The sequence below is a fragment of the Phasianus colchicus genome, chromosome 4 (genome assembly GCF_987193195.1).
Source record: "Phasianus colchicus chromosome 4, bPhaCol1.hap1.1, whole genome shotgun sequence".
Taxonomy (NCBI): domain Eukaryota; kingdom Metazoa; phylum Chordata; class Aves; order Galliformes; family Phasianidae; genus Phasianus; species Phasianus colchicus.
In genome coordinates, this window is record NC_143439.1 from 64465357 (window position 1) to 64753714 (window position 288358).

Genomic DNA, 288358 nt, shown 5'->3' on the forward strand with positions numbered 1-288358 from the left:
TAAGGAGCAAAACTCACTGACTGATGAATCCCAAAGAGCACTGAGCCCTTCAGATCCAATTCTGCAAAGCTGTTAAATACGGATGTACGTTGTTTTAAGTAAGCTATTACAGCACCTTGCAAGATTTATTATTAGTACACCAAAGTCACAAACTGATTGCTAGTATGGGCAAAACTGAAACAGTCATTACAGAAATTGTATTTAGAGGTATTACATCTGGAGCACTGTATCTTGGCTCACTGTTCCATTCACTTTACCTGGCAATCTCCCTGCTGTTGTACCTGTTCATCAATATCCCATGGACAGCTATCCTGTTTTGTTTTTCAAGCAAAACTTGTTAAAACATCTCAAAATTCAAAGGATTGTAAGATAACAGCTAGGACCATTGAGCTCCACTGCTACACCCCCAGGAAACATTTGATAAGCCATCTGGTATGTGCAAAAGCAGTATTTGCTTTTCTTTGTCAGGCACAACAAAATACAATTAAACCAATATCTTCAGGTCTATCTCAAAATGTAATGAGTGACTGGATGTAGGAGCAAACTCTGCCTGATTCACCAGATCAAATCCATCACTAACTGAGCTCTGAGAAAGTCAATAAAGTTCTGTGACTACAGACTGCAGGGATCTCTGCAGTAGAACAGAACTTTTCATGCTTGATATACTCTAACAACCTATCTCAGCTATCTGGGTTTACCAGCTTTTCACTTAAAAAAAAAAAAAAATCTGCAATATTTGGTGCTGTAATCAGAGGTTAGATTGATTTAAAGTTCGAAAATTGACACTAAATTAACAGAACAAAATAGATGCATTTATTTCAACCTCTTCTTTTTATAAAAGTCCTATGATTTCTCCCACGGTGCTTGTGCTTTTGGACTCCTTGATTTGGCTGTAACCCGACAGGTTTCTGTGAATGACAGTGAGGCTGTTAACATGGTGGTTCCCATATGATTTAATCATAGTCATGCGAACAAGATAATATAGCATCAAACTGCATTTATGTCTGATCGTGCCTTGCAAACAAAAATGCGCTAGCATCATGCTGGGATCATCCCCAATTGTCAGTATGGCCATCTCAAGGTGAAACGTAGCATAGAGCAGTTAATGTCAAATCCTACAAGGATGGGGCTCTATTAAAGGCTGCTGGAAGCCAGCTCACAGCAGGGGAATGCCCTTCCTAAGGGGTCAAGCCCAGGTACCTTCAGCAAAAAAGTAACTTTGGAGCCCCATTCCCACAGGATGTGAAGCCTGCCTACCTCTCATTAACACACTGGTGCTGGCTCACAGACTACAGAGATAGGCACCACTGTTCAGGTCTTAAGGTCTCAACCTCCTGTTCCAACTTTATGCTTGCTTTATAAAGGCCAGGTCCTCAGCATGGTGACAGCAGACCTGTCTGTCTTCTACCCTGAGATTCTGCATAAAAGTGGCCATTTTGTCCGCTGCCTTGCATGGGCTATTCTAGGGCCTGCAAAATGGGACCTTGTCAAGGGCACACAGAGTAGAACCCTGGGTAGTCAGGTCATGGGTTGTGAAGTTTCTTCCTCTTTCATGTTCATAGAGCTGTACTTACAGATTAGACAGGTCTGCTTATTAGCACCCTGCGCTGACAGTCTGTCCCTGCAAATGACATTCTCTTTGAATTGCAAACTCTTCATGGGTCCACCTGACCTCTAAAGGTCTTCTGGATTCCCATTCCCTGCTTTTAATGAATTACAGTGAGGTTTGGATCGTAAGAACTGCAATAGCTCTGTCTTTCAGAAGAGCTGTTTCCTGGTGGATGACCAGACGGGCCCTTAGAAGAGAAAGCTGAGTGCGTGCGTCTGCAGCCTGCAGGCAGTTTGGGTTTCAAGGAATGACAGACTGTTTTAATAGACAGGCATTCTGACACGCATGAGCCCTCATCTTTCTCCTAGGACAAGAAGCTATATGATTGGATAAAAATGACTCTGCATGCTATCGAGATATCAGCACCTACTTCAGATACAGCAGCACCTACTCCAGTTACAGCCCTCTGCTCTCCATCTTTAATATACAGCCAGACAACTCCATACCAGCCAGTGTGCCAAGCTTCTCCCTGGTCAGGATTAAAGGTGTCCATGCTATCAGATTCCTCGAGTGAGGCGCTGGCAGCCCATCTTCCCAGGCACTGTGTGCAGCTCACAAATTACTTTGTCAGTGGAGTTCTTCTCAGATGAGCCACTCAGTCACCCCAGCAGAAGCTGCTGGATGCTTTCTCCAGTTTGGCAGTGATAGAGTAGTGTATGCAGGTGTTTGTCAGCCATGCCTGGAAAGCCTCACAACAGCTTATTCCATGCTCCAAACATGATAATAAAATGTCTGCTGGTATATGCGAGGTATCTGGTGGCCTTTCATGTATAAACGTCAGTTCTAAATGGAAACTAACCTTGAGGAGGCAATACAAAACCTTTCTCTTGTGTCAGGTACAATGAAAATTTTAAATGGACAAGGTATAAATCAGACCTCAAGTCAAAGGGAAAGCAACAAGATGCATTTTTTCCTAAGTTTACTGTGTTTATCTTCCCAGCCAGTAGCTACTAGTCTGATTTTTTTCTCAAGTGTTGCATGTTTGCGCTTGTTCTTAGAGAGCTGGCCAAGGTCCAGTACCCATTAAATCCATTGAGTCTTCATTTACTCTCAAGTCCAGATCCTCTCAACAACTGTTTAAATATGACTAATTCAAACTTATCGCAATAAAATTGTTTCAGCTATATAACTGTATGTATGGGAAACAGCTAATTATTTGCAATAAAGAATGTGTTAAATTTTGCAACTGTTTTCTTGTTGATGTTGGGTTTTTGTTTTTGTTTTTTTTTGCATAGTAATGAAATATTCTGGAGAATCACAATTATTCAGTGCATTATTGGGCACAGAGTACTTGCTCCATTGCAGGCAATGTACAGCCGTCTTGTTACAAAAGCTTATGTTGAGACATGTACCGAATCTGGGCTCTGAACAGATCAGAGCTCAAAAAATTCCTGGTTTCTAAATTCTTTGGACCTACACCACACACAACTGCTCCTTTATGTAAGCTTTATGTGTTTTAGTCTGCCATACATTCGACGCCCACATACACCTGAGTTGCAAGACCCAGGCACAGTTTTTCAAGCAACTTAAAAAAAAGAATTAAATATTGGAAAATATAGGCTTGTTAGAATCTGATCGATATGGATTTACAAACAATGTATAGATCCATAGTTTTACCTCAGTTTCTTTTTTTATTAATATGGAATGAAATCTGATATGACAAGAGCCTGTCATCCTGACTCCATCTATAACGTATGGAATACTACAAGCACGCTGCTGTATCAAGAGCTAGGAAGAAACATCCATTCTCGGTAACCACTGCTGCAGATAGCATCTATCTTTTGTACTTTCGTGCTTTGAGGATGATGGAATACTTTCTGCACAAATGCTAGACTTCTATTTGTTATTTCACATCATCAATTTGTTATTTCACGCTGTCAGTTCTTAAACAACAGATAACACTTCATCTTGAAGCCAGCTCTTGATCGGCTTGAGAAACACAATAATATAGGATCCAAATTCTTTAACACTGAGCCTGCTGATGTTGGGACAGGGCACAGGAGCTCTGCTTTCCCCAGGAAAATCTTTTACAATACAGCAAGGAAATCCAAACAGCAGTTACATCAGAATAAATACACTGAGTAAACATTGCACTGTGTTAGTGTGAAATAGGCCTGAGTCACCTTTTGTGCTTTCCAGTGAGTTCGTGAAGAATCCCATGTGGGAGTGCAAGTGAAGAATTTGGGCCACAGTGTTGAGAGAACAGCTCTGAAAATGATTTCAGAATAAACAGAAACATATGGAGTTCAAAGAAAGCATTCACACAAGCCAGACTGAACAAAAATCCACACTTCACCGGGGACATTTCTGCTAAGAGCTGCTGCATGGAAAACATCATAACGAATGTAGTGAACTGGAGCTTTAATAATGGATATTAATGAACATCATCATTTATGGTAATTCTTTTTTATATACTAGGAACAGTGCTGTGCTTACACACAGAGCATGAAGCTGCTTGGCTTTCCCTTAGTATAAAGCTCCACAACAAATGACTGTGCTGTACCCAATCCTTTTCTTTTTGCCTTTCCTTTCCAACACCTTTGAGCTCAGCAGGCAACTAGGCCTGCATATTTCAGGAATCCGATTATCTCCCCTTTGCCACTCACCTCAGTGAGCAGGTGAGACAGGTCTGAAGCACTTGGGTTCTGAATGGACTGTGGTACAGGGACCCCAGAAGGAAGAGCTTGGTTCCTTGTCTTCCTGCTTTGTACAGGTACCTCCTGTCCTACATGTGCTAAAAGTTTATTAGGTGCTTCAGGCTGTCCAGGAACAATGAGAATGATTAAGTGGTTTTCTCATAGTCTCTTTATGTTTCTCATCCCTACTCTCTGGAGTTAAGGGAAGAAAGTTCATACCTTCTGTTTTTGTCGGGGTATATATGTAGATAAAGTAAGCATATTTAATTTTGTTCACATTGGGTTTGACCAAAGGTCTTTCTAGTGGAGCAAAAATGACAGTAAATATATTTTACATATACGTGTATATATTTGCAATTGTTATTGTTTTTCCAACTCTAGTTAATTTTTGCTGCTAATACCATTCTTTACATGACCACCACCTTTCTCCTTGACTAGCAAAAGCACTTACAAATTCACTTCCCTTAATTTTCAGATTGACAAGTACCAATTTGTAAAAGATGTGAACAATGTTATATTTTCTGTGGGAACAGGCACAGACTAAACCTCCCTGACAGCTATGTTCTGAGCAGCTTCAGCTGAGGAGCACAGGGGTTACTCACAACCACTTCCTCCATCTGCATTACATTGTACACGTCTCAAAAACAGGTTCTGGAAAGCTTGAAAAATTCAAATGGCGTTCTTATGAAGAGTGGCTGAGGAAACAGGGATTGCACAGTCTGGAGAAGAGGAGGCTCAGGGGAGACCTTATCACTCTCTACATCTCCCTGAAAGGAGGTATCCAAGTGGGGGCCGATGACGAGTGGTGTTCCACAGGGACTGGTGCTGGGACTGGTGTAATTTAACATTTTTGTAGGTAACATGGGCAGTGGGATCGAGTGCACCCTCAGCAAGTTTGCAGATGACCCCAAGCTGAAAGGTGCAGTTGATGTGCTAGAGGGCAGGGATGTCCAGAGGGACCTGGACAGGCTTGAGATGTGGGCCCATGCCAACCCATGAAGTTCAATAAGGCCAAGTGCAAGATACTGCACGAGGGTAGGCACAAGAAGCTGTGGAGATGCACTACCAGGATTTAGCCAACATCTTGCCTACCCTGAGGAAGCAGCCCACTAACACAATTATATCAGTTCTTTTCTATTGAGAACTTAACTGTGCATCTTTACAGCCTGCCACTTCCACTCCATTGTGTACAAATGCACTGTGCCCAAGGCTATCTGCAGCAGCACTGCACCAAAAGAAAAGACAGGCTTGATTTCAAAAGGTCACGAATTTTATCTTGGATCCACAGCAAAATGGTGCTTTGAGTGCTGTGTAGCAAAAAAGACTTTCTGCTTTAAGACCTCCTGCAATTAAAACCTTTTGTAAAATATAGTTTCTTCTAGTACATTAACTTCACGAGCAATAATAAATTAAAGCTATGTAGCTCAATTTTTAGCTAGTGCTACCTTGCTAATTACAAGGAGCTTTATCACAGCTATCAAGTTCCAAGAGTATGGAGACTTCAGAACAGTTCTAAAAATCTTTGCAGTATATTTAATTTCAAATAAGATTGAGTTCGATTTTATACTTCAACAAATAGGAGTACATTCATAAATTTAGCTCAGATACAAGAGTTCTTGATTTTCTTATTCAAAATAGCACTTTTCCCTCTGAGAATTTTCCAACTAATTAAAGAGCAGATATTTATTACTGCATGAACATCTTAAGGTACAAATAAGAAACAAAGCACACCAAACAGAGCAATGCATCTTGTATTTTTATTGTTATAGACAAAGAGGAGTACATCTCATCACTGCCATCACAGCTATAAACTTGCAGTGTCACTCTGATCCCTTTGAGAGCCAGAGAACATCCACTCGTCAGTCATTCCACCTTTTTATCATAACAAGCTGCATATCAAAATTCATCTATGTGCAACCACTTTTCTAAATGAAAACACAGCCAAAAAAGAAAAACAACCCCAAAACAAACAAACAAACGAAATAAAACCAGCAAACACTGCTAACAAGACTTTGCCACATTCTTTAAGGTAGCAGCAGAATAAGCATGCATAACAGCAATACAAAACCACAGACGTGCTGCTGTCCCCAGAAAGTGAGCTGTGCTGAAAAACCTCACAGGTTCAGTGCTGAAATTCCACCTCCTGGCAAAAACCAGTTCAAGATGTGTGCATTGCTTATGTTCAAATCGAAGCGGGAGTAAAGCAACCTAAGGCTGGAATTTGAAAGCAGTTGTGTTATGCCTACTGTTATAGTCGTAAAATGAACCACTCTATTATGAGACCCTCTACTGCTTCCCCTCAGCCAGTTTCCAGTGCTTTAGTGGAGTGTAATGCTTCTAGAAGCAATGTGTTGCTGTGTCATGATGCTTCTCTTTTATACAAACTGGGTCCTGATGACCTATAAAGGGTTTTTCTGGAATACTACAAAGGACAACAAAATTCCCACTTAAATGAAGGTGGAAGAATGCTTTTCCTTACTGCGAACCAGCAGCCTTCCAAGTTACTTTGCCAGAGTGTATTCTAATACTGCATATTACTGGCTGTGACTGCACACAAAATATTTTGGCAGCAGGTCACAATTCCCTGTGCCTGCAGTGGTGGAATAAAATGGGAGAGAAGAGGCTTGGAAACACAGAGTTTACTATCTACCATCATAGCTCACTGAGCAGCCCGACAGCAGAATATCAGCTGCTTATAGAGAAATGGGTGTTTTAATGAGGGTTGACAAAATAACTTTGTAAACCACTGTTGTTGATACTGCTCCCACACTCTTACTTGCATAAAATTTCAAATTTATACATAGATGCTCTAGCTGATCTCCACATTTCCATTCATTACACTTTGGGGAAGATATTTGAAGTTTTATGAAAATCTGTTACTCTGTACAATAACTTTCCATTGGGGGAATCTTCTGTTTTCCCCATCCCGCCCACCCCAAACAAAAAGGGAAAAAAAAATAAAAAATAAAGGAAAACAAGGCGGAAGGATGTGCCACTGTTTTTCAAAGTGTAACAAGGTGCAATCTTGTCTACCACTGCTACACTGCCTGAACCATTCTGTCCTCTCATTTCCCACTGACTGCAGTGGGAATATTAATAGCATCAGCAACCCATCACTGTGGAGTGAAATTCCTCCCTGCTAAGTCCATGCAAGAGCCGTGGACCATTTTGCTGGAACCTAAATATTTAAAAAACAGTTTGCAGGAGGCTCCTGGCTGCGCGGGCGTTGTGCAGGCCTTCTGCCAAACCTGCTGGAGCGGCCAGTGAGAGTGGTTCAGCCCAGGCTGTGATTTGCTTAATGAAAGACACTTCTCCAGAAGATTTTGGCAGACGCAATCAGTTCTATTGCCAGGCAGCATTCATGTGATTATAAACGTTAGCGATCGCATTAGATACTTAATAAATCCCTCCAAAAAGATCACAGCTACTGAAGAAACAAACGTTGGGTACAGATTACTGTTTGCTGTGCACTGGATTATTGATACAATCGGGAACAAATACCTTCTGTGTGCTGCCAGGCAGGCAGTGACAACTACTAATTTCTATATAAAATCACGACTGCTTGTTAGCAAATTTACAGCAAAGCATCACTGCAAAGCAGTTTCATTTTCTTTTTAGGGACACACTTGTAACATAAATATTTAAAAGAACTTGATTCCATTTACACTTTGACAGATCTGTGGCGATTTACATAAGCTGAGTGGTTGGCCTGAGAGTCTAAGGACAATTTTTGGCTTGAAATAGCAGGAAAGTGAGATACTGCCCCTACACAAATCTCAGACACTAACTCCACTTCTTCTTCTGACATTTCAGCAGATGCAATCACATACAGTACTGATAAAACACATCAAAGGAAAAATGATCTAACTGGGCTGTACCTGTTTGGATAAAAATTGTTTTCTTGTGGTGCAGCACTCCGTATCTTCCTGTTATTTTTTCAACAGCATTTTAGAAATGAATACATAATACATGTCCATTGGTTAATCCCAGTGCTCATTTCAGTGCAGGAAAGCAGTCACACAGGCCTCTCTTCTCTGCTTTCAGGAGGAGGGTTTCTGTCTGCAGGAAAAAAAAAAAATAAAGAAAGAAAGAAAGAAACTGAAAAAAGCACTTTAAAAAGGTATGAGTATAAAATTGATTGACCTAATTTCTCTACACAGCTGTAGTCAAGGTGCTTTGCTGAGTGAAAAATCATGGTTATTAGAGTTGGTTTCCATCCAGAAAAAGCGACACAAAATAAGCATATTCAGAATCAAGAGGCATGGAGAGTATTTTTGTAATCCAAATGTTTTCATTTCCATAGTTAACTTCCAGGGACAGAGCTGTCAATATTATTAAAATGTCTTTTCTAAATGCTGAGCAAAATTCCACTTTCAGCTGCACTGCACTTAATTCCTTCCCAGTGATTGATGGCTTCCTGTTGATGAAGCCTTCAGAGCAGTATAATTTAATTGTGCCAGATAGCACGTGCTAAGGGGCCGATTATGCTCTCTGTTACACTGCTGTTTCTCCACTGGGTTCAATCCAGCTGTCAGTCTAATCATGTAGTCTGAAACTCACCACTTTTTAGGGCAGATTTGGACTTGAGCTTGTGGCTCTTATTTCAACCTGAGGTAGTTCATGGCAGTTGCCTTATTACCAACTCCATTTGGAGCTGTGCCTCTAGAATCCCATCAAAAGCTTAAAAACCATTCTCTCTACAAATCATTTGAAGTTATTTGTTCTTGGCTTTGGAGTGTATTGGTAGAAAATCATTTTTAAGCTTTTGTTTCTCTGTACTCTAGGAAAAAATAATAATTTAACATTCTCAAAGATATTTAAATATCATGCATTATTACAGCATAGATCCTTTGTTGGCCTTGGTCTCACTTTTTGAGAAAAAATGATTGAACTTCCCAAATACTACTGTAATTTCAGAAGTGGAATCTCCTGAAAGACTCAAAACAATAGCAACAATGGGCTGCCCAGGGAGGTAGTGGAGTCTCTCCCCCTGAGTGAGTGTGTTCAAGAAATATGTAGATGTGGTACTTAGAACATAGTTTACAGGGCAGTATTGGTGGTAGGTGGATGGTTGGACTAGATAATCTTAGAGGTCTTCCGCAACCTTAATAATCTAATAATTCTATGATTCTAAGTATAATCATGACTAAAGATAAATGTTTCCCTGTGGTCTATGGTCCCTTAAGTAGTTTGTAGACTAACTCTGAAGAGTTTCTTGGGGAAAAGAAAAATCCTTAAGCTTTTCCAGGCTTAAATTCAACATAAATGGATTTCCCATTTCTACTGGGGGAAAAAAGCAACCAACCAAACAAAAACACTAAACCTTGGAGATTTCTTGTTAACGAAAGGTCAGAAAGTTCTGTGACACACACACTCTTCAGCTGGTGTTCCCCTTACATGATGCTTCCAAATTAAAACCAGCAGAGGCCCAATTAATAAAGATACCCAGATCCCATAGAAGTAGCTGGGCACTTCTACTTTACTCTGCTGAGTCCAAACTCCCTGCTTACCAGCCCAATGTCTCCTGTCCCCACTTCCACTCTGCTGCTCACCTCTTGCTCTCACCTCTGCCAAGCTTTGCAGGCAGAGGCAGTTTGAGAGATGTGTTTTCCTTCCCTCGTTTTATTCTTTTCAACCTAAACTTTTGACATCTACCTTTGCATTAAAGAGGTCTTGCTCACATTCCTTGTCTGCTTTCACTTATCAGCTTAGTGCAATGGCAAACATTATTGTACACTCAAGAAGCACTGCTTCTTGGTTATACAATGCAATCCTGGATGAGTGAATGCTCCCATTGTTAGGAGCCCAGTAGAAATCACAGAATCATCTTAATGTCACACAGGCTTATTGGTTTTCATTGTAATGCCAACAAGCTGTCAGTGCTACCACAAACCCTGCCAAGGCATCACTCGTGACTATCTACAGGAAGGAAGAGCAACTCTGGGACCACTCAAATACAAAGTAAAAGACTTTGAGAGAGAATCCTCTCATACCAAAATTAACTGTGGCCATGTTGGCAGTGGCCAGGAAGTCCCTGATTGATCAGCTCCATGGGGTTTCCCCTTAGAACAAGAATTTTAAAGACTCAAAGAGTTGTTCAATGAAATTATTTGTGTGTAAAACACGAGAAAATAGACTTGAATCAGTATCAGGCAAGCACTAGCAGTTAAGTGTAGATATGAAGGCTGTACCTTTCTGAGAGCAGAGGACCATCGGTAGAGGTTTGGCCATGGCCTTTCATTTTTGTAACTGCACCATTTAATAATTTGTATTTAAATGAAGCTCTCTTCCAGAAAGGTCTTTGGAGTCCCAGTACCTCCTTCATACAGTCATGCATAGGCACAAAACATTTCAGATGCATCTAATCCAAACAGCTGATGCCCAGCTGTGCACCAGAGCAGTCCAGCCCAGCTGCAAGGGTGGAGCTCCACTATTTGCAGTGACGCCTAGTGGTTGTCGAGTTTTAGGCTAGTGCATGGGAAACTTCTGCAATGTAACCCATGCTGCACACAGATCTCTGGCCTAATCAATTTGTTATTGATAGCTCATGAAAGCTGAAGTGACTCTGCCTTCATTGTCTGGGGCCCTGCACGGTTGCCCAAGGCCACAAGAAACCAAAGGCAAAGCAATATAATTGCCCTTAAGTGTTACAGCTTGAGACACAGTTGATTTAACTCTTTGTGACTGACTGCTGTTAATGACAGTTTGAGCAGAATGTGACTCTGAAGGAGCCCTTCCCACCCACCAACGAAGATAGCACTGCAGAAGGATGCCACCCAAAGGAGCCACAGATGAGGTTCCAGTCTGACTGTACTTAAAAAGCTGTCATGTTGCCAACGTATATGGAACTGTTAGGAAAGCAGAGATAGTGCAAAGCGTACGAAGGGGCTTTATCATAGAATCATATAATTATTTGAGTTAAACTTCATCTACTCCAACTCCCCTGCTATGAACAGGGACTCCTACAGCTCCACCAGGGTGCTCCGTGCACCCTCCTGCTCCTTGCAAACTTCAGACAGCATGGAATCATTTGTGAGTTTTCATTAAGCCCTACCCCAGCCAAATATCCATGTATATTTACAAACCCACATATGTGGGCAATGCTAAAATCAGGGCATTTTATTACACCCTCGTGCTTTGTTCTTTGGGACCACTGCAGCACAAGACAGGCAGGCGAGGCTGCAAAATGCCATGTCTGCTGTGAAAAATGCCCAAGCAAATATGCTTCCCCCTTCTTCTTGGAAAGTATCAATACGTGAACAAGGAATATCCATGCCTGCCTTTCCCCTCTGCCAGCCCTTCTTGCCATCCCCTTGCTATTCCATTCATCTGCTGCTCCTGCCCATAGGGTGATGAATCCACTGTTAAAAAGCAATGTTATGAGACAGAGAATAAACCTTCTTTCTCATCCTTTTCTTCTGCACACATCATCTTTTCTTCTTTATTTTATGCATGAATTGTCTGGGGTAATTCTTTAGCCTGTTATGCAAGGAGTCAGGCTACTGAAGCTCTCCAACCGGGTGGAAAATAATCTGCACTTGGTACAATCCTATTTGCTGGAAGGAAAGTGAGTCAGCAGAGATGTCGTGTCTGCTGTGTGCAGACAGGCAGACCTTGCCGCTTGGAGACAAAGGCTAAGGAAAAGTTTTTCTACAGAAGCACATACCCGTGTGTCTAGATTATACGCCATCTTCTTTAAATCCTGCAACGCCCTCTGCATGAACTCAAACGCATGGCAGTCAACGCAGGGACGGCCTGGAAAAAGGCATAGAAAAAAGACATCACTGTCACAGCATGAAATCTGGAATGCAGCAGTTCAAAGAGGGAACATTCAGAGACCTTGTAATGCCAGGAGAAAACCCATTTTACCAGGACCTACGCCTGCATCTGCACAAAGTTAGGGCTGCCTATGGCCAGGGCTCTGTCCATCTCTGTGCAAGTGCTCACTTCTTGAGTGAGGACCAGCAAACGCGTCAGAGTGCTTTGCTGTGTGGCCTTTTCTGAACACGGCCCAAGCTTTTTTCTGCCAGATGCTGAATGCCTTCAGCCCCCATCTTCTCTCTTTGAAATGAAAATCCCCTGTTCCTCCCCACAGGTGGGTAAATTCTCCACAGATTGGCTGCAAATAGCAGTTGCAGTGGATCAAAAATCAGACAGCCAGCTCTGTTTTTACAAGAGCAAGATCTTACAAGAACAGCTTGGCAAGGGTCAGCACCAGATCTGTATTTGCTTCTTTCACCTGCTGCTCTGTTTTTTCTCTGCCAGTAATGCAAAGTGCCCCACTGGCTCTGCAGCTGGTGCCAGTGTGCATGCACAGAGGGGCAGGTCAGGGGGAAGGCGGAGAAAGGAAGAGGAAGGGATGTGCCAACAGCCTCCTGGCTCACTGCTGGACTTGAGCATTTCTGCTCTGCCAGGATTCACCCTGCACTGATCCTGTGCCCTTTAGTTACAGAGTAAATGGAGTACCTGCTTTCAGAGGAAGAAATTGCAGACGCTGGAGGAGATGTAGGGGGAATGGAGAGAGATGAAATTTTACATTGATCACAGAGCCCTGACTGTGTGTCCGGGGAAATGCTAAAATCTTTGTCCCCAGGCAGCCACTTGTGCTGCTCTGACAAAGCAAAGTGAGTGCAGAGCTGCTGCTGAGATGGCTACAGAGCTCCCTGCAGCCTGTTATCAGTATTTCGACAGTCAAACTGTTCTCACTTCTGAGCATGGAGGAAGAACCTGAATACTCAGTGTGTTGTTGTCAAACCTGCCATTCGCTTGGGGCCATGGCAAACTCCCTCCCATTGCAGTGCTCTTCTCAGAAAGCAGCCTACCCTGGCCTACTTGCCTGCCCTGAAGTGACTGTCACCATATTGCATGTGGAAACAGGAGCTGCACTCAGTGATCCTTGTGGGTCTCTTCCAGCTTGGGATATGATATGACGCTGCGACGTCCCAGGATGGCAACATCCAGCTGTTCAAACTGACCTGTCACTTTGACTTATGGGGGCACAAAGAGGGATCACTGAAGCAGCATCACTGCAGCTGAGGAGACAACTGTAACTGGGAGGAGAACAGCCAGGAAGGCAGCTGGTTGTGAATATTCCACTCATGCAGCCCTGCAGAGCACACATCTGAGCAGAGCTTTGGAAGTTAAGGCATTGTTGAACTCATCATTGAACATCTTGCACTTAGCACGGAACAACCTGAATGCAGTTCCCCAAATAAAACAGGGGCAGCAAATCCCCACTGTCTCGCAATTCTACAGCTACAGTCTGATTTTTATCAGCAGAAACACCCAAGCCCTGACTCTGGCTGAGCTTTTAAACTATCATAATAGACAGATTCTTGCAGTAGAAAATATCATATACTTTGGTAATATATAAGATTAAGTAGGTGTGCTCATCAGGGGGTCTACTGCTGGAGTCTGAGAGGGCTAAAATTAGCCTGTGGTACTCCCAGAGGCAGGAATTAATTAAAATTATTACAATAATTAATAAATAACCCCCCAAGTTCACAGTGTTGGCCATGCGTGGCCCAACATTACTTCAAGCAGGCAACTGATGTAAAAACTCTCAATGAGAGTAATAGTGGAATGAACTTGGATGGAATGGGATGGGGTGGGGTATAACTTACTGTAGGGAACCTGCTTTAGCAGGATTGTTGGACTAGATGATCTCCAGAGGTTCCTTCCAACCCCTACAACTCTGATTCTGTGATCAAACCTCTGGATTAGATCTCTAGCAATGTTATTTTAGGCTACCAAGAGATGTGAAAAAGTCATCCTGAGTCCTGGAACTGAGAAGTTCTCCATGGATTTTTCTCACATTAATTTGACACATTGCTTCTTGAATCCATGGGAACTTTCAGCATCTGCAGAATGCTGTGGCAATGAGTTCCAGAGCTCAGCAGCTCACTCTGTGAGCAAACTGTCAATCTTGCAGGCTCTGAAGTTAACTTCTACTGGTGTCACTTTATGCTTCCAATTTTTGCACTGGAAGAGACATTTATTACATAATCACTATCTTTGCCCCACTTCTGACTTTGCTGATCTCCATCACTCCCTGCCTCAGTGTCACCCTTCCAGACTGAACAGCTGACCTGCAAGCTGCTCTACCTAGCTGGGCTCATCCTCTCTTTATGCTCACTACATTTTCACTAAGATGCTTGTGGACATTTCCTCAAACTAACTCTGTCTGGTTTCACAAGGAGGTTAAGCAAATCTAAGTACATTCTGCCTTCTGTCCTCAGCTGTGTGTTTCCACTTTCCCTTGCTCGCAGCAGCAGAGACCATGCAGTTGCTTGGTCAGCTGAATTGCTGATTACAGTTTTCTCCAGACCAACTCCTGAATGCACAAATCCTGGGGCCAGAATGAGGACAAGGGAGAAAGTTCTGGTGAGAAGGGCAAAAGCAGCACAGGCTTACATCAGCTTAAAGGAATTGTGGAACCAAACCTTAAGTCCCTTCATAGCAAAATACAGCAGAGTGCTATTAATTCCTTGCTGACAGCTGGGAACAGGCTATCATTCATAGGAAGACTTAACAGGTTTGTGGATTAACATAATGAGAATTATCAAGAGTCAGCTATAATTCTTTAAATGGATCCTGTCAGCATGAAGACTTGTCTGCCTTTGTGTGTTAGGGGAGAAGTGGGGGAGGAGAGCTTAAAATATGCTTCTTGGCTTCTTCTTGGTGAAAAACTGGAGCTGAAAGTACCGTGGAAGTACAATTTACTTTCCCTTGCACACACATGGCATTTACTCTTTGTATTTCTAATGCCACCAGACTGACCGGCTTCTTTTTTCAGTTCCACTTTTCAGCCTTCTCAGTGGGCAATCTGGACTGGAAATGCAATGGTAGCTTGGGGAAACTGCTTAATTATTTTTTAGTGGATTGCTCTGAACTTTAAAGAAAATACTCTTGAAAGCATTAGCAACAGCACTTCATACTTGAACAGTCTTTGTAAATGCAAAGTAGCATGTATAAAGTATAAGGACTTAATTAATCACTCCTAATCAACGTTATTCAGAAAGAGCTGGGCCTGGCTCTCTTGACTGGCAGAGAAAAAGCAAAGAGGAGTGCAGGCGATGGCAGCCCAGGCCAGAGATCAGTGTCACACAGTAGCACAAGATCTCTACAGCACTGAGAAAATAACATGGACTTAAGCATATCAGCAGCACTGTCCCCAGAATGGGTCAGTGCCCAGGAGGATAGAGACTTTAATGAGAAATAGTCCATGGAGTTGACATCAAGCAGAGAAAAATTCAGGAATATCTATTAGGTCATATCAAAGCTCTGTTTGGCCCAGTGTCCTGAATTCCAAGCACTGTGTTCATTTTATGTGTCTAGGAGCATTTTCAGGCTTTGAAAGCAGCTGGCACTGATGGGCAAAGGAGGGTACCTGGAGCACAGAGCAACTGTGCAGCATTTTCTCAACCACTGGCTGACGAGGAGCACTGCAAGCTCCTTGTTGCTTTAAAACACTGTTCCTGCAGCAGCAAGGAAATTTATAATTCATGATGAGTCAGGAGCCTTCCTCCTGGCCTGGACTCAGACATAAACAACATTTGTGCATTCACAGCAGTGCTGCCAGTCCCTGTGATTCAGGGCAGAGCAGCACGTCTCTGCAGAAACACTGAGTGTCCTCCATTCCTCATTCTCACATGCAAGAGCAAAATAAGACATGGAATCTTTCTCAAGGGCTCCTCGGGGGACTTAGTAGCCCGGTCACAGGATATCAGAAAGATTAGACCTGATTTGGAGTGTTTGTTCTGCAGATAAAATGGGAGTTTCCACTACACAAGAGGAACAAGGAATCATCACATACTTTTCCTCCAAGATGTGTTGAGTTACCTCTGATATTACAGACACACAAAAGTCACATCGAATTTATTTTTTAAGCCTGGTATTGTCCTTGAGAAGACAGTACAGACCACTCACCACAAAATTAAAGTTAATGAATGCATGCCTGGAAAACAGACACAAGACAGAGGTGAGGCCTCTTTTAGAACAGACCAACACTTATCACTAATAAAAAAACCCAGGGGAATGAATAAAGAAGCGAATTCAGCACTCAAATCCTGTGGAGGAAGTCATATGTGTATTTAAAAATTAAAAATGCAATTTAGGAGAATAAGATGCAGTGACTAATTCAGATCTCATTCTAAATATTTGAGTAGTAAAGTAAAAAGATAGCTGTGATACAAAATGAGGCGAAGAACTAAAGACTGGTTTGTATGCAATTAAATTCCCCATTTTTTAACAATAAAAGATCTCACAGAGGGTATTTAATCTTTCAGTGAACAGCTACTTCAAACTACCTGACCAAAACACCCTGAGAACACTGACTCCATTCCCTAGTGTCTTCCAACTATTGCCTCATTTTAGAGCTGAGGAAGTTAAACAAGAGACTCGCTCAAAATGATAGAAGTAACTAATGCAGAGCTGTGATCCAAAACCAAGAGCTCTCAGCTCCAAGGTGTGCCTGAGCCACTCAGCAAGGTACCCCCGGAGCCATCTGTGTGGCTGCAGGGGCAAGAGGAGGGCACAAAGCAGGACGCGTGCAGCGGGGCATGAGCACAGCATGGCAGTACATACTTTCGGCAGGAATGACACTCCCCGAGTCCTGGCTGGCCCCCACAAGCCTCACGCTTAGCAGGCCCAGCACCGAGATGAACGGGATCACCACACGCATCGCACTCCAGGCAGACGGCAATGCCATCGCTCGCGTCAGTAATTCAAGCTCTCTTCCCAGCCTGGAATGAGGAGAAAGAGTGAAAATCAGCAGTTTGTTCCCTACAAAGAAGCGGATGAACTGTGATATGCAAAGACCCACAGGTAAACGCAAAGCCACATGCATGCATCACTATGGTGACGTGCTGTGGGCTGCAATACTCCCAAAGGACCAGTTTGCCCAGTACCTGAGCTTTCTCTTCACCCGTGGAGCAGCTGAAACAAGCAGGCGAGACTCCAGCATTCACTCTGAGCATGCGTCCCCCTGCATCCCCCCTTCCCCGATTAGGGTCATTGCCATGGAGATTTGCTATAGCAACACAGAAAAATTGGAGCTGCCAAGCAGAGGAGAAGATTTAAAGGGACCACAGTGCTGCGGATGGTCACTGCTGTTCTCTTCTGCCTCCACCCCTTCCAAGGCCACCTCCTCTCCTCAGTGGACACCAGATGCTGCCGTCCACATCAGAGAGTCTTGGGCAATGTTTGGGTTGGCTGCTTTTATTCTTGAAGGGACTGTGCTGAACCCTGCAGCTCCCATCCTTTGCTTTAACTGTAAGTTGCTTAAAGTGAGATTTTGTTCCCAGAGATTACAAATAGGAAGGAAACTCAGAAGTTTGCTCGGAAGAAAAAAGATGCAGTGACTGCTGGCGGTGTCTCAAGCTGCCTTATGTAGAAGGTCCAAATGTTGTTCTCAGTCACTGGGGTCTTCATAAGGTGATTCAAGGCATGTGTGTCCACCAAAATGTCAATGTCCATTGACACTGTAGGCAGACAAGACTGCCAGTCCAACCTCTGGAATTGGATGCCTGAGGTGAGACTTTGTGAGATGGCCCAGTTTAACACCGTCTGTCTTTTCACAGGCTTCAGATGCCTGCCAAACGAGCAGCTCCACAAGAACCAGGATGTAATGGAACAACATTGTATAGTTTGACTGTACACTCATCTAGGGCTGGTCACATAGTCTAGCTTTGATCTGCAGTTTTAAATAACACCAAATGGAAATTCTGGCACAAAACCTAAACCTTACACTTCCATTTACCGTGGCATATGTGTTTTTAGCACTACATTCATTTGGGTCCTGTGGCCATATCACACTCTTCATACATGATCTTAAAGAGGAGGACAGAAAGCAATTACCTACATGTGCAATGGTCTTTGTTAATGTTGGAAGCATTGTTTATCCTAATATTTTTTTCAAGGTACCAATGTAGTCTTTTCTATAGCTGTAAAGATTATGTAAAATAATTTCCATAGATGCTTGGTCTTTTCAGTAGGTAGGTAGGACAAGCAACACAACCCACAATGAGATAAGGAAACGAATGTGACATCTTGGGGAAGGAAAGCAACCTCAGAATTATTAAACAGAGGTTTTTGCCATCTTAACTGTGGAAAGTATAAAAGGGGATCAGAACAAAGAACTTGGGAAAATTTTGAACAAAGGGAATCTGAATGTCCTGAAATATGCCATTCCCAGGATGCCAAGACTCCAAGGATACCTACACATAGTTTGGCAATATCCTATAATTATGGTCTAGATACCACAGCTTAGTTTTGCTTAGTTGTGTACACTTGCAATAAAGCTTCTTTGTTAGTGGATGAGACTTAGTCTTGTTTTCTGACTGCTCAGCCACCCACTATCCAGGCTTAACACTGTGATAGCACCACAGAAGGAGTACTTGCTGAATTGGATTACTGCCATCCAAACAGTGCAACAACACTGAACTTGCTCCCACTTGTAGCAGTGGGGGAATCTGCAGTAGGGCCCTCTCTATCCACAATCTAATGGGGAGGAAGGTGTTACTTCTGTATTAAAACACATTACTAAGCTTAAAATAATGTCCTTTTCTCAATTGCTTGGTGCCAACATAAAATAATCAGATCATGCACTTGCAGAGTCCATCCTGTTCTTGCCTCAAATGACATGATCTTTACAAAGCATGAAAAACATTCCCAACACCTCTTGTTAGCACAGGTGTGTGGTCCAAGATGCATTTCTCAATTCACAGGGCAAAGAGCCAGTGTCTGTGATAACTTCTGTGTTGTTCTATCACCTCCAGCAAAGTTGAAGAAGATAGAAGGAAAGTACTTGAATGACTGCCTTTGCTATTACATTCACTAATGCATACCTCTATGACTAAATGATATCGGTATAAATTTGCTTTGAAGGATGAGAAAATTCCAACAGAATCACAGGAGTCCATTTGCTGTCTGAAGAAGGTCATAGTGAATCCTAGAGGGCTGCCAGAAATATTTATTCTTCATTTCCTCTTTTTATCTAATCTATAACTAATTATCACATGCTAACTGAAGAAGGGTTTCCTGCAAAATAATCAGAAATCTCCGGACATTTACTGGAAAGACAATTAGTGAGGACAGACATCTGGTAGCTCCCTAAAAAGTTTACTGAATTCTAAATGTTACTGAAAATTACAACTTCGCAATGAAAGAAGAGAATGTATACACCTAGTTAAAATCACTAACCAGAAAGGCCTGAGTTAAACACGTTTGCACAAAAGGAAGATGCAGGCAAGTGCTTGAATGTTAGAACTCCGTTATCATGGTTATGGGAACACAAGGCAAAATTAGGGAAGTTAATCTCAGCCTAATATGCAATGCTAAATCACTGGCGGTTAATATGGTCATGAGTCCTTTGCTGAACTCAGAAGAAAGCACAGAGACAGAAGAATCTGGGTCTGGTTACTATTACTTGAATAATAGAGTGGCAAGAGAACACAGGCATAACACCAGAATGGTTAAGAAAAAAATGTGATGCAAATAGTGAGAAGCATGAAGGCCTTGTGGGTAGGGAAAAGCCAAACTTAATCAACTTCAGGCAGGTTTCTGCTGTGAGGTCACACATCACTGTGAGAAGAAAAGCAACAGAACTGCTAAAGGGCCCACAGAACTGGCTGGGTAACTGCCCATAGTCATCAGTGGGTCACCGTCAGCAAGGAGGGACGTGTCACATGGGGTCTGGAAAGACTCAGGCCAAGGGTTGTTTGGCATTTTGTTAGCCACCTGGATATTCAGTAAGCAAAGTGATTATTTAAGATGTAACACCAGTCTAGAAGGTTATAAGAAACACCAGGAGAGAAGACTAGAATTGCAAATCATACAGACAAGTTGAAAAAAAAGTCCAAAAACAGAATAAAATTTGATAAGGGTGAGGACAAGGTGCTATACTTCATCAGGAATAATCAGGAGCTCCCATTTAGAATAGGGAACAGCAGGTGAAGTGGCACTTCTATGGAGGAGTTAGGGAATCACGAGCTGAAATCAGTCTGCAACATTCTGTCATTGCCAAAAAAAAAAAAAAAAAGGCAGTTATATCAGGATGTACAAAAAAGAGTGCGAGAGTTTATATCCTTTCCACCACAAGATCTCAACAGTTGTACTACATCTGGTTTGGTCACTGCAATACAAGAATGGTAGGAACTAGCAGAAATGACTGAGGTTTAGGAATTGTGCTCTCCCAAAACAGCTGGAAGAACTGAGGTTATGTGGTCTGAAAGAGAGGAGGGGACGTGAAATTTAAGAATACAGAAGGCTGTTGCAGAGAAACCATAATTCTGGGTGTCTCTGAAGGATCAGACAAGAAGTAAGAGATTAAACTTTAACCAGGAGGCACCACCATCAGCCCTGGAAAACTTCTTTATGGTAAGAACAGCACTGGAATGGATTGCCTGTGAAAACAGGAGGACATCTAAGACTGTAGGTAGAAATTTTACATCTTTTAGGGATAGCATGGGGATGGTTGGCCATGCAATAAGACAAGAAGTAGACTGGATGATTTCTTATGGACACAGTTCCTTTCCTTCTTGTTGTGATTCTATATATGATTATGAGAATCATTTTGCTTCCCAAGTTCTTACTTCCCAGCTGTCCGTATAGCAACTCCAGCATAAACACAAACACTCCAGGGAGTTTATGCAGCATCTGAAATTCTCCTTCCCCAGTTAGAAGGGCAAAGGCAATGCTTTTCTGGTCTAAAGTAAAGTGTCAAAAGAGCATTCCCATTTTTGGGTGGGTCACTGATAGAAGAATTTAGAGACATTTGGCTGCAGGGCAGCTGCCAGGGTCCACCGGGTCCTAGCAATCCTTTAAAGTATTATTTTACAGTTTTGCAGATGAGTTGAGGGCTGACAGGCTGGTGCACTGTAGATGCTTCAACACATAAACAGAATATACTATATTGTTTTGTTCTGACAGATACCTCAAGCCCTGAGAAGGACTGAAAATCAAAGCACCTTCTGCATGTTGCATTTTATGCTGTGAAACAATGATTCACCTTGGCTTGATGGCTCAGATAGTTTGATAGCTTTAAACACTAAGTCAGAGTTCTGGCAGGGAAAAAAAAAGTCTCCCTTGTGTCAAATGATTATTTTACTCTGGTCAGCATGGCTTGACAAGTTCAAGCCCTTCAAGATTCCAACCACAAGCTGAACCCTGGTCAGACTATGAGGCTCTGAGACTCTGCAGCTGTTCCAACAAAGCCCACACGACGCTGCAAAACAAGGATGTGGCTGCAAACAGGGAGCAATGATAGAAATTCAGCACCAAGATACCCTTCAGTGCAGGAAATAATAACTCAGAAGGGTCTCTTGTACTACAGTGTAAGATCTGGAGAAAGATCCACGCTTGATCAGTTTGCCAAAAATCCACTGAAGCCAAGGGTGACAAGCATCTTGAGGCAAGCCCCTAAAGCCCAGAATGCTACGGGGGGGAGGGGGGAGGGGAGGGGAGGAAGGGGCAGCAAGTTATTGTGAAATGGAGGTCAGTTCATGATTTTGCTTCCAAGAAAAAGTAAGAACCACTGGCAAAATGTCTGAGTTCTCCTAGTTTACATTTGAGCGTTTGCATCTGACTGCTGCAAATCCAGCAACTGTGCTGGACAGTGTAAGTTTACAGCATAGGCAGGACATATTATATGTCCACCCACAGCCTGATCACCATGGATAGTAAAATCGATTTATTTGCCCTGCTACCGCTAGTATTATCCCTGGGAAGATAAGTTTTTATCTTTATTTTTACTTGCTTGAGAACTATGTATGAAAATCTCTTCTGAATTCACGTGTTCAGAGAGCAGTTGATGCTCAGGGAGTACCTGCTGGCATTTTTTTAAGTGATGAGGGTTTGGGCAGATCATTCTGTGGCAGAAGGCACAGGCAGTTCTCCTCTGAGCAACCTGCATGTGCAGACAGAAAGGGAAAGGTGAGAAGGTCTCATTTTGTTAGAAAAGCTACTGATGTCTAGGACATGGCTCAATCCTCTGTGGGTAAAATACAATTTGATTTTACGTCGTACATAAACCATACCTCAAATGTGCAATATACTGGCTGTCAAATGGCATTTAAATATTGCTCAGCTCCCTCTTCAACACAAGACTGAACTGTACATTAGTTATACTCAGTGTTGATGGCTGAAACCAAGTATTTTTCACAAACTGGATGCTTTGTTACACTGTAGCTGTAATCCGGGAAGAATTCAAGAGGCATGTGTATGAAACTTACCACATGGATGATTCGATTTGATGATTTGTCTCTAGATGGGGATGAGAAACAACCTACACTGCCCAAAGATTTGAAAGTCAATTTATAGCACTAAAGATTACTTCCAATGAACTATAAGCATTCACAAATGCTATTAACTTTGATTCTGGTCCCAAAGTTTGTGCCTGTCTCTGGCCCCTACATTAACCTGACAAGTTTCAGAGTAATACCATTACTTAGATCTTTCTCAGATGGTCATCTTTTTAGATTGTGGGTGACAGCTCAATAGCTACAACCTTATTAAACCTGGTATAACTGTAAACTTTAAAGTTAGTTGGGATTTATAAACAGGAAAGTGTCAAGTTTCATCAGCTTCTGTGAAGAAGCCACAGAAAAAAAAAAAGACAATGTCAATATTGTTTGATAAATGACAGTTGTTTCGCTCAAAAGTTAGTCCAGATTTGACATACAAATGTACTTTGTGATATCACATCCTTCCATTAATTTGGACTAGACACAATTTTGCTATATAAACAAGCTCTTACACTTTCTTACAAGACCCAAACTGTTTTAATGAAACAACTGACACTTCACAGAGGAAAAATGCAGCCTTGCAACTCTTTTTTTTTTTTTTTTTTATGTTTTAAGCCACTTCCTAACATTTGGGTACTTGAAGCCCTTGAAAACACTGTTTTCCCAACTCTCCATAACACTACAAAGTTATAGTTGGAATGGAGGTTGGAGTAAGGTAACAGAATATTTACATGGAGATTAAACTGCAAACCTATGCTTAAAGACAAATACTTTGTTTGAAACTAGAGCAACAGTCCAGCATATTTTACATTATGAATTGTATAAGTTAGCAACACCTGAAGGAATGATGGCCACCATCCGGTGCTGTAAATAATTTGTTTGTTCCAAACAGCTTTCAGTCCCAAAACAACAGACAACCACATAATGCAGTATAGATGAAGAGACAGGGCAAGGTGAAGAGTGAGATGCACATGTGCACAGGGCTCTGAGGCCCTGTCAAACATATAAAACAGCAGTTTGGATTTAATGGAGATCTTTGGATTTGGGGTAAAGAAAATTATTGTAGGATACACAGTGGTGACATCAAATATAACAAGAAGAGAAGGTTAGCCTGTTTGCAACTAATTCTTTCTAGCCCTCAAACCTTCCATTTCTCAAGGCAAAGCCAAAGGGCAGGGAAAGAAAGCGAGGCAGGACCAGGTTTATGTGGTATGAAGGAGACTTTACTGTCTGACTAACCACATCGATCCTTCTTGGCAGTAAGCAAATAGTTTGCAGTACCATTTCCATCCTTACAAAAAGGAAACACTACTGCTGCTTTGGAGCAGTCTCTGCAACGTACGGGGCTGCAGAAGCACAGCCACTGACCTACTTAAGGGAGAAGGCTTGTGTTATGAATTTAGGAAGCAGAGTTCATTTCTACACATAAGGACAACTGCACCAGATCACACCACAGATCATTCTATGGCTAGTATCTTATCCCTGGCAGCATCTATTTTTGGGAAAAGTATAAAACAATATCTTCCTAAAATGCTATTAAGTGGCAATAACTTGTGGTTCAGGGACATCTTGAGTGCATTTTTATTATTTTTTTTTTTACTTAAAATCCAAAAGTTGGTATTTTTATATTCAACAGTCTGCAATAGAGTTTTCAGGCTTGAGTCTGAACATCTGCTTCTTAAGCTCATACAAATATTTAAAATCAGCAACATCCTGTAGCAAAGACTTTCAGAAGTTAAACATGCAGTAGGTTACAAGAGTCATTCTTCTATTTGCTCTGACTCTGCCACCAGCTGGTTTCAATTCTGCACTCCTCTTCTTGTTTTGGAAGGGGCAGCAAGCAGTCATTCTCAGGACACTCATGATTTTGTAAACTTCTGTCATCTCCTTCTTTAACCATCTCTTGTCCACACTGAAGATTTCTGATTTGTTCTTTGCACATTACTGTCTATAATCCTAGTCACCTCTGTCAGCAGTTTGCCTGGTTCTGCTGTATCCTTTTGCTCCATGAAAACAGTCTCGACTCTTGCCATTGTGTCATATTAAACCTGAGAATATATACTCAAATCATTCAAAAGTTTCTATTCACTTGCCAAGAACATTCTGCTTGCTGAGTGTAATTTCCAGACCTCCTTGCCAATCCTTTTTTATAACTGTGTGCCATGTTAGTTGTTTTCTGTTCTCCTGCTGTTATGATGGTTTTGAACAAGTAGTAGCAGAGGACAGTTGTTCAAAACTAAATTAAAATAGATAAGGTGGGTTGTGAAGAAGCATACAGCAATTACCATGAGGAAATTCCTGGTTCTGATGCATCTTTTGCAGGCTGAAAGGAATCTCTAATTCTTCATACTCTGAACAAAAGAATGAAAATGTTATTCCCTTTCCCCCATCTAAGAAGAGGGAGTGAGATATTGGTGTTGCTCAGCACCATGTTTACTCATTCCACAGTAGGTGGGAATGCCACACATTGCTCCTGCAGGGCTGCTGGCTGGATCTAAAGGGATGGCAAACCTGAGGAATATCAGCCCCACCACCCAAACCTGCAGCAACTTACAATCATAGGGATGGGATGCCGGGGGTTCACCAAGAAACTCCTGGGCTTAGAGAGCAAGTAATGCCAGACTTGAAGGGGGAACAAAGGTTTCACTGGAAGGAAGAGCCAAGGCACATCCAGAGCAAGCAGAGGAACAAAGCCAAGCTAGAATAAGATGAGGAAGACCTGACTGTGGCAAAAAACCAAGAAACTCTGAAAAGATATTCTACTCTAACCAGAATCAGCTGAAGCCCTCCAAAGGCAGCCCTACTCCTGGCGAGCAGTATTTGTATCTCCCCTCTTATCTACTTGCAGTAAAGTCCCACCAGTTTAGTTAGAGATGTAAGGCCACAGGCAGGAGGGTAAGAAATTAAATACTTTAATTAAAGACAATGACACTCTTACACAGGATGTCAGAAATTCAGCACTAACATATAAGCTATTCTGCTCTAAGCACAACACACATATACCTCCTCATAATGCATGCCTCTTTACAGCCAACAGGATGTCTGAATGTGGTCACAGTGTAAACAATAAACAGAAAGGACTTCCATCACCTTTAATATACTGGCAAAGCCCACAGAGACCACAACTACTTGTCTCAGTACAACTGGGTAAGTTGTCACAGAGATATGCTCTAACATGTTAGAGACCAAAACCAGCTGCAAGGGTCTCTATAAGCTCTATTTATCCTGTGGGTTACACTTGGCCAACTCTGATTTAAAAATCAAAGCAAGCAAAATTTCTCCCCACTCTAACACCAAGTAGCAGATTTACTGAACTGAGCCCTTACTGGCAATGCAGTGATGTGAAAAGAGAGGACTATTTAAAAACCATCAAACAGAACAGACACATAAAACACAATTCCCCCTCCCCAGTTTCCTCAGTACAGCGGGACATACGTGCTTGCAACATTAACTCCAAAAGGCTGTTTCATACAGCTGCATTTTAAAAACCACTGAACAGGTGATACAGCTGGCCTCCTGGATTCAGTTCAGCAGATTTGCAGTTACACAGTCACACAGATTTCTCTTTTCCACCTGAAGAAGCAGTGTTTCTGTCTGTAAGAGGAAGGGACAAAAGCAACACCGAAAATGAAATGTCAGCTCTGTAAAACCAATTAACTCCCAAAGAAAAGTCAATTTTACTTCAGCTCTGAAATTTGGAATCAGTTGTATGAGATGAGTCTTAGCATAACAATCAGAGATATTGCTTTCTGTCTGCAAAATAATTTAACTTCTGCATGATTAATTGGCAAACAAACATTGCAGCACTTCTCATGATATGAAGAAATTCAGCTTGGCATCTATTCATTTTTTTCACATTAGCACATTTAATATGGGTACGTGTGCTGCTATTTTGTTTTGAATTTGTTTTCCTAACATTCTTACTTCAATTGTGCACACTGGAGCATAAGCTATGAACTTAATGAGAGGCTTAAGGAAAAGCTCAAAAAGGATTTCTCTTTCATTTAAAAATAGGCTCAAAGAATTAGAGTATTGCAGTCTGGTCTAACTACTGAAAGTTACCCAGGGAAAGCAAGGTATAATTTACCCATTTTAACTTTTGTTTTGCTACTGTTAACACATGCTGTTAGCCTAAAAAAGACAAGAGGTGCTGAGTTAAAATATAGTTAAAACATGTGGTGGGACTGCAGGCTTCTTTAAAAAAGGGAGTCCCAGGCTTGAAAGAAGTCCCTTCACCTGAATCAGTATTGCTACCTGCAGAATTTTCTGGAGCAACAAAGGTGGACTGGGAACTTCCCTGAGCAGGATATGATCTGAAATGCCTCCACCTGTGCATGAAAGAGCTGAGAACCGGGGAAGGGACAGCACAGCTGCATAAAGGAGATTTGTGAATCCTTCCTCTCTAGCACACAAGTTTTGCTCTTCCTGTCTGTGTTGAGGAACCCGTGGTGTCAGTGGATGCATGATGGAGCACAGTGCTGCCAGACAGCAAGATCACATCCTTATCCACTGTATGCAGTCATCTCAGTCTGTCATGATCTGAAGCTGTATTTGGGAATCAGTGTGATCCAAGATAGAACTTCCTCCTCACTGCTATGGGACAAACTAGCTGAGCAAAACCCACTTACCAAACAGCTAACTACAGTTACTGTCTTAATCAGTTACACAAAAAGGGGCACTACAAAGACTATCAGATCTAAGTGCCAATGAAATCCACCCTTCACCTGCCTCTCTTGTGATTTTGGTATCAGATGGGAAGGCCACATGATTAAAGGCTTTTTTTTTTTTGCAGCTAAAGGCAATCAGAGAAGTACTGGGCTAAAACATCCTGCTTAAAGCCTGCCTTCTCAGTACAGGAAGAGGCATCTGTTGGGCAGGTCTTTTTCTCAGTTGACAAATCATTCAACACAACCCTGTGGCATTGTCTTAAATCAGATATCACTTTTGATCATTTCAGCTACCCTGCAAGACTGAAAAGATCCGATTAGACTTTGCTAATTACTTGAAAGATACTCAATCACCATCCTCTAACCATCTCCTCGACATCTTTTGCAATGGTTTGAATACAGGAAGCTGACAGCTTTGGAGTTAAGCCTCAAGGCTGCTTACCATCTTATATATCTTTAATAATATTTCCAAGCTTTGTTTTTACTTTCATGGGTACATCTTACTTAATGGGCTTTGAACGTCCCAAATAACCACTGACAGTTTAGAAAGAAATAAAGAACAGAATGAATGGCACTAAGTACATCTTTACTGACTATTTTGTGAGTGCGATTATAAAGTCATTTGCACAGAGATTTGTTATTATCCCCTTGGTGGGTCAAAGCACACCAAAGAAATAATAACAAAAAAAAAAACCAAAACCACAGGGCAGGGCTCAGATTCTCAGTCTACAAAAAACTTGCTATAATCTAGCTAAAAACAAAAAACAGATGCAGAGCTTTTTAAAGTTGTAATGCAGTAGCCACTGGTCAGCTCTGAAAAATTGATTGGAATTTTTCAAGTGTTCATAGTGCAGATACATAGTGGATTGTGTAGCCCATGGACTGGATTTGTTTTATGGGAGCTATCTTATTGCCTGTTCCCTGCTGGTCTCTGTCTTGAGCAACTTGCAGATGCAGTGGGGGGCTGTCTGTACGCTGGTGGAATCGTTTTGATGGTAGCAGAGCACAGGAGCCCTCTCCTAGTTCATCATCAGAGCTGCACCTGCCAGATTCAATTATTAAGTGGAAAATCATGGTATTCACAGAAAAGATTCCTCAGAGTTGTTTATTGCAGTTAAAACAATCCAGCTTGCATCCTGCTCCAAGGGGTCACCAGCAACAAAAAGGGTGGATAATAGTGAATAATAGATAAATGTGGAAGGGCACAAACAAATCTGTACTGCACAGGTAGCTGCCAGCCCCTCAGTGGTGGTCTGAGACCCTTCTCTCACTGCAGGAGGAAAATGTGTCCAGTCCATCAATCAGTAAGTGATCATCACTTCAGTTTAGGTTACAAGCATTGCTTGTCTCGTAAAAAGAACAGGATATAGCTTATGACCTCCATAAAAAGTTATGTTGACCTACGCTGGAGTCATTCTGCTTTGTTAGACATCATGCAGATCAACACGGGGTCAAATTAAGTGTGAAAACTCTGAGCTGTCCAATAAAACTACAGAGTTTCCACTGTGCAGAACTGCAGAGTGAGATTTGCAGGAGGAAATTAATGGGAATTTCCTCTCTAAGCTTTTGGGAATCCCTCCCCCTCCAACACAGTTAAAAGCTGTTTAGTCATCAACTAAAATTCCTGCCTGTAAAGAAAAAAGAATTTTTCAAGGAAATGAGTGTCCCCAGTGGGAATATTAACAAAGGGCATTGTATTTTTGGGACAGAAAAATTTGCCCCATTCAGAAGACAAACAGATTAAATCAGTCAAATGTAAAAAATATATACAGCTGAAAGTAATTGTTTTAAAATACTCAATTTGCATCAAATTGGGCTACAGCAGAACAAACATAAGAATTGAAACACTGTAGGCAGCATTTCTATGATCCAAGCAGTCCTCCAAACATATTTCCACGTCTTTTGAAGATGTAGGCAGAATTTCTTAGTAACTGGAATAGGCCTGTTCTATCCAGGACTGAAGGACTTCAATATGGATTCAATTGTTCGGATTTGAAAGCAGAAAGAAAGTGATAGATTTGTGGCAAGAATGTATCATGGAACCACTTTTTCAGGCTTGCTGTCTAATCTACAGCTGTGAAACTCAGCTTTAGGATATTCCTTTTCAACTGAACCTTTTTTTATAACCTGGTTTCCTTTCCTTGGCTGTCTTTTATTTTTATTTTGAAATAGTAAAATACAGTTACTGTTTTGGGGCTCAGCTGCTCAGTCCTCGTTATTAGCTATCAGTTTTGGATATCCATATTTTACAAAGCTTCACTCTCAACATGCAATCTGTAAGTATCATAAAGATCAGTTCTATAGCCAGACAACCAGAGAAGATTTTTGTAGTCTAGATATTTTTAAATCAAGATATAGAAATTCTAGTAAAAAGTTCAAAAGTTTTTAACAGAGGGAGAAATTGTGATAGAGCCACTTTTCAGCACAGTCTGAACCTCTTGTTTTGGTTGTATACAGCAGATTGTATTCACTAACAAGATTTCTTCTTGAAAGAGCCCAAAATATATTTGACCTGTAACTTGACCTGTAACAGATTTTGTTTAACTGCAAATCCACTACATACTGATTTGGTTTTGCTTGAATGTTTGTTTTTTGTAATATGTCACAATCCAAACCATCCTTATTCCTTCAGCAGCACTTTCATCATGCACTCTGCTTGGAGTTACTTCAAAGTATTCTTCAGAAATGTCAGTTTGCAGGCTTTGAACTGTGAATGACCTTGACTGTAGATTAGAATCACAAAAAAGTTTAAATGCTTTCTCCTGAAAAACCTGTGCATGATGCAGCACTTCACCTAAAGGGTACATTAGAGGTAGGGGAAAAGATACCTACCGAGATACTGCTATCTGACAGCAGCTGGGATGCAGCTAGTCACAGCAGGCTGCAGTAGCAAGACTCAACTCCTCTCACAGAAGGGAGATACTTAGCAAATTCTCCACCCTGACTACAAGCCAAACAAGTTCTATTTATGATACTGTTCTGATTTGTGGCATGCTTCATCTTCATAGAATCAGAGTGATGTAAAAAAAAAAAAAAAAGAGATGATGTTTCCTCCCTAAGCCTCTCTCTAAGGACAGAAACATGTGCAATAGCATATTTTATTTTAATGTGTTTTTTTGTTTGAGCTGACCTTCTTCTTTTGGGCAGTAAGTATGATGTTCTGACCTTACTCCCCCTCACATAAAAATTCATGTGTGTACTCAGCATTTGGAATGAGAATTGCAGTGCTAATGGCTCTAACTTGTCCAAGAGAAGGATAGACAGCTTAGGTCTGCCAGTTTACTCTTTACTTCCTAGTTTCTCTGATAACCCAACTGAGAATTCCACAGGTTACTGCCTGGAGGAATGAAATCTAATTACCCAGCATCACCTTAGAAGACAGGACATTACAGTCAACTGACAGTGTCCAGTGCAAAATGCACCCCTTTATCTACTTCTTCCGCATTGTCTTCCGTAATAAAAGACAAAATCAAAACAAGAAGCAACAACAACAAGAAACAACAACAACAAAAAAAGAAGTTTGTTTCCTTACCCGTGTGTCTAGGTTATATGCTGTTTTCTTTAAATCCTGCAGAGCCCTCTGCATGAACTCGAATGCATGGCAATCAACACAGGGACGGCCTAGGAGAGCATTTAGGAGAGAGCATGAAGTATTGAGTAGAAGGAATAAACAGTGAATCTGAGCATGATGAATTACAGAAGAAGGTCCACAGTGAATACTGACATATGTATTCTTAAATACATATCCAGTTGTTTTTTTTTTTAAATACAAATCCAGTTTTTTCTAAGAGGTCCATCATGACGGTCCACCCAATGTCTCAGTGGCAAAATAATTACTTTGACAAATTTGCATTAAAAAATAGATCATATTTCTTTCTCCACTGCTTCCTTTATCACTGTTCTTTACATATATATTTTTCCTTTCCCACTATCTCTCTTCTTTTGTCACAGTTTGTAGAAATGTGGAAATACTAAACCTATAACTTGAGTCTTGCATTTTGTTCCACAGTCCTTGAGTCCTTAACCACATGTTCTCCATCTCATCTTCTCCAGAAATTCTCTCTAAAACCATGACCCTGCTTCCCATTCTGTCTCCTATTCTCACAAACTTGAACTTAAAACACAAAGCTAATGGAATACAATTGAGATCATTATCACTAAGATCACTTTGACTCCAACTCTGAATACAATACAGCTTTGTAGAAAGCTAGTGGAGCAAGCAGCAGATAAACACAATGTCCTATCATTAGAGGGTATCGCTGATAAGCAGAGCAGATGCTTCTGTTAAAGATAATTCTGGAATAATTGTAGAGTTTAAGATATCTAGATAATCCACACTTAAGGTCACAAGGCTTGCTTTGCCTTGATCATCATAACACAAAGCTGCATAACAACAGCACAGAAGCTGAACAAATAGAGACACGATGTCTTAGAATTATGAGGCTCTACATACACTCTTATTTGATTCTCAGTGCCTGTGCTTCTCTGACAACCTTCCAGGAAATACTGGGCAAGTGAGGAACTCCAAACACAGGCATAGTTTCCTTTTGAAGTCTGGTAAAGAAGAAAGGATAAAGCCTAGACTGAGGTTGGAATATCCTGCAATGTTTGTTAGCCTATTTTGCAAATGCACAATATTTGACTGATTACAACAAGCCTGTGATAAATTGGAGTATGAACTTCCAGCTCATGACCTGTGTGCTAACCAGCAGAGGGGAATCCAGCCTGCATGGAGAAAAGGAGTCAGCCTAATTCTTTAACTGGCTAGTTTAAAAAAAAAAATGAAAAAAAAAATGGAGAGAGAGAAAATAAACATCATGGATTAAAGACTCCTCTCTCGCTGTTGAATCATGACCCAACCTTAGTGTTACCATATATATACTAAATAAAAGGGCAGAACAGCATTTTCCAATTAAACAACTTGATGCATGGACCTGCCATTATGTTTATGACATAAATTAAACTCAATACAGGTTAGCAAAGGAGGCTTAGGTGGTTGAAGGTAAAAAAGGCTAACAGCTGACAAGCTGCGCTTTCATGACATCTTCACTGTGAAATTTTAAAGTAAGAACTTCTAACTTTACCAGGAATGAAACAAAAAATGACAGTCAAAGCCAGATGAAATAAGTAAGTCTCAAGAATGTCTCTGAAAAGTAAAGATAGTGATTCATGGCATAGAAGAGACTAACAGAGAAAGGGCTGCACAAAATAAAAAGTGCAGAACATTGTTGGATTTCAGTTGCAAGCAAGACAGCAATAGGCAGGTACAAGGGTAAGAGACTAGAGAGCCCTGGATGAAGAGGAAAAACAGTACATACTTTCAGATCACAGTTTTAAAACAATATGAACAAGACACTTCCAAAACAGTCTGAATTATCTGGACAAGCTTCAATAATGTGGTGCCTTGCAACATTAAAACTACAGTATAAGTTGTAAGAGAAAGCTGTATCGTACATACTTTCAGCTGGTATGGCTGTTCCTGCTTCTTGATCAGATCTAGCAGGCTCCATGAGAAGTAGTGCAGCCACAAAAACTAAAGGAACTGTAAGGATCAGTCTTCTCAGAAGGCAGGGTAACAGCATCATGGGAACGGGTGCTTCTCTCTTTATCAAGAGACAGAAACAAGTCAGGGAGGAACATTACAAATACAAGGCTCGTTACAAAGAACTGTATGTTCCTAATGGCTAAAGCAATGGCAGTTCTCCCTTGAAAGAAAAGAAACAAACAAAATTATACAAAAAGTAATCAGAAGATCTATAGCGCAGATAGAAATTCTCTGCACTTTTCCAGACTAGCATATAAAACCCAACTGGGAATGTCTCTAGTTGTGAAGAAGACCAGAAGTCCCTGGTTTTGGTTTCATGTGAAGGCCAGGATGCCAGCAACTTCACCCATGCTATGACTTCAGCCTTTTTCCTAACCAGACAGCCAGAGACAAGAGCATGAATCTGGTCTGCTGGCTTGCTGTTAGACACTGAGATCAGGCTTGTAAGATTTTTTTTGGAGCTGCCTGAAATTGAGCTGAACCTCAAAATGAGTTTTTTGCCCACTGGTTTGCTTTACTGGTATACCATCTTTTTACAGGTACAATAACTGTAGTTAATCACTATCATAAACTACCCACCACACCAATCATAAAACCTTACTCCAGTATGAAAGCAACTAAAGGAAAATATTTCTGTTAAACCTCTGCAAATTCATAGGTAAAGTGGTAAATACATCACAACTCTTTAAACTTCTGTTTCTTTCTCCAATCCAAGCTTCAGATAATTTGCAGTCATCTATTTGTTCCCAAACATCACAGCCAGGCCTCACCACGTCCTGAAGACAGGTATAATCTGGTCCTGCAACACCCTCCCTTAAATACAAATGTTAAACGTTTGATAAGTACAAAGGCATCAAACAAAGTATTTTCTTGATCCAACGAGTAAACTGTGCAGATCAAGAGGAAACACAGGAACCTTGGACTGGCTCAAGCTGCAACTGCCTGTTAGAGATTTCAATCACAAGCCTCAAGCACCCAAACTAATAAGGTGATCCTTAGTTCAGCCAAGTTTACCTTCTGGTCCTGTATGTTCAAGGAAAAGAAAGAATTAAATAAGATTGTAACAACACATGAAGAACTTCTTTAGCTAAGTCCAGGAAAGCAGGACAACAGGCCATTTCTTCCTGATTTTTAAGTAGGTACCTACTAAACAAAAGATGCTGCATATGAACATCAAGTGCATGTGTGCTGAATGTAAGAGAACAGAATTCCCCTGAATAGCCTGTATTTCACATTTGGAAGTACAATAGAGGGAGACAGAAAGGAAAAGGTTTCTCCCCCATCTTGCCACAAATACAGAATTGAGCAAGTCTACTCTTTAATATGTGCCAAGTCACTGTTTCAGACACAGCTAATCTGAAGCTGCAAATTCTGTACAATTGCAGCCTGTGCAAACCAGCAATTCAGGAAAGGTGCAGCATTACATACATTCCCTTCCTGTGCACCTCAATCTAAACATAGGATCAGGGAATGGCTCAGAAGAAAGACACATGCAAGCACATACAGTGTAATAAATGTATTTGTGCTCATATCAAGCAATACATCTGATCATTTCTGTAACCACAGAACAGGGTTTCCTATTCCTCCCACGATTTAGAAGCGATCTAATGTGATCCTTTTTCTTATTTCTACAATCCTTAAAATAAAGGGATTAAAATCCTAACGAGTGGCTCGGTTATTCTGTTTTAATTAATGATGACCTGAGATCAAAGCAAATATAATCAAAGGCACCAAGCTTTGCAACAGGATGCAGCAGTGTTTCCAAGTATCAGTACATTAGGACTGTATCAGTCTCCTTCAAAAGCATCTCGTGCAGAAGCCTGCTGGCCAATGAAGGCTGTTCTCGTAAGCCAACTATCACCGCTACAGAGGTTCAAAAAAACAAGGCAGATAGCTCAACTTTTTTCAGGGTACCTCCACACTGCCCACCCCAGCCTCAACTCAGCTCCCCGTGTGAGCTGTGTTGCCAAATAATTGCTCCCTAAGTGCAGCAGTTACCTCAGGCCACATCTAACAACTGCCTCTCAGTATTTCTATGGGAATTTGCTGTCTGTTAGGAATAACCATGACAGGCTTCCAGTGTGGTCTCTCCCTGCAGCGTAACCAGGAACAGAGACATGTGCAAGGTCCTCTTTGTAAGAGAAAAGTCACCCCCTCCAACAAAGGAAAAAAATAGCAGTACCTGATCTCTCTCTTGTCTTTGTGGTGGTCTCTTTGAAATGGCCGCTGCAAACTGCTAACAGAACAAGTGCAGCTTTCTGAGCATGTGCACTGTCTCTTTTTAACCTTCCCTGAAAGAGGTTATTACTATGGGGAGATTTCTGCCATGGCAACAATGCAGAGCACTGCAGCACAGAACACAGATTTAAAGAGGAACAGGCTGTGTCTCCCAGGTCTGGGAAAGAATGTTTCTGCTTTGACATGGGAGTCCCAGCAGTGACTTCCCTGCTGTGGGTATGGTTTTTAAAGCAGGGCCATTTGAATCAACTTATTTCAGACCACTGAATGGTCTTCCCCCAGTCTGCTCAGCTGGATGCAGTGCCTAATTCAAGCAACATGCTCCCTCATGCCTGAAAATAATCATGAGATATTACACCTGCTTTATGGGAAACTAGGAAAAGCTATTTGAGCTATTTGATGGTACGCAAGAACTGCGGTGCATGTTACAGCTGAGATTTTGGGGAAGGCCAGGAACTGTTCAGTCCACAGTATGTCATGTGAAGTGTTCTGAGTTACAGGTTTGTAAGCACTCATGCACACCTTCTTGGATTTTCTGCAATCCTAGCCTCAGAACCATCAGAAACAGCTGCAAGTCAGAAGGCATTAAACTCTGAAAGGGAACTGGAGTCCAAATTCAAAGTAAACTTCACCTCCCTTTTCCAGCCTGTATCTCTGTTCCTCTCTCATTAGCTATATTCCACAACAGCACACTGACGGTCCTCTTGCTGAATGCTGTGCAGGCATGGAACATAGATGATCAAGTACTTTCATTAAAGCAAAACTAATTTCAGGGGTTCCCCCATCAGAAATTAGACAGTACCAGTTGTTCAAGTGAATGAGCACAGCTGATGGCAGCTGCAGAGCTGGGAAACATGTACAGATCTTCCAAGGGATGATGCTCTGTGTCTTAAAGGCTCTTACGGCAAAATCTGGGGGGCACACTGTGCTCAGGAAGGTTGGGAACAATCTATTGTTTCCCATGAGCAGAAAGTTCGTTTTCTGAGTTAAGAATAAATTGCTGGCTAACATTTTTCTTTCCAGCATGCTCTAAATCCTGTCTCTCTTGTATAGCCGTAGGGAAATGTTTTTGCTCCCATTAATAAAACTTTTCAAGTCAGATGCTGAGATTTCTGGCTGTTTGGTGTGCAGCTATGATGTGATATGAAGATCCTGCATCCATGGGCAGTGTCAAGGGAGGATTAATTTCTGCACTTCCATTCTTATACATCAAAAATCCAGAAAGAATGGGAATATAACTTTTAGAGACTGTTTTTTTGAGCAAACAAAATTTAGCACTGTTCTGGCAGATATAACCATATAGGATTTGGTCTGATTAAGGATCTATTATACACAAATCACAAATGCCAAACTTTATTCATGGTCATTGTCAGCCATCTAATCTCACTTCCTGTCTTCTTGATAAATAACGTACATATATGCATATCTGCATATAAATATGCCTTTTCTTAACCCGTGCTCTTGATCATTCCCAGTAAATCTTACCTTGTTCTCCCAACTCCCGTCCCATCTCTGTCACAATGGTATCAACTAGCAGGCAGCCTCTGGCAGTCTGAGTGTTACCCCTGATTCATTCCCCCAGGCAATGGGCTTCTGACTCCTCACTAAATGTAAAAAATCTGCATCTGTCATTCCTAGCTGCCAAATTCCTTGCTCTAATCATCTCATACCAGCTGCTGAGACTCACTTCTTTAGCCATCCTGAGCCACAAGGACAGACCTCCATTTTGGAGTTTTCATCACATTTCCCTTTCGCTCACCTCTCCCAGTACCATGCTGAGCACCAGCTTTTCTCTCCACCGAAGCTCATTACTTTCTCAAGTGAAAAATATCGGTTTACTGAAGTGGAAGTTTTCCACAGAGAAGAAAGAAACCCCATTTTAGGATACTTCTACTTGAAAAAATTGTTTTGGGAAAAAAAAATCATTTTGACATTTCAAATTGATCGTTTCTGGCTTTGTGCTTCAAAATTATTTCCTTCTCAAACCTACGCTAAATAGAGTAAAAATATATTTCATGCTCAGTTCATGAAATTGAAGAGTGGGAGCAGCTCTTATCTTAAGGAGATTAGTGCCCATCCCCACCAAATGGCGTAACTGTGACAAAATCCCTCTGACTTGTTCTTCTCTCATGTAGGAAGTGTAGGTGGAGCAGATGCTAGCCCTAGGGCACCCAGATTTGATCCCCCAGGTCTGTGACTGCTCAGCAATGCACAGCACACTGAGGGATTTTGCTGGCAGTGCCTGAAGCAGCAGCTTGGGCTGGGCACTGAAAGTGGCACTGGGAGAAAACTGGAAGCTCCTGCCTGCCTGTGGGATCGTTCAGCAGTGAGAACACACAGCTTCATTTTGTGATGAAATCGAACACAATGGATTTGTTCTTGAGAGCCCCAGCAGCTAAAAAAAAACATTGAAGCACTGTTTCTGAGGTTTCCATTTTTCATCTTGATAGCGCGTGTTTTGATACTATAAATATTTCTGTGGGATTGACAGAAAAGCTCAAGCCTTTCCTCTAAGCTACCGCTTGGTTTCTCCTTGGCTCTTAAATCTAATTCTCTGTCACAGCAGAAAACTCTCTTCTCTCACTGAAGATAACACATTCTATCACTTCTCCTGCAGACACCTCTATGCTTTCTCACAGCCTGCCCTCTAAATCATGGTAAAAATCTCCCCACAGATGTGCCATCTCCACTTGCATCAAAGCCCCTTTAAAGCCTTCCCTCTGCCACAAATCCTACAAAGCCTGGCAGAGCCTGAGGAGAAAGCTGGCTGTGAGTGCTGCCGCTATGCAAATGTGCTGCTTCTAGCAATTTCTGCCTCACACCTCTCCCCGGCTTCCCTCTTGCCATCACCCCACAGAACTGCTGCGCTGAATGCCGCAGGGCAGGCCTGGCCCTGTCAGCATGGCACCACGCGGCTGCAGGCCTTTGGGCAGATGTGAGGAATAAGGCTGGACACTCCATGCTGTCCCACACGGACACCTGAGCTATTTGCAGGGCAAGGCTCTGCTTGCTCTCCTTCCAATTTAAAGCTCTTGGGAGGTGTCAAAGTGACTGGATGAAGAAATGAAGCCTTCCTTTGTTCCCCTAACAGGTCTCACATAACTCGGTTGTGGCAACAGTTCCTCCTCCCTTTTCCCCACCAGTAATTTTAGGAATAATCTCCTTTTCAGTAACTGTGATTCCCGCAGGTCCTATCTGTCAAATTATGGCTCATCTGAAATAATTCACGGCCACAAAAGTGTTGAGTTCCAGCACAACCCTAAGGCTGGGCTCATATCCAGCTCTGACTTCTCTGCACAGCTCTTGGGGATACCTGCCCTGGGATACCTGTCCTGTCAGAACAACTTACAGCTTTTTGGATCAGACACCAGAATAAGGTCAAATCTTTCAGCCTCTCCCTAGGATTTGGGAAGCATCTAAAGATCCCAAGGCAATTTGCAGGAAAGGTTACCATTAGCTGAGCTATCCTTGCCTCGTGCTTTTTCTATCCAGCATCCTGCAAACACCTTTGGGGAAATAAACTGTGTTCTAAGCTGGATGCGAGCTGCTTCTAGGTACATAATTGTTGCAACTTTAACTATTTGTCAAAGCCCACAGAGATGCCTTGACTATTTTGCAGCAGCTATATAAATAAACACACATACAAATACATGACTTCTTGAACCGGAGGGGAATAAACTGCCATTTTTCAAGACTTCCACTCTAGAACCAGAGCTAGAGAGCTTTCTCTTAGCTAAGAAGCCATGCAGCAATACCAGTTTCCTTGCAAATGCTGTCTTAAAACATAGAAACTGATGAAACAAAAAAAAATTAGATTGAAAAAGCTGTAAGATAATCAGTGCCCCTTTTTTTTGCCAGAAAATATATATTGTCTGTCCCAAAATGTATAGTCTGTGCAAAGACTCTCAGGCTTCAGAACCCAGAATACTGATATTCAGGGGAGTCTAAATTTATTCCCTTCTCTGGGAACCAAGTCCTTTGCAGACAGTCCCCTGAGATTGATCCAGCAATACCTGGATATCATTGGTAATAATTCTAACATTAACACCTCTCTGACTTAACGGCTTAAAGATGGATGCATATTTATGTTTAAAAACAGTATCTTTAGCCTGAGTTCATATTTACAAGATATTTCAAGCTGATAGACATGGTTTCTCCTTCCTACAATTTTCTTCTTCTACAACTTCAGTGCTACAAATTGCAAGCTGGTTAGTACAGTATTAACCTGATGTTGCACCACCAGCTGCTGTAGCTGCAGCTTGCAGCTAAAGGTTTACTCATGTATTCAAAATGTCTTGTTAATGAATCCCTCATTTGTGATCCAGGGATGCTTTTAGACACTGGCCAGTAACAAATAAGCAATGAATATTCCTGAAGGGCCATTGTAGTGCTCACCATCTTGGCTGAGATGATGGATAACAGTCAGAACTACCACTGCTAAAAGCATAACTGGTTTCACCTGAAGTCAAGAATCATGGATCACAGCTGTAACAGACTCCATTTGCGGGAGGTCTAGAACTGGCTCTGGCAGGGATCCCACACTTACTAACAGATTACACTCCTCAAGTCCTCAAACTTACCTTATTATCTTTCTAGAAGTGGGAGACAGTGACCACAGGGACAGGATGTATTTTATGTTCCCAGTAGACTTTTTCTACTATTTTTTCTATGTTAACTGCTGGGGAAAAAAAAAAAAAAAAAAAAAAAGTGTAGGCATATCAACCGCAGAACAACAGGTTACATTCTTCTGAAGGAAAAGGTATTGGGCATGAAAGACCTATATTACTCTTCCCATCTACTAACTTGGTAATAGCAACAACAGTCAATCTGTGATAGCACCCCCAATGCAAAATGTGCTGTCCAAATGTTATGTAGGACCGTTCTCATATTGTAGGTGATGACCATCACGCACTCTGACATCCAGACAGTCTTGATTTCTAAACAATGCATCCTGGAAAATATTTTTGCCAGCTTCCACACTTTTCCTCCTGGTTGGCTTTCATTTCACAATCTGTAAACCACAAGGATGAAAGCAGAATGACAGCATGAAGGCTCTAGTTAGTCTGAGATCTCCATCCAATTTTAGACAGACGAAAGCATGGCAGCTCTGCTTTCAGACTGTTCATTCACTGTCTACTCCCAATGCCTGTTAGAATACAGTAGTAGCTCATGTCCCAACGTCATCTTAAGAAATATCATAGCAGTTCCACAGCAGTGAGACTATGTAAAATATACTTTAAGAGAGCCATGAACAAATCAGTCTTGTTGAGGGAAGCTGCATGTATAAGTAGCTCCAGAAGTAAGAATTAGAATTCGATAATGCAACAAAATCTTTCTCTTCATAAAAGCCTTTCAATAATCAAGAACCTCCTTGGAGGCTGAAATGCTCAACTGTAATGCTCCTTTTCCTCCTGACCTCTTTCTTCATATCTGCTCATTTTAAAAGCAACAAAAATCCCTGCTACGTGCAAAAGCATTTATTCCAAGGGGATAAGGATGCTGAAGATAAACAAAGATGCACTGATGATAGGGGCATTAAAAAACTTTAAACTAGATGGCCATATTAACAGATGGCAGAAAATCTTAGAAAACTGAAAAGCCAGGAAAAAGAATAATTTCCTCTCATGAACAAAAAACAACAAGCTATCCATCCATGCAAAGGAAATTTTCCTTGTACTTCCCTCTTTCTCCATGGAAGGACAGAGATCCATCTATAACTCAGCCACTAATACAAGAAAGAGTTAATGATAAAGTGAATCTTGCCAAGAAGTTTGAAGGACACGTAGGAGCAGCCACACAGGTCACATTGGAGGGATATTTTATTTTGTGAAGAAAAGAGTGAGTATGGTCATGCAAGATGCAAACAACAGTAGGGAGGTGAACTTAACATACATTAACTTTACCTCCAGTTAACAGCTGCAGTGCAAAGGTGGGATAGGATGAGAAAGTAGGTTGGGTAAGCAAGAGAAGAAAGGGCCAATTTAGCAGTAAAAGAGGATGAAATATCCATTTTCCCTTCCAAGTCCTCAGACAAGATAGCTATAATTGTGATAGACAAGAGTACTCTACATCTAGTGATGAACAACAAATATTTTGCTCTTACCTCATGAAAAATATCAATAGTGATGTACAGCACTCTGAGGAAGAAACAGATATCCTGACTTTGAAGGTCTATAACTGATCCATGAAGCACAAAATGTTGCTGCTGTGGGATAACACAAGCAGACAGATAAGCACCACTGAGCAGCTATCTCACTCCCCCTCCCACACACACTGGGACAAGGGAGGAGGAAAGGAAAAGTAAAAGCAAGAAAATCTGGTGGTTTGAGATTAAAATTATTTATTAAGTGAAGAAGAAGTAGAAGAAAGAGATAGCAAACAACACAAGTAATGCAAAGGTAATTGCTCTCATCTTCCACCAGTTCAGCCAGATCCTGTGCAAAAAGAATGCTGATTCCTAAACCTCACCCCATCCTGCTCTCCCTTTCTATAGCTGAGAGTTGCACTATATGACATGGGATATCTCTGCTTAGTTCAAGCCATCTGCCTCGTTGTGTTCCCCCTCCATCTCTTGTGCACCCCCCATTCTACTCACTGGAAGGGCAGAGTGAGAAACAGAAGTTCTTTGTGCTGTGCATACAGCATTCAGCTCAAATAGTGAAATACAGCATGTTACCAGTGCTGGTTTTGGTCACAAATCTAAGACACAGCACTACAGGAGGTGCCATGAAGAAAATTAACTCTAGTCCAACAAAACTCAGTATAACTGCTTGACAGATGTGGACATGAACGTAACACATCATAAGGAATGGAATGCCATAATACAGCTCTGTTGTATGGGGTGCTCTGCATACATGACCCTTTGCTATGACTTCTCTGGATTACTGTTTTTAGAAACCTAAATCTCAGTGAATCAGGAAAAACAGGATTTTCACTGTCACAATGAAACCCAGAACTGTCAGAATGCCTTAAGCATTTCTGTCTGATAGGTGAATCTGCCTGCCAAAACAGCTGAACACCTCTTCTAGTACTCAGCACTGCCTGAGTGGGAGTTGAGCAAATGCTTATACAATTTTAATAGCCTGAAACAGTGCTTATATTTAAAAGTAGGAGCAAGTTATTTATATAACAGTGCTACCAAATTTTCAAGGTGAGGAAGACGAATCATTTTACTAGGTGCTTAGAGATGTACTTAGGACATCTACCACCTTACCCTTCTGCCAAAATATTACTGCTCCCTAGAAAGGTGGCTGGAACAAACATATTGGCATTTCATTCCCTTGTAGTTGATATCCTGGCACACTAAGCCAGAATGGATCACTGAATGCTTTGCAAAGGGCAACGTGTAGTGTTGTTGGATGACTGCATGCTCATCCCATCTGCCAGAATTAGCATCAGTTTGGCTGCCTTTCTCCTCCAAACATGGCCAGCTCCAAGCATGCAGACTGCAAACAAGGATGTAAATGGAAGTAAAAGACAGACACCTGCTTTAAAATATCCTCTAACCACCCAGAGAACTTCAAACATGCACAGAAATCACTTAAAATATTGCAGAAATAGTCAGTGACATGGGTTCCTTGATATCAGTCAATAAACCCCGGGACTGTGCTGAATCAGTGCACATTAGATATGAAGGGAGAGTAAGGCACATCATACACTCTACACAAAACAAATATATAGGAAGGCAAGGGCTGGGAGAAAAATCTGTCCAACTCATCTACCCCCAAATAACAGCTAGCTCTGAGCTGAACCTTCAGACATTAATAGGAGGCCCTAAGATTGCTGAAAATGCCTTAATTAGATTTTTTTTCACCCTTTTCACATTCAGGGTCACCTTGTCTTTTCAAGGACTTTCTACCTGTTTTTAGGGAGTTGGGAAAGACTGGGCAGTATGCACTCAGTTATTTCTGTTCATTGTTTCTGGATGAGGAGCCTGCAACAGGGAGGACCACCTTCTGCCCAGGAATGTGGGCTTCCCACAGAACCATCTACATTATTTAAAATATTACGTCTGAATCTGTGGTGATGCACAAATTACTTCCCATCACCACATCTCAAAAAAGAAAATAAAAGAACAAGTCAGAGCTTTCAGTTGCATAAATAGTTTTCTCTTGCCAAGGAATCTTCTCTGGGCAGGCATCCTGCATCTTTATCCCCAGAGAGCAGCATCCTCTCCTCAGACAGCAGGTAACTTCCTTCCCTACTGTGTTCTGGAAATGGCACTGGGAGGAAAAAAAAAAAAAAGAAAAAAAAAAAAGAAAGAAAGATTATGTCAGTTAAAAGATCCTATTCTTCAAGGTGCTTGTGATGTCTATGCGAGGGGTGTATTTGCGATATGTTAGTTTTTCTAATATTGGCAGACAACTCTCAAGAGTTACAGTCTAATCTAATATAACCCTGAATCACTATGGGGTAATGGGTTCACATATAGGGCATATGATTGATATAAGGGGAGATATTTTAGTAGGCAATTTGAAGCAAATATTTTTCAAGATTAAAAAAACAAACAAACCTTTACTGAATTTATGTCTACTTTACAGCGCAGTTGAAGCAAAGAAAGGATTTCCAGTAACACTAGATGAAGTACCCTTTTAGAAAAGAAGCACTAGGGCTCCCTACAGTGTTTGGAAAAGCACACCCTATACATGGCATATCAGTGTGGCTACAGTGTTCTTGGTTATTACAGTTGAATTACAACTTTTATTGTGATCCTCACTTAACCTCTCCAATTGCAAATTTTTTCATAGACTGCCTTGGCACAGAAGTAAATTTAGGGAAAGCACTTTGAACAGAATTGATGCACTGATTTGAGAACAAAACAAGCCTACCATTCCTTCTTGGTTCCAGTGGTATTTTCTTTATGAGCCTGAAACATTCACACTTGGCTCAGCTGTTATTGTATTTAAACTCGGATGGTTTTGAGTTTAAAAAAAAAAAAAGGGAATTGTTCAGCAGCTTTAAAGCTAGAAATATTTAACATTTTTCCCTTGATGTGCATGGTTTGATTCAGTACCCTGTTGTATTGATGTTACTGGAAGGGCTTCATGCATGATTTAGAAGAGACATCAGCAGTGCAGGACACCCAGGATGGCAAGCAGGCAGACAGCATGCTGTTCAGCTGGGAGAGGGCCAGGAACCACAGTATCTGTATATACAGAAGCATTTTTGAGAGTCAGTAGCTTCTGAAATTGGGTTCAGATTGAGTTCTGAGCTCAAGCAAGAGAAGCTGCTACCTTTCAGAGAGGCAAGGTGTCTCCGTTAGCCACCCAGCCTCAGGATCTTGTTAACACAAGAGGCAGGATTTCCTTGTTCCAGCCAGGTTTCTGCAGGAATCAATGACTTCTTTCAAAGGAGAGAAAAACAAAGCACCTCCAGACTAGCAGAATAGCTCTCTACCCTGGACCTCAGGAGTGTCTCTTCTCATTATTATCACTCATTTTTGATTTTCTGCTTGCTAAAAAGAAAAATAAAACAAAAAAACCTCAATCACACGTACATATCCTACAATTTCAAGTCTTAAAGAGAGGAAAATATTTACTGTTCTACCATGAACTATTTTATTATTTTAACTGGTTTTATTTACTCAGCTGTTAATTAGAGAGTGTCAGATGCATCTTTTTAAAGAAAGTCTGTGATTAAGCACAGTCAGGAGTCATTAACTTACTCAATAAGCCTGATGCTTCCTATTAACTAATAGCAGCTACCAAAACAGATTTTTTAATTATTATTATTATTATTTTTAATGGGCAAGGCTTGGCTTTAATTGTAAAACAATCTTTGAGGGCAAATACACACACTATACTTCGAGATCCCAACTCTGGGACTTTGTACTGGACAATTAGTTCCTTCTAAACTGGAGTTGAAAATTGCTTCTTTCCAAATGCCTTAACAGAGGATTAATCTGTCACCTTTTGCATAAAAATGAGCTTTGAAGATTGACTACATCATGAGTCACCTTTCACCTTGTGATCAGCCATTTAAATTTAATGCAGGTTGTGCATCTTTGCTAGTACTTTTCATCTGGGTAGGAAAGAGACCAGATATGGTGGGGGAATGTTTCTGAATCAGTGAATTATTTTGTATCTAAATAGATTCTGTATCTAAATAGTGTTAAATTGCAAATGTTACTATAGAAAGAGAGGAGGGTACAAAGGTATTGGAAATTGTAATTCTGAGAATAAAGAAAACATAAATTTAAGACTCTACTTTCAGATGAGACAGGCTAAAAAATGCTAAAAAATAAAAATAAAAATAAAAAATTTATTGCAGTAGCCAAAAAAAACCATGGGAAAATGTTTGGGTGCTGTTCATGTCATACCATATTATGTTGGAATTTCCATTTGACACACAGACTTGTCAGTTTGGAGCATAGCTGTGAACTACAGATGCTTTAAAGTAAAGGATAGAGGAAATGTATTCCCATTCAAAATAGAACCTGTGCTTAACATTTATTCCAGGTCTAAAAAGGTCTCAGATTTACTGGTCATACAGTCAATTTTCCAGTTACACTGACACTGAGAGAGACAGAGTACATACTGAGTGCCTACTGTCCTTTATCTTTCAAGCTGGTTTTGAAATCTCCAATTGAAATCTCGAAAGAGAAATATTTCCTCTCTTTCTAGAGACCAGCTGTTCAACAAGAGGTGGAAAATACAGGGAGCAACATGCAAGCAGCTTTGAAATCTGCTCGTGCTGGCAAGGCAGAACTGTATTAACTCATCCTTTGGTTGACAGCATGCAAAAGACAAGACAGTTCACAGAGGATTTTCTCACCTGTGCATGTTTAAGTACACAGAAGAAACTGAGTTATAGTCTCTTTTTGCCACCTCTCCAACAATAAGCATTTAACAACGTTTTACTGGAGAGGAGCATGCTTCATTCTTGCAGTGGCTGGGGCTTAGCAGGTGCATGAATTTTTTTTTTATCATCTCCTATAAGAGCCCCTGCAGACATTGTGGAAAGGTGACTGAACCAACAACAGGTTAAACAGAAGGACAAGCCACAGATGCTGACAGCCCAGGAGCAGCCATTCCCACAACAGACGACAACAGAGGTGCTGATAGTAAACTATCCACCTGGTACTGTACTGCTGAGGTATATCTCCTCAAATCTAGAAGAGTTTTGTCTTTAGTCTGTCAGAAATGCATCTATGTTGGCAGTTATGATAATGACAAAGGACTACAAGTCCTTAGCCATCTCAATGACCTTCCCTGTGTCTGCATGCTTCTTTGCAACACCAGATTCCATGCTGTACTCCTTAATTCTCCACCCAGCCCTGTCTATGAATCAACTTTCTTCTGTAAGTCCTGCCTCTAGTTATGAACAGCAAAGAGGGATAGTGCCACAAGGGACTGCTGCTCACTGCTACCACACTTATAGGCTGCAACAGGCAGATGAACTGTTTATATCACATTGCTTTAGAAAAGCTTCTGGATTCAGACTGGACAGCTACTGGGGTTTGTACTTCAGGCATTTCTTTTATAGGCAGCTGGTGAGCTCAAAAGTGACCCTAAAGTCTGCCATAATGATTGGACATATTGTTAACTTTCTGTGCATCTTCTCTTGAGCTGGCAAATGGGGAACCAAAGTTCTCAACTCTCTCAAGCAGAGAAGGGCTTTATTTACCCTGGTAAAAAGATTCATAGCACCTCAGAACAGTGCTGTTAACCACAGCCAACATCCCAGAGCAGTGTCTTTTACCATCCCCAGGTAGGCCAAAGAGCAGCTGGAAGATCATGACTGAGACCCCAAGTTTGAGTATGGGAAAGCAGTGCAGAGAGCAAGAATCAGTCTGATATGTTAGCGGGTGCCTTGAGTTGTTGAGGAAACACCTGACGGTGTTGTGTAGCAGTTGTGCTTCCTGAAGACCTGTGGCATTGTATATTGCATAGTATACAGTATCCCTGCAGATCTGAGGGCAGCTTTTTCTTCCTCCACATCTCTGTGCCAGCCTAAATGGGAAATGGTTATTTTTTAGTATCTTTCCAGAAGCCTACAAACTGATGTACTCATGCAGCAAAACTCTACTGGTACATTCTTATCCTTTTCACTTTGGTTTTCACATTTTGCAAAGTATTCATTTCCCCTCCCCCTTTGCTGCTCTTTCAGATGTTCACCAGCATTTTATCTAGTTACCACAGCAGGAAGTAGCTAAGTAGGAATAGAACTGAGTTCAAATCTGACAGATCAACAGTATCTGTCAGATACTATTGGCACAGGCTTTGTAACTATCATTACTGTTGATAAAATTGTTAGGCTCCATAGGTATGTGTCCCTCTTAAAGTTACACACCTGAGCTGAAATGTAATCCCTCTTCAAATCTCGAGGCCCATCTGGCTGCCTCTCTCTAGGGAACCTGCTTTAGCAGGGAGTTGGACTCAATGATCTCTAAAAGTTCCTTCCAATCCCTATGATTCTGATTCTGTGATCTCCAAAAGTCAGTCAGACTGTCATTGAAACAACTGAATAAAATCACCAGTCCTTGATCTATTCCTGCTTCTATTTAAAGGTGATAAACAGATGAATTCACATCAGATAGATCCTTAGTCAGCATGATTGTTCTGGACTTCCTGGCGTTCCTACAAACTGAGCAAGTAAGGTTATTTAGGGGCTAGGATAGATGAAAAGGGAAAGTAGATAATATGCTGCCACCTTTTGGTTGCAGAAATCAGAACAGGTACGATCTGAAAAGATCTATCTAGCCGAAATTAAAGAACATCTGTGCTCATTTTCTGCAGTGAAACAATCAGAAAGACCATATAGTGAGAGAAGTATCCCATCATGTTCTACACTGTTGCTACAAGTTTAGTGCATATATTTCATATTTTTTCAGTCCAGTTTGGAATAATAGGTAGTTATCAATAATAAATTAATAATTTATCTCATTTAAAACATATACGGTTGAGATCAGTCACCTCAAATTAACCCTATATGTTGCTAAACAGATTTGAGGAACATAGCTGCAAAAAGAGAATGTACAAGATCTCAGGAAGTAGTAGTTTACAATGGTTACTGCATGCTACAACTCCCATTGTACTACTTATACAGATACACACATTTAAAATAGCTGACTGCAGAGGACCTGAAATGTATTTTGCTTACTTGTTTATTAAAATGTCTGTCTAAGAGAGTAAGAAGACAGAAGAATGTCCATCATAATATTAAGAAATGCAAGACTGTTCTGTCAAAGATTTTGTGCACCTTCTAGGCTGAGGCCTGAAATGTAACAGAGGAGCTATCTGTGTTGGAGATGTGCTTCTCACTGCTCCTATGAGTCACTACACAAATTTGCACCAAGCAATAAGCCTTTGAAAATCCCAGTTCAAATATGTTCTGTAAAGACTTATGGGAGCTTGTGAGCTCAAGTCCATGATGTTCTGTTCCTGATAGCTCCTATGCACCAGAGGCTCTTTACATTTACTGTGTATACAGACTCGCTAAGTGTGCCCTATTGCAGAGCATAAAAATCCATCAAAAACTTCATCTCCTCATTTCTCAAGGCAAGCAATGAGTTTTCAATCATTTCTGCTGGTTTATGGGGAATGTAAAGGAGAAGGATCCTATCTGCTTGTTGTAGAAGGGACAGGAATTCTCCAAGAACCACCAAAGCAGTGTTGATAAGTCTGTACTGCTCCATATTACTGACACATTGGTCCTTGAACCCTGGAACTCTTTACAGTTTGCAAGCTCTAGCTCTGAGATTACTTGACAGGGTGTCCTGAGGGTCTCCTGGGTGGAACACCAGGCCAATACACCCTAAGAGTATCTGGCAGGGAGATGACCTTACAGGACACTGTTCATACAACTTGTGTAGACTGCACTTCGGTGCATCTTCCACCTGGCACAGCCCCACTCAATCAACCAACCATGTGCAAAGCTGCACAACAGACCTGAACGAGGCCCTTGTGCTATATCATGCTGTCATTATAGTTCACACATGGCTGCTTATGCAAAATGTCCCTGCCTCAAGAAAGATTTGCAGACCTCAGATATACTGATGGTGCCACCCTACACAGTCCACTGCACCACCCTCCAAAATCTGTGAGTCAGAAAGTATCCTAGTGCCTCTGTGAGTGCTGTGCTTTCTTGCCTATTGGAAGAGTTCCCAGAGAACCACAGACAGAAGAAAAGCACTAGGAATGATCTTGTTTGTGCATTGATCCCTCACTGACAGTCCCAGCAGAGGCACTCACAACCATTATCAGATAAAGATCAAGAAGCTGAAGAAACTCTAAAACATGGTTGTTGGTAGGAATTTTAAGGCAAAACAACCCCAATCTCTGCATTCTTCAGGGAATTTAGCTCCATCAATCATCAGGAAAAGGGGAAAAGGAACTGATTCTATCTTTCTCCTGCGAGGAAGTTAGTGGTGCATGGATTTATGATATAGTGCCTGACTCAACCTCCCAGGGCTGAGGTCATCCTGTTATCTTAAAGGTTCACAGACCAGGATCACACCATTAGTGCCAGAACCAGCTGTGAGAAACAGGAAGACACATCCTTTTGAGGGTACATATGAAGGTTTCTTTTCCTACCAGTAAATTCCCCCAGTTATCTTGGCAACTAGGGTTCCTCTCCCCATCTAAGCACTAGTTTTCTGTGGGAGATGGAGAGGTCAGCTCGTCCTCTTTGAGTCTCGACTTGTTGATAAATGAGGCTCTGGAAAGGAGACAGAGGGTCTGAATAAACAGGGGTGTTTTGTACTTAGCCATAAGATAAACTTTCTGCTGATTATGAAGACTTGTTATGGAATTTGCTTGCTTTCTAGCCAATGGATTTTTAGTGGAAACGTACTGAATGTGCATGTTAGAATATAAAAGGCTTGCTTTAGAAAGTAGAGAGAGAGAGAGATGTACATCATGATCACGATCATGACGGCAATAAAGAAACTTCCTGGCAAGAGAACCCTGTGTTGTGTGACTAACTTGCAACAGTTTTCCACATATCTTATGAACTTTTTCACCCATCTTCCAGGGCAAGGTTTCTAATCCAATTTACAACACTGTGCCATGTTGTCTTCCACAAAGTTCTGATAGGATGTGGGATGCCATTCCATCTTTAAAGTGGAGAAAAAAAAAAACAAAATTAAAATGGGTACAATCTGCTTATTTCTGCTGAAGACTTCCAGCTCTGCTGGGAAATCTTTCTGAAGAAAACAAACCTAAGTCAAACTGTATGCTTCTACGAGATAACTCTGCTGGCTGTGGGAGGAGGTGGAACACTAGTAACACACAAACAATGGCATATATAGTGGGAAGATACAAATCCATGTCTGGCTGTCAGTCACAAAGGGAGACCCACAGCCTTTGTCTACATGTGTATCACACCATAGCTGAGGTACTCCTTGCACTGTTCCAAGCCATCCATAACAACATGCCATCAATGTCCAGCTAAAGCTGGATGACCCCAGAGAAGCTGTAAGAAACGGATGTCCTCTGGGAATGTCCTACCCCATCAGCACTAACAAAGATACGGAGTTGCGCAGAGGTTAGAGAGGAAGGAAAATAGCTGGACCACCAGACTTGCTAGAAAAACTCTCAAGGACAGGCTTTTTGTTTTCCTTTCCTTACATTTATAGTTGTTCTGTCATTTTTAGGACAGTATATCTGGCTTTTTGGTATCCATCTATATATAGCAACAGAGGGAATGTAGATGAATCAGGATTGTGTAATGAATGTTGTCCAGTGGATTCTGCACTCAGTGTATGCAGGAAGAAAGAGCAGCTGCTGCTCAGGACTGGATTCTAGTTTTGTCTCTAAACTAGACTATTAAATCACTTAAAAAACACATTTTTCATGGGTGGCCATGAACTGGGTCCTAAGTTTTCCTAAAAGGCTAAATTCTAACCTTATGCTTTTATTGCTAAAAATGTGGCTGAAATGTAATGTCAGTAGCTGTAATGCTATCTTCTCCTTTCTGTATGTTATCAGAATGCATTGAATTCTGTTTGTGGAAATCTGTGAAGCCCTACACTGTTGTATACCATTCAAAAGACTGTCACAAAATCAGTAATTGTCTTCAGAGCAGAGTCTGAACAGTAGGTAGTAAGGCATGGAGTCCAACACTGAACAACAGAGAGAACAAAAAACTGAATAGCTGTTCATTAAGTAACTACCATATTTTCCATGCGCTGAATGGGCTTATCATTAATGACTACCATTTAATTGAGCATAAAAGATGCAAATTAAAATTTCTGCAAACAACATGAATTCTGGCATTTTCTAACTTTAGACTGCTTAACCTTGCACCCTTAAAAGGTTCAGAAGCATTTTTGCATGAAATTTAAAAGCAACTATAAAAGGAATCCCTGTAGATTAAAAGCACAGTAAGACTGATATTTCTGAGACTTCCAGAAGCATCCATTGTTGACACACATAAGGGTTGCAATGAAATAACAATTTAATTTCTAAATTTCTTAGTTAGCATAGAGAACCCTGATTACTGTGGATTAATTTATACTTATAAATACATCAGTGTAAACTTTATTGTCATACTAGAATTGTAAAAGATACTACAGAGTTTTGATTTAACTAAGCCATTACTAAACTAATGAAGAAGCTCAACTCTGCATATGAACAGACTTAAGAAAATAACAAGAAATGTTTAGAAACATAGGGAACATTTAAATGAATATAGAGTATTTTGCTATTTAAACTAATTATCCTCACACTGATATAATTATGCCTGTAGCTAACAGTCTGGGGCATCTATGTCCCATGCTTCAGTGGATACTTGACTGTATACCCTGGGCTTGTAGCACTGCACTGAGTTGTTGTTAAAGCTCCTTCTCTGTGCTAATCCGTAGAGGATATGGATTGTTTGAGCTGTCAGTAGCAGATCCTGCCTCTTTAATTCAAGCTGTAGGAAGTAAAACACAACTCCAATGCATCAGGTAAGAAGGTATGATCACACTTGTTAATCAGCTATTAGAATACCAAGTGTTTCCATGTTTATGGTTTTATATAGATCTCCTTCTATGCCCACTTTCTGCTGTCCTTGTGCCTCATAAAAACTTTCGGAAACAGTATTCCAAATATCTTTAATTGAATTTTCTCAAAAATCTGCATGTGTGATTGAATTGCCCTCCTCTGAGACTCCTCCCTAAGTTCCTTCTAAAAAGCTGGTTCTGGAACCAATTTGTAAAGGTTTGTATGTGAACCATCAGGGACAAGCATTTCATCTTCGAACATTTCAACAGTGAAAAAGCAAAAAGCAAAACATAATTAAGAAAAATATATATATCTGTCATTGAATTCATGTTCATCACCATCCCATGCTTGCCTGGGATCAGCTTTCCCTCTGCTTGATCATTTCCTGTTCTCCATTTTTGTGCCATGTTGTCAAATGTGCAAAGGACTGGTTGATCCCTGCTCCATTTTACCATGTTATTCTCCCAGCTACTGTGGAAAGGCTCAGGGTAGCCTGCAAGTGAGCACTGTGTATTTCCACTTCACTTTCAAGGCTGCATTTTATGTTTTAGATTAAACCGATACCTTTACATGGCATCTGGTAGTTTTGCATTTGGCAGTTTGCAAAGAAGCTGGTACACAGTGGTGGAGTATTCCTTGTTTTATATAATTTGGTATGTAATTAAGATACAATTGCACTACTGGGCTTTTCTCATGTCACTGTACAAACAGTCCACTCCACCTAGTCACACAGTATATTATATGCACATAATTACTGAGTGAAGCAGTGTAGTTAGTACCTGTGAGTCAATTATACTCGACAGACAGATTGCTTTGTGCTCAGCATGCTCATTTTCATGCCTGATCTTACCACTAACCTCAATGATGATGCCCCGCTGATTAGAAAAAAAAAGAAACACCTATGATTTGAAGAAATGAGGTGAAAATTGCTATCATTAACCTTTTGTAAAGCATTTAATGATATCAAAATGTTTATACAATCATTCTTTTAAAAATTTTCTCATTTTTCTCTTCCCTCTTCTCACACTTTCCTCCTCCATCAGTCTGAAAACCTGTCTAAAATGTCTGCTTTAACATGGGCTTTCAGAGCTGTAGATCAAAAACTCTTACATAGAAGCATCAATTCAATACATTTTCCTTCAAGCTAAGTCATATCACCCTAAGAAAAAAAGGTATTGACAGATTAAGTTGATTTAAGCACTCCCTTCATTAATACAACTACAAATGGGAAAGTACAACAGTATTTTTTAACTCCAGCTTTCTCCTCCAAGTTTAGATCAGTTAAATTTCAAAAGAGTTAAAATGAAGAGGAAAAATCAATTCATTGCTGAAGAACTGAATTAAATATCTGACTTCCTACCTGGTCCAGGGCACATCATTTCATCCCTCTTATTTCTTAGCTCCCTCTTTGTTAAACAGGTCATGTGTAAAAACTTCAAAAATTGCTAGAATTATCAAGGATTGTCAGGTAGTAAAATCCAGTTGAAATCAGAATGGTATCTACAGATACAAATAGTACTTGTAAAGCAGATGTATGCCATTTGAAATTCCCTGTCAATGTGTCCATCAGATCATCAGACCAAATGCAGGGACTGTGACTGTAGAGCCTGTACTTAACATTTTAACAATTCTGACAGAAGATCTGTCTTCCTACAATTCTAACCTTTCTTGTACACTACCATGTTATTGCTTTAAAAAGTCAAAGTTTTTACAGAAAACACTTTAATATGGTTGATAAATACTAACAAACAAATGGACATACAAAATGGCATAAAAAGCTTAAGATAACTTAGAACTGAAACAGATTAAAAGATCTACAATCATTTTCACTGCTTTTTACATCCTAAAACTCCATAAAGCTAATAATTTTTTCCTGTTTATTTGAATTTTTCTCATAGCAATAAAAAGAGCAAAAATTGAAAACCTGAAAAAGTGATTGTAAAAACATAAGGATGGGTAAGATGGGTGGGGAAAATTCTCTGGCATAATTCTCTGGAAAAATAACTTGAAAAACATTTAGTCAATTCCATCTTTAAGTGTCTATAGTTCAAGTTCACAGTACCACTTGAACTATGAGAGATGCTTTAATTTCAGCAGGACTCCTCAGTTACACATATCTGTTCATGATCTTTGGAGGTCTCTGTTCTTTTTTCCACTATAATCTGTTTTTCACAAAGGCTCCAGTTCTCAAAGCAGTATCTGACAGACTAATGCTGTCGCTTTACTCAGACAAGCTGGAAAGCTTTTATGTGCTTGAAATGCACTGTGGGTGAATCTGTATAATTTTATAATTAACAATTCACATCAACTACTTCTTTTTAGTGAATTCTCAGGCTTTGTATGCACTATTATTAGAACTCCTTTGCAAAAAGTATTACCCAAACAATGCTCATTAATCAAAACGTGTATTAATGAATCACTGCCCTGAAGCTGCTATTTTGTAACTGCTAAGTGATAAAAAGAAATTACAACTTTACTGGTTACCTGGACTGTCCTGTGTATCACACTTACAGATTGCTCCTATAGCCTGATCTGTTTGTATTCCAACTTACAGCAGCAGACAGGTATTTTCACAGCCAAGCTTCACATTACAGTGTGGTCTTGTTCTCAGGTCCTGATCTTGTCCTCAGAAAAGAGGTACATGCTGTTCCACTGGAATTCTGCCCAACAGGCTGCACAAACACAGAAGCGGGTATCAACAAATGAACAAAACAATCTGAACATAAGCAAATACTGCAATAGAGGATTTCTCTTTTAATTATAAGAGTAAAAAATACAACAGTTGTAAGTTTGAAAACACCCTGAGTCAGTAGCAACTTTTAAAAGTGGGAAATTTTGCCTATGGCTGTTACTGATAATTTCAACTGTCTCTATTCTATGTTGCTACTAATGGAATTCAGAATCCAGAGCAAGCAGGCTGTGACATCCAGGTTCTCCATTAACTCATAAATATGGAAAGAGTTTTAGGCCCAGATACCTCCAACTCCTAAATTCTAAAGATCCAACTATACTTCCTGTGAAGTCTCTCGAACAATGAAATAAGGAATCTGTGATATAACATGACTTTATGGTAAAACTAAAGTAGCATAATTCTTATTGGAGTATTTTAGCATATCTTTTCTCTGCCACCTGGGCTTTCAAATATTTTGCCAGTGCTCAATGTGGAATCTATGCCTGAAAGATAACAAATTTTCAGTTCTTTTCTACTTTATACAGTGACACAAAAACATTCTTTCTTTTGGGAAAGCATGGGCTAGGCCACCACTCAATCATATGTTTTGAAAACTGGATGAACAACCACACTCAATCAATAAGGACCAAAGGCTGGCATGCAGCCAGCGAAGAACAGTGGTCATCATCTAGATCAGGCCCAGATGATGACACAGAATGCACTCTGCACAAATTTATGTATACCAGTGGCTGTTATAAGGATTGGTAGAGGTTAATCCAGAGAGATCCCAACACATTTGAGAATCAGGCGGATGTCTTGCAGAACTCAACAGAGCAGAATAACCTCAGGAATAAGCATAGATTGAAAGCTGACTGGAGAGCAAAGCACCAGGGGATCACAGTGGATGTCAGGATGGGTGTGAGCCCATTTAAGGCAACAGTGCAGACTCTTTGCAAACAATGCAAGCCATCAATAAACTGGACTTCAATGAGAGAGGTGTGGCAGGGAGAGTATTTTCCCACAGTCATTAAAAGAGATGAATTAGGACCAAAATTTTTCAGAGCAGCTGCCAGATTCTACTTTAACTAAATACTGCCCAGGGAGTGGTGGAATCACTGTCCCTGGAGGTTTTTAAGAAAAGTGTACATGTGACACTTTTGGATGTAGTTTAGTGGGCAAGGTGATGATGGGCTGATGGTTGGAATAGATGATCTTAGAGGTCTTTTCCAGCCTTAATGATTCTATTATTCTAGTATGTACAGAAACAAAAAGAGCATCGTCTCATAGAAATGGACAACATCTGGGAAATTAAAAAGTAGAAATCCTTGTCCCTGGATGCAATGAACAGAGAAATAATCTTCCTTGAAAGCTTGGTGACTTTCTTGTCAGAGGTCACAGTGTTGTCCCAGCAAGGGCTGATGCTGCTTGCCTTTAATACCCCTCATTTGGGAGCACAGTTTAATTCTGAAAGCTGGCTAGAAGCATTACCACCTGTAAGAGGAATATTATATTTTACACAGCATATTATATTCCTTGGCATGTCAAGTAACAGATGATCTTGAAAGATTCTCCTGAATCACTTATCTACCAAGCAAGGTCCTTCTACTCCTTTTTCATATCATCATAAGCAGAGAGCTTTTGAGGCACCATGCATGCACAAGAGGCTTTGAAAGAAAGTGTTTATTGCACCCAGCACTTTGTGTTTTAGGTCTTAATGGTTTCTAAAAACTCGTAATGGTTTTTAATTTTTCACACTGTTACATCTGATTTATGCTTACTGTGATTGCATTCTTGTTTATTAAAAAGTAACTGAGAGCTGAGTAATTGGGCTCTGCATTTTTTATACGTTCTAAATTATTATTTTAATACCTTCTTCTGCTACAATAATGCATTAAGCAACTTACTACCCTTAAGAGTGAAAGAAAGGCAGTATAGGAGGTAGCAAAGGCAGGTGAGTGGCCCTGTTAGTATCAGTGGAATCAGCTGTGGTGACTGTGGGCAGAAATGCCCACAAAAACCTGCAGTGTTTAGAACTCCAGTTACGCATATGAATGTAGAAATAAAACTGCAGATAAATCTAATTTTAGCTCTGAAAATCTCAGTTATTCAAAGTTAATGGAAATGTTTTTATGGGGAATGGAGGCCATACTGCATAGTAGCACACAAGTGCTTTGTCTGCCTGCTGAGGCTGGCTCCTGTCATTGTGGTATGAATCACAGCCTGAACCCTTGTTGGCTCAGAAACTGCCATACTTGCCATTGCAGGATGGGATGCCAGTGGAAACACAGTGCTGCTGCTAATGCTTGTGTCATGTTTATTGCACATGCCTCATTGCTTTCTAAAACAAAGTAAAAGCAGCTTCCTTTTCTCTGAGAGCTGAATGCCAACTTCAACTTCATACCAACTTCCAACCTCTGCCTGCCAATGTATCACTCCTGGTGGCCACCAAAGATGCACTGCTACTTCTGGTCAGGAAGGGAAACCCTAAGCACCATCCCTGTAACCCCTTCCTAGTATACACAATTATTTTCAATCTGACAGGCAGCACAGCACCCTGCTCTCAATAATGCAGGACTTATCTACCTAGTGTATTTGTTTTTTGAAAGGCAACAAGACAAACAGCAGGATGAGAAATTCCTGGAACACTTGTTCTTTTACAAGATGAAGACATACTTTTCTTAAAACAATTATAAAGTGGATTTAAAGAGACAAATCTTTGTCTATACCTATTTTTATTTGAATACTATCATAACCAAGCAAATGAATATAGGATGTGTCCCCCCCAATCTTTCTTGTAGTGTGTGTGAATGTTTCTCTGCAATGTGATGTTCAGCATCACCTACTTTGAGTCAGGAACCTGTAACTGAGAGGAGAAACTGTCCCTAGACAGTTATCTGTGTAATGCAACATCAGATGGGATACAAAAACTTCCAGAAAAATCAAGTATGCCATTTCTAGCATAAGAAACCCCTGAGGAATGAGCATTTTTATAGTTGAAACTAACTACTCAAAAAAAAAACCCCAAATGTAAGTAAATAATTTTTTCTTCTATTCAAGCGTAAAGTTAAGGTACTAGTAACTAAATGGGACGAATACCTCTTCTTAAACCTAGCTGGAACTTTGTCTTAACCTCCACAGCATCTGCATGCCCATTCAGTTAACAACTGATAAGGATGAATTTGCAGGTGATAGAATTGGAGCCATAGTGACTATATAAAAACTTATATTCCAGATACGCTTCACAGAGCAAGCTCTCTTTTCAAAACACACTTCAGATAAGAATGTAAGTGATTACACTAGCTCATACCAGAGAGTTATGCAGCCGAGTGTTCTAACCCTCAACAGTGGCCAAAAATAAGTGCCTCAAGGAAGGCATAGAGACAAGCTATGTAATAATACTCCCCTAGCTTCCATCAGTGTGTAACTTCAGCACTGTCTGAGAAAACTGGTACCTAAATCCACACAAAGTTTACCAGAACAAAGTTACCCTTTCAAAAGCATTCAGTCCGTGAGAAGTAAGTGGTAAAGCAATGCTGCACAATTCCACGCTTTGCTCTAGGGACTTGTATTTGTCAGATCTGATGCTTAAAAAACATTAGTAGAATGAGTTCAAGTCTCTGTGTTAACTACCCCTTGAAGATAGCTGCTGCACAAACCACTGCATTTTCCGTGTTTTGCTTCCTCCAACCCACCTCTGAAACTGGCTGTTACTTTTCTCTTCCATTTGGAGGTGAAGTCACCACTAACTTTCCTTGCTCAACTAGATTTTTTTTAATTGCAATATCTCATGGATTATATAATTTCAATTTTATTTTATTTATTTTTTTCAAAGCGAAAATATAGCACAAAGCAGAATTAGGAGTGAGATTTTAAAACTGTGCCATAAAAGATTTGGGGAATTCTGCTACAATTAAGTGATTTCATGAAGTACAGAAACTCATGCTCACCACCTAAGGCAATCTGCAGTCCAAACCTCACCCTCCTGCCACACAACAGTTCCAGTGAACTCAATGGGATTTTGCACTACAGTTAAGCCAGTGCCTGAGTTTTAAGAACTTAGCATTTGGGTGTTAGTAAAAACAAAGTGCAGGAGTTGGTAACAATGAAACAGCATAAGTTTTAATATGGTTTAGTGAGCATAGAGGTGATGGGTTGATGGTTAGACTAGATCATCTGAGTGGTCCTTTCCAACCTCAATGATTCTATGATTCTATTTTCCACAGCAGTTTTGAGAGAACATCAAGAACTTAAAGCTCTCCAGCAACAATTTCTCTGTTCTGCTGGAAAAATCAGGTTGTAAACAGCCTCCTACATAAAAGGAATTCATAAAGAAAACATTTGTATTCAAAAGCTTAGAACAGCAAAATCAGTTTGCTGCGCACTCCTACCTCCTCTTTGCTTTGTTTTCAGCTACAGACACTAAAATGAACCATTTATGCCACACACAGATAATTCCAGGTCTTCTGGGACTTAAGAAATGGATTAATGTTTCATATTTAAATAACGGAGTTGAATCACAAGGGAATATGAAAGCACACTTATAATCCTCTATTTCTGAGCAACTACCTCTCATCTCCCAGTCAGAGATACCCTCCTACACCCCTGAGGCATCCAGCACAGAAATCTCCGGGGGAAAAAAAGTGGAAAAAAGCACTCCCTGCTTCAGTCAGCTGGCAGCATTACAGGGCTTTCATCACCTAGCTCACTGTGGCACTGAGCTGAAAGGAATGCTGAAGACTAACAGGCTAAGGGAGCGAAAAAGAACCCAGAAACAGGGAGCTGGATGCGCTGTGGCTTGTTACTAGCCAGAAACACAGCAGCAAGGCGCTGACAGGGCCTCGTGGGCGCCACTAAAGGGGACGGGCGGACATGGGGTCCGTGAAGAGAAGAGCCGTAGCGCTGCCCGGCGCTCCGGCCCAGCCTCGCGGCGGAAGGGCGGGCTGCCAGCGGGGCTTCAGCCCTCCTCCCGCCTTCAGCTCAACGGGAGGAGCGGGTGTGGGCTCCTGTCTCGGAACCACGCCGCACGGCTCCTGGTTCCCAGCCCTTCAGTGCCCATGAGAGCCCTCGGGACGTTAAGGAAGGCCATGAGGCGCAGTGAGCGGGAGCCCACAATAAAACATCCCTGCGCTAATGCGGCGCCATCTTGCGTTACGGAAGAACCGCGATGGCAGGCGCCATTTTGCATCTGAGCGGGAGAGGAGAACAGCCTCGCTATTTTCCGCCTGGGCGCCGCCATTTTAGGTTACGGAAGAATCTCCGCCTTCTCTAGAGCAAACTCATAGGGCGCCGCCATTTTGGGTTACGAACCAGCCTGCGACCCGCAGGGGTCCTCACCCCCTCCCTTCCTCCTCTTAGGTGTCTTCATAAAATGCCTGTGGAGAACCCCCTCTTTTTTCGCTCCGCTCCCAAGATGGCGTCGATGCGGGAGAGCGACACCGGCCTGTGGCTGCACAACAAACTGGGCTCCACGGACGAACTGTGGGCGCCGCCGAGCATCGCCTCGCTGCTCACGGCGTCGGTGATCGACAACATCCGCCTCTGTTTTCACGGCCTCTCCTCGGCCGTCAAGCTGAAGTTGCTGCTAGGGATGCTGCACCTGCCCCGCCGGGCGGTGGATGAGGTGAGCGCCGTGCGGGGGCAGCGTGAGGGGAGAAGGAGGCGTGCGGCGGTGCCGGTATCAGCTCCTCCACCCGCCTTTTTCTCTTCGTTATGTTTCGAAGCGCAATCCGCGGGGCCGCCGCCGCCTCGCGCGGCCTGCGGGCGGTTGGAGCCGGCCCTGAGGGAGGGGGCGGCCGCGCCGCAAGGGCAGCGCTGGGCAGGGGAGGCCGAGCCCCGCTTCTCCCTTCTCGCCTTCTGGGGAGGGGAGAAAGCCAGGTCCCGTTCCGCAGAGCCGGTTGAGGCCGGGATGTTGTGCGGGGGCTCGGGTTCCCCTCGGTGAAGGAGTGTAGCGCAGGTTTTGCTGCTCTTTTGGGCATCTGGCTGAAAGCAGTTTGGACCCAAGACCTTTCTCACACCACCACACTGACCCGTAGTTATGATACAGGTTTTGTCCTTTTGCTGCTGCTGCTTTAGATAAGGGGGCTTTTCGGAGTCTGCTTTTGTTCCAGGATTAGGAGCAGTGGAACGGTTCTGCTGGCCAGGCACAGGGATGTGTGTGAGGCTGCCTTCTTCCCCAGTAGTAGTGGCTGGGTGCGTAGGTGAGCTGAACATCTCACGTTTAGGAAGGACAGCAGCAAGTGCTGAATCTTTGGGAATGGAAGAACTGGTGTCTGCACTCAGCAGCGTTTTTACCCACCTTCGTGTAGCCAGTTTTCCCCTCAAGCAGGACCTGACGCTTCTTGCTTTGTGTTACCTGTCTGAGAACAGCTGGTGTTTTCCTTTCCTCCCCTGCTATGTTGGGGTACAGCTGGCACTGTAAACAGGCTTCACAGGTCCAGAAGAGCTCCTTCACTAGCCCTGGACCATACCTCATCTGCAGTTGGCTTGTTCCTACCAAACAACAGCAGCTGCTGGTGGTTGGAGCAAGAATTGAGAAACATTAAGCTTCTTCTGCCAAGTTGAGGAATTTCCACTTGTGCCATGTGTGGCATGGTTTGTAGTCATGGTTATGGAGATAGTGTGCATTTAATTACTCAGAGAGATTGTGGAGTCTCCTTCTCTGGAGATATTCAAGACCTGTGTGGATGCTTTCCTGTGCAGCCTACTGTGAGGAACCTACTTTAGCAAGGAGCTGGACTTCATGATCTCCAGAAGTCCCTTACTACCCCCATGTTTATGTAACCTGCACCTCAGCTGTGCTTGCACCAGACCCTGGGATAGGACACAGCTGCTTTGACTTTATTTATATGTATACTAGGCAGGGTGTGGGGAGATAAGCACACAACCAGAATTACATATTAGCTTTTATGTACTTCTAAGTTGAAAATGCATGAGGTCTGGGGACTACACATAAGGTCACATAGGCTGTTGTGTAAGCGAAAATTACCTGGAGTAGTGTGGAGAAATTGTAAAGAATCTTTAAAATGATTCAAATTAAGGAATCTTTACCTGTAAGAGCCTGAAAGCAAATTTCTTCACTTGGAAATCACTCCCATATGTAAAAATGATTTAACTCAACTGTGGAAGTGTTTTATTAGTCCCTTTGGAAAGTCATATGTACGTTTTCCATGCCATGTGCCAGTCTGTAGATGATGTGTGAGGAATACTGAGCTGGCATTTGGAAACTTAATAGTGTTAGAAAATATATTGCATCAGCTTTGTAAAACTTTGGGCATTGTGATAGTGGATGCAGGATATAATAAGAGGTGTGTTATGCAACATGTTAAATGATATTCCTTTCTCTGAATAATAGACTGAACTTAGTTTTCTTCTCAAACAAAATTTTTAAAAAATTTTTTTTCTTTATAATAGCATTTTAACTGGCATAGTGTAACATGGAAACAATTTGGGAACAGACATCTGATTAAAAAATTGTGTGGGAATCATGAAAAGTGTGGTATTACTTGGCTTAGAAAGGATTTAATTGGCTGCTGGTTCTTTCTAAACCTCTGTGAAGGCTGCAGTCTAGACAAGCAAATCTTCAGTGTTCTCTCTTGAAAGCTTGGTCCTTAGCTGAAGTGTTACATTGCTTCTCAAATGTAATATCCTGTAGTTTTACACTATATGTTTTCATTTGCTGCTCCAAGTATTGTATACATATTAGTGACTTAATCCAGTGGGATAAGTAATAAACTAAGTAATAAATGAATTTTTATCATGCTGTGAACCTCATTACAACTTATTTGTTCCTGCTGACTAATAAGAATAATTGGCTCCATTTTCATTTTCGCAGTTAAGTGTTTTGTAGGCAGTTATCAAAAATATCCATTCCTGCTGCAGTTCTCTGGGCAGAATTTGCAAGCTCTCAAATCTCTCTGCTTCCAAGCTTTTTGCTCCTTTTTTTTCCCCTAGATTATCATGCTTATTTTAAACAATGCCTAATGCTCATTGCAGCGCTGCCAGAGTTTCGGTGGTGATTTTGGCAGATACTGCTTCTGTTTGGTTACCTTCCTGTTAACTTGATTCACAGCAAGGTTTTGTGTTCAGAGTCAGAGTAATGTTAGAGTCAAGTCTGGAGTGAGGACTGTGAAAGGAAGGCACTGCCTGTCCCTGCAGTGGTGTGCCCTTTTGTGACAGTAGCTATGAAGAAGAGAGCACAAGTCAGGCTTTTCTTTGCTTACATGAACCAGGAGTCTCCTAACCATGGAAATGGGAGCTGTGGAATACTAGCACTAAGGACTAAGCTTTTGCCTCCCTTGTCAGAAGAGACAGGCAGTTCTTTTTGGCCTATATTTAATGTTCTTTGTTTTTCTGGATGCGATGGGGTTTATTTCTCTCTAATGTTACTCTTGGCCACTTCTATGCTTTTTCATGATTAAAATATAAAACATACTATGATGCTATTTGATCCATCTTGGTTTTGAATTGAGTAGATATTAATACTGTACTTTCCAATGCTTTTAGCTTAATGAAGATGCTCTGTAATATTGCAGATACTTATTAAACACCACCTTCTCTATTGCCTGGAAGTTTAAAACTTGATTGGCTTTATTAGTCAGTGCACTTGTTTAAAGGTACAGCTACATGCCAATTTAGGCTTAATGGAAAGCAAATTAGTGAGACTGCTTTACAAGAAGTCTTGTTGCAGCTATGACTTTGTGTATTCCTAGTAATATTTTTTTTATATATATACTCATTCCCACAGTGCTGTTTCTATGCTCTTCCTGCACAGCCATTATTAATCTCCCTTTGTCTCTGTTCCCAGACTTTTTCCATCCTGCCTGATCCTTTCTTCTCATGTTTCTAGTGATGTCCTATGCCAGCAGGCTGAGAAAAGTACTTAAGATCCCTGGGTTTTAGATGAGAGAAGTGCCAGAACATGTTGCTTCAGATCTTGATGTTCATGCTTAACAAGATGCTGGTTGGAGCTGATTGGACTCTTGCTTGACCCAGTGTTGCAATCTTAATTATAAGTTTGAGATTATGGCTGTGCTTGGTAGGAAAAAAGTAGGATTCTTTCTTAGTGAGTTGTACTTTACAAATTCTCAAACTACAGCTTTTTCTCAGCTGTGGGTTCAATAGCAAAGGGGGGAAACATATCAAAATCACAATTTGAAGAAAAACCTGGGTCAGAACTCAAATCCAAGCTCACTAAATGCAAACTTGTACTCACTACAGGTGAGGTCTCAGCTGAGGTCACAGTGCTTGTTAGTGTGCTTCACTTGCCTGTGTGACAGTGACTGTTGTTTCTCTAGCTGCTGTGAGGCTTTTTGATAGCGTTGCTTCTCCAGTGCTAGGTAGACAAGTTGTTCTTCCACTTCTTCCTTGAGGGAACCAAAATTGTGAGGTGCAGGTGCTTGGACAGTGTTAATGCCTGAGCTGTAACTGCCCTGCCCTGAATGTAGTGTGGGTGTAACTGCTTGACAAGAGCTGTGGTAGGAATGTAAATAGTACAGGTTGTAGCTCTGTGATTATTTATTTATTTGCTACAAGGATGAGTTTTATGGAGCAGACGTGGGATCAATTAGGAGGATGCAGGAGAAATCTTTCTTTCAACCATTATCTTTGGGTTTTTGATAGAAGAAATTGTATTCTACACACTTGTCTCCATCTTTGGTATCCAGCGTCTAGCTGGTAAACAAGTTAGAAATAAACCACAGCTTCATCAGTTATCATTGCGTGTTTTGAGGTGTTATGCGTAAAGCAGTGCTGTTGGGAGATGCTTGTTTTCTGATGAATCAGATCAGTAATTCATTGGCAATGTTAATGTGAGCCTTAAACAGAATGCCTGAAGGACAAACTACCTTCTGTTTTATACCTGACTGAAGTCAGAGGGCAAAAAACTTGTGTGACTGAAAGGAATTGGGAAATGTCAGTGTTAGTCTGCTTCTGAGTGCTGAGGTATGGAGGGCAAATATTTAGCTTTCATTTCCCAGAGTTATGTTAGATTAAGCTTATGAAATCTTTTTCGTGTGAGAAAAGGTCAGTTCTAAATAAAGGGAGAGAATGGAACCATTAAGATGAAGAGGAATCTTTCTGCTCATTTCCCTGTGTTCAGAAACAGGTAGTCATAGTAATTAGCTACATGTGCCATAGTGGGTTGTGAGAAATCAAAAGTGAAATGTTTTCCCTATTTTTAATTAAAACTCCTTTAATGCTAATACCATACAGACAGAGTATGTCTGAATTATTTTCCATGGCTTTATTGTTATATTGCTTGACAGACGACATGTTACATCTCAGAAACCTCAGTTCTTTGAAGCTAATACTTTAATGCTTACATAAGAAGAGCAATGAAACAGGAGTTCAGTCTTCATTTTGGGGGTTTAAGTTGGCTATGAATGAAGTAAAACAGCTGATTTAAGAATTCGTAATACACTCAGTCAAATCCCAGCTGTGGTCTCTTGATATCTTTTTTCCATAATGCTATCACATGTTGGTCAGTAATTTAAAAAATGACTGTGACAATCTTATTCATTCATATTACATGTTCTTTCCCATTTTAGAGATAGATGATTGAAAAGTATATCCTTCTCACTGTTGAAGCTTTCGCTAGGTAGAAAACCTTGCTACTTCTGGTAGCAGAGAGCTGGGTGCACAACTTCAATAAGCAGATCTTGTTGAGCAGTAGCTCATTAGCATGAGATGTAATTTTTGGCCTAACTAAAATTCTGGGGACTTGGCTTATGTTGGTGTGATGTAGAAATGGTCTAGCTGCTGTTCTATAGCACAAAAAGGGGTCCATCTTCATTTAGATGCCTTTTTAAGTAACTTGTTTTCTAGTTGAATATTGTTATCACTGATAAAGGTGTGGGTACATAAAGTTATAAGTGGGCTGTAGAACGTACCAAGACAATACCATAAGAATCTGGCTTGTATTTAGTGAAAATTATCTGAGGTGAACAAAGCTTTGATCTGTCACAGTTCAAAATGCACTTGTTAAATTGACCAAAAGCAACGTTAAAAACAAATCTTGGTTCATTCTTTGCTTTGTTCTAGAGTTAATGTTTAACTGTGATGTAGTCTCCTTCTTCCCTTCCCTAGTAGTAAAGCATTGTGCATGTTTATCCTAGTGTCTAACAAATATAAAATTAACCCAACTTCAGCTTGTTTAAAACTGTTTCCAATTGGCTGATTTTCTTTTTCTTTTTTTGTTAGATGAAGGGGGCACTGACTGAAATTGTCCAGCTCGCTACCTTGGATTCAGACCCCTGGGTCTTAATGGTAGCTGATATTTTAAAATCCTTTCCAGATACTGGCTCCCTTAACCTTGATCTTGAAGAACAGAATCCCAATGTTCAAGATATTTTAGGAGAACTTAGAGAAAAAGGTAAGTGTCTGTTGAAAATGACAGAAATATGGGACCTCTTTTCAGGAATAGCCTGTCTCTGCCCAGGCAGTTGAGGTATCTGAGTGGTATTGGTGCTGGGACAAGCTGTATGTCTTCTCTCAACTGCCACAGTTCATGACCTGGTATATTCCTGAATGGGCAACTGTGATACTTGAGGAATGGTAACCTCTTAAATTATCTTTCCACAAATCATCCGAGCTTGCATGTCAGGTGCCTACGTAACTGTAAAGGGCAACATAGAAGCTAATGTTGTTTCACTGGCTTTGTAGACAGACTTGTATGTGCGGTGTTGGGTAATAATATCTTACCTTATTAATGTGCAATAACAGTTTAATTTACTTCTATCTTGTATGTTGTTGTATTAAAGACAGCAGTAAAATTTTTTTTGCAGTACCTTGTGTGTCTGCGAGCAGCAACGTTTGTGTTGGGCACATGAGGTGCTCTCTGTTCAGTCTTCCTTTAGCCAGCAAATGGAGGAGTTAGGGGGACTCGTCAAAAGGAGAACTGGGTTGCTGATGTCCAGGTAGCAAACGTATTCCTGTTTAGGTGGGTTTGATTTAGCAAATTGTCCAGGAAAAAAAATAAACTTGTAGGCATTAGTGGTTAGAAGTGGCTTTGGAGTTAGGACTGCTGTAAGCCAATAATGGAGTGACTCAAACTTGGTTCTATGAACAAATGAGCACCTTCCTTCCAAGGACAGGCTGAAAGAGCTGGGGCTTTTCAGCCTGGAGAAGAGAACGCTCCAAGAAGACCTTATAGTGGCCTTCCAGTACTTCAAGGTGGCCTACAGGAAAGCTGGGGAGGGACCTTTTATAAGGGCATGTAGTGATGGGATGAGGCGAAATGGCTTCAAACTGGAAGAGGGTAGATATAGACTAGATGTTAGAGAGAAATGCGGTATGGTGAGGGTAGTAACACCGTAATATGTTGTCCAGAGATCTTGTGGATGCCCCCACAGTGGAGATGTTTAGCCTCAGGCTGGATAGGGGTTTGAGGAAACTGGTCTAGTGGGAGCTGTCCCTCCATATAGCAGAGGGGCTTAAACTAGATGATATTACAGGTCCCTTCCAACCCAAACCATTCTGATTCTGTGATCATTTGTATGTTCACAGTTTTGGTTTGACTTTTCAGTAGTTTCCTTTTCATGTTGGGTTGGATATTAGGAAACGCTTCTTTACAGAAGAGGTGGTTAAGCACTGGAATAGGCTCCCCAGGGAGGTGGTTGAGTTGCCATCCCTGGATGTGTTTAAAAACTATTTGGATGTGGTACTCAGGGACATGATTTAGCAGAGGGCTGTTAGTTAGGGTAGTATGATTAGGTTGTGGTTGGACTTGATGATCTTTAAGGTCTTTTCCAACCTGAGTGATTCTATGATTCTACGTGTAGTTTTTGAAAGAAACTGAGGATTTTTACCATTTTTATCTATCTTAAAACTGTAGCACACTTAAAATTCCTGTTGTTTGGGTGTAGTTAGTATAGGAGCTTACAAACTTAATGTAGAAAACAAACACCCTAATAACTGGCTGTGTACTGTTCAGGTCAGAACTCAATTACTCATGGTGTTTAAATGAGTTATCTAAACTTCATTAAACACCTATAGAGTCTAGTTGTAGAATGTTTTGCAATATTCTGTCAAAGAGATGCTTATAGCCCTGTGTACTGTGTTAACTCTTTATGCAGTAAGTGAAGGTGAAACATCAGCTATGTTGCCGTTGGAATGCCAGTACTTAAACAAAAATGCCTTGACAACACTAGCGGGGCCACTTACCCCCCCAGTGAAACACTTCCAGCTGAAAAGGAAACCTAAAAGTGCCACTCTCCGAGCTGAACTCTTGCAGAAGTGTAAGTAGTATTACAGCCAGCTATAACACTGAGTAACAACAGCAAAAAGAAAACTTGTCAGTCTTATTGTGCAGTGTGGAGACATGCCAAAATCTCTTGCTATAAGAAATGTGACTGCACCCCAACACCCTCTTGACAGCTTGTGTGGAAGAGCAGGTGCAAGTCATTCCAGCCATGATTATATTAAGATGCTAATCTTGATTTAAATGTTGTTCAGACTTCAAGGAATACAAAAAGCTGTATCTTTTTAAAGCATAGATATGTTAGCTCATAAATTTATTTAAGTCAGCAGTGAAGGCTTGAGGGACAGCTTTGGTTAAAGCTCCTGAAACAATTTAATACACCATATATTTCTGCAACAAGGAGCAAGAGCTGCTAATTAATGATTTATTTTGTCCAGGATAGCTGTATAGGGGGTAAAAGCCAATAGTTTCACTAATAAAAGGCAGCATATGTCGCATCTATATACTGGTAGCTAATCTGACTGATCTTAAAGTAGTTTCCTGTACCTGCTGCTGTGTTGGAGCAGCTCGATACTTTCTTGCATGTGATCCAAGAGATTGGTGTTCAAAAAAGCTGTAAATCTTGCATGAAAATGTTACATCTCAATCTTACATAGAACTTAAATTATTTCAATCTCTGTTGAATAAATTGTCTTTTATTGTAGCTCTGGCCATCCTGTCAGTTGCAGTTGTACCCGTTTTGCATTTCTCCACGTATGTTGTAGCTTGGTTTTTTTTATAATTGCAATATAGTTCTTGCTGATATTCATAGTTTTTAGTTAATTACATTTTATTGTTACGTATTAGTTAGTAACATTTTTCTATAGGAAACCATATATTTTCTAGCATAGAGTTTGTAATAACTGAAGTTTTGGGTTTTGTTTTCTTTTTGTAGCGACAGAAACTGCTCAGCAGCTCAAGAAGACTGCAGGAGTGCCTTTTCATGCCAAGGGCAGGGGACTGGTCAAAAAGATTGATACAACAAGTATGGCTCACTCATATCACTTCCCTGAAAGAAAAGCTGATAAAATAGCTTTGAAGACTGAAATTACTGTTTCCTAGAAAAGCTTAATTCATTCTGAAGTGAAAGATATATCCTCTTCTTTGTCTTTTACTGCTATTCGAATGCTTTTAACAAGTCTTATGAGAAGGAAGGGTGTTGTTTTATTAGATGTCAGTGTATCTTATTTAGGATGCGTGCAGCTAGATCATGCCTACAGACTTCAGTAAGAACTTAATTTGCATTAATCCAGGAATAACTTCTGAGTAAGCTGCATCCCTCCAAGAGGGAACAAGTGAGTGGATCACAGTTATCTGTGGTCTTAGAACTGCTGTGAATTGGGTTGAGTCTAGCTTGGATTTATATGATTCCCCATGGAGAAGGGGAGGGGAAAATAATGGAGATAGTCCATGGAGTAGTTCATGATTACTGCAGAGGATAGTTTGAACACAGGGTATAAGAAAAGTGCAAATCAATCTCAATCACACAGATTTAAACAGGGCTGAGGAACACTCAAGCCAACAAATAATTCTGATATTCTTAACTACTTTCTAAGTGTTAACTAGCACAGTATTTTAGTGGGAAGGTACACAGTAGCTAAGACTGTTGAGTGTTGCTTCTATTTAATAGATATGAAAAACAAGTACAGCTATTAATGTAAGAGTTTCAACTGTTCACTCAAGTTCCAGAATTGCCTAATTGTTTTTTAATAAGTTTTAGGAGTAGGAAGCAGATTTGAAAGTAGTAACACTTTAAATAACATTATAGTTTTTCTGGCTGCCAGTATGATGCTGAGACATAAAACTCGAGTATTTTCTTGGTGTGGTGTTTAGAAGCTAAAATGTACTTTGTTGATGCATTTAATACATAGGTTTGAGTACCAGAGTACTTAGCCACAAGTCTGTGCAGGAAATGCAAGGAGCATAGTTGTAAGTTGAACTAAAAAATTGTCCCAATGTAAAAATTGACTGTCAGTTCTGTTGATGTTTGAGTTCTCATTTTTTATTTAAGCCATTGAATAATGAAACCATTTTTAGAGTCAGGCAGTTTCTAGAAATACCAATTATGGGACCAGTTGGGGTTTACAACACTGAAACTTACACTGGTAAGAATTGTCCTATGCTGAAAATGTTTTCAGTAAAACATACAGTGGGATTCAGAGTATCCAGCCTCAAACCAAAATTCTGTTTGACCTAAAGTGTAGATTTCAATCTGTAGGCCATAAGGCTTGAAGACCTGACAAATATTTTGGACTGTCTAACTTTTTAGCAGTTGGTGAACAAATGCTGTTTTCAGTGCTTATTTTAAGTGTGATGTCAAGGGATAACAATATAAAATCTGGAGAAACACCATCGTAGGTGTAGCAACTTCTATTCTACTGAGCATTGTGGCAGCAAGTTCTTTTGTTTGCAGTATGAAGCAACCTGTGCAGACCATAGGTCCAGCATTTTAAACCCTTCTGTGAGACAGTAATTCGTCATTCCACTGGAATACAAAAGACTTGACCTTTGCTGAGCCAATATTGCAGTGTAATATAACTTGCTAAAGAGCATCTTCATCTGAGGCAGCGTCCCACCTTGCAGAATTTTGAAGCTATATCTTCATTTCTCCAAATTCCAAGGTGTTAGTGCTTTTGTTCTTTTGTGTCTTTAAAGGCAGGAACTGGAGAAGTTGTGAGCCTGGATGGAGAAGTTGTAGAATCACAGAATTTCATGAGTTGGATAGGACCCATGAGAATCATAGAATCCAACCCCTGGCTCCCCATATCACCACCCCAAATTCAAACCATATTTTTGAGAGCAGTGTCGAAATGTTTTTTGAACTGCAACAGGCTTGGAGCTCTGACTGCTTCTGTGGGGAGCTTGTTCCAGTACCAAATTTATGCTTTTATATTCGTAGGTGTAAAGTGTAATAGTAGTTTTGTGGAGGAACCAAAAATTTACATTTGGATTGATGTAACTTTTAATAAAAGTGGTGATTTGTGACACTTCTGAAGAGCTGGCGTGGCTCCTGTGCTGCTTAGGAGTTCTCCAGGTGTGGCTCCCCTCACTGTACATTTTTGTATAGGAGTTGTATGATGTTGACTGCCAGCCTCGAGTGCTGGCACCCTTGATGAGGGGAGTATCACAGTACTTCAGCTGTGATGTGCTGCCAGAGCTCTTCTGCCTTCTTAAGTCCCAGAAGTAGGGAGCTATGTGTTGTGGCTTACAAAGGTAGGTAGGTTGATCATCTTGCAAAAGCTTGCCTTGAATTTAAAAAAAAAAAAAAGTGTATTCCACAAATGCTCTGCAAATCTTGGTTATTCATGATGTTCTGCATGTTATGGCATCTACAAATGGGTCTGATTCTGACCCCTTTAGTCCTAACACAGCATGTGGTATGTTGAGACTCCTGAGAAGACAGAGGGTAAGCTCCCTGGAAGGAAGGAAGCTAGTGGGAGCACTGCATAATCTGCTGTAGGAATTGCAACAGCTTTTGGCCAGATTTCTTGGGTAGATACAGTTTTACCAAGTAGTCCGATCTTGAAGTTTAAAGAGTAACTGTAATCACTAAGGTTCAAAACATTCACTCTTAATAGCTTTGTATGGGTTTGAAGTTTCTAAGTAAGGAAACTATGGATATATGTAGGAGAGTATATTCTGATAGCAGTGTGCTGATTTCGTTACTTCATTTAGAATGTGTAGAAAAATAATGAAGATAAAACTGTAATAAAAATTACTTAAACTTTGGGATTGCAAACATTAGTGGGGAGTGATTCTCCTTGTTTGAAGAGTAAAACCCAATCTGAAGTTTGGAGAACATCTTGTATTTTGTAGAGAGTTCCATTTTAGCCACTTTTGAAGTTAGGGGGAGTGTTAAGAAGGGGAAAAGGTAAAGACCTCATTGTGTTATTTGTAATTAGTGAAGCTGGTGTTTTAATCGTTACTTTTTTTGATCTATCTTAAGCACCACTCAAAGGAATACCAAAACAAGCTCCATTTAGGAGTACTTCAGCACCTAGTGTATTTAACCCTTCTGGAAACAGAAATCCTATTCCTCCTTCAAGAACGCCTCTGCGTAAAGAAAGAGGAGTAAAGGTAGGTGAATTCCTGCTCAATTCTCCTCCCCATTTTACAATAACTTTTTGCTGCTGTTTTGAATCAAGCATCGGCATGTTAAAAATTAAGGATAGTATTGAAATAGTTTATATTGCTGTTGCTAAGATTCTGCACTCTTTTCTTCAGCTTTTAGAATTCTCTGAGCTGGATATGGTAGGTGCTGGCCGTGAAGCAAAGAGAAGAAGAAAGACATTAGGTTAGTATGGAACATTACTTTCAAAGACTGTTAGGATATATGCAGATATATTGGTTTTATTCTTGATGTGTTGAAACTCATCTGCTAAGTTTACAAGAAAAATGGGTAAAAACTTTAATTATTGGGTTGTTCATAAAATTGTATAGAGTAATCTCCATATATTCATTACTGTAACCTTTCAGCATATGCTTCTCAAGCATGGTCTAGCAGACTCTTTGAAAATGTCATTTGTTTTAGATCCCTGTTTAAATCAAATTCAGTATTTACATGTATTTCCTTGAACTGACTTTTGTTTTTATGCAACAGATACGGAAGTGGTGGAAAAGCAAGCCAAAGAAGAAACAGTAGTAGAAAATGCTACTCCAGATTATGCTGCTGGACTTGTGTCTACACAGGTAAAAAACAGAGCAACAGAGGAAAAAATCCTACGGCACAATGAAATAACAGAGATGAGAAAACCACGATGCATGTTATTCTAAAACACTGTAATGATACTGTTCGAAGTTGTGGAAACAGACTTCAAATGTTTTGTTTTTTTAAAGAAGAACCAACACCATTACATAATCATTTCAAAATTGTACTGTACTATCTTTGAACAATATTAAAAAAAAAAATCAGGATCAGGGTGAAGTTCATTGCTATAAGCTTATGATAAGCTATGGCAATTGAGGACTACTGTCCCCTGTCAGAAGTAGGGGCCAGGAAGGTTCCCTGAACCTAGAGAAATTGTTATTTTCAAGAGCACCTGCAGGTTTCACTGTGCATACTTTGTGACTCTAGTGAAACAATGTCAAGAAACGCAGTGAGGCATGGAGGAATATCTTAGGAGGGATGACTGAATATATGTAGCTAAAAAAGAACAATCTTTGATAATTCGTCTGTCTTCTGGCTTGAAAAAAGAATCTCTATGCTAGTACTATTCTGGGGCTCTCTTCTCCATTTTCCTTTGTAAAAATGCTTTGTAAAAAACCTTTGTAAAATGCTGCTTAATTTAGAAGACAGCTTTTTCTGAGGTCTCACATATGTCTGTAACGAGGCTAAGCCAGCCCCATTACTGCTGAAAGGGAGGGAGAAATGCAAGGAACTGATTTCTATCCAAAATACCCTTGGCTTATAATCACTTCCTAAAACCCATGAAGCTCAGAGGTGGTAACTCTCTTAATAGTATTTTTTTCTCTTTATGAAATGTGCACAATATTGTGTTCTAAGTAAAAAACAATTGATTCCTTTTGCTTGATCCAAGATGGTATCTGTGTCCTACATTGGTGATGATTGCCTGTTTGACTGGAGACAGCCTTACTTAAGCTTTTACCTCTGGTTAGGCCTTCTGCATGCTGATGTCCCAGAGGCCTTCTTTGCACTCTTTCTGTAGGTACTTTACCAGGCATAATGCTTTTCATGTTTTACAGAAACTTGGCTCACTGAACAATGAGCCAGCGCTGCCTTCTACAAGTTATTTACCTGCTACTCCCAGTGTGGTGCCATCTTCCTCATACATCCCAAGTTCTGAAACACAGCCAGGTAAGAAAGATACTTCTTTTTTTTCTATTGGGATTTTATACCTCTGATTTTTTTGGTTTTGCTGGCTGATTTCTTTTATTTACCAACTTAGTGTTCTTTGACTATAGAACTCTTGACAGTCTAAAAACCCATTGCAGGAACCCGCAAATGTCTGTACCTAAGAAACAAAGTGCTGCTTTTTTAAGACTTAAAAATGGCTAACTGTTTTGCTTACTTAATTTTGTAGGTTTTTCTCTGTCCCTATTATTGGAAATACAGCATATTTTTTTAATTTCCAAAGAAACACTAGTGAGATTTGTTTATTTATATATATATATTTATATAAGTAAATCTTAGAGTATACGCTCAATATACACGCACCTATCTCCGTACACTTAAAGAACAGGTAATTGCTTTCAAGTGTCAGATATATTCTTAGAAACAAGCACTATTTACTTGGACACAGGCATTCTTTTCCACTTTCCTATAACCTTTTTATAATAGCTGAGTTTCTGAATATTTTGAGGGGCGGGGGGAAACACACCCTTTTGTAGAAATCCTTTTCTTCACCTTTTAATACACTGGCCTTTAACTTTCCTTCCCTGCTGCATGTGCAGTCTTAGAGGCTATCAGTTTGCACTAACAAATGTATGTGACTGGGATTCATTACCAGAGCTTGTAGTTAACAGAGAACCAGCACTGGAGTTTGTGTTATTTTTGTTCTTGCTTGTTAAGTGTTACTGTAGCTTTTCCCTGTATGAGCTGTGGCATGTTGGTCCCCGTAGAAAAAGTCATACAGAAAAACTAATTACTTAACTTGGCTCTGAAACAGTTCAGAATCTCTCTGAAGGTCTATGCAAATCTCTCTGACAGTAAATTGGCATCTCTGGAAGGAATGCAGCCAAAAGCACATCAGTGTTGTCAGCAGCTAGTATTATTTTCCAGAGCGTTGGCAGTGTATTCCACATCAGAAAAAGCCTACTTTAAAATTCTGTTGTCTTTGTCTCCTGTTTTTTTGTTTTTTTCTAACTTTCCTTACAGACAAGGAATGCTGTTTTCTTAAAGACCTGTTAATTTGGTTTCTTGTAATCTGATGTTGTGTAATTAAGATGTACGTTACTTCATGCAAGTTGATTCTGACATGGGATGAAGCTGATAATAAAAGTGGAGATTTGTACAGAATGAATGGGTAGCTAGTTATCTTACTGGCTAAGAGCCATATTGCTAAAGCCAGTGCTGTATCCATGCCTAGATGAATGATAGTACTGGAACCTTCACATTCTCTAAAACTTGGTCTGAAAGGCATCAGCTGAATTGTAATCTGTATCTGCCTTTTTAGTTTGTTGTGAACACAGATGAGTATATGTTAGTTTAAATTTCATGAGACATGTAAAAGGTCTTTTAGCTGTACCTATGTCAAAGAGCTGCCAGAGAATATAAGTAGCTGGAACGTGCACTGGCTGGCTGTTGTCTGCTGGATAACGTGGTAACTTGTGATATACCTTACCTCTAGCTGCAGTCAGCTTTAGAACAGGAGCTTCCTTGGGTGGCTGAGTACAGGCGAATAAATCCATTTCTCAATATTGTGAGGGTTTTAGCCCTCTTAGCAGTTAGTGTTTAAATGAATTATTCTGGGGACTGATTTTAATTTTATCTGTGCAAATATTTGTGTATTTTCAGTGTTTGTTACTGAGTCTGCACTAGGTTTAAAAAAAAAATTGCCACACAGGAATCAAAACCACTGTATGACAAACTTGGTGGGGTCAGCATACAGATGTTATAGCAACATATGTTAAAAAGCAGATTGATTTAAGTTTAATTGATACCCATTAAAGATGAAATCTGCTTCTAAAAGTGGTATAATCCATATTGGAAATCTCTTTACTGTCTAATTGATCAAGGTGATGGTCTGTGTGGAGCACTAGCTCTTCATGTTTTCAGATGGCGTAAAGTCATTGTGATAAATAGAAGAATCAGAAATCTTAGATCCTTTTAAAGTCCACTGGTGATGTTGAGTCTTGTTTGTGGGTTATACTTTAATTACTCTGTTTTTTGCAGCTGGCTCTGCACGAGAGGCCTTGCAGACTAACAGACAGACTGAAGAGCCTGCAGCTCCAAATGCTACCACAACTCTTCCTGCGCAGTTCAAGCAGAGAACTCCCATGTACAACAGTAACTCGAATCCACCTGCAACTACACCTACCTCACCCCTCACACCTACCACACCTCCTGCCATTTCCCCTGCAGCACAAGCACCACAAGTGGCCCCTCAAACTCAGCAACAGCCACCACCGAAAAAAAGCCTCTCTCTTACAGTAAGTAACAAATAGGTTGTTTTTAGCTGATGCTTTTGATGTAGGTTGGAAAAGCAAATTTTTATTTTCGATCTTACTTAAAAATTTGACAATATAACTGAGGCTGCTTGTTTGCAACCAAAGATAAAGAAAATATTCGTGTGGTTTCATTAGCATTGCTGTTTGAAATGTTAATCACAACTTTTTATTTGTGCAATGGTACTGTTAGAGTAAGATGTCTTTATTTCCTGGTTCATTACATAAAACAATGTGTTCCTTGTTGCAAAGAATTTTGGGAGAAAGGCAGAGTTCCAGCAGTGCCTTTAGCCTTGCTTATAGCATAAGCTGCTAGCAGAGGTCACATTGTTACACTGGTAGGAATGAAGGTATCAGTAGAATAAAGGCAAAACTCTTGATTTCTTTTCCTGCCTCCCCCCCATTTGTTATCAGTTTTTAAAAGCCTGGGAGTGCAGAGGTAAATAAATAACAATTACTACCCTGAAGCTTCTTATTGTTCCTATATTTGTATGTTACGCACATGCTTTGAAATTATATCAAATTGGTTACCTGACTATAACTGTCTCTGAAGACTGCACAAAGCACCTCTGTAAGCCCAGCTTGCACGATCTGAACCTTAAGAAGCTCTCACTTTTCATTAGCTTTGCTTCATTTAAAAAGAAAAACCTTCCAATTGAAATTACTGCAAATCTGCATGTTTTAGAATGTAGAGGCACTTCTTTTTTCTAACTAAGGTCATAAAGAACACAATGTGGAGTGGAAACAGCAGGTCTCTTTAAACAGTTGCAGAAACATGTGTTAAGTGCCTACTTTTTCAGCGTAAGTTTCAGAATTGTCACTGCTGCAAGTGCTAGATATAAGCATTAAAGATGAAAAGCTTTGAGGTTAAGGTGTTTATTTTATGTTTTTCTGCTGGAATTCATATTTGTCGTATCTGTTACAGAGGGAGCAAATGTATGCTGCACAGGAAATGTTCAAAACTGCAAACAAAGTTACAAGGCCAGAAAAGGCTCTTATACTTGGATTCATGGCAGGATCCAGAGGTATGTATTAAAATTATTTTGCTTTTCAATCTCCAGTCTGAAACACAGCATAGCATTTCTGAATGTGCATATGTGAATGTACATCTCCTGCTTGACCTTCACTCAAGGTGTGCTAGAATCTAGTTTACTCTGGACTGGGATTATTTTAATGGATTAAAGTTTTGGCTACCTGGAAGTAGTTTTTTAGTCTTTTTCTCATAAAAATAGAATCAGCTCAGAGCAGTCACTAGGCACAAAACACAACTGAACCAAGCGCGTGTAATACTGCTTCGTAGTTGAGGAGACACAAGCCTATCCAAGTGGAACAGTGAACAGGCTAGATTGGGTATTCTGCCTACAAGACAGAATGCAGATTCTCCCATGACAAGCTGATGTACAAATTGTGTAATACAGAGCCTCTTCACTAGCTGTGGAACATCAGAAATGCAGCAGCTGTTTTCTCCTACTTCAGCTGTAGATGCTGAAAATCAGAGGGAGATGAGCTGTTGTCTTGGTCTTGTTGTATATTGCCCTTGATAGACCAAGACAGTCTTCTCAGTTGTCTACTAAATGCAATATGAGAAGGAACCTAAGAGTATTTAAGTGAACTTTATCATCTGCACTGCTTTCTAGATTGATATTTGAAGGCTCAGGAGTACTGGAGTCTAAATGTGGCTTATGTGTTTGGATTAGTTCAGTACATCATTCAATATAGCCAGGATAGAGTTACTATGATGATCCCAGGGCTTAAAGAAAGTTTTGTGTTTATTATGCTCATGGGTGCTCTTACTACTAGATACCACTTCAGAACACTGTAGCAGTACTTTAATGTCTATATTGATATTTTCTGTGATGTGAGGTAAACGTTATTTTGATAGTGTGCACGTTTTCTGCATATGTGAATTTTTACATATGTGAATATACATAAGTAAATAACATAAATTCCTAACTACTAATGTCAGTACTTTTTGAAAGTTGGGTAAATAACTGTCAACTAGGATATTCCTGATTTTCCTGACTGTCAATTTCAATAGTTGGGCATGTAACATTTGTTACTTGTGCTGGAATGGAACCAGACCTTATAGATTAGTAATTTCAATGAATCTATTAAGGCTTCTACAGTTCCTTAAGACTATTGAGTTCTATAAAATATGAAATGTATCCCAAATAGAGCAAGTTTGGTAGGTTCAAGCTTAGCAAATCCAAAACTTAAAGTTCTTGAGGCAGACAGAAGAGGCATTGGCATGCTTCTCCTGCACTGACTCACTTTTGTTTTTCCAATTACTTTGCCTTTGAGGTTTATCTTTTCAGGTTTGGTTTTGTTATACAGAAATAAAGTCCATGATGTATTGAGTGAAGAAGGTCTGTAGCCATGTGGTATAGAGATAAACCCAGAACTAATAGAAAATACCGAGTTTTTTTTTCAGCATAAGGTTTTGAATCTCCATCAAGTGCTCTTCGCTTTCTCATAATGCCAAAATGTTTAACTTGTTTTTTCTTGTTTCCGCAGAGAATCCTTGCCAAGAGCAAGGTGACATCATTCAGATTAAACTTAGTGAGCATACAGAAGATTTACCAAAGGCGGATGGCACTGGTAGCACCACTATGTTGGTTGATACAGTCTTTGAAATGAACTATGCTACTGGTGAATGGACCAGATTCAAGAAGTACAAGCCTATTACTAACGTTTCTTAAGAGTTGCAGCGACAGCAGACTGGACCAAATCAAGCTTAGTCAATGAGCTCATAGAGTATGTCAACTGTACAAAATGACATTCATGTGTACATTTATTACCCTCCAGCATAGAAGCTGTGGCTCTTCAACCTAACTGGGCTCAGTGAATGCAGAAGAAGATGGTGTTGTTGAATTTACTTTTTTCCTTTTTTTATTATCTGGAAAAGATGGTCTTAGGGAGGAAGTGGTTGGTGGTTTTTTATTCTGTTTATTATTTTTTTTAATGCAATTTAAGATGCTGGGAGAGGAGATCAGAACTGAAAGATTAAAGATGGGAGCAGTTTACTTCTGAGTACCTGAAGAGAAGACTACTGCACAGTCATTCACGGTTTACCATTTAAACGAGGGCACAGATCTTTATTGTTTAAAGAAACTATTTCCTTTGACTACATGGGTTCCATGAGCACAAGGAAGCACCACATGGGTGCTTTATTTTGTAATTCAGTTGCAGTATAACTAAATACTGCAGGTGATCAATCCCTAGTGTCTAATGGTACCCACTGTATGTTCAGCTCATTTATTCTTGAGGCATAGGATGGGATTGAGTATCTTTAATTTGCTATATTGTCTATGTCCATACACAGCATGAGTTAACCTATGTTTGGCATTACTTGAGATCAAGAAAAACTGAATATCATAGTTTTCTGATGGAAAAAAATAGCAAAACCAGGGAAAAATTGAAAGGAAGCAATGGGCTAGTGCTGTGTGCAAATTATAGTTGCCACGTCATTTTTAGGGTAAAAGCTTATCAGTGGCTATTGCATGGCAAGTCCTTCAAACAGCCTGGGAGGAAACAAAGCTAGAACATATCAAGACTGATTGCAGCATTTTTGGTTTTATATGGCCCTGGAGATGGTTGATGCATCTCTGAATAAGATGACTAGGAGATGGTGATGGTTTGTTTGGGCAGTCATAAGGTGCTTGATCACCTTATCCAAAAAGTTCAGAATGAGTATAGCTGTGGTTCTTACCTGTGTAGTTATCAGTATAATCATTAATGTGGCTGCAGTTATTCTGGCATATAAATGTGCCTTAGATGTATCCCCTTCTAGTAGAAGCACATTTTGATCTTTGTAACACCACTAGTTTCACCTGTCCTTAAATGTTCAGATGTAGTTTGTGTTTATTGAGAGGGGTTGTGTACATAGTTCAGGGTTCATTGTTTGCATTCTTTGAGGGAGACTTGGTTTAAATGTCTGGTTTCTGCCAGTGCTTGTGTGCAGAGCTGTGCTTAGTTGGGAATGGTGCTTGGAAGGAAGATGTACAGAGCAGCACAGTGGGTTTTCTGCTGCTGAGAGGGTACCTGAGGCTGACTGGAGGTTCATGTTAAAGTGGAACTCATAGGACAAAATGAGGCTTTTCTCTTCTCTTCTTCTTTTTTTTTTTTTTTTTGAAAAGAAAGCAGACCAAATCCCTTCAGTACATGTAACATAATAAGATGTTTAGATAATTGTTTAGAATATTTTGTATTGGGAAATTTTTATTGCGTTTTTATTTTTAGTTTCTCAAACTAATTATCCAACTGAAGAGGGAAAGTGTAAGTGACAAGAGAGTCTGTACTTACAGCATTTTAAAATGTGACCAAAGTTATAGATTCCTTCATTTTATTTTAGCAAATATACAGAATGTTCTAGCTCTGTAGTGGGCAGGTCATTTAATGGCATCTGCTAACGTTACGGAGTGTTGAGCATGTTTTAGTGTGAACGTTAGGCTCCACATTTAACCATCACACTGGGGGCTCTCCTCCACATCTTATTAGCCCGTTTCAGAAGCAATGCAGATTGTGGTTCTGATAGTGTATTTTTTTCCTTTAAGCAGCTAGAAACCAGGCTGACAAGTGAGGATTACTAGTGGGCTTTAGATTTTAGAATGAGTTCAGTAAAAATGCATTTTCATGGCTGTAACTTATTTGATTATATCTTACACAGTAAGGGCTAATAGAATATAAAAGTATTCATCTTTTAAAGTAAAGGTTTAAAAGAAAGTAACATTCCTTTTCTTGTCTGCATTCAGATTTTTAAAGGTTTCTTTTTTTTGTGATGACCATTTTTCTTTAAACATGTATAATAGTTGTCTTAAATGTTCCTACTTGCTGGATAAGCTGCAAGTACCAAATATAATTTTAGAATAAATGTTTTAGAAAATTGGCTGACTTGAGGGGCATGTGTTACTGTAAACTGCTCATTCAAGATCCTTTGCAGTTTGGTAGTGAGAAGCAGCTGCTGCGTGATGACTGAGCTTTCCTGAGATCAGTGGAGGTGCTTCACTAACCCTGTAGTCTGCACAAGTCTGTATTTCAGACCTGTGGAGCTGGGATGGAAGCAGCTGTCCCTTCAAGAAGTCGTTGTAGAATGAATTTGAGTCATCTAACTGCAGGTAGTGTTGGAAGCCTACTATGCTGCTACCAGATCTTATTTGCTGTGTAACAAGGTTGGTCTGCAGGCCTGCTTGAAGTCATGCCCAATATATTGAAATTCTAAGCAGAAGCATAGTGTATTTTTAATTCTGTTTGGTTATTAGGGTGAGATGGCGCTGCAAAATAACTTATTTTTAAAAGCGACTTTATGACACTCAACACTATAGCATTACTGCAGGTTGATTTGTGATTCTTGAAAGGTTTCTTAAATGCCTGAAGAAAGGGAAGATGTTGCAATGTTATGGTAAGAAATGAAACTACATAGAGCTCTTCACTTCAGAGAAAACATAGCGTGCCAGGCAATTCAGACAGGGCAACACCAACATCTAAATTCCAGTGTAATGGAATTGCTGCATACAGAACACTGGCCTTGGAACTTCATATTTTTTTTATCTTAAATATTCAGTCACTTAGCTGTTAGCTGGATTCTATACAGTGATGCTCAGTGTGTGCTGCAAAGCTAAATAAAAACTTCTGCTGACTCCAGAATGGTTTGCTGATGTACTAACCAAATGACCACAGGAGTAGTTCTGGGTTTTCTTAGTTTTGCGTTCTTTCCCTTTGCCCAAGCATGAAGCTTTAGGAAACAGCAAGCCCAAACTTCCTAAGTGTGTTACTGGACCTCAGCAAGGCAGGATGTCCCATTTTCTCTTGTCTTTGCTTGTACCTGTGAGCATGTCAGGGCACAAAATGAACACAGTATGGCTTGTAGCAATGAAAGTGGCTTTTTTTTTTTTAACCTGTCCTGTCCAAGTTTGTTAGGTGGGAGATGGAAAGAACACACACACATACCCAGGCTTCTTAAGAACTTGCCCTACAAAGTCCTGAGTTTCTTCAGACTCCATCTTCTTCATGAGTGAGGACTTGAAAGTGAAATGAGTTTAATGAAGGTGAGCCCAAGGAGGATGTTGAGCAAGAGTACTGATTACAGATTCCTTCCTCCTCCTTTTTCCTGCTCTAGTGCTCTGTAGTTCTCTCTGTATGATGCTATTGAGACTTTGTGTGGTTAACACTCTTGTGTTGGGCCAGTGTTCTGTGGGTTAACTTCGTTTTCCACTGGTAGCTTTGCTGGTTAATCTTTCAGTTAAATGCCATAGGATACTGGATGCGATGGGGGGGAACCTTTGGTGGTTGCTCAGTATCTCTGTGTGAAATTGGTAATATCACTAAATGATGTCTCAGTGCAAACTGTTGTCTAGATAGAAGCTTGAAACTTTGACATCATACAGTTTAAGAGTGAATCACATTCTCATAGTGTAATCTGACTGGAAAAGACTAAAAAATGTTAAGCCAGAGCCCTCTGGGAATCTGGTGCCTTTAACAAGAAATGTCATTTTGTGAAATGTTACATCTATTGCATAGTCTGTATGTTTTCTATTGTTTTTTTTTTTGTACAGTTGTAAATTCAAAATATTCTGTCTTTGGGTACGTATTTTCAGTGTAATACAGTATGTATAATAAAAATTTAGATTTTCTATGGAAGCAAACAATTTTTTTAATAGTTACGTTATGCACATCCATTCTAAATGTATCACATTGAAATGTCAGCTTTGCAGTGCATCTCCAGAAGCAATCCTGACATGCACTAGTTTTGCTGGTTAGGATAGTTGTGAGGAGGAGGTGTTAGCAAAATACCTGCTTCTGCTTTCTGGGCTGATTCAACAGAAGCTGGTTACCCCTGGGTGATAAGCCTCTGCGATGTGTGGATGTGCATATTCTTACATGCTCAAGCCACAGCCTAGGCCTGGTGGATCGAGGAAGGTACGCAGTGCGTGGTTGGCCCATGTGGAATAAGCCCTGTTTGCTGTCTGCCTCCTGTGGCTGAGTTAAAACAGCAGCCGCTTCTCTCAGTCCTGGAGTGCCGTGGAAGACTTCTGTGGTTTGTTTTTGTCTTTACTCTCACAGACTGCAGTCTGGGTTATTCTGCGATAAACATGAAGACTGACTTCTCGATGCTGAGCGATACAGACGTGTGGCTGGCCTCATCCCAGCTTTCCTATGTTGGAGCCTTGTGACATGGCTCTGTTACGCTTGCCTGCACTTGTGTGGTGCCAGGCATAGTCTGAGGTGGTTTTTTTTTCTGTCAGATCGACCTTATCAAATAGCCAGGAAGCAAATTCTGTTCCAGGTCAACTGCTCTGTTAAAACACTTGTGACAAAGCTTGGGATGCACATTTCACTTATGTCATAGAGCATTTGTTCTATGAAAGATTCTTGGCGTCCATGTGAGTGACTCACTAATACATTTTGCATGAATAAGGATGTGCCAGGCTGCCTTGTCTTCCTGAGAATGGCCTATTCAGAATTGGACTCATCTATTTTTAGTGATCTCTGTCACTAGACATTTTGGACAGCATAGCTGGCTCAGGCAAACAGGGCTTTTATTACATGCTTAGGATTCTGTTCTAATATTGGGTTTCACGGCTGACCAAACGCTGACCTTTTTAAGACCTGGACTAACTAGTCAGATACTGTCCTAAAGCTGATACCTTTAGATAGAAGCCAGAATTCATTTTTCTCCAAGCTCTCTTGCTCTCAGGTGTGCATGAATGTGTTCTCCTGACAGTGGGAAAGGAAAAATAAGGCATGAAACAAAACTGGTGAGTGAGCAGAAGAGATGATCTCATTTTCAAAGCCTGCTGTGTTTCAAGATGGTTTCAGACCAGAGAAGGTTCTCCCAGCTGGTTCTGGAGCATGGTTTTTAAATAGTACTTGCTATTAAAATATACTTACTGCTTTCTGATATGAGTAGGTATTTCATGAAGGAAGCAGGCTGTGGGAATCGCCCTGGAAGTTATTGCTGGAGAATCTGACTTTCCTTTGGCCATTTTTACTGTTCTAATTCCCTCTAAATCCAAAAGATAGATGCCTCACTCTTTCTTTTTTTAAGTGTTTGCTTCAGAGTATCTGTAAGAACATATTACTTGCATTACTTCAGCTTCCCTGCTGAGGGTTTTGCCCTTCCATTTACACACACTTATTATGAAGTTTCCTGCTGGTGCTGTTACAAAACATCACTCTTACTTCGGTGAAGATGATTTTAGTATTGACTCTGAAGAGTTGATGTGTCTTCAGCTTTCCAAAGCTGTGGTGCCATCATGTGGCCGTTTGTACTGGTACAGCTATTAGTCTGTTCAGAGTACAGCAGTGGTGTTCATGACTTTGGCAGTGCTGGCAGCTCTGCCTTGCTTTTCTCCATTCTACCTGCCTGGAGTTGTCTTGGCCCTCCTCTGGGCACCTGCAAGGGGGGTTCTGAATTCCCACATGTCTGAGAGCAGTGTCCAAACACTCCCTGAGCTTCAGCAGCTCAGGGCTGCACCAACTGCCCTGTGCAGCCCATTCCATGCCCACCACCCTTGGTGCCAACCCTTTCCCTAACCCCCAGCTGCCCCTCCCTGACACAGCTCCACGCTGTTCCCTCAGGCTCTGTCACTGTCACAGAAAGCAGAGCTCAGCGCTGTTCCCCAGCTCCCTGTGAGGAGCTGCAGCCACCATGAGGCCTCCCTTCAGCTGCTCTCCTCTGGGCTGAGTGAACCATTGACAGAAACCGATGCAGCTTGGAGGCTGGCAGCTGAGGGTGCTTGTATGTTGCTCAGGTCAATCAACTGGGAAGGGGCTTGAGAAGGGCTGTGATGCTGGCAGGATGCTGCATGTAATGCATATCTCCCCTGTTCTGCAGACCTCCAGCTGGAGTTCAGTGTTTTCAGAACAGGCTGAGCTCAACAGAGCTGCGATTTGAGTTGTGGTGGGGCTTGTCTGCATATCCAGCACAGGAAGAATGCAGAGCAGCTGGAGCCGGTCCAGAGGAGTGCCATGAAAGGTGCTCCAAGGGCTGGAGTACCTCTCCTAGGGGAAGAAGTTGAGGGAGCTGGGCTTTTTCAGCCTGGAGAAGAGAAGGCTGCAGGGAGGCCTCATTGTGGCCTTCCAGTACCTGAAGGGAGCTTACAGGCAGGAGGGGGACTGACTTTTTACACTGACTGATAGCGATAGGACAAAGGAGAATGGCTTTAACCTAAAGAAGGGAAATTCAGATTAAACGTTGGGAAGAAATTCTTCACTCAGAGGGTGGTGAGGCCTGGGCAGCCTGATCTGGTGAGGGGCTTCAAGGTCCCTTCCAGCTCAAACCATGCTATGATTGTCTCAGTTAAAATGGGAACAGCTTTGAGCTGCAGTTCTTCCTGAGTTGTTCTTGCTGCAGGAAACCCCGAGTATCTAGAAGTGCAATCCTTCCCCCCGAGGAGATCACAGGGCCTGGCCTGCAGCCCAGCCCAGTTCTGCCTGTTCCTCTTTCCTTAGCGCCTTGCTCCTCTTGCATGAGTTTTTGCATGGGAAGAGAGGTTTACTCTTCTGCTCCAGGCTTAGCTTGCGTTGCACCTCCAGGAGACCTCATTGAGACCTGCTGCACCGTCTGTGCGCAAACACCCCCTCTTTTGGGGGAGGCTGATCCGGCCCAGCCGCATGATCGCAGTCAGGTGACGACATTGAGCACAGAGCGGTGCGGGATAAGCAGCTCAGTGAGGGAGATCAGCTGCTGTCCCGGCCCCTCTGCGAGCTGTTCGTGCTCAGGGAAAATGAGCACCTGGCCCTCTCCTCTGCTCTGGAGCTTGACCACGGCATGTCTGACAGGTGAGCCCTCCCAGTGCTGCTTTGCTTTGTAGGGCTGGGTGCCGGGCATGGTGACACAGCGTGTGCTGGTGAAACCGCTGGCCTCTGAGAGTGTGGGGTGGGCAGGGGGGAGTGCTGGGAGCAGCACCTTAAAGATGTGCAGTGCTGGGAGTGGGCTGAGCAGCCTAACAGTCACAGAATCATACAGTTGTTTGAGTTGGATTGTTAAAGGCCAGCTAGTCCAAGTGCCTACAGTGAACAGGGATACCTACAGCTCCATCAGGTGCTTTTTAAAGAAAAGGGAGTAAGTTCAGTTACTCTGCAGACTGAGCGCTGTGGCCTTATCTGAAACCCAAAGGAAGAAGATGCTACTACATTCCCTTTCTTGGGGGTGTTTTGGTAACTGGGGCATCCCAGGAGCATGTATAAAAGTGCTTGAGTATTTCTGTACTTATGTCCCTGCTCCTGCAGCTCTGAGGCACTCAGTGGATGGGGACTTGGCTCCAACTGGTCATGAGCTGGAACAGAGCTCCTCAGTTCCTTTCTCCCTGCCTACCAGGCAGCACTGTTGTGCTGGGTAGTGCTGGGGCGCTGGCACAGGGGCCAGAGAGGCTGTGGGATCTCACTAGCTGCCTGGCTGTGAGTATCCTGCTGGTGGTGGCCCTGCTGGGGCAGGGCAGGGCCAGAGAGACCCTGAAGTCCCCATGCTGTGAAAACTTCTCAGAGCAATTCTCAGGCCATAACCTTTCATCTTAAAATGCCCAGGGAGGTGGTGGAGTCACCATCCCTGGAGGCATTCAAGAAACTCAGAGATTGGCACTGAGGGACATGGTTAGCAGGGATGGGCTGATGGTTGGACCGATGGTATTTTTCCAACCTTTACAGGCAGGAGGGGGTCTTTTCCAACCTTTATGATTCACTTACCTGGGAGCCTTGTTGTATCTGTGTGTCTGGGCAGATAAAGCATGAGATGAGGCACAACCTGTAGACTGGCACATTCATGGAATTTGGGGAAATTCAGAAGTAGGTTATTCACATGTGGAGTTCACCAAAGATCTTCTTTGGTGAAGAACAGACAACTAATGACTTGGTTATGTTTTGTTTTGCTTGAAGCATTGGTTCCTTCAAGAACTGATAGCAGATTGATGTGGGGGAAGAGAAGCAAAGGGGCTGCCATCCTACTTAGGCCTTTTTTGAGTTCTCAGCCACTGCCATGTGCTTCACAGGTCAGCAGAGCTGCATGTCCTGCACATTACAAAGGTTCAGTAACCTTACCATGACATCCTCATGTCTGACTCTTTGTAAAGCAGACTGAGTTAAGGCTGATGAGCTGGACAAGGGGAAAAGTGCATCATGGTGCTGGGTCAAAGCATGGCTGAGGCAATGTGGCTGGGAGCCGCTCTCTCTGTGTAGGACAAGTGCTGATGTCTCCTGATCTCTAAGATATTTACCTTGTGCAAACACAAAACAAAACCCTCTCTGTTAAACTCAGTGTTTCTCTTTTTGGAGAAAACAGCAAGATGTGGGCAGTGGCCCAGATGGCTGTGTGCTCATCTGCTGCCTGTCCCAGGAGTTATAGAAAGGCTGGGTTTTCTACGCTCTTGAGTACAAAGTGGTCAGTATACACATAGGAGGGAGGCCTCTGAGCAGTCTGTTCTCATGTGATCATAGATTTGTAAGGCCTCTTTCATTCAGTGTCCTGATTTTGCTGTAGAAATGCAACTGGTGTTACCAGCCAACTTCATTGGTATGTTGTTGCTTATGCTGGGGTGGTGCTGAGCCCTGACACCAGAGATGTCCAGCATTGTGTGGGCGGGTGTAGCTCAAAGAGGGAGAGATCAAAGGCTCCGGGAGAAGAAATCAAAGGAGGTCACTTTGGGAAGATCTTTGCAGTGACCTGTGCATCACCAGCCACCCAGTGCCTGCTGACAGCCTCTGAGCCCTACATCGTCATCCTGCTCCCATTGTTCCTCATCTGAACATCACCGTTGGGTGTGAGCTGTGCTCTTCTGTCTCCATCACCCTCCTAAAGCAGCCCTTTGAAATAGTCCTTGGTTTCCCTGGATTCTGGCAGGCTCAGAGGCCCCAGAGTGGGAACACGGCATTACTGGGGGAATGATGCTTGTGGGGCCGAAGTCAATCCTGAAGTAACACTGATTTAACAGTCCTCATGTGATGAGCTCCAGAAGCAGCTCAATTTCCTGCTAACTTTGATGCATTACTGTAATACTTGATACTACTGACAATTCGGAACATCTTTTACTTTCAGAACTACTTGGTGTTTTTTTTCCAGCTGTCCCCAGGAGAGGGGCTGGATATGATCTGCAAACCTCTGACTTCAGTACCTAACAGGTGTTATCCAAAAGAATGGAAGAGATGTGTGCCCTGAGTTGCTTATACATGTTAGTAGCTCACCATAATAAGGCATGTGAGAAGAAAAAAACACTCAGCAGCCATAGCAGCACATTGATGCCGTATGAAGCTGTGTGTTTTCAGAAGCTGAGGTTATTCTGTGGAGGAAATCCCTGCCCTGAATTCCTGATCTGAGGTGGTGTGCCTGCCATGGTGGCAGGAGTGGGCTGGGTTTGGTTTGCTTTGTTTCACCTAGGAATGCAATACAAACTTGCCACTTGTTGCATTTAGTTTTACAGGCTTTTCCTCCATCCTGAGACTGAGAAACATCCATTCCTTGCGATCATGTACTTCTGAGATCGCTTTCATCAGCAGACACCATTTCAGTCTATTACATTTCATGGCAAAACAACCTGCACTGCAGTAATACCCCACAGTTCTCTGAAGATTACAGCTCCTTGGCTGTGAATCACTTCTGCTCTTACAGGGGAGGGATTTGGGAATCAAAGCTAGTCTGCCCACAGGCAGGTTCCCTTTGGGCTACTGGATGCATCCAGAGCAGCTTAAATAAAAATCCCAAACCCGTGACTTTTCTTCCTTGATCTCTTTAACCAAGAAGGGATGAAACAGGCAGCTACTTGACAAGCATCTTAAATCAGATTGAGGGATCTCAGGGTAAGCTGAGCACCACCAGCAAAACCAAGTGTTTTAAGCAATTCTCACAACCCTTTATCTTGGAGAGTCAGACCTCTCAGCTCTGGGATCACCTTAAAGTTTTTTTCCAGGGTAAATGATTTTATGATTCTAACGCATGTGCTTGACAGGGCTCTCGTGTGCAGGTGATGCTGCACGTGAGACACTGACTCCCACAGTGTTCTCCTGGGGAAGGTGGCAGCCCATGGCTTGGGCAGGTACACTCTTTGATGGGTAAAGGACTGGCTGGATGGCTGGGCCCAGGGCTGAATGTAGTTAAATCCAGCTGGGGACTGATCACATGTGGTGCTCTCCGAAGGTTGGTACTGTGGCCTGTCCAGTTTAATACCTTTATTGATGACCTGCTTGAGGGCGTTGAGTGCACCCTCAGTAAATTAGCAGGTGATACCAAGTTGGGAGAAAATGCTGATCTGCCTGGGGTAGGAAGGCCATTTGGAGAGAAATGAACAGACTGGATTACTGGGCTGAGGTCAAAGGGTGAAGTTTGACAAGACCGAGTGTCAGGTCCTGCACTTTGGCCACAACAACTCCAAGCTAAAGGCTTGGGGCAGGAGACTGTGTGGATGGAAAGGACCTGCGGGTGTTCATTTATGGTCAGTTGAACATGAGCCAGCAGTGTGTCCAGGTGGCCAAGAAAGCCATTGGCATCCTGGCTCGTATCAGAAATAGTGTTGCCAGCAGGAGCAAGGAGGAGATCACCCCCTGTACTCAGTTCTGATGAGGCTGCAATTCAAGCTCTGTGCTCAGTTTTGGGCCCCTCACTGCAAGAAAGACAGTGAAGCCCTGCAGTGTGTTCAAAAAGGGCAACGAAGCTGTGAGGGGTCTGGAGCACAGGCCTTATGAGGAGCAGCTGAGAGTATTGGGATTGTTTAACCTGGAGAAGGTTCAGGGAGACCTTATCACTCTCTACAACTACCTGGAAGGAGACTGTGGCAAGGTGGGGGTTGGCCTCTTCTCCTGCATAACTAGCAATAGGACTGGAGGGAACGGCCTCAAGCTGTGCTAAGGGAGATTCAGGTTGGACATTAGGAAAAATTTCTTCTAAAGAGTAGTCAGGCACTGAAACAGGCAGCAGGTGGTGGAGTCACCATCCTTGGAGGTGTCCACGAAATGCTTAGGTGTTGTACTGAGGGACATGGTTCAGTGGGGAAATATTGGTGATAGGTGGACAGTTGGACTTGGATGATCTTGAAGGTTTTTTCAATCTCAGTAATTCTGTGATTCGGTGATGCTCAGATGCTGCCAGTATTTCTGCATTGCTCTGTAGTGGAACGTAGCAAAGACAATTTCTGGACACCAAATGAGGACACAAAGGTTAAGACCTAATGGTAAGCCTTCGTTAAGAGAAGAAGAATAAGTTGACCATTATGTGTTTCTTTTTCTTTCTCTTAGGTATTGCTTTAGGCCAGACAGCCACCACCCAGGCCCCTGTTGCATCAACCCCGCTACTTCTGAGTGCAGCTACCACCCAAGTCCCTGTTCCACCAATCCCTATTGCCACTGCAACCTCGGCTCCCACATCCCCATCTGCTGCTGGGATGCTCTCAGCAACAACAGTGACAAATCTCACCACCCCTACAGTTGTGCCATCTGCTTTCTCAAGCACAAACCCTCCCACTCCAGCTCTGCCCACCACCCCACGCATCGCCGTGCTCACCTCTGGGACTGCAACCACCCCTCATGCACCCACAGCACTAATGGCCACATCCAGCAGTGCCTGGGCTAGCCCTCCAGATGTAACTGCATCTCCTGGAGTCCCAACAGCAATTCCACCCCTCAGCACCACCGAGCCCTCAAACTGCAGCAGAGTGAATGTGACAGCATGTACTCCTTGCTCCCCAGGGACCATTCCCAGCAATGGTAAGAGCCAGGGCTCACCCAAGCTCTCCTACGCTAGGTGGCAAAGGGAGTGACTGAGGAAAGCAAGACTGGCTTGTGGTGGATGCTCTAGGGTAACTCTGCAGAGGACAGGAGGTAATTTCCACCACGCCGTGTACAGGATCTGCCCTAGTGAGACCTTCTCCTCTTGCTCATGCTTTGCTCCTGCAGTGCCAAGGACTGGTTTCTGCACAGAGGGGGGGAGGTGTGGATCTGCTGTGTGCCACCACTGTAAGTCTCACACAATTGTTCTGTGCAGTTCAGATTTGTTTTGTGCCAGAGCTCATGTCTGGTGGGAATGCTGCATTGCCTACGTGCAAAGGAAAGCTGTTTCTGCTTAAGGCAGATTCTCTGCTTTGGGGTTTTCTGCTTCCCACAGATGTAAATTTATCAGAAATCAAAGGAGTGCATTTATTTTAACTTCTGTGTGGTGGTGGGGAAGAAGGAAAACCCTCCTCTCTCCTCAAATTGGAAGAGGAAAGAGCAGTCTTGGTAATTACCAGAAGTCCATGTTGATAGAATTGGGATCATAGATTGCCTTACAGCAGCATTGCTAGCATTAATGTGATTTTCTACCCCCCAAAAACCGTCTTGCTGGGGGAGCTGGATCCAAACACCTGTGCCCATTGCTATGATCCATAGACAAGACAAGGGGATGGATGAGGGTTGAAGTAAAGCCTCACAGTGCTGATCCTGCTCTCTCTGTCTCTATTCAGACAGCTGGAGCTGCTCGTGCTGCACAGAGGGCTCGTGTGTGGACCCTGGTGCCTGTGCTCCTTGCCCGGCGGGGCACTACCAGCCTGTGAGGGGACAGCAGCAGTGCCTGCCGTGTCCAAAGGGACGTTACACCAAGTAGGTGATGGCCTCTGCTGGGTTCTCTCTCACAATGCCTCCCCATTTTGTCAGCCCTTGGAGCCTCCAGGTGCCTCAAATCCCTGAGGTGTCAGCCATGCCTGAGGCCTGTCCCTGCGCCAGGATGGGCGCCAGCCTTGGTCCAACCCAGCTTGTGGTGCCTCAGGACATGGGTGGCCTGCAGGCCAAGCTTCAGTGCCACACCTTTGAAAAGATCATGGAATCACAGAATGGTTGAGGTTGGTGGGAGTCTCAAAGCCTACCCAGTTCCAACCCTGTGCTGGTTGCTCCCCACCAGATCAGGCTGCCCAGGGCTCCATCAAACCCAGCCATGACTAAATCAGGATCTGCCCCAGGGCACTGCAGAAATGCTTCTGCTGTGACAATGGAGAGTGTGGCACGAAGCTGGGGACAGCAGGAGGAGGGAGGCAACAGAGAGGAGCCATGACAGCTGCCCAGGGCTCCATCAGCAGCGCTTCACATTTCTGTGATATTTGGAGAACCCAGAGTCCCTGGGCTGCGAGCAGCTTTGTGGCTGATGCAGCTTTGTTTTAAGCTAAGTATTTGCCTCTGTTCCCATTGTCATCTTAATTTTTTCCCTCCACAAATCTTGCTCAGCCCCGGGGTTTCCAAAGGAATAAAGAGCATGTCTTTGTTTTCCTCCAAAGGCTGGCTGCTAACAGATTTTTAAACCCACATGCTTTTGGTTGGGGATTTGGCTCTATTGGTGATGAATGCACCAGATTTCCTCCTCCTTGATGTCCTCCCTCTCCTCCCAGAGGCCTGATATGGCATATCCCTATTCCCACAGTCCCTGTTATTTCAGGTCAGGACTCCCTCACAGCAGTGCCTGTGGCTCAGTTCCCTTTCCATAGAATCACAGATGGGAACTCTGTGGTCGGATGGGAACTCTGGAGACCATCTAGCCCAACCCTCTGCTAAATCAGGTTCCACACAATAGATTGAGCAGCAAAGCGTCCAGGAAGATCTTGAATATCTCCAGAGAAGGAGATTCCACAATCCCTCTGGGCAGCCTGTTCCCTATTTCTAGACTTGCTAGTGAAACAGAGCTGTGCTCCGCTGTCTTGAGCACAGAGAAGCCTTAGTAAGATAAAACCATGCTAACCTCTGCTTGATTCCCCCAGCACTACCAACAGCACTGTGTGCTCACCCTGCCCACCTGGCCACTATGCCAACGAGTCGGGGGCCACAGCCTGCAGCGCGTGCCAGAAAGGTAGGGCTGTTTGCATGCAACCCCATGCGCTCCCATCACACACTGCACAGGCTTTTACCCATGGCCAGATGCAATTACTGGGTTACTTAAAAGCACCGATGAGTAAACAGGTTATTCTGTACAGGCCAAAAATAGAACAGCATATCTCTCCCCACGGTTACGGATGTTCTTATTAAAAATGAAAGAACAGGTCTCATTTGCAGTGAGCTAATACCGTAGGCAATACTAAATAGCACATGCAAGGCAACAGCTACTCTGGGTGCCAATTAAGAGCTCTTTACACATGCACAAGTTGTCCTTTGAAAATCTGTGCACAAAACTGCTCGTCTCACACCCAAATCTTGGCTATCATTTGCTACGTTTGGAAGGAAAAACGTAAATAAGCAGCAGTTGGAGGCTGTCATGGGTGACAGTGTGTGGCACCTCACTGCCTTAACTCAGTGGATTTTTACATTAGACCACAGAGAAGTCTATGAGCACGGCCTCTAGATCATGCAATTATGAAAGTTAATAAGCTGCTTTTCTCTTGTGAGGTGAGGGAGGGGGTTTTGCTTCCCTCCTGCTCAGCTGTAGCTCAAGGCACATGTTTTTATGCCTCCTGCCCACACTGCAGGGAGTGTGAGCCCATTTGTTTGCCTGCAGAACAGGAACAACTAACAACATGGGGACAGGGATGGCAGAGGAAAGATCCTGAGAACTTTCTCCTTTTTCCTCCAGGTTATTTTAGCTCACAGCAAAACACAGCTTTTTGTCTGCCTTGCCTGCCTGGATCGTTCTGCAAGTAAGAAATCCTCGTGTGACCTTAGCTGGGGTGGGGCAGCACATCTGGTAGCAGCCACTGAGCACCAGGAGTGGCCAGAGGGCTCTGCAGGCTTTAGGGATGGTGGTGCTGAGATTTGGATGAGATTCTACAAAAGGAGGAGGATTCTGCCAGCAGTGTTGCAGCAAAGTGAAGGACAACTGTTGGCTGGTGTGCTTTGGGGTCAGTCCTATCCCAACCCCCAGCTCAGCTGAGCTGGGGGCTGGGGGAGATGGAGGCACCTCCTGTCCCCCGGAGGAGGAAGAGGGCACCTGGGAGAGGTGAACTTTGCAGCCAAAGTTCAGTTTAATTGCCAGAAAAGCAGTTCTGGGGCTGTTGCTCTTCTCAGCATCTACTGAGCAGTTCCAGTCAAGTATGCTGGGGAATGGCCCCAGCTGGGAGATCGAGTTCCTACAAGTTTCATGCAAATAAAAGACCAAGGAAAGGATAGAAATGCCATCGCATTCCCAACCCTAATTATACATATGGGAGAAACTACACTGCAGATAGACAAATGCCTACAACATGGTAAAAATTGGTAGACGGTGGAAAATTCAGCCTTGGGCTGTGCGTGCATAAAGAAGCAGGCGGTGGGCTGGGTTGGGTTGGCTGTCTCAGTGCTGAGCTCATGGTGCTGTCTCACTGTTCTCCTTCCCAGCACCACCAGCTGCACTCTGTGTCTGGCCTGTCCTGCTGGGCGTGAGGCTCCACATGAGGCTGCTGAGGGGTGTACGCCGTGCCGGGCAGGTGGGTCGTGTGACAGGTTGTGACTGTGGGCGCTGAGCAACCTCAGTGCACTACATGGTTTAGAGTGATGATAGCGTGTGACCTCAGTGCCAGAACGGAGGGATTTCTTCCCAAAATTTGGTCCTTTAATCCAGAGGATGTTGCTCCCTACAACCACGAGCGGTCCAGCTGACAGCAGCTGAGCAAAGCATTGGTGCCTAAGCAATGGAAAAGTGCTGGTAGCTGTCCCAGTGTGGCAGGACATGCTGTGCAAAGCCCTCCTCCAGTGTGAGTTCTGCTGGGCTGCACTGGAGCAATGCAGCCAGATGTATTTCATGCAAACCAGCATTAATGTCTTCGAGACCATGACTTCCCTGACCTGTCATTCTCACAAAGCGTAGGAAACAGCCTTGTACTCAGCAAAGCTCCAAACAACTGGGAAAGGTGCTTGAACCTGGAATTAGAGGAGGTGAAACACTGCTGACCTCTGGCTCCCAACTTCCCTTTGCTTTAAAGCTGTCAGCTCTGCACTAACCCAGCTCCCACCATACTCCCACTCTGTTTTCAGATTTGAAACCAGGTATTGGTCGGATTCCTTCCCTATGCTTTTGTTCTTTCCTTCCTGCCCCTCTGCTACCCAGCTACTACCAAAGTTCAGGCTCAGCTTTTGTCATGCACATGAAGTATTTCATGCATTTTCTCCTTGTGGCTTTGAAAGCAGACTCATCCATATGCAATTGCAAAGGCCCAGATGCTAATGTGCTCTTTTGCTATTTAGGTACGTTCAAAGGTCTGAGTGATGACGCCTGTAAGCCCTGTGAGCCAGGGGAATACCAACTGCAGTGGGGCCAGGAGAGCTGTGACCTGTGCCCAGAGAATCACTACTGCCCCGTGAGTCTGCTCTGGCTGCTTTGGCAGCTGGGATTAACGAGTACAGCTAATACACTTTTAATTAAGGCCAATTTTAGCTTAGCTTGTTTCCTTTTTCTTAAATACAGACAGAGCCCTTGTAGAGCAGTGGGGTTGCAATTAAAGCACCAGGAGGCTGGCTTTGTTCCACTCTTGGCATGAGGGCATGGTTAGGGGATGAGGTATCCACTAATGAGGTACAGAAGTGTTTAAAACACAACAAGACCTGAATTCAATGATAGCAGGTTCATTTATTGGTCCTTGGATATTGCAGGTCTTCAGGTGGCTGGCTGCTAGTTCTACCTCTGCCTCAGTCTGTCATTTCTAATATCTATTCTGAGACAGCAAGGCAGTGGGTTCTTTGTAAAGTGGGTTTCACAGCATGCCCAAACCAAAGAAGGCATCATAGAATCGTTTGAGTTGGAAGGGACCCATAAAGGCCATTTAGTCCAACTCCTCTGCAGTGAACAGGAACAACCTACAGCTCCATCAGGTGCTCAGAGCCCCATCCAGCCTGGCCTTGAGTGTCTCCAAGGATGGAGCTCCACCACTTCTCTGGGTAACCTGTGCCAGTGCCTCACTGGAACATGCTACACACACACTATATATGTAGTACTGAGGCGACACTTACCCTCCTGCCACCTTCTCTATTGTTTGGTACTGAGGAATTTACCTTTCCTCTTGGTTAGAGCCCAGATGTGAACCCTATCAAGTGCCCTCCTGATGCCTTCTGCCCCGTGGGCAGCACCGCACCCCAGTACTGCATGGAGGTCTTCCTGTACAAGGTGGGCAGCTCCTGCCAGCTGACGCCACTGGTGATAGTCCTCCTGGCCCTCTTCTCAGCAGGTGAGCATTGCTCTTCTTTGCTTATGTCTCTGCACAGTGCACACTGTGTTGCCTTAAATTTGGGTTTCTAGTAAGTCTTTCTGGTTGCTCATCCCTTTAAAAGGGAGCAGAAAGCTGGTGTTCCTTCCTTGTTTCTAGCAAAAGGGGCTGCAGAGCCATAAGCTATCCTTATGCCCATTCTTCCTTAAGGCTTCCCCCATCCTGACAGCACAGTGACCTACAGTGTTGTAATATGAAAACAGGAGTCAGGCTGCAATAATGTGGTTAACAGGATAAAAGTGGTTTAAATGCACAAATTGCCTTTTAAAACATGCCTCCTCCACATCACACAACTTGTCATTTTTATGCACTACTTTCTATGCAAATGATAGTCCTTTCCACATTTGCAGGTGGGGATATCAGTGAATATTAAATAGGGACATTATAAGAGTAAGATAATAGATATCTGGTTGTTGTTTGTCCTTGGGAAGCAGCTGTGTGTACAGGCTCCAAAAGAGGCGTATCTTTGCCCAGAAGAAAGAAAATGGACAATTTCCCTATATATGAGACTTCAGCCTTCCTGAAAGCATTTCCCCTGCCCTCAGTTAATACTTTTCCAGCTCAAAATGAGCCATTCGTGCAGTGATGGGGAAGCAGGCACTGGGCATGGGAAATGCAGATACCTGCAACCTGCAGTAATTAGCTCGTTAGTGGATATGGCAGGAAGCCAGCAGGTGGATGAATCTTCAGCAAGGAAGCTACACCAGGAACACTAATCCCAGAACAACAAATTGGCATTCACAGTCCTAACAAAGGAAAAAGTAAGAATTGTGTAGTTTTAGGTCCAAGTCTGGGGGGGAGGTTGGATCAGAGGTTATGATGCAAAGAGCAGCTCTCACTGCTGTTAGGGATTGTAAAAAGAGCAGAAGAGCAAGCTGGAATAGGGGTGTTCAGGGTGTTCAAGCTGAGACTGATCACTGCACAGGCACATAAAAAGAACTGCAATGTTAAGTGCCACTTGTGCAAACGGCTCTGCTGACAGGAGGCTTTCATCTCCTCCTGGTATTCTAAAGCATGAAAGCCACATGCCCACGAGTTTCTGTTTTAAGCTCAACAGTTTTGTGCCCCCAAACGCTCATCCTCCAGTCCAGCTCACTGCTGTTAGAAGGCGGAGGGGAGATCAATCAGATCTTAATCCTCGCAGCAAACAGGGAGCAAAACTTCTCCAACAACAAAGCAGCATTAGTAGTTCTTATCAAAGTCCTATCTTAGCACCTGAGGACCCCACGGACATAAACAAGGACTAAATGCACTGCTGGGCAGGTGCTGGAGCGCTGCCACAGGGACCAGACTGGGCCCCGTCCCTGGGGATGGCCAGGGCATGTAATCACGAACCAGGGACCATGCAGAAGCTCCTCCACCTCAGGTGCCCAGGTTCTGCTGTGTTAGGCCACAGTCCAAAAATCTGCCAGGAAAAATGCCAGCTAAAGCAAGTATTAATTAGAAAAAGTAGTTTTAAATGAAGCACACGAAGGGGTCATCCATGCAGTAACAATGGCCAGTTAATCAGCGTTTCTGATAAACAAGTCTGAGAGTCACAGAACAATGTTCCTCAGTGAAGCCCCGGGTGGCAAAGTGTGCTAAGAAGAGGGGCAAAAGAAGCAGCCCACACAGGAACCAGCCAGCATTTCACGGCTGGATAACAGCTTAATTGTTTGCTGTGAGGTTGTCTGCTCACGCAATCCAAGTTTGGATGCATTTGTCTGGACATATTGCATCACAGTGACAGATTCACGCTCTTCTGTTTAGATCAATTTTCCCTGATTATGCTTCTGCCAGAAACAGTCAAACAGAAATGTCACAGTACTTGATATTTTGCAATTATTTCCATGTCTATGCACAGCCTAAAAGAAATTTTTTCTGACAGTCCTGATCCCAGTCTAGACTCAGAGTTGATCTAGGTCAGTTACTTCTTGAGTTTCATTATAAGCACTGTACAGAGCAAAAGGATTTCTCAGTGTGGCCCTTCAGCAGGGTGGGACAAGTCCAGCGAGTCTGCATTGCTAAGATGCCAGGTGGGAAATGAGAGTTCCATGGAACAGAGAGCAAACAGGAGCAGAAAAGGAAGTGACTGAGTTATTTTGTTAAAACCCACTGCTGTTCTTTACATCTTTCAGGGTAAAGCTGAAATGCCAAAGCTGATTTGTTACAGTTAGCCAGGTAGTATTTTCTGCGCTCAAACCAAAGGAGAAGAAAACACTTTGTTTAGAATCATAGAATTGAGTTGGAAGGGACCTTTAAAGGTCATCTGGTCCAACTCCAGGGACAGGGGACACATGAACAGGGACACATACAGCTCCATCAGGTGCCTCCAGGGATGTGGCACCCACCACCTCTGGACAATCTGTGCCAATGCCTCACCGCCCTTATTGTAAAAAACCTTTTCCTTCTAGATTAACCAGAAGATAACACAGCCATCAGAAAGCACTAGAACAAACACTTGATGCTTTACCTTCCTCTTTGAATGTTCGCTATCATTGTTTACATTCCTTACAGGTGCAATTCTTATAATCTTTGTACTAATTCTGAGAAGAAGGCAAGAAAACAGCACAAAGTCTTTGAAGTCCCTGTTGCTACCACGAGGATCAGAGCAGCACACAACGTATGGAGTGATGGAGCACACAGAGCCCGTGTATGCTGGCTGGTAGTGGGGGAAATGCTATCTGCAAGCACTGTGTTCCCTTTTCTGTAGGGTAATGCACCTGTGTGCATATATGAAAAATGCTTGACCATCACTAACCTATTTCTGTATAGATAAAATAACTACAGAGATATAAAATGCAAATCATTTTTCAGCTGTGACTTTTTGTGCTAACCAACCTAGCTGGATGCTGTTCTACATGAAATGGACTGAACAGCAGAAACTTCCCCTTTAATTCCTAGCTCCACTCGCAATAAATATTTTTTTTCCTTTCCTTAAGAAATTTCAGCAGTCACCTCAACAGCTGGAGCAGCTGCTGCAGATACTGGGATTCCCACAACACTACTGTTTCTACTGAGCAGGAACTAACACAAATATTCTTCCTTTAAGGAATATGTACATTTACTTATTTATTTGCCGTTCTCAAAACTTTATCTATACTTGAAATTGAGGGTCAAATGAAAAAAAGGAATCCCAAACTTTCCCCTTCCTCTCAACTGTGGGAAAACATGTACAGCTGAACTTATGGTCGTTTCCTGGACAAATGTGTCCCTTCTGTTTCCTGCTGTGTTCTCTAATGCAGTGCTTCATATTACTCCACAGAGCTACAGAAGCAACACCTTCCTCCTACTTCTCCAGTGAAATTCATTCACATACCAGGCAGGCTGCAAAGCCCTGCTCAGATCATCCAGCTGTGACACTTCCACAGCGCTGTGCTTCATCAGCTCTGAGAGCCCTGGTAAAAATAGTACTTACTATTATGAGAGATGTGCTTTCAAGTGAGTGTGCACGGAGGTGGAAGCAGGTGTTACTTCTCATGGAGTCCTTTCCCTGAGCTAAAGCAGCAGCAGCCAGCTGAAGGAACCCAGCTGGTAGGGGTTAAGTGGCTGCTGCCCTCCACTGCTCATTCTTCTCATCCCTGGGGAGGTTATTGTGCTTTTCAAGAAAAAGGAAATAAACAACAACCAAAAAAAGCAGTCCTGTGATCTGTTTCAGATCTGTCAGATGAGTAAATGGACAGGAAGAGAGGTGTGTTATCCTCTCTGGTAAGCAGTAATGCAGCTGGTAACCCTGCCACCTGCATCAGCAGCAGCACAGACCAATCACACACCAAGCTCAGTCCCATCCCAAGACCCTTTCTGCCCTCAAGTCTCCATTTCCCACTGAAAGCTGGTTACCTCCTGTCCTCATGCTTTGGTCTTTTCGTCCACCTTCTCCTCACTCCCAGCTACTTGCTTGAAATGTGCTGGCTCTCAGAATCCCCCGTTCTAAGAAGAAATGGGCCCTTTGCAGCAGTGACCACCTGGGGACATGACAGGGCCCTCTCCTCGTGGCTTGTGTGGCTGCAGGAAATGATGCCAAACACCCTCTTCTGTTCTTCAGTCCTGAGAGCTGGGGGACAGGGTGTGCACGGCCCCTCTGCTGGGCTCTCTGATGCTGTCCATAGCACGCAGGCATTAAGTTTCTCGGTAGGCACAGTCAGGGCTTTCTGCAGGAACAGCAAAAGGATGGAGTCCTGATAACACAGCACCACGTTATCTCAGCAGAACACTAAACCAACAGTGCCAAAGCATATTTCTGATTTGCTCTTAAAGAAGCACAGCTGCAGTCAGGCACAGAGATTCCACTCATGAAGGAAAGCGGCGCTGACCTAAAGCCTGGCTGAGAAAGAAAAATGTGGTTGAGTTAAAACCTGACCAAACAGGAACAACAGCACTGACAGCTGAATGGAGCTTGTAGGACTGCATGATTGCAGCTCAAAACACTTGAAGTCTGTGAAATTCTGAGTAACAGAAAACAGCACTGTAACAGGAGAAACTGACTGCAAAAAATGACAATTTTTTATGGTAAGCAACACTGTGAAAACAAGCCAATATACAACCATTATCACCTCCACGTGAGCCTTAAGTGTTATTTCCAGCAAGTCTCTTAGGAAATTGCAGAGTGCAAGTTTTCAGTATGAAAACATCCAGTTCTTTCACTTCCAAACCATGCTCAAACAGTGTGCATTTGACTAAAAAATAAATTAAGGAAAAAAAAAAAAAAACCTGCAAAAATATCTATATAGATCTGTTTAAAAAAAAAAAATTAGCAACTTCTTAAAAAACTAGGAATAAATTTTAATATTTAATAAGACACTGAAGTTTCTCAAGCAGTCAGACATGGAATGTGATTTCAACACTGTGGAAAAATTGCATTAATCTTTCAAGGTATTTTGCTTTTCAAAGTAAATTCAAATAAAAGAGCCCCTAAAAACTGACCGTAAACATAAAGCTGTCGAACAAAACAGACATTTTAATTTGATTTTTCTTCCTAGATCGTAAGCAAATTCTTCTAACATATTCAACTGAAAATAGTTTCTAGGCTTGCTCACGTGATAAAGGAACAACAAATTCTGAATTTACCTACCATGTACCAGCCTTGATGAGTTTGCTGGAAAAGGAAATATACATTTCTACTACTATGGGCAAGACACTAAGTACATAATTTAATGTCACATCACATGCCATACTTAGATGCTGTTTTGTTGAATTTATAAGAAAAAATCTTTCAGTTGTTGATGCTAAGAAGTATTGAGTTGCATCATGAGAAAACTCAATTTTTCCAAGGTTGTTTTTCCTTGTATTTGAATAGTGGGAGAAGGAATTTGGAAAAAACTTATTTTGTTGTCTTTTTAAAACAATACTTCAGTCTCTTTTCCCAGTGCCACAGAGTAAGGTAGAGAAGTCTTCATTAAAAAACACTTTTTTTCTGAATTGGAAGTAAAACTTCTACCAGGTGAGTTCTGATGACTGAGGTGAGGCTCATGAAGTCAGTACATGTATAAGGAAGCACATGGTGCACACTTCTTTCAAGGATCAATCTCCAAAGCATGTGATCAGCATAAGAAACGATTCCCTGTCAATTCAAAGCAAACTTCTGGTTTGCAGCCTTGTCTGTGATGCAAGCTTCCATTGGCCAAGCAGCTTAGTAGCAAAGAACAGAGAAGAGGTAGAAGGAAGCAGAAAGTCAAAAGCCACTTGCTAAGGTCTGTTTGTGTCAATTTACGTTATGAAAAGAGCTCTGAGAGGAATTTCTTTGAACACTGAAGTCTTTATTTACCCACAGACAGATACAAAAGGGGTCCTGCATCCTGCCGTACTAAATGTGTTTGTGGCCCCCCCTAGGAGGAGGGCAGGGAGCTGTAGGCTCCACGAGGGATCTGAAAACCCATGGTGTTCCTGCAACAGTGACAATCAGTAACTATTGGAGCTGGTGGCTTCTAGGAGGGGGAATCTGCCTATTAGGACATTGGGAATAACTGTTCCAGGGTGCCAGAGTCTATGTACGAAGAGAAAAAACAATGAAACAACTACAGATTTAACAAATTATAAAAACAGTGGAATGTAAAGGTAAGATTTTATAATAACTTATTTAAAGGTATTCTTATAAAGTCTTCCTTACATGGTAAAGTATTCAAACAAATAATGGTCCCAATGACATAAAATTCCTTCATTTTGTTTCAAAGTGATGAGGACAGTCTTTCTACTTTACTACCTGATCTCACTTTCCTGAAGACGCGATAGAAATGTACATAACACATTTTTTTGGTTTTCATTTTAGGCACAGGCCTATGCTTCATCCTGGTATAACAAATATCTATAGAAGAGGGTAAATTTCCCTCCAACTCAACTAAAAAATCTTCATTGTTTCCTTGAGTGCAAGGCTTGGCATACCAGTTTCAAGACACAAACATGAAACACTTTCCCCCCATTCTGAACTGAGCTGTTTTATCCATCATTATTATTATATAATTATTTCGGGGAAAAAAAACAACACTTTCCAACAGTGTTTATAGAACGGATTAAAAGAAAAAAAACCACATCTGTTTGCTTACAAAATATAAATCAATGAGTTCAGGACAAGGGCAAGGCTACATTTAAAATCTGTTTCAGTTAAAAACTCCTAATAACACCAAAGTTTTAAGTGTTGGAAACAAGTGGGGATTTCAGTAATTCCAAAAACTAAATCTGTAATCAAATTCGGAAGAAAAAAACTGGAAAGAAACTTACATTTTATGATATAGCAAGGCTTCCATTTCAAAATGGCTACACAGAGTTTCTGCACTATCAAAGGCAAACTAAGCTAGAACATGCACAAATTCTTCAATGAAGGCACACATTCTGTTTACACAGGCTGGATAACATGGCACAAGTCAAAACTTACAACACTGCCTAATCAGTCACACACCAATGACACGCACTGGGAAGAAACAGGTAAAGACATTTTTCTCTACCATTTTTTCCTAGTTCTAGTATTATTTCCATTAAAACTAAATCTTGTGTATTTATCTCACTGTAAGAGTAGGAACCCCATGGGAGCAAAGAACTCAGAACAGCTTTGCTGACACAACACAGTGGTCATCAGCTACTCAAGAGCACAGTTCCTAAAAAAAACTCAAGAATGATTTTGAGCAGTCTGCCAAGTCAAGTAGCCAGTTCTATAAAAATTGTACAAAAAGGAATGGAGTCAGGCTAAACTTCATGTTAAAACTGTTCCTCATATGCTTTCTTTTCAAAAATGGCCTTCACTTTTAATTAGTTGTTTGGATAAATTAGATTTAGCACTTGGGCAGCCAGTCAAGTTTCACCTTCTGTTCCATTGTCTCATCCATGGTTTTCTTTTTCGTTCCTCGTTGGGCATTTTTTGCATTGCCATAAAATTGCAATGCCCAGAATCCAAGAATTCCAAAGAAATGTCTGCCTCTGCATTGTTTGGCATTGAGAAAAGAAACATTTTTTTCTTCAAACAGTAGGCTTGGTATTATTTATTCTTATTAAAACAAAAAAAAAAGGCCTAGGGCACTGGGCCTAGATTGCGAGACGATATCCCTTTAAATCCAGACCTGTACAGCTCAGCAAGATCAAATCAATTCTATTTTGCTGGAATGAAATACAGGAAAAAATAGTATAGAAAAAGGTCTCTTACAGTGCAAGATTTCCCATCTCTGGTACAGGGAGTGCCTTTCCCACCACGTACCATAAATCTTAGTGGGAAGATACTGAAAAATATGGTTTAAGAATCGTTGGAGAGTTATTTTATAAGAGCACAAACAAATTGTTGTGTGTGTGGTTACTGTCAGGATATGCACCTGGATCATGAATGGCATTCAAGCACTTGCTCAAAAACACACAAGGCAAGCAAATCTCATTGGGACCACAGACCAAGCCATTTCTCACTTAAAAGGACTCAAGAGCTAATATCTTCTTTCAAGGATATACTATTTTAAACATCTGTTGATTGACAAATACTATCTCAAAATCTATGTTTACGCCTACCTGCTTTGATATTAACCTACCTCCAACCTGAAAGAAGATTGGAGGGAACCTTATACATTCGTAACAATTCAAGTGTAACTGTAATGCTGAGTAATAAGTTTGGTTTGTCCTGAAATTTTCTGAACTATGTAGTTCGTTATCAGTGCAGAAGCAGCAGAAGACTGCTGTGGTTGGCTCAGTGGATTTATAAAACAAAACAAAAACAAAATAAAACAAAACAAAACATCCCCCCTTCCCCTCCCCCCCCCCGTAACCTTTACAGAATATATGTAAAATTGTGTCCTTCCCTGGTAATATTCACAACTTATCTACAAGATAGTGTTGGCAGTAGTAACTGCAGTCCATGACTATTTGCATTCGGCTCTCATCCATCTGTTCCTCTCCTTTCTCTTAGGCTTCAACTTGTTCAGTTTTTTGCGGGGTTTCTCAGTCTTCTGAGTTTCAACAGAATCCACCCCGAGAACATGTTCAGAGCAGCATAACTGTCCATTCAATGTAGAATTTAGTACTGTCCCATCTTGGTGTTCCTTGCAAAAAGAATTTGGGCAGAAGTGGCAGAATGAAACAGAAGGTTTGCCACAAACATCACAGTGGTGCCAAGGACATTCCCACTTCCCTATGACCAGAAACAAAGAACAAATTAGTAGGGAGTAAAAAATGTCATTGTCTTTTAAAAACTTTTGCCTTTTAACATCTGAACAACATACAATGTCCTTCAGAAAACGAGATGAGACATCAAATACTACAGCCAATCTCAAAAATCAAAATGCTATGTCATACTTCTGAAGCTCATCTGACATTATTAAGTAGCAAACTTGACATCCTCTCATTTAAATACAACAGTGAATCCAAGTAGAAGAAATTATTCAAACAAAACTTGCAGGCTGGCAGAATACTCAGGAAGGCCAATGGCATCTTGGCTTGTATCAGAAATAGTGTTGTCAGCTGGAGCAGGGAAGTGATCGTCCCCCTGTACTCAGCTCTGGTGAGGCCATACCTCAAGTACTGTGTTCAGTTTTGGGCCCAAGAAACACATTTGGGCCTACGAGAAAGAAACTGAGACCGTGGAGCGTGTCCAGAGAATGGCAACGAAGCTGTGAGGGTCTGGAGCACAAGTCTTATGAGGAGCGGCTGAGGGAGCTGGGATTGTTTAGTGTGGAGGAGGATCAGGGGTGAGGGTCAGGAGTGACCTTATCTCTACAACTACTTGAAGGGAGGTTGTGGTGAGATGGGAGTGGGCCCTTTCTCCTACGTAACTAGCAATAGGAGTAGAGGCAATGGCCTCAAGTTGCACCAGGAGAGATTCAGGTTGGGTGTCAGGAAATACTCCAAGAGGGTGGTAAGGTGCTGGAATGGGCTGCCCAGGGAGGTGATAGAGTCACCGTCCATGGAGGTGTTCAAGACATGTTTAGATGTTGTACTGAGGGACATGGTTTAGTGGGAAATATTGGTGATAGGTGGACAGTTGAACTGGTTGCCATTGGAGGTCTTTTCCAACACTGGTGATTCTATGATTCTATACACTGTGCACAAGAGCAGTTCTCACTATACAAAAAGAATGTTTTCAAGGAGATACTTGGAGGTTTTTATGCAATAGATGTTATTTAGTCAGGTTAGGCAAGGTGACTCACCAAAAGGACGTTTCACCAAACCAAGACAGGAAAGGTGATAGGCTTTAGTACAAGATTTCCTGTCACACAACACCAACTGGCCTCCATCACCACAACGAAAACAATCATCTTCAGATTCTTTCTTCCCTTCATTTTTCGTTCTACGCCTCCGTGTTCTCTTTTTGGTCTTTTTGCCTTTTTCTTCTGAGGCATTAGTGGAAGAATTCTAAAAGATTAAGTTGCAAATCTGTAAATGTCAGTTTTGCAAAAGAAAAATTTTATACAAATAAGCAAAACTATTGGCATTTCTGCATACAGTGCATACAGGCAAAAATTTGACTTGGTGCAGACCAGCATCCACTTCTCTTCTTAAAGGAACAGACAGAAGAATTTCAGGAACTATAACTGTGTCCAAAGTGCTAGTAAGAATACACCAAACCATATCCTCATTTAATCTGACATTTTCTGCTTACTTTTTATACTATTCTATCTACCAATGCAGAGAGTCCTGCGAAATGGAACTGTAACATTTCATTTCTTCATGGCTGTCTGCATAACTGATCACAAGCTTATATGAAACCCTGCTTAAGCCTCTCCATTAAGGAAAAACAGTAATGCAAATTCTGGAGATTTTAAGCCCACCCTCTGAAGCACCTGATGCTGAGCAGTGCGAACAAGAAGGTTTTTATATCCACAGCCAAGAATTTTTTTTTCATTTGGGAACATACTTGTGCCTTCCCTTGCACTCCTTCACCAGGTCTGGATGACAGGTTTTAAATTAACGTGACCTAAATCACACATGAATTGTGACACAATTTTAAATCTATTTTCCCACCCATTATGATTATTTTTTAAAACTCCAATTTTTTATTATTTAGTTAAACTTCAATTGAAAGATCTTTAATGAACTCAGCACACATTCTTGATATTAGACAGAGAAAATACAAGCTGAGAAGTCAGAATAACTTCACTGGCTGTAGCCAGTGCAGGATAGGAGTTACTCAATAACATTCAGTTTTGTGCTACCATCTCTCCCTGAATTCAGTCTAGTGCAGCACTTGAGTACCTTTGGTCAGTTTGTTCTAGTGTCTAGCTCCTACATACTTCCAAGGGGACTGGGACCAACTGAAGGCTATTCCAGTTAGTGCCAGTACCTAGCCATGTTTCCCATTCAGGACCTGACGAGAATAACTTTTACCACAACATAAAACTGGTTCACCTACGCATACCTCAAAAGGAAAAAACAAGGCTAATAGTTAGACAAGACATTGTCAAATTCTTGTGACATATTACTTGCCTTTGGTCTGTCCCCAAGAAATCCACTGCAGTTTGGGGCACCACATTTGCAGACTGTTTTTTCATTGCCCAGACAGTCAAGGTTGTAATTGAAAGTCAGCTCTGTCCCTGAGTGAGATAAGATGTACTGTTTCATTACGAAGGACGAGGTAATGAAGTCTATCAAAATTATTACAACAAATAAAGGTTTTATTACCTGTCTTCTGGTTTTGTACTTGCTTGCTGATCTATTCTTGTAAGTCTTTTTTTCCCTTTTTTACTGATCACAACCACTGACCACACAGGCCACATACTTATATATCTCTATATAGCTGTAAATATGTGCGATACAACTTTATCTGTTGCTATATGTACATACGTGTGTGTGTGTTTGTGTACACAAACCAGAATATACATATTTTTAAACATCCTTTTAAGATTCACTTAAGTTTATCTTCAGTTTAAGAAAAGATGCATTGTTTGAGATTTCTAAAACAAAAACTGCTCTACTCTTTTGACAGACAACACAAAATGAGTGCACAGACACTAAGGCTCTTTGGTGAAATCTTAGAAATAAGCAATAAAAAACAGCTATAGGATTCACTGTTAAGAAGCAACACATTAAAAGGAAGACCAAAAGCATCTCTTCCATGTGCTGAGTTCTCTACAAAATTACTTTTACTGAATCAGTTAAACCATGAGTTCCCATGATTTAAAATAGCCACACACAATGTTTAGTTTAGTGAATTAAAATAAAGCCAACATAAAGTGGAATACCTGCAGGAATATCGCACACAGCAAACAGACCAACACGAGTATCTCCATTTACTGTCCATTTTAGAGTTTCACAATTTGGTTGGCAGCTGTGATTCATAAAACGAGAATAGTTCCCTTTGGGGCCAGCATCAATAATACGGTCCTGGAGATCAAATCAGCAACAGAATGAATGTTTTTACTTTCAAAACAGACATAGTTTGGCTACTCAGAAAAACCAAAGTAAATCGATGTTCTGTGTTGTATTGAAAACTGTAGTGTCCCATGGGGACTGAAATGAGACACTCCCAAAGCAATACTCTTGATCTAGCTCACATTGTCCCAGAACCCATCTCAGCCACGTGGCAGGATATGTGTTCTTGTGAGCACTCTGGTGGTCCTTCCAAAAAGCCTCAAAACTCAATTCATTTACCTTTTGCTTTGCATTCAAAAAGCTGTTATGCATTTACAAGTACTACGCTTTATGTTATTCACCAAGTCACCGAATGATCACTTGCAGAGATTATCAGTTTCTTACCAGCTTGTCTCCCCAAATCAGCCTATTTAAGAAGCTGATGATGTATGCCAGTTTAGTAGAGGAGTGAGAAACTCGAGCATTAAGACAAACATGGTTTCATCTTTCTGAGGCAATAATGCCTGTGCAATAACTCCTAGGTTACAGAGCTAACAAACACCAGTAGCGGCAGAAATACAGAGCAGCACAGTCTTGGGGAAAAGTGATTAGGACTGCAAAAATATGCAGGACTGGCATTCAACTCTTCTGTCCTTGGGGATACTTTTTTTCTCCTAAATAGCTGTCTGGAGACTAAAGCAATGTAAAAAGCACATGTTTATAATAAGTCTGCCCTGGTCTACTGGTTTCCCATTTCTTCCTCTCAGGAACAAAACACTCAAGAGCTGCAGAGAAAACTGCAGATGTTGAATTAATTTGCTGTACTGGCCAGAATCAATTTGTGCTGTGCTAACTGGCTACTAATGAAGATGGTACACTCAGGAGAAAGTTGCTACAAAAGCCATGAGCTTATTTTTACTGTAAGCAAAGGAAAGGGTAGATAGTTAAAAACATAAGTACAAATGCCCAATATAGGATGCAGCCTTAAAATTATGTTCCACATTTCACACAAACTATTTTTTTTTTACTTGAAATTTTAGTAAAAGTATCATTTACAGTAATTCTTTCAACTGCAGTATTTCCCAAATTTCACACTTCCTCTTGAGATTGGGCAGATAAATAGTTCTGCTGTAGTTGATTTCAAGCAGCAAAACATAAGATGTATGGATCTTAATATATATGATATTACATTACCTATTTTGAGCCAATGAGACAGATATATTATATATTGAGAATGGAGGAAGCAGGAGCACAGAAATACAAACTTATGAATATTTGAAACAGCAGAGCATCACAGACAGCTGAGTGTCCTACCAGGGTGATCAAAAGAAGGAAGAGGAGAGAAATCAAAGTACTGTTACAACTAAAACGGAATAATTTTTTAAATACTCTACCTTATCAATAGTAAGCATATAGAAGTGAGTAATGTCATTTTCATGTGCATATTTGATTCTTGCCATACATTCCTCTTCATCAATGAGCTCACCAACATACTCATTCACAAACTCTCCCTGAAAGAAACCGAATATCACTAGTGAAGTATATACCAAACCCACAAACAACATCACAAGTTAACAATTCTTTGCAAGGCAAGAATGATTCATACCTTTTTAATGTCCCTCTTAGCAACCAAACCCCACCCTTTCCCATCTGTTTTGATGATCTCTGTCTCAGGGTATTCACGTTTTGTAAAGCACTGGTTTTGGCATCGTTCTCCTGCTGGACAAACTTGTGGATGACATTCATACATCAGCATCCGATTGAGGCACTCAGAATCAAAGCCACAAGGGTTTTCATCTGTGGGTTTGCAGTTGCACTTGGGAATCTCAGAAATGTCAGCAGTATATATCTGCACTTTACCACAAGGTTTATTCACCTGAATAATACATTAAAATAGTTCAAACATCACTTTAAAACATTTGTATTTATGGTAAGAATTATTACAGTAGTTAATAAGTTGGTTTTGCAATACTAGATGTTCCAACAGTAATGAAACTTCCTAATTACGTGACTCTAAAGGTAAAGTACAGTTACCAACACAACATTACAACCTTTGTTCCCCATTTCTTGAGTTCTTCCTCCCCAGTGCTCCCCTATATCTCTGAGTATCCAGTGTCATGTCCTCACACTTTACCTTAATATGCTTGTATGGTGGAGGTTTACGTTCACTTTCTTGGGTTTCTTTGGCTTCTCGCTGTAGCTTTATTTCTCGAAATCGAGCTTCAGCTTCTTGCAAAGCTTAAAAAAAAAAAGAAAGGACTGTTGAACCAACAAAAACACTAGAAAGAAAATGACTCTCCTCAAGTTGACCTGCTTAGACTCCTGTGTGTTAAAGAAGCATTTCTACTTCCTAGTTAAACCATTAGTTTTCTTGCAAACAATGCTTCTGGAGTGTTAACACTCTTTACAAATGTATCAACTGTTTATTGGATGTGGTGCTCGGAGATACGATTTAGCAGAGGGTTGTTAGAGTTAGGGTACTATGGTTAGGCTGCGGTTGGACTTGATGATCCTTGAGGTCCCTTCCAACCTCAGTAACTCTATGATTCTATGATTCTATTATCAGTTCTACTCTGCTTCCCAAAAAGCCAAAGTCATCAGAAAGAATTTCAGTGAGATGCTAGGTCTTTTACATGCATATAAGCATGTATATAACAAGATTATTCTTCCTTTACTTCTAAATATGTACCATTTTTGAAGACTTTTCCAATTCCTTTAATCCCCCGGTATCTACTCCCTCTGTCTCCCTCCATATAAGGGAACACCCGTGCTTGATGCGTCCAAAAGTAATCCTTAGAACCAAAGAAAAACACAGGAAATTCTCCAATTTCATGCTTCATTTTCTGGATATTTGGGGGAACGTTTTTTGGATGGCAAACTTCTGCAGGCCACCATCTAGCACAGAAATACAAACAGAAAAATACAAAATTTATGTAAGCTTAACGAAATCACTTTGAAAAGCAGTAACTGATTATTATTTCCAAATATAGGATGAAAAAAACCAAAGCACCTCAAAATAAAATACAAAACAAAACACCCTGAAGGAGATATGTTCCTCCTCACACTCCAGCTCAGTAGGCACAGGAAGAAGATTAGGTAGAAAAGGAAAACCTGACATTCAGATCTGTGGGACTTTTGCCTGCTTGCAAGATACACATAAATCTCCTTGCATCTGGTTAGCAAAAATAGCATATTTAACAAAGTCTGCAATGTCTGTATTTGTTAAAGATCAAGTGGCAGCATATAACAGCTAGTAATGCTTTCTAGGATAAACCCCACCCATCTCTATCACACTCAAATCTCAATGTAAGTGTGAAACTCTAACAGCCTGAGTGACTTATCTCCCAGCCAAGGAAGACAGTAATTCAGGCTATTACAAGTTATACACACTCAATTATTTGAAAAGAACTCTGAAACAAGGGGCAGAAGGCCAGCATGGCAAAAGCACAGAAGTCTGCATGGAGTCTTGTATGGGCACAGCAAAGCTTTCAAGTCTTGGAACAGAGGTGTTAAGCACAGGCAAAGCTCTAAGGGAGATGTGGTTCCCAGCTTAGAGACATGGGAAATCTGTGTGCAGCAAGGCACAGAAAAGCCAACTGTATGATCCTTAATTAAAACATGCCAATATCACTGTAAAAGAAAACAAATTTTTCATCAGACCTGTAATTTCCCAGTTTAACCCAAATAATATCCTGGAAATGGAGTTTCTTCCCTGCCCTGCAGTCATTGCAGTACCAGCTCCCATCTGGCATTTCGATGTTTAAACAGTCCGGGTGAAATGCTGCAGGACATGACTCGCAGCACAACAAGCTTCCTCCTTCCAAGAGAAAAAAAAAAGATTGAAAAACATCAAGACAAAAAAGAAAGATTTGCATTCCAACCAGATTCAAAGCAGTGAGGTTTGTGGTAGGGTCTGCCAGAAAAAAATAGTTAAAACATGCCAGCTTGCAACAAACACACATCATCTAGCTGTGCACAGAAACCAAATGGTCTTAACTGATTTGAATGCCTGGCAGACTCCAGTTAGTAAATACATACAAATTACAAAGCAAGCTAATGATATAAAAGCCAGAATAATGCACCACAGGAAAATTAGGCTTTTTTTACTTTAATGATTACAATATATTTAACATAGCTTAATATATGTTAGTAATTCACCATATGTAACATTTTAACAACAAAAATTAAGTCTAATTAAATTTCTCTTTCTCTTTTTTTCCCCTCTGGGGAAGAGGTAGGGATGAGATTGTTTGTTCCATGAATTACCACTAGAAAGTTAGCTGCTGCTTAGTAAGCTGCTATGCTGCATGTTAATTTGTTAACAAATAGGTAAATTCTCATTGCCACGGTTTAATCAGCACGATGCATTTTGTGCTTCTCAATACGAAATAAATTTATTACTCAGCATAAAGCAAAATGCCCTTAATTAGTGGCACTCCAGACACTAATATGGGTTCAATTTGCTGTCTGCTTCTAAAGTAAAAGCAACTCTTAAAATATTTATGTTTTAATATTACGTATGAGCAATAAGGAAACACAAAAAGCTTCTGTACATTGAACACAGGGGAAAGAACAAAGAAGGATTTATCATTATGCATCTCTGATAAAGAATTAAATCAGTTTTCTGGTTGCTGAACAAGGTCTGAGTGAAAATATTCTTTAATAAATTATATCTGGAAAGAAAGGACGCTCAAAAACTAAAAGCAGCACAAGCCAACTTGAATGTATTTCAATACCTAAGGGAGATGAACTTAGCACGCCACATTTCTAATAGCTTTCTGTAAAGAGATTAGTAAAATCAAATTTAAATTGAAGAATAAAAACCATTTTGATGCTGCACCTACGTAAGAGCTTTGCATCAGTTTACCTTTGGAACACACAAAGCACCAGCTCACATTGACATGCGCGTGATGACTTTTTCCTTTCATGGCAGTGAAATGATTCGTACAAACAATGCTGTTGGAAGCGATGACGGCACATCCCGCAGCAATGCACACGTCTCCAGCATGGTATGCAACAGGACAGCGAACACAGCGCATCATCTTTCCTAGCAAAGCAGAACACTGCCATATTTATTTCTGAACAAAACCCGTTTAGTGTTTGATCTTCACAAATAGTATTACTGCTGGAAATAGCTGATTCACACAAGAAGCGTTTCATTATGTTTTCAAGGTTTGCATTTTTACTGTCAGTGACAACGCTGAATTAACAAAGGCTTTTAGAGAACATTATAGCACTACCACATTTAAATACAAAGGCTTCAGCTATGAACAGAGCAGACAACCTTTTCTCAGTCACGCAGCTGTGTTTACAAATGTTTTCCAATATGCACAGAATCATACAAAATCATAGCATGCTTTGGGTTGGAAGGGACCTTAAAGCCCACCCAGTCCCAACCCCTTGCTGTGGGCTGGTTGCCCCCCACCAAATCAGGCTGCCCAGGGCCCATCCAACCCGGCCTTCAGTGCCTCCAGGGATGGGGCACCCACAGCTCTTTGGGCAGCCTGTGCCAAGGCATCATCACTCTCTGAGTAAAGAACTCACTCCTAATTGTATGTTCACATTTAGCAAGTCTTGCTGCAATACTTGAATCAATCAGTAGTACCTGTATGCCTGTAATACAATGAGGAACTACTACATGAGCAGATTCCTTACCTTAATATACCATAAACAGACTTATTTATCAGTCATAAACATGTAAAAATGAAACTACCTTTTGAAATTCGTGGATGGGAGGGGTTACTAACATGACAACTGAGGCAGCTGTGCAGAGGACATCGAAAACCCCTGTTCTCAAACACTGTAAGATGGAATTTTTTCACACAGGCTTCATGGTAGAATTTTCCACAGTGAGACACAACACAGCGCTTCAGATCTGCCTTTCTCTCTTTACACACAAAGCAGGTATGCACACCTAGTGGCAAAAATAATAAAAATCACGTAACTAAATTTTCATTCGGACCTGTGTATTTAAAACACTTCTAGGAGTTTTTGTTGGGGGGGGGGGAGTTTTGTTTCTTTAAAAATTCCATTATTTGAAGCAGCAATTTATCTGCTTTGACTCTTCAGTATTCAATACTGATTTGTTTAGATATAGATAAATAAAACACAACAAGAATAAAATTGCAATGAAAATTCACCACAGTTAATGTGTGCATATAATGCTCAAAGCCTCACTGATCTGCTTTTGTGTTCTTATTCATAAGTCTCAGTATGCCAGGACAACTCTGAATTTTGTTTTTAAAGCAATGGAATAGGATCCTACACTGTCTGCAATCCTGTAAAATTTGGCTTGTCAGTCCACAAACTAAGGACAAGTATTCTCCAATCCTCTCTCTGGACTGCTTGGAACAACCTTATTTAGAAGCAGTCTTTTTTTTCCAGTAAGGTTCACCACCTGCACTGAACTGACCTTACGAGCAAGAACACAAATCTTTATGTAACATTTTGAGATTAAGAGCTTCCAAGCAGTTATTGCAGGATTAAAAGCAAATTAAATTAATAGCAGTAAGGTGATCTTTTAATGGGAAAAGCATAAGATAATGCAGACACAAAAAGAACTGAGAAAAGACTTAAAATGTTTCACTTGCTGCTTTTTTTTTTTTCATGGATTTCTTGGGCCTTTGTGGCAGACCTTAAATCTACTCTGTAATTGTACACAGACAGATACAATCTGCAGTTATTAAGGCAGTGGAATTCTGAGCAAATCAACCAATTTGCGAGAGATTTCTCACTGAAAACAGAGTGAGCATCCTAACTCATGGCACAGTTAATGGTGATACATGAATTTGCACACCATCAGGCACCAAGAGGGAAGTATAGTTTGTTCACAGATACATAATCTGCATGAGATGATTTCCTGTAACAATGTATGAGAAAATGACACCTTTTCTTTTTAAAATGTAATAGAAAGGGACAAACTTGCCTGATGTACATTCACTACAAACGAATTTTCCTGCTGGTCTTCCAGAGAGCCCAAGGCAGCTCACGTGAAAAGCTCGATAGCAAAGTCCTTCACACAGCAGGAGATCACCTGTTTTTTCACATAGCTTTTACAACACAAAGGCATTTAATGTTAAAGAAAAGTTCATATGCAGAAAAAATAGTATTCACTATTCCTTTCCATAAATTGTTCCTCAAAATCTCTTTTCCCATGGGCGAAATCAAATTCAACAAGCGAAAGACAACACTGCAAGTATCATCACGTGCCCTTGCTTCCTGTTGCAACAAATACCAGTCATTAAACTGTGAGAAATACCATTGATAGAAACATGGTACATGATAACATACCCGGAAAAAAAGAAACGAAAACAGCTTTAAGAATTTTTCCCTGAGCAAACTGATGGCATCTGAGCAGGTTTCAAAGAAACCTTATTTTCCATTTTTTTTGGCAAAAGGAAAATAACCTAGGAGACACAGTGATACTTCTATATCCACGCTGTTAGCAGTGACATAAAACTAAAAATGAACTCAACAACAATGCTGGCAGAATTTAAGTGATTAGACAACATTTAAAGATAGATGATCAAATCATCATCATTATGTACAAGAAGAAATGGAAATATAACTGCTTTTCCAGTCTGCTGGAAACAACTTTCATCTGCCCAGAGCTATTGTATTACCCTTTCATAACCTAAGAACTCTGTAAGCTTAGATCCAGAAGTGTTCAGCTTGCAGTGAGCATGCTGTAAGTGCAGTGCAGCCACCTCTGCTGTGCTCACACCGAAGCACACAACCATGTCAGATTTCCTTCTCTGTATTAGCAGACAAGCAAGCAGTTCTCTGTCATTTAACCCTGGTGACCTGGTGAACGTCATGCGCTGTCCTTGAGGTAGAAATCACATTTAGTTTACTGATCTGGAAACTAAACCAGAAAGGCTAAGTCACTTATTTTAGATCAAGAAAAAAATAATTTAGGAAGAATTCCATTTACTGACACGGTGACATGTTCACTAATGTCTCCTCCATGCAATAGGCACAATAAACCTGCGTCTGCCCTAATATTGTCATTTTCAAATTTCAAAATGCCTTTTCCAGGATACCTCAGAAAACACAACTCCCTGCCCAGCTACCGTCTCTCACCTGACACACATATTCTTTTTTTGTTCCCGTTCCTCGCTCAGATTTTTTGGATGATATAGACACTTCAGTCTGAGTTTCATCAGCACTTTCATAGGGAGACTCTGAGCGCTCATCTCCTGGGCCATCGAAGATCTGAAGATTAAACACACACGTTAGAGAAAGCAGCCACGTATGTGAATTTTTTTCAGAATGTCAACCAAAGGAAGCAAACAGACTGCAATTCAGGCTAACAGATTGAGGTTAAGTTCTTTTGTGGTTTTTTTTCCCCCACCTTTAAAAAGAAAGTTTGATTAAATTCAGAGTATGCACTTGTGGAAGTCTCATCAACAGGACAATATAACAGCTATTTTCACACTCAACAATTGCCAAAACAAAACACCAAGACTTTGTAATATGGCATTTTATTTGTACTCAGTCCTATAACCCAGTTAGCCAGTGCCTAGCCAATAACACAGGGACATCGTAAAAACCCACCATTAAAGCTTGAATACATGCTTTACATGGTATTAACAATGCGTTTTAGAAAGAAACTCAGTAAAACTTCAAGCTGCATACCAGAGTCTCTGACTCAAATATCCTTTAAGAGAGTGGTAACGTTATACAGAAGAGAGAAAAACTATGCGTAAGGAATGTCACAGTTAACAATGAATTCAAAATATTCCACAAGATGACCTTGTCATGCATAAATCTTACATAAAAAGTCTTACCAAATGTGTTAAAAGTTAGAAGATTTCTAAAAAACATATTCATAATTAACTTTAAGGACAAAAATCCTAACATTTAAGAGAAAACACCGTGCTGTTTTCAGGCCAACAGAATTCAGGGATGGGATGCACATATGAGTCATTTGTCCTCTCCTCTGTTACAGCAGAAAATCCAGAATTTCATATTGCTGCCTCCAGTCTGAACTCAAAAGAATTGTTATGGCTACAGACATTCTCTAGGAGAGCATCACGATTTGCAACTGCAAAACAAATCTGTCACTTCTCTTGATACTTGTTCTAATGGTTATTCACACATATCATCAAAAATAATGCCTCGAGTTCCTTCCGAGTTGTCTAACTGCTACCCACAGCTGATGATGCTTTCTTGAGGCATTTCACTTACGACAAAAGCCCTTTGGATTTTTTCTCCTGTGGAAGTACACGCAATTAAACCCACTTCAATCCTTTTTGATAAGCCGGAATGCAGTCTAAATTTCTCACTAGATTTTTTTTCCAGCCTCAGGAGAATTTTGGTGAGTTTTCTCTGACTGGAGACAGTATTCCCCAAGTCTCCAAGTACAACATCCACAGCCACAGAGCAAGTGACTTCTCTGCACTCCCTCTGTTCCACTGCCTAAGGACCTGCCCTAACCTTTTCAATAAAACATTGAAACTCAGTGCTCACGAGATCATTTTGCCAAGAGCTGATTGTCAGGACACAAACACTCCGCTCTATATGAAGAATTTGCTTTCTGTTTTCATACATACAATCTTATATGTATCCATATTAAACTGCACTTGATTAAAAATGGTCTGGCTCAGCAAGTAATTTAGGCAGCTAAGTGCACACTGCCTATCAGCCCATCTCCACATCATGTGCAAATTTATTAGAAGTGATCTATTTTGAAATCAGAGCTAAAAACATAAAGACATCAGGCCCAGTATTAGTCTTTATAAAATCCCTTGTGAAATGCTGACTTTGACTGATTACTTCTCACTGTTGCTGCCAGCTAACTTGCATTTCTCCATTTAATGTTTGCTCTCTTTGAATGTGTCTAAAATTATTTCATAAATTGGATCTGACTTCTTTTTGAGATTACTTTCAAGACTCATATTACAAATTCATTTTCTCTGCGCAAATGCAAGCTACTGAAGTGATTCCTACCTACATTTCATCTACAATACTTCTACAACTGGATTCACCTCAAGATTCTCCCCAATGGTTTTATAAGTGGTATCCTTCAGTGGGTTAAAAGAACTCGAATGTAAAACCATTGCTTTGTTCAGATACCAGGAAATCTGATCTCTGGAAGGAGATGGAAAACAGCAAACTGCAAATGCACACTGTATGCATGGCCAGGAGTAGCCAGGTTTTGCTGGGAAATGCTGGATTAAGAAGGGTAGTACTGGAGTTCAACAGAAATCCAGAAGTGTTTTCCCTTAGGGTTGAAGTAAACTTACACAACACTCTTCATTCCTGTTTAAACTCTTCCCATAGAAACACTACTTAGTATAAGCAGTGCACTCCTCTAACCTTTTATAGTACGTCATTACGTTCCTGTTAGGACCTGCCAAAATTAGTCACATACACTAATTTAATGCTACTGGTGTCCTCTGTATTTCCCCTACAGTGAAAACTTTTTCTTAAATCCTAAGTTAAAACTTTTGTACACAGATCTGGAGTTAAGAGAATTGTTTTCCCACCATGCACCCCCTGGAGAAGAGCACCCTGCTGCCCAAGCTCCCTGCTCTCAAGGCAGAGCACAGAAAGAGAACAAACCCTATGGCACGTATGCCAAGACAAAGGAGAGTAAGATTTGCTTTACAGCAATAGTTTATTGGCTTGTCTTTGGTTTATGTAGTAGTAAACAGTCAGATGAAGGATGCATATGAAAAGGTAATCTTATGGACAGATGGAAACCTTTCACAAACCCCTTAGACACGGACTACAAAATCACAGCCATGCACGAACCATAGGTTGAAAACCATTTCCTTACAGACCTGGAATTTTACTGCCCTACTTAGTGTTAATGCAATAGCCCATCATTTACACTGAACGGTTACTGTGCTAAAGCAGTGCTGGCAAGAATTGAATGCTACCATCACAGCCACAAAACCCAAGTTCTTGCAAAATTTTAAGACAGAACTTGGCAATTCACAGCAGCCTATAGACTCATGACGGATCTCACGCATGAATACGCATCACATGAACAAAATATTTGTAGACAATCAGCTACAAGGCTACCAGGCTGAGACTATCTTGCAGGAAAAAATACCACTTCTGCTTTGCAATCACCAGGAGCCCTGAGCAAATCACAGATCAGACTTCCATTCAGCACCAACACTGCACTAAGCAGCCGAGCAGGGACACGCTGCTGCAACGTCAAAGGATCACTGAATCTCTAAGCTTGGCATTGGACTTAAATTGCTTTGTGAGGGGTGCTACAATCCCAACGGTGCATCCCATCCAACGCTCAGAGCTACCATCACCAACACTTGAGTTTTCATGGTAGCTAATTTTAGGGAGCAAACGAAGGGCATGGTGAGCAGATTTCCTCTTACACTTGTAAGAAAGGGATGCCTTTCTGGAGGAGAATTCTGAGTTTAAACTCATGTTCTCAGTCTCACTTTCTACTAGTCACCTCTCTCATTAAATAACTCTATTCTGTACACTCATTCTTTGGTCTGCTCCCTGTGATCAGAGCCAGAACCTGGGAGCTCAGCTCCCGAGGCTATCCAGGAAAAGCTGATGGAGATAGAACGAAGCCAAACGTGTCCCTGTCCCCTGAAGGCCTGTGAGAGGCTGGGACAATCTGTCGAAAACATTTCTTGGAGGACCTACAACAAAATGGCCTGCAGAACAGGGGCAACTGCCTGCAGCCTGCGCATGCTGCGACAGCACAGCCAGGGCTCCCAGCCACCAGGGAACAGTTCCACAATAAAAATACCTTCTGATTAAAAACGCTAACTGAAGAGGTTTTATAAGACTGCTGCAAATCGCTTTCTACATTAAAACAGTGCCACCTCTAAAATTAAACATTAACACTCGTGGGATTTGTTAACACAGCTAATACGTCACATCGTGACAGATGTGATGGATGGATATGCATTCAGCAAAAACCAATACAAGTTTTTGTGATCTTTTTCTTTTTTTCTACAATTGTTAAGTCAAACGTGAATCTTCCTTGTGATCATGCCAGAGCTTGCCCTTTCTTTATTTTTGTAACATAATCTCCCTAGAAAAGTAAATTGCACATAATTACCTCTTCTGATATTTAGGCAAAGGTTCAAAGGAAGCCACGCTTAGATTAGTGGCAAAACCTGTTAATTAGTAATTCACAGCAGTTGCTGGCTTGCTGTGTTATTCTGTTGCACATGTTGAGTAATACCTTATTTTTCATAAAGGCAAAGTAAATTTAGGGGGAGAAAAGGCAAAGCTGTTCACTTCAGCTGTGCGAATGACAAGTTGCAGCAATGCACTCCCAGTTCTATAATCACAGGCTTTCTCAATTAGCAATGTTGTAGCACGGAACCGACATCCTCACAAGCACCAGCACACTTCACATTCTGCACACCAGACAGGCTTTCCTCTCATCTCAACTACAAAACAACTCAGTTTCAGAGTAGTTGCTGTTAGAGGCTTTCACACTGCGCTGGCTGAACACAGAGCAAGCAGCTGATATCTGAGAACTCAAATCCAGGTCTTTTTACTGAAAACTGTGTATCTGCGAGCGTACAGAAGAGACAGGAGAAAAAGGGAAAAATCTGAGTTGAAAACAAGGACTAACTGAAATCATCAGGAGCCTTACTTCCAATTCCCATCAGATTCTCACAGCTATCTTTCCTTTTGGAAGTACATTATGCACTGCTCATGCACACGAGACTCAAAGAGAACATGGCAGGACATGTGACGACGTTTTTTTTTAAACAACTTTCTTTCTTTCCTTCTTTCTTTTTAACAGGCTCTCGATAGCTTTGTTATTGAGAAAATATTCATTACCGAGTCAAACTGAAACAGAATTTTGGCATCTCTATACATTCTTTGGTTTTAATATGGTATTTTTACCATGTTTTAGCAACTGAAAGATACAAAATCTGGCAACAGATCACAATATGAAGAATTGGGTCTGCTGATGTCAACGTACATTGATCATACATCTTACGTACTTCAACGTTTGGGTAATAGTTATTCAGATCTATGACAGTACAACAATCAGGGCATCAAGACTTCACATCTCCAATGTTGTTGTAATTTTCTTTGGAACTAAGCCTTTTGCATATGTTAAAACTCCCTATTCACAATAATCAAAAGCAGCATTTAATGGATTCTTTCAGACAAACATTGACCTACTTCTAGATAGACTGTGGAAGAATGGTTATAAAAGCAATCTCCAGCATTAATTCTTCACTGAATGAAGATGCTTTGCACACTGCAATATTTGATGTATAAAGGCAGATTACGCCAGCAACCAATACGGTGGGCAATTGTTTAATTGCTAAATATAAGATTTTCTACTGCTTAATTATTTAATCAAAAAGATTGTGCAAAAGTGATATTCAGTGTGCACAGAGATGTGAGGACAGATTGTAGAATAATGTACTTTCCTGCTCAAGGTTATGCTGAGTAAGTAAGAATTCATTTCTGATGGAGGCTGTTGGTCAGGCTAAGAAAGGAGGGAGAAATGTGTGTGTATTTAGATTTAAAATAATAAACCAGAGTACAAAAAGGAAGTAAATTGAGTCAGCAATGTATATAATGTGATTTTATATGTTTGTATTCTTAATTTTGTCTTTTTATTGAAGCTGTCTAGAAAGATATGTGAGAAGAAGGCAGGAAAAGGATTCAACAGAAGCATTATGTAAAAATCACTTTTAAATTGTTTTTCTTGTAATACTTTCCTCAGCTACACCACTGAGAGTTTCAGCTCACTGCACCATCAACCAAGGCATTCAATGGTGAAAGGACAAAGCACTAACGTATAGAAACATCTTTCACTCTTACATCATTCAGTACATCTAAATGTTAAGCTCAACTCTGCAACAATTTTTAAAGTATTCTTTGCAACCAGAATCCCAATTCAAGTTTCAGCCAGAAATTTCAGCAGAAATGTGAGCCAATTCCTTATTCCCTCTGGCTTTTCTTTTTTTTTTTAAATGACATGCAAGTTGGCATGTAAGCTCAGCTTGCAAATTCCTAGAATGATGTGGTTGAATTCTGCAAGTGGTACCATTAGTTCCACAACTGGATGGTTGAAATGTCATGCATTTAAAACATATATACATATAGATATATACACACGTATATGGTACTGACATAGATTGGATGCCAACTGAGAGTACAACGCAAGAAAGGATGATGTGGAATTTAAGAAGTCAAATGATCCTGCGTTTCAAAGAACTGAGTGAGAATGAAGTGAAAAGCTTTGTGGATATTTACTCCATCCACCCTTTTTTTTTTCTATTCAAAATTTTCTACTCCATTAACAATTTTCCACTTCCTTTCTGACAGCTCCCAAATCAAACAGTGCCAGCAAAACCACCACATCATAATTTCAAGGAAAAAGATGTTCAGAAATCCCAGATCTGAGAACAAATGGCTGTACTCATCCATCTGCAGCCTAAGAATTCAAAAAAAAAAAAAAAAAAATTGCCAGAGGATGACATTAAAATGCAACTGTTCCGACCTTCAAGGCTGACTCTCAACCAGATGCTGATGTGGCCATTAAGTGTGCTTTTTGATTTAACCTTGGGATTAAGTCTTCCTTTTTAAAAGCTGACATCTAAAAACCGTTTTGCTGGCTCATTTCATCTTAGGGGTGGGGAAGGGGGTGTAGGTGATGACATTTTTTTCTTCCCTGTCTTTAAAGGATGAGAACATCAATATTTGCTGAGGCAAAAGCACACACCTCATGAAACGCAAGGTTTTCAAATACTATCCACTGTATATTAGCAATTGCAAAGTGTAAAAGGTTCAAGTACGCTTCAGTGCTTATTGGCTTCGCCAGGAATTTTCATTTCCTACAGCCAATTCAGACATGCTTTCCCTGCCCAGCGTATCAAGGTTAAAAATGAAATTGGAAATTGCGGTGAGAAAGTTGCTAGCATTTATGTATCCACGGTGTGCACACAGGAATGGGCTCCAATAGTCATCACTCCACCAGCTGCAAACCCCTTCAGATTTTTTCTAGCTACCAAAGTGCAATTTTCATTAAAATGTACAGAGCACCTCAGAGCACTTACTTTATCAATACATTCAGTCTTATGAAAGCAGTTCTTGTATTACTCAAACGTGCTTGTTAAACAGCATACATTAAGAATACAAGCTGTGGTCTTAGTCATATTAAGATCAGGTTGCTCTTCTGTCATGTTGTGCTTAATCAGTTAGAAAATCAACTAAAGGGCAAATACATTCAGACAGGAAAGTTAACCCTAATGCTTTCCTTTGTTTGACTCAAACATCTTTTGTTTTACAATCCCAGCTGTAGAACATAAAATGGAAACAAAATCCACAATGTAGATTTCCTTTAAAGCTAGGGGTATAGAAAATAAAAAGAGCATAGCAGAAGCCAAATCACCTCTGCTGCAGGTTCATCAAGATCCACAAAAAAAAAAGTAACCTACCGCTTTCAGGTCACCCACTATCTCTAACAGCTATTTTGCATCTTCTCGTAAGCATTTTATATCATGTTTCCATGACTTCTGAATGCTGTTGGCTATTAAGCTCCACCGTGCTTAGAACTAAGGACACTGCTACAAACTCAGACTTCCTGCAGTGACTTCAGCATCAGTGATGTCCATACCACAGTCAGCCAGGAGGAAGTGGACTAGTCTGGCTAAGAGCTTCCTATTGAAAGCCTGGAGTATGGATCTTCTGATAAGGAAACTTGTTAGTCCTTCCACAGAGATTTACCAACTGCCTTTTCTTCTTAACAAAAGTCTTAATGACTAGTTGTGTAGTTGTTTTTTTTAAATCTAAGCACAAGATATATAAAAATATATAAACAACATACAGATAGATCAGACTGTATTCGAAAGACAATCTATTGTGCACCCACACGCAGACAGAAAAACTGACAGAGCCAATTGAGTTACAGTTAACATTTCCTTTATTTCAGTATAAGAATTCCTGAACTGAAGAATGGTATTTTGGCCCAGACTGCTAGACTAGATAAATTCTTTAAGTATGCGGTGCCACAAGTGTACACAGTACTACCATAGCAAAAAGACGGCCTGGGACAGTTTCATTTTTATTATTAGCAGTAGTTAGACGTTTCAGGTAAGGATATTATGCATTTCTGAATTTGCCTGGAAAGTTAATTAGAATTTCGAGAACATTTTAAAACATTATAAAATTGCCTATTGACACCCATGATACTTTGGTATGAGATGTAAAAACCTACATTTGATAAACATTCAGTAAACAGATTCTCTGCACTCTGAAGCCTAAGTAATACACAAGCTGAGAGTAATTACATAAGAAACTTAATTTTCTACACAAAACGTGCTGCCAAAGAACAAGATTCGAACCTAGAACTTTTTTTTTCCACATGAAACTGAAAGCATCGTAACAAAGCAGTATGGCCTGGTAGGCAATGCAAGTCATTTCAAATGTTAGAGGCTTTGGCAAAGGTTTAGCATGAAAGAAGTCCAATTACTTGCAGTGTTCCAAAAAACCATACCCCTGACTGCTTATTGGTACTTTGAAACAGGGAAGTGATATCTATAGGCATACAGAAACAAACAGGAAACAACTGTCTGCTAGGTCATGAAGGATGTAAAGAGAAACTAAATATTGTTATTCTTAAGCCTTGTTTTGAAGAGAAAATTATCACTGATGGAAGCTAGGAATAAAATGCCAGAAACACATTGATACATATGTTTTTAAAACAACCTGCAAGGATATCTTCAACTATTTTCTCTTCAGGGCAGTAGTTTCTTAAAAATAATGTGAATTTCCTTCTTCCTTTCTGTTCTTAGGATCACAAAGTCAGTTATTTTTACCTTTATTAAGCATGCCTGGAGTATTTTAGTCGTATAATGTAGGACAGCTAGACTCCAGGGTTGATAAATGGAGCTGATGTACTTAGTTGCAAGTTGTACATGTCTCATGACTACCTTCTGGTTCAAACAGCTTACCTTTTAAATTCTGTATGTATTCTTTCCGTTCTGAATAGATACTAATACCCATCAAACAAAAACCAAAAACACAGATAAAAGAAATCTGCCTGAAATTAGTAATTAAAAATAATGTACTGTTTAATAAGCACAAAAAAAGCAAAACTTAAGGCTACCGTCTTACATTTTTAGGCATTGGAAATACAAGAAGTTGGAGCTATAACCAGCAGCTGTGCATGTTTTGACACTGGATGTTACACAAAGAATTCCCTCCAGGGAAGATACAGAACTTACATTAAAAACAACACTTTCAAGATCTATCACAGGCTTCTTTCAACTGCCATCTGCTGGTCAGCTCCTCCTTCATAAGGATATGATGAATGACAAACTAGCTAAGAATTTAGAGTATCACATGTTCTTTATTTTGTCCTCTTTAAAGACATTATGATTCTCTGACATAGTTCAGAGGTAGTATCTAGATCCTACAGGATACTATGACATTAATCTACTATGAACAAATCCATTCAATTTAATGAAGCCAGCCAATATTGACAAAAATTGATTGAAAAGCTAGAACAGGTATGTCTTGCGCAAATACACAAAATGTACTAATAATCCAACAACAATGGTAATGCAAAGCCTTTTTTTATTTATTAAAAAATACTGGTTACACTCTACTGGCACCTACTACATTATTGAGGGGTAGAAGGAAAAGGCAAAAGACAGCACTTGCATCTCTTTTCAAAAATACGAGGTTTTGGATGGTTACATCGAATCTTATACCAGCAGTAAAGCACTACTCTGAACTTTTGTAGACTTGGAAATGTTGATTATCTTTCTCACAGCTGCTCATTAAGAAATAGATTTCAAGGAAATTACTGTTATGCCAAGTGCCTGGAAGTAAAATCAAGTATTTTTTTTTCCCCAAGATTAAATGCAGGTATGACATTTACTCATTCATGTATAAATATCAAATAAAAACAAAGGCGTTGCTATTTTTTTGTCCACTGACTTACGGAAAATCCTTACTGGTCCTATCTATCATGTTAAAACAATTAAACCCCCAATTTTTTGAAAGGAGGAAAGGCCTACCTTTTACCCTCTGGTATGTTAAGTCTTCTTTTTAAGGGAGAAGCCTACTCCATGGTTCTCTCTCCCTTCTAAATTAGGCACCTAAAATGACTTATGGATTAAAAATTTGGGCTTCCATTCATTTTGTAATATTTCAAGTATTCCCATTTAAAAATACCCCAAATAACAATAAAAACCATCCAAAATCTTTGTAAATAGTCAAAATAAGATGATCTTTCAAAGAAGAAAAAAAACCAACTGTGCACACCCCTCTTTACTAAACACACTTCTACTAAACTTTAGTTGCAATGAGTGACATTTAAGAGGCTTGCAACTAGCTACAGTCCTTGACAAATAACACTTATATGCAGGTTCCCTTCTAGAACAAGCTGTCCACACGTAGCGAGGGAAAAAAAGAAGGAAAAAAAACCCCACAAAACCAAACAGCCAGAATCCACTTAATATTGCTTGGTGAAGGTGTATGTGCTTGTGGAATATGCAGTATCTTTTTTCACCTTTGTCAGAAGATCACTTAAGTCAACACTTGGAAGTGTAATAGTGAACACAAATATAAAAGTTAGTCAGCAAATGTATTTAATGTTGAAAAGAATTACATCCTATTCAGTTAGCAGAGCAAGGCTTTCAGCATTGCATGATTGTGTTTATTTCTTAAAACTCTCTCCCTCGTCTTTCTGGAGAAGCTTTCTCTCTGGATGAACACTCTCAGGACATACATGTATTTAGCTGTTTAGACAAGTGCTAAATCACAGTACAAAAGGGAAAAAGGTTTTTAAAGCCACCCACAAAATCCAAGGTTTCTCTCTTTCCTTGTTTTGTGAGTTCAGAAATACATGCCTGTCATCTACATATATTTTTAATATTTATTTAAAGGCAAAATAAATCTATTATCATAGGAAACAAATTGGGTCCAACCCTTAGCTGGTAAAACTTCGTGTCAGTGCAGCTTTAAACCATTTAAGGATCCAGCCCACTGTTACCTACTCCTCAACCCACCCAGCTTCCCTCAAGTCTATGTTTTTTTGATAGGATACATTTTTGTTATGTTGACTGCAGGAGGGTTGAAACTAGATGTTCTCTGAGGTCCTTTTCAACCCAGGCCATTCTTTGATTTTATGATTCAACTGTTTTGGAACATTAGGAAAACATGAATTCACTTTCTAATCTGTATATCTGCCTTATGAGCACTGTATGATGTTAATTTTACTCACACTTTTTCCTGTTCAGCAGTAGCTGAGTAAATTAAGAGCGAAGTTTTAAGATTTTCATCTCAGCCTTTCAATTTTTACATGTAAACTGCTAAGATACAACCCCAAATCCTACAAAAATGAGACTTTTATAGAGAAAGATTTCTGTAGACTTCATTCTTTTTTTTTTTTTTTTAAATAACACTATAAACAGAAATAGAAGGATCTTTCTCCTGAGATTACAAAATTTTGAGATCATATTTAGAATGAAAAATATAGTATGATCCTTAAATGGGTCTGGCTTAATAGCTGGTCCCAAATACAAACAGCTTAGATTGCAAGTCCCGATAGTAAAGTCAAAACAGAAGAAAGTGTTATGCTATATATGATAATAACTGGGAGTTTCTCAATTGCAAGAACAAAATGAGACCAGCTATTACTTTTCTTGACCACTGCCCTGGACATTTTTTTCTGGTGGGACTTCTTCAGTTTATTTTATTAGGGTACAGGAGGGAGAATGCAAGGTGGTTTTTTTTTTGTTTGTTTGTTTTTTATAAAAGGTATTTTCAAGTTACAGTAAGATAAACAACCATTAACATGCAACCTTCCCCACCCCCCAAAGGTAAACCATTTATGAACATAGTCTAGATATTTTAACTGCATTCATTATAGTGCCTAAGAGCCTCATGCTTTTTGTTTAGGGAGACTACAGAGTCTCTAGGATATTTGGAAGCCCTACTCTCTCATTAGCAGGCAAGTATTTTCTCTACAACTTCTGTAATACAAACTTCTTGAAGGTGTTTTTCCATGGATAGTTTAATAAATCCTACCAACTACATTTCTGAATCCACCTGCAACACAGCATGCACACTTGACCCTCATGCTGCAACTCTTTGGCTGATTTGTTTTAACAGTGTAGATAACTCGGGGAACAGTTCAAGGGATTGTATGAATACAATTCTGGTACATACATTTCATTTATTGTATGTCAATTGAAAAGATACAGTTCCAAATATGCAGACCTAAGACTATGATTAGTAAGTATCGAAAAGATACATCCTTCACTGCCTGCTTAACTCTTCTGACAATGAAGCTATTTGCATCACAGAGAAATAGCACTTAAACAGCCTGAAAACTAATCTGAGCTTAAAGGGGCTCTGCTCAGAAAACTGTCCAGTTCTACATTGGAGGATTAGGAACTTGCTTCAATATAAAAGCTATGGCAACATGACAATATTGAGTTACATAACGTAACTAATGTAGTACGCTTACATAAAGTCTGTAGAAGAAAATACAGAACACACTGGCATTTTACTTTGCCTCTAACAGAAGGTTACAATTCTAAAACTTTGTTGGTAAATACATTAAAAACCACAATAATATTTTTGACGTCCCCAAATCAGACGTTCTTGTTACAATAAATGAATTTGCAATGCACACATTAACAGGTTTCACAGAGGCCAGAACTGTAACTTGTCTAGAGCACCAACGTTAGAGAATTCGCCTTTGTTTTTTGCTTTTAAACAAAAAGATTCACACCTGAAAATTTCTGTGATTAAATGGCTGTGTGCAAACACCATTTTTTTTTTACCTCATTCTCAGTTAAGGAAGCTGAAGGAGATGAACTTTTGCTAAAAGCAAGAGTTGAAGATTCTGCTGCTGAAGCCCGATTTCGCTTCTTCAGAGGTTTACATGCATCAGACAGATTTTTCGTTGCTGTAAAATAATTTTGGTTTACAAAGTGAAGTTTGGAACTTTAAAACGTTATCTCCCTGAAGCCATTCAAAATATTCCTTCAGATAAAAGAAGGAATGATTTATGTAGGTCTTCTGGGCATTTATGTAAGGCTGAGAAAACAAGATGTTTCTGAAACCACGTGTTTTTGCTTGATTTTAAAAACAAAGAGGTTTCTATTAAGCAAATACATACTACAGATGGCTAAAAGTTTTCCCCAAGCACTTATGTCTCTTAAAAGCAAAACAGCTTGTGACTTATGACCACTTTAAAGCAGAGGTAACAGGTATGTCCTCAAATAAGCACTAGAAGGTCTACGTTATGTCATCAGAATCTGCGTACCACTAATACTTTGTTAAGAGAAAGCTTATATACAGGGACAAGGTACCAGACATATCACCACTTCTATGTTGTGCAGAACTTTCTGAAGCTTATTCATCTTTGGAATTTCATTATAATATCTAAAGAGACATGCTCTTACAGAAGTTATCTTAACCTTGAACATCTAGTTTTTGGTACAAGGTTATTTAGAATTCCCTCTCATGCACCACACTGACTCCCATAAAGCATCATTTAAAAGGTCTAAAATTACATAGTAACTGATTGCAATGATGGCCACTGCACTTGTTTTATTGGACAACTGAAGAACAAATTGGAGCAGTAGGATTTTTATCACTGCTCTCCAAGATCACAGGGAAATAGCTTTAATTTGGTGCCATCAAATGGTGAACTTGTAAACTGCTGCTCTAAATCAGCAATGCACAGTTTCAAGCAAGTATAATGCTGCAAAATGGTGGTAGTGAAGGAAGAGGGCACAGTCCCCCCCCATCTGTGGCACAGTGGCTGTGTCTTGTTATTGCATCAGCAAATTTAGCTGACTACCTCAGACAACCTGATTATTTTTATATTATTTAACTGAAAAAGTTACATTAAGACTTATTCTGACCACATTACCTGACTGGTTCTTTTGTGAAGAGGAGGTTTCTGTGACCTTAGTAGAGTTTGTTTTTGGTGTTTTGTCATTGCTTGTCTCCCTCTGTCACAAAAAAAAAAAAAAAAAAAAAAAAAAGAAAAAATAAAAAAACTCCTAATTTATGAGTGGTTGGACAAAACTAGCAATTACTTCTGGATTTATGTTATTAAGGTGTCTTTACAAATACCTGCATGGTAATGTCGTTAAGCTAACCCCATTTAAGTAATTTTTTTATAGCTTATGTACAAAACAGGGTACAAACCCATAAACAAATGAGTAAAATTAAAGAACATGGTATTCCAGCATCCCACTTATCCATCCCAAACTCAGCATTTCAGAAAGGGAAGCTCTATATGAAAACAAAACATGTAAATTACCCTTACTATCTTGGTCTGAACTGGTCAAATTAAAACCTTTGATTATTAAGGGTAAACTGCAGAAGTACTATATAAATTTGAGAATAAATGCAGAATTTAAGTCTCAGAGGCTTGCTTTCAACTCCACAACTTGCAGCAGTCCCATTTTAAAAATTACTATGGTTAAGATTGTTCCAGCATTTCCAAAATATAAACACTATTATCAAGGGAGCATATGCAATGAATAAAGTTGCTCCAGGCTGAGAATTTATCATTAAGTTTTAGGCCAAAACTGGGGAAATTGTTGTCAAAGCTGTGTCAAAATTGGACACTGTTCCTTGCAGGATATCACTGTTATTTTCTTTGTATCTCACAAACTTATTCAAATAATAAGACCATAAAATTGTAGCCAAGAATGCTCAACCCTATAAAATGCTAAAATGAGCAGTAAGAAAAAACTCTACGTAACAAATACGATGTACTTTTTCATATTCTTTATCTGACTGTTTTATAAAAAATGTCCAGGTGAGAAGGTACTGAGAAGGTGAGACTGTACTACAAATGTGTTGCACTACACTTCTACTGATATCTAAATAGACCAAGGAGCCCTACCACTGATGCTGCTGTGTACAATGAATAAAAATGTACAGGATAATTCACGCAATTTAAAGCAGGCTGTACAGAAACCCCTCTGTTAATGTGCATTTTACATACATCTTGAAAGCATCGATGAACAAAAAGACTTCAAGACTTGCATATACCTACTATAATTTAGTCACTTGTGAAACAACATTCAGATTCTGTAAGTAAGAGTTTAGGACAAAAAGAAAAGGGTAATGCACAGCAAGTGCTCATGAAAAATCAGTAAGCCTTCACCTATCCCAAAAGATTGTAACATAAGTCTACACACAATCTGGGAATAGCGGAAGGAAGTGCACAGCAAGTGCTTGTTTTTTCGAATCATTGTGTAAACACTGTTGCTGCCATTCACTACATCTTCTACTAAGCAGCAGCACTTTCAGCTACGATCCTCAGCTGGTAGAGGCAGGAAAATGACTAAAAGATTATCCAGTAAAAAAAAAAAATAAAAGCAGAAAGCAGCCATTCTACAATAAGTGATCCTTCTGGGCAGAAGCACAAAAAGTACTGCCTTATTCATTTAGAGTTTCCAAATTGCACTGTATTTATACGTACCAGACTCCTTAAAGCTAATTCTGATAAATTAAACAAAGGACACCACTTTGTGTATGTAGCACGTTACCTAAATCAGTATTATTAGTGGTGTGTATCTTATTAGAATAACTTATCTCAATTATTTTATTTATTTTTCTGTTAAGAGTCACATCTGCATCATGGTATCAAAGATATCAGAATCTCCTCTTTGTGAGCTATATTGTAAACATCCTTCATTCTACTTATGATCGTCCAAGGCCAGTTGCAAACAAAAACTGGTCAGGCAATAAAGAAAGAACTTTTATTTCATTCAAAACAAGGACTTGGTAACAAAGGTTAATTTTAATAAATAAACTTAATTATTTCCCTCTATCTAGTGCATTATAGTAATTCAAATCAATTAGACATATATTTGAAGTTTCTAAAACATTTCTCCTAGAATATAAAATGGATACTCAATCACCGGCCTCTCAGAGGGGAAAGTGCAAAAAACACTTTTGTCCCTCCCCAAAACTTCTCTAAGAACTCTCTTTGTTCCTTACTATTAAGTTACGTAAGTCTGGTTATCTGAAATTCTACTTACTGTTTTCAATGAGCTTTAACCAGTTGTCTGGATATCCGCAATATCAAGACAAGCTACTGAAATAACAAGCCTATCAGACTGACATCTCTAAATGTGACCTCCAGAATTCATTTAAAAATAAATCTATCACCTTTCCATATATTATCTTGCTTCATTTAACCAATGTGACACTGAAGTCCTCAGGCAAGGTCTGCAATACCCACACCACAGTATGGTACTCTAGTAACACATGTGAAAACACCTATGAGCTAAACTGTTCACAGAAGTAAAACCCAAGAAGTTCACTGGTCTAAAATCACAACTAAATAAACCTATACTTGAGCATCTACAGGATTTGGGCTGACATTTACATACATAATTTTAGTGACTTATGTAAGGAAAATTCTCATTCTCACAAGCAAGTTAAACTAAAAAGAAGAAGCTTGTGATCTGCATGATAAATATGCTGTATTTACTACAGTTTCCTATCTTAAGAAATTAGACAGGATGTCACTAAAATGTACTGTAGGATTCAATCCAGTTCTTGAAAATTAGTTTTCCTGTTCTGCTTAACTTGCATTCCTCTCTTCCCCAACTTTTGTCTAAAAGAAGTATCACTAACACATTAGAGAGTCTTGTACACATTCTTGTATACACGCCTGAAATCTGATTCACAGGGAAAGGAAAAGTACTATAAGGCTTGGCAATACTGAGATGTCATGCCTCTGCATATTCCTTTGGGAAACAGATTTTCTCAGCACGCATTTTCACCACAGTCTAAGTAGCAAAAGCAACTTCACATCTCTTTGCTTGAAACCAAAGAAGAAAACCCATGGCAACAAGCTCACATTTCTCTGAATATTTACAACAGTTTAATTTGATTCAAAGACATTATTTTTTTAGTCCTGGAAATGGAAATGCTGACAAACTTAACTACAGCAATGTGATTGGTGCTGCTATAAATCCACCCAAACAAACCAACAACATAATTACCTTCCGATTATTCTGTTTATCCATCCTGAGTCTTTTCCTAGGTGCCTCCTGAACTTCAAAATCTTCTGTAGGTTCCTTTGTCCTCTTTTTTTGGTTTCTTTTATTTCCATGTAAGTTACCTTGGGATGGGGGATGGGGGAAACTTACATGAAAAATAATCTAAAACCCACTTTCAAATTATTTTGAACTGATCTAGTTATTTAAGTTACTTTTCTTTCAGTCATTATTTCTACACATGGTTAAACATTAACACAGTTTGATGACCTCTTAATGCCTAAGGTCTGGTTTCTGTTGCTGAAGGCAAGCTCTAAACACATCCAAATCAACTGGTCAATAGTCATTTTAGAAAGATGAGTATGCCTACATAAGCTCTAGTATAAGATCTGAATATCACTGCCCAACATTTGTTTCTTCATTGTAACTCTTCTGCCACTTTCTAATAGTGTCTTATCGTGGAATCTAATTTTTACATCTCCGCCAGGAGCTCTCCAGTTGGCACTGGTGAAGGCACTGGAGATCAGCTTAAGGGGCTTCTGGAAAAAAACAAGCTATCACCAACCATACAGATTAATTCTCTCTTTTGGCATAGCAATTCCAGATTCCTTCCAACAAGATTACTTACGTTTTACAGGAGACCATAAGATCCCCTTTGTTTGTGAACCAAAATTCTTAAGAACAGATTCACTTTGGTCATTTTAAACCAAAACAGACTTATTCACACATCTATATGATCATTCACTGTAAAGTTCAAAAGCAGCTAACTAAATAACAAAAGGTCACCATCTAACCTACATATTCTTTCCCTAGGTTCAGCAATTGTTTACACTTGCTCTATCACAAAAAGATAGATGAAGATTTAAGAAATATACTGGTTCATCAGGATGAAATGACAACATCATTACACTCTCCAGTACTCTCTAGTTTATGAAGCTACAGAGTATTATTATTTCAAAGACTGCAAGCTCCAGGGGCACAAATATGTAAACTGAAAATTGCCCTACAGCTACAAGTATTCCATTCCAGTGGGAACAAATAGTTGAAAATATTAAAAATATAGTAACTTGAAAATACGAATAATTTTCAAATTAATGTTCCTATCTAAAAAAACTAGGACTCTGATTTCATAAAGCAGACTGAAGTGGCTCCAGGAGAACCTGCTACTTACAAAAAGCCAGTAAAACAAATCCCACAGTATTCTTCCAAGTTTAAGATAAGAGGATTTGGGTAGGGAAACGATTCAATTGACGTGTTTTCATCTGTAGATAACTATAAATGTACACAATATATGTACTAGAAACACCTGGTACAGGTACAATTTCAATTACATTTCTTGCAATATGACACTGAGGAAGTTGAACAAAATTCAGCACTACAGCATTTAGATATTTAATTTGGGATCCATTAAAATTCTATCGTCAAGGAAGACAACATCTGAGATAAAATGAAGAGATTATGATACGTGGGCGATTACATAAAAAAATACACTCAATAGCTACTTATAATGAACTATTTGCACACAACACAAATTTCAATTACTTCTGGATCTTGATCTCCTTTTAGGTGAGTCTTGAAACACTTTACGTTTGGCCTCTCCAATATTCTTCAATGATGAACCTTGAGAGATACAGAATGTGTTTTTTTTTTAAACTGATATCCAAATATTTGACACTTAAAATTTAAGTTAAAAACTTTTCAGTTTTCCACAAAATTATGTTATTTCACACACACACAGATAGTTAACAAAACTGACTGCCATTTTTATACAAGTTTTTCCAAGTCTCACAAGCTTTCAAACACTCACTCTCATTCTTGTCATTGCCCAAAGCAGCACCTGTTCGTTTCTTACACTTCCACATTGTCTTCTTACAATGCTGAGAAACTATTTAAATTTGAAACATAACTACTAAAAAATTGCTAAAATCCATGTAAATGCCAAACTACCTTCCTCCTTTCTCAAATACATGAGTCCACGACCCTCAAATACTTTGCAAAATAATTGAGACTGATCATTAAATGCAGATGCTAGACAACAGCGACAAGAAAAAGGAAAAAAAAAACGTATTTGAAATCTTGTACAATGTCCTAAAAATTTTGCATAGTACAATAAAATGCTAAGTGAATGAAGGATACAGAATAAAGATCAGAATACTTTTTCCTGAGTTGATGATGATGAGGTAATACACTACAGATATTCATATGAAGAAGAGGTGTAGCACTGATCACTCTTCTGTAGCCATTTACTATCTACTCTATTTTAAAAAAAGGCAACTCTAATTTTACTAGTATTAACACTTCATTTTCCATTTCCAGCATCCACCTATAACAGACAGTGGGTGCAATGGCAGCTGCTTATGGGCAAAAGAAGAATGAGAAATCAGCAATCTCTAAACAGTAGAAGGTTTACATATAACAACTTTTCAGAACAACGAGCAAGAAATGTAGACTTCATGGGTTGCTTTTATTGTAACCATTGGCATTCCTTTGCTATTGGCACAAACACCAAGAATTAAAACTTGGAAAACAGTGAAAGCTGTTTTCCCTACAGGTCTGAAATATGTGCTTAGTTTAACACCACTATGTTTATCAAATTTAGTTAGAGTACACTAGCACAGTTTTACGTTTACCAGAGTCTTCTTCAGATTTGGGAGAGGTCACTATGGCAAACTTTGTGTTATAGCGAGCTTTCTGTTTTTCACTAAGCATGTTCCACTGCGATTCAAGCAACTCTTCAATCTCCTCACTTGATGCATCGGGATGTTCAGCAACCACCTATACATGCAGAAATAGGGTTTTATTAAAAAAAAAAAAAAAAAAAAAAAAGACCACCGAAAAGAACAGAATATGTTCTTCTATAGCTTCAGAGAACTGGATACAAACAATTTATCTAATGTTTCTGCTACTGATGGAACTACACTTGAGCATTTTGTACCCAGTTTTGTTGTTTTTGTTTTTTTTTTTAATTACCATTTCTCTCTCTAAAAAGAGAATCTTTTAGCAGATTCAGAATCATTAAGTACCATTTTGCAACCATTTGCCTTTTAACATACAGAAAATTGAGTACACGTAAATCCTGTGGCATGGTGATTCAAAAAGATTCTATTATTACTGAATGAAGTTAAAATCTATCCCACAGAAAATAGACATATTTTGGAATATTCCATATAGATTGGAATATGTGCTTGCCTAGAGAGACATCCACCAATTTATAGCGGAACTCGCTACTCATAGGGAAGCTCCTATCTTACCAGAGGGATCTACTCAAACTAGCATCTGAGGTAACATTTTCCTGTATTATTTTCTCATTCTATACCATTTATACAAATACTAGGAATTAAAAAAGCTGTGCATCTTTTCTTAATATAAACACAATACACCATAACCATCATCACTGAAATTAACTGACTTCCTAGGAAGTTTATTCAACACAAACAAAAAAGCCAGAAACCCCTTCAGTATTTCCATAATTTCTCTTAAGGAAAGACGGATTTGATAAAGAAATCAGAAAACTCTAAGATTTTGCACTCTATCAAAATGAAACAATACCTTGAAACACAGCCCTTGGTCACCCTCACTAACCAGCATTCTCCAATTCTAATCAGCAGTCCCACCATTTATTACTGCTGTGATGCAACCAATATACCAAAATCAGAGAGCAAAGTAAAAAGTAGGCCAATAAAGCCAAGTGTTTTAACCATTCAACAGTAAGACTTTTTTTTTCTATGGAACTAATTAACCCTAACTTCTTAGAACTGAGTATTTTTACATTAAAAATTCTGGTGTCAAGCAAGGTACAAGTGTGACTAAAGCTTCTCCAGGGGTTGAAATGGTTGTAATACCTTCCTTCCATTGAGATTAATTAGAGTCTAGTAAGAAAACACACGTAATCTTTCCCCTGGTTGAGTACTAAGGTTCTTCTTGCTTTTACCTCATATAATTTACTTGCTAATAGGATATTGACCTTTTACCTCATATAATTTACTTGCTAATAGGATATTGACCTTTGGGGGCCTCTATTCAAAGTCCGATTAAAACTGAGAAGTGTCCAAAAAGTTACTGAGAGGAGACAACACAGACAGATCTACAAGATATCTCTTCCACACATCTCACTTCCTAAAGCAAACTAGGTAGTATCAGTTTTGACCATTGGCTGCTGACTGCATATAGTTTATCGTGCCCAAATAGGGCATAGAATTATTTAGCTTTCTGAGGAATATCTACCTTTGTTTGCAAACAACCTTAGTGGTGCCTCTAGCTTCAATAAAATACAAATAAAAATAACTGTCAATCAAATAGGAAAGCAGTGAGATGACAGGCTGAAAAAAATCCACGTTTCTTAATGATTAGGGACGTGCAAAGTCGGACACCAACATCTTGTACTATAACATTCCTCTCATATGTAGTTGAAACAGTATATGTGAAAGTCATGCGCTTCTTCAAGATATTTTTCTAAATGTGGACAAAATTGGATCTAGCAATTAATATCACTATCAGTGTACAAAACATGGTGCTTAGATCAGGCATGTACTAGCCCATCCACGTAAAGCAAATTACCTCCACTCTTGTCTCGATATTCAACAATTCCTTATGCTTGCAGAAAACTTAAATTGTACACCCTACTAATGAAATTAGTCCTTCGTTTACCAATGAAATCAGTTCTTAATTTACTTCAAAAAAGACTCAAGGCCCAAATCAAGTCATTAACAAACAATATGGCTTTGTCTCTCACTGAAAATACCTTTATCTCAAGTCAAGACGCCTTTCTTCTAACAATTATGATGGCTCTATTTCACACAGGGAGTGCACAAGAAAGCCAACAGTATAAAATATATTGGAACTTATTTGGTAACTTCACAAAGCACAAAATACTTCAGTGAATCACTGGAACTATGAAAGTGTTCCAAGTTTAAATGCCTCCTTCCTTATGGAAGCATTCCTGCTAAATCACTAAAAACATTCTCAGGCAGTTCATAGAATTATAGAATGGCTCAGGTTGAAGGGAACCTTAAAGCCCATCAAGATCCAACCCCCTGCTGTGGGTTGGTTGCCAACCACTAGATCAGGGCCCCATCCAACCTGGCCTTGAGCACCTTCAGGGATGGAGCACCCACCACTTTCTGAGTAAAAAATTTGTTCCTAACATCTAACCTAAATTTCCCCTTTTTCAGTTTAAATTCATTTCTCCTTGTCCTATCACTATCAGATCGTGTAAAATGTTTGTCCCCCTCATGTTTGTAAGCTCCTTTTAGGTACTGGAATACTGCTGTGAGGTCTCCCCAGTGCCTTCTCTTTCTCAAGCTAAGCAAGCCCAACTCCCTCAACTTTTCTATAGAGCAGAGGTGCTTCAGCCCTTTGATAATCTTCGTGGTCTTCCTCTGGACCCACACTAACAACTCTGCCTCCTTTATTGCCCTGTCTTCAAGCAGCCACTATTAATTTCTGAAAACTTCAACTATTCCTGTCCCATTCTCAGAAAATCAATATCTAGTAATTGATAATAACGAAGCTGATATAAGAATCCTAATACAAGACTCCAAACAAGACACAGTAGGAATGTATATACTTTTAAGATACCCTGAGATTATTAGAAGCCCCAAATGAGTAGTTTTTAGCCCTCCCTTTCCATTGACTGAAGTCTTCCTCCCAAGTTTGGGAGAACCTCTTGTAAATCCAATTTTCCTTTTTCCTAAGTATCTATCTGCAAATACTTAACCATATTCTACTCTTTCAGGTGACACCAACACAAGTGGCTTAGAAAGTGGTCTGGTTTTTAAGCCAATGTTATCACTTCATAGAAAATAACAGCATCTACAATGGAAAAAAAAACCACAACAACCAACCAACCAAAAAATCTTATATGGACAGCAAGCTATTCAAGTTGAAACAGACAAGCCAAACAGAAGGGAAAACACAACATTATTTGGATACAGTCTCCACAGTCCACTGAAGACACAAAACTAGAAGCAAGTTAACAAGCTTGAAGTGTTAACCAAACTGAGGTAGCAGGTATCTAAAATGCCAGTCATCTTCATATCAAGAGAAAGGAAAAATTAAGCCCTAACAATCTTAATTTGATAGAGGGACTGGTAGCTGCTGCTATTTGTTATCCATCACTTTTGTAACCTCGCTGTGTTCTACGCACAGAAGTGCTTCAGTATCGACTAGAATGAATTGCATTATTACATGTATTTGCATTTTCATGACTGATTTTTATTAAAAGGAATTCTAGGCAGAAAAGACAAGATGCCCTCTCCATATATGTAATATTTTGAAACTCTACTTTAAACTCTGTAGAATATTAACCATTACAATCAGTGTGAATTTTCAAGTTCATAGAAGTTTCTCAGTGTCTCAAAGTGGCACTGAGGAAGATTCCTCAGTGTTAAATAGTGCAATATCCTTTGTGTTTTCCATCTATTCATTTGAGAGCAACAGTATAATCACAGAAAGGAATGACGCATGTTAATTGGTGCAGAAAATAAGAGTATAACATCAGAGACACAGCGTATCTCTTCTGTGATGTGTATGGGTAAAACCAATCATAATAATCTCATTTATTCCAGAGTAGTGATTTTATGTGCCTCAGTGTTGCACAAGGCTTCTTGTTGCATACCTTACAGGCCAAGGAAATACTCTCTTGTCATTACACAAGATGCAAGGTTATTTACAGAAGTGGAAATAGAACTCTCTCAAACATGAGGCAGATGTTTCACACATACAGCTTTTCATAATGAATATATGAAAATCTGTATTTAATAGCCTAGCTACAAAATGCTCTTGTTTCCAGAGCCAGCAAATTGATCTGCCAGTGTTCTTCTCAAGTAAACCAAACCCACTAGAAGCTATATGCACACTGTATTCATTTTCACTCTTATCAGTATCATGAGTTGTAAAGATCTAAAAAGATCCTTAAATTGAACTACAACTAATTTATCACCATACAATATAATCTGGTTTTCAGTTTTTCTTTACGATGTTCAGATTTGTTAATATTTTCTAACACAAAAATCTTCAATTGAAATCAAACATTTAACAGCTGAAGTCTCTGACCAAGTCATCTGTAACTTTCTGCCTTTGTGGGTATTACAGAAAAGCACAACTAATATAAAGTATCAGAACTCATGGTTCCACCAGTGCATGGAATTGTGCTGCAAATGCAGCAGAAGGTTATAAGGAAGAAAAATGACGTTCATGATTTTAAAATAGTGAGTTAGAACAATGATACTGCTTTTATACCTCTAACAGTCTTCCTATGAAATGTTGATATTATGGTAGTTATTTAATCTACCTTGCCCTGGAGTGCAGTCCTCTCAAGAAGGCCTAGTTTCTGTCCCAAGATACTGCACACTGACAGTGATTTTCATACACTTTGGTAACTGTTGAAGCTTTTTCTGAAGCTCAGCAAAGGACTCTAGGTAGGGAAATTGAGTTTTTGAGGAGTTAAGACATGGGAACACATTGTATAATTTGAGCCATGTTATCAAAATGAATTCAAAAGCTAACTGCAAGTAGATGACCATAAGCAGCATAACCTTGCTTATATTTGCTTGAGTGTATGTATAACATATCTACATTTTACATATATTAAGAAAATTAAGCTAATAAAAAGGACTTTTAAATTACAAGTAAGAAGATACTAATGTGACATGCTTGAAGTGAACAGCATTATCACTATTTTGTTCATATTATTTATATACATTCTTTCCTTTCTTTGTTACTGTCTAGACCAAGATAAGATGCAGGCATAATCTGACAAACTTAGAATACTACAGATTCTAAAGTAACAGCTAGTTATCAACGAAAGTGAAGAATTTCCTTTAAGTACAGAAATGAGCAGAGGCAATCATCCATAGTAACAGCTAAAAGAGACTAACCTCATCTCTGTGCTTCTGACAAAAGACCAAAAACTGAGATACTGCATCGCCCTTTCTGCTTCGTGGAGTAGATGCTGGAGTTTTCTTTCTACTGAGAGGGGAGCCTATCCCTCTTTTGGATTCAGCCTGTTCAGATGACTTTTGAGGAGTTGTATTCTTAGTCTCCAACTGACTGCTTTCTTGTGCATCATCAGTGGCAGACAATTTTGATGTCCTTCTCCTCCTTTTGGTAGGAATGCCAGACTCCTTCATTGATTTCAGATTTTCAGTGGTTTCTTCATTTGAGTAAGATGACTCATCTACCTCCTCCTCTAAAAGCTCCACAGCAATGCCAACTTCCTTTGCTACTTGAGGATTAAGATGAGGTCTGTCCCTAATGTAGATGAAGGTGTATTTGGCCTTCCGTTCTTCCACTGTCATGCCTATTGCTTCACTTGCTTGCTTAACGCCCATCTCCCACTGCGGTCGCAGCTTCCCTGGAACAGGCTTTAACATCTGCAAGATAAGAAAATACTGTGAGAAATCTGCTTGTTTTTCATTCCAAGATACGAACATCAAGAAAAAACAATTCCAAGAGACTAAGTGTAATGTATATTTACAATTCAGTTATTCAAATTGAACTGTGTTTGAGAGTAATAATACCAAGCATTAATCATTGACAAAGCAGAACAGAAATGACTTTTAATAAGTAACAGTAATGTGTCACCCTTGCTTCTCATCTATACATAAAATATAAGATTACATGCCAGTTTAAAAGCTTACCAGAATATCTATTTACATCTATACATACCTATAACAGTAAAATATAAGTCTGAAAATCTTGGCTTTTTTGGTAGCCTCTTACCTTTATTTTCTCTGCTTTAGTGAGGGCTTGTTTTGCACTTTCCTGACACAATTGTTCAAACTGATCTTTTCCTTTGAAAGGCACAAGGCTCTTCTCAAATATCCAGGCTCGTTCTGGAGCATCTCCAAAAAACTGAACATGATACTGCCGAAAACTCTTTTTCTGTCCTGAAAAATAAAAACAAATGTATTTAAGATTCAACTGAAGTTGTTCTCTAATTTTTGCTACATTTATTACATTGACCAAAGCACAGTACAAACAGTTGACCTTCGAAGCACCCACTTGCTGGTCTTAAAGTCTCTAAGTTAAGCAATGAAGTTTGACATAAAAGCCCACTAGTTTAACCTAAACAAGAATATGCTTTGCTAAATTAACTTACAATCATCTGTCAGTGCGTTCTGTGTATATTAATTTACATGTAAGCCTGCATTTTTCTGAAAATGCTACATATGAAAATGGATTAAAAATCCAAGATTTCAAAGCTTGAATAGCCTGTGCACTCAGCCTGATCTCCAATCTGCCTAAACTTTATCCTTTTAGTATTCTTGAATAGAAGCACACATGTAGCCGATTTGAACAACTGCAATAAACACTTCATCCTAACCAAGCTTTTAAGGAATCAGAGCAAGAATGGTAAAGGATTTGCATGGTGGATGGGAGAGTGGGAAGATGAGAGAACAATTCTGAAATCTAGACAAGAAATATTCTTCTAAATCATAAAGAGGAATACTGTCTCCTTCTCTAAGAAACAGGCATATAATCCTTCCTTTCTAAAGATATCAGGTATTCTAACAAGTAGGGGAACGGAACACTTTCAAAATTCATGGAGGAATTCCCAGTTAACAATGAATTTCTAAATGGCAAATGGTAGAGGTAAGGGAATCAGACTTAAAATATCTTCTAGCATCTCCTTCATAAGTTTTATGCGATTTGTTGTCTGCCAAGTATTTAGATTAAGGATATCCTTGAAAGAAAAGTTTCAACTGAAATAAGCTACACTTCTGTGCTTGTCAATCCTGCTAGAAAGGATCAGTTGCCCACTTTGGTCATTTAGTTTGGTTTTTCAAGGTGCCCCATATTAGTATGTATAAGATTTAGTCTGTGAGAAAGAAGAAATCGGGGAAGAGTTTCTGTAGAGTAAGAATAAATAAGAGTCACAGTCGTTGGCAACAGATGTCTTTAAACTAGGTCTCAATTCTGTTGTTTTTCACAGGATACCTTCTAGTTGATTACCTGATATACTGTATTATTACTGTCTTCTTTTTGTAAGCCTAGAAACACTCTTTTTGTAATTATTCAGACAGTAGCTACTTTTCAAGGCATTTGATCTTGCCTCAAGATTTGGCATCTGGAACAGTAATAATATGAAATCAACCTAATTAATGGCATGAGCGGACGTTCTATTCACCATTACAACCATATATACCACATACATGAGATCTACAAGAATGATGATGACTCAGTTGAGATCAGGTACAAGGCTCTAGAGGAATGGCACAGGAAAAGGTCGTGGTCTGTCTGCATCATACATGCAATCCAGTATCCTAATACACATTCCTGTAAATTCAGTAAAGCTTGTCCTCATCAAGAAAATTCTTAACTAGAGACTACTGAGCTCCAATAAACTATCTCTGATGAAATAAAGGATAATTTTTGTATTTAACCAGGATGCCTAAGCTGCTGATAGTGAGATGGTCTATGCTACATTTACAACCACTCATTAAGATCTGCCTTTGATTATCCAGCAGCCCAGTACCAAGGCAATCTACCTTTTGCAATGTAATACAGAGTATCTGTACCTGCCTAATTAATTAGTGTAAGTAATAGTGTCTGCTGATAGAATAACTGAAGCTATTTTTGAATCTGCAGGTGTCTCCTCTGGACAGAATCCAAAACAATGCTCCTGGATAAAATAAGGGACATTACTAAGGATTACTACAAATAAATACACCATTTTTGTCTCAAAGAATCCTGGAACCACCAGGTACTAAAGGATCAGTGGGGCTTACCACTATTCTTCTTCTACTGTACCCTAGCATCTGTTCTTGACCAGGCAGAGACAGGATACTGAATAAAATGGGAGCTCTACTCTGAATCAGTATGGGCTTTCTTATATGCAAGCATGCATCCTGGAAGCTGAAAGTTACAAACTTCTCAAGCCAAAGCAGCTGGAATGATGAAATCAAGTACAAACAGCAAGAAATTCAGACTATTTATACATACTGTTGATCCTAATCCTAGAAATGAGAAATAAAGACCTAACTGGGGATTTCTACAACTCCCACATAAAAGAACTCTGCTGCTTGGAACAGAAGACTTTTGATGGTGTCTCTACAGTAAACAGTAGTGGAAGATAAGATAAGACTAGGGATACATAATGATGTTTTGAAAAATCATTAGTGTGCATTTATTAATTATGAAGGCTGCCCAAGAGCTAGTCAAACTTTCTGGAGGAAAAGGAAAGCCCCAAAGCAACTCCAGAGTAAATATCAGAAAAGCCTCCTCCCCCCCCCCAGTATATTTCTTCAAAGAGGTTGAATTTAATAGCTGAAAATATATGGGCTCCTCTTTCTGTTAACACTCCACAAGTTGGACTCAGAAATACGACACTTTATTTGCTACATCTGTTTTTATAGTTCCTTTTAAAAAGCTCACATAGAGATTCTTGATAATGAGGCAACAATCTCGCTCCTTTCAATGAGTTATTCAGCCAGGAACAGAAACCAGCTTTGTTTCTCTCAAAATCCAGCTCTTCTATGTCATAATAGATCAAAGAGTCAAAAGACTAAAATCACAGAGGCTACCTGATCAAAACTCTGAAAGACTGCTACATGAAAAATTTGTCTAAGGTTATATTATTAAAGAATCTATAATAGCCACTTTAGCAATTGCATGAATGTTTGAAAGGGATCCCAAGAAGCCACTTAGTTTACTATCAACATGGAGTCTACCTACAATTCTAGAGATCCTCTTTTGTTTTAAAAACCTACTGTGAATAAGATCATGCAGTCTCTCCTAGCAATTCATTCCAACACTTCACTGTCTTTTACACTTCCAAGTTGATTTTCACATGTAGTCTAAATATTTTTTGTTACTAAGCTTGCCTCTTTCCAGAGCAAGAAGCATTTATGCTTTTTCTCCTTTGCATGTTATTTAAGAGCAGTTAATGAGTTTTCCTAGTCAGCTTAAACAACTCCAGTTCCTTCAGTTTCAGTTCTCACACTACATTGCTGTTTATGTTCCCTTAGTACCTTCTGTATTTGGTCCACATCTCTTGAAGTAAATGGCTCAAATTGGATGAAATGAACATGGTGCAACCGCTGAAAAAGGAAAGGATCTATTTCATGTATTTTATGAACAGTATTATTTATGACAGTATAATTTTGGTCCTACAGCTAACAAACTATATGGGGCTATTATGACACTCAGATTTTTCTCTGCAGTAACACAGCTTTTCACTCATTTTCCAGGTTGGTCTTCTACCACTGTAAAAATCCACTTACTCCTACTGAGCAGGATTTTTCAGACCACACCCACAAAGCATCAAGATCACTCATTTCCAATCCTACATGTTTACAGTCTCTCTACATTAGAAATTTGTAACTCTAATACAAATTTTACATGTATAGTTTGTTTTCAACCCCTGATAACAACTGAATGGTGAAGGAGGAGTCTTTTTCTCCCCAACTAAAAAAACCCCGCTCTTCCCTTCTTTTTCACGTACATACAAAAAAACCCCTAAACCCTGGAAATACATACTTAAAAGTTTTGTAGTAACAAGTAAATGTCTTACTCTGTTCCTCGCAAAGGAAACTGATACCTTTTCTTGACCTAATAAAATATATCAAAATATTTAGGAGCATAAAGAAAAAAACAAGGTTATGTGCTCCTACTTTGGCTTGATATTCCTATTAACTTGCTTTTCCCCTAAATCTCCAACTTCTTTGGATTTCCATTAGCAGGTTTTTCAAGCTTTCAGTAAAACTTGAAATAAACATAGTAAAAATACTTTACAGTGTTCAAAAGGAGCTAAACCTAGTGAGGGACACAATGTGCCTGCAAAAACACTTTCTGTAAATGCAACAGTAGCAAATGAAAGCCTAAGGAATGTTCATAGTTTTAAGTATGAGAGAACACGGAATAGGTTGGAACACTCTATGTCTTCTTTCCCTCCATTTTTTTTTCTTTTTAATTTGGTAATGCCTACCCCAAGCCTGCAGATCCCTTAGTCTAATGACCAGGACTATAACAAAGAAGCACCACCGAGAATACTAAGGAAGCACGTAAACAAATTGGACATATATTAAATTATGGAACCAGATGGAATGCTTTAGAAGGAGCTGAAGGTGTTAGCCAAAGCAATTCAAAGTTGATCTCTGTAATTTTTGAAAGGCCACACTAGGGATATCCCTCATGACTGGAAAAAGACAAACATTGCAAACATCACACCTATCTTCAAGAAAAATAACAATCTGGAGAACTACCAGCTCAGCCAAATAATTTAATGCCTACAAGATAATAGAGCAAATCCTCTTTGAAGAGATGCCCAAGCACTTGAAGGAAAAGAAGATGCCTGGGAACAGCCAAAGATTCACCAAGGACAAATCATGCCTAATCTGTTTATTTCTTATGAGGGGATAAAGGAAGGGCAGTGTTGTTTAACTTGACAACTAAAATGGTTTCCATAGTGTTCTTAAAACACTACATGAGAGATGATTATGAAAGAGAGAGAGAAAACAGGCTTAGCCACTGAGTTTTACAGTGTTGTGAAGAGAGACACAGAGTCCAACCTGTGGCCTTTACTAGCTGAATCCATCTATACAAAGGCAGATATTGATTGACATCGTAACAATAATCTGGACAAGAGCAGAGCATACCTTTATCAAACTGGGGGGTGATTCTAGTCAATACAATATTGCTGTGCAGAAGAACTTAGAACACTGGAGAAACAGGGTGATAGGAACCTCATTAAATTCAACTGCGTCATATACAAAGTCCTGCACCTGAGATTGGATAACCTGATATAATAGTAACCAGATGGATGCTGTCCACCTAGACTGCAAAAAAAGGTGTGGGGCCCTTGTAGATATCAAATTAAACTTGAAACAACAGTGCAACCTTGTAGTGAAGAAGGCCAGGTACTTGCATTAGCAAGAATAAAGCCTGTCAGATATGCTTATTGCCTTCTATTTAGCCCCCATGAGACCTCTGAAATGCTCTACCTGGTTTTGGGTTCCCCAGAACAATGAAGACAGGGGGCACCAAGAAGCTGGAGTACAGTAAGATGTTCAGAGAGCTTTCACTTCTTAAGCCTCAAAAAAATAACAACAACCAAACAAAAGAAAACCAACCACATCAAACCCACTGACATTTGAAGAGATCTTACTGCTGTCTTCAACAACTTAGCAGAAAGGATATGCAGAAGAATGAGACAGATTCTGGATTAACGTGGTACTAATATAAAAGGTTGTACAGTCTCCATCTTTGAAGACATCAAACATTGTGCTGGAGTAGGCACTATGTACCCTGGTCTAGCTTAGAGACCATACAACTCCCAGGGATCCTTTCTAACCTTTATTACTTTATCATTCTACATCCAGCACAGATAAGCCTTTACAGTTTAAGGTATAAGAACTGAGTAAGAAACTACAAATGAGATGATGAATAAATGGGTAGAGATTCCTACATAAGAATTTCACTCACTAGTGCCTGTGTTTAGTATAATCAACTAATGTTGTCTGCAGATAACTATTGATCCCAGGAACCAAAGAAAATTAAGATGAATTAGAGATTGCTTTTAGTAAATCATAATCATTGGGATTATTTAACTCCCATGAGTTTTCAATAAAATATTCAGCCCATATCACTGCTCCGAACATCTCCATAAAAACAATGGAAAGCATGTATCATCGGGTAGTTTTTTAATAGGACTTCAACCAGTTTCACAGATCAAAACTTTGATCTCTTTTGGATAATGTTCAAATTAAAAAAACACAAAAAACAAAACACCAGTACAGTAGAAAAAACAAACTCAGGCTGCTGTATGCTCAAAAATAGTGCTTGCATGATTTTAACATCCCTCTTGACAGTGATGAACTGGTTCAGTTACTGATGCAAACGAACAGATAAAATGAACAGAACTTGCCCAAAATAATGTTTACATTTTGAAAGCAATCCAGATGTTTGTAGCATCAGGGACATACCTTTTAGTTTAGTGTAGGAATGAAGAATAGGATCAGCAGAAACCATACATGGCCACCAAGGAAAACCTGATACTTTTGACCATACTAAATCTCCTATATTATACTTCAACAGATGGACTTTGTCATCTTTGATGGTACTTTGTGTTGAATCTCTCTTAGCAGGAGCCTTAAAAAAGAAAAAAAGGGAAAAATATTATCATAATTTCTCCTTCAGATATACTCTAGAATTACTAAACATCACACAAAAATAAACAAGAAACTAACATTTGTATTCTGTTTAAACATTCAAGTAAAATGTAAAATCATAGTGATAATGAAAAAAATAAGAAATGCACACTAAAATAAAAGGTTATAGCATTTGCTAGCAAACAATAATTATATTTCACACATAACAAAAACTAAGTCATGTTTTTTCTTCTTTCACAGCAAAAAAATCCCAGTTCCATTTGTTTTTCTTTTTAGTTTGAAATATTAGCATGTAAGCTGTGGCCTGCCTTTATCGTTCTGAGTAACTGCTGAGAGACTATCAGGAAGGCTTGCTTTAATGTCAAACACATTCACTGAGAACCAACTGAAGATGCAGAAGAGTCAATCTCAGTTTTTACTGAACATTATCAATCAAGTTAAGTGCTATATAAGCAAAAAATCTGTTCTGGACTAGAATCTAGAATAGATTGAAATGCCTATATGTCAATACAGAAACAGCATGCATAACCAGTCAAGAAAAAAAAGAACCCCAATTTTGCATTTTTTAGCTCTCTTTCTACATTGTAAGGAAAGCATGACACAAACTCTACACCCTCACACCCTTTTGCAATGTCTTCTTTTTCCATTCCAGTGTTAGTAGCAGAAGTTTGTGAGTGTTCATGCTCTAACGGTAGTTCAGTTGCTGGAAAACTATCACAAATCTCTTTTCATTTCAATGGGTAGATGTAAATAGTACAAGGGAGTTTTATGTTTCCCACTGGCAGGTACATATTTTTTATTATTTATAATTAAATTTACCAATTCACTTACTCAGAAAATAAAACTATGTCACATTCTATGAAGTTAGTATCATTCTTTTTATCTTCATTTGTTCTATTTAATGTAAATAACAAATGCCCTTATCTAGGTAAACTTCAACACTGGATGTGAGAAAGCACAGAACATTTCTCATTGCAGGTATCTGTAAAAATAATTACTTATTTTGCTTTCCTGTTATTCTGTATTTATGTGTAATGCATTATATTATTCATCTTCTCTAGTACCAGCTCAACAAACAGAAGGTAGAACAGAGCTTCAGGCTTTCAGTGGATTTAATGTTAGAGTTGGAATAAAATTCTGTTTTAATTAATACAAGTGGCAAAAGGAAAGAGGAAATACTGTTAAGAACCTGAAAATCAACAATGTGGAAACATGGAGTATTTGAAACATCATATTGAATCAAAACAGACAAGGTTATCTTATAAATAGACTTAAATCCAGAGAACACTATTAAAACTAATGTTATTTTCCAAAACCAAACAACAGATCGTTGACACACTGCAATAGCACTGAGGATTTTTAATACTCAAACACAGAAGTATATCCTGCTAAAAAACAAACTTAAAGCTCATTGAATTGAGAAACTCCTCTCCTCAAAGCTTTTAAAGCTTCTCCTGGTAAACACACATGATACTATGTCATCTGATTGTTAGGAGCAGTTACTCATCCAGTGATTCAGCTTTTCTGACGAATTTAGACTCGGTTCATGTGCCTGCAGCAAGAGCTGTGTTCCCATGTCTCAAGGTTTTTGGCTCTCTAAGGAATCTGCAAGACTGTCAGAAAACCCCTGCTGCTGAGCTTGCCTCAAGTCCAGCACTCTCAAAAGACCTAAAAGATTCCAAGCAGATGTGAAAAACTAAATGCTCCTTCTAGCAGTTAAACATGACATAAAAAGTTAAGCTTAAAAGCTATGAATTAAGAAACACATATGTTAAGAACAGATCCAGAAAAATGTTAATCTTAAGATACAAAAACCAACTTTAACATTTAAACAAAATAGATGGGATGAAAATATTTTCAGAAATATCGAACTAATTGAAAATGTGAAAGTTATTCTGGATTCTCAATCTCATTTTTAATTTACAAGCCCCAGTATTTTTCAGAAAGTGCAACTAAGCTGAAAAGATTTATGACTACAATCTGAGAGGGATCTGGCTGGAATAATGAAAAGGCTCAAGCAGTGCTTCTTAATGCTGCGTAATCTAAAAGGGATGGCACTACAGGGGTGAATATTGCATTTCAACACATCCACAGGCGTGTCATGAATTTTAACTTCTTTGATGGATGATGATTAAAAAAACTGGGAAAACGACAGCCCTCTGATAAAAACTGCAAGGCTGATCTATGTAATACTTTCTGTATTTATGCTTTCTTTTATTGATAAAATGAACATACTTCAAAGGATGGCAAAATGCAGCACAGAATTCTACAAGCATAATTTTTTTGAGGAGGTCTTTTATGAGGTTATTTAAAAATCTATAGACTGTACTGTCGTGAGCTCATTCTTATCCATCTTCCTTACCCACATCAGCCTGATTTCTTTTGATTTCCTCATTCTTGCAGTTACTCTGATTCATTTCATAAGTATCTCAACTATAAATGGTGAAGTGAAATGCCTGGCACGTATTTCTGAAACAAGCAGCCCTCTGACACTAACAGTCTCCTTAATATTTCTTCTGTATAGTATTTTTGCACGCTGCCAGCATAGCAATAGAAATTTAAGTATTAAAGTTACTTAAAAATCATCAAGAAATGATAGACACTAGCAGGCAGTCACATACATAGATTTTACTCCAGCTTCCAGGTTGTTGTTTGTTTTTAGATTACTGCTGAGATGGGAAGAGAGCATCTCTACACAAATCTGTGTTATTGTATGAATTGGGCTGGAGCTTCTTCAGGAGACACTTGTATTCACTGTACAGAAATAAGCAATGTGGCTAGCAGTATTTTTCCCCTGGAGAAAAACAGGAATTGCTGTTAGGACAATTTTTTTAAGCAATAATTGAGTATCCCTAACAATACGCAGTTAATAACACAGCAATTACTGTGCATCTGTAGAACATGGAGAAGTAGGGCTGGAATCATTCCTGTGGTGGTCTGTGATGAGTAATTCATACTGCTTCAACAGTAGATCAGTTCTTCCTGTGATGATACTTAAACAGGCAAAAATAAGATGAAAAACTCCTTGTTTAAGAACACAACTGTAAAGTGAGGGAAGCTCAAATGAGTCAAACTACTTTAAAATACTTTTCCCTCAATTCGTGCCTGAAGTGGAAAAGATACAGACTTCATTAAAACATTTCAGATTTCTGATGAGATAACCTACCCACAAATGGTAGGTCTGTATTCTGTAAGACTTTCCATGCTGCAGAAGAGCATAGATCACTCTGAGCTTACTGTAATTGCTAAAGTAAGTCAGGTCTGCTGTTCTGCCCTGTCCTACTACCTTCTCCTGTCCTTCTGACAGAAGCAAACACGTTTAGTTTCAGAATTTCTCCTACTTCTCCCACGTCAATTATAAGCAAGCTCTGCAGCTTCTGAGATAGATACCTTTGCAGTCACCTCCCCCCAAACTTCAAGCCAATTGCACCCAACAGGAAGGCAGAAACAGTTCAGGAGCTTCTACCTTTTCTACTTCTGCCAATAATTTCAGCGGCTTTTTTTCCTTTTTCAAACACTGAATTGCAGAGAAGTTACATAAATAGGATGGCTGAAGCCCAGGTGAGCAGGTGATGTCTGAGGACACCCTGCAGTCCCAGTGCTGAACACACAGGCCATTTGACAGGCTCTACATTCCTTAGCATTGCAGCCATTGGTTTCAACAGAAATCTCTGGCTTTCTGGATTTGAACCTAATGAAAGCCTTGCTCTGAAAGGCAGCTAGACAGATTTCAAGTTTATTTTGTCTGGGGGACTGTGGAGTGTGGAACAGAGTAATTCAATTACCATAACTGAGTTTTTCTGCAAGAAATTATGCCTTGAAGAATACCAGCATTCTTAAAAATTCATCCAAGCCAGCAACTGCAATAGGCTGAGATATACCAAAGTAGAAAAGAATATTTAACATGTCTTTCCTCTTCTCTTAACATTTCCAAGATTTGTTTGCCATTTCTCTCAGCACTTTCTTAAGTGATGAGTGACAGGCAGATTGACAGGAATTCCTGACAATTCTGTTAGCATTCTACCAGACCAAAGAAGTGAAATGTGATGGCTTGGTCATAGAAAACATTTGCATTTAATTAACTTTGTCTACAACCCATCAAAAGAATTCATCCAGTTTTTATTTAATTCTGGTCTGACGACGAATATGAGGAGACAAGAACATATTGTGTGTGATGGGTAATTTCAAAGTTTAAAATTATTTTAAAGCAACTACAAAGCATGATGCATTCAAGAACAACGTCGTTACTGTACTGAATGCAGAGCTTTCACATTTGTTTGTAGACTTTGTTATAAAAGTACTATGATCAGTTTTAAGCTGGCAAAGGACTCTTTTAAAAAACACCTACAAGGCTTACTAGGTGATGTCAGATTGAGCTAAGTTATCTGTTCTGAAATTATCAGTGGTAAAGAATAAAGATATTAATATAATAGTAGATATTAATAAAATAGCAATGATCTATTTAGTGTATATGTGCATGCACATAAAAGGAATTAATCCCTCAAATTTATCGTGAATTAAGCGAAATGTTAATTCGGTTAGTTCAGTATTTCACTGAACTAACTTTGGAAGCTACAGAAACTGTCAACTTCATCTAACTGTACATTGTCACCAGGGGATCAGACAAAGAACACAGTCCAGAAGAGGTGGAGAATGTATCAGCAGAAAAGAGAACACTTAAGACAGATGAAGGCAGTACACATTGTATTCTGTAACATAACAGGGAAGCACATACTGAACAACTTGCAGGCATCTTCCCTCCTGTTTTCACTTTCAATTCAATTTGTATGAAAGTAATATCAGTTTGTAATCCTGCACCAAGAACTTCTCCTAGGCCATGCTATACAAACAGACTGCTGGAGGTCCACTTGCACTCTGGAATAAAAATTTGCTAGCATTACAAAGGATCTAGGACAAAATAATCAAGGTTCCAAAACAGAATAAATGCAGTTGATATGTACTTCAAATCAAAATTAGAACACAGAAACACAATCTAACTTTTTTCTTCAATATGAAATAGTGCTCATTGACCAAGACCACGTATTTTTCCAGTCCTGCCTTCTATTAGTGAGTATTAGTGGATGAAATACAGTGTATTTTTTAGCCTGGATTTCTGTAATAAAAATAAAAATGAGATGTTTTGTCTTCTCTTGCCTCTCTAGCAGGAAAGATAGTGAACTAGGGAGGTGGCTATAGAACTCCATTCCTTTGAGAGGTTCAGGAAAGATGGGAACTTGTCTGAAGAAAAAGGGCAGAACAAAGCAGAAAAGACTCATGTTTTATCACCTAGATTGATCAATGACTAGGTTCAATTTTAACAAACAGACAAAGACACTCCTTATAAAAAGACAAAGATTCCAAGCTTATCTTCCTTGAGAACTAACCATCCCAATTAGCTTCTTAGGAAAGCTCTTGCTTCCTGAAAAATTCAAGACTCTAATTTGACAAAGGGCAAATCACTCTTCAACCTTCAGACAACAGAATGGAAGGATGCAGCTACGCTCCTAATGAGTTGTGTTCTATCATTCAGGATACAGAAGTGGCTTCTCACTCTCATTAAATGCAAAAAATCTCATTAAGTCACTTCAAAACCAAAAATCAGAACCTAAGCTTGATTAAAATCAGTGCAAATCCTTCAATATATACTATTGCTTCAAATGAAAAGGTTAAGAACCCAAGAATCATTCTGAAGTGAGGCCAATATTTATTCTAAATGATTATATTAAAAACAGTATCTTCAAAGAAATAACTACCTTAGTGATGGTTTTTTTGAAAAAGCTTAATTATTGCTAGAAAACGGAGAATGATGAAGAAACACGAAGAAAGAAGCAATGAACTGTTGAAATTTTGTGTTTCATCTTCAGTACAACAGAAAAGGACACTATAGAGTATCCAAAGACTGCAGTTCTCAAAAGACCATTGCACCCATGTGTGCAAACTTGTGCCTTGCTCCAAACATCTGTACTTCTGCAAAATATGCATCACGTCACGTAGTGAGGTACAGACTGCAGGGGAAGTGGACATAAAAAGCTCATATCAAAACTAAATGAACAAACTATATCGGGGCTTCCCTTATTAGCTTTTCAGATTTCTAACTGTTTTATACCAATACAGATACTTTACTAAAAACATCCATATTCAGTTTTTACAACAACTACCTTTAAGTTCTCTTTTCTGCTGTTACTAAGCACCTGAAAAAAGGGGATGTCAAGATCATGACACTGTGAGGAATTACCTCTGAAGATACTACATTTGATTCTTTCCAGCACAACCACAGTTGTTTTTTTTTTTCATTCTATGTGACCATATGCTGAAGCTATCAAATAGGAAAACCAAAAAAGAATAGAAAAAAAAAAACAAACATCTCTGCTCTACTTGTAAATCCCCTAAAAACTTTGCTGGGGTGGCTGAGGCTCTTCAAAAACCAAATACAAGTTTAATGACAGTAGCTTTCTTTCCTCCGTTTCTTTCCACAAACTCATCTAGAGCAGCTCATGACACCATACAGGATCCTCCCTTCTGAGATGAAAGAAAGCAGAAAACAAAAAAAAAGTTTAGATGGGGATTCATAATTTAGATTATGGATTTTAAAATAAAATATCAAATTTGTATTTCAAATCAATGACATTTCAATTATTTTTTCTGGCTTTACTTCCCTCATTATCAAGTTCTAAGCCGATGACATGTTTTCTAGATGCTTTTACAGTTAAAAACAAATCTGTCTATCCAAGTCAGCAATCTTCCCTTACACAAACACTATATGAGCAAGCAGTTTAGAAATAATCTTCACATGGCATTTCACTAACTAGGACGCTATCTTTTTTTCATAGTATAGAGTTGAAAAGAAACAGATTCAATCATTCACAGATAGACCCAGTAAGACAGAAGTTCTGGAACACTTCCCAACCCTCAATCCTTCTGCAAATGTGGAGAGCAGCTTCATTCAGCAGCTTTACTGAATTTCTACATTTACATTTAGATGACCTCTTAAATCACAAGCTACTGGCTTACTGCTGAAAGGTTCCATGTTCCAAAAAATCAGTATTTAAATTGGATACGGCGTGATCAGAACAAATGAAACTTTCTCTTATAGCAAGTATTATAAAAAGATTTCTGCCTTCACTCAACTTTTCCAACATTTGCCCATCCTCAAAAGGTTTAACTGTGGTATCTCAGTACATAAGACAGTGTGGGTATGAGATGCTATAGAAGTCTGGAAAAGCACCGTGACAGAGCCAGGAGGAAGTTTAGAATAGGAAAGAGTTCTTTCTGAAGAATTCCCCTTAAAGTTTCACACAGCATAACAGAAACAAACCTAAATCATCTCAGCACACATGCACGTTTTCAGAACGATACATCCACATGTTGTTACCTGCTTGCACAGTGTTTTCACACGTTCCAGATTAGAACCTGTATGAGGGCCCCCATTCTTAGCACTCTTCTAACACCCTTATAGGGTTAGTAAGTAAGAGATTTCCCAAAGCACTTTGTTAAACAGATATGCTCTTGGTTGCGCACAAAGATCCAAGGTAGCACAGGTAAAAGTTCAGAATCCTAATGCTCTTAGTGGAAAAACCCAAGCCCAGATAACACCACCAAATCCCAGACCTCCCAAACATTGTCTTCTAGTGGAGACAGATACTTGTCTCTACACTTCCTTGTCGTAAGAACACTTCTGAAAGAAACAGTTTAGGTTTAAGGAAAACAAATGCTGATTTGGTGTAAAGGGCATCCATGGCAGAGTCCAGATACTACTTAGATTTTGAAAGTAGGCCTTTAAACTGAACACTGCACATAAAAGCAGGCCAGAGAGGTTTCCAGGTAAGTAATTTCCATTGTGTTGCTACATGCAGCTAGCAGGTCCTCCAGTTGTAAAGATTAAACACAAGAGTATCAGTGGGTTAATCAGCTCAGTGACAAGTGGGGAAAAAAACACAAACATAACCTTGATTTGGCAATGATGAAACATATTTCAGAAACATTTCTTATTTTCAGCAATAAAGATGTGCTGAAAAAACCAATCAGGAATACCCCAATCCCATATAAATAAGTTGGTCATTGCAGTAAAACATAGTAAAGCACAAACTCAAAGTGCTATCATTTCCATAAGATTAAGATCCCAAATTATTTTAGTTTGTTGCAAGCATCCTCAGCATACATTCTAATTTACAGTTATTTATCTACTTCCTCCCTCCTTTAAAAAAAGAAAAATGTAGCTTTTCTATCATTAGGTGCCTCGAGGCCACAGATTCATCACGTAAAGGTAGCTGGGCTTGCTCAGCAATGGTCTGTACAAGATCCAGTTTTCCCTCCTGTGCTAGATTTCTAAACCAGAGTATGTTTATGAGCTCTTTATGTGAAAAAGGAATTTATTCCTTACTATTGACAAATTACATTTTTAGTGGCTGTCCATTTTATGATGCTCAATAAAACAATTCCTTTAAGTGCTCTCACAAAAAGCAGTCACAGAAATGTTAGCTAAATTGGGTCTATTTACTCAAAATAAAATGAAAACTAAACAGTGGTAATAGGCAAACTGACAATTAGTGTCTGTGAACAAAGAACTCCTGAGTTCCTGAAGTCCACGTGCCCTATCTGAAATCTGTTCCCAAAGGAAATTCGTGAAGAAGGCTGAACCACTACTCCAAGACAGATCAAAATGTTTTGCTTTTGTTACTTTCTTTAGCAGTTACTACAAAGCATCTTTCTTTCCTGACAAAAGGAAGCTTTAAGGGCCAGAAATGACATCTGGTACATACCACTAACATTTCCCAAAAATCTGTCTGTAAATCCATCCAAGTAGCGTAGCTCTAAACTAGAGATATAACTCTCAGCTAAATGCAAAAGTTAGACATGCATTATTTTGGTTAAGCAGAAAACTGAGTAAAGCAACAGAAAGGCTTCACTTATCTTGGACAGAAAAGCAATGAAAACAACCAAATTGCTTGTCATTATAACTAACAGCCAGTGCAGCATGAGGACAAGATGTTGAGATGACAGTGTTCACGTTGAGTGTTGAGTGACAGCATCACTACTGAGTGACAGTACTAGTGCAATGACTGAAAATAAGTCTAGTCAAAGCAAACAAATGAAAAATGTCATTAATTTCAGTTGTGTTATCGCACACCATTCATTGTTGAGATGGAATGGGAAGTTAGTTGTTCCAGAAGAACTGTGCCTGCTCTACCATATCCACACAAACACCCAAAGAACAGAATAAATAAAACCAAATCCTGGAACACAAAAACCAATGACAAATATAAAACAATGCAGCATTTGGTAACACTCTTTGAATCAGTTAGATTCCTTTTGTCTGGTCAGCTCTTTAGGGTTGTTCCAACCTCCACATAGCTGGTAGCTCAGAGATGCATATATGTGATTGACAGGAAAATTTAAAGCTGAGCCCCACATTTTCAGTGCTCACATTATTGTGGAGCAGTCTGCTGGGCTGCAGGAAGGTGATTAAGGAAAAAGGGTTCAGCAAGTTCAGGATTCACAACTATTCTTGCAAGCAATGGGTAATTTCTGAAAACAACCCAATTCCTCCCTCAAAACGCACCTCTTTGGTTCACATTTCACTGAAAAACTGTAATATGACAGCACTGCTTCACAGCTAGCCTCTGCACTATTAGTCCAGGCTTAGAAGCAGTACATTCTCGTTGCTCAGGGTCGCTATCACTGGGTTCTGAGCAGAAAGCAAGCTCTGGGGATCAAAACCATCTTGTTCAAGCTGGCTCCGTAATGATTACTAAAACACAAGTGTGGGTGTTTTCATTATCCTACGTCAGACCCAGAGGGTGAGGTGTGGGGTGCAGAGGAAGAAACATATATCTGATCTGAAGTTTAAGAATCACAAATTTATTGGAGTATTTCTAGACATGTGGAAGACCTGGCTCAAGGATTTTTAGGTACTTCTGTGACAAGTGGCTCAGAAGCAGCCAAGAAACAACAAAATGCCATTATATTTTTTAATATTAATATATTTTATATAAAACACTATTTATAATATAGGCAACAATATAGAGACACATCATGCCACTGTATACATCCACAAGACAACTGTACCTTGAATGTCTTATGCTGCTCTGGCTGATATTTCTCCAAAAAAAAGACGGTGGAGATGAAAGCATCAAGAGACACAGCAAAAAGAACCAACCCCTCACATCATACACATCTATCTCCATTACAGAATGTCATGTATGTAACAAGTTTGCACTGACTCAAAAAGGAGCAGTTTTACTGCATGAATTCAGTCATCTACAGCTACTAAGTACAAAGTCATCACCGTGAGCTCTAGAAACCTGAGTCACAAATTGCCAGGGGCTGAGTACATTGCTCCATGCTTTGCCCCTCTACTGCACCCTCTGCTGACCCTTGCCCTCCAAGCTCAGATGCTGAATTAGAAGGTTCTTCAACTGACTTGTTACAGCTATTTTTAATTATCATTTTTGTCATCACATCAAGATACTACTTCATGTTTGATTTGGATTCTTTCACTCGTGTTTATGAATAGATGTGAATGTAAAAACACTTTTTCCACCTGAGACACAAAAAATGTATTGAGACAACAGCTTGATGCAGAAAGCACACTTAATTTGACCACTTCTGTACACAACAACAAGAAGCCTGGTACAGAGGAAAGCCTTGAACAAATACGTCAGCTTTCTGCAATTGATTTTGCATTCACTCTAAGACAGCCCATAGCTTCTAGTCTCCTCTGAAACAAGTACACTCTGTATGCTTCTGCTGCTACGTAACATACAAGTGGTTCTTTAAAGTACTATTCTTATGAGACATTAAGAATGAATGATTTGAAATTCCAAAGTAACAATTACTGCTGCACATTGTGAGCTGCTGAGAACAAACAAATTTTCAAGGCATAGCTAAACATAACCCTTTACCGAGGGCTAAAGAGTAACAGCAGCTATGGAACCCTTCCAAAGAGCTAAGAATTCATTTCTCTTGCTCCTGAAGGGATCACCCAGAAAAGATTTTAAGGTAACTCCTATCCACTGGGATTCTAGTGACAGCAGCCAAGAATCCTGCCTTATCATTTGCCTGAAGACAGGCTCTGAAAACTCAACAACAGCCTATAAAAAAAAGTCATAGAGTCCAACTGCAGACTGGCTGTTTAGCTGAACGTTTTACAGCATGTTGACCACGATTTCCTAATGACTGACGGTGAAAACCAATTAAGTCCTCTTCCTGGAAAAGATCTATTTATTTGACATTTTTTATTCCTGTACTTAAAATAAAACAGGTCATCTCAGGATCTGGCTGTTTTCTCCACTCCTAGCAGCTATAAACAGGATAATAAACAGGATAATCAATTATTTGATGAGATCAGCTCTCCAGTCTTACAGAGGAAACTTGTTGGTTTCTGCCCAGCTCTACTAATTAGATGCAACCTGTGGCCAGAGCAACAGCAACACCTCCAGTGGAGCCCATCTTCCAGCAAGAAGCACAGAAGCGTAAAAACCAGCAGATAATCCTGAGACTGCTTCTGTTCTACCCTTGCTTGGTTTCTAAATCATTACCATTCACCAGCAAAGGCACTATAACATTATGTAGTCATCAGATATAATGAAGTTGGCCAGAACAGTTTTTTCCTCTGTGAACACAAAACAGCAACACAAACACAAGACACAGACTAGTGGCATTTCTCCAGTAACTTGCAGCTGCCCCCCAGGTAGCCGCTGCAAAATCATTATAGACTGTGCTGAGTAGAAAGAGCAATGAACTGCCAAGTTTCTGGTACAATACTACATGAGGTCCGCAAGAAAACAGGATAGGAAGCTTTGTGAAAGGTACAGCTTTTAGATCACATCCATCATGCACAGCTGGAATCTCTAAGCTAGCAAGTATAGCAGTGCGGACCTTCCAGGTTTGTTATGGACACAGTGTTGCTGCTTTTCTGAGCTACTGCACCCATGCTAGATAGTTATGCCAGGAAGCTATGCCAAATGGGCAAGCTGCCACTTCCAGGCTCGAACTGGCTTATGTAGAGTAGGCTCAAATGTGACAGTATAGTACAACTCTTACTAGGGCTGCAAAGCGCTGCAGGCCAACATTGGGATCACCAGCATAAGACCTGGAAATATATGTACCCTCTCTATCTCCTGTACAAAAACTCTTCATTACTTTAGGGATTAATCTGGATTACTTTGTGTTACTGCATTAAGTAAATCTCTGCCATCCTCCTCCAACAAGGAGGAAAATCATTTCACCCCTAACAAAAGCAGTGAGTGAGAAAAATCTAGCAAGTCCCCATCCATAACTGCTAGCGCTGCGAGAATGCAGCCATGACAAGATCTAGAACAGAAGCATCCTGCCACTTAACACGAGCAGCACTACAAAATGGGCAACTATCAGACTCCGTGGGTTTGGCGTTGACTCAAGCATCCAACATGGAACACTTCACACGTAATACCTTCAGTCAGAGGTGTTCTTAGCACAGTGTCAACGTAGTTCCTCAGAGCGGAAGCTGCTAATTGCTAAATCCACCATTAAATCCATCATTAAAACAGGCCTGGATTTTAAAGAGAACTCCTTAGGTGGAGAGATAAGGGAGTAGAGGGAAAGTGGTGAAATGCAGGAGGGCAGGGAAGGAAGAGCCATGATTTGTCTTACTTCCCCTCCTTCAAACTGGGAAAGTGAAAGCACTACAGCTTTCCCTCAGAGGCCTGGGAAAAGCTGTGTATCTGCAGAAATCTAATTCACATCAGAGTTGAGTAGATCACATTTATTCCTGACTGAAAACAGATTTGCAGATAGATTTTTAAACAACTTTCCTTTATGTTAATGAAAAATGTCCAAACAAGACAGCCCAACAACAGAGCAGTGGAACATTTGTTAAATGATATGCCTCTCACCTCAGCAAGATAGTAATCTGGTATGTCCATCAAACAGAGATATAATTACCTTACATAAAAGGCAGTATTTGAACCATGGCAATTTTTGCTGAATAAAAGAATGAGAGCTTGGACAAGAAGAAATTGAGGGAGAAAAACAGTCCAGAAACAAAACCAGACAAACAGGTTCTATATTAACTTGTAACCCACAATAAACAGGTATCTAAAAACAAAATGTATCAGCTTTTACTCCATGAACATTTTTCCAACTGCTTTGCGACCACAACCAAGAACATAAAAGCACAGAACAATGCATTAATTAAGCCTCGGGATAATGGCAATGAAACAACACTTAGAGCAGGAGCTTGGAACTTAAGTACAACTGATAATGAAGACATTACAGATGTTGTCACAGAGAACACATTTTTATCACTAGTCCACGTGTGGACAAACATGCTCCCTAGTAAGGTTTTTCTTCCTTTACTTTAAACCTGTAGGGTTGCAAGCTGTCCTTGAAATAGAAAGAAGAGCCCCAGACTTCTTACAATTAAGGTATTTTATCATAAAACATCAGCCTGTGATCTTCAAATCTGTTTGCCCTTTGTGCTTTGAAGTGCAAGAAAAAGAGCCAGAGGCTTGAGCTGCTATTCCAAGTGCTCTGCAAAGAACAGGGCTATAACACTGTGAAGGCGTTGATCAAGAAGTGGGTTGCCCTGCTCTGGCAGTTTGGTAGCCCACTGCGTCAGCACTGTTCTCCAGCCATCGTGTCCCTGGTGTTTTGGGAAATGTATTTACACAGTTTGCCCTGACAATTTCTGATCACAGAACAACTCAGAGAACACAGATCAATCTTTTCATCTTAAACAAGCTGTTCATCACAAAACATTACAGGCCAGCCTTAATTGACAACCAATATGAAAAGATGATCGGGCTGAACTACTAAGATGGGCAAACTAAATATTGCTTTTGATTTAATAAACAAATAGTGTAATAATAGAGTTGTTAATGCTAACAATTACACCAGTTTTTATTTCAATTTATGTTCACTCATTAACAGTGAGCAGAAAGAAGAATTAAAACTATTGACTGTACCCATAATTTTTACCTCTGAGAAGTGATTTGGAAAAATCTAAGCCAGTTAGTATTAAAACACTCTCTGTAATAAAATGAAAGAAAATAAATTCCTTAATAAAAATCCTGAAAATACTGTTACTGGTCAAAGAATTACTTATTCAAAGAAAGATACTTATTCAAAGAGTTACTTATTCAAAGAATAATATATTGAAATCATAAAAATAAAATATTTTGGATACTTTGAAGAGTGCTTATACAGATCCATAAACTCATTTAAGTGGTTTTAATGCAAACAAAGGTAAATAAAATGAGTAATCCAGCAGCAATGTACATGGATCTTCTCTGCATGTGAATAAAGACTAAGAGTCAACATTTATTAATAAACTTTCAGATGGCAGAAAAAATAGCTTTAACATTCATTTTGCATTTAAAGTGTGTAAAAGCCTGATCACCTGCCAAAGCACCGGTCGCCATTTACCATCACCATTATACAGCACTATTGTGAATTACTCCCTAGGAAACTTAATATACACAAAAATATCCCTGCTGTGCAGGTTCTGTAATATGAGATGAAATGAGTGTAAGCTACCTTCCTTTAAATGAAGACTATTAATTAAAACTGAAGAGGGAAAAGGTCTAACAGCATTCTTACTTTCAACTTGGTAAATCGGATTAAAAAAAAAGTTAAACTTCTATTTCTGCCCATGCTAAAAAAAATTCAAGAACAGACCAGCTGAATCACAGATATTAATGACATCATAGAAGTATCTAGCATTTTCAGCTAGTACAATTCACTAGGTTATAGCAAGCAAAGCTAGTTAGGTCACAAGCAAGCTTAAAAACTACAAATGAACTGCCAAAACCACTTAAAGGCTATAGGTGAATTTCAAGGCCTCCCAAGCTCCCTTGCCCAGGTGCACATCCTGTCTATGCTTTGGCTGTGTCTCTGGATGAAGCTTCTCTTTCATTCATCCCATACTACTATGTGTCCTGATCTTTAATAAAGACTTTTTTAAAACTTATTTGGAATTGATATAGAAAGTCCTCCAATTCTAGACAAAAAACTTGGGACCTTGGTGCTTAGTAGGGTCACTGAGAATACCACAGAAAGTGAACTGTTCAGGTGAAGTACCTATGGAAATACTTAAAATAATGATTAATACACGAACAAATGAAGTATCAATATGAATAACAAACAAATGTAACAGAAGAAAACATTTTTTAAAAAGTACCTTATTTTCAGGGGAGCTTGAAGTCTTTGACACCAACGCTGCTTCAACAAGACCCTGCTCAAGTAAGGAGTCATATTTTATGCTTCTTTTTCTATTTCTCCTCTCCTTGTTTGTTGGTTTTTGTTCATTTTCCTCTGACTGTGACACATCTGCACCATTGTCTCCACAAATGGAAGATTCAAACAGAGGTTTTCCATTCATGTAGGTTTTAGTGATTTTCAGCTTGATTTCTGGAGAACCATTCTTGATAGGAGTAGTGTTTGGTGGTGTTCCAACTCCTTTTATTTCCTGGGGTTCAAAGCGCAGCTTGGCATCCTGGGCCCCAGATTCACCATTGAACACACGAGAAGTCAGATCTTTCAACTTATCAGCTGGGATGAACGGAAGAGCATCGTGGCCATTATATTTTTGCATGACACCTTCCTGCAAAGTGGCAGAAAGTTGTGCTTTGCCCAGGTAGACAGAACACTCACGATTCACTTCACAATTCTGAGGTTTCCCATTGGTATTTCCAAGGATCTCTGGTACTTGCTTCATTTTTAAGTAGTTAATTTTTCGAGTTAAAAGTTGAGAACTTCTTTTGATGCTAAAGTCCATCCAGCCCAGATGTTTACAGTCTTACACTGCTATATGAAGACAAAAAAAAAAAAAAAAAACAGAAAATATTTTTAGCAATACAGAAATGAGAAAAGCTGCTAAATATTTAAATAGAGATTTCTCCAACAGTATAACATTCAGAATGTATTTATTCAAGTTTTACTAATAAAAAGTGTTGCTTAGAAACTTCATTACCCAAATACTTTAATGTGTTAATATGCTTTATGTAAAATGCCAAGAAAAATAGATTATCAGTATTATTAAAATAAAAACATAGAGCAAAGTCACAGCTTTCATTTTAATAATCTATTATTGATCTACAGCAGGGTTCTACCCATACTAATTACTCAGAAGTACTGCGCTGTTTAAATCAAGTAAGACACAAGCAAATATTATTTATAACAACATCATGAGTCCAGATCTAAGAGGCTGCACCAGAGTAAAACCCCACAGGGCTGCACTGCTGTAGTACTACACCATGGACAGCAGCACGACAAGCTTCTCCACCTCATTCTAAGGGCAGGTCCTCAATTTTCCATGGAAGCATCCTGAGGAAACCACCCACACAGCTCAGACTTTCACCATAGCTCACGGATTTCTGACAATGAGAATGAATAAAAGGCCATCGTTTTGTTTCATAAACATCAGCCCAGTATGAACCAGCTCATCCTACAAGCCCAGGGATACACTGTGCAAAATATAATTTCTCAAGGTAACTGCTGTTATTGTTATTGAAGAGCTGAAACTCCATTATCTAACAATGTTTCTTTCATACAGACATTTGAAAAAAAGAGAAAAAAAAATCCAGCAAGCCAAATCTACAAACCTACTCTATCATCAGCCCTAAGCAGGTTTTCTGAGCGTTCTAAAATCTAGCCCTGCCCATTTCACCTTTATACCATCTTAGGAAATACAGATATCTGGCAGAAGGATTCCTTTGTGCAGGTATTACCTTCTAGATCAGGTTCTAGATTGTTTTTCACTTACAAAATTCATATGTACAGACTCTTCACATTAACAAGTCCAGCATACGTGATATAAAGAAAAACACTGCCATAAATATTATAAAATCTCAGCACAATAATCATCATATCTATGCTTAAGGTATCCCATTTCACGTATGATATAGGCCAAGAAGCCAAGTCATTCCCAATCAAAGATTCATCACATCCATTCTCATGTGTCCATCTCCACACAAGCTATACAGACTCACCTGAGAGATGCAAGCATGGGGTTGAAGTAAGTTACATTCTCCAGGGACAAAAAGTAGCCTGAAAATCTGGCATGAACAAAGTAAGGAAGAGCAAGTGCACCTGAACCCAAGGGAGAAAAGGTTTTGATTTTTTTTTTTTAGCCAGGTGAAGTGTGAATTAACAGTAAAATCTCTGATAGTATGAGTCAGATGTATTAACTGTTTTCAGAGAAGAATCAGAAGTAAATGGAAAACCTAAACTTCACCAGAGCAAAACAAAGAACTCACTGAATCAAAACAGAACTCTTGCAATTTTGCAAGATCTTCTCCAAAAACATGGATGATTTTTAAAAAGATTCTGAACCCAATTAATAATATGACAACGTTTCAAACTGTAATTTAGCAGATTTAACTGAAATCACATTTATATTTAAGTAACCACTGATGACAAATTCAATAAATCTTAGCAGAAAGGCCAGTCCATTGCAGAATGTGTGAGGCTTACAGTTACACAGATGACAGCAAAATATCTTTAAAACAAACAAACAAACAAACCAACCCCAACAACAACAACAAAATTCCCTAAAACACGGAATTTTTAGAAAATCCCCCACATTCTTGATAGAGTAAACCAGAAAGCAAACCAGAGATTTGATCTCGGCTTCTACATTCAATCGATCTGAAAAAAAAAGCAGCTGAGCAGCTGTGAACGTGGTGCTCCCTTTTTTGTGGCTGTGGACGCCCTCCAGTGGCTCTCCGGATGGGCCAGAGCACCAAATGCCACAGCTTGCTGCTTCCTTGCCCAACAGGAATGCTGCAGACCACAGCTTCTCATAACATGACCAGCACCAAAAACGTCTTGTGCAACTACTTCAAATCCATGAACTAAGCAGTAACTAAGTAAGTAAGTAAATAAGTGGCTCCATTAACTGCTTACCAGGCTCTGGATTTCTGAATCAAGATGTCTGCATCTTGTAACACTGTCATTTTCCATCTGCAATTCTACCAGTATTCTTTTTTATTCCTGCTTAATAATAACTCTCTTATTTTCATTACTTATTTCCTTAAGCTAGAAAGCCATCAAGCTTGAGGCAGACCAGGAAAACAAAAAAAGCAAAGAACAAATCAAATCAGACTATATTATTAGTGCGCTCAATATAAAAAACTGGATGAGCTGCAGAAGTGACAGTTGCAGAGAAAAGGTTTGGTTAATGACTCCCAGTAACATGGAGCACTTTGAAAAACTGAATGCACTGAAAAGGACTCCTCAATTGCAGGAGCCTAAAGAGAGAAGAATTCCATGACTGGTAAAAGGAAGTCAGTGCAGGCAAGTCTACAGTAAATGAGAAGATGAAGACAAAGACCATAATCTGAGTCAGAAAGACCATCACAACTGGCAGCATGCAGACTTTAGAATGTGAGAAATAGACTGTGATTGTACAAAGAACAATTGAGTCAAACGAAAAGAGGAGTAGAGGCAGAATAATGGTAAAACACAAAGACATGAGTACCTAGAAGCAAATAAAGTCAAGTAGCCCCATGATGGAGATGAGACTTGCAGAAAGCAACCTGCAGGTCAGTCATCATTTCTAGGAGAACCCAGTGGAAGAGAGGGAAACAGTTAATTCACTTGACACATCTCTCAGTCCTTATCTTGAAATAGAAACTACACTGTGGAATTCTGTTAAAATGATGAAACCAGGAAATTTGCACTCACAGGAATAACAGAGGGCCTTGGGAAAGAATAGCAGATTTGAAGCTAGTAAAATTTTACACAATTTTTGCTGTCTTAAATTTATGGTAGCACAATACCATAAACAAAAAGGACTGAGCATGTTGTGAAAACAGGACAACAGAGCAGAGATGAAGAAAAGGAAGAACAAAAAAGTTACAGGCTGTACTATGAGCTCAGAATTAAATTAAGGAGAGCTAGAATTCAGGACATGAAAGGATGAAGTGAGATACACCACAGAAAAGATCTGGCTGATCAGAGTTGTAAGTTCCTGCAGCAGCTCAGCATATGAATAGGTTTTGTGGTTAAAATAACTTCATTCTTAGACAGACATATCGCCCAGAAACAAAAGCAATCCCTTATCTTTTTCTAGATGACACTGTATAGAAAAGGAAGCTTGGGGGAGGGGAGGGAAAGGCAGGACAATAGCACCATACAGTAATAGCTGCTAATGAGCTTAAGCTAGTAGCGTCCCATATTGACTGTCTGGTGACCCAACAAGTACCATTTTCTCTAATGAAGAGGAAAAAACATGAGAGCCAAGAAGTCTGCTGAATAAACATGGTATTTCGGCCTGTGAACAAATAGTTTTCAATAAGCAAAAGGGAATATGACTTACCAGAGAAAGGTCTCTAGATATTTTGATGGAACAATGATATGTCCTGGTAGTGGCTTTGTATGTACTTCCATAATAAAACACAGGTTTTATGTAAGGCAAATTATTTTGCAGACAATTTAAGTGGTTTTATTAATTACTTAAAGGTCTGTCATCTGACAGGATTCATGAGCCAAACAGAGTTTGCCTGCATGTCACGTTCTTTCTTTACTGTCCAGGCCACCATCAATTATGTGATATTTATTATTCACTTCTTCCACATCTGCTTTAATTTCAGGGATGTTTTTCTTGTGTGTCAGAAATAACGGAGCAGCCCATTCTTTCCAATTTGGTCAAAGGGAGTGAACAGAGTAAACGATCAACAACAAACATCACATGAAATACCACTTCTGTTTTATCTAAATGTTTTCTTAAAGTCATTTCTCAGGTACACAAATTTACAGTAAGAGAACATGCACAAAAAGTACATTTATTATCTACAAATACCAGGTTTCAGCTGTATTAAAAAGCTAATAGATTGCTACTGTTTGTTTTTTTCCTGTAACTCTGGTAAGTCCTCTCCATTCTCTCACCAATTTTAAGGTCAAAGGCCTTAAAATTCCTGTTTTCAGATCAGAATTAGACATAATACTTGAAGATGAGCACAGTTATAACACATTCAGCTGAAAGCCTGGAGTATGCTCATTCCTACTACCTCGTATAAAAGAACAAACCAGAATATCAAATAGGAATAAGATCATATGACATATTCTTTGTCATATATTACACTGTGACCATTCTTCACTGCATTAAAATAATGAAAGGTTACTAAAGGACTACTAAACACAATTTACTTTTAGAAAAAAAAACACGTACAACTGAAAATAGCATTGTGGATTTGCCAATAGTTGTTATAAACCAGCTCTATCCAGCCAATTCACAAAGATTACTAGAGCAGCTAGTAGATAACTGAAAATCATTATATCAAAACTTTCTAACAATTTAGCAGTCTTAGAAATGCCTAGAAGACTGAGAAAAGTAAAAACTTCAGTACAGAGAGCCCATTTTAATTTTAAAAGCACCTGAAGATCTTCATTAATTTTGCAACAATGATTCCAATTAACCTGTCAGCTGGCAAAGCTGACCACCAAGGTATTTTTAAAGCAGTACATGAACATTTCTTCATGCTTGCAGAACAGAACAACGATTATATAGAGCCTCAGTATGCATTTACACAAGACTAAGCTTATTTCGAAAACCATGTGAAAAGTTTAGAATAATCAGAGTACTAAGAGTTGCACTTGCTTGCCACCATCTTTTTTTTTTTTTTAATTAGCATCAGTATTTTTTTATTTGTTCTTTTTCCCAATGAATAAAACTTCAGAACTTAATTGTAACAATCTGTTTTCATTGACTGAACCAAGTATTTACAGCCTTCTCCTGAAGGCAACAGGCAACACCAGTTTGTACAAAATACTTGCTTGTACAGTTAGGAATTGTACAATGGCAAGTAAACAATTTCTTCACTGTAAATGTTACTTGCTATTGCTAAAGCAAGCTTACAAAACTGATGAACTTAACATTTTGTTCCTCCTCAGAAATACTTTTTGTAACCAACCCTTGCTGCTGAGGATAAGCCTAGAAGATTCTACAAAGTGACTCTTCCCCATTAATTTGTTTTCTTCAAGATCACAAGAAAGATTTTTTTTTTTTGACTTCTGAAGAAACTGAATTTTGTTCATTTTTTCCTCCCGAGGGTGGGTGGTGAAGGAAGAGGGATAGATGTGAGCAAATTCCTGTAAAATTTGGTGGTTTTGACTGAAGAGAGATTATAGATCTCTTCTTCATTTGCAGGACCACAGATCAAATAGAAAAGAATTGCTGCTTCTCTGACGATAAGCCGAGAGGAACATCAGTGCCTAAAATAGTAGAAATGACAAGGTTTACCAGCAGGATGATAGAATAGGTAGCCCTCAACAGATGCTCAGCAAGTGGCACAAAAAATCCATTATGTTTTCAAATTTGTACTGAGACATTACTCTCTTCTGGGGGGTTCTAAATGGCTCAGCTTAGAAGAAGGCTGCTCCCTGGCAAAACAGCACTCAGCAATACGCCACAGTCAGAATATGTGCAGTCTAGGTACCTGCTCACCAATGAAACGTCTCTCTCTCTTAAGAGGGCCAGAATTGTGTTTCTGACTTCTATTTTAGACTGGGAACGAAGTGCAAATGCAATCTCAGATAACAGAGTGCTTACTTGCACAGCTTCTTCTTCATTTATGCTATTGTGTTCTTTTTTCACCTGTCCTAAGCCTACCTTGATTTCCCACTCCTCCCTTAATCCCTATTGCTTTTTCTTTTCAGCATCCTACCTCTGCTCCTTGCACCATGAGCTTCAGGACCTGGATCCTCTGGTTCTACATAATATTCACTGCTGCAGATTAATGCACTCTAATTTGTTTGTTTCCTCTTCACTGCAGCCAATGATTCTGCCCTTTCTCCCATGAAGTGACGGTCGCACAGTAATTGTCTGAAGCCTTGCTGTGAGCACCATGAAAATTTCTGATCATGCATATTCTGAGGAGGGATGATCAAATCTGGGATGACATCACAAAACAAGTTATCAATGTAAGTAATGAATTAAATTGTTGTATTACCAAAACATTATCTGCTACAGCTCTACAGAAATAAACAATGTTGCTCAGACCAGATTGCGACTAATTTTAATAAAGAAGATACATCCATTTTGTATGGACCTTTTAGAACTTTATCTATCACTGCATTAAAAATTGTTTACCCAAGCAGGTGGATTCAGATGCCAGAAGCACACTCAGTGCACTGCAATCATTCTAAAAAGCACTGTTGTGCCACTAGTGATACATGAGGCCTTGACTACAGCATGAAAGCCTAGCTATGCAAATTGTATAATCCTTAGCACAGAGCAGTATTTGCCTGTGTCTTCTGTTTGAACAAATAGAGACACAGTGAACTGATAACACATCTGTAGCATGGACAGGTAACTCCAGTAAAAATATACAGAACTTCTTCCATCCAGCATATTAAATTTCATGTTCCATAAAGAAAAAAAAAAAAAAAGACAGATAATACTGACTTGACTGCACTGTTTACTGATAGACTTGCACCTATCACCAAATCTGATCAATGTAACTATGTCTATAATGTATTCCTGGTCACACAGAGCTGGTGTATTTCACAGGTATAATGTACTGTAACAATATACATGCAGTTATGGTTATGTGATGTATACTATCAATGCATTATTTCAAAGTAAACTAGCACACACACCTGGCAGATGTATGCCAGGAGTACTCAAACTAAGCCCAAGCTCACAGGAGTCTTGGAACATTAGACACTTACCAAACAAATCCAAATACTTCCTAGTAAAGTGGTCCTTCTGACTGGATGCCATTTGAAGTATGAAGTACCTCCCTGTGCTTCAATGTACTTTTGCCAAAATGCATTACCAGCATTCCCATGGCTCTTCATTCCCTACTTTTTTCCACTTAATCTACATCAAGAATGTCTCCAGAGCAGAGATTAGTATGACTGTTACAGGTAAGGGGAACACAATTTGTAGCAAGTTTTAGGTTTCCACAGATATATTATGGGTTACCCATTCAACATGGAGACAGAAAAACACTTTCCTGCCGAACAAGCCAGTTCCTTTAGCCTTCTTATTCACTTTCCAAACCCTGCCTTGAGGGGTTTACAATGGGTATTTTTTGCCATTTTTGCTCTCCTTTCATTTAGTACAGTATTAGTTCTTGCACATTAGTTCACTGCTTTATTAAACTTTTTTTTTTGAGAAATTGAGGTAACTGCTTAAAAGAAAGAAGAACATCTAGAGTTTTGATTGCAGAAATACTAAACAATTGTAGTTGCTATCATTAATTGACGAAGTTCAACTACCACTGCAGAGCCAAGCCTTCTACTACTGAACAGATACTGCACACACACTTCCTACTCTACATTTTGAGCCTATTACTTTTTACTTCATTAATGATATACCTTGTTTTTGTACTAGTGCTGAAACCTGACCATTCTTCTGTCTGGATCACAGAATTTGTTTCCAGTTTATTCAGGAGTTCTCCTATACAAGAGCTTCTGATAGCCTACATCTTGCATCCATAGAAAAATCATATCTTTAATTTCATTCTGAAGTGTCTGATTGAAAGTTCTTGGCAACTACTCCATATAGCAAAATTATCCATATTCATATCTTTCATCCTACACAGCTTCCCAAGGTTAGTCTTTTGGCTTAAATCCCACTGGCTTTATTACCAGACTAGAATCTGGGCATTCTTTACTACAGAGACAACTCCCCAGTTGAGATGTTTCTGAGTACCAGCACAGCCAGGTCCTTTGCTCCAATGGCATCCCACCAAGGCTGGCAACTTCCACAATTGTTTTATCTGATACATCTTTGGTGAACTTCAGCTCCACAGACTAATCCATGCCACAGCAGAAACATTTACACTTCAACATATTACAATGAATAATAAATGAAACGGGTCTCAAACACTATGATGGGATGCTGTTTTACTGCACCTTCTTCCTATTGCTTCTTTTAAACACTAGTTTCTCAAAATATTTCATATGGAGTTCAGATCACATTTCTAATAAAATCTTACCTAACTTCAACTTTCTTTCTTGAAAATAATCTCGTCACAAAACACTCATCTTCTGTCCCTTGGTGTGTTTATTATTTAGCAAGGCAGAACCAGGAGAACGGGACAACATCCGTTCCATTATGTTTTTGATCATGGCTAAGAAAAGATGGAATTCCAATATTATCCCTCAAAGCAAAGTATCTTTAAAGATAACTATTTTAAAATACAAGTTTTCTAATTTGTTACGTGTTTTAGCACAGATGGAAGACGTCAGTATTTTATTATGAGGTACAGACCAGGAAGGGTTTCACAAAGACATTAAGTGCTCATCTCTGTTGGCCAACTGAGCAAGATTGGCCTGCGCTTCTTCAAAGAGTCACATGGAAACCTGGCTGTCCTTCACAGACAGCAGAAGAAAAATGTTCAAGCTTCTATGAAAGTCTGCTCCAGTGTAAGAGCTCCTTATAAAGAACATAAATAAACCTAAAAAGTACTGAACTATTTGGCTTGCAGAAGAGATTTTTTTTTCCTTTGTTAGCTGTGTATTTGTTTGTGCTGCAAAAGGATACAGGTAGGAGGAAAGTAGTGCTTCAAGCTGTAGTTATTCAGTCATTCACTCCAAATGTGGATGAATATAAAACAGCTCCAATTTGTATTGGGAAGCTGAATACCAAAGTTCAAAACAAGATCAAATTGCTATCTTGCACCAAGTCAAAAATAGGACAAGTTAAAAGGATGGGGACAAAACTGGAAATTGAACTATCACCTGTTGAGTAACCCTTGTAATTTAACACGTGCTTTAAGTCATGTCTTTTATTAGCTCCAAATTATGTCAACTACCAGAATCTGTAACAATGATGTCCAAAGTGTGGATACTCTGATGTACATAGGGGCCAGCACTTCACTTTTCCATACTTTGTCAATTTCTCTGGCATGAAACACTCAAATCAAGGTTTTCAAACATCTCCTTTCACACATAGCTCATCACAATGGAAGCTGCCCTTAACATCGGCAAAAAGCAGAGTAGAAAAACCTTACTTTTGGTCCAACCATGATTAACAGGCATTTGTTTGCTGCACACAAGAATTAGGCTTTGGAACAGTCTATTTCACGCCTCAGACAGAAGCAGCTTTTCAAACATACCAGAGACTCAGTAGATTACCTGGTGCTAAAGTTTAGAGTTGCTTGTGAGCACGGTAATGCACGATGGACTACATGCACGAACCTCTCATCACCAGACACGTGGTATAAGCATAGATGGTTCGTTCTCCAGGAATCTTGGGTATTTTTGTAGTTTGCTGATCCTCAGAAGGGCAGCAGAACAGAGAATGATCTAAGTTTCTGTTATAACATGTTCCAAGAACTTCCAGCTGAAGCTAGAAAACACAAAAAAACCCTATGCTGGCCATCATCAATGTGATAAAATGACTAAAAATAGCGTCTGATATATCATTTTTGTAATTTCTGTCAGTGTAAATTGAAAATTCTAAGTACACTTTCACAGCTGTCTTATCACCTCCAGTGACCGCAAGTTGAACAGAAGCTAATCTGTAGTGAAGGGTTAATTCAGGTAGTTTCTCTCCTGTCCTTTAAAAATATTCCAGAACCAAAGTCTTCCCAGTAACCATTAATTTTATAAGATCACTAACTGACCCATTCCAAAGGCCACTGGATTTACAAGCTGCAGGGTGACTACTGACATGCCAACAAGGATCTCCTCACCCTGCCCCCAAATCCTCCACAATTATTTGCCAAAGGAAATCTGGACTCCCATGTCACGCAAATTTTTTCTCTCTCCACTTTACCACATGACTCCATTTTCTCCACTTATCTTGTTTGGCATATTCCCTCTCCACCTTCTCATTTACACCACCAACACGTGGGTACATCCTCAGGGAAGGCATTTTTCAAAGCTATATTCTAACTGGAAAGCGATGCCTCCTAGAAACACGGACTTACTTATCCACTTAGATCCACTTCAGTATCTCCATTCTTTCTTCACCCAGAGGCTGAATAAAAGAATTATACCAGATCATATTTACTCAACCATAAGGCCATCTCATTTGTCTTTGCAGAAAATGAAAGACTTCAAACAGTACGCCACAAACACAGCATTCAAAAATGCACTCATCATCTATGGCTTTACTACTATCTCCATCATGTTTCTCCGTAGATGTCTGTTCAGTGAGCATTAGGGTATCTGCTGCTTTCAGCAACACCTCTTAACTGTGCTTCCCATTGTGCAGCACAGTGCTTCCGGGGAGAGGTGAAATTTTCCCCCAGAAAAGGCAAGGTGTTTTGCCTCAGACTATAAAGAAAACAACACTTGCAATTTTCACACACCCAACCATCTTCTATGCTTAAAACCTAAGAGACACCTTTGCAGTTACATAAGTGGGAATGACCAGAGGTGACCAAAGCGCTGCGCAAATAACGTATCTTCTGATCATAAACTGCATCCATGATTCAGTCATCTGCCCTGAGCAGGTGAACTTATATATATGCACGGTTATCACACAGTCAACAGGCTTTCATCAACCACGAGGAAAGACGTGCATTTATCAGCCCACAGAAATAAGGCCTTGCCTTGTGAGCATACTGACACCGGTGGAACAAAAAGCAGGCTCAGTGCAAAAAGTGCGAGGTGAAAGGGCCACAAACAAAAGGACACTGAAAAACAGTCGCTTCTCTCCATTTCCATCATGCCTTGCTAGCATGATATTTTGGAAATGAATTCAGACATACACACAAGTACACACACACACATATATATGTACAAGCCTACATCCACACAGATCAATTTCACCACCCAAATATTAGAAAGCAACCATCTTCCCACCCCCACCCCAGTCATTTTTGCTTCCAGTCTAAATAAAAAGTTTTTTTTAGGTTGTAATAACCAGTCCTTTGCATGCAGTCGTAATTTAAATGCAATTTTCTCATCTGCACAGCAACCACAGGCTTCACAGAAAGCATGCAGCCCTCCTGATAGTAAAATACGGCATTTTCCTATTCTTAAAAGGAAATATATATTTACATTTAACTTCAAATGTATAAACGACTTAAATTCCACACCCTCGAAATATCACGGCCTAGTTCTCTTCTGACATTTTCAAATAACATTTGATAAATTAATAGCTTTTACTGTATTTTCCATATCTGAATTTTTCTGAACATGCATGAGGGTGGAATTCCTATAATCACAACAATCAGCCGTACAGTCTCCGGGAACACCCAGAGCTTTTACATTTAAACTCTGTGGAAAATTGTCATATTTTCTGATGGCTACAAACAAGATGGAAATCTCAGCATGTTCTAATAAATAGGATATGGATACCCACTGCAACAACCAAGAAATTGCATACATGGTAAGTACAGAGCTCAGAATAGCCCTGCAAAGCAGTGGTTTTATGCAATGATTACATCCATGCTATGAAATTGAGTAGTTTATTAAGGCTGATATGCTGCATTTCCTAAGCAGAATTCCCACAGCAGAACAAGCAAATAATAGCTTCAACAATACATTCACAGAGATCCTATGAACGTAGGCAGATTTTGGTGAGGAACCCATTGCTTCCTTCAGCTGAAGCCACGCACTCCATGTTTAAGGAATTCCATGAACATCTAAGCGCACACAGACCAGCAGCAAGGACTCTTTGCAAGATCTGTTACAAACTTCATTGCTAGCCTTTAATGTTTACAGTTACCTTCCTTAGATGTCTGAAAAGGCTTATAAGCCAAACAGATCTTCCTTTTTTTTTTTTTTTTTTTTTTTAAAGCAAAGAAGCACAGAGACCTTGCTGAGTTTACTCAGCACAAGCAGCACTAGCTCCTAAATCTGTGAATCGTTATAAACCGATTTTAATGCAAATGTCAATAAGGAAACACACAAAATACACGGGCAATGAGCGATACCAGTCTCCTGCTTGCTTAATGGCTGGGAGCAAGAGGCCTGTTTTCTCTGTAATCTGTTGAAATACAGTGTTTACTCTCCCTGCGCTTCTACTAGTATGTAACCCTCCTTTCACTCGACATATTAAAAACAACAACAACAAAAAAAACCAAAACCAAAATGCAAGCATAAATACATTCAAGAAGTGTGGCGAATTCCCTCCTCCACCCCCAGAGCGGTAAAGCCACAGCGGATGAGCTGTAACTATGGCCTTGGGAATACAAGTTCCCCAGGCTCTTTACCACACAAACACCAATTCAAGTTGAAGCCCCATCCTCTCCTCAGTGAGGACGGAGACGAGGAGCCCTCGCGTTTCCTCCCGTGTGCTCCCAGCGAGGCTCGGGTGCAGGATGGAGCTCAGGAGGGTGTAAGTGGCAGCAGGATCATCGCACCAGCGTTCAGAGGAGGAATAAATCAAACATGGCTGCTTCCCCTCCATACATCTCCCGAGTTACACGCACTCCCGCTGCCGGGCGAGCCGGTCCTACCCGCGGCGAAGGGCACGGGGCAGCTCCCCAATCCCACGGCCACGGGGGCAAGCCGGCCGCCCCCCAGCTCTCGGGGGAAGGAGGTGAGGCTCTGGAGGAGGGTTTTTTGTGTGTGTGTGTTTTTTTCCCCCTTCTCACCGCCTTCCCCCCCCCCCCCCACCCGGCTTCTCCGTTCTTCTCCGCGCTGTGCACTGATTGCCCCCCCGGCCCGCGGCGCTTTATGCAGCACCGACCTCCCGCAGCGCCCACGGAGGAGGATGAGGAGGAGGAGGAGGAGGAGGAGGAAGGCAGAACAGCATCGCTGCTTTCCGCCACACAGCAGTCAGACCGCAGCCTGGGGGCGGCGGGGGCACCCAGAAACGATACGTAAAATATACAAAATCTCCACGCAGGGATAGCGGAGCTGCGGTCCGCCTGAGGAAGCAGAGTCGCGGCTGCGGGGGTCCGATGGGGGGGGCAGCGGGTGCCGGCCCCCAGCCCCACACCGCCACCGCACGGCGCCCGGCCCCTCAGCGCCGCCCGCAGCATCCATCCCCAGGGCGCCGCCGCTCCCGCCTCCCGCCCGGGGCCTGTGGGACCGTGTGCCCCGCCGCCGCCGCCGCCGCCGCCGCCGCCTCCTCCTCCTCTCCTCCCTTCCTCTGGGAGAGCAGCCCGCCCGCCCGCCGCGCTCCCGGCCCCACCGACCTGTGGCCTAGCGCATCCTTGTCCCCCGGGAGCCGGGCGGAAGCGGCGGCGGCAGCTCGGAGCCGGGGTACCGGCGGGAGCCGAAGCGACTCGGTAACGGCAACGGCGGCGGTAACGGCGGCTCCGGCGATCCTGCGCGGCGGCCCCGCCCCCTCCTCCGGCCAGAACCAGCGCGAAAAATCCGGCGCGCTGATTGGCCGCCGCCGCTGCGCTGCCCCCGGAGCGGCTGTTTCAAATCCCCCCGCACGGAGCCGCCCGCACGCGCGGCCCGGAGCGGCGCCCGCCGTGCGCGCGGGGCGGCGGGAGCGGCCGGGCCCGGCGGGGGCCGCGCTGGCGGCCGCGGGGAGGAAGAGGAGGGCGGGCCGGGTGCCAGGGGAGGGAAGGCCGTGCGGCGAGGTGGGGCCGAAGGCGGGAGCTGCGTGGGGCCCGGCCCAGGTGGGCGAGAGCGCGTCGAGGGCCCTGAGCGGCGCGGCTTTCCTCCCCCTCGGACGCGGAGGCTCTCCCCGCACCGCGGTGGTAAGCGCTCACGGTGTGCTGTGTGTGCCTTCCTCAGGTAGCTGTGTGGTAAACGTGCCTTCCTCAGCAGCCCTACACGTGCATTCCCTTATAAAAAACAACAAAAAAAACCCCAACCCTGGTGTGATCCAAAAGCTCTGCCTTCCACACGGTTCTGAAGGCTCCGGGTTGTGTAGGAAGCCAGGTGTGCCTGGCTGCGGGTTACCCGGTCTGGTTGTCTGGCCTGGTGTTTTTTTTTTCTCTAGCTTACATCAACCAAACCATGTGTGCTCGCAATTTGCCAGCTGAGCGCATGGCTGTTTTTCCAGGTTGAATCGGTAATATCTGTCGTGCTCTGACAGGAACAAGCATTCCTGTCAGGTGGGGAATGGAAAGCAGCGGATGGCCGGCTGCCACAGGGCTCTGATGCCTGCTGGGGGCTCAGGATGCCGTCCTGTGCTGCTGAAGACCCTGCTTATGGGAAAGGTCAACAGGCAGGTGATTGAGGAGCAGCACTGTCCTCCCCAGGGTGAGTGCCTGTGCCCCAGATAGGCTCCCAGTGCTGGCAGATGTGGGGGGTTGTATGCCTGTGCCTAATGGTGGGTGCACCCTCCTTAGACTGGCTGTTAGCAGCCAAGAAGTTTGTGCTTGCTGCTAATTACTTAGTAATGAGAGTGTTAATCGTGGGCTGATTAAAGCTTTAATCAGCTGAAGGAGACCTATCTGTGATGATAAAGGTATCTTAACTTGCTTACAGCCTGTCCATTTGAAAAAAAAAAAAGCAACAAACATGCTTCAAGGTGTTAGGCTTGTGGGACTTAGCTTCTGGATGTCAGTTGTACAGTATTAAAGAAAAAGAGATGTTCCAGGGGAAGTGGCTGGGTATTAGGAACGATTTCTTCTCAAGAATTAGAACAGGCTGCCCAGGTGGTGGTGGACTCGCTGTCCATGGAGGTGTTCAAGAAAAGAGTAGAGGTGGGTGGCACTGAGGGACATGGGCAGTGGGCATGGTCTGATGGTTGGACTAGGTGATCTCAGTGGTCTTTTCCAACCTTAATGGTGCTATCATTTTGAAACAGCTAATTTGGGTTGCCAACATCATTGGTAAGTTTCCTGTTCCTTCAAGTTCAGTGATGTTTGCAGAAAAAAAAGATGCCTTCACCTCTAATAAGAAAGCAAGTATTGGTACAAATTAATAGACCTACAAGTGTGTGGATCCTACAGTTTTCCTGCAGAATGGCATGTATAGGAGTGCTTTTCTTCTGTAGTTGATCAGTAATGTAAAAAATACTAAAAGCCTGAAGTGTGGTACGTGCTTGAGATAGAGCTGCTGTTTTCTGTTGAAAAAGCTTGTAAGAAATGAGGTTAGTTACCAATAACTGATATGCTACAAATGCATTCTCTGCTCTCTTGGCAACAAGTTCTGTGCTCAGGCTTAGTAATATAAATCCTTCTATTTGCAATTTTTGAAAAGAGAAGTAAACAGATTTATTTACTGTATTCTTATTACTAATCTATAAGATCCTCCAGATAACATAGTTCACGTTTGCCTTCTCTCTGTTGTTGCAGATTTAAGTGGAGGGATTTTGCTACCATGGTCAAGGTGACATGAAATCTTTTTTTGCACCTTTCAATTCATACAGATAATTGGCCTTGTCTGCACGACTAAGATTTGCAACCATGTAATGGCATCTTTAACTGGAATGGCACTGACTCATACTGTATGTAGACATCAGTGTGAATTTCAAAGTTAAGGCACATTTAGAGAAAAACTACATATGTAGTTTTTTATTTCAAAACCAGAAAACAATCCTTGTTGTCAATTTTCTTGAACTCAGGCCATGGTACTGAAGTCTGTTTTTCTTTAGCAGTACACAGTGAGGTTGGTTTTCTGAAAGTAGGTATTTGTTATGCCTGTGTTTATGAAAACTGAGTTTAAATTCTGTTATGCAGGTGTAAATGACTGCATGCACACTGCACAATGAGGTTATGCTGACAAATAGGAGTCACAGTGCCTTGTTTTTGAGTGATGGCCTTGAAATAACTGAAGTAAATGTCTCCTAATCTGTTTCTGGTTGCAAATTTCCAGACTGAACCTCTAGGGGGGTTTTACCTTTTCATTAGCTGTTCTTGTAATTCTGAATTAGCTGGTGTTTTTTAGCAGCTTGATGTTTCTCAGACAGGTCATTGAAGCCAAATGATGTATACTCAGAGCAGATCATAGTACTCATTTATTGAGTCCTGTTTCATTTGGTATTGAAAATTTTATTGCTCTTTACGTTCAACTTTTGTTAACAACTAGTATCAAGATCAATATCTCTGTTCAACTGAGTAAATGAATTTAAATAAATGTAGCAGTTGCATATCGTTCTAGAAACATTTATGTTTTAGAGATTACTAATTAGTTTCTAGGCCGAAGGATAATTTGCAATTTAAACACTTTTCCAAGAACACTTCCACTATTTATTCAGCAATAGCAGTAGTCAGTGCCCTTGGCCTTAGGCATGCATTAGGGTACTCTGAGATTCTAAAGCAAAGGAAGATAATTATTTTTGTTGCCACCATAGGGACAGGCTGTGCCTGAAAAGCTAAGGCCTGTGCTGCATTTGCTGTAGTTTCACTGCATTAGACAGAGCTCTGAAACAAATTGAATGTGCATGGCACTATTCCACGCAACAGTGCAAAAATCTCTCCCCTGAGAGTATGGTCAGCCCTGCTAACAAGGGGATGGGGCGCATTTTGGGGCATCTTTCACTATTGGAAATAATGGAGTTTTGCATTCTCTGTACTAAAGCTTTGCCTTTCTCATGCCAAAGGCCAAACAGAACAAAGGTGCTGTTAGCAAGCGCGTTTAATCTAATTGTAGATCTTTGTGGTAAAAGCTTCAAGTTTATATTTATCTCCTGTACAGATCCTAGGCACTGATTGCTCTGAATCCCTTTTTACTTTTGTTCAGATATGGGAGTGCAGTTGACAAATTAATCAGACCTGTAGTAAAACAGCACAGGCTATCCACAGTTTTTACTGTCCTGCAGGTGTTTAATGAGATAAGAGATGTACTAGACTGTTTAGAACCCACAAATGGAGATCTTTGGTTTTACTGCTTTGTATCACTTTCACCTTTTAAGGTTAAACACTGAATACGTTTGTAGTTCTAATAAAAATGTGAATGCACCGGGAAAGTTAATGCTGCCTGTTCTGTTTTGTGGTAACACTGATGCAGAGATATCTTCCCAGTGTCATCTGTCATCACTGTTACTGCTCTTTCATACTGTCAGTTGGTAACCCATCACCTGAGCTCTGGCTTCAGCTAGCAGTCCATGATTTTTCTTAGGATTAACATTGAGTAATGGTTATTTCCAACCTGCCTGAAGCCTGTCTGAATGTATCCTTAGCTGTGTTACGTGCAGACAGAGCTACTGATCTGTCAATATGTCAGTCCACATGTCATCAAGACTGCTAAGAAAAAATCTTCATAAGCACGTGTGCATTTGTCTTCGGCCATGCAACATACTGTGTTCTGCTGAACGTGAAGAGAGCAAGCTGCTGATGTAAAACTAAGAAAGAATGACTTAAAGCAGTGTTTCCAAATAGTTGGCATTAACTGTAGCACAGTAATACCAAAATTGTAGTTCTAAATGAACCCTTGGGAGCCTACTTTTGGTGATCAATTTGAATGAAAGTTCAGTGGGAATGGTGATCTGAAAATTGTGTATTAGAATTCCTGAAGTGTTAAATAATTTTAAAATGAGAAGGAATGGGGATTTTGGACTTCTTTGCATGTTTTTTACAGTCTCAGAAAAATGGAGCAGTAGTATTTTTAATTGCAAGTTGATTCTCCAGGAAGAAGAAAATTATCTGCTTAGAGAATTTCTCTCATTTGGACAGACTAATTATGTTAGATGTTTGAAGTGCAACTGTACCTTGTAGTTCAAATACTGTTTGGAGTAAGAAATTAAAACCTCAGTGAAAACAGACAGTTAAATGTGAATCTTCTTCATACTATGAGTTATGCACCAGTCTGTTCAGCAGACTCATTTTTCAGTGGGGGAAAATAATGGGAGTAAATGTCACTACTCGCAAATAAGCTATTTCTGTTTGCATCATTTGTGCTGAGCAGAAGGAAGGGAAGTGTCAATGAGGGAGCAAAAGGAAGAGTAATGTTGAAGACATGACAGAGTGGGATACATCTTCAGGGGAAAGCAGAGGCCAGGGGAAAGGAGGGCTGAGGATCATATCCCTGCTGTTGTCCAGTGTTGGGATGATAAAAAACAGCTGTATACCAATTCTAAGTAGCTAACACTCTCCAGCTTGGTATAAGTAACTTCAGTGCACTGATAAGTTATCTATATGAGTTATATGTCTCTAATTATCTTCAACATCAGTATGACTTAATTTAAACATTGCTGACATTTAGAATAAAATAAACCTATGTAGAAATACACAGCTTGATTCAAAATGTTAACTCTGTTCTGTCTACATAGTATGCCCCTGTGTTTATGAACATAATCTCTTTTAGGAATAGACTAAAATTCATTAAAAATCAGAATGAATGTTTAGCTTTAGAATAGAATTACCATTGGTATAATTTTCTAGATCTTAGCTTGTTAAAACTAAAGTTCAACTCTAACTCCTACCTTTTGAGGTTTTACTGTTAAGTTTGTTACATTTCAAATTATGACTTTATGCTTAATCTTCACATAATTATTGTTAAGCACAAAGTGGTAAGCTTTATATTAATGTCTTGAAGTTTTTACATTTTGGCAGAGAAGTGACTGTTGCTATTTCTACTGTATGCCAGTGCCAAAGAGTAAAGTTTGTTAAGGGTTGAATAGACCGGATAGATAATGCTACTTCTGTTTTCAGTGGACTCTAATGCAGTGTTTTATTTTGCACATATATTAATCTTTGCTGCCTCGATGCAGAATGGTGAGGGTAACTATGTCAGTCCGAAAGGTTAATTTCATTCTTCTTTAAGGCATGCCATTATTCTGTTAACAGTAATTGCTCTTTTTTGAATGATTAATTTCATCGTGTGAACTGTTTCTAATTATGTTGGTGGCTGGCAATTTCCTGGACTGAGAAGCTGTAACTGTGATCACATCCCATTTACTCAGTGTATGTGCTTTGAGAAGAATGCTCACTGACAGACATTTTCAGAAATGTTCACTAATTTTGAAAACTGATTGGGAATTTATATAAGATTTCTGGCACTTGTTTTATATTGGTGTTGGCTACTTTCAAGTGTACTTGACAAATAAGGGCTGAAACAACTGGATTTAAGCCATAGGCTGAGCAGGCTTGCAAATGCAGACCTAACTGCTAAATTATCACCTGTCCTGTTTTTGCTGAAAACTGAAAGGAGTAGGATGTGTTTCTTGCACATGTTACCACGTTCTTACACTGTTCTTGAGCTTGATATGCTAGCTTCTCTAAGCTATATTTATTCGCTTCAGTTATTGTTAATGAGCCAGAGCTTACACTTCACAAATCAGTGCAGGCATATTATGAGAGGCTTGGTGAACAAGCCCTAGCAGGAGGTGCAAGGTGGCTGCTGAGCTGCCTGCAGGAGTTATGTGGTTCACTGTCAGCAGCTCAACCCTAAATGCAAGAGTGATTCCACTGTGGCAGTTCTGGCTCCAGCTCTGGATCTGCATCCAGTTTACGTAGAGTACAAAGACATCTCACTGTCTCTGTTGCATTTTGAGCAATTGAATTAAACAGTGATTCAGATGAAGAATGAACTGATTGGAGATGTTGGGGCTTAGCCAGCACATAGGAAAGTCCCAGATGAGGATTCTCCTGCTTGGCTGTCTCATGCTGAAGCTGGGAGCAGTTGTATACCATTGTGCCAACAAAAGCATCATTCCCATGGACATATGCTGTCATATGTGGGGTACCTCACCTCTTGAAACTTACAGCCATTGGGTGTATGCTATTTGCTGAAGGGCTGAGGTTGTGTGAATCTTCTGGGTTTGAAACTGCTCTTCAAGGCAGGAAAAAACTGTTTACAGTATCCAAAGAAGGAGATAAGCACTTTAAATGGCACTTGGAGAATTCAGGAGTCTAACCTGTTAACCCAGGCCTTAACTTCTGTTTTATCCCAGAAGCCCTTTACAGGGACTACAACAGGTACAGTTGCCTTTGAGTGCAAGTACATCCCTCCCAACATGCAGCTTATTTAAAATAACAGGATCCCTAAGCAGAGTGATACTTCCAGTGATCTGACAGAGGTCTTCATAGTTTTACTAATTGCTTTGCCACAGCATACCATCTTAAAGGCATGTTCTATGCATTCTTTGTTTCCTGTACACTTGTAAAACACTTAGTTTGACTTATATGTGGAGTCACTCTGGCAAATAAAAAGCAAAAATATCACCTTAACCTTTCACGTTATGCGAGTTGTCTCTTTGCAGTTCCAATTCTATCTCTTTCTGTGTAGCTGTAGTCCTCACCAACTGTGGGAAATCTCTGGTCTAGTTCACTCAACCTGCTGGAAGAAATAGCTGCATGCCTTTGTGTTCTCCAATCTGTGTATAATCTGTCCCTCAGGATTTTTTGGCAGGCTGCCTGTGTAGGTCCTCTACAGACGTGTGCTTTGTAATACATTAAAGAACTTCATCAGACTTCAAATGGCTAGTTAAAATGGGGCCTATGAGTTCCTCCCCACCCCATGGACACACACGCTGCCTCTGCAGCCATGCACTGCCTTCCCTGATTGCTGCTGCTACCTCAGAGGCAAAGACATGAATTGTTTGTGATCTGCTTGGCACTGCTGCTGTTTTCAGCTGGGTATGCAAAAGTAAACCAGGATCATGAGTTCCTGTTTGAGAGGCAGTGTGCTAGGACTGGAGTTGGCAAGGGCTTGTACTACATGGCTACCTGTATTCATCTGCCTGGTGCCATTCTAAAACTATTAAATATTGGCTTTGTCAGTTTCCTGACTTTGCAAACTGCAAATAGAAATCTGAAAGATGTTTTGGAGAAACTCCTAATGCATTATAAACGTAGTGACTAATCCTCTGGAAAGATCTACAGGTATGCCCACACTGGGATGGTTTCTAGGGCTAAGCCTGTCTGATTTAGGAAAGGCCATGAGGAAGTCATTGGTTCAGTGGGAAAGACTTACTCAAGAGTCGTATTTGAATGATATGGGTCTTGGAAAAGAATTCTACTTTGGTAGTGGTCAGTATTAACTCAAATATGTGCCATAGCTTGTAAGAAATAAATTCTAGGTCAGCTTAAATAATCTGTTGTTCTAGTCTTCTGTTTCCCTTTCATGGCGTTGTAGGCAAATTAATTTTGACTTGATTTATGACCCAACTGCACTTGCCTGCTAAAAGCTCTACAGATCTGGGACTTGATCTTTGTAATGTTTGTAAGGCTGTGGTACAGGAGCTCTCTGTTTACTGGAGTCCAATATGCAATATTGAAATATAAATGCTAAATAATGCTGTCTTCAAAAGCATGAATCACATGTTCGGTAAGCTTCTGGCACACTTACAAGTGTGTGCCAGGTAGAGAAGCACTTTGGAGTTTGAAAGTTGAACCCCTTTTGAACTATAAGCATCTCATTTTGGCACGATTCCTAGGGAGCAAATCTTCTTCTCTTGTCCAAGCCTCTTGGATTTATGTAGGCTCTGCGGAGTTCACTGGTGGGTTTATTTGGCAGGTGGGCCTTATTAACCTGCCAGCAAGGGACTGTGTGACCTGCATAGGTTTGTACAGCTTGTAAATAAAGATTCTGTCAGGGAAGGGAGATTCTCTTGTGCTTTGGACTATTTATATCTCTTAACAACTGTGGCTGCTAAAGCTTAGAAAGAAACAGAAGGTCTGGGATGCGAGACAGAAAGCCCTGAGAGAGTCTTATGTGTTGTATTTGGATTGCTGTGTTAACATCCTAAAATAAACACAGCATGTGAGAAAATGAGGGAAACTTTTTATAATTATTAATTCAAAGACCTAAATTATTGGTTATTGAATGGAATATGGCTGAGCTTGGCTGCAGAAGACAATAAAATACCTCATAATTTAACACTAGAAGCTATTGGCAATCAAGATGTTTAATGAGCTTAATTTCCCTTGTTTGGTTTTTTTTTTTGGATCGTTCTCAAATTTCATAATTACTCATTTTCAAGCTTTTACTGGTTGGGTTAATATATACAATAAGTTTATAATAAAATATAATCACCATAAATCACAGAATGGCTTAAGTTGGAAGGGACCTCAAGGATCATCAAGCTCCAAGCCCCCTGCTGCAGGCAGGGCCACCAACCTCCATATTTAATGCTAGCTGTGACTGGTAGACTCTCCATCAATGAAAATACTTTAATCTGGAAAAAAAATATATTGAATGAATCCTTTGAAAAAGTCTGGTCTGTTTGATGCAGACCTGGCTATAGAGTTCTCTGTAATATATAATTTCTTTCATAGGTGTATTTTTATCAATGGAAATAATTTTAATGCAATCAAAATGTTTTACTCAGAAGCCTCCAGTTGGACTAGCTAAGCAGTAATTTCTGAGAAAGACTTCTTTCTGCTCCAGTTGATCTACTCAGACATTCAACTGCTACTGCAGATCAAATGACTCTGGGTTCAGCATCTGCCAGAGTTGAGATTTTGAGTATGTATTCCTTGTTCATTCATTTGAAAGTCAATTTTACAATATTTCCACCTTTTGTCTAAAGGGCTCAATAAATGTTCTTTGGTCTTAGGTTATACTGATCTGCTACTTGTATATATTAGTTACACTTTTAAATATTAATAGCCACCAGATCATAGAAAATCAGCTGAATTTACAATTATAAACATATTGGCTGTAAAAGTACTTGAACAAAAGGTTGCTACTGTGGCCCAGGAGAACTTGATCTTGGGAAAGGACAGGTAGGATATTACCACTGATGTACACTGAGCGGTGAAAGGCTTCCAAATTCCATTAAGTCACCATAACTTTACAAGCAGAAGACACTCTCGAGATGCCAAAACAGGTAGTGCCCTTACTTGGTTTGTACAATTTCTATTCCAAATGGGCATCCCTTTTGTGAGCTGCATCCCCTGGCTTCTGGCTGTGAAATGAAGAGGGACTGGCAAACCACTGTGCACCTGTTCCAGGCGGATTAGCCACTGGTGACAGCCCATACCCAGAATTTCCTCTGCAGATGCTACCGCTCTTCAAGTGAGTCAGAACCATTTGACTTGGAGCTTTTTATAGTTGCTGAGGGTGATGATAATCATCCTAGCAAAGTCTAATTCTTAATTTTTCATATTTAATGTTCTGCCATTGGTCAAAGATGATACCACGGTTTTCTTCATTCTCCTTCATTTTTGCTTTACATGCACAGCAAAACATTAAGCTTCTATGATCATCTGTCATTATGCAGGAAAGTGAGTGTTGTCTGGTGGATAAGATGCCAGGCTGAGTTCAGAATCGACTCTGTTAATGAATTCACCTTTGGGAAATCTAGGGCTATATTACTTCCTCTGCTGTTTTGATTTTTTCCTACTGATAAATACATTCATTTAAGAATTCAATAAACAACTCATGCTGAAAGTCAGGCATTCTGGTTTGTAGAACTGGACTTTACATCAAAGTGTTAGTCCAAATTTTGTCTGCATTTACACTTCTTGATGTGTACCATATACAAATATGGTGTTAACTGATTATGAAAATAATGTGCAGATTTCTTCTCTTTGTTCTACTAAATCATTTATTGTGTCCATTATAGCTAAAGGGAACAAATGTCTCAAGTTTGATTCCCTCCAAGTTTTTGTATTTTTTTCCCTTTTTTCTTTCCACAAATGCATTAAAAGAATCAAGCACTTCCTGTTTTGCTCTAAGCACAAATTTAGTTCCTGCTATATCCACTCTTAACGTATTCAGGAAGGAAGGAATAATCTCTTTCAGTCTGTAGTGGTTTTGCAGTGCCTGCATTACCTGCAGCTCAAATGGTCCACATGCAACTAATACTGGAGGAATTGTGTAATATTTGATCTTTGGAAGTAATAAGGAACAGGCTCATTCATAGGTGAGAATAATATGCTTGGGTTAGCATTGTGCAATACACTGAAGCAGACAATGGTCCTGCACTGAGGAGACTATCATCTGTGAAAACTAAACAAAATATTCATCTCAGTAATGAAATGTACTGAATAAAAAGAATTCTAAAATAAAGCCCTTTGCTTTCCAGACAGCGTAAAGTAAGATTGATTGGGCACCACTTGTAAAAGGTAGAATTTGCAAAAGAGGAGGATGTTAAGTGCTCTACAGAAGGATTTGTAAGGGAAGGATGATAAGATACAGATTTGTCCAAAACAGACCTGGGAAGTGGCTAAGTGGCAACTACAAGCTGAGTGTATGGGAGGGAAGGATGCAAACATTCATTTTGCTGCATACTATGAACAGAAAAAAGCAGGTGGGGGGGCAAACTGATTTTTCTTAGTTCACTTAGAATTAAATGACATGTTGATTTTAATTCTGTAAGCAACTAAAGGTGTGTTCATTGGGCTTATACTGTTAATTTATCAGACAAGTTTGGTGTGGATAGTTTGTCTTTTCTTTAGAAGTGAATTGAGAACTTGCTAACTGGCAGAGCTCAGAGGGTGGGTCATCACTGGCACAGAGTCTGGTTGTAATGGGTGGTGTTCCCCAGGGGTTGGTCATGGGTCTGGTCTTGTTCAAGATACTTATCAATAACCTGTATGAAGAGAGAGAATCCACCCTCAGGAATTTTGCTGATGATGCCAAGCTGGGAGGAATGGCTGACACACCAGAAGGCTGTGCTACCATTCAACAAGACCTCGACAGACTGGAGAGTTGGGCAGAGAGGAACCTGATGAGGTTTAATTAGAGCAAGTGTAAAGTCTTTTACCTGGAAGGAATAACCATGTGCATGGAGAGGAGCCCTGTGGAGAAGGACCTGGGTGCCCTGGTGGACAAGGGCTGGCCACTGAGCCAGTAGTGTGCCCTTGTGGCTGAGAAGGCCATTGGTATCCTGGGGTGCATTAAAAGGAGTGTGGCCAGCAGGTCAAGGGAGGTGACCTCCCCCTCTACTTTGCAATGGTGAAGCCGCACCTGGAGTGCTCCCCAATTCAAAAAAGACAGGGATCTCCTAGAAGGAGTCCAGCAGAGAGCCACAAAGAAAATAAAGGTCCTGGAGCATCTCCTGTATGAGGAAAGGCTGAGTAACCTGGATTTGTTCAGCTTGAGAAAAAGAAGACTGAGAGGGAGGAACTGATTAATGTTTATGGGTATATAATTGGTGGTAGGAGGCAAATGGATGAGGCCAGGCTCTTCTTGGTGGTGTGTAGTGAAAAGACGAGGAGCAGTGGTCTAGAACTTGAACATAGGAAGTTCCATACAAATACAAGGAAGAACTTCTTTACAGTGAGGGTGACAGAGCACTATAACAGGTTGGCCAGAGAGGCTGTGGAGTCTCTTTCTATTGGGATATTCAAGGCCTGGTTGGATGCCTACCTGTGTGACTTGTTGTAGGGTACCTGCTTTAGCAGAGGATTTGGATCCAATGATCTCTTGAGGTCCCTTCCAACTCCTGCAATTCCATGATTTTTCTAATGTCTCTCTCCACCTCACCCCAAGAAAACAAGTATTAAGGAATCCAACTTGATTCACCTCTCAGTCCAATAAGAGTTTTACTTGGCCTAAATCCAACTACTTGAGTTTATGGATAACATTTATTATTTTGAAGGGATGTTCTAATCTGACCTGCTAGCAGTTAGAAATAGGTCCAACATACCCTCACAACATGGAATAGTATTTCCTAGGTCCCTGTGACTTCTATTTGAACAGAATAGCATATAATAGGTTATTCCACTGGAGCTGGAGTAAAACTGAACTGCCTGGTAAAGCAGTTTTTCAGCCTTTTGTGTAGTATATCGGGAATCAGGAGCTGGCTGTTTTGCCATAAATTAGCTGTTTTCTGAAAGTTTCCTACAGCTTTTAATAAACAGATTGTTTCATCCTTTTACTTATTAAGATGCTCTTATCTCTGCAATAAAAATGTATATAACTGGAAGAGATTTCTGAGTGATGGAGTGGATTTGTGAAAATGTCCGCATAATGTTTTTCTACTTGCTTTCAGCCCTTGGGTTTGCTGGCTGAGACAATGTTTGGAGTAAGTCACATGATCAATCTGCATTTTCTTGCAGTCTTCATGAACTGTTGCACTAGTGTTTTTCATACGAGGTAATCTGTTGATCTAACCTTTTTTTTTTTTAAAGGTAATAAATCAAGATTATACAGTGTTAATGATTTCAGTCAGAGAGATTATGTCAGAATTAGAATGTTTCTGAGAGAAGGTCATATAAATCAACCCTTCAGTTATTCCATTTTCAGTTTCATTGTAACGAACAGTACCCTGCTTGCAGTGTGAAGCTTATGGTGCTAGAATACTGATAAGATGATATTGCATTCAGAGTACATTTTCTGCTATTGAATGAAATCTGCAATGCGATATATAGCATACGTACAGGGGTCTGTGTTGAAATGTATTGGAATTGTCAAATTATAAAATTCTAGAGATGAGGTTGGTTTTTAAAATCACCTTTATTGCAGAATTTTAATGATCAAAGAAATAACAAGGCTTTTGTAGCAGAAATGTAAAAGAAAAACATATCACTTTCAAAGCTAGCATATTAAAGAAGTTAATGGGATATTGTTGTGCATTCCTAATACTGGGTTAGTAATGCCTAATAGTTAACTCACTTTTCATATTTTAAGTACTTGATAAATTATATCTAATATTATAATGTAGCTAAGTAGCCATTTTAATTGCTCGTGGAATTGCAACGCGGAAGTGAGGAATCTGAGATTAGGATCAGACTGTTAGTATTTGTGCATGCTGCTGATTTTTTAGGTTGTTGTCTAAATTCCTCTGCATATAACCTATAAATACTTGTCAATGTGTGTATTGAACCTATGCTCACAGGACAGTGTAAAGCAAATACTATTCTTTGAATGCAATCCTACTTGCTTTACCCTGGGGTCATAGCTAAAGCATGCACACCTGTAGTTATTAATTTACTATGCATAACCTTCCACTGACATGCCAGTATATGAGAGCTTGTATAGTCTAGTTTTTCTGCCAGCTTTCTTCCTTTCTAATGGCCATGCTCTTTTCCCAGCTCCCCTGCTCAGACACTCATGGTTTCCCATCACCTTGATGTGCACTTGACTCACCCTAGCCTCGGGCCCCATGCCCCACACAGATGCTCATGGAGGCAGCAGGAAGATGAGGAGCTCTCCAGGGTTCTGCTCAAGCTGAGCTGCAAGCAGCTGGAGGATAAGCATTTGGGGAGAAATACCCCCAAACTGCCCTTTGATCCAGCCAGCTTGAGTCAGCTTGCAGAAATGAGGGTACTCCCAATGGCTGAATGGGGTAAATAGTGCACTAAACTGCTGACGGCTCTTTACTGCAAGATGGAAACTAATTCTGGCAAATTCCCATTTACCTGCCTACATCGTGATGTTCTGAACAGTGCACTGAGTTTTCCACATGATGTTTCTAGAAGGATAGTTCAAGTAGACTGGCAGTGGTGGGACAATGTTTGCACTGGAGGAGGCAGCTGAGGAGGAGCCTGCAGAGTTTCAGAAAGTGATGTTGAGGGAAGTGGACAAGCAGTTGATGGATTCACTTTCTGAGGATCAATTCAGGAATGATCTAATGCTGAAGAGCAGTCCTGAAGTAAAGTGAAGCATGTTTTAAACAAAAATTTTAACAGGAAATTTTAAGGAGATTACTTAAATGTTATCTTTCTGATTGCACTGGAAATCTAACTTTTACCTTTTCATCAGCAGCTTGAGCTGGACATTAAGAGTCAACCTTTTTATATGACTTCATAAATTGACTAGGGCTAAGCAGTACACATAAAAAATCTGCAGTCTTTACATTGCTCTGAGCTTGTCTTCTGGAGCCGAGGAACTGAGGGATGACAAGTTTAAAACAAAGCACAAGATCCATAAGGATTGGTGGTGATAACCATGTGAAAAATAGAGGAATTGATAAGAATAGGGGAGAGCGAAAGGGGCACAGTAAGAACTGCACTGGGACATTATGCAGCTCTTGCAGGAAACAAATCACAGATGTTAAGCAGCTCATTAGTGAGGCACAAGTCTCTCTAAATGGTAATACCAGACCTGGCCAATTACAGCACGAATGTGTGGGTGCCTAAGTGTGGACTGTGTGTGCCTCTGCAGTGCAGAGGCTGGAAGACAGGTTTGTCACAAGCACACAGGCACACAAGCTGGGACACAGCAATAGAGAAGTAACCTTGGTGACAGCAGCAGGACTGAAACGCACATTCATAGCTCCCAGCTCTGTGCTCAGACCACTAGACTACCTTCTGTGTTATCAGCAGTGATGAAATACAACAGTCACTGCTGCAGGCAGAGTAGGCTAATGGCAGCAGTGTTCTGTGCTTGCCCTGTTTCCTATATTCTTTCCCTAAGCACTTGTTTCTGACTATGATCAGAGATTGGATAAAGGGACTTGCAGGCCTTTGGTCTATGCCAGTACAGTTGTTCTAGTTTCCTTAATGCCCAACATAGCTCTCATCCACTGTAAATAAAGAACAGGATGTGGCACAGTAAGTTTCTTTGTTTACAGTGTCTTAATAAGTTCCAGAACAAATGTACTCAATTTGGAAGCAAAGGAACGCTTTTTTTACTGTCAGCACTACAAGCTCATCTTGAAAGCTGATAGTCATTGCTTGCTTGCTTTCCTGTACATCAATGCAAATAAAGCTCTGGAGACAAAATCTGTGAATTTCTTCTTCAGTGTCTTCTCCCTGCCTTCCGCAGCCTTGGCAGTTCTTAGCTTCAACAGGTTTATGAAATGTTTCAGCTGAATAAAAATATGTTGTTAGTGACACAGGAATTTACTTCATCTATTTTATGGTAAAAAGAAATTAGTTACTCAGTTTTAAAGGGAGAAACAACTATTTTTTTTAATCTGTGCAGGTAAAATGACACTTGACAATCCCGATATGCTATATCGCAAAATTATTTTTGTATGATGCTGTTTAACAAAATAATGTAAATACATGAGTTACGTAGGTATTAGTAAGGGCTGAATTAGTTCAGAGCAAATGATTAATGACACTGTTTTTGTTTCTTTTTTTTCAGTTAAATTCCAGTGTATCCTCATTTACTGATTCTCCTTGTGTTACTTAAGTTTGCCATAATAAAGACTCTATTATGATTCTAATTAGTAACTTCTGAGGAGCACCATTACCACAGTGAATTGAGAAGGTCAGTACATCAGGGAATCTGTGAAAGTACTTGTGTTGGAGCAAAATGTCTTTCCTGTCCCTTTATTTAGATAATTCAGAATTTTAAATAAAAGGATGGCAGATAGTGATCACTACAAAGCCTACGACTAGCGAAAAATATTATTATCAAAGCCTGATACAAAAATCTCTCCTGGCCAGATCTGTCATTTTCTATTTGGAGAACACTGGATTTTTCATCCTGTTTTTTAAAATGTGCTTAAAGAGACAGAAATTCAGAGTAGTCACAGCAGTGAAACACCTTTGAGATTCATTTCTAATGTTTTTTCATTAATCTGAATAGAGTAACAGCAATAGTATTTAGTCTGTGTGGACTGCAAAGGAGAGAAATGCAGTTCCATGACAAAAGGCATGCTCTGGTTAAATCAATTTCTATAGCATCTTGTCTCGACATATTTGAGAGCACTATCTTTCTCAATTAATGTCAGCTCTGCTCTGGGAATACTCTTTGGTAGTTAACTATTGCTGTTAGAGAGCTAACTTTAGACACGGCACAGCTGGCTTATGTATTTTGCTGTTAATATTTTTGGTAATGGAACAACAAATTATAAGTAAACAATCTATTAAGCAGAATCCAGCAGATTTTCCACCCAAATAAGTCAATTTTAAAGATAAGAAAACTCAAGTGTAAATTTCTTTTGACTGGCTCGAGATAGAAAAATTATGAACCTTGGATCTTAGGGGTTTCTTTTTCCCAGATTTCTAAGTCTCTGGACTACTGGGGCCTACACACATGCCTGTGCAAAAACCAACAATCCCCAGAATGTTTCATTTTAAATTAATTACTGGACAGCTTCTTTGCTTTCACTTCCACTTACATCAAAGTCAAATAGAAAATCCTCAACAGCCTAAATCCTCACATAACACAAGAATCAAGGAAGAGAAGATGTGATGCTCAGAGGGTATCAAGAAAACTGAATGGATTTGGGAAAAAAAAGATCATGGAGCACAGAAGAAGAAAGAACTGAGGAAGAAGATAATAGGAAGCAAGTGCAAGGCAAATTTCTAATGCATGTGCTCCTATTGCTTCCATAGGTAACTACCCACTAGAGGGAGAGAGATTGTAAGTTGTAGCCATGAGGCTTACTGTAGTAGAATTTGTGCTTTGTTAAGCTTTGGAAGGAGGAAGCATTATAGTATGAAAGCCAAAGACGATGTGAGTTCCCTACCCCAGTAGAATTTCATGGTGCAAAGTTCTGTGAAAGTCACCAATTGGACTTATATCTTTCTCCCTTCTGTCCTGCTTTTGTTACACCTTTGTTCAGAAAATCCCCATCTCTGTTAGCCTGTTTGTTCTTCTGTTGGTGACAGCAGCACCAGGAGCTAAGGATGGCAGAAACTGTGTGTTGTCAGCATGCTCTTTGGGACTTGTGGACCTGTCACTGCCCCCCATCACTGGCTGGTCACATGTGCCTGAAATCAACTGGTTTGAGACCTAGCAACAGTGACCCTGCAGTTCACCTCAAACACCTTTTCCTTACTTGCAATTTACAACTCAGTTCCTCCGGTTTTCATTAGCTGCCCATGGGGAATCATTTATGGTCTCTTATTCCTGCCTCTCTTTATCTGCAGAATGAAAAAGACTTTTAAACTTAAAAGCAAGCTCAGCCATGTCCTCTCCTCAAGGAAAACCAAGAAGCAAAGTACATAGTAAAGTATGTCTAGAATCGGAAATAGGACATAGGAAAATTAGCCCATCCCTGGTTGTGTCATACATGCTTCTCAAAATCAGTAGTTCAGGGATTTCCTGACGGAGATCTATCTAGATAAGCAAGTGTCAGAGACATTGTTGAGCCTAGCTCCCATGAATTCATCTATTTTCTTTTTGAACGTATTTATTTATATTTTGGGGTTTTACAACATCCTGTGGCAAGAAAATGTATTTCCTTCTTTTTCTTTTTAAACTCTTCTCCCTGATAGACTGAATTAAGATGGTATTATGCAAAGTGGTAATAATCATTTTCTGTGTTTGCAGTACAGAATGGAAGTCCCAGTCTCTCCCTGTTACTTCTGAATGACACGAGGGCTTTTCAGTGTTAAGCTATTAGTAGTGACAGTAGTCTTCTCTCAGCAGAGTGCATAAGAACTGTTGGATAAATAAGTACGTCATGCAAACTCAGAAAAGATGCATAGTTATTTCCACACACTGAAAGAAAGAAATACAGGAAGTCTGCAGTTGATACTTTGGTGTCAGAGATAGAAATGACTCGTCTAACATGCTGTGAACCAACTCAGAGCCAAAGCAATTATCTAATACATGTCAACCCTCAGGGTCAACTGCATTCTGCTACCCTCCCTGATGCCAGAAAAGTTCTGTGACAAACACTAGCCATCAAAAACACTTCTTCCTCTCAAACACCATGTGACCAGTTTCCAAAGTGGCCTGCAGTTGTATCCTGCTCATCTTCAAATTCCAACAGACAAAGCACAGGGATACTGGGCACTACTGTGGTAGTTTAACAGCCCTACTTTGAGGATTACAAAAAAGATGCCATAGCTCTGTTTCTCAGTGCCCTGTTAGAATCCTTAGAACAAAGCAGGCTAAAGTAATTTTAAAATAGTGTATCTGCAAAAATCCAAATAAATGCAACACGCTAACATTGCTAATCCAAAGCAATGTACAGAAAGGAAAAGAAATAGAGTGTACAGGACGTTTATGGACCTGGATGAGCAGCTGGCCTCACTCTGTAAGAAAACTAGGCACAGGTGCTGGGATCCAGCCCAGGGCCCTGATTCCCAGCTGGCACACTGAAAGAGGCTTCCAGCTCAGAGAGAGTTAGATGTCTGTTCCTTGGGAGGAGAGGCCTCGGAAAGGGGAGGAGGTTGTTCCCTTAGCATGACAAGAAAGCTCTGTTGCCCGAGCCAAAGGGGAATGGAGTCTTTCTTTTCTTCTTGTATCTGCTGGGTATACTTCCTCTTTCATCTGTTAGATTAGTGATAAAAAATAGAAAATGAGAGATATGTGTCATATTGGAATGAGCGTGAGGCTTGTAATCCTAGCTGACAAGCAGTCCGGATAGCTTACTTTTACCTGCTGCTCAGATTAGTCCGAGTTTCCCTTGCTCTATCCAATGCAGCTGATGAACTGCGAGATATGCGTGGCCCCAGCTGCGCCTTCGGCTCTCACACAAAGCTCCCTCCTGAAGTTGCTTTCAGAGAAGAGTTTCCGGTTTGGGGGACTTTACTTCCCCAGTATACTGTTCAAATCCAACAGTAAAGCTCTTTAACATCAACTTTGTGTTTTCTTATATACAGATACAACTTGCTAGCCACGCTTTGTACAGTCACATAGCCAAGATTAAAGAATATAATGCATTACTGAGAAAAAAAACAAAAATAGCTTTAAGGTAACAGGACGTTTGGGGGTGAATGCCTCCTCAGGCTGTCTCTAGGGGACACTATAATAGTAGTAAAGTGAATAGAGGTCTAAGACACAGGAGAGAGGTTGCTGATTGCACGGGAAAACCCAGACAAAGCGTCTTCTGTTTTTGATGCCTGAAATTCAGCCACATAGGAAAAAAAGCAGGATGCAGGCAAAGCACCACTAGCACCACTTGTGCTTGATGGCTTTTTGTTATTTTTCTATAGCTTCACATCCCATTTTACCAGGTATTTCCCCTCAAGATTCTTATATACCTACACATCTGTCCAAACCAAATGTCAACAGAGCTGTACTTTACTTGCCTTGGAAGTTGCTGTTCTTCTTGTATCACATAAACAAAGATTTAGAAAACGTTTAGAAACGTTTTCCAATACTTTTTTTATATTATCTGCAAGCACCACAATTTGATCCTACAAATACCTAACTGTGCATGTTCCCTTACCACGTTATATCTGTTAATGTTGCTAATAGCAAAGGGACATGACATGCATATGCATGCATAGGATTGGGGCCCAGCAGCTTAGGTCCTGCCGAGGTCACGGCACAGACATTCAGACAAACACTGATTTAGAAAATTTACAGTATTAGAGGACGGTTGTAGAAAGGGAAAGCTCGATGACCATTCCAAAGGAACCAACTCCTTTTTTAAATCTCTTAATCTGCTTTTCATTATCTCTGTGGGGAGGCCTCTTGAGAAAAGCAGCTCTTTGACTTGAATAAAGGAGGGGCTGTGGGCTTGCATGCTGGAATGGGAAGGTCATTGTATGGCAGCACAGAAGATGGGAGTGTTAGTCAGGTCAAGGAGAACAGGATAAAAAAGTGTGAGATCTGTGTTACAGCCTTGGTCTGGATTATGTAAGGTAGCGAGTTTAAACCAGGGACGGTAAACAAGAGAGAGTGATTCAAAGGCTGAAATATATTCTGGTAGGGTCATTCAGACTGATTGTTAGGAAAAAATATATGGGCTAGGACTGATAGGATCATCAGCAAAACCAGCAAGAAAGAGGTAACAATAGCTGAGGCCCAAGAGGGCTAAATTCTACACAGGAATTCTTTGCATCAGGCTTCAGCAAATCATCCTTTCCATCCTCAATATCTTTCTTATTTGTTCTTTTAAAAGAAACGCTCAGTTCTTCCCTCCTTTCAGGCAGACAAAGCCCAAATATGCCTGGGAGACAATGAGACATAGCATTTTCCCTGCTACCCAGTGGTACGGCTGCGTACGTGTGCTTGTAATCCTCTCTCTTCTAAAGCAGTGCTTATCACAAGCAGCCTCAGCTTTACCAAATTGCTAAAGAAAGTTAGGCTATTGCCACTAAAATGGCCCGTGGAAGTAGCCCATTTTTCTCCCTGTCTTTTATAATACAAAGCTAACAATTCTACAGTGGTGTGCAGCTCTTCTGTTTCTTTAATGGACACAGGCTAGAAAGTATCTGGCTGCAGGACCTTTGTATGCCGCAGCATTCCTGTAATCCTTGCTGACTTCACCAGGAATTTTAAGATCTACAAGGTGTGCAGGATCAGGACTACTAAATCTGGGATTGAGTGGGGGGGACCTTCCATGGTTGCAGGGCTTTCTTGCCTTACCTCCTGATGGATTTATGAAAGTAGAGGTGGCAGATTTCAAGCTTTTATTGACAGTAACACAACATTTGGTGTTTTCTTAAAGACCTAACTCTGAGAGGCAGATGATGGCACAAGATTGTCAGCTTTCTGTGTTTCTAATTGCAGACAGGAACTTGCAAACCCTCCAGACTAAAAAAAAAAAAAACAAAAACAAAAAAACAAACAAAAAAAAAAAACAAAAAACAAAAAAAACAAAACTGGAGGCAAAGAATAACTGAAAATGCATATTTTTAAAGCCTGTAATTGATAAAATCAAATTGACGAACTGGAAGGCCTAAGAGGGAATTTTAATTACAACACTGGTAATATTGTAGCAAAATCTCAGCCTTCCTCCTATGAGCTGGCACTAACAGATGCATTTACACATCAGAGACTCCTTTTGTTATCTTTTTTTTTCCTCCATCTTTTTCAGTGTCTAAATCAGCTTACACATTATAGCTATCTGCTATTTTATATCTTTTTTTTTTTTTTTTTGCTATGTGTATAGTCTGAACACTGCCTACCCTTTCTCCTCTGCTTGCTTCTGCCTTGCCCAGAACATTCTAGCTTTTTCCCCATGTCCTCCTCTAGTCCTGTACACTGCAGTGACCCAAAACACTGTTTTGTGCAATGATTCTGCATCTTTTCAGCTTGTTTGTTTCACATAAGCTCCATCTGCTGGTTAAAGCTAGAATCTGTATGACTTTTCACTGTGACCTGCAAATACTACTTTTCCCTCACTTTGAAAATAGACCACATCCGTATTCTTCCAGTGGTGTTCTCGTGTCTGCCTACAGGTAAAATTTAAGTAATGACCACGTAATCTATTATTTTACAGGGCCAATTTGGGTCAAATTTATGCAATATTTTAAAACACTTTTTCTCTAGAATTGGAGCAGGTAATCATCCTTAGATTTGGAATGACTGTTTTCAGCACAATATTACTGCTACGGAAATCTCTCTGGCACTGCATGCAACTCCCACTGCTTCTGTGCTGTTGCTAATGTGTAGCCACTACTGCTTGGTTTTGGCACATAAGGAACAGGGATGAACTTGTGACCTGGACGTTCATAGAGAGTGAGTCTGTAATCCAGCTACCACTTGAACTTTTACCTTTGGGTTTTAACATTTAGAAAGCAATGGGCTTTGTATCCTGGGAGTCTCTCCAAAATATCTATGATTATGAATGGGAGTATTTTTAAAGAACTACTAACAATCCTTTGGTTTTCTCCCTCGAGTGGAAACTTAGTGTAACTGCCTACGCAGTAAGGTCTTTTTTTCACATTTATGCTGAACAGTGGTGAATACAGATGAGGTTGATTCCATATTGTTGAATCTATTCAGTAAGACAACCTGGTAATTGCCATAGAAACAGATTCTGCAGACTAAAACCTTAATTCTACTTTTAAATATCATATATGGACCTCGATCACTACAAAGCGTATAATCAGGCTGTGTAAACAAAAATGATTCTGCATCAGAGAAACAGCAAGCCTGTCTTTCATCCCATTAGATGCTAATTGTGTTCCCACCTCCCCCCACTTCCAGCCCACAGCATGACAAATTGCACCTCCTTCCCCTTCATGCACCAAGTCTCATCTCCAGTGCCTTGCTGCCAGCTCTGCTTGTCACTTTGGTGCAATAGGGAACCGAGGCCATGTGTGTGAAATGAATGTGGTCCTGGCAGGAGTGTCACAAATTTTCTATTGATACACAACCATTTGCACAAGCTAGAGGGCAACTTGGGAGTGAAGGTCCTGCTACTCACTCTCCAAAAAAAAAAAAAAAAAAAAAAAAAAGAGCAGGATCTAGCAGTTGCTTCCTGGAATGTATCTAACCTTGGGAAAAGAGTAGCAACTATGGTAAACACAGACAGATGCCCCTTCCAACCAATATTTTTAGCAGGCCATGGGGGAATCCTGTTCCCCATATGCATCTGCCTATATAGATAGCTACCTTAGTTTTGCTCCCTGTTCATACTGGTGTGTGTTCCCAGTTTCTAGGCAGATCTCTAATTGAAGGTTTATCTGCCCACTTTTCATGTCTATGCCAGCAAAACACGGATGTAGGCATAATCTGTGTCTTTATAAATCTTATGTACATTTCTCTTTAAATAAATAAAACATTCTTGCATTTTTTTTTCGTATCACTGGGTTATGCTCAGATATTAGTAAATATTTTGATATATTATTGTGCTCTTTGTTTTTGTTGTGGTTTCCATGGCAATAAATAGAAAGCATTACTTTTGGAGCAACCTATTAATTGTTTAGTCAGCTTTCATGCTGCTGTTTAACATGCAGGGGGAAAAAAAGCTGATGCTTAATAAGAAATAATAACCTTAATTTTGTTTAAATACTGCATTTATTTTCATCATTTTCAGATCCTCATTAAATCCATCTAAAAAGGGTTTGTGTTTCTTCCTTTTAGTCTCATCCTATTCCTGCCAGAAAACACATCATTTTCAACAAGATGGCTGACAATTTTTCCGAACAACATGGTTGCTTTAAGAATCTGGTCTAAAATGGCTGTAGTAGCTTAAGGTTTTTCAAAATAAAATCCTAGTAACTGTGTGTTTTGTGTCTTATTCTGTGTTTGAGTGATCTTGTGAACTTACAGACTGTTTAAATGTACTGGAATATGCTTTTCTGTAAAGCAAAAACTGACCTGTATGGATAATCCAGATATAAACCACAGTCACTGGACCTTTTCATGTGGGAACAGTTCATACAACGACTTGAAAATTATTAATAGTTTTTTTTTCTTAAGCTTTATTTTACAATACTTGTTAAGTGCACAAAATCAATTACTATTTTGAAACTGTGTTTGTTTAGGGAATTTTCACAGAGTGTATTATTTTTCCTTTTAATATATGGTAGAAAAGCACACAACTTCCAGGTATAAACAAATCTGGAACAAAAGGCTGTACAGAAACATAACTGATTCAGGTCTGAAAGGCTTGCGTGTACATTGTCTGGCATGCTGCATACCACTGAAATTAATGAAACTGTTGAGAGTCTGATTACTCATCTGCTTAAGTGTATTGAGTCCACTGTAACCATCTGTTTGCTGTCTGAAGGCTCTTGTCAATAGTTTAATGACTTCAGAGCATATTCTTCTTGTTCTATAGACTTCATAAAGTGTTTCTACATAATTAAGCAGCTTTGTTAAAGGAACTGCCATTAGTTGCCCCATTTCATTTAGTTTAGTTATCATCCAACCAGAAAGAAAAAAGAATAACAAGAGAAGGCTACAAATCCACTCTAGTGATTTTTTTTTTTTTAAGATTGCTGTAGTAAAATAAAGCAATGTTGTTATGTCACACATTTTAAGCAACTTTAACCATTTAAATATATCAGACTCTTAGAAGACTTTTGAAAGTCTTGCATTATGTTTTGGAGCTATACATTTTAAAAGTAGCTCTGATAAAAAGCACATAAATACTGGTTACATTTCTAACAGTCACTAAATAGAACAAACAATAGTGGTTTTGTAGCCAATACAGTTAAAAGATACATAAGAAATGGGTATCTTGATTTATTTTAAGGTTTGGTCAATTGAATATTCCATCCTTTGATATTCTATATGATGAATCACAGAATTATGGAATCACAGAATTGTAGGGGTTGGAAGGGACCTCTAGAAATCATGAAGTCCAGCTCCCTGCTAAAGCACGTTCCCTACAACAGGTCGCACAGGTGGGCACCCAGACAGGTCTTGAATATCTCCATAGAAGGAGTCTCCATAACCTCTCTGGGCAACCTGTTACAGTGCTGTCACCCTCACTGAAAAGAAGTTCTTCCACATATTTGTGTGGAACTTCCTATGTTAAAGTCTTTGACCATTGGCCCTTATCCTATTGCTACGCACCACTGAGAAGAGCCTGGCCTTATCTAATTGCTTCCCACACTTCAGGTATTTATAAACATTGATCAGATCCCCTATCTTCTCCAGGCAGAACAGACCAGGGTCTCTCAGCCTTACCTCATACGGGAGATGCTGCAGGCCCTTTGTTACCTTTTCAAGGAGACTCTAGGAGATCCCTGTCTTTTTTGATCTGGGGAGTCCAGAATTGGACACAGTAGTCTAAATGTGGCCTCATCAGGGCAGAATAGAGAAGGAGAATCACCCACCCCGACCTGCTGGCCACACTCTCTTTTTAATGCACCCCAGGATACCACTGGCAGGGCACACTGCTGGCTCACAGCCAACCCGTTGTCCATCAGGGCACCCCACTCCTCTGCTGGGCTCCTGTCCAGCAGGTCATCCCTTAACCTGTACTGATGCGCGCGTATAAACAACATAAATTTTATTTAATTGTTCGTATTTAGGAGAAACCCTGATGATTTTCTTTAAATACACAAAAATAACTTTAAAAATCAACAATTTCCCGCATTTTCCAAGTCTTCGGAATAAAGGGACGACTTCAGACACATTTGCTTTTTCCTCTGTTTCAGCCAGTCTCCTTTTGGGTCAATCCTGACGATCCTGCCACCCTTTGCAGGTAAAGAAACAGAGCCCCTGTTTTCCTCAGGGCTTTGGTGTGTGTATAGGTGAACAACTGCCCGGTGTTATAAACAGAAGTGAAATGCCAGAGGTCCACAGCAGCAGAACCTTTGTGGGTTCAGAGCAGCCCTTGAGGCAGCCATCTTGTTGCCGGTGGTGTCAGCCATCTTGTAGAGAAACTTGCAGCAGGTTTGCCCCCATTTTCCACCCAAACTTCACGCGCCTCATTTTTAGCATTTCATTATTCTCACGTTAAACGATCACTTCTGCCATTTGATTTTGGTTGTTCCCTATGTCTCTGTGATCAAAGGTTAAGCAAAACGAATGGCACAATTTATGCTGTTCTGAGCACGTGGGTATTTGGTAAGAGATGCTCACACCGGTCGGAAGCAGACCTGTGTGTGTGGAACAACAGGAATCTGACTGCAGCCAGCCCTAGCAAAGCACCGCTGTTGGCTGTTGCTTTATGTACAATTTTAGCTCTAAAATATCCTAACACTCCGCAGACAGGTGCTTTTTTCCCGTCACATCCTGCGATACACACGCGCTCAATAAAACGACCAATTGCTGAGCAGCGGTGTTAGCCTAGCCCGGCGGGGCTCACTCGGCCCCACACGCGTCACCGCCGCGGGGCCGGGTCCCCTCAGCGAGCCCCGCCTCGCCGCCGCCGCCAGCCGCCCTCTCCGATCGGCGCCAGCGCAGCACCCAGGACTACAGCTCCCGGCATGCCGCGCGTTCCGAGAACTACACTTCCCGGCGTGCCCGGCTCCGGCGGGGGGTGGCGCTATGCGGTCGAGCCGGCTGGGCGCTGCCGGGCGTAGCGGGGCGCGCAGCGTGCGGCGGGACACGAGCGGGCCGGCCGCCCGCCGATAGCCGCCCAGCGCCAAGATGGCGTCCATGCTGCTACAGAGCTGCGGCCGGCGGGCCTGCCGCCTGCCCCGCGCGCTGCGCCGCCAGGCCCCGCTGGGTGAGGCTCCCGCGGACGGAGGGAAACGCGGCCCTGCGTCGCCGGGGGGGCTGAGGAGGGAGCGAGGGCTGGAGCGGGAGAGGCGCTGTGGGGGCTCGTGGTCGCGGCCCTGGGCCGGGCCCGGTGCGCGGCGCGGGGGGACGTGAGGCGCTGAGGGCGTCCGGCCCCGTCAGGGCCTGAGGGAGGGCCGGGCGCGCCGGGCTCGCTCCGCTGCCGTCGGGCCTTGCTGCCCCGTTCGCAGCGCGGCGTGGCTGCGAGGTGCTGCTCTCAGCGCTGCGCCCATCTCACCTTCCTTACCTCACGTTATGAAGGCGGTGTTGGTTCGATTTCATCCGGGTGGCTCTGAAGGCGGTGGAAAACAAAAAAGAAGCTCAGCCATACGCGTGATACGGTTTCTATTACTGAGATAACTTGGCAGCTGAAATATCTCAGCACCGTGCGGTTTAAGGACGTGGAGCAGCTGATGCCCTGTGACGTCTGTCAGCCTCACGCCTGCTTTTTACGTATGGGATCTGGAGCGGCCAGGGTTTAGCTGTGGGGTGAGGAGAGCTTAGCTGTCACTGCTTTCTTGCTTGTTAGAAAGCTCATCGTGGAGGAAATCGTTTGCTGGAATGTTGTGGTAAAATCGGATAGCTTTTGTGCTGTAATGCTTTGTGCTTATGGTATCTTCAGTACTCTTAATGGAGCATTAATCCATTATTAATATGGTATGTTATGGTGTCATTTTTTCATGGAATCATTAAGGTTGGAAAAGACTACTGAGGTTGTCCAGTCCAACCATCAACCCATCTCCACCACATCCCTCAGTGCCACATGTCCACTTCTCTTGGGTTCCTCCAGGGACAGTGCCTGCCACTCCGCTGAGCAGCCTGTTCCAGTGCCTTGTGTCTCAGAGTGGGTTTTATGTGGTGTTTTGCTTTACTTACCTCATCTCCTTTGCTTTACATGTCAGTAATCTAAGATTAAGTTAAAGCTAAGTGCTTCTAGGAATCCTAAATGTTCTTCCTGTACAGATCAAGCTGCTTACACTTTGTAGGGACTTACTTCCTGTCAGCAAACCCATTACTGCAATAATAGAACACAGCTATTCTACATTACAAGCTTTCATTTTAATGTCTTATTACATTTAATGCGTTCTGATGACGTTTTTTCCATAAGGAATATGTGTATGCATATCTTTTCTGACACTCGCTTTCCCTATTTCCCAAGCAACTCATCCTATTGTAAATTTCTTAAGTTAACAGTGTTGAGTATGGTGAGCTATATTCATCTTGCTCAGACATGTCTGGATTTCTGTACTACCCCTGAGGCCAGAAGCATGGACTTTGCTCTTTTCTGAAGAAAGTAAGTATTTCACTTCAGGGCTGGGTTGCTCCCAGGTACTGCGATTAGAACATAGATTCAGTGTAACTATATAGAGAGATCTTGTAGTCAAAACTAGCCAAGTTCAAATGAAGTTATTCTCTAGAATTCTATGGTGAGGTGACATTCGTGTTTCCGTGTGCCCATTCACATTCCAAATGGCAATATGACAAGAGTCGTTGGAGTCAGCATGTTTTCTTTTGTATGGTAACTATGGAGTTTTGTTCTTTGCCCTTTCCTTGGAATTAATGAGTCCTAGCTGGAAGACAAATAAAGTTAAATGAAAGCATCTTGCTCTTACAGAGTTTTATCACAGAAACTTAAAGCCAACTTTGATCTTTTCCACATCATCTCTCTTTGTTCTGTGAGCACCTGTCTGCAGAGGATAATGCCCTCTGCCAGTAGGACTCTCATTTTTTACACATGTCCTTTGTGTACTTCCTGGCACTGAGGCAGAAAAACATATGGTTTTGGGATTCATCTGTGAAGATCCTGAATGCTGCTGGCTTGCTCAGCTGTTCTTAGGAGCGCCTTTTTGATAGGGCTTGATTCTCAGGTCAAGGAATTCAGCCACTGATCAGAATGCCTTCACAGGTTCCCAGGGCTTGTTTGTGAGCCAGAAGGGCTGTCTTTCCCCTGACTCTTTCTTGTAGTGACAGCAAGTGTCTGTTTCATATAACTTGAGATGGGTAAATCTTTTCCCTTTGACTTTCTAATGCCATAACTTTAATGACATCAAAGCCCAGTTAGCACAATGCATCCAGTGATTGTTCTTTAGTAAGTCAACTTTTTTTTTTTTGGTCCCCTCTCTTCTCCTTCCGTTGTGCCTTTTGAGGTCCCTACCCGATTTTGGAGATTCTCTTCCTGTAATAATTAGGCTATGAGGCTATGTTGCTGGGTAATGCTTTTGCCAGTCAGATTTGGTACTTCTTCTCAGGTGTGACTACCTCTACTTCGGTTTCTCTTACAGGTTGTATCTTAGCTTTGATGTTGGAAAAGTTGACCAGTAACCTTGAAAACGGCTCTTAAACCCTACCATCTCTTGGAATTGACTAGAAGTAGTGTAGTAGGTGGTAATCCATTCGGGTTATCTAATGCTGTGTTGTTGTGGAGTCATTCAAAAGCTGCATTTGCTTTCAGTGAGGTTGTTCAGAGTTGCAGTTGTTTGTCCAAAGGACTCAGAAACCTGTCAGGCAATTGAACAAGGTCATGCATTACCTTGCATTCCACAAAGTTTGGCTGCATACGTGGGCATTTTGCTTTCACACGTGTGGGGATGTCAGCCATGTTACAGAAGGGCTTCCTGCCTGTTTTTCCATTTTTTTGTGTGAGTCAGAAGGTGGTAGATTGAGAGAAATGTGGAGAACATGCCATGAACTTTGATGCCTGTTGGAATAGGATGAGATTCTGGGACTTCAGTACTTCACTTGTGATTGTCAAAGGAAAAGCTCCTCTTTCTAGGATGTTTGAGATGAACAGTCATCCCAAATGTGAATGTGCTTACAATAAAAATCCAGTTGCATAACAGCAGTTTCTTTTGTTTTTACTGGTAGCTGCTTCTTAGTAAGACAGGTCTTTTTAAATCACATTTGTGTACAATTCACTATGTGGATAAATGTTTTTCTGAATTCAGAATGAATGCTAATAATTGGTATTTTCCTAGGTAACTTGGGAGATCGCGCTTGTCTTAGTTGTTCATCCCTGAGGTTGGCAAACAAAATGTAAGTAAATATGAAACGTTTTTTTTAAACTCAAAACTGTACCAAATTCTTGGTTATTATAATATAACGAAACACTTGTTTCACTTCCGTACTCAAAGTGTGAAAATACCAGCTTTATCCTGTTACTGACAGACATAAGGAAGTCTGAGAATAATTCTCTTCACCTAACTGATTGTATGTGAGAGAAAGAAAGTGGTTATCTTTTCCTTTTCCATTCATTTTCACTCTCTTTGTTTCCTTAAGATGTGAAAACAATGGAGTTTTATTTTTCTGTTCTTGCCCGATTCCAGGTGACACAGTGGCATGTTGTGGGTTCCATACATCCTTTCTGGGTGGAGTTCCATAGTGTCTTAAGCATTCAATCAAGGCTAGTTTGAAATACATTGTTGTCAGTTAGGAACTTAGTCACTTGAGCTGTATCTTGGTCAAACTCAGGCAGTGTAATGTACATTACAGCCTTGACTGAGGCTCACTGAGGAGATTATGGTGTCTTTTGCAAGTAAATCCAGTTGTTCTGTGCTCTTATGTCACGTAAGGAGCTGGATGAGAGAGTACATTCTCCTTCTGACCCGCCTTACGAGTCATATTTATGGATATGGATTTTCTAATGCTTTTTCTTGGGATATTAAAATATGTTGTCTAGTTTATTTAGTCTGACTGTTCAGTAAACAGTGACCATTCCTCAGTTTTGTAAGTTTCTATTTTATCATAAAGGTCTTGCTGTCTGATACAAAACATAAAGTGATTCCTTTCTTCTTCAGTCTTGTTAGTTCTTACTACATAATTAGTTATGAGAGGTTTTAATATACAGACCTTTTTCAAGTCTCAGTTGGCTTTTTTTATAGATTGCTATGAGGTCTCTCTTTGGGAAGTATAAAAACTTACTGATTTACTTCTGTAATATTAACAGAATGTTGTGACAGAAATTGCTGGCTTTTAGGTTGTAGATTGGTTTGTTTTGAGAAGCTCTTGTGCTGAAAGCTGCTGTTACTGTGATGTTGCTCCTTAAAATAAAATAAAACTGATGCCTGCACACAGCCAAGATCCAAAGCAGGGGACTCCAATAATGCCAGTACTGAGGAGAGCTTGGAAAGGAAGCTCTGCATCCAACATTTTGTAGTGGAAGTGTATTTAAAGAGAGACATTTTTTGTGTCTTCTAATGTGTATCTACTGTTTCAGGTTATCTAATAACACTTTCCTTCTGACTTCAGTTCGCATTTCATGTAAGAAAAAGAACCACATACTGTTAGTCCTGTGTGCAGCACCTCAGAACCACAGTGGAAGTTCATGTGTAAAGTTTCTTCTGAAAAAGGAAAACAAGATCTGGGGAGAGAGTAACGGAGGAACTCCAATGAAATCAGATCTCTCTGATGCTAATCCTTTTCCCCTAACTTGGCACCTGACCCAAGCCAACAGTCTGCAGTATCTTAACTGTTTTGTTTAAATAAAAGAAATAATAGAAGGGCTTTATGTTACTTATGGTTTTACAGATTTATTTTCAAGTGGAAAGCACTTCTGTTTGCTGCTTTTAATTTAACTTGAGTAAAATAAGTTACCTTTTCCAAGTAGTTTAAAGGAAAATCCACTGCAGGTGGATTTCTTCAGGTTTTGTTTTTTGTTTTGGTTTTGTTCGGTTGGTTTTTGTTTGGTGGATGTTGTTGCTTGTTTGATTTGTTGCAAAGTAGAGCAAGACGCTGCTTTCAGGTTCAGACATCCTGATCTTGAGATCTGTAAATAAATCTCATTGAATAAGTGGTGTATACATGTATATTCCTCAGCTGATGCACCATGTCTTGTTAGTTTTTGAATGCTCTTTCTTCTTTTCTTTTGAAGGACTGTACATTTCAAATATTGCACTGGTGTCGCTCCTGTTTACACATACTCCAAAAAAGATCACTACTGCTGTTGGACTAAAGCATCGGAACGAACGTACTTTACTCTTATGAGCTCTTCTGGCTCATGGATGCCCCTGGCAGCCATGGGTGTTTTAGGACCCAAGTATCTTCCAGTTAGGTGGTGGCATTCTTCACGTTCTCTTCAAGATGACTCCATAGTTGAAAAGTCCCTGAAGTCCTTAAAGGACAAAAACAAGAAGTTGGAAGAAGGAGGTCCTGTATATAGTCCGACAGAAGTGGAAGTTGTGAAAAAATCTATTGGACAGAGGATTGTGGATGAGCTAAAGCACTATTACCATGGTTTTCGATTACTCTGGATTGACACAAAAATAGCTGCAAGGATGCTCTGGCGAATACTGCATGGAAATACTCTGTCACGTCGAGAACGGAGACAGGTACTGAGTAAATACCAATTTCATTTTAGTATCCTTAATGATTGCTCCATTTTATTTAACCTGAACTCATTCTTTGTTGTGTTTTGTTCCTTGAGTTAAAATGACCTTGTAAATTTCCCTCCTTTGCCTCATGTAGACACTAAGAACTTCTGATTTGATTCCCAACTGTTTTAAGTCTTGTCCCCTGGTATAGTTCTTTGAACCTGCCATTAAAACATCAAAATATTCTGTTTAGAAATGTGACTATACTGTTTCTAAATGACATGTGAACATACATATCTTCTCTTGCTTTGTGTCTGGAGGAAAAAAAAAGTTGGATATAAATTTATTTGCTAGTTAGAAAAGCAGATTTTTCTGCAGCAACTGTGCTTTCTTCTCAAGTTCCCATCCAGTTACACGTGTAAACGTGATCACTGTCTCTATTTTACATTTTTAGCCGAAAAGATGGAGGCAAAACACTTCTAGCAAAGGTTGGTTTTGTGCCAACTTGGTTTTAAAAGCAAAACCAAAAAAAGACAATAAAGTAGAAGATGTAGTTTAACTTCATGGTTAACAGTGTGGTATTACTTCCGTTTCAGTCATAAATGTGTTTGTGAGATAATCCTACTCCGAACAGATAACTTGAGAAAAGTCTTTGTTTTATACTTCCGTTTTCCACGTGCCATGCAGCTTACAGCCTTTGAAATTATGTAAAGATGACAATTTTAAAAAAGCTTTAAAGAATTTTTGAGAAGAGGATTTAGATGATATATGTAAACAGCTTGTACAGATAATCAAATCTGGCTTCTTTTAAAACACAAAACAAAAACACTTCATCTGGTATTGAAAAAATTGTGGCGGATGAGATGTTGGAGAATAAAATGTGTATTCTGGCAGCAGGAATGGTTGGTGCCTCTGGTAATTAAGTATAAACATCTGCAGATTGGTATGCTACAGAGGCAATGATTTACATCTGCATATCTAAAAACGTTCCTAAATGTTCAAAAATATGAATGCTTTAATGATTTATTGATAAGCTTAGCTGCATAATCGAGCACTTTCATGGCTAATTTGAAAACAGCACACCTCAGTGAACTATGTTTCTTTTTGTATATCCACCAGATCAGACAAATGACAAAAAGGTATGTGTGGAGGTTTTCATCATTATTGTGTCTGGGCTCTCTCTGCAGCAGCAGTGGTTGATGGCATTTGGTCTCAGCATCTTCACGCCACTTATTTTTGTTCTACTCTTGAATGCTGGTGTAAGAGTGTATTTGGCAGCTGAGCCAGTTGAAGCGTTGCTCAGCAATAAATTTAAAAGTGTATGCTGACATAAGACAGGGGATTATGTAGTGCCAAGAAAGAGCAGCTGAGGAAAGCAGGGGAAATGAGGACAGCAGGACCTTGGGAAGTTCTTGTTCAGGGCTCTAGAGTACTGGAAAGACGAAGCAAGAGCAGTTAATTCACAGATGTCTTCCATAAGGCAGGACTGGAACCATTGGCTTTTCTGCCTGTTTCAGATCTGCTGAGCCATATTTCTAAGAAATCACACAAATAGGAAAAAAGAGAAATCCCACAGAGGTATTTCTACTGAAAGATGAGAAGTGTGTACTAGAAGGCTTGAACAGTCAGGAGCAATGTGTTATCTTTGGATGAGCACGCCCTATCCAGTCAGTAGAGGAATTTATTCACCAGATTCCTCTTCAGTGCTGTCATACAGTGAGCATAGAGTGTCTTTCCCATAGTTGTGTAGTTGTTTGGCCTTCCTGAATTTTATTTATTGCAGATGAGAGCTTCCAGTTTTGATTCTCTTATTTTAAATAAAACAGAAGGTTTCTTGCATAGATAAAGTTGGTGTTTACATTGATAAAGCTTCTCTAATGACGAAATCTGTGGGCATTCCAGTGCAGAAATTGTAGGGAAAATTTATTTGAAGAACTACAGCTGTTTTACTTTCTCAATCTGAGCTGTGTACATTCTTCATATGGAGGTAGAGGATGTCCTGTCTCTGGAATGGAAGAGTTGTGGTAGGCCTTGAACCCAGGTCAGTGAAGAGCAAATCAGTCTACAGCTGAATTAAACTCTTTGCACATTCTTCTTTAAAGCCTTATTTAGGTTTGTTTCAGCAGTTGTTTTTTTTTGTTTTTAAATCAGATCATCCTTAAATTGTAGTGTGACAACTGATTTTAAAGAAGTCTTAAATCTTTGATGCCAGGTATGTAAGAGTTGTGCCTGAAATTCTTAGTATTTGAAGTGCATACTGCTTTAAATGTAATAAACCATGTCTGAACCAACAGTCCTAGAAAAATCTTATCTTCACTCAAACTGACAAATGAGTTATTTCTGCTTGCCTTTTCCTTCCTCTTTGGAGGCAATAATGGAAAGATATCTGAGTAATCTAACCACATTAACAAGCAATTGCAGCGTGGTTAATGCAAGGGAGCTATTGCTTATGTAAACCAAAATTCAGTTACAAAATACTGCTTGTACAATTGCTGGCAGGCTTTAGATTCAACAGCATCACTTATGTACGCTTAGATGATAAGTCAGGAAAAGTTAAATGTGTAAAATATGATACTGACTGTTTAAAAACTAATTTCTCTAATGATGCTTTTTTGCAGCAGGGATGTTCAGGGCATTAAATGCTATAGAATTGGTGGCAAATATATTGGTTCTGCAGAGCCTTCTGTCCTGCAGAAGAGTGAAGAATGGAGTGGTGCAGTACGTGAGCTGTAGCAGCAGATACAGAGCAATCACAAGTTCTTCATGCTAATGCCAAGCAATGTGTGGAATCACGCAGCATTGTATTCAATTTCTGTGCAGAGCTCTTAGTGCAGGTCTATGATTTATGTAAGCTGAGCCAGGACTGTGCTGCTGCAGCCTGGCTTAGAGCTTAAATGCAAGATCTTTCCCTTGCCTACTCTGTCTCCTTTTGTTTTGCACTGATCTGCATCTTGTATGTGTGCTTCTGGGTTAGTTTTAGCTGGATCGGAGGTGTGCCTGCTAGTGCACATTTAATATAGCATCTCAGATTAACTTAATCTGGTTGTAAAACTGCTTTCTTAGATTTAGATTTCATCTTAGATGAGTACCTTCAGTATCTGAATATAGAGAGTGGGTAGAAATAGGAGCATTTTGTATATTTTTTTGAAGTTTTTTTTCCCAGGGAAAATGTTCGTTCTTCTGACTCTTAACATTCTCTTCTGAACTTTCTTACATCCTTTTGAACTCTCTGGTTGTCATTTATCTGCTATTGTTGGAGTGAATGGAAATGCCTTTGAGTCTGCAAACAATGGACAAAGCTTCCTTTCTGGGAAACTGCATTTTTTTATATAGAAAGAAAAATGTCGGCCTTTACATCTGCAAAGCTTGTGCTCAAACTGCATATAATACTTCTGCATGGTTTTATGCTGAGAAAATGGATTAAAGCTGTATTGGTTTTGTACTCTAGCAAAGCTGTTCTGTAGCAACGTGCAGCCTGTACAGGCTGTTGCTCTCCAGATTGGCACAAGCTGTAGGGAGAGGATGCAGGGGGAAACACACATTTGTGTGGTAGCATTTCTGTTGCTATTTTTTGCCAGTCATAACTGTTTTTATTAAGTCATAGTGGTGACTGACAGTGCTGGACAGTAGTGCACTTCTGGCCTTCAGTCTCTGATTTAGAAACTGATGTTATTCCCAGGAACTGATTATTTATGTTACAAAACAGTATGCTCCTCTAATATAAACCAAATTATTAAGCTCCACAATTGCAAAAATTTGATTATAGACTGTGCAGCCTAATACATACAGTTGTGGGTGTACAGAAATCAAAAGGATGATATTTATTTCAGGCCATTCACAACTCAGTAACTAATGCAGCTGCCTGCTGCAGTGGGCTACTGCTCCAGAAAAGCCATGATTTAAAAACAACAACAAAACATCCCTCAACAAAGCAGAGGTCATTACCCTGGATTTAAATGTATGTTACAATTGTTGGAAGGCAGAGGGGTGGAGCCCTTCATTTTACTCTTGATTACTCAGTCTGCAGCAGCTCATGCATGTAAGAAATGGTGGAGCACAAATAAAGATGAAGAAAAGAGGTTAAGCTTTAACAACAACAAATGACCACCTCCTGTTTTCAGGTGCTTTTAACAGGTTTAAATGAGATACTTGCTCGGTAATCCTATTGAGACACAGTGAAGGTTTTGAAATGCTTTCTGTGGTATTGAAAATGGTGACTTGGTGCTCTGTAGCATATACTAACTATAAGAAAAAGATACCAGAAATTGACTGACTTCTTCACATTCTTTCTTGTGTTATTTTATATTTTCTTTCTAGCAAGTACACATGCACAGGTGTTATTGGTAAGGCAGATGAGAACATTAAGGATTTTTAAATAAATAATGAAACTTTGCTTATCTGTACATTTATTTTATTTTTTCCAGTTTCTTCGGATATGTGCTGATCTCTTCCGCTTGGTTCCTTTCCTCGTTTTTCTCGTTGTCCCATTTATGGAGTTTCTGCTTCCAGTAGCTCTAAAGTTGTTCCCTAATATGCTTCCCTCTACGTTTGAGACGAAGTCTAAAAAGGTATGTCTGAATTTGTGATCCAGGAAGATGATTGGAAGAACTTAAGCTTATGTTGTGAATGTTATCTGAACGTGTTTTATACCTGCTGTATCTGTTTGTAGAATCTCATAATAAAAGCAGTCATTTAATTCTTGGTTGTAGGATGAAGTGTTTTCTTCTGAAAAATATGGTGTTATAAGCAACAAGCATTGCAGTGATTCTTTTTTATTTTTATTTTATGGGTAGGAAATTGCATATATTGTCCAGATCACAGTTTATAAGTTATTTTACTCTAAAAAGATTTCAGCAAGAAGATTTGGCAACTTACATTCAATTGATATTGAGCTTTTCTAATGATGTGTAGTGCTTTACATTGCTGTATAAAATCATAATATATTACTACTAAATAAACAGGGTTTTTTTAAGCCAAAGTAAAATTTTAAATGAGTTATCAAGAGATAAAGAATAGAGAGATCTACATGAGCATTATTGGTAGCTATGCCTTTCAGTGGGGTTAGGCGGTCAGGATTTTAAAGTAAACAGTGCTACAGTATTTGCTGAATTGTTTTTCAGTTTCTTGTTTTGTCATATATGTATGGAAGAGAAAATTGTTTTTTAAAATATAAACAGGAAAAAAGCTGCTTAATTTATGGAATTAAAATAGGAAATAATGCTCAAAAATTGCATATGAGCAACTAAACTTGAAATGTGTTTCTGTAAGACTGAGAGGGATTTTAATGCTGATCACTCCAAATGATCTAGTATAGACCTAACCGTGTTCTGAGTGTTTTTTTATTCTAGTATTTGACCTAAATAATGCTTTAGCTGCATCCAAGACTTATTTTAGGTCATTATCAAAGATGACTATAATCAAAGTATTGGTGAATGTTTTTTTGTCTGCCTTCATGCTGTTTTGATGGGTGCACGTCAGCATTAGTAGGTGAGGCATTAAGATATACTTTCCTGTTGGCACTGCACCTTGAGCTTCGTAGAGCTTTCATTGTGATTTGGTGGTCTTTGTGTACATTGTCCTCTTGAGAAGTGTGTTACAGCAGAAGATCAGAAATAGCCTATAAATAACCTGTCTGAGGGCAGAAGTTGTCATATTTTAGTGCAGATATTTCTGGATGAAACCTAAAAACCAATGTTTTTTTTTTTTTTTTTTTTGTGCTTGTTTGTTTTTAACAGGAGGAAAGATTAAAGAAACAACTGAGAGTAAAGCTTGAATTAGCTAAATTCCTTCAAGATACAATTGAGGAGATGGCCTTAAAAAATAAGGCAGCTAAAGGAAATGTTACAAAAGATTTTTCAACATTCTTTCAAAAGGTAATTCTTTTTCTAAAGCCTTTTTTTTGTTTGTTTGTTCCAACCCCCTGCTATGGGCAGGCACATCTCCCTCTAGACCAGGTTGCTCAAAGCTCCATCCAGCCTGCCCTTGAATGCTTCCAAGCAGGGAGTATTCTTTTCTTCTTGTCTCTTTGTTCATTAGTTAATTCAGACATCAAAAAGATAACACATGCAGTGAGTGATAGCTCATGTAGTTTTTGGCCTGTTTTTATGAACATTGGGTATAAAATGTGAGTAAAAATTGTTATTTCCTAATTACCTGATTAAAACTCAGTGGGGGAAGTGTAAAATTTGCCCCCCTCTTTTTTTTTTTTTTTTTTTTTGTTTTGTTATATTTAATCCTGTGTATAAAAATGTTTTTTTTTTTTTAAACACATTTAAAGCACAGTTTCTGTGCTGCTGAAATCCTTCATGATAATGACTAGAACTTGGGATTTTCCTGTTATGTTTGGTACAAAATTTCCCTATTAGCAAGCAGTTGCTGGAATAAAGATTGAACATCAGATATCTGCCTCCAGAATTGACTGTCTTTAGGTTGTTAGTGTTTCCTTTCACTGAGTTGGAGGTAAGTTATTCTCTGGGGAGGTAAAGAATACCTTCCTAAATCTTCTCAGCATAGGGTTCATCTCCATCCACGCACAGTTATGATTTCTGTAGTCATGGAGCTGTCAAGACAATAACCATCTGCTACTACCAGAGGCTGGGAGTATGGCTGAGAGTTTTAAGCACTGAAAAAGGCTCGGAACTCCAGGTATTTTAGACTGGGCTTTTCAAGCTTGAGCTTTTCCTGAGAATAAAGCTTTTAGAAGATGAGGTAATAAGTTGATGGTAGCAGATGCGTTGCCTCAGATAATGGTTGTGCTGTTGAAAGGTTGTGCAAGTATCTGCTTGCAAAGGCCATATACTTGCAAACTTATTTGCAGTCATTTGTTTCCATTCTTCTCCGTGTGCAGAAGATCTTGATTGGTTAGTTACAATGACTAGCAGCTGAAGCATGCCTCTAGTCCTTATGTCTGTGGACTCTGGGGAACATGCCACTGTTATGATTCATATTTGGAGCATTTCATTTTTATCTGAAACAACTTCTCAGAATTTAAATTCAAAGGTTGATTTCTATGGAAATTAACATGTATCACTCCACACTTGCTAGGGGGAGTTCCAACTTCTTGTGATGACTAAAAAGAAGCTTCAGGATCTGCTTTCCTTATGTGTGGGTGTGCTTTTTATGACCGTAACTTTCTCGTTTGTGCTACAGAGATGAACTTTATTGATGTCATTTTGCTGTAATAAGAAATACAAAAGAAAGGTGAAATGTTTCCCCACCTTTCTGCTGTTCTCTTATGCTGCTTCTGCGGTGAAGTATTTGCCAGAAGCCGCAAATTACAGTCATAACATGTTTCCTTCAGAATTCCAGAACTTACCTGCGTTGCTTTGGAACTCATGATGAAGTTTGTGTGCACTCTCAGGAAATAGGCTTTTTTCTGTACAATCATAGGATCATTTGAATTGGAAAGGACCCCTTAAAGACCATCTAGTCCAACTCCCCTGCAATGAACAGGGACACCTACAGCTCCATGGTGCTCAGAGCCCCACGCAGCCAGACTTTGAGTGTCTTCAGGGATGGGGCATCTACCACCTCTCTGGAAAGAAGAGAGATGATAGATGAAGCAACTAGTGTTATTCTAATCTAAATCTCCCCTCTTTTAGTTTGAAGCAAATGCAGTTCTGGAGAGGGCTTAGGTAGGTGAAAGGTAGTGTTTCATAGGGATGTGAAGGTCACGGAAATTTTGCCATTTGAAATCACAGTGTGCTTCTTGGTATATCTTCAGAGAGAGGTACTTTCAATGTGCTTTTATGTTTACTAAGTATGTGACTCCTGTAGCTACTGTTTATCCTCTCAGTTATTTTGAGTTATCTCAAGGCAGTGCCAATTCAGAGAGAGCTACTCATTAGTGTACACATGCATCTAATTGTTGGTTTTGATGGGTTTTATCTAGCCATGTATATTACACATTGCTGTAGGAAACTGTTAATATCATCAATACCATTCTTTTGCCTTTTATAGGAAACAAGTACTTCTTGAAACAAAAATTCTTCCATGACTTCCTTTTATCCCATTTCCTATTAGCAAAACTGATGCAAAATACTTGACAAGTGAAAACAGTTCTTACTGTTCAAAATAATGCTCAATTGTGAAATTTGTTTTGAAAAGCTTTTTGTATCTCTGCTGTTCTTACAGATCAGGGAGACTGGTGAAAGGCCCAGTAATGAGGAGATCCTGAGGTTCTCAAAACTATTTGAAGATGAGTTGACTCTGGACAATCTAACCAGGCCTCAGTTGGTGGCACTTTGTAAATTGCTGGAACTTCAGTCAATTGGGACAAATAACTTTCTCCGCTTCCAGCTGACAATGAGGTTAAGAAGTATAAAAGCAGATGACAAAGTGAGTCATTCTAGATATGTACTGGTTAATAATGTTTATGTGTAAGATGAGCAAATTGTGTGTGTGTATGTGTGTGTATACCTCGTTTTTCTTGTCATTTTCCTCCCCTTATTTTGAGCTAACTTGCAACAAAAAGGCTTGGACTGCAGTGTAATATTCGCTGCTGTTTTATGTATAGTGGAGGCTGCTTTGTGTTACCACAGCAGCCTCTAGTGGCTTTTCTAAAAATGCAGACTTCTGAGTGTATATTGGTGGTTCTTCAGATTTGAGCAGTTACATATTGAAGTTCATTTTACGTTTCGTGCAGATGATTGCTGAAGAAGGAGTTGACAGCCTGACTGTTAAAGAACTGCAGGCAGCGTGTCGTGCACGAGGAATGAGAGCCCTTGGTGTGACAGAAGAGCGTCTCAAAGAACAGCTTAAACAGGTATGTTTTTGCAAGACTGTATACACAGACTTAATTGCTAACTATGATTTTTGTTAAAATTGGATTTGATAAAATCATTTTGCTTCTTCTCTCATTAAGACTATTTGAGCCAAGTCTTTAATAAGCTTTTGTCATGTTCCCTGTAAGTACATAATAGTGATAGACTTCTGATTTTTAGCTGGGTTGTGATGTTTTGATGATGATGTTTAAACATATTCAAAATGTTTTCACTTATGCCTCTTTGTCTTGTGAATTATTGCTATTAATCTATAAAGTGTGTTCTTCCTGGTAAATTTTGGAGAAAAGAAATCTTATCTTTTGGTTACCTGATTCAGAAGAAGATGCATATGAAAAAAATATTCTTCAGATGCTTTCTCAATACAGTCGCTGTATTTCCTTACTGTTACAGCCTGTAGTTCCTGTATGAGGATATTTATCAATAACTAGAGATTTAAAAAAAAAAAAAAAAATCAGTGTTTGCACTTTTTTTGTATGCATGTGTTAATTTATAAGAAGAGAAAGACTTCCAAAGCTGAAGGATTTTGTTTTATGTATTTCATTTGTAGTGGCTAGATCTGCACTTGAACCAGGAAATCCCTACTTCATTGCTCATTTTATCCAGGGCCATGTATCTTCCAGACACGCTTTCTCCAGCTGATCAGCTCAAAACAACACTTCAGACACTACCAGAGAGTGTTGTAAGTGTGATTTATACTATCTGTAACTAACTTGCAGTACAGTCACTGAAAATCTGTTAAGAGCAGTAGATGTTCTTGGTCTCTTTCCTTTCCTTGGAAAGCATAAAAAAAAAAAAAAAAAGGGATGGGTGGAGGAGGGAGAGGTTTACATGGATGATGTTATAACATAGAAATGGGCTGTGGGTGGGTTTGATAAGGCAAATGGAAGGCAGTATTTTGTTGCATAAGGGTAGAGAGCAGTAGTGTAGGAAGATACAGCATGCACTTCTTATACCTAGTTATGCTGTAGGCAATACAAAGGTGCTGAGATGGAGTGTTTGTAGGCTCTCTACTGCTATGTTAATTATGGTTAATAAGAGATGGATGTGAAGTCTTAATTTTTTCTGCTTCATGAAGAACGGAGGTGGAAATGTTCATAAGTGAGATTCTGTTATGGTTGAAATATTGCATTAACTTGGAAGTGTGTAAGGGTTTATTGTTATGTCAAAAGAATGAGAATTCAGCTATTTCCTTTTTAGGCTTTTTAGGGCACTGCTATCTTAAAATTTTTTGAAAGTTAAATATGAGGCATGGCAGACTGGGATATCTCTCTTGGCTTTACTAGTTTCCTTTTGGCACTAGAAACTATCAGGTTTGCTCATTTGCTTGTATGAATTTGGCTTTGTCCAAAAATAGTGTGTGGATAGAATTACCTTATCTTCTTCACAAGACTTGCATTTTGTTTCACCAGATGTGTTCTTTTCTGAGTTATTTTTCCAGTCTTACTGTTCAGACTTTTGGTTTGTAGAAGAAAGAGATCTACTAAAATAAATCATTTTCACTAGTGGGATTTGTTTTTTTTTTCTTTTCAATGGGAGTTCTTTCTTTTCTATCATAATGGAAGGTAGTTATCACTTAAATGTTAAAACTAGTTCTATTCTGTTTCTTGTAATTCAGAAACAGAACTTTTCATGGGGTTTTCAAATATATTTATTGGAGGACCACATAAAAATATGGTAAACTAAAGAACTGTTTTTCTTGGTCTACCTTATTTATGAAAACTGTATTTTATTCAGTGTTAAACTCAGCTAGTAGTTGAAAATGGGTGCACAACTGTTTATCTTTAGATCTCTTCGAGACTGATCTTTTTCTCTGATAGATTTCTCAGAATGTTTCAATCTCTGAGTGAACATACTGAACTTTCTTTTATGCAGATTCCTATTCTACTGTATAACATACAACTAAGAATTCTATGCATCTCTGTACATTTAACATACTAATTTAGTTCCTCAACATAGAGGCCATAAACCAAACTTACATAGCGTGTAGACAGAATTAGAAACTGCAAATTAGAAATGGCAAAAGCGAAACTTGTAATCCAGACAAGTTCAAGACATACATTGAATTAAGTGTTTTATGATGAATATGTCGATGTTATGTAGAGAGACTATTTGAAAAAAATATATTGGTGCTCTTGAGAAAATGAAGAATAGATTACATTTTCAGAATGGAAAATTTTCAAAGATAATTTTTTTCTGAAAAATGGAAAAAATTAGACAACTTTTTTGCAATCTCCACTGTATTCATTAGCATTCCTATGCTACCTGTCTCAATGATATTTTAACTTTTTTGCATTATATCAGCACACAGAGACTTTTATATATTTCTTGCATTACTTTTAGGCCAAAGAAGCTCAAGTCAAAGTGGCAGAAGTTGAAGGTGAAAAAGTAGATAACAAAGCACGACTGGAGGCAACACTTCAGGAAGAAGAAGCCATCAGAAAAGAAAATGAAGAAAAAGAGATGGAAAGAATATCTGAAGCTGCAGAGAAAGCCAAAGAAACTCTTCAGGTTGCAGCTGTGGTAAGTTCTGTTCTCAGCTGCTGAGAAATAAATGCTAGCGATGTAAAATTAGCATGTTATGAGTGATTGTCTCTGTTTTGGGTGTTGTCTGCAAGAAACCAGACTTTAAATCCACTTACGGAAAATGTGGAAAAATACTAAAGCAGGATGCAGTATGGGAGGGTTCAGTGTGAAACCCCAGATGCTGCCTGTCTTATGTATCTCTGATTCTTCTTAATCAGAATGATAAGAGGAAACATTTAACTATCAAGAGAGTAAGAGGTTTGTGTTTGTTTTGTTTTTTAATTTTTGGGCTGGTTTTCTTGTGTTGTATTTTTCCTTAGTGTAAATTGTGATTGTTCTTACCTTTTGGCTCTTTTTTTTCATTAGTCAGGTAGTGTCATTGATATAACACTTGAGCATAAAAGCTGCTGGCCTGGTTTATTGCATGCATTAAGCCTTACCATGCTCAGAGGCACAGTCCATTAAGTGCAGTTGGGCATTTTAGTATGAAACCACTCAATATGTTGAAAGTTTTTAATGTTATCATAAAAATGTCTGCATCTCCTTTGGCAATTACTTTATTTTAAGAACCATTCTTTGCTGGTGCTTATACAGATAATGCTATCTTTGTTTTAATTGAACTTCTTGGGTCTGTCAAATGTAGAAAGAAGTGGAATCAGCAGTAGATCTTGAACCAGCTGTTCTGCAAGTTAAAGAAAGTCAGGTGGCTATGGACAGCAAACAAGAGCTGGCAAAAGCAGATATGGAAACGTTGAAAGATACAGCACCCATACTAGAAGGCATTAAGGTAATGTGACTGCAGATTCTTAATCACCAGTGCAGCAACTCAGACTGGCTCATAAATTCGGGATCTCCTTTGTCTGTATTACTGAAACTAATACACTTATTTTGTGGGGCCATTTCCACTGACTGTAGACATGATGGGTCTATGGATGTTTGTACTTAACATGAGGAAGGTGTGGACATGAGTAGGTAAAGGTGAGTGGCTTTTTTCCTTTTGAAGGGTACAGATAAGACTAAAGCATTAAACAAGGAACTAGACTTTCCAAAGTTTGAACTAGTCTGTATTAGATCCATATTGACTTCTTTTAAGCAGATGTGTGTACGGTATGTACACCATAAAAATGTTTTTAGTTACTTTCCTGCCATCTCTTTAATATGTTGTTCAAAATAGCTCAGCTGTACCATCACAGAGGTCATTAATTAAAAAGTGTTAAACAGTGTACCTCAGTATTTTACAGGGTACATCAATATTGTACTGTCTTCTATTTTTTCTGGGCACCATCATTATCTGTTGCTAGCATAACAGTATTTGTTTAATAAGCAGATTCTAATGGTAGCAGCGTCATCTGAGGAGTACTGAAAGATTGTTCAAGGTTGAATAATTAAGGGAACTAAACATTTTGCTTCAGACTTTTTTTTCACATTAGTATGCCATGTTGTCTGTTACAAGGGGGAGGGGGTGAATATTAGACTACTGACTTCTTGAAATTGTTTAATTTTATTTGTGGCAGAGGAATTTTTCAAACAGCTACTTTCTGATGGTTGTTTTTTGGGGGTGAGGGTTTTTGTTGTTTTGCACTTACAATCAGAAACGAGGTTGATGTCTGTATAGGTAGCAGTATAGTGAAACTGAGTTGTTGAAGGGGCTGTATGTAGTTTGTGAAGATCTGTTTGTTTCTTGGACACACATCATCCTTCTACTTGTTTGCACTTGTCTTTCTGTACTGTGTTTTATATGTATGTTCAGAGCTTTTTCCTTCAGAACAAAAGCTGGTATCTGGGTAGGATTTATATAATGCACTAGCTGGATCTTGTCATGGGATTTTAGCATTTTTAATGAATCATTCTTGAAATTGTATTTTTGATATATTCTTTTGGGAGTTCAATTTTATTCTCAACATTTCAAGAAGCATATAGACTTTGCAAACTTTGAATGTTCATCCATATTATTAGAAAAGATATTGAAGATTTTGTTTCAGCTCAACATCCTGAACTTTGCTCTGCAAAATCTTCTATGTGATGAGTATTTCCTGTATATGATGTCTGAGTCATTTCTCAATTATTCAGGTTTTCCATTCAGTAGAGAAGGAGGTTAAACATTTCTTTTCTTAATGAGACAACTATGTGCAGGATTTCAAACAGCCAAAACCCATGTAATGAATCATAGTACCCAAACTAGATACGAACATGCTTAAACAGTACTATGGCAAGCTAATTCTCAGTATTTATGATCTCTGTGTGAGCTTCAGAATGCCAGTCTATAGTGTGTTGGCTCTGATGAACATGGATGAAGAATCTGAACTGTGTCCTTTCTATCTCGTGAATTTATTTTATTTTATTAGGAAAATCACACATCTTTCTCACTAATTGGTATGTATTTTCTGTTACAGGGTGAGGAAATAACTAAGGAGGAGATTGACATGCTGAGTGATGCTTGTAACAAGCTGCAGGAACAGAAAAAATCGCTAACAAAGGAAAAGGAGGAGCTTGAGGAATTGAAGGGTGATATCCAGGAATATAATGAGGTGAGATTTCTTAAAAAATAGTAATAATAATAATAAAATCTGTTCTTGTTCATTTTTAGAGTAAATGACCTGCTTTAGAGGACAGTGCAGAGCTTTGGGCTTTAAACACATTAAACAAGTAGTTAAAATCATTGGAGTAGTTCCCTCCAGAACAGAGTCCTGTTCCTACTCTTATTTCCTGTGTAACCAGAATAACAGGTGCTGAACATGCTGCAGTGCTTTCTTATCAAACATAATGTCAATATTTTAGATGCCTTAAGTTAATTGGGATTGTATTCAATCTCTTGAAGGTTGTGTCTGGGTGCTGGAATGGGCTGCCCAGGAAGGTGGTAAAGGAACGTTTAGACATTGTGTTGAGGAACATGGTTTAGTGAGAACTATTGGTGATCGGTGGATGGTTGGATTGAATGATCTTGTAGGGCTTTTCCAATCCTTGGTGATTCTATGACTGTGGCAAATACCAGTTAAAGAATTTGTGAAAATGGCTTCAGTTTTAAGAGTTGGTTCTGATTTCACTTTGGCTTTGTATCATCATTTAGCTTTCATTTGCATAGGGCAGCTGTCTTGAAATACTCTTGAAATACTAATCTCTTAGACTGCGGTGTCATTGAGAATTCAGACCTGCAAAAAGTTTTTCTTCCTGACCATTTCTTTTAGGATTTGCAAGAAATAAAGGAGCTTTCTAAAGCTGGCCAGGAAGAAGTAGTGGAAGAATCAAAGGCGAGCAAGCGACTGACCAAAAGAGTGAACCGGATGATTGGTCAGATAGACAAAATTATTAATGAGTTAGAGACCAATCAAAAGACGGTGGATGTAAAACTTGATAGAGGTGATAGTCCTCCTGCTGCTGGGTAAGTGACTTGAGAGCACTGAATGTTTCTGAAATATGTCAAATATGGTTGAAGTAAGGGTGGAAAGGCAGCAGGTATAAATTCCTTAGATGCTAGCCTGATTGTATATGTTTGACACCCTGACTTCAGAACTCCATCTCTTTCATGCATGTAGGCCTAATGATGATGTAGGTGAAATCACACCTTCAGTAATGCTACTCAGGCAGTGAGTTTGCCTTGTATCATTAATTGAAACAGTATGCAGCAGTTTTGAGCATATTTCTGTTTGTTCTGCTTCAGTAGTGAACGTATCAGGGGGGAAAAAATGGCAATAAAATCCATTTTGTCAGGTGTAAGGAGATAACTCTTTGAAGAGAAATGTGAGGACATTTAAAGGAAATAGAGATAATTTTACATGGCTCCTTCCTGAAGACTTAGTTACAATAAGAAACTTAAGTGAAATCTAACAGTTTTCATTTCAGATGTAATTTATGAAGACCTGTAGAAGTGTTGATGTTACTGGAGGGCCTTTCAAGCAATCATGTGTTTCACAGTCATATGTTACTTGTTAGGAGTACCGAGATGCAGATAAACTGTGACAGAATTTTTCAATCTGTGTTTGTAAATGCAGTTTTCATCTAGTTTGTTTGCTTCTCAGCTTCCAAAAAACATAACCCAAACAAAAATAAGGATTTTGTTTCAGTTCTATCTAAACTGTTTTCTTCCAGTCCCCAGGGGAAGCAGTCATTCGTTTCAGATTTTGTATAAGATTGAGGAGGCCATGTGAAAGGTGCTACAGGGAGTTGTTAATCAAAACCATCCTAATTTGTAAATTAAAAATAAAATATAGCATTTGCACTAAATGTCATTGTACTTAATGTAATGAATGTCTTTCGGAGAAAAACTCTAAATTTGTCGTAGTTCTGGCCAACCTGATTGTAGTGAGTGGCAACACTGTCCATAGCTGGGGTTTGGAGCTAGGTGATCTCTAAGGTCACTTCCAGCCCAAGCCAATGATTTTTGTAGTTGAAAATGACTAACTTAAACATTGCTTAATTGTAAATGCTTTTTTGCATTCTGTTCAGGATTACAAATGATTGTTTAATATTTTACAAGTTACCTGCAACATAGTGACTTTCAATGCTTGTCTTTTGTGACTTTTACTCCTTTGGAGTAACTGTTTGCCATATACAGATTGTGCTTCCTCTTTAGGGAGAATCTCATCAGTATTGCTGAGCTAATTAATGCAATGAAACAAATCCAGAAGATTCCAGAGGAGAAACTAACAAGGATTGCAGAGGCATTAGATGAAAACAAAGATGGCAAAATTGATATAGATAATGTTGTTAAGGTAAGTCTGTAGACTATTTGAAGAAGATAAGCTTAGGCATTCTTCAAATGTTGTGCCTGTGACAATCCTGACTTAAATTCATATTCATGTTTTTTGCAAGAATTGCAAAAGATCTTGATGCTTTCTATTTACAGTACACTTCCAAAAACATCAGTAGCACCAAGGAAAGATTCTTGTCATCTTTAGAATTTCTGTGGCGGTTTCAGAGGGGGGTGATGATTCTTATCCTATGGCTGTACCTGCATTACCTTTAACGCTGTAGGTTTTACTTGCATGTGTAAAGGTGTGTGTGTATATGAAAAACATTATATACAAAAAATATTTGTGTATATATACTGTATATATTTACACATGGTATAGGGTAATTTTGTTATGCTACTTAAGAATGGAAGGGAGGATGGAAAGAAGTTTTAAAGAGCTACTTCATGTATTAAGACTTCAGTAATACCATAGATGTATACCTTAAATATTTGATTATGACTTATTTCCTATGGTTGAAAGGCATCAGACCATCGTTTTGCTCTTTAGATTCATTGTAAATGACTGAAATCAGGTCATGTTTGTTTTAGAGTTACCAGCTGATACTTCTACTGCTAGATAATTTGGCCATTCTGTCCATTTCTGTTCCTTTTGAAGTAATGTCGTAATGCTTTTGAGAGGCATTTTATACTTGGTGACTGTGAATTCCTTATCTGAAAGTAGAGTATCACATACCTCTTCTTAACCTTTTTTTTCTTTTTCGTCCTTTTTTCTCATTTTGTAGTTTTCTCAGGTTGTCTCCTGTGTTCTCCTTTGTTTTCTTGTTTCTTTTCTATTTTGGAGATGTCTTGAAACTTATTTCATTGCAAGTAACTTTCCTACTCAATACAGAAATAATTTTTAGAGATAGAACAGTATGGCCAGCTGAAAAATATAGTAATCAACCTTTTGAAACTCTTTTCCCTGTACTGAAGTTGTCCAGTGATGATGGCCTCCGCTGTTGATCTGAACAACTGTTGCATTGAGTTACATTTAGCAATACAGGAAAAATGAACTTCCTGAGTTGTTATAATGAACAATTTTGAGAACGTGAGCTATGTCAAGAACTATTTTGTACAGGAAACTTTATAAAGGAATTTGGAAACTCCTGCTAATCTCTTTTTTTCATTTGGCTTTCTGAAAGACCCACCCCCATGCTTCATTTTTTGTAAATGTGTGCCTTTTTAGTAGGCCTCTTCAATAAAGTGAAGCATATGAAGTAGATTCTACCTAATAACATTTCAGAAATACTAGATACTGAAATAGAGCTTTCTGTTGAAATGGATATAATAAAGGGACATGTCTTACTAATGTTCTAAAATATGGCTTTGTGTGCTAAATCTTTTGAATATTCCAAGTATGAGGCGCTGGTTGCGATTTGAAATTTATTTTATGTTGGCAAAAAAAAACCCTCTCTTGAATGTGAGAGAACTGGCTGCTTTTTTTTCTTAACAATTTAAGATATGAAAGTGTCTTATGTTATAAAAATGTTATTCTGAATTTCATTCACTCTTTGTGTAGGTAGTAGAATTGATAGACAAAGAAGATGTTGATATTGGCACCAGCCAGGTCGCTGAGATTATGGCACTGCTTCAAAAAGAAGAAAAACTGGAAGAAAAGGAGAAGGCAAAGGAAAAGCATGATAAAGAAGCTGCAGAAGTAAAGAATTAAGCTTCAGAATCTGAAGCAAAGCCCAACTGTAACCAAAACTGTATATCTTTGTGTCTAGTGGCTACATATTACTGGAGCTTTTGTGATTATGGAAGGTGTTTTGAGCTGATACTAGTAATAAATTATAGATATGTTTTCTGACATATGGAATGAAATTTCTGTTCATCAAAGAAGTGATTTATTGTCATTCCATACAGATGAAAACAAAATATGCTGCTTCAGCAGTGTTCCTGCCCATAAAATCATGTTGTATTTGCACTCGTTGTTGTGGTACAGTGATCCAAAAATGTTTCTAATTTATTTACTTCCATCATTACATGGGGCCCAGCCTTGCTCTGCTTCTACCTTCTAGCTTTTGCAGAATTTAATACAAATTTTCCCTTCTGTCACAATATCACTTTTTTTTTTTTGTAACCTGTTAGTGAAGATTCTGTGGCTTCAGTAGTAGCTCTTCAGGTTGAGCTTTATTTAAGCTGAATATCACCAAGCTGTTGCCTCACTGACAGAGAATGTGACATTCTAATTGCTTACAAATTTGTTTTCTTTTCTTTTGAAGGGAAAATAGGATTAATTTTTCCCTAGAACTGAAACTTCCCATGAAGTTTGCTTCTTACGGGTGCCTTAAATTAAGACCAGGGTGTAGAACATCTCACTTCTACTCAGAGTTCCATGAATTACTAAAGCATTGGAATCACAGGAGCCTTTCAAATAGTTTCAGAACAGATAATGTGTTTGTCTAAATAGCAAAATGAAATTAACTGTAAGGGGAAAATGTCAGTTGTGATCTCGTCACGTATATTTTTAAAAAAAAATGCAGTTATGGAGACATGTTTGTTGTTGTTCATATGACAATTACTTACACCATAACTAGTTCTTACCTCTCATTTGTCATCTCAGGTGTAACATCTCTAACCAAGTACATTCAGAGTACCTAAATACTTTCATCTGACCGTGCAGTCAGCAAGTGATGTCTGAAATTGGCAGTGTTTTGATTATAATTTTGGCTTTCTGATTAATTGATTGAGTCTTTTGACTTGGATCAAAGTTTACTCAAAGTCTGTCCTTAGTAGTAATTTTTTAAGTTTTAAAACTAATATGCCACCTGTAGGGTGTTCATAATTCCTGATAGCCTGAATTTCCCTGATTCTTACAGTTTGTGATAAAATACAAGAGGTATGACTTGACCCCATTGTTTTGGTTTTCTTTTTTCCATTTTGCATCCAGTTAAATTACATGAACGTTCTTGATTTTGTGTACACGATCGAGAACACATCTTATGGTGCTGTTCACAGCAATATTGAGGGGGGCAGTTTGTAGTTAGTGCTTTTGATAGTAGTTGTGTATTTTAATAGAAAAATATTGAGTCCCAGGTGTATTTCAGCATAACTCTACATTTGGTATTTATCTAGTTTGGCTAAATTATTTGTAAAAATGCATTTGAAGTTGGTGGAACAAAAAACCTTTGGACAGTCTCAGGGCCTTGCATAGTCATGGAATCATAGAATGGCTTGAGTTGGAAGGGACCTCAAAGACCGTCCAGTTCCAACCTCCTGCCATGATAGTCCCCCAGCAGATCAGGCTGGCCAATACCCCATCCAACCTGGCTTTGAACAGAGTTTGTTTTGGATTTGACAATAAGCCCTTAATGGTATTGTAACATTCAAAGTAGGAGACTTACTTAGTATACAGTGACTCCCTGTACTGAAATGCCAAAACTTTGGTACAGTCCAGGAAGTCCATCTGCCGTGGCAATTCTGACAATACAGTCACCAAGTCCCTGAAGCTGTTGCTCAGCAACATCTTTCAAATGACTGCAGGTAACAAAGTTTGCTCAAAGTCTAATGGATATTCTAAACACTGGGATGTTACTCTTGCAGCTCTAGCAGAAGCCAGATTTGACAAAAATCTTTATCCAGAACTGTTTATCCACTTTAGACATGAGAATCCCTTTTCTTTAAAAGCAGCATTTAGAAGCCTGTATTTGAAAATACTGAATAACATTTGACAAATGGCCATGCCAGAAGCTGAAAAATCCTTGGGACGCATGAAAAGCAGTAGATTTGTGCCCTTGTACTGCTGATCCACCTGGGTCTGTTTGGACAAGGCAGTAGCAACTCCATCTGCTCCATGGGCACCGTGGCCTTCTTGGAGATAATGGACCATTGTATTTAGTTGTTTCCAAAACAGGATGTACAGTAGTATGTATAATACAACTCTAGAAAGCAGGGTCAGTGTTTAAATGTGTCTTAGATTAATATTCTGTACATTCTGGGAGGTTGCTTACAGTAAGTGATCTGACTGATCTTCCTGAGAATTACTGTAATTATAGAATCATAGAATTGTTTCAGTTGGAAGGGACCTTTAAAGGCTGTCTTATCCAACTCCTCTACACTGATAAGAGACAGCTACAGCTTGACCAGGTGCTCAGAGCCCCGTCCAGCCTGTTCTTGAGTGTCTCTGGGGATGGGCTATCCACTATTACTCTGGGCAGCCTTTGCCAGTGCTTCACTACCCTTGTGGAAAAACAAACAAACAAACAAAACCCCAACAAACCACAACAAATCACCACGTTTTCTTCAATCTAAATCTCCCCTCTTGTAGTTTGAAGCCATTTCCCCTTGTCCTGTCACAACAGACCCCACTAAAGTGTCTGTCCCCTTCTTACTGCTCTCATTAAGCTAATGTAAGTGCTGCTATCAGACGTTCCCGGAGCCTTTCCAAGCTGAAGAGTCCCAGCTCACTCAGTTGTCTCTTAGGGGAGGTGTTCCATCCCTTGAAACATCGTTATTTTGTGTAAAATTGCTTTGACAAAGCTGACATTTCAATCTGATACAAGCTTTTCAACTAATGTACCCCTAAACAAACAAGTTATTCTCATAAAATGGGATTTGGAGTTTTCAACATGAAAGTTAGTTTGTGAATTTTGAAGATTGGGTTTCACTAGGTGCAGTTTTTCATAGCTGAAAATCCATGAAGAAAACTAATGTCACAATACAATTTTAAAACTTCTAAATTCTATAAGTTAACAGATTGGAATTAATAAACTTTGAAGTATGCTAAATTGTCCATTTGCATATTTTCCATTTGCAAGCAGCATGTAACAATCTTACTTAACATTCCTGAAATGTCATCAAGTTATTCTAACTAGAATGGTCTGCTAGTTTTCATGCGGTAGCAAAAGCTGAAAAATGGTGTGGACTTGAATGCACACAAGTTTATACAGGGAAGTAGCAGAACAAGCTGTTTTCAAAGCTTTACGGATTTAAGTTTCATGCAGCTTTAATTCACCTGACATTATGTTATCTGAATGTAGTGTTCAGGAGTTTAGGAGACATTGTTGCTTGTCTTGTCTTGTGTTTGCTGTTCACTTAAATTTTCTGTGGATTAAATAAGGAGGGAGCCATAAGTAGCCAATTCTTTTATAAAGAATGTACAGACTGAAATAATTGTGGTATGCTCATTGAACATTTTTAGCTTTTGGACTGATTTGAAATTTGCCATACTGTGAAATTTTAATTGTTCACAGAATATCCATTTAAATGCTTTGTTTTCAGAAACTAATGTCAGTTTTCACCTGTTACCTAAAGAGTTGAAGTGATGTGCACATCAACCATAGTGAGGCATAGCGAGGAAATCTCTCTTCTCATGCTCTGATGTTGCAAGTAGGCAAACCCAATGACATCAAGGCTTTTGCAAACTTAAAAAGCTTAGGAAGCCCTTGGTGACTGATGCTTACCTGGTTTTGAACCTTAACAAACAGCTCTGTAGGGGTGAGTCAGGCAATGTGAGCAGGTCAGTGGCTTGTGGACTGGCTTCAGGTAACCTACTTTGTCTTTCATGTTGACCAAAAACCCAGAAGCCACAGTACTTTCAGAGAAAGGATGACTTCCAAGTGTACAGAAACTGGTCAGAACTTATTCCTGAATGAATATTTAGTCAGGAGATGTAAATATTTGTTTTAATAATTAAAAGATGTATGAGATTTGTGTGATGTTGTGACTTACATGGGCAAAGCCTGTAAGCTCAGAGTTGGGTTATCAGTAAAACCATTGTTGGAGTTGTTTGAGATTCGTGTGGGGTCAAAGTTTGATTATAATCTATCCAAAGGGGGAAACTAAAAAATAATTTAAAAATAATATGGAAAGCTTAAAATAGCAGCAGGAGGGAAGTAAAGTATGATTTCTTCCCCATCAAAACAGGTTATAGGACCTATTTTATTGAAGTGTTTATTTCCAGCTTATCACAAAAGATGGTTTTTACTGAGATTTGAGTAAGTCTGACTGCAAGTTAAGTACCAGAAAACCAATTTAATAGGTGGTTTGTCAGCAGGACTGCGTGCAGGTTGAGAATGCTCTCTTGACAAGATGGTGTATTGCACTATAGGCTCTGGGGGAAGAAGCTGTACCTTTTATACAACTCCAAAATACTTCTTGAACTTTTTATCTGCATATCTTGCTCATCATTTGAACTTCTTCAGCATGTATTTGAATCCTTTCAAATTGTTTATATGAAATTATTGGGTATATTTAATTAAAAGAATGATCCAATATTCTGTTCTTCGTATGTACTCAAAAGTTTACTTTTAGGTTTAAGAATTTCAGCCCATGTTAAAAATTATCTGCGCTCTGAGCATACTGGTCCTGTGTTTGCCATAATGCAATATATAATTTTTAAGTTAATTGGAGCTTGTGAACTTTGTTTAGTTTTAATAAATGTATCATTTTGAAGTCTGCTCTGTCCATTACTTTTTTTTTTTTTTTCTATTGCTTTTCATTTTTCAGTATTGACTGTTGCTCATGTGAGATGGTCAGTGATGACCTGAGTATTGTAACTAAAATGTTTGGGATGGAAGAGGGCACGTAAGAGGTGGGATATATTTATAAGTTTCTCTGTAATCTTAATGTTCTTCACAGAGTTCACTTCAGCCTGTGGCAGACTTCTGAGCACATCCGACATCTGAAAGCTGTTTGTGATTTCTGTTTACCTCTTCCTGCAGCTTTGGCAGCGTGGGTGAGAAGGCAGATGGAGCCCAACTCAGCAAGGTGTTCCAGTGTACACGTGCTCCCTTGGAAACAAAGGTGCTATCTCAGCTGTAATTTGTATTGCAGTCCTTCTCGGGAAAGTTTCAGTGCTTGGCTCAGCTGTGCTCAGTGCTTAGAGAAGTGCAGAGCTGAGATGCTCCAGGCACTGAAGAAGGGGAGGTGCTGTTGTAGAAGCCTGTGCTGTAGGCAGTCTCCTGGCTTCTTTCAAACAAGATTTTGGAATATGCAAATATGCAAATATGTGGATCTACTTTCTAGTGTCAAACCATTTCAGCAGATGGCTGAAAACAACTTTCTGTCTTGAGACCTACTGGATGGGTGAGGGTTGGTTGCAGATTTTTGCTTTTTCTGCTTAAAGCCAAATATCGTATGTCAAATGAATGGAAAAGGAGCAAGTTCTGCTACTTTTTAAGCTTTACTTTAAAATTTCTTTTAATTATAGGCTTATTTAGGGTGAATGGGATTGTTGTGCAGCTGCGTAGTAAAGCAGACAGTGGAGAAATTATGGCTTTGAGCTTGTAAACTGAATCTGCATGTTGACAAGTTCACCTGATCATAGGTGGCCTGAGCCCCCTGGGCAGACTGCATCCAGTATGTACTGAGATACATTGGTTATATGAAAAAGTTTTAATTAAGTATCCCTTCTGATAGATGATAATTATCTGTTTACCTACTCTAGGGAACCTGCTTTAGCAGGAGTTGTACTATGAGATCTCCAGAGGTCCCCTCCAGCCCTACAATTCAGCAATTCTGTAATTACAGATGAAAAGTTACACGTTGTGCATAAATACACAGAAAGGGAATTATAACTAACTTTGCTAATTAGAAGTAACAGAGATACTGCTTCACTGCCTCTCTGATACATCAGACTGGTAATGGAGGTGTGTAGAAAACTGGCAGAAAAAAACTTCTAACTTTGTGAAATCAAGGTCTTAACATGTTAATACAGGACTTCTACTGCACACTGTCTGGTGAAGAGTCATTTAATCTTGAATACAAATGCATAGTCAGATGGTTGTGTGGTTGTTTCAGTGACTCAAGGCTTGAGAAATGTGTAGTGAGTTAAATGTGTACTGCCTGTCCTTCCAATAACACATTACGTGGCTCTTGTGTCATAGTTACATACAACTATTTTGCCACTAGCTGGGTAGTACCTGCTCCAGGGCAATATCTCCTTCTAAGGACCTGTTACAGTATTTTGTGATAAGGTCTTCAAATACTGAACTAGAATGAACTAGAACAGTGGCAGCTATTATACTAAATAGTCTCCTTGGCCAAGGAACCTTGCTTTTTTCATTGCTTGTATATTCAAAAGTGTTTCTGGTATTTTCCTGAATTATTTCTCAACTCTGATGTGAACAGGAGGATGTTTGTAGTATGTTTCTAATTCCCTGTACTCTGTGCTCACTTCCATTTTGTGTATTACTGGATATAAATCTTTCTCAGTAGTTAAATACCCTTCACAGGTCAAAATTCTTTGGGGGCTCATTAGCATGTACAGTTTTACATGTGCCAAACCTTCTGTGGTTTTCAAACATCGGTTTCTCTCATCTAACTGGCATAAAAGATTTCTGCTATGCAAAAGATGGATCTAATTCAGATTTGCCTCTTTCCGTCTAGTATTTCTCCGTATGTATATTGGCAGAGCTGGCCCCTTCATGAATGGCCTGATTTATGGCTCAGTGAGTGCTGCAGCCAGCAGTTCAAGATGTCAAATCTCCTGTGCGTGCTGGGAGCGGCTGTGGATTCTCCCTCCCCTGCTTTATGTCCTGGCTCTGCTGTGAGTGTGAGCAAAGAAGCTTCCTCCTCGTGTTTTCTAACCGTGTTTTCAGAGCCTTGGTTAAGCAGGGTCTTCAGAACCTGTCCCATGGAGAGCTTCTGTGTAGAGCTGGAAAAGAGCAAAAACAATATATATATACGTATACATATATACCATACATATATATTTTCAAGGATCAGAAGAGTCTGACCAAATCAAGATGAGAATTAACGGCCTTTTATGCAGAACACTTTTGAACCTCTGCAGCTCACTTCAGACTTGAAAATGTAAGATTTTTTTTTTCCCTAGCTTCGATATGCCCTTATACAGCTAAACAACTCAGCGTGTTTTTCTTCTCTCCCCTCCCTACACCCCAGCTTTCCCTTCTCTCTACACCTTAGTCAATATGCAGCACTTGGTAGGGAAGATTTATGGAGCTCTTGCAGCACTTTAGTTTCCCAGTTCCTAGCTTTGTGCTGGTGGAAGCAGAGTTGAAATATAGCGACCGTTAATCTTTCCAGTCATTTCTGCTCACTAGATGAATTTTGGTGCTAGGTCTGTGCAAATTCAGTACTTCACCAGCAGCCTTCATTAAGCTCCACGCTGACTTTTTTCCAATGCAATGATAGCAGTGGGCAATGATCAGTGCCCAGGAGAGAAAAATGGTTTTATCACTGAACTGTAGAATCATTAAGGCTGGCAAAGACTACTAAGACCATCTAGTCCAACCATCAGCCAATGCCCACTAAAGCATTTTCCAGCAGTGTCATCCTTTCTTTCAAGTCCCATGTGCTTACATCACGGGGAGCTGCGTGCGCCCCATCATAAGCCACAATGTATTAGGGGGAAAGTACACTCTTAGGCTTTGTCTTCAAAAGCCAGAGTGACATGGAGAGGGGAAGCACACACATCCGTGTTTTTAGACTGACTTGCAGCCAAATACATCCAAATAAGAGGAGCGCTGTGGTCTGTCAGTGACGCAGTGTGGTTTCTTTTGAGGATTACATAAACCACTCGGGTCACCCTTTTTATCTAGAAAATTCTTTGTACCCATTCTGCAAATAAGATCCTTTTGACTCTCTAGGATTTGGATCTGCGAGCTCAAGAATTAACTGATATCAATCCAAAAAAACCTCTTGAAATAAACAACAGCGGGAAAGCATTAGCACAAAACCTCAGCTACCTTTTGTATGCCAAACGCTTTGTGGTGGAGATCTCTGGCACAGCAAACTGACCATCGAGCCGTTGCTCTTACGGAATATCTCTGTCCTCACCCCAGGTCTCCGTCCCAGGGACAACCTCTCCAGCAGACGTCACCGAGCCTCCGATCGCATCCCGTCGGCGGAGCGGGGATGGAGCTGCAGCTGCGGGGTTCGGTCGCTGGGTGGCGGCATGGGACTGCCCGGAGAGGGCCGGGGTGGGATGGAACGGGATGGAATGGGATGGGTTGGGATGACACAGGTTGGGATGGGATGGGATGGTTCAGGACCACATGGGACATGAAGATGAGCTGGGGCAGGACGGGTCAGGAGCACACGAGGTCATGGCTGCTCAGTGCTCTTCCCCTCTCCCACTACATACCTGATGCTTTGTCTGGCTCACAAGTGAAATTTCTGTATTTTTATCTCAGCGTTGTAAGTCCACCATCTCCAGTTTAAAGTGCTGCTCTGACCATGCCCCTCCCCACACTGACATGACTTCTCTAATGAGATCCCATACCTGATTTTCTGCACCCTCTCTTTTGCCCAGCGCCTTATCATGCACTCACAAGCTCAGTTCCCTGGGTCATTGTCCTCTTCCTTTCCCTTGAAGCCACATATGGCTGCCACAGCTCTCCCATCCCAAGCCAAGTCCCACATTTCCTACTCTTCTCCTTTTGTCAGCATGACAGCACTTGCTTGCAAACCAAAATAAACCTTTGGTGACCGGTCTTTCCGAAATTAATCTGAAATACAACATAATTTCTAAGAAATTATCCAAATCTCCTGTTTAAAAATTGACAGTGAAAGAGAATCCACCACAATCCCTCGGTGAGCCCTTGTACTGGTTTCTTGCTATCACTCTGTGGTTTGTGGGAGTTTTCTTGCGGAGGAAGGGAGAGAGGAAAAAGAAATTAATTCATCACCCTTGGAAAATCAAAATAACAAAAAGCTATACTGTTTCTAATGCATTTGTCTAACACCAATTTCTATTCATTTGGCTTCAATTTGCTTTATGGAAAAGCCCCTGAAAAGGTTTTCATTGTTGGACCACTTATGGCACGCAGTAATGTCTAACTTTGAAGCTGCACAGCTTCTCCAGAAGTCTCCTGACATTCCCATTAGCAGTCTGTGTGTGTCCTGCCCTGCCCCTAGCTCTTCCTCATTCATTGGTGGTATGTTGTGTTTGAATCATGGAATGGTGTGAGTTGGAAGAGATCTCAAACCCAACCAGCTCCAACCCCCAGCCATGGGCTGGTTGTCCCCCACCAGATCAGGCTGCCCAGTGCCCCAGCAAACCCAGCCTTGAGCACCTCCTGGGATGGGGCACTCACAGCTCTCTGGGCAGCCTGTATATGGACTTGCCATGGACTTTTTCCCCCGATGTAGGACTTTGTTTTTGATGTTGTAGGACTCTGTGATGTTCCCATCAGGCTTCCCCAGCCCATTGTTTTCCTGCCCTGTGAGCTCCACACTGGGGGATAAGAGTGTGTAGGGATGTTAGCAACAAAAACAAGAAGGTCAAAAGCACAAAGTGGAGCAGTTAAGTCTCACTTGCCAAATGCATGGGGTTATTCAGGGTAAAACCAGCATCATGGCAGACACGGAACTGATGACAATTTACGCAATTGTTATAAAGTGAACAAACTGCCACGTGTTGTTATAGAAGGTCTGAAAAAATAAATTAATAGATTGTTGGTTCAAATATGAAAACACTAAACTCATCGGCCGTGATGTGCTCTAAAAATAGAGGCTTGAGCCTCTGCATCAAAAACATAATGTTTCCTTTAGGAAGACTTACCCAGGCCTACAGGCCTAAGCAGAAAGTTCTCTGGCTGATGCCCAACTGCTTTTTTTTTTTTTTTTTTTTTTTTAAGTCTTGTAATTAACTTTCTTTTCATTATTTTTTTGGTGGGAAGTTTTCCTTTTTCTTTTCCCCATCTTGCTGTAGCAGCAGTACGTGTGCAGTTGCTATGAGGACAAGAATAATGGCATTCCTACTGCCATGAAACGTAAAGTTGAAAAGTTTATGTCATTTTGTACGAACTGGACTTACAAGTTACAAATGACTTGTTCAGTATTTACCTTAAACAAAAAGCTGCTCTTCCATTCACCTTCCCGTTGTGTGCTTTCTGCCCTGCATGTTTGTATGGGGTTGTTTGACACATTTAGCAGTGCTGGTCGCTGAGATTCAAAGATGCTGTGTTGCAGTGCTGGAACTCACCAGACTTTTGTCCAAAATCAATGGGCCATGTGGTTTTTGCTCAACCTACAGATTCCTGCACTGTTTTGCCCAGGTCTCACTGCCCTACAGCACTGGTTAAAATCCTGTCTCAGTAGTTCAGAGCTGCTGGGTGTTAAAAAATACAGCAGCCATAGAGACCACTGGGGTATTTGTTTCTTAGCATACCTGAGGGCTATAAAACACTGATCAAATCCCTGAATTTCCAGTTTTAGATCAGGCTGCCCAGGGTCTTATCCAACCTGGCTTTGAACACCTCCAAGGATGGGGCATCTCTGTTGTCCTTCCTTGCACAGCATGGACAACCCTTAACAGGGAAAAGAATTACTTGTCTGAAAGAATCAATTAAGAATCTGCAGCCAGCATGGTGGATCACAGCAAAGACGTAAAAAGGAGGCAACAACTGATGAGGCTGCAGTGTGATGAGAAACATCTGAATGCAATGGGAGATTGTCCCCAAATGAGTGACGCCACGTGGCTGCTGCTGGATGCTCTGGGCCATCCTCACAGCAGTGCTTACGGGATGAACGAGGTGATCGCGTGGGTGCTGATGAGGTCTGGCAGCTTGAAGCCAGCTTTGGGTGCTGCTCTCCACCTCTGATAGCAAAGGACTGGAGTGGGGCCAGACTGCCAGGGACAATGTGTAGTTGGTGAGGAAGTTAACAGCACTGCAGTGCCTTTTAACCCAGAGAATATGGGGAGGATGGGAGGGAACACCCACATTTGGGAATGTTTGCTGCTTCAGTTCTTCCTTCTCCACAGCTACCAGGGCTGGGTGTGAGGAGACACAAATACTTGGCTTCGCTTGCAGTGACATAATTCATAGAATAATAGAATCATAAAGTTTGGAAAAACCACTAAGATCATCCAGTCCAACCAACCATCAGCTCACCCCACCATGCCCGCTAACCATGTTCCTCAGTGCCACCTCTCCGTGTTTCTTGAGCAGGAATGGTGATTCCACCACCACCACCCTGGGCAGCCTGTTCCAATGCATCACCACTTTATCTGAGGGAGAATTTTTCCTAATATCCAACCCCAAAGTTGGAGTACTGGAAGACTGAGACTCTCACCAGAGGCATCTCCAGTCCTGACTGCTGGCTGGGGGCTGCTGGTGCTGCAGATAACAAATGGGCACCAACTCCCACTTTGGCTGGGTCTGAATCCCACAGCAGCACAACTGTATCAGCTGAGTAGCGGCCCTGTGGCTGTCCCATCCCATTGGTTCCTCTCCCACAAAGTTTTGCTGTGCCCCTCAGAACATCTGCATTTTTCACCAGGCGTTGGATCCCTGCGCAGAGCTGGTGCACAGCAGATGGAAGAGCCCTGGAAGACTTTGAGATGAAGAGCTCTGCAGAGAATGGAGTTGTTTATTGTTCTGCTTGCTAAAATTAAACTTCAAAGCATCCTAATGTAAGGAGTTTGTTGGAAAGGTTTACAATTTGGGGTGTTAGACAAGGGGAGATATTATTTCCAAGAACCAAATTACAGCAAGTCCCCCTCAGGACAATGCAAAAAGATAGTTCAAGTGTATTACAAAATGAGCGTGTCTATGGCTTCCTAAGCTTCTAATATCCTTTAGTATCAGGGAGAAAGGGGAAAGGAGAGTCAGGCAGCCAGAACAGGAATCTGTCTCTATTGAGAAACCCTTAGAAAGATGCAATGTGGTGGCTGGGACCCAGACAGCACTTGAATATCATCCCTTTTCTATAAATCATGTATGAGAATCATCACATTTTTAAATGCAGAGCCCAGAGGGAAATAATCAGTCTCTCTTGAACTGAGATATAGGGTTGTGGAATGGAATTTGGGAGTTCCAAGTGGAGGGGTCCTGGGCAAAGGAATAAGTGGCAGGGCTGCAGCCTCCAGCCTTGAGCGATGTCCTGGAGGAATTACAATGGGATGTTTGCCATCACTCATGTTTCATTGCTGGACCATGTGTGGGGTATTGCCCACCTGGCCCTGGAGTCACAGGACTGCCATGCTGTCAGATCAGAGTGATGCAGCTCAGACAGAAAGCTTGCATGGATTTGGCTGTGACTTGGAGGGCTTTGAGGGTGAAGCACTGTTTGAGTCTTCTCCACTGCAAGCAAGAAAGGAGAATATAACTTTTTACCCATACTATAATCTCCCATAATGCCAAAAAATTGCCTTTGGGTTGCAATGTGTGTCATACATTTTTATGGGGACTGCCCATCCCCCTTCACCACAGAAAACTGATGGAAGAGAAACCAAGCGGTTATTAATTAGCAATCACTTCATTTATAGAAGACATCTGTTTCACATTAGGCAGGGAGAGACGAAGAAGGCTGAATCTCACACCCTTAGTGACTGCTGCCTATGGAATGGGCATTTAAGCAGAAATCAGACTTTTTCAGGTTGCTTTTCCTCTCTGTCTCCTTACTCTCTGGGTGACTATTCACTGGGTGAACGTTGCAAAGCAGAGCAGAAGGCACAGCTCCTCTGGGGCAGCAGAGGATTCCCTAGAAGATAGAAGGGGCGAAAGTATCCCCATTTCTTAGAGAAGGAGGATAGGGAGCTCCTGTAAATTTTCCCCAGCTTCCTCAGATATACTTCTATCCAAATATATTTCCCCTCTAAAAGCTGGAATGCTTTCACTGTATTGAAATTAAATGGAAATTAAACCTGAAAGTTATATTAAAAAATAAAAATACTAATGCAAAAAGCCTAATCATACAAAATGCCATTTTTCCTTGAAAACAATTAAATTGACTGAACTCAAACCTTCTGCTGAAATAGCAAAGTTCCCCTCAGTTTCAGGGGCTGTGGGATGGGGTTTGATACCCCTAAGGACAGCAGACTCCTGAGTGATCCTTCCCCCATCACCATATGGATTTTCTGCCTATGGACTGGATGCTTTTGTATTTTGAGGCTTGTCCAGCAGGCACAATTGACCAGAGTAACACAATAAGAGTTGTTCTGTAGCTGCTGCTCATCTGAACTCCATTTAGCAATCAAAGAGAGTATATTACCAGATCAATTACTTTTCTTTGGAGGAGAGCATTAGTTATTCTGCTGTAAAATGACTCTTAACTGTAGAAGACAGTGGTCTGTGCAGGGAGCTATTCCAAAACAGTTGTTGTGGAACAGCTCATTCTGCAATAGCTGTTCTGGTCAAGCTCCCTGTGTTGGCACTGGGGGTGGAGGCACACAGCCCCTGGCTCCATGGGCTGGCATGCTGCTGTGAGCTGATGGCTCCAACTGTGCTGTTATCGTGCTCGCCTTTCAGTGAGAAACACAGAAATGGCTCTCACGTCTCTGTTAATACGCTGTCTCCTGGACTTCTCACTTCCATTAGGTGTCATGCACTCCCTTTGGTTCTCTCCGTGCAGGTAGGCAGGGTTGTTCGCCCTTTCTACATGAAGAAGTTGAGATTTGCCATGCTTTATCCATGTTTCTCAACCTTGTGGGATTTATCCCTTCGCCCAGATGGCTGCAACCCTCTTTTTAACTTTTTCTCAGTTCTGCATTTCCTCTTTTTCCCTTAATGGCCGAGGAAGTGAGACAGAAGCAGGTCTCCATGTGCCATTCCTGCCTTTGCTGTTGTCTCAGGCAGCTTTCAATACACATGATAGTGTTTTCCTGCTGGAGCCAACTTAAGTTAATTTGGAGCATAAGATTTCAGGAGACAGTATCAACCCCTTCAGACAAATCCAAATAGATTGCAGCTGTTCTGCACTCTATTAGCCCTGTAATTTTGCAATTCTGTCCCCAAAAACTGGGGGAAGGGCAAAGAAAGCTGGAGGGATTTTGGTTCCACAACATCAAATGAATGTCAGAGGAAGCATAGGAAGCTCTTTCCTTGGACAGGTCTGACAGATTTCTATGTCTGTCACATGGGCTTCTCCCTTTATTTCAGCAAGACCCTTTTATCCAGAATTAATGACTGACATCCTCCCTGAAGTGCAAATATTTAGGTCTCCCACGGCTAGCATAAAATTTTCTAAAGAAATTTTTAGTTTTTATGTTCTTAGCTATTATTGGTATTGATTATTGATATTATTGGCTACCAGAGAGACTTCTGTTTCTCAAGGCAGGGTTCTTCAAAATCATTAAACGTGGGGAAAAAAGCCCAAATAATAATAAAAAGTTTACCGCATACCCAAGACTAGAGATAAATATCTCAGTCTGAAGCTCTGTAGATTGGAACTAAGCCAGTGTGGTTTTATAGAGTAAGAGGAGGCTTTGGAGTTGCACCAACCCCTCACCTTTCAGCACAATGTGACATTCCCTGGAGATGACTGTTCTTCCAGTCTAGAGGGCAGTTTTGGTGTTGAGGAATCCCAGAGAATCCCAGAACAGTTGGGGTTGGCAGGGACCTCTGGGTCCCTCTGGCCCAACCCCATCAGGGCTCCCCAGGTGCCCACGCCAGGCCTCCTAATTGCTCCTGGCTCTGCTGTCCTCCAGCTTTTAATGGTCTCTTTTCATTCAGTCATTGCTGTTTCTTCCTCCCCCTCATTAGATGGCTTCTGACTTTGTAATGATCTTTGGTATTTGCTGTTCACCACGTATAAGCATGTCTTGGTCTTCAAGTTCATGACTGAAAACCAAACCAGAAGCAAACATCTTGATGGTATGAATACCCGCCAGATAATCCCCACACTAGAGCAAGAGAAGAAGAGCTGAGCAAGCTTATTTGTGTGTGTTCACTTTTTCCAGGAAAGAAGAGTTTTTTCCTTCCTAACTATCTGTCTGGAGTTGCCCTTTCCTGCTAAAATATACAGCCTTTTGCCATGAAAGAAAAACTCTCTGAAGGGCAATCAGTGCAGTGAATGTATTGGGGTGATTGTTGGGTCTCTGGGTGTTGTGGAACATTGGGGATGTGTCTGCGTAGCACCTAACACAACAGGAATGTTTAAACAACTAGAAGTGCAAGGTGTAGTAATGAGAGAAGCCTCTAGTAGCCCCTGCCTCAAGGTATTGGGCTGCATGTATGGTGCTACACTGATAACGCAGCTTGGGGAACTATGCTAGCCTGGATTCCTTGCCCTTGACGCCCTCCCTGCCGAAAGAACTCACAGCACAAAGCAGATGTTCCCATGTACAATGCCTGTGGCTCTGTGGCAGTGAGGATGTAGCTAAATCCTGCTCGAGTTTGTGTAGGAAATTGGATGTTCTCAGGCATTTCTGCTGGGTTGGGCCAGGCTGCGGTTACACGGTTCAGCATCGTGTGGGCTTTGCTGATCTCACTGTAGTCTGTATCAAAGCAGGGTGGGACAGAAGTTCAAGATAAAACCTCAGGAGCTGATTTCTGCTGTATTCATCTCGCCTTCCTCCCAGACGCAACATCTCCCAGAACATTCACATGTCAGCACTGAGATGTCTTCGCCATCTTCTGCAACAAGGTACCCTCAGCTGCCAAATCTCTGCTGCTCATTCTGTCTTCCTCCAAAGAATGAATAAAACCCTCAATAAAACCAAATTTCCTCTCTGGGCTCCCAACTCCTGCATATAGTTTTAAGCAGAAGAGCCCCATCTCATTAAAGTCTGTACATTACTTCTGAAGAAAGAAGGTTATGATAGAACATCTCTTAATATAAATAGCTGGAGTACATCTGAAGCCAGATTTCTTTTTTTCTGTTCAAAAAGAATGGTGAAAGTTCAGAAAGAATTTTTTTCCCTGTACTTCTCATATAGTCAAATAAAAAAGGAATAAATAAATACCTTATGCTAAAGTTGAGAGAGAAGGGGCTGGGATACCTCTATGCTGTCTTTAACTCTGGTACTGACTCCCAGTGGGAACCTTCCTAGGAGACTCTGGATGAGGATAAGGTGCCTTAGGCTCTTCTTGTGCTCAACTTTATCTTCCTGAGCCCTCATTTTTCTTGTCTACAAAACACAGGTAGCAGCACAAACCCAGCTTAGCCCCAGTTCTTCAACAGAGGCCAACAAGAGCAGCCCTTGCATTGTTGGTGTTAGCTATATACTCATCTGCTTGCACTGCATATGGCTTTTACTCTCATGTCATTTCTCCTCTAGTGATTTATTTGTCCTTTCATGCTGTCACATCTTGATTTATGCCATTGCTGCTGATAGCAAGGCTAGATGCTCTGTGCCTGGTGTGCTCTATGCTGTCCAAAAGTAATTAACAGTAGCAGAGACCAAGAGGTTAATTTCAGGCTCCTTTCCTCTGCCTGAGCCAAGCGTAAATCCTCACTAAGAACAAGTGTGCAAGCAGCTGCCACTCAGTACAGAAATCAATAATTCCAGGTTTAAGCAAGCAATAATTTTGCACGAAGCATACCAGCAGAGGTAATATTTTAGGCTATTTTGGGGTTTCATCATTAAACTTTCTGTATAGAGACTTAAATATGATTATCTCAGTCTCTTCATTCAAAACTCAACATGCATGCTCTGAACAAAGCAGAGAACTTTAAAGGGATCCAGAGCAATGAATTTTGGCTTAATGACTGCTTAAAACACCACAAAAGGAACTAAAACTGGGTTACATAGCCCATGGGTTGCAACTGATGTCAAGAGCCAAGGTTAGGATGCAAGCATAACCCCCTTGATCTGGTTTCTACCACTGGGGTGGAGGGCAGCCTGAAGCAATTGCTGTAGTGTTCAGGTGGTGTTCAGCAGAACTGTGGTCCTCAGCACTGGGTGATTACACCTGGAAGCCACCAAAACTCATCTGAAAGTGCTAATACATCCACTAATTGCAACTGAGCCTCACCTGGAGAAGCTCAGCCCCAGAGCTCAGGCAGGCTGCAGCCAGGACAGCTCTTAAGTACAGCTCTGCCTTGGGAAAGCTCTAAAGCACTAGGAAATGGAGTATTCTGGCTAGAAAGAGGGGATTGAGATTGTGGCAGATTGCACTGGCACTAGGCAGTGCGTGGCACCTCAGGTCCTTGTACGCACAGGAGATACGACAGCGATGAAAAATATATGTGAAAGATGGGTGGGTTGCATAAAGGAGCTGTGGATGCGAAGCAGATGCTGGGGATGCAGCAGAAGGAAAGGGAAACGTCCAGCTGAAGTGGTTTTGCAAAAGGAGCTGCTCCAGGAGCAGGTCTTCTGTAAGTGGTTTACCTGATGGCCTTGTCATGAAAAGCCTGGCAGCTTTGGGACTTTGAGGTGTGTCTCCCTGCGTGGTTGCCAGGTGCCTATGTAACTCCTGAGCTGTCACTGGCATCATCTTTTGCTCTGCCCTTGTGAAGCCCCATCTGGATACTATGACCAGCTCTGTGCCCTCCAGCACAAGAAAGATGTGGAGCTGTTGGAGCAGGTCCAAAGGAGGCCACAAAGGATACTGGAAGTCCAAGAGAGGGCTGGAGCACCTCTCTCATGGAGATGGGATGAGGGAGCTGGGCTTGTTCAGCATAGGGAAGGCTGCAGGGAGACATCATTGCTACCTTCTAGTACTTGAAGGGAGCTTATGAACAGGAGGGAGACTGACTTTATATGCAGACTGATAGTGATAGGATAAAGCAGAATGGCTTTAAACTGAAAGAGGGTAAACTTAGGTTAGAAATTAGAAATTCTTTACTCAGAGATAGTGAGGCTGTGGCACAGGCTGCCCAGAGAAGTGTGAGTGCCCCATCCCTGGAGATGCTCAAGGCTGGGTTGGATGGGCCGTGGGCAGCCTGAGCTGTTGCAGCAATCAGCCCATAGCAGGGGCTTGGAGCTGGGTGAGCTTTAAGATCCTCCCAACTTCAGACATTTAACGAACTGTGAGCAAGCAGGAGATCTCCCTGCAGATACTGCTCAGCAGGTCTGGCCCCTTCAGCCTTGCTCCTGCAGCTGCTGCACACACGCTTACTGTCAGAAGCACATGTGCCTGCACGTCCCATTGTAATTACACTCCTGTGAAGGTTTTTGCTGGACCCAAGGACTTAATCCCACAAACCTCGCTGATCGCATCACTGTGTGTAAATTTATGCTTGTAGGATTAAACCCTGCCTTCAGCTATGAAGCAAATAATTGTAAGCAGAAAATGTGCAGGGGTGGGGAAGAAGGGCAAGGTTAAGATGCTCGTGCAAGGCGAGAGATCTCTGATGCTGGTAGGTCTGAATTTCTGTCACTAGGACCTATTGCTGGGGAGCCGGTGTCCCAGGATCCTGGTTACACAGCAAATGATTATTTACTCTGTGTGACACAGAGAAGGAAACAAGACCTGATTTTAATTCCAGCTGCCTAAGCGTGCATGTGCCCTGTGCAGCCTGTTGTCTGTAAATAAAACATGCTGAAGTCACCTGGCTAGTTGGAGGCGTCTCATCCATATCCCAGTGATTCTGGTGGTGAATCTCACCAGGTGTAAATAAAGAAAAATACTGTTTTACCTGCTGAAGGCACTACCTGCTGTTATAACTGATCACAATTCCAAGGCACTGAACTGGAAATCTAGACCAGACCATTTGTACCTTTTACTTTCCTTTCTAACAGTAAGGAGATAATTAAGGACTTCCAAGAAGCGGTATGGGACCTGGCGTACAGCCCTCTCTGCTCAGCAGAAGTTCATCCCTTGCCTTCAGTAAATTTTAGGGCAGTCAAAAGGCTCAGTATTGGCACTGCAGGTGTACAGAGCAGCACTGTGCTGTTGGAACTGTGATAGTCAAAGGCTACATCTAAAGCAAAGCTGGAATTGTCCTCATCCACCTCACCTGAATGTTCAGGGGCTAAGAGTGCCTTGGCTATGATGTTTAACACTTACATTTGAACAAGTAGATTGTCGACATTTGGGATGCTCTGCCAGAAGCCCCAGTGCTTTGGCACATTTCCTGAAGCTCATGCCTCTTCTTGTTTTCATTGATGTCCATCTTAATTATTTTATATATATGGTTCCTTGCTGCATGAAAGGGTTCAGAATATGTGAGAACAAGGCTTTGTTACCTGTTATTACTCGTGTAATTAGGCAGTACTGCTAACTTCATGTAAAAGAATATGAAAATAATTGGGTTGCTTTCGGCCAAGCTCATTGCAAACATCAGCAGACCCAGAATTCAGATTAATACATGCTTTTCTGGGGTTGCTGTAGTCTTGATCTCATTTAACCTAGTTAATGGCATAGTCAGGATCTCAGAGTCTTTCTGTCCCTTTGCTGTTATATATCAATATCTTAAGTCATGAATTATGGCAATGTCATTAGTAATATCTGGGAAACATTCTCATGGTTAAAGCTAAACTAGCCCACATGCTTTAACAATTTGCAGCGAAAATGTTTGTCACCTCTTCTGTTAACAGTGGAGCAAGGAAGTCTGAAACAGAAATGGCTCTGCAGGATTAAAGAAAGAAATTGAAGTCTTCCTGTTTTATTACCTCAACAAACTATTTTTCACTCCTGTCTCTATTTCCCTTTCTGCACAGCAATATATATCTCTTTTCCAAAATGCTCATGTAAATAATGGAGAGGAAAGCCTTTTGTGTGGCCTTCACTGAATTTGCAAGCTGTGTGGTCAATATAGCTCAACTTCAATGAGATTTGTAAACCTCTGTGTGCGTAAGAAAAAAAGTAATAACTCATATTTTCTCTTCATTGACTGTTTTTCTTGACATGGTAGCACGTGTATGAAGGAAGAAAGGGAAAATGCGTTGACAAAAAAAGTTAAGACCGCCTTTGAAGAAGCGAGGAAATTTTTCCTGGGTAGATTTATTCCATCTGTAAGTAAAACATCTTAATGAAAACGTGGCATACTCCAAAATCTTTGAATCACAGCTCTGCCTGGTGCTCAGATCTCTTCTCTTTGCTTTGGTCAGTGCTCTGCTCTGTTGTATGTTATGCAGTATTTTGAAGAAACACGTGATTTTTATTTTATGATGTTGATGCTAAATCTTAATCATTTGGCTTCAGATGTTATCCAGGAAGTTCAAAAAAAAAACAACAAAAAAATTGCTTTGGACATCTCCTAAAAAATGCATACTATATGTTCTTACATTAAGAAAGTTGAGTGCTGTGAGACTGAGGTACGGGCTGGGTAAAATATTTCTTTCCCAACTTTTTCCATCTCTGCAGTTTTGAAGGAATCACTGGGCTTTGTCCAAAAAAGGGGTAAGACCATTATCTTGCCATCATCTACAGTAGTGAAATCTTCATTTGGACAAGACCTTGGGAGCAAGGTGTTGGGTAAGAGGCAAAGGCCAAGCAGTACCTTGTAGATCAAAGATGCTGTGTGGAAGAATGGGTGAGGTAGGTGAAGTTAGAAGGCAAAACAATCTCATCCACAACTTAATGTTAAAAGGACAAAAGTATGAGGTGCAGAGGCCATCTGGAAAAAGATTTAAGTTGCACACGTTGTTAACTGGCTACATCAGCAGGATGGTTCAGAGAAGTGCTGACTCACAGGCTAATCCAGGCACCATATCTGCTGCCTGCCTTCTCTTAGCCTGGAAGAAGCTTTGGGCAGAAATGATGTGCAGGTCAGGAAACACACAGGTTTGGTGTGTGGTTTGTCTTGCACAAAAATTTGTATATGTTCTCTTAAATCATGAAGCTTGGCACTGTTTGAGCATGTAGATGCATGCTCCAAAGTTCTTACTGGTATTAAGCAAATAACACCGAAGCATACAGAATGGAAGAAAATTAAAAGGAAAATGTCTAGCAGGTTGTTATACAAACATCTACCAAGGGCAACCATGTTATTGAAGTGTCTAGATCATGCTGCATTGCATTTGCTTATGAAACCTCTCTGTTGGACCCATGTGGTTGGGCTGGGCAGGACCTGTCCTTGGGAGTGGTGGATTTAGGGATACTGGGGTAGGTGGTTACTGTCAGAGTGAGCAGGGGCATCCCAGAGGACTGAGAGTGGGCCAAGGTCTTCAGCATTTTGGTGGTGATTTGTGGAATGTGCAGACATTTGGGAGGGGCAACGTATTAATGGTGAACAATTAAATGGCTACCTTGGATCTGAGGGAATTTTGTTCCATTCTTCACGTGGATCTACTTAACTGATGTGCTGACAGTAGAGGAGTGGCTCTGTAGGACCTGTTCTGGGGGCAAGGATCGTGCTTCTTTTTGACATCACTTTTAAGTAGCCAGTGAGTATCACTAACACTTCCAAGAGGTGACTAGTGAAAAATAAGGAAACACAAAGCTTGGAGGTGGAGCTCTTGGGGAGCTTTCTGTAGAGGAACCCAGACACCAAATATAGTATAGGGAACCAAATCTGGTACAGGGAACTCCCTATGTCAAGAAGACACCTTAAAGCAGTGGGAGGTCTGTGCCCTGAGAAGGATGCTGGACATTGAGGCCAATCTCTGCTCTGTGCTTAATTGGAGTACACCTTCACGTTTCATTCTCTCTTCAGAATCTCAGATCTGAACTTTCCCAAATCCTTGTCAGTTCCCAGAGCCACGTCAGCTCTTTCTGTGAAAAAGCGTGGGACACACTGACTTTTGTCTGCAAGTGGAGGACTTGGAGCGGATCCAGTGCAGGCAGAAAGGTGACTGGCCTGGGAAACTCTGCCAGCAGTAATGGAGGCATTTTCTGCTGCCATTGGCACTGACAGGGCTTCTTGTTTTATTCTTGGCAAGCAGCAGTGGTGCCAATATCCTGGGTGAGTGGGTGCAACAGGGAGCTGTGCACAGTGGGGTGCTGGATTGAGTTCTCCATTAGGGAAAGCCTCTGTTCCCATTCTAGCACAGTCACTGCTCCGGAGCATCAGAAGAAAATACCTCTCTCAATCTTGTAATGCGCTGCCCGAGCAAATGTAAAATATTTAATCTGGCATTGCCAAAGGGGTGCTTTATGACTTATGCCAAATTACATTATATAAACATAATTAAAGAGTTAGCTTTGTTTGAATCTGTCATTCTAAGCAATAAAGATGTCAGATAATTTAGTGTTACATTTTGATACTCACCTTATTAAGCTAGTAAGTGTTTTTGTGTGTGCATGTATGTATGCACAAGCAGTGTTCTCTGGGTTAGGTTCATTTTAAAGATGACTGAGTCTGAAGATGTTGCTGATGGAGTCAGGGAACACTGTTTGCTGAAAAACTGGCTTCCAATATTTGCTCTTGAGCCTGGGCACCTACGGTTCCCAAAACTGAAGGCTGGGAGGAGCAGGGTACCCTGGTGCCCCTACAGTAGCAGGAGAGGGCAGGTGCTGGTGAAATTGCTGGGATTGAGCTAGGGAACTCATTGCATCTATGGTGGGACATGACTCAGCAGACCAAAAATGTGAAGCTGGTGTGCAAGGAATAAATAATATAAAAAGATTTGGCAAGCTTGATGCTTCTCTCTGCCCTGGAGACCTTTTGTGTCTGGAACTTAACATTTTCACCTACTACTGAATTCACTTATCCAGTGTGCTTCACTGAAAGTCTACTACTTCAGTCAAATCTTGTCCTGGTTGTTGAGTTGAGGAATTTGATGTGGCTAACTGGGTTATTGAAGACACAGGAGGGTTTGGCCAGTTACTGCTCATGCTCTGGGTACCAGCTCTGGGTAGTATGGCATGGGATGAACCAAAGCATTTGCTGAAACCCAGGGCACTCTTTGCTGCCAGGGAGGTTTCAGCTGATGATGTTGGGTGCTGTGTGTGCCACTAAGCTGGGCCTGGCGTGGTTTGATATGATGGGTATGTACTGGCTTCTGGAGCAAAAAAACACCCTCCCTCCCCCAGCTACACTATTTTGAGACCTGTGTTATAACTGCTATGTCAATGGAAAAACAAACCCAAATCCTGTCAAGTGCTAGGACAAATATTTTTAAGGTTATTTTAAGGTTTGTAAAAAAAAAAAAAAAATTAAACTAGAGAGTAAAATGTATTTTGCATGATTAAGCTGTCCCAATTCTACGGAGTTGAACACAGAGGCTCTTTCTGGGATATAAAAATGAAAGGTGTCCCTGAGCCTAAGACTTGCATTATTGGTATCTGAGACCATTTATGAATTAGTAGATGCAATTACCCTTTGAAATCTGTTGTCAAGATAGGTTTTGTTTGAAGTTGGCTTTCCTTTTGGCTCCTATTAAGTAAACTGATCGAGCTATAACATGCTGTTTGTTCACCTTTCCAGAACAGCGGGTACACACAGAGCTGTTTGTCATTCGTTCATCATTCAAATAGCATAAAGCCTCCTATTTAATATTGAGGAGTTGCTGCTGGATGCCTGAACAGCCCGGGCATACTAGAAGATTAAAAAAAATATATATACACCATTCAATTAAAGACCAGGGCAAAAATAGAGTCAGGGTTTTCTGTTTCAGATTAAACTCTTAAAAGCCACTTTCATGAATTTCTTCCATTTGAGTTTTGGATCCAGTCCTAAATGCTGGGTCTCAAATCCACAGGACTGTTGGTGATAGGATGGTTCCAAATGGCAGATCTGATCACTCTGAAGCTTTGAGACTCCTGCCTAGGTTCAGCAGAGCCCCATGGCCCATGTGGGTCCAAAGAAGACCTCCATCTGCTTCCCCACATCCTGTCTACCTCCAAACGACCCACCCAGTGCCCATCTGTATAAATATAATCAAGTATCTGAGGCAAGAAAAAGAAAAATATCTGATCTTTGCCTACCTTGCTTTAAGTTCCATCACAGGTATGTGGAATTTGTCTGTCGTGACCATGCAGTGCATTTGCTGTAAGATTTGTGCTAGCTGTGGGGGCTGGTAGGGGTTAAGCCTTTTACAAGTTCAATTAATAAATTAAACTTGGTGGGAGACCTGCAGTGTTTCCCAATCATTCCCCGAGTATCACAACAAACCTTCCTCATCTTGGGAATGGTATCTAGGGAGGTATCTGGCTTTCTAATCTGGGTTTGGTTTGGGCTCATCTCTACCCAAAATATTATTTTAACCACTCTTTGTATTTCATTTCCATACTTTCCCTTCAGTATGCTTTGAGAAAAGATTCTGCCAAAGACAGAAATGCTTTGAGCCCTGGAAAACTTTTTTTTTTTTTTTTTTTTTTTGCCATGTATATGGAAGGCGGTGTTTTGCTTGGCTTAACTTGTGAAATACATGGCACAACCTGCATGAAATATTTGAGGCTGTGAGGAGACATGAGCAATTCTTGAAGAAAAAAAATAAGGGGGGGGGGGGGGGGGAAGAAAGTTATTTTTTCATTCAGTGGTCTCTTGCTTAAAGCCACACCCAGACATGAGGTATGGGGCAGAGTAGGGAAGGAGAGTTGATTTATAGACTTGTAAAATTAAAGTTCTTTTAAAATTAAAGAGAAACAAAGCAGTCTCCAAAAAACCTCAGACTCATGGTGAGGCTTCTACATACGAGTGCAGGAATTAAGCCATTAATGCTTGATAAAAATTCATGAGGCTTCCTAGGCAGCAGGGGCAGAGATGAAAGCACTGCCTCATGCACTCAGGCTGCTGGGAAAAGGGCTGCCGAGGGCCCTGTTCTCATCAGGATGGGTTTTTCCTGTAGTGGGTCATAGCAGGAGGTGGAAGGGTAAACAAGAGTTTACAGGGTCGTAAGATATCTCAGGCTGGCAGAGAACTCTAGGCGGTTTCAGTTCATCCTCTACAGGTTTCCAGTCCAACATCCATCTCACTGTTTCTCAGGATGACTAGATCAGGACAGGCAAACTCCAGACTCTGACTGTGTCATCACACTGTCTATGGGCAGGGTGTTTAGTTGTGATGAAGCAAGTTGGCTATAACTTGCACCCTAATGCTTCCAGGGCCCTGTAATACCACACCAGAGCAAATCAAGATGCTAATTCTGCCTCTTAGGTTTCCAAATGCAAAACCTGGCTCTGTGGAGGTGTAAGACAGGACACCAGTGGAAATGTTGAGTTGCTGCGGGACATTAGCTGGCTCCTTGGCACTTCTGCCTGCGACTGGTGGGCACTTGGTGCTCTGGTTTGCTTGGAGACTTTTGCTTTACACCTTGCCTGGCTGCTTTCCTAACCTGCCTCCAGCTGCAGGAGAATGTCTTCTCCCTCAGTCTCTGGCACAGCAGACTGTACCCAAGTTGGTGGGATGCTGGAGGGCCCAGCAGTGAGAGCCAGCATTCGAAGAGCACTGCTTACTCCACTTTTTGCCTCTCAGGGAGATTTTATTTTTCAGAGTTGTTTTTTTTTTTTTTTTTTTTTTAAAGTCAGCAATAAAATAGGAAGGCTTAGTCTCCTTGCACACCTCTGCTTATTTGCTGATTTTTTTTCTTAAATTGCAAAGTGTCCTTTAGAGGTGTCCAAAGGGGCTGCCAATGGGTATATTTTTATCTCAGGTGGATCTGGTAGTTGAGGGATAGATAGGATTACCCAGCTTGAGAAGTTGGTGATTTGGAGAGATTTCTGCAGCCAGTGGTGGCATGGGCCACCCATCTCTGATGGCCTCCACATCTGCAGCACAGCGTGGGCTGCACACCAGCAGCTCAGTCACATCCCATGTCTCTTGGATACCTCTTCCTTTTGCTTGTAGCTCTGAAGGATCTTACAGGCAAAATGGTGTTGCGGGTCGGGGGGGAGGAGAGGAGAAGACTTATGGACGTTTAAAGCAGAAAAAAAGGGAAACTGGCCCAAATTCCTTGATCCCACCATTTCTTCCAGTAACCTGTACTATGGCTGGAGCTATTGCTTGTCCTTCACAGCATGGTGGTGTGTGGTCCTCAGCATAACCATGTGTTATTTCTGGAGTGTCCTAAGAAGTCATTTTCTTCTGCAGACCTCCACAACTCCAGTGCAGCACTGTGTCCAGGCTCAATAAACGAAAGATGGCTAAAAACAGTACTTCTAAAAGGCAGCACTGAGGAATATATGATGTCCATAGTGGTTCTCAGAGTGACTTCTCAAATCAATCCTTTCCTTCAGCAATGTAAGAGAAAACGTAGGTAGAAATGAAAGTATTGCACTGGGAGGAATGAGAGCACAATCGTCAGGAAGACTCTGGTGAATGGTTCCTGATGTAGTCTGCCTGTGATGGTTCCTCCCAGAACTAGTAGCTCCTCCAATCTGAGTATCAACCATCCAAGCCAACATCTGCAGCTTGTCTCCAGCTTGAGCTTTTATCGTAACTGACAGGGAAAATTGCCTTTTGGGTAGAAGAGAAGTTCTCCCTACTGGGTTCCGGAAGCAGAGCACGTGTGCGGGGCCCTGGCACTTCTGTTGCAAGAGTCATTAAGTCTATTTGATTTGGATGTTATTGGCATTCCTCCTGCGTGGCCCACGAGCAAGCACTGACATCAACCCTGGTACAGAAAATGCTGAGCTTCAGGAGAGGGGAAAAAGGGGAAGGGGAAATTGGAAAACTGCTCTCAGGGGGTGAGGACTTGCCATCACTTGATGGAGGTCATTTAAATATTGCATTAAAGCAGGAGAAAGGAGCGTTGCCTCCTGTGCTCTGCTGACAAGAGCAACTTGTTGCTATTTTCTAGTCAGCAGCCACTTTTTTTTGGACCCAGAAACAGCAGTTATTGTGCCCAACAGGAGGGTGGTCTCAGGGGTGTAAGAAAGGATGTTTTTGCTTAGGAGAGACTAAGCTCTGAGCAGGTGAATTAAACACAGCATTGATTTCTCTCATTCTGATGCATGGCCTAAACATAATTTTGAAGAGTTAAAAATTGGGCAGAAAATCATCCAGGTGCTTGACATAATGAGCATGAGTCCCACGTGGGCACCCTATTCAGCCAGACAGGTTCTGCCATCCGTGCTTAGTTTGATCTTCCAAAATAACTGGGTGTGAACTTGGATATTTCCATGTGTATGGCAAGAAATAACGTGTCTGTAACAGTTCTAATCCTGGGTATTACCTCTTCTCCAAACTTCAGAGATGTACTGATATACACACCCTGCCTTCCCGCATGCGGGTGGATAATTAGGAAGACAAAATCCTGTTGCTTGTATGTTCGTACACGTCTTTCTCCATTTTTCATACCAAACACGTGTGGTGGAAGCACAGTTGTTATTGGATACTCTGTGTACTGTGTTTGTAACCCAAAAGTGAGACAGATTTTGGTACGTAATCATTCTACATGTCACAGTTAAATGATGGATTCCAAGCCCCGTGCCAATGCAGGGATGAATAATGTGCCTGCCATGCCTTAGAGGAAATTTCAAGACAGGACAAATTGAATATATTAAATTGAATGACCATGAGGACTGTTACCTTTGCCTGATTTTCTTCAATATATTCTCATGATAAAAGCAACACCAACAAACCAAAATTATCTGATTAAAATCCTCTTGGCTAGTAATATGAATAATAATTAAATGGTTCTATTTCATAGCTACACTTCCAAAGTGAGAGTACAGAAATGCATAGGTAATATTTCTTCCACTAATCTGTTATCAGCTTGGTTCAGTTGTCTGCACGTTGTCAGGTTACCCTGCCATAATTCAGGAAAAAGACCCTCAAGTCTAAGGCATTTATATGGAATATTGATTAATATTTTTCCTTCTTATTTTTTTAATGAATTCTTAAGTACCTCTTTAAAAAATAATAATAATTTTAAAAGCCTTGCATTTTCCTTCATGTGAATATCAGCTCTTAAAGGAGAGACAATAAAAAACTTTAAAGTCCTTTTGCCAGTTTGGAATCATAGAATCTTAGAATTACTTAGGTTGGAAAAGATCTCTAAGATCATCAAGTCCAGTGCCTCTATTTCTGCTTTAAATTCTAGGATACCTGTTTTTATGATGTCAATTGATTTATTAAGAGAGCTGCATGCAGGATGAAATATGAGTGCGTGAGATGAATCCATACAGTGGTTAAAGAGATTGGAAAAAATGTTATTAGAATTGTAATGAAATGATTCCAAAGTATCTTCCTTGGAATTAATGGATTTATCTTGGAGTCCTTCTCTTGGAAGTAGGAGGTTGGCTGCAGCTGGGATAAGAGAGTGGATTTCTCTGAAATGCAAGAGAGAAAGGAGAGAATATAAGATCTGAAATGACGCAGAACTGGTTTCTCAAAAATCCTCTCTTTCTAAAACTTTTTTGTCTGACTTGACATTTTTTGGGGAAAAAAAAAGCAATTATGGAATGGTAGGGAGGTTCGTGTGAGTGAAATGGATGGCTTTATTGCAAAATTTGAGGTTAATCACTGAGCCTTTTCTGTGCCAGTGCCTCACCAGTTTGTTCAAGTGTATTTAACTGTCTTTAAAGAGAAGAAGAGAGCACCTCAACTGATACTCATGGTTTGCTATTCGATCATTCAGTCCCAGGCACATGCAGATGTGTTGGTGTTCATCACAAGAGCAGTGTGAAAATATTTAGGTCAATTTTAATGCTTCGTGCCTTGCTTCAAAGGTGTGTGGAGTTCCAAGTGCTGTGGTTAATGGTTAATGTAGCATTATCACAGGTGGCACCTAATGGTCTTAGAGGGGTCACTGAAATGGGAGCATTCAGAACAACCCAGCCCTTCCTGGGCATTGGATATGGATGCTGAATGGAGAAAGCTTCATATGCCAGTTTCTGAGCAGGCAGGATCAGGCCTGGCTGGAAACTCATCAGCTGTGTAGTTGTGCATAGGAAATAACTTGCTTATGTTCAACAGACAGAATAAAAGGGTGGAAAACGGGTTAAATCACTCGCAAAGAATCAACTTGTTGTGTATGAAATGACAAATGGTTATTTTAAAGGGCGGCAAGGGATGTCCTCACTGTATTGAGGGGATTATGAGTTAAATCTTGATATGTTGAAGCCCTGGATATGAAAGGATAAGCTTTCAAAGTGAGCATGTACAGCTGCTTGTACTTGCTCACTAACCCTTCCAACATGGGTCCCGTGGGCATTTCCCCACAGCATCAGCACATCGCTGAGGCAGGAGGAAGACATGCTGTATGTAGAGTAGCAATGAACCAGGGACTGCTTTCCTGTATGCACGTGGTGTCTAGGCTGAGTTCAGCCTGCACCTTCTCACCTGGTTGCCATTTTTTGTCATAAGATTGAATATGGCAATGTTAGCACAAAATACTTAGACTGCAGTGTGCTGTATGTTTCTGACCTGACAATGCTTTCTCTCTATGTGAAGACCTCTATATCATGTTCTGCTGTTTCTGGGCATTTATTCAAGGCTCATGAACACAGGGAAAGACAATTATTGTATAACACCAGTCTGATGGCTCTTGCTTTCCTAAAACACAGTACAGAAAGAGGAGTTAGAGATCAAAGGCTGCAGAATTGAACTAAAATGCACCGTATGTCTTTAGCATGATATTTTAACATGAGAGAGCACATGATCCTCTTGTCCTAAGGAAAGATTGATAAGAGACTTGAGGTTGGCATTATGCTAGCCCCAAGGGAATAGTAGTGGTGAATTTGCATAATAAAGATAAAGTTGCATAATCGTTTCCATTCTAACTCATTGTCAGTTAGCAATTTCTTGAAATTTTCAGCTTTCAGGCTGCAAATTTCTGGGCTTGCTTTCAAGCTGGAAAAAAGCACATGTACATGTGTAAAAATATTTAAGCCAAAAAATACTAAGCTGTCTCTGCATCTAATAGAAAAAAAAGAGAAAACATTTTTTCCCATTACAATTATTTTTTATAATTCCTTCTATAAATGTTGATAGAGAAGAAACAGCTGGTTTTGTGTGTTGAAATGTGGCTTGGGAATAGCCTTTGCAGAGCAGTGTCTTTGTTAGAATAATGCCATAAATCTTTTCTAACCTGGTAAGTTTGGGGTACAGGAACATCCCCGTCAGGGAGCCGAGCTGCAAACAATTTCTGAAGTGCAGCTCTTCACTTAGAAGTGGCTGTGAAAAATTCCTGCACCGAGGCGAAAGTAATAAATAACATAGTTTGTGCTGAGCACCCATAGTCTGCAGTTAAGGAAGGTTCACTAGTGATGCCTAATTAAAAGCATAATAAATATATAGAATTGTAGAATGGTTTAGGTTGGAAGGGACCTTAAAAATCACTGAGCTCCAATCCCCTGCCTCACACTGGTTGCCTCTACCAGCTTAGTCTGCTCAGGGCCCCATCCAACCTGGCCTTGAGCTTTTCCAGGATGGGGCACTCACAGCTCTCAGGGCAACCTGTGCAGGGCCTCACCACCCTCTGAGTAAAGAGTTTCCTCCTAACATCCAACCTAAATGGTTCTTCTAGTTTAAAGCCATATCCTATCACGATCAGACAGTGTAAACAGTCAGTCTCCCTTCTCCTTGTACACTTATTACACTACATAATATATAATAATATTTTTATATATTATGCTTCTTGCATTAATATTATAAACATATTACTTTGAAATCTTTTTTTTTTTTTTTTAATTAAGAATTTATTATAATTACGAAACAATATTGCTTCGGAAAATTCTGAGTTGCAGGGAAGGATTTCCTGCTGAATAGCTGAGCCTGCATAGCTGCAGCTTTATATTGGATAGCTGGGGGCTGTGACCATAACCTCACATCAGTTTTTGCACCTCCTCAGTCTACAAGATGAAGAGAAACATTATCTCATCTCCCATCATTGTCTCATGGGGTTCATTCTCTGCTGTGTGAGGCAAACCGTGTGCTGGGCTGATGCTGTGATATCATGGCCAAGCACGTCCCATGCATGGGGGCTGACCTCATGCGAGCTGCTGCTGTTCTTTTTCGTTTGAGGATTTTTTTTGATGGGATTTTCATTTTTTTGTTTATTTTTCAGGCCTGGAAAACTCTCCTTTTGCAGCAAAGTCTCTGTAGAGTGCAATGCCTTTTGGCCAAGCTCTGCAGGATCCCATTGCACACTGACTTCCCAGGATGAAGACCCCTACAGCAGAGCTTGCTTGTAATGACCTCCACATTTGACATTTTATTTTAAACAGCACATTTTTAACTTGTGTGAATTAATCACTTGTTGGGCTCCTTATGAGTCTGACAACTCTCCCCGTGTAAGCCAAGCAGTTCCTGGGTGCAATGGATTCACTTCTGCATTTGGTGGTTTTTGTCATAAATCAAAGCCACTCAGAATCAACTTAATGAGTCTGTTCTACTCTTAGTGCCCTAGTTTAAAACCCAGTGTAAAACGTTGTGGTAGCGATGCTAAGAATACTGAAAGCTGATTTGAAAATCATCCCTTTTTTTTTCTTAACATGCATGTAAATGCAGATCCTGACATTTGAGCTGGTGGAACTTTTCTGAGATACATAAAATTACATAGTCGTATTTGTTTGTATTTGCTATCTGCCATTCATGTTGTTTGCCTTGGTTAAGTTTCCAATTTTCCTTTTATACAGTCTTTGCATACTGATTAAACAGACTCAGTGGGAACATTCTTCTTTCTGCCTGCTTTGTCAGAAGATGCTCTGCTGAGCTGCACCGATTCCAGGCAAACAGGCTGAAAATAGCCACCTTCCCTGGAATCCCAGGATGTATTTTTCCCTCATGAAATCAGGTCCACTAGCAAATACAACACCTCAACTATCACACCAGGTGGAGACAGGAAAATAGCTGGGGTGCTGTATTTAATGGTAGGGGTAGAAATCCTAGAGCTGGATATAATATTCTTGCCTCTGTTTGCTGTAGAAATGGATTTTAGCCACAGTCATAATCTATCAACAAAGCTATGAACATGCAGCAGGGCAGCCCCATTCCTGAGCAGGAACAGGTTCTGTTGGCAGAAAAAAATGAGATTCGAAAAACAAAGTGTTTATTTCAGTTACAATTACTTTGTGTTCAAAGCCCAGAATTATCACAGGGATTTGTCTCACTGATCTTTATAGAAAAGCGAAGCTGACCTTGGTTCCTATTCACATCTACACTGTAGAGACTGAAAATCAAGGCAGAGAATCATAGAATCGATTGAGCTGGAAAGGACCCATAAAGGCCATCTAGTCCAACTCCTCTGCAATGAACAGGGACACCTACAGCTCCATCAGGTGCTCAGAGCCCCATCCAGCCTGACCTTGAGTGTTTTTAGGTGCGGGGCATCCACCACCTCTCTGGGCAACCTGTGCCAGTGCTTCACCATTCTTGTTGTAAAAAATTTTTCCTTATATCCAGTCTGAATCTCCCCTTTTTGAGTTTAAAACCATTTCCCCTTATCCTATCCTTTCAGAGAACAAAAATTGTTCTCATGCAAAGTTAAAAGCAAAGAAGACTTCTCCCTGGTAAGGCAGGCAACTCTCTGCTCAAGACAAATCTACTTCATGTGGGAAGGATAAATTGTCTCTTAGAAACGACTTTGAATGCATCACGGTGAGCTACAACTTCATCTTTTGATGAAGTGACCGAGTAGATCACTGGTCTGCTGCAGCAGTGTCTGATATTTGGGGACCCTATGTTTTCATTAGTAGATCCCATTGAGCAGGGGCAGTGCTAACACATCTGCACCCAACTCCTTGTGCAAGGATAGATTTGCTTTTCACAAGCCATGCAGGCCATTTGAGGTGAATAAACAGCTGGAAGCAGGAATGGGATTTGACTAGGGCAGGAAGTTAGGTCTGTGGGAAGGAGGTACACTTAGGACATCTCTCTGCATATAAGTTAAATTGATTGTCCAAAAAGCTCCTGGACCACTTGAATTTCTGAGGGGACTAAGAGAAAGATACCAACAGCAAGAAGATTGTGTTGGTCCTTAGCCATGTGACCCCAAAGCAGCAGAGTGTAGCCCAATCTGTACTGCAGTGTTAGCAGGCAATAATGAACTGCTTTAGTTAGGAAAAAGCTGTAGGAGGAGAAAAGCTTCACTCTGTGCATTTCTTCAGTTGAGAAAAAACATAGAGATGAGAGAAAGAAATGAGGTAGAGACTAAACAGGGAGATTATTGCATTACAGTGAGCAGCATGTCCTAGTACAGCACACAGCCTGAGCTGCTTTTAGACTGGGTATAAGGAACAAGTTCTTACAGTAAGGGTAGTGAGGCACTGGAACAGATTGCCCACAGAGATGGTGGATCCTTGAAGACATACAAGGTCAAGCTGGACAGGACTCTGAGCACTTCGATTGACTTGCAGGCATCCTTGTTCACTGCAGGGGATTTGGACTAGATGACCTTTGGGGGCCCCTTCTAACTCAAATGATTCTGTGATTCTATTTATGCTGGTCGCTGTGCCTCAGACAGGGACTGAGAAGAGTTATCTTGGTAAGAAGGAAGAAAAAGAACACAATGGTCATGGCTGTCCTGGTTTTCCTTTCAGTGTTGGCAAAGAGGAGTAAGGAAAGACTCATTACATTTAAACAGTGAAGAATTCAAACCAGTAAGATTCTCTCTCATAGCATAAGCCTGTAGGGTTGTGGCCCTGGGATGTCCAAGAATTCATTCTGCTTTGAATATGGAACAGATTTTTATTTAAAGTAAAAGTATACACCTGGAGGACGCTGCACCCAGCTCTTGGCATAGGGCCCTCCTTGGTTCCTCCCATGCCTGGAGGTGTCACAGATAACAGGCACAGCTGAGCAGCCCTGGGTCTGGATAGGGATGTTGAACATCCCAGCCAACCACTGCCAGTTCTGCAGGCTTGGTCCATGCACAGGTACCATGGGTGCATCCAGACTGCTGATCATAGTGAGATTTTGGGTCTGCATCCCCTCCCTCAGAATCCAGACCCCTCCTGAGCTGCCAGAAGGTGATAAATCCTGAAAGAGTTAAATCCTGAGAGGGATACACAAACAAGCCCAGCATGCAGAGTACTTCCTTGCTGAGCTGTGCAGTGAGCCAGCCCCTTGGGAATGCTGAGAGGAATGCAGCAATCAGGGCATAACTCACTCTGTTAAGTACTTTTTTGCCTCTATCTCGTGGAGAGTTTATTTTGGCAACTGTGGAGCGTGAAGAGAAAATGAATGTTCCAGTTATAAGTATTGCATATCTTCAGTGATCTGAAGAAAGCTGCCCAGATGGGAAAGGACAGGGTTATTTTCCTGAGAATGAAGCCCGAATCTTATCCTTCTGTATGCTGAGATTTGTAGATGGAGTCCATAGGAGAAAGGACAAGGGTTTCTTGATGAAACCAAGAGAAAACCTTCTTTGATGTCTGGTCCAGCTCGATAGCAGACAGAAAATTGTAGACCAGAATTCATAAGTGGAATTAGTCCTGGCAGAAGGTTTGGGTAGAGCTTGAGAGTGAATGTGGAGTTGCATTGAATTCCAGAAAGGAGAGAGTTATTTCTACAATGTAGTTACATCAGAAATTCTGATGGAAGATCCTTTGGGAGACAAGGCACAGCCGTGTTTTGTTGCAAGGCAGTAAGGCAAAGCAGGTGTGGGCTGGGTGCTGTGTGACAACAACTTCGACTCAGGCTGGGAAAACCTGCAGAACCTGGTACAGCATGCACCATCCGCCAGTTCTCATAGTGGATAAACATCAAGCTCAAAGAAAAATACAACATCAAAATAATCCTCCTGCCATCTCTATTGATGTGCAAAGAATGACCTTCTCACAAAGGTCTTTTGATGAACTAATCCAAAATAACTGTTGTTCCTAACATCATGTTGCCAAAACTTGTGAGAGCTCTGTATAAACATTATCTGTTCTTCTGTTTTGTGTCCCTTTATGTGGAAAGAAGTCCACAAGGTGTGTCTGCCAGCACTGTAGATATCCTCATACATTTGTGGCTCCGGAGCAGGCAGGATAGGCCATATTATCCTTTGGTGTGGGGAGCACATTAGGAGCAAACCCTGGATTGTTTCTTTACCTGGATATGCATCTCCACACAGCAGCCACAGGACCTGCAAACACATTTGCTTGTGCTGTCTATAACAGTAGAGGAACTTGGATTTTCCAGTCATCTGAGCACTACCCAGGTGCTACTGAGGATTTTGACATCAAATCACCTCTCTAGAGAAACAAAAGGTTGCAGATGGCACAGTACACCGTAACCACTGCAAGTGGTGCCTTCACTCCCCAGATATTGTGTTGACAATGTGAGCCACAGTCTGTGCAGTGATGAGCTTGGACTCGTGGTGGCTTCAGTCTGTGCTTGATACTCAGCTGAAATGTAGATGATGAATGTGACTAAAGGATCAGGGAAGCCGATGAAAATGCAGATACTGCTGCTACTAATGTCCCAAGGAAAAGCCTAAGGGACAGGTCCTCAGAAGAGAAGCTTGGTTGAATAAATACCTCTTTCTTCATCTTGCATCAAACTCTCCCATTCAGGGCCTAAAGCTAGAATCTGAAACCTATCTAACCTACAGATATCCCATGGCAGTTGTAGATATTACTTTACCTTCAGCTTTAGTCACTGTGGAGAGCAGGTCCTGTGGTCATCTTGTTGGTTTAACTGCCTCAAGTCTTCTGGCTCACATAGCCTGTTATCTCCTTGAACTCTCAGTCTTGGAAGGCATTTTGTATTTAAACAAGGAGTCAATTATTGCTGCAGGCCAACTCCTTTAAGCCAAACCTGAATAACTGGTTAGTTACAGTCCTCTATGTCTTTGGTTTTCAGTGTTCCTCTACCCTTTTCTAATGATCAGCAACAAGCAAATGACAATGAGAACAGGGCATTTTCTTCTCTTGTAGATGATCAGGAAATTTATTCCCTTAAGAAATTTTGACTGAACTCGTGAGTACTTTTAATTCTTGTGACTGTAATCTTTCATTTTGGCACCCATGGTATCCAATCTTGTTAATTTATTTCTTTCTGCACTCTGAAGAGCTGATTAAACTCTAATAAGTGTACTAGAGGTACTGGAGGGTGCAGTGACTAGGTCCAACGTTCCCTTCTCATCTTTAACCTCACGTGATCCCTTTAGCAGCTCAGCATCACCACTCCAAGTGCTGCTCCGAATTTTAAAATCAGCTTCTGCCATGATGAAATTCTTTACAGAGAGAGTGGTGAGGTGCTGGAACAGGCTGCCCAGAGAGGTTGTGGATGCCCATCCCTGGAGGTGTTCAAGGTCAGATTGGATGGGGCCCTAGGCAGTTTGGTCTAGCATTAAATGAGGAGGTTGATGGCCCTGCATGTGGCAGGGGGGTTGGAGATCTGTGATCCTTGAGGTCCCTTCCAACTCTGGCCATTCTATGATTCTGTGATGCAGCTGAACAGCGTTGGCCACATGTCATATGACTTTAGGGAAGGAAGGCTCACTTTGCTGGAGGGAACACAGAGAGGGTGGTTCAATAACACGTATCAGGGCAGACTGTGCTCTCTATTTGTAAGTTACGTAAATCCTGGCTGATTCCTCTGGGGTGATTGTGATCATAGCAGGGCTTGGTGCTGCTGAAACACCTCCTTCCTCCTGGAGCTTCACTTTAGATGATAAATCCTCCCCACCTCTTGTCCATCTTCATCTGAGAATGGATGGAGATCTCATGTACAGACTTGCATTTTAGTCGTGGGAGCTTATTACCGGCTTTTGGAGGACTATGGTAGAATGAATAGTACAACAACAGAGGAATAGACTGCAGGAAAGTTATAGAATACATAAGTTTTGGTGAAACATCAGTTTATTTTCAACAGAGCTAACAGGCTAGGTGTTGTCTTGATCTGTTATCGAAATTCCAAATGATTCATGGCAAATTCTCCTGATCACTGTTGCTATCTGGCACTGAAGCAAGCAACAAAACCATTCTCATTTTGACAGACAGATCTACCCAACTTCTGTAGTTCACAAAGCAGTGCTGAACACTGCTGTCCCTCTGGGATTGTCCAAATGCTTGAATTTAGGAGACACTTTTAGTAAAGGCCTAAAAGCTCTGCTATTTAGCTCTCTTAGTGCTGCTATGCTTGTTTTTTGTTCTTGGGCTTCTTTTTTTTTTTTTTCAACTGATCAAATTCTGCAGACTAGACTTTCTTTCCCTAACAACTATGTTATTTTGGTAGGAACTTTCATTTTTCATTTCCTTGGCAGCATTATAACAGTACCAATGTCACAAGCAAAGACTTTGAGAGTTGTGAGGAGCGCTAACATTTTTCCAGCTGTGAACACTGAATGGTTAAATAAAATTAATTGGCTTTGTGTATTTTGTATCTGAATAACACATGTTAACTGCCAAATAACCAATACTCCATGGACTACTGCAATTGCATAGAAAAGCTATAAGAATGCCTCTGATAAGCTTTATCTTGGTCAATGTTTATGCTAAGAGAGCCACTTCAAATGAATCATTGCAAGTTTCCTCCTTTCCTGAGTAAATTACTATGCTCATTATAAATCATGTCCCTGTGAATTCTGAATTATTTGTGTTTCTGTGAAAAGCTTTTCCCTCTGTACACTCTGTGAAAATCCCCATTATTCCCTTTTCAGAAAATTTCCTTCCAGTGACCGGGTTCACTCTGAACCTATCTGTGACGTGTGACAAAAACTGATCATTGCAAGTATTCCGAGATTGTTTCAGCTGTGGCTTTGTGTATTTATTCTGAGCTTGGCTGAACCCTAACACAGATGAAATAGGGATGGTTTGTTTTCCCGTGGCTGCACCCATTCCATGGATACTTCCACGTCCAACAGATTTTACTCTGGTTGAGTCTTTTATTGAAGAAAGGACTGACAAATGTGCTTTTTTAAAAGAATCTGCCAGAATAATAGATTATTGCACACACCCGTATGTAAAATAAAGCCTGTTTTGCAAAAGTCACCTGTGATTATCAGAAATGAAAACATTTTACAAATGCAATTAATTCATTACTATTTAGTCGTATCATAATCATGTATGTTTCTGCTTCTGATTTTGCTGATTGTCACGAACACCACAATATTTTGGCTTTGCACAGTACAATGAAATAGTAAAACAGAAAGCTGTTCAGTTTCTAAAAGCTGCCATGAAAATTCTTCCATTAGTGGGTGGCCAAATAAAAAGGTATTTAGTAAACATGAAAACGGGCATATAAGGGCATGCCTGCATGAATGGATGCAAATAGATGCGAGCTCCTCTGTTGCTGCCCAAGCCAACTGAGCATAAGTCAGCTCTACATTCATGAAGTGCTGGACTTAAATATTATACACTGTTTGTTAGTAGTGGGCGTTAGATCTCTTCAAGTAGAGAGAGAGTTCGTGTGAGCATAGTGATGCTGAAACCAGCTCCAGACAAGACGTCTTGGAAGGCAGACAGAGGAGCCTGCATGTGTCTGCCCATCTGTGTAGACATGCCCTAAGCCAGGCTGAGTAAAATCTGGTACCTCAATTAAAAACGATGTTAATTAATTCAGTAGACCAAAACTTTGCCTACTCTCAGCATGAATCTGTATTGGAACAAGAAGATTGTTTTACATTTCCTGCACAGACTAAAAAATAGAGCTTATATCTTTGAAGTCAGAGATGACAAAATTGACTTAGATGTTTGAAAACACCTTTTTCGTGTGTTTTCATCTCATGTTGGATGCCTGTGTGGTTTCCATCCAGAGAGCCTGGGCATCTTGTTGTCTTTGATGTACCAACTCTAACAACACCCCTGTGAAAAAGAGACATGCTTAGGTGGATGAGAAACAGGCCCAGAGACAAAAAGCAGCTTTCCCAAGGCGATGTGCCTCATCATGCAGTGTCATCCTGAACCAGCTCTTCCAAAGAGTCATTCAGTGTCTTAAGCCTTCCTTTGAAGTTCTCTTCGGGCCTCTTTCATCTGAAAAAAATGATATATATATAGTTGCTTTTTCTTTCCAGATTCTGTGTGTAACAGGTCATGCACTGCTGGGGCAGCATGAGGTCAGTGCAGATCCCTGTGCTTCATGGCTATCACACCTGATCATGTCATGGTCTTGAGCAATGGCACATGACCATGCACACTGTTTCAATGTTAGCAAATGCTTTGCCACGGATTTGCCCTGAATTATAATATATCCTTTGAGCTAGTGTCTTGGAACTTTTTGGGGGAATGCAAGAGCACAGGGCTGTTCCCAAAGCTCACCCTCTGGGATGGAGGGAGTGTGTGCTCATTTCTGCTGGGACAGGATGGAGAGAGGAATGCCATGCTGTGGGTAAACATCCAGATTATGAGTACCTTTGGGGGTGAATGATTTCATACTGATGACTGGGAAGCAGCACAGCAGGCTGAATTAGTGTAGTAAAGTATTAATTAAGGAGGAGATTGCCATAATGTTACAAAAAATATTTCCTTGCTGTTTTTCCAGCACTGCTTTTAGGAAAATCAAAATATCAAGCCATTCATCCTAGATGTGATCATGTTTCTACTCATTTGATTATGGATGTTTGACTCAGGAAAAGTCTTTGAACTGGCATTGATTTTGCAGCAGTACACAGTGGGAAGTGATGTGAAATAGCAGGGACTTCGATGCTTCACAACAGTGCAGCTGGGAAGTAGGGCACAGGCTTCTGTTTCATCTCAGATAGTGAGAACAGGTCACCAGTGCTTTGCAGGTGCACAGGGAGGTGTGTTTTTAGGGTGCTTCTTGATTCCCAAGGTAAGCAGATGCGCTTTGAAGCAGCTGAGGTTTCTGAGCTTTTCTCATGGCCCCACTAGCCTAAGGATAGGGAATGGGGTTGGGCTTCAAATGATGAGTTGAATTCTACCCTCTTTGAAGTCATTGGCAGAAATTCCTGGTACTGGCTACGAGCACTGTGAGTCTGGAGGAGCATCAGACAAGCAAGGTGCTTTGTCTTCTATTGACCAGTTTAACTGGACGGCTTGGACTGGGAAGACCCTGCAGGGCACACAGGTTAGGTTGGCCAGGCAGACGTGCTGACTGCTTCACTGACTTGTGCCTTGAGGTCTCCTTAGAGCACCCTGTTAGTATTTGTTACAACCGATCCCCATTTCCTCCCTCCTTTGAGAAAATCTGTTCATAACTTGTATAAACAGTCCTGAGTCCTAGGATATACAGCTACAGTTTAACAGGCTCTAAGAAGCGCTGACAATTAAGAATATAAAATATTTCATATTTTATATTTCAAAATATTATCAGCCTTTCATCATGGGAAATTAATGTGGTTTTGCTGTTTCATGTGATTTGTTGTGTTTCTGGTGGCAGATTTGAGGCTCTGCAAGTGGTGCCTGGCACAGCTGAAGTGGAGAGAGAAAACGGTCAGAGAAGGTGAAGTGACTGGCCTTGTTTTTTCTATAGATGAAGTGGCCTTGAATTCTTCACCTGCTCCTGTGAGCTTGTGCTATGCTCCAGTATGTATGATCTGGCATACAGCTGCAGGTACTGATACACACTTAGTGGCATACAGCCATGCAAGAAACAACCGGACATATTGCATTGTCCCAAACATAAGAAAGTGAGAATTCACATTGCCACATAGTCACTTATGGTACTGAGCAAGTCACTTGGATTACAAGCTTGTTCTCCGACTGTCCTTTTGCCCTTTAAAGCCAAGGGCGTTAAAGGGTCCAGACAACCAGAAATGGGATCTGCCTGAGCTTGCCTTCATTTCTCAGGACTGCAATGGCACTAACTGCTGCGGGTCACCGCGGCTCCAACAGCTGCTGCATGCAATGTTGCTCTTGGGGATATTTCTATTTCATCAGCTGGGTGGATGGTCCCAGCTGTGTGAGAGGCAACACCATGGCTCCTTGGTGCTGCGTCCACTTCTTTTTAATTTGTTTCCCATTGTGCAAAACACCAGGCTTGTCTGATGCCATCTTTCATACAGACTCATACAGTAGATATTTCAGAACTGGGAAACCTCCAATGCTGAGCTGCCAATAATTCACCCTCTTCTTATTTGACTGCTGTTTGTCTGTAAATTATTCTTCCCCGTGCTTCCAAGACAAATTTGCTGCTATCAAAGTCCTGCAGCTGACATATTTCTAATCATCTCTTCACTGCAGCCTATCTTCTGTAAACAATTAGTGAACTCTCTCTGGGACATGGAGTTATTGTGATAACTTCCTAATTACTTAGCTTTTTTGGCTCTCTTACTGCTTGGCAAGAAAGATTTGGTGGCCAGAAGATATTCATTTGCTTGCTTTCCAAGTTCCTAGACTTTGGTTAATCATTCCAGATGAAGATTGTTGATGTTGGATGATTTCTGGAACTTTATTTTGTGAGTTTTAATAGTAAATTTAACAAAGGAGCAATGAGTGAACTGGGTGACAGGCATATTTCTGTGATGGAAATTGCTTTCCCTTTGGGATAAGATCCAGAGACCTCTGAAGAGAAGGAGATTCTTTCCACCAGCTTGGTGGGTCTTTGATCTGGTTGCTGATGGAGCGTATCAGGAGGATTGTCACACAGCTCTTGGTTGGGACTCCTTTGCTCTCATTGTACCCTGTGCTGATCTGGGCTGTGTGATGGTTCTGGATAAAAGCAACTGATGAGAAGCAGTGGTATCTACGGCCTCAGTTATCACCCTAGATCTACTGTTGGGATTTTGAAAGTACCTCTTCAATGCTAGCTGTGCTCAGTAAATTTGATTAAGAAAGGGCTTTCCCTGCAAGTCTCTGGTTGTTGTTGTTCTAAAATACTTGTATAAAGCAAAATGGTTTTAAAGTATTTTTCTCAAGTTGCAATGGTGATTATGATCTTTAACTTACACAAAACCAGACAATAGCCACTAGCTGGGTTTGGTGCATGAGAGTACTCAAGGAATCTCGAAATCATCTTTGGTTGAGCTTGGATATATCCACCATAACAAAATGACTCAGACTAGCCTTTTCTGACTGTGAACATCAGACTCTTCTTTAATCTCCAGGGCTGTGGCATCATTGTACCTTCATGCTGAAAAATTCTTTTGTTAAATCTGGTTGAAAATACTTACTCACTGGGCTTGAAAGGGGTCTGCTGTCCTGTCCTAGCAAGCTGCTATTCTGAGCTAGTCCAGGGTAATTTGAGCTCCTGAATTTACAGAATGATTGAGGTTGGAAAGAGTCCACTCCAACACCCTGCTCAAGCAGGTCCACCCAGACCAGTGTGCCCAACCATGGCCAGGTGGATGGATATGATTCCTTTTCAGAGGAAAAAGGATTCATCCCACAAATTTTCAGAGCATTTTCAATGTCATTATTGTATTAAGTTATGCATTGTTTAAACTATGTTAACATTGCTCTTTTTCTTGATTACTCCGTATTATAATGATATGTCAGCATATTAGTTTGTTTTCTTTCCCTTTAGCTTTTCAAGAGCTTGGCTCAAACCTTCATATATGTTCGTGCTCTCATCCAGCCAAAGTTAAGGGTCACTGCATGAATCATCTTTATGCAGGGAAAAAGAGCATCCATGCAGCACACTGGGCACCATATGGGACAGGATTAATAGATTTCAGAAGAGAAATGACTGAGAAAACATTGAGGTTCAGTGTCTGGAGTCATCTGATCAGAAAATTTTCCTTTCTTGGAGCTCTGGCTACCTGGGATCCCTCCTCCTTCAGCTGGAAGAAACAGATCTCTCTAGAGGGAAATGTGCATCTTTGGAGATTGTTCTTGTCCATCTAGAGAAGAACATCTCTGCCCACTAACCACAGGAGTAGCTCAATGGAGGCTTCATTCCAACCTTACCACCTCAGAAAAGTGTCTGCTTTGGATATTACCTCCACGTGGACTAGAGGTACCTCTTACTATTGGAGGCCCAAAGCTTGGACCTGGTCAGGTGCCCAAGAAAGTTTCATCACTTTTCTCAGGGGAAGAACTGGAGAAAGCCATAATATTGTAATTCCCCCCCTCCTCCCTACACCCAGACCAATAATTAAAGTACTCATCTAATATATGGGAGACTCCCGTGAGTGTTTTTCCTCTGCTTGATGGGACTTGAACTTGCTTTCCCCAAAGAAATGGCCAAACCCAGCTCTCAAAGCCTCTCCCAGCCTCTAAAACTTTTAAAGATGTTCCCATTTGTATAACATAATTAAATTGAGACTGGAACAGTCCAGGTCTTTCCCCTTCCCAGCTGAATGCCCTAATAAGAGGGTGTAATGACTCAGAAAACTTGCCCACACAGTTCGTGGCTTTTGTTTGAAGGTCTGAACTCTCAAAGCCTACCTCCATAAAGAAACTCTTTCTTGGCTGGCTGCCCAATTCCCAGTAGGGTCTTTCCATTGAACATCAGGGTGTGTTAAGTGAAGGTGGTCCTCCCTTCAGACACAGACATCGTGAACAGTACATCAGATCCTATGGAGCCCACCATGAGGGTCAACTTTATGTTCTTCTGTTCGTTTTTGATTTTCAAGCTTGCACTCAGTAAAGCCATGGTCTTTCAGGTCCACTGTACCACAGATTTGCTGCTGAGGAAAGTGTGGAGGGCCCCTTCTGTACCAAGTATAATATTTCACTCCAAATGAGATTTTTGTATTAGTAGTGATATAAATAAACAGTAAAAAAGAATTATTCATTCAGTAAGAACCACTGTATTTCATCGGCATTCAAGCAGGGATTCATTAATGTTCTAGTTACATTTTAACACATTTTTTTAAGCATTTAAAAAAATCCATTCACTTTGCAGTAAAATATTTTATTTTCTGATTGAGGGGGGTTCTATTCTAAAGGCATACATTGTATGTGAGTTTATATATTTTTATATACATTTGTATATGCATATATATAAAATGTGTAAGTGTGCGTGTGTGTTTTATATAATATAGGTCTCTGTGTCTATATTATATTTGGCCAACATCCACTCTGGCCTGACTGCCCTGGGCTTAGAAATTAAACAGTTGCAGGCTTGGCTGGTGCTGGGCCTGGGACCACCTGGGAACCTGGGTGCTGCAGGGACGAGCCAAGGAGTCGCGGTTAGACACGTGGTGAATTTTAGACCGCAAAAACTGCACGAATGGAAAGACTTCATTTGGCACCATTGTCGCTGTTGAGCTGATGGATGGGAGTTAAAAAAAATTATATATATAAAATCCTCCTCCTCATGGCTGGGTGTGGTTCCTCAGATGTCTGAAGTGCAAAGCCTCCCTACCCTCTGGAGTTTATACTCCAAGGCCTTGAACCCGAAAAAAACAAAAACAAATATGCTTAATATTATGCATGTGAGAACTTGCATAACTGTTTGCAGGTCTGGAGCCTGGGGGAGCTCAGCTCAGGGAGCTGGAGAAAACTCACATTGGGCACCAAGGGAGAATTCAGTTTGGAACAGTTCGGCATGGATTGTCCCCATCTATGTTTTACCCTTCTGTCTTGAGTGTGGTGGGATCATCCTGGGAGTTTGGCAGAGAGTCAAGGGGAGAGTTTTGCTTTGGTTTACATCACTCCTGGAAGCCCATTTTCTTGTCCTTCCCTACAGACAGGAGTGTGTGCACACTTATATAGGTCTGGTGGACCATAGTATGTGACAGTGGGACTGCCTCTGAAGATGCTTGTCCTGAGTGGGCTTTAGGACACCATCACCTCTGTGACTGGTGGGGTATGTTCTTGATGATGCTCTACACAATCAGGTTGCATTTCCCATATTTTTGTGAAACCTTTGCGCAGCCTGATGCTGATACTCTGACAATGATGATTTCATACTAAAGCGAGGCCTTGTGGTGGCCTACAGCTTCTTCCCAAGGAACAGTGCTGATCTCTGCTGTCTGGTGACAGTGACAGAGCCTGGGGGACAGGCATGGAGCTGTGTCAGGGGAGGCTCAGCTGGGTGTTAGGGAAGGTTCTGCACCAAAGTACTGGTGCCATGGCCCCGAGCTTGCCAGAGCTAAAGGAGCATTTGGACAATGCTCTCAGACATGGGGTTTGGATTTTGGGTGGTGCTATGTAGAGCCAGGAGTTGGACTCAGTGACCCTTGTGGGTCCCTCCCAGCATAGGCTATTCTATGATTCTATAACTTGTAAGTGGCTATTTGTAGCTGTATCGATACCAGGGCTGGCCCTGGTGACGTGCCTGGCAGCCTCTGTCCATGTTGCGTTGTCTACAAAGGCCCCCAGACAAAAGCAGAGATATGAATGAGGGCCAAGGATCATTACCGTGGGCAACAAAAGCCGTCCGGGAGAACAAAAATAACACAGAAAGAGCCCACAAAAGGCAGAAAATCCTTCCTTCCTGCCGGCTTCTCTTCAGGCCTTGCCTTCAGCTCACGGGAGTGCAAGGGCAGGCGAGACCCTCGGAGCAAGAGCTCAACAAAGAGCGCATCAGCATGGCCCGGCCCGGGGCTACCTCTGTATCCCCTCCATGCCCTTCCCTGAATGCTGTCCCATTGTGTGGGGACACAATGGCGGAGAACCCCACGGTGACACTGAATGAGTTACAATGCCAACATCTGTGTGACAGTTTCTTTGCCGGGTAATGGAGAAGAGGCAATAAATTCCTGATAGGCTGACTTGGGAGAGCAGTCACCCATAGCAGGGCTGGGGCATGCAGGGAAAAAGTCTCCTATTTAAAGTTGCCACATGTGTCTCCATCTCCCTCTCTGTGCCTGGGAACGGGGGTCAAACGCTGCAGCCCCCTCTGATGAGGCACTGGCAAAAGTCAACAGAGAATTAGGGACAGGCGGTGGACACCGAGCCGCTCAGCTCGTCTTCTTGTTGCTGTCTGCTCTTTGTACAGCTTAATGTGAATTGACCCGGCAATTGTTAGACTAATTCTTCAAATCTGAGCCTAGATGCCAGCTTTTTGTTGTTTTTTTGCTTTTTTTTTTTTTTTTTTTTTTAATTGAAATGACTTTTCCAGCTGCCTCATCTCCTCAGAAGGGCTAAAGCAGCCTGCAGGGTAATAGAGAGCAATAGTGATTTGAAGTTCGAGGAATATTCATTGAATATAACTTCTGGCCAGTTATCCAGCTGGTGAAGATCTTTGTGCTCACCTCTGATTATTTACTTGACTACAGAGCAACAGAGGATGGATATTTTCTCATTAAAAGCCAGCTGCTTGCAGCCTTTGGGACTACTGTTTTTCAGTTATATATTCCTTTGCTCTTTATCTGATCCAAGTTGTGTAGTATCACCCAGTGTTTTTTGCAGCAAGGCCATCCTGTTGAGCTGTAATACTGCAGCTCTTTAATGAGAATGCAAAATTTCAAATTTGATTTTTTTTTCCTTCCATATGTCCATCTATTCATTATCAAAGATCAATTACCTACTAGAAAATAAGCTTGGCATTTACATTTACTCTTTTTCAAGGATCTCTAAAGAACACAGAAATGCTGATTAATGATCCTGTTGCAGATTAATTATCAGAGTTTTAAGAGGCCACTTCTATCTGCACAGCAGCATAAGCCCATGTATGTTTAAACATTCTTTTTCTACATTATACACCCTGCTCTTGGGACTACTCCCCATCTGACTTGGAAAGCGTTACAACTTTCAGCTCTTGTTTTTTTCTGAGGACTTACCTCCTTCTCAATGGCTGTATAAACCTGTATAAACTTGTGGGTGAGCTAAAGCAAATTTCCCTTCTGAATTCAAACATCAGTATTTAGTAATGTGCAAAATTATTTTTGGCGGAGTCCCTCTCCAGTCAACGTGCTATCTCAAGTTAATTAACATAATTTGACCTAAAACTGTTACATGTTCTCGTAACTGTTTGAGATTGAAGGGAATTCCTTTGAGTTTCTAATCCCTTAGCATGCCATCGAAAACCAGCTAAAAGTTGATGCATTGATCTGTCTTTTGAACTTTTCTCTCTCAGAATATAAAAAAAACTGCTTATCCAAGATATCCTCAGTTTGTCAGCAAAAACACTGCACATTTATTTATTTGTTGTTCTTTTTTGATCTTTAGTTCAGTTTGGTGTCCCCAGATATCTCACATCCTTGTGAAGACGCAAAAACAACTTGCATGGGATCCAAAAAAATCAACCAACCCACAATCAGAAAGTCATTCATTGATGGTGTTACAGACAGTAGGACCAGAAAGGCCCATTAGATCATCTGGTCTCATCCTCTATAAAATGCAGAGGTCACAGAATTTCACCCATGTACTTTTGTATTCACCTCAGTGCTTCGTGTTTCACTGAATTGTATCTTCCAGAGAAGTATGCAGTCTTAATATTAACATGTTAAGAAAGAAATAATCCCCTTGGGTAAAAGGCTGAGCAGGCACTGAAACTAGAGAAGAAAATATAATTTTCTACTCTCATCTATTAATGTAGGATTGCATCTAGGATGTATTTTGTTTTCTGTCATCCAGTGTCCATAAAATCTTTTGATAGCCCACATGCACTGTATTTAATTCAATTTCCTTAAAAGGTCTATACTTCTCATTCATCACACAAATGCTTATGTTTGGCAGTCGGGAATTGTGATCCCTTGTACTGTACAAATGTAAAAGAAAAATATGGTATTTCCTTTAAATAACTCATGCTCCATCATCTTTTTTCATTCAAATCTCTAGCTTTGTTGGTGACTACATTCCCAATATACTCCTTTGGTTCCATTAAGAGGAGACTGGAGAGCTCATACACTAGCTTGATCTTACCTCCTCCACATGTCCAAATCTGTTTCCAGGTGTCTAAGAGCTGCTTGCCTCAGGGGATGGAGCTCACTTCATCTGCTTGGGTCTTTGGACTTCTGGAAGAACTATGTGATGTCCTGGAGGGGATATGCTGTTTGACTAAACCTCACCATCCCAAATTAGCCTCCCAGCATCAATCTACACTACATCCTGGTATGAAGCTCCATGTATAATCATAGAACCACAGAATCATTAAGGTTTGTAAGACCAATAAAATTATCTAGTCCAAAATTCAGTCCATAACTCCCTGGGCCATCTGTTCCAATGCCTCACCACTCCTTCTGAGAAGAAATTTCTCCTAATATCCAACCTGAACCTCTCCTGGTGCAACTTCAGGACATTTCCTCTCGTTCTGTCACTGTTACCTGATAGAAGAGACTGACCCCCACTTTGATACAACCTCCTTTCTGGTGGTTGTAGAGAGCTATAAGGTCTCTCCTGAGCCTCTTTTTCTCCAGACTGAATCCCAGTTTCCTCAGCTGCTCTTCGTATGATTTGTGCTTGAGACCTTTCACAGCTTTGCTTTGGACAACGCATCTGGGCTGTAAGCCCCTTGGAAACAGGTGATGTCTCTTACTGAGAATATATTCAACGGATCAGAACTGCTGGAAAGGGTTAAATTACCAGTATAGTCACTGCCTGGTCTTAGAAAATTACACCCCCACTCCTCACCTTTACATAACATTTCAGTGTATTTTGGAGTCAAAGCATCTGAGTCATTCAAAGTGAAATCACCAGAGGGAAAAAATCCAGGCTGTCTTAAATTTCCTAAAGGACTGATCTGTAAATTATTTTGATCTTCCATTTTTTTTCAGAACTGGATGCTGCAGCCAGAAGGCTAAAGACAGATTGCTTCTTGCCTGCTCTCATTCCTGACTATCACTTATGTCTTCTTGGCTGCAGAGAGACCCTGCAGAGAGACCCCAGTGCTGGTGCTGGAGGTTTCTCTCAGGCTTTTCCTCCAGGTGGTGGTTGGGGCAGCCTTGTGGGAGCTGCAAGTTTGAGTCCCCTCATCCTGAGGAAGAAGCTGGATCCAAATTTGCTGTTTTCTTGGCCTGGTGCCGTGGTGCTGAGAGCTCCCACCTCTCCCTCGCAATGTGTTTTGGGTGAAGGTGCCAGTGGCTGCTGTGCTTTACACCAGTACAACTTGTTCTATTGCCCCTGAAAAAACGTGGTGGCGGAAGTTAAGAATCACAGAATTGCTTAAGTTGGAAGAGACTCTTAAAATTCATCCAGTCCAACTCCTTTCTCCTTATATGCAATCTAAATCTCTTCTGTTATAGTTTGAAACCATTTCCCCTTCTACTGTCCCAACAGACCTTGCTAAACAGTCTGTCTTATTCTATCTCCTAGACACTGTTTAGATACTGAAAGACCAGGTGCCTCTGAACTTTGTGTACCAGAAGTGGATTTGGGCAGGAAATTGTCTTATCTTGTTTTATCCAAGGAAGAGGCAGCTCAGGTCATGCATGGTAAGAGAGCTTTGATCACCCACTTCAACTGGGTTATGAAATTTCAGCAACCACTTTTTCATCAAATAGGAAATAAAAAACGTGATGTACCTTCCGAACCTTCATGTTGTTAATCCAATATTGTGGCAACACAATTAAGCTGTCTCAGAGCAGGGTCAGCACAAGATCCAGATACCTGGGGCACAGGGTGTGGAGAGGAGGGCTGGGAAACCCGACAGGGCTCAGCAGCAGGCAGTGCTTTCATCAGCAAGTTGTGAGCTAATGGACAGATGTGGTGATGGTAATTAGTGCAGATGTTTATAGTCAGGGAACTCGCAGGATTAATGTTCTAATGGTTCTGTTCTCCCCATACATGGGTTAAGTGTTTGTTCCTCCAACTTGCAGATTGGGTTATAGCCCTAGAAATCTGGATACTGAGGCATTGGCATTGATGACCATTTATTTTTTATAACTCTATTTCAAACCTTGTGAACATGTTTATTAATCCTTTACAGCCATTCAAGAGGAAACTCCACTTGAAGTGTCACACTGGATTTGTTAGGATGGGAGCATGGTGTGCCTGAGAAACAGGATGGAAATCTGAGCATTACAATTCACGCTGCCTTTGCTGCTGTTAGATGTCCCTACAGCTTGTGTTTATACCCATTTCTTTGCAACAAACATAAACATGGCCCAAAATACAAAAATTGGCTGCAAGAAGTAAATTGGGAACTGGCTTAAAAACTGGTTATTTGGGAAGACCAGCACAGAGGGAGTTTGGATTCAAGGGATGAGAGCTGGTCTTGTCTTGGAAAAGGAGCCACACATGACACAACACTATCATGAAATTAAATATTTTCATGCTCCTCGGGGATCAAATAACCTGGTCCTTCATTCCACATTAACTTGAACTTGTACGTTCCCCTAACCTTTTATATTATGTTTCTTTGGGACTGTATCAGCAGCTGCTCGCGTAACTGCCAAGCGAACGGGACTGTGCAGCTGCTTTGAATGGAGAAATGTAAGCAGGCAAACCCTGCACTTGAAACTCTGTTATAGATATCATTGAAAAGATGTGAAGATGACCAGACTGGGTTTTGCTCTAAGTGTGCAGGATCCAGAATACCAACGGCTTGGATGCTTAAGCAGCCACAGCAGCAAAGGCTAGCACAAGAAGAGCTTGAGCTCTTGAGTTTTCACCCCTTTCCTCTCTGGATCCATCTTTCTGGTTTTGGCTCTTGTGTTGGTCCTACTGCCACTGAACCTGGTTTATCTCCCACCAACCTTAGGAATCCTAGTGCAGAAAAATACTCCATGTGGCCACAGCTGCCATGAACACTATTCTCAGACATTGTTTGGAGCAGGTGTAAAATGCTGGCAGATGCAATTGGTTATCCTAAAAATCTTGGCTTTAAAATGCTCCTATTAAGAGTTGCTTTCTCTCCCCTATCCAAAACCTTGCAGCGCTGTGCTGACCCCAGAGTTGCGTTCCCACTCCCTTGCCTCACTGTTCAGTCATTTTCCTCCTCCAGGGCTTGTCCAGACTTGGCGTGAAGGTGCTAACACGCTTGTACTGACACACTTCCAAATGAAAAATGACAGATTTTCAACCGAGCAGCTTTATCTTTCCCAGCTAACACCTGCTAGAAGTCAGCTCCTTTTGTCCACACTGGGACTCGAAAACCTGCTCGTTCAAATATTTCAGCTTACATGATTCAGAAATGCTCTTTTCGTTGGAGTCAGGACAGGCAGGATGTGTGGGAGTCTGTGTTCACTCCCCATTTGTGATCGTGTGGCTAATGACAAAGCCTGGCTGATCTGAATGGTGCAGGATCAGGTTCAGAATAAATGTAAAGCCTTGTTTGCACTCACTCAGCATCTGATTTGGGGTGGGAGAGTAAAGGTTTGTGGGCTGTTATCTACAGACACCAAACTCCTACAGTGTAACACCTCTTTTCAGTGGAGCTCTCAAATGTGAGCTCTTTTCTTCAGCAGATACTGTTCCATTCCTTTTTGACAGTGTCTTCAGCTTTGACTTATTTATCCTTATCCATCTAGAAGTATCTTAACTTAATCAGAAAGATGATTAATTCTGTATTTTCAAAGGAACTAGCATCAGGTACCTCTGGCAAGATGAACCACCTCCGGAGCCAGCTGGACTAAATTTCTTCCTCCCCCTCGTGAGTCAGGTCAGGTCAGGATTACCTGAGGACTCATCCCTAAAATCCTCCAACCTCATCCACATGTGGAGCTGATGTGTAAGTTAAGCAAGGGCTGTGGGAGTGGTGACTGCAGGGCTGGGATAAGAGCCTCACAGGGCTCAGTAATTATTTCCTTGGCCAAAACCTGCCTGCTGTGTCCTGCCTTGCAATGCCATGATACTTTAGTGCTCGTATTGAGTACAGCAGGACACTTCTTGGGACTAAGGAACAGCTCGTTGTACAGAAGACTGATAGACTCCTACCATTAGTTACGTAGTTAATAGTGAATGAACAATGAGACACCAACTACTCCTCCCAGTGCAAAAGGAGTGTAAGATACAAAGCTGGACATTACGGTGTATTAAAGCATAAAATGAATACATTAAAGGAAAAAAAAAGCCAGGACTAAGTAAATTTTTATTTCAGAGCAAAATGCAGTATAACCAATGTCTCTTGAACCTTCTGCCATCTCCCTTGTTCAGTAGTGCTGGCACTCACCTCCTCCCCTATGACTTCAAGTACATCCAGAGGAAGGCCACAAAAATGGTCCATGGAATGGAAAACTTCCCCAGCAAGGACAGGTTGAGAGCAGGAGTTGTTCAGGCTGGAAAAGAGAATGCTTCAGGGAGACCTGAGAGTGGTCTTTCAGTATCTGAAAGCAGGAAAGAAAGGGAAATAGTCTTTAGCGGGGACTTTTGGGATAGGACATATGGGGAAATAGTTCCAAACAAAAAAGAAGGGGGTGGGGGATTGAGATTTAGACTGGATGTAAGCAAAAATTATTTTATGCTAAGAGTGGTGAGGCACTGGCACAGGGGGTGGATGCTCTGTCCTTGAAGACATCCAAGGTCAGGCTGGACGGGGCTCTGAGCACCTGATGGAGCTGTAGGTGTCCCCGTTCACTGCAAGGGAGCTGGACTAGATGGCCTTTAAAGTTCTTTCCAACTCAAACCACCCTATGATTCTGTGATTCTCCCCTTCCACTCCATGCCCCAATTTATGACTGCACAAGCTTTGCTTTGTCAGCCAGAAATGTAACACCTTGCTTCAGTGGGAGCAAGGGTATGGTAGGCTGTGCTGGGAGGTGAGGGCATGGGAAGTCCAGGGGGCTTTCCCTGATGGGTGGAGATGATAGAAAAGCATTTCAGATATAGCTTGAAAGACATGAAACCCAGCAGTGTGCAGTCGTTTCAGCCACCCCTGGATTCTTACACGTCTTCTTACATTGATTTGTTCAGCATGACGTAGGATTTCATGAGAAATTTGCATAACCTCAGTGATGGTAGGAAAACTTTATTATGTGTAATCTAGGTAGTGGACTTTGCTTCTCAGTGTATTTCCTTAAAGTTACTAAAGTTCACTAACATAATGGGGAAAGGAATGGGGAAAAACTATTTACAGTTACTGTGAGAGCTAACTGCCATCAACTGGGTTTGTTGTTCTAAACCAGATTTTCATAGGTCAGCTGTACAGCTATTGATGTAAATAGAATTCTGATTGTGACATCTTTCATAGCCTCCAAAACAGTCTTGGAACTAGGAAGATTTTTTTAAAATATTTTTTTGAAGTAATATTTGTTAATATAATCAGGCTGAGGTCAAAAAGTTCATTTAAAAGAAATTCCACACCATAATAAGATGTCTCTCTTGGACAGAGGTTCCTCAGACTTCCATTTGCAAGCCCAAATGTCTTCACAGGGTAGCTGGGCTTCAATGTGATGACATGCTTTGACAAAACAGAAATTTTCAGGGTGCTTCTATTGATGTCTTGAAGAATCTTTGGTACAGAACGTTTCAGATCTCACTTCACATATCTCTATGTCTTCTGAGTTTATCTGTTGCTCAGCTCTCCTTGCAAAGGTCCTCGGGTACATCCTCTCATTGCTTTCAAACTAATTTCCTCATTAAAGAGCTGAACCTCCTTTAAATGTATCTATAAGACTGCAAATTCAGTTCAGCCATTGAAAGTGGTTCTACTCACAAAATACACAGAGTTTCCAAGATAGATCTTAGGGGGCTGATTGTGCTCTAGCCAATGGAGCTAAGCCAGTTTGCCCCTGTTGGCCCCCGTTTTTAATGAAGTGATGAAAATGGGTCACACAAATGGTAATTGCCTGATGATTTTCATTGCCCTGAGCTCACTGGTTGCTCAGTGTGTTTTATGATCAAAGTGTGGAGAGGATGGGAATGGTGCACTGTTTCTCAGGTACATTCCACTTCTAGTTCTTGCATTGGCTGGTTCATTACAGATGCGTCTTTGACTTTTCACACCTCATTTCAGATGCAAACGTAACTAGCAGTTTTTATTTGATGTGAAAAAGAGAAGTAATCATAGAGCCTAGAAGCAAAAGGCACTGTTTGTTTTTCAATGCACACAGGGATTCCTGTTTTGCAGCTATGATGTGCATATTTCACAGTGTTGCAGACAGCTTCTGTCAATTAACATGAATTATGGCTCCAGAAGCATTCGTTTACCATAAACCTGCAGAACATTAACTCCTGAGTTTCAACCCCTGCCAGTGGCAAATTCGTTGCAATGCAAAGAGAAATAATTTTGAAACTTGTGACTGCAAAAGGCTTTTCTCTTGCAGTACTGCTCTTTCTGATGGCGTGAGGATTCTGTGTTGGTATAGCTTGTGACTCTACTGTGTATATTTTGCATATCAGATTCAGGCTGCAAACCCCTGGAGCACGGGGCTTCTTGCCTCCCTTTCTGTCCTCAGCTTGAGAGGTGAAACCTTGCTCCTGGCATGGGGCTAAGGGCATGGGATGGGTAAACATGTGCTGTCCAGTTGCATGGAATGTGAGAAGAATCCCCTTGGGAAAAAACAAGTGTCCCTATTAGGACAACCCATAATTCCCTACTTGGGCAGTGCAAAAAGACCCTCAAAAGACAACTGAAGAGTTCTCACCTAGGACAAATCCCTGGTTCATTCTTCTCCTTCCTTTCCCCTCGGGCTGTGTGGTCCCATAGCCCTCCATGCTTCCTCTGGGGTTGCCAGAGTAGAGTGGCAGTGAACTGCCTCTTCTTTTAGAGGTAGAATGACTTTCTGTTGGTTGAATGCATTGCATTAAGGCAAGATAATGAAGAGTCTGGAGAACAAGATTCACGAGCAGCAGCTGAGGGCCCTCGATTTGTTGGGCCCAGTGCAGAAGAGCTGTGGGGAAGCCACATGGCAGCTACAGCTCCTCACAGGGAGCAGAGGGGCAGCACCAATGATTCTGTGAATTAACTCATGGAGGAGTCCCTTAATAGGGAATACAGTAAAGGCAGGTAGCCAGGAGAGAGGAGCTAGGATAGGGCTTCAAAGATATGAGTGGTTAAATCAGCTTTGTCTTCTGGCATTGCAGCTTGAGAACACATGCTTATGGATAACTCTGTGTACCTCTAAGAATGGTTTAGTGCCTGTTATAGGGGAAAGGACTTGCAGGTATAAAAAGAGTTAATTGTAGAGAGCAAAAGGAGATAATTGCTTGCAGGGGCTGTATCCACACAGCTGAGTCTTGTCTTCTATTAGCAAGGAATGCAGAAGTCACATATTTTTTACAGGCAGAAAGAGTTTGCAAAGACTTGTGAGGGCTTTCTTTTCTGTTGGGTCTATGGATGGAATTCTGTTATATGGAGAGAGCATAGAGAAGGAGTGCATGTAAGAAAGCAGCAGCACATCTTGTGTGTATTTAGGCAGTATGCTCAGTCACTCTGCTGTGGAACAATGATGGATTTTGTGTGGGAGTCCTGACGTGATGGTCAGCTAAGTTCCCATCTTCACTCCTACAGCTGCAGGCTTTTTTAGAGTCCTTGGTCTTTTATCTTGTTTAGCCTCTGCTTTCATTTGCCATCTTCTCAGGAGGGCAAGAGAATGCAAAATGCAGGTTTTCTGGTGAAGGGACTTATGTAAATACCTGGGCTGGCAGATAAGGCAAAGTTTGAAATGCTTGAAAGTTTGAAAACCCTAACTTGAGAGTGAGAGGAAGGTAACTTCTAACACATGGACTTCTTAGGCTATGGACTGAAGCTGTTTGCCAGGGCAAATCTTTCTGTAGTTTTGGATTTCATGTCTGCTCCCATGGTAGAGTTCTCCTAAGCAGCTGAGTTGGAGTCAGTAGGTCAGAGCAGCCATGCCAGCCGCTATGTTCCACTATGGCAATGCAAAGCAAACCAGAAAAACTGGCTAAGCTGCCAAGAGAAAAGTTCCCATGCACTGGAGAATCCTCTGGCAGGATGGAATCAGTGCAGGACAGTTTGTATTTCCAGCTCCTGGACTGGGTTATAAGTGGGGACCATGCCAGCATTGCCTGTGCTCTGATGCATGATAAGTGAGCTTACATAGACATAGTTCAGATGATGGTAACAACCATCAGAGGCTTCTAACAGTGCCAGACTTGGCTCTGTGTAGCCAATAGGCTTGCTATGTGATGCACAAATAGTTGTGAGTTCATTGATTGGGTCTCCAGTGCTGCAGTAATGCTGCTGGACTGACTGACCTACGCTGATCTCTGCCACGGCTGAACAAGCTCACCTTTGTGAGCTTTTATCTCTCTCTACATCTCCTGAATAGGTTAATATGTTTATGTGTGTGTCTTTGACCTAGCAGACATCGTGTGTGTGTGTGTAGGGCATAAGCAGCATCTTGAGGAAACATCTTACAGGTACAGCAACGTTTGCTTTCTCTGGAGAGAGAACATTTGAAAGTGAGAAAGCTTTTAAGGTGAATAACAAGAAACAGAACAGGCAACCAAAACCTTTGCATCAGTCCTGAGAAAGCGTGACAAGGGAAAAAGGAGCACAATTTGATGGAAGCTGGAGTGCAGACAGTGTCCCCAGATCTGGAGAAGCCAACAAAGAGACAGGGTAGATCCAGATAGGTCAGATCTTGTGAGTGTGGTTGTGAACACAGCACAGATGCAGACTGATCTAGTGTTCCATTGTAGCAGGTGTGAGATATTTCATCCGGAAACCAAACGTAAGGTGAGAGATCCCAGCACTGCCCAATTCCATGTTTCAGGCTTTACTGGGAGCATATAGAACTATTGATCCTGGTGGTGTGGTGCTCTTGGGCTTGTACCTGTAACGTGCCATTGCATAGGATTGCCCCTGCTATGAAGGGCTCTTGCTGGAGTGGGTGTTGACCCATCTCATATAACTTCACAAAGACTTTATTTTATTCAGAAACTGGTTTTCTATGGCTTGTCTGTTGTGGGAGAGTGCCTCATGTTGGAAAGTATATTATCTGACATGTCTTAACTAGCATAATATTAAATACTGTTTTGCCCAGATGTCCTTGATGCTGCCAAAGGCAAAGTAATATTGAATATTGTGGTGGCGGTGGTTTAATCATGCAAACAAATATATATTCTAAGGTGAACTTTTTCCACTGTAGACAATCTGTAGCTACAGACAAGTGAAGAGCACAGAACTGATTCATCTCTAGTTGGTGTCTGCTTGTTAGTTGTAATTACCATCCACTTTCATGAAGATTTTTGTTAAAGAGGAGAGCATTAAACCATTTATCTCAAGAATGACATTAATGAGAACAGAGAATTTAGGGAAAACTTGCTGCTCCCTCAGTTTCTTTTCCAGTGTTAGTGCAGATAGACAGAAGGTGGTGAAGGCCACCTGTATAAGCACAGTACACTTGACTTCTCATTCTTTGCTTTTGTTGGCATGACTTTGTGCAGTGCATACGCATCTAAGGGACTTGGTAAACATTCTACTTTGCATCAGAAAAGTGGGCTTTGAAGGTTTATTTGACAAAGTTTTGCCTTAATCAAAGCCAAAGGTGTTTGGCTCATAGATGCATCTGCAGACTATCTCTGAATAATAGAATGAGAGGTAATGGCTTCAGGTTGTGCCACAGGAGGTTCAGGTTGGATATTAGGAAAAATATATTCTCAGAAAGAGTGGTAATGCATTGGAACAGGCTGCCTGGGGAGTGGTGGAGTCACTGTCCCTGGAGGTGTTCAAGAACTATGGAGGGGTGTCACTGAGGGACATGGTTGGTGGGCATGGTGGGGATGGGTTGGGGTTGGACTAGATGGTCTTATTGGTCTTTTCCAACCTTAATGATTCTAATAGTTATTAGTTAGTCAACCCATTTCACACCAATGTAACTACTGATAACAGGCAAACCAGGGAGCACCATTATATATATAACTATCCATTTACTGTTACAGACAAATTAAGCAATATATGGAGATTATTAAATGTGGCAGAGCCAGAACCCAGTTCATACAACTCAATAACTCTTATTCCAACTTAACTTTCTCCTGCCAGTCAAAATCAGTGCATGACTTTCTATGGGAACCACTTCTAAGGGTAATGGATGATTTAATAGATACATGGATGATTTAATAGAACTTGTCTACATGTGAAGTTATTTCAGTGCAGTGCTCATGTGATTGCAAACAGGCTTTTTACAAGATGGTCTAGAATTGGAGAGAGAAATGCTCAGTTTCTGGCAGCCACCTGGAGCATTTTTGGAGCTGAAGAAGTGAGGGAGGCAGTCCGGTGAGATCTGAGGTACTGCCATCCATTATGCATGGATGTACTAATTGATGGAAGACTGGAGGCAAATTTAAATAAAAACGCACTGTGCAATTACAAAAGATTAAATCAAGCTGGATTAATTGAAACTGCAGGAGCAAAGGGAATAAGCGTAGTGCTGCAGTTTGAACAGGTTTTGCAGAAACTTTGTCCACCTTCTTGGCACTGAGCATCCAACCAGAGGGAGCTCTTGAGTAACAAGCTGGTTTGAAGATAGTTTCTGCAGTCGGCCTCTTTTGCTTAATGCTTGGACCAGTTGTGTAACTCTGCAAAGGACTAAGTAAAGAGGTATTTCTTTTGCATTGATTTTGCAGTGACAGAACTGGAGAGACCTGGAGGTCAGAGCTGGGATATTTTTTTTTTTGTGCTGAAGGACATACACTCTCTGCCTGACTTGTCTACAGCTTGGTTTTCTAACTCAGTCTGTTCCAAAATAGTAATTTGGAGGGCAGGGATCAGGTGCCAGGCATTTGTGCAATGCTCAATGCCATGAGATGTCAGCGTTATGAAATTTAACTAAAACTGTGTGACTAAAAATAAGAAGTTTGGGAAAAGCTTATTGACTGTGTCTTCTCAGACAGAGATTGTTGTTTGCATTCTGACAAGAAAAACACAAGGGCACTGCAAAACTCAAAGGAGCTTCAAAGAGCACAGGGTCATCTGGGACAAGAAATTTCAGCAACAAATTCAGCATGACTAGCCAGATGGCTGAAGATCAAGTGTGAAGCACGGGAATGACTGAAATACTGGCTCACACAGAGAGTTTTAGTGACCAGTCACCACCACACGTTTAAAAGCTTGTCCTACTCCAAGTACTGCCAGCACCATCAGCAGCGGTGGCAAGATGGTACTGGTGGAGAAGTGCAGTCAGAGCTCAAACATTACCTAGATTTTTCAAACTTATGCATCTTTTTTGGCCTGAAAATTGTCATTTCAGGTCTGAAAACTGCCAAGATTTTCACTCGTGATTGAAAAGTGAAGTTGGCAACTGTTCTCTTTGCTTCCTGTCTTGTAAACCTCAGATGCTGGGGTCATGATATTAAATCATATTTAAACTTCTTCATTGGAAAGAAAAGCTGAGTTTAGAATCTTTCAAATTCAAAAATGAGAAATCAAATAGAAAGAGCTCCAACTGGTGATTTATACTGAAAATAAAAAGAACTGAGTGTTTTGGGTTTTGGTTTTTTTTTGTTTGTTTGTTTGTTTTTTTGTGTTGAAATTGCAAATGTGGGGTTTTATCAAGACAGAAAATTCCCCAAACCTCTGTACCCTGTATCTGTCTGTGCTGTCTTCCATGTCCACCAGAACAGAACTTTTGCTTTTCCATGTAAATTCAGTTATTGTTATCAGAGATGGATCATCCCCAGGGAGATAAGGAAAAGGAGCTGGCCAGAAACCAGCTCCAAACTCACAGCCCTTTTCACAGAAGCTGTGGTAGAAGCATTGGTGGAAATCCCTTCCTCTGTCTCTCCCCAAATATGGATTCAAATGTGGGATTTGTCTCCTGGGGTGTTCCATAGCTCTCCATTTGCTTAAACCAGCAGTAACCAGTGGTATAGTACTTGGGTAAATTGCCATAAAAACTTTTTTGAAGAGTATTATGGAGAGGAAATGGTGAATATTTCACCTTAACTGACTCAGTCAGGCTCCTTTACTTTTGCAAACAGGTTTCCTAAAATACAGGATTGTTAGCTTGATTGTAGCTATCCTGCAGTGAGAATAATTTATGAGGAACGCATTTTCCTCCCCCCACTAAATACTTTTTCTTAGCATGTCAAGTGTGTATATTGCTGTTGGCAAAAAGCAACTAGATCTGTAGAAAGAGAAATTTCTGAAGAATGTGTGGGGTGTTTGGGTGGAGCTCGAATGAGCAGATGTTCCCACAGAACAACAGGGTTTTATGGTGAATGAGCACAGGTAAAGCCCTGGCTCGGGGGCAACTGGATGTGTTAGGTGTACTCCAGAGAAAGAGTTGCAGAAGCAGCAGAACTGCAGAAAAAATAACTGCTGGATTATGCCCAATGCTTTAAAATGATGTGTATGGGGGTTTCCTGATGAGAAGAGTGGTGGGGATGGATGTGCAGGGGACACCAGGATAAAATGTGTCCAGTTTGTAGCTTCCCTTAAAGGACAGTGTTCGTCTTTCTGAGGCAAATACTAAATAATGGGAGATTTAATGCCGGGCAGAAGGATGGTCAATAGGATCAAATCACAGAATCATTGAGGTTGGAAAAGACCTCTAAGATCTAGTCCAACTGCCAGCCTGTCCCCAGCATGCCCACTAACCATACTCCCTAGTGTCACATCCACATGATTCTTGTACAGCTCCGGGGATGGTGACTCTACCACTTCTCTGGTTCATACCTGAGTGTTTGAAGATGAGACAGCTAAACCCACGTGTTATTTGACAATAGTAGAATGTCTTTTTTTATTGTTTTGTTCTGTTTGTTTGTTTGTTTGTTTTTTGGCTTGTAAGTCTTATATTTTTTATGGGAGTGGTGAAAAATATTAAATACCTCTGTCATCTGATCTTAGCAAGGGTAGGGCTGAGAGAAGCCAAGTTGTTAATCCTCTACCATGCCCAAGCTCCTAGGGTTACTACTGCAATGTGTTGTGTGACTGATAGTTAATGAAAATATGGCTTTAATTTGCACCATACTGGAAGCTTTAGCTCTCAAATGGAAATTAAGGCAGATATTCCAAAAATACCTGCCTTAGCTTCTGTGCCTGTAAACTATATTAATTATCTGTCAAGGGCAGCAGCTTTGTCATCATCCTAAAAGAATATGCAGAGATCTGAGAAGCTTCTCTTGTCACCAGACCCTATCTATCTCTGCGTACCTGGTGGATATACCACCAACTCAGCCTGTTCCTTGAGCTTCAATTACTCTTGCTTAACTGAATTTGCAAAAATCTTTCTCGCTTCAGCTCCACAGAGCGTTTTGACATGAAAACAGAGATGGATGATTTATGGGTTATTTCACTAATTCTGTGCATTAGATTTCCCTCAAAAAAATCTGCTTCATCTGAGCTTTGAACTGCAGTGCACCTAAGATGAATGGAGAGGGTTATGCTCCATGAGTGTTACTTAGAGTTTGGTGATATCTGATTTCCTTCTCATTGGTTGTGTCTTACTCATGCTTGAACTCTACAGAAAAATCTGACAAACATATAGCTAGACTAAATTGAGATGTTTCACCTTATCTGATATTTAATGTGAACCATTGGCTTCTTTGAGGCTGGAATTAAGTACTAGCTTTCAGTCATTCTAATTAGCAGTTGCTTAAAATGATAGCAAAATCAGTTTTCTGAGCCAAATGAATCACTCAGACATTGAGGAAATAAAAATAAACAGCATTAGATTTGATCATTTGGAGTAATACACATAATATGCTGGGAATCATAGAATCATAGATGGCTTAAGTTGGAAGAGACCATAAAGCCCATTTGGTTCCAGCTCCCCACCAGGGGCTGATTGCCCCCCATCAAATCTGGCTGCCCAGTGCCCCATCCAACCTGGCCTTGTGCACTTCCAAGGGTGGGGCATCTATACCTTTTCTGGGCAACATGTTCCAGTGCCTCAATATTTTTGTGCTGTGAACCATCAAAACAGTATAAGGAAGAACAGAATTTGACTCTTAGGAAGCAAAGTATTATTCAATCCAGTGGAAGCTTGAAAGGCATATAGAACGTGTAAGAGCTGTTCCTTGAACCTACCCACACTCATTTCCCAAAAAACTCTTGCTAGAAGGAATTGGGCTGTGCATGACCTACCTGGCTGTACTGCACAACTGAATCCTGAGGGATGACGTGGGCTTTTATAATGAGCCTCTACAGACCTGTGCTTACAAAAATGGACAGTTGGCTTAGTGTGCACCAGCTACAAGGAGCATTCTAGAGCAAGATATCTGCTAATTGCTGGTGCATGTTAAGGTCTTGGTTTGGGTCTCTTTTTTAGGCAGGATAATCAAAAGTTGTCCTGTCACTGAACAAACCACCACATTTCACAGATCTTGCCCTGTCTCGAAAAGACTGTTGCATGGATCCATAACGATATACAAACACACCGCTGCTGAACCTTATATACTGGGAGGGAACATTACGGCTGAGCATTCAACCCTAGCACTGCATCGCTTGACTGCTTCATTTCTCAATTTCAGTGTTGCATAAACAACTGTTTTTCTGCCCTGTTCTACGTGCTCACACACGCATGGAGGCCCTACTTCTCTGGTCCCTCCCACACAAGCAAGCTTCCCTTGGCTTTGCTGGAAATTTTGCCTAAAAATTAAAATGTCACCTTTTACATGGTTTCTTCAGATTTACTTGGATGATGAGAGTAAATGTATCCCTTTTGAAGAACTGCTTGCTCTCCTCGGGCTCACACTATGCTTATGTTACTCCTTGTTCACAAAATCTGTGTGCGATGTTGATCTGGGCAAGGCAAATATGAGCTAGTACCACCTACATGAAGATTGTGGCACATTCAGGAAAATTAACTAGCTTTGGATCAGCCAACTGAAATTATTTTAGATTCTGTAACCTCAGAACTGCTTCTTTTGCCAGTAAGTTCTTGTCCTTCCTCTACCTTGTAAAAATTTCTTAGATTCTATATTTAAGTACGAGGCTGATGGAAAAGTTAAGAGTCTTTATGTTCCAACATAACATTGTAATGTTGCAATGAATACAGCACTTACCTTTCTGTTTTCTGGATATCCAATTAC

At 40.6% G+C, this 288358-nt stretch overlaps 6 protein-coding genes, 1 long non-coding RNA gene and 1 other non-coding gene across 30 annotated transcripts; 4 read left to right on the top strand and 4 right to left on the bottom strand.

Moving 5' to 3' along the window:
* Nucleotides 1-5986: 5986 nt before the first annotated feature.
* Nucleotides 5987-17307, bottom strand: NICOL1 (NELL2 interacting cell ontogeny regulator 1). 2 transcript variants are annotated; one of them, XM_031588280.2, is made up of 4 exons: nt 17154-17307; nt 16831-16988; nt 11912-12000; nt 5987-8304 (listed from the first exon to the last, which is right to left on the bottom strand). In XM_031588280.2, exons 1-4 carry the CDS (start codon nt 17207-17209, stop codon nt 8239-8241), a joined length of 369 nt encoding a protein of 122 aa, XP_031444140.1. In that variant the 5' UTR covers nt 17210-17307; the 3' UTR covers nt 5987-8238. The 2 variants fall into 2 exon arrangements, with proteins under 2 accessions (XP_031444140.1, XP_089995879.1); XM_090139753.1 differs by lacking the exon at nt 17154-17307 and adding an exon at nt 17069-17093.
* A 7204-nt stretch (nt 17308-24511) lies between these two features.
* On the bottom strand, nt 24512-59957 carry LOC116225743 (NELL2-interacting cell ontogeny regulator 1-like). Of its 12 annotated transcripts, none has more exons than XM_090139758.1 (9): nt 59871-59957; nt 54377-54537; nt 44171-44391; nt 43951-44082; nt 39741-43159; nt 39518-39615; nt 32613-32757; nt 30687-30775; nt 24512-26081 (listed from the first exon to the last, which is right to left on the bottom strand). In XM_090139758.1, the coding sequence occupies exons 7-9, from the start codon at nt 32737-32739 to the stop codon at nt 26010-26012; spliced, it is 288 nt and encodes a 95-aa protein (XP_089995884.1). In that variant the 5' UTR covers nt 32740-32757; nt 39518-39615; nt 39741-43159; nt 43951-44082; nt 44171-44391; nt 54377-54537; nt 59871-59957; the 3' UTR covers nt 24512-26009. The 12 variants fall into 12 exon arrangements, with proteins under 12 accessions (XP_089995884.1, XP_089995886.1, XP_089995889.1 ...); XM_090139760.1 differs by having other exon boundaries at nt 54418-54537; nt 59844-59932; XM_090139763.1 differs by having other exon boundaries at nt 44171-44260; nt 59844-59932.
* On the top strand, nt 59473-80021 carry NELFA (negative elongation factor complex member A). Of its 2 annotated transcripts, none has more exons than XM_031588279.2 (11): nt 59473-60156; nt 65733-65904; nt 67607-67768; nt 68666-68755; nt 71717-71847; nt 71995-72064; nt 72371-72459; nt 73474-73585; nt 75623-75879; nt 76820-76919; nt 78409-80021. In XM_031588279.2, exons 1-11 carry the CDS (start codon nt 59905-59907, stop codon nt 78591-78593), a joined length of 1620 nt encoding a protein of 539 aa, XP_031444139.1. In that variant the 5' UTR covers nt 59473-59904; the 3' UTR covers nt 78594-80021. The 2 variants fall into 2 exon arrangements, with proteins under 2 accessions (XP_031444139.1, XP_089995880.1); XM_090139754.1 differs by lacking the exon at nt 59473-60156 and adding an exon at nt 60599-60733 and having other exon boundaries at nt 65827-65904.
* Nucleotides 80022-84779: 4758 nt separating this feature from the next.
* Nucleotides 84780-100642, top strand: LOC116225741 (uncharacterized). Its single transcript, XM_031588278.2, has 9 exons — nt 84780-85674; nt 90112-90579; nt 91314-91449; nt 92595-92683; nt 93401-93464; nt 94141-94229; nt 94987-95099; nt 95807-95963; nt 98499-100642. Exons 1-9 carry the CDS (start codon nt 85362-85364, stop codon nt 98648-98650), a joined length of 1581 nt encoding a protein of 526 aa, XP_031444138.2. The 5' UTR covers nt 84780-85361; the 3' UTR covers nt 98651-100642.
* Nucleotides 100643-100800: 158 nt separating this feature from the next.
* Nucleotides 100801-177014, bottom strand: NSD2 (nuclear receptor binding SET domain protein 2). 9 transcript variants are annotated; one of them, XM_090139769.1, is made up of 27 exons: nt 176832-177014; nt 172870-173083; nt 171729-171863; nt 169449-169673; nt 164772-164871; nt 162962-163587; nt 147619-147784; nt 141416-141582; nt 140572-141066; nt 135325-135469; nt 134237-134314; nt 132701-132819; nt 129598-129679; nt 128501-128625; nt 115815-115946; nt 114658-114781; nt 113446-113646; nt 112600-112779; nt 111393-111549; nt 110422-110627; nt 109867-109970; nt 109339-109608; nt 109127-109243; nt 107624-107765; nt 106869-106975; nt 105593-105797; nt 100801-104577 (listed from the first exon to the last, which is right to left on the bottom strand). In XM_090139769.1, exons 6-27 carry the CDS (start codon nt 163556-163558, stop codon nt 104309-104311), a joined length of 4188 nt encoding a protein of 1395 aa, XP_089995895.1. In that variant the 5' UTR covers nt 163559-163587; nt 164772-164871; nt 169449-169673; nt 171729-171863; nt 172870-173083; nt 176832-177014; the 3' UTR covers nt 100801-104308. The 9 variants fall into 9 exon arrangements, with proteins under 9 accessions (XP_089995895.1, XP_089995894.1, XP_089995896.1 ...); XM_090139768.1 differs by lacking the exon at nt 164772-164871; XM_090139770.1 differs by lacking the exons at nt 164772-164871; nt 176832-177014 and adding an exon at nt 173667-176118.
* Nucleotides 107859-107989, bottom strand: LOC116226058 (small Cajal body-specific RNA 23). The gene has a single exon (XR_004166221.1).
* A 165-nt stretch (nt 177015-177179) lies between the features above and the next one.
* Nucleotides 177180-201233, top strand: LOC149918297 (uncharacterized). The gene is made up of 3 exons (XR_016466237.1): nt 177180-177347; nt 192466-192591; nt 200044-201233. It is a non-coding gene; the product is annotated as an uncharacterized LOC149918297 (long non-coding RNA).
* A 1671-nt stretch (nt 201234-202904) lies between these two features.
* Nucleotides 202905-230878, top strand: LETM1 (leucine zipper and EF-hand containing transmembrane protein 1). 2 transcript variants are annotated; one of them, XM_031588275.2, is made up of 14 exons: nt 202905-203086; nt 206112-206169; nt 208004-208460; nt 212867-213010; nt 214178-214315; nt 216576-216779; nt 217087-217206; nt 217773-217904; nt 219566-219745; nt 220392-220535; nt 222142-222276; nt 222934-223127; nt 224301-224457; nt 225997-230878. In XM_031588275.2, exons 1-14 carry the CDS (start codon nt 203008-203010, stop codon nt 226144-226146), a joined length of 2292 nt encoding a protein of 763 aa, XP_031444135.1. In that variant the 5' UTR covers nt 202905-203007; the 3' UTR covers nt 226147-230878. The 2 variants fall into 2 exon arrangements, with proteins under 2 accessions (XP_031444135.1, XP_031444136.1); XM_031588276.2 differs by having other exon boundaries at nt 202907-203086; nt 224319-224457.
* The last annotated feature ends 57480 nt before the right edge of the window (nt 230879-288358 follow it).

Bases quoted from the DNA above. Each gene is read 5' to 3' on its own strand.
- NICOL1 (XM_031588280.2), bottom strand. From the start codon at position 17,209: ATGCTGGAGTCTCGCCTGCTTGTTTCAGCTGCTCCACGGGTGAAGAGA. The intron at 16,989-17,153 runs GTACTGGGCAAA...TCCTCATTCCAG, and splicing joins CGGGTGAAGAGAAAGCTCAG to GCTGGGAAGAGAGCTTGAAT. The intron at 12,001-16,830 runs GTATGTACTGCC...GCCTTTTTCCAG, and splicing joins GAGTGTCATTCCTGCCGAAA to GCCGTCCCTGCGTTGACTGC.
- LOC116225743 (XM_090139755.1), bottom strand. The intron at 30,776-32,612 runs GTATGTACGATA...ATGCTCTCCTAG, and splicing joins AACAGCCATACCAGCTGAAA to GCCGTCCCTGTGTTGATTGC. The intron at 26,082-30,686 runs GTAAGGAAACAA...TTCCTCTTACAG, and splicing joins CATATAACCTAGACACACGG to ACAGAAACACTGCTTCTTCA.
- NELFA (XM_031588279.2), top strand. From the start codon at position 59,905: ATGCCTGTGGAGAACCCCCTCTTTTTTCGCTCCGCTCCCAAGATGGCG. The intron at 71,848-71,994 runs GTAGGTGAATTC...TCTTTTCTTCAG, and splicing joins GTAAAGAAAGAGGAGTAAAG to CTTTTAGAATTCTCTGAGCT. The intron at 72,460-73,473 runs GTAAAAAACAGA...CATGTTTTACAG, and splicing joins CTGGACTTGTGTCTACACAG to AAACTTGGCTCACTGAACAA.
- LOC116225741 (XM_031588278.2), top strand. From the start codon at position 85,362: ATGAGTTTTTGCATGGGAAGAGAGGTTTACTCTTCTGCTCCAGGCTTA. The intron at 85,675-90,111 runs GTGAGCCCTCCC...TCTTTCTCTTAG, and splicing joins GACCACGGCATGTCTGACAG to GTATTGCTTTAGGCCAGACA. The intron at 95,964-98,498 runs GTGAGCATTGCT...CATTCCTTACAG, and splicing joins CCTGGCCCTCTTCTCAGCAG to GTGCAATTCTTATAATCTTT.
- LETM1 (XM_031588275.2), top strand. From the start codon at position 203,008: ATGGCGTCCATGCTGCTACAGAGCTGCGGCCGGCGGGCCTGCCGCCTG. The intron at 219,746-220,391 runs GTAAGTTCTGTT...TGTCAAATGTAG, and splicing joins CTCTTCAGGTTGCAGCTGTG to AAAGAAGTGGAATCAGCAGT. The intron at 222,277-222,933 runs GTGAGATTTCTT...CATTTCTTTTAG, and splicing joins ATATCCAGGAATATAATGAG to GATTTGCAAGAAATAAAGGA.
- NSD2 (XM_090139773.1), bottom strand. From the start codon at position 163,558: ATGGACTTTAGCATCAAAAGAAGTTCTCAACTTTTAACTCGAAAAATT. The intron at 112,780-113,445 runs GTAGTTTCATTT...CTGCTTTGCTAG, and splicing joins CCATCCACGAATTTCAAAAG to GAAAGATGATGCGCTGTGTT. The intron at 110,628-111,392 runs GTCTGATGAAAA...TTTCTGTGCTAG, and splicing joins GTTAAACTGGGAAATTACAG to ATGGTGGCCTGCAGAAGTTT.